Source organism: Aquila chrysaetos, chromosome 21 (assembly GCF_900496995.4).
Source record: "Aquila chrysaetos chrysaetos chromosome 21, bAquChr1.4, whole genome shotgun sequence".
Classification (NCBI taxonomy): Eukaryota; Metazoa; Chordata; class Aves; order Accipitriformes; family Accipitridae; genus Aquila; species Aquila chrysaetos.
Genome location: NC_044024.1, coordinates 24239614 through 24520202, shown reverse-complemented (window position 1 = coordinate 24520202; position 280589 = coordinate 24239614). Strand labels below are relative to the sequence as shown.

Here is a 280589-nt window from a genome sequence, read left to right as displayed (position 1 = left end):
AAATGTTCTGGTTTTGATATGTCTGGGAGCTGATCCCTCTTGGAAGTGGTTTGGGCTGGAAAGTACCTTCAGTTTCTTCCTCAGCCCACCCGGGCACCGGTACTTTGGTCGGTACATGTGGGTACATGTGTTCCCCACTTCCAAACAATCTTTAACCAAGACATCTGGATGGGATGAGTGGGGGTTCAGGGTGCCTGGATGCTTTTGAGGGCTGGCTCCTATCCCAGTGCTGAGGATGCATCTCTGGAAGCTGCCCTGGAGGAGATTGCCCAGTGCTGCCTTGCCAGCTCTTGGGCTCATGGAGGGTCGCAGAAGGTGTGAGAGCTGGTGAGCAGAGCAAGGCTTATCAGAAGCAACTTGCAAGCTTATGGGAGGAGGAGGCTGAAGGCAAGTCTGCAGAGCTGGCTGAGCCACAACAGAAGATAACCCATCAGTGATGGGACCCATCCCAGTGATGGGATGCAGTGGAAGAGGGTGGGAGAGGGGGAACCAGGCCAGCCTCGGGGTTTGGTTTCTCTCCCAGCCTTTCCCATGAGCTTTCCAGCCCCATCAGTCCTGCTTCCCTGGGAAGCTATTTTTGTCTGGTGCCCGCTTGCCACTGTGATGGGAGCAGCAAGCAGAGTAGATGTGCTGGACTTCTACAGAGTGCTGTGCCTGGCTCCTGGCGCCCAGCTGCCTCAGGTGCCACAGGGATGAGCACGCTGGACATTGGCTGGGGGGTGGATCAGACTGCCGGGGACCTCAAAGCACCCTCTGGGCCATGAAGCAATCCTGTCACCTTCCCACCCCCGGGCTCCTGGCCCCCCTTGGGTGCTGGGGTCTGAGCTGAAGTGACCCCAGGGTGGTGGAAGGGGAGCAGGGGACGGTTCTTCCAGCCCTGGACAGAAGCAGGTCACCCCAAGCTGTGAGGCAGGGATGCAGCCCAGGGACCGGCACGCTGGCTGCCAGACCCAGGTGCTGGTTCGACACCCACGCGCTGCAGGGGCATTTTCTCTTCTTGCCCGAATCCCTGCCAGCCCTGGAAGATCTAACCCGGCCCCAAGCCGGTGCCTGGATTAATTAGTATTACAGCTTTCCCATGGTGCAGCCGCGCTATTCTCAGCAGCCTCTGGCTGCCTAATCACATCCAGCATGTGTGCAGAGTCAGGCCCTGCTCGCAGCTTGCCCCTGCTCTGCTCTGCTGGCGGTGCCCGTGGCTCACCAGCGAGCAAAGCTTTTGTGCCAGGCAGATAGAGGGCAGGGAGCTGGCAGAGATGACTGGTGTGGACTGGGAGCTGCTGTGATTTGGGACCAGGGAGATCAGAATGGAGCTGGATAGAGACTTTCCAACAGAGCTTGTCTTTTGGTAGCAAGCACATTTTGTGCAGGACTGGGATGTATCAGGAGAGCGTTGGCACTGCTGGTGTTTTTGTATTGGGGAAACAGAGAAGCAACGTGTCATTTTAACAGCTCTGACATGGCTCTGCCATGCCAGAGCTGTTAAAATGACACGTTGCTTCTCTGTTTCCCCAATAGAAAAATGCCAAGAGGTCACAGCCTCAGTGGTTTGGGTACTGGTGGGATGCCCAACCCAAGACCCTGGTGCAGGTTCTCTGTGTGTGCTCACACATCCCTGCACGCATGCTTCTTCCCCCCCCTGCCGTGCTTCTTCCCCCCTCGGCATGACGCTGCAGCCCCGGGGCGGCGGGGAGGGCTCCCGGGCCGACCTGCTGCTGCAGCAATCCCCTTAGCCTAATCCAGGCTTGGCTCAGAGGAGGGATTTGCTCTCTGGGCTAAGAAGGACCTTCCTCCCCTCTGCGCAGTGATGTGGTGGCATTCAGCAGAAGACGTGTGAGCACCATCACGGCTGTACTGCAGGCAGTGGGGCAGAGCTGGGGCTGGCCAGAAGTGCTCCAGGGTGCTCCTGGGGCTCAGCCCCCACAAGGGACAGCAGTTGCCTGGCCCTGGGGTCTGGCTGCTTTGCTCCCCCGGCGCATCCCGAATGAAGCAGGCAGCCTGGGGCAAAGGCAGCGAGGGCAGAGCAGGAGGGATGGGTGGCCTTTGCTGGGTGCGGGCTGCCTGTGCTGGGTGTCTGTGTGCTTCTCGTAACTGTGAAATCAGAGAAGAGGGAGCAGTTAGAGGAAGCTGGGGATTGTTTCCCTTTGCGCAGGGCAGCTGGTCAGCTTTTGGTTCCCAGGCACTGCTGCACCACACCAGGAGGTTTGGCACCCCCATCTCGGTCTCTAGGAGAGGTGGGAGGCCCAGCCATGCAGCAGGACCACTCTGGGACCTGGAGGTTGAGGACAGGCAGGTGACATGGAGGGAGAGAGGCATGCAGCATCCCTGCTTTGGCTTCATGAAGGGAGCAGAGCCCAGGCGCTGCCAGCCGGGCTGGGTGCCAGCACTCATGGGGCTCAGCTCTCTGGCAGCACCAGCTCCGGCTGGAGAGGTGCTGGCACTAAGCCGCTGTCCCAGGGTAATCCCTGTCCCTCAGCTGCCCACAGACCAGACCTGCTTACCGCACAAACTTCTAATTCCCTAATAATCCGTCCATTAATGGCAACGTTTGCTGGGGCGGGAGGATGGCCGGAAAGCCAGGCAGTCCCTTCCCATGAGTGGGGCATCCTCCCTGGCAGTGGCAGAGCTCTGGACAGTGACACTGGCCCTGGCTGTCCTCCACATGACACCCTCCCAGTCCCCTGGGGACAGGGTGAGCTCCTGGCAGGGTGCTTGCGAGCAACCCAGGAAAGAGGCACAGCCCCTGGATCAGGAGGGTGATTTGGAGCTGTCACTCCATCTGCAGCCCCATCTGACTGTCCCGTTCAATCCAGACACTAAGGCACCTGCAGGCAATAAAGCAGAGTCCCAAGTTGTTGGTCCCCTGGAGAGAGGGGACAAACCGCAGGACAAGCACTTGCATAGGGTGGGTTCCCCTTCCAATTGTGCTTCCTGCCCTTGGGGCAGCAGTTTCCCAGTGAAATGATAATGGTGATGATGCCAGCAATGATGCAACTGTAGCAAGCAGTAGCTGTTATTGTTATTATAATAACAATAATAACAATAATTACCCTGTCTGCCAGAGCCTGCAGGCAGCCGGTTGCTCAGTGTTTTGCCAATCAGGCTCTGCAGCACTGCTGCCTGGATCCCGGCTCTGCTGCCTTCAGTCCCAGAGCCCCCAGGCTACCTGGGGGGCCAGGGCTCTGGACAGTATCAGCACCAGTGATTTCCACCCCATATCTGCCGCTGGACCTGAATTCCCAAAATGCTGTCACAGGCAGCCAGGCTGCTCACACCCTGCTCCCTTGCAGCAGGGTCTTACTTGCATCTCTAGCCATCCCAGCAGCTGCTGGGGGGGACAATGAGGCTTTGGTCCCTCTGAGCCATGCATGTGCCCGGAGGCATGTGCGTGTGTGTCCCAGTGTGAATGGGTGCAGGGCTCTGTGTGTGTCCCTGCGTGGGTGCAGTCTCCCACGGTGCCGGTGACACCAGGGTCAGCAGCAGCACCAGCACCAACAAACGGGGTCTGTCTGCCGGCCAGCCCCAGCCCACGTCCCTCTTGCCCCCAGCACTGCCCCTGCGCCACGAGCTGGCACAGGGACCCAGGCATGTGTCCGTGCACTGTCTCACCCAATGTGGGATGCCTTTAGGTCTGTCTCCCTGGAGTCACAGCCCCAGGAGTTTGCTGCACTGGGACCTCAGAGCATCCTCCTACTACACAGTGCAGGTCCCTGCCACTGTGCCATCCGTCTGTCTGTCCTGGGGCTTATGGGAGGGCAGCTCCTGTGCCCTGGGATGAACAGCTCAGCCCACCCGGCTGTTGTCCTTTGTGCCCCCAGCTATTGGCACAGTCTTTGCCTGCAAGCCTTCCTCTGTCACCTGCTGTGTTCCCACATGGATGCTCCCATCCCTGCCCCACCCCAACCACTCTGAGTATTTGTTATATGCTGGGAGTGAGCTCCAGCAAGTGAAAGGGGGTGCTTGGAGCAGGAAGATGCCCATTTCCCCGGCACAGCCAGGGTTGGAACGTCCCTGAGATCCAGCCCTGCGGGGGCCCTGGCCTTGCCTCCCCATCTTCCCTGCTACTCCCCAGCCAAATCCTTGTGCCTGGCCGGGGGCGGTGAGGAGCTGAGGCAAGAAGGGCTTTGATGTGCCACTTTGCTCGACACCACGGCTCCTGGGCACAGCGGGCTGGCACCGGTGGGACCCGGGCTGGGCGGCAGCTTCAGAGGCGCCTCCGGCTCACATCCCAGCACGGCGCTGCCTTGTTTTTGCCTGGCGAGACCGGGACAGTCCCCAGAGCTCGGCCCCCGCTGGGATATGTTCCCAATAAGACTCATGGAGAGCAGTGGGGCCAGCGGCGACACTGCCCCGGAGGATCAGGGCCACGTGTTATACAAGAGAGCAGGTGCTGCCCCAGGGATGGGGAGGGCACCGGGGGGACAGGGAGACCCCGGGGGTGGCCCAAGGGGCCGCACAACTACAAAGCCTCCGGCTGCTGCATCACTGGAGACGTCCAAGAAATTGGTTTAATTGGGAGACTCCATGGGAGGAAGCCGGTCCCGGCTGGGAGCAAGGGGGGGCAGACAAGCAGCCACGGTGCCCGGCAGTCCCTCCCTGCTGCCAAGCACAGGGCAGGGGCTGCTGCTGTGGCCACGTGAGCACAGCCCAGGGTGCAGGAGCCAGCCAGCAGCACTGGTGTGGGGTCAACACTGGGATGGAGACAGCCTGGAGAGACCCAGCTGCTCTCCTGCCCAGGACAAGCTCTCTGCAGCGGTCCCCAAGATGCTGGCTGTGCTCCAAGGAGCATCCCTTCACACCAAGATGGGATGGCACTGCAGCTCGGACCTTCCCAAGACAGAGACAGGGCTCTGCATGCCCCGTGCTCACACCCACTCATCCTGCACATGGGTTGCAGGGGTCTAACCCCAGTGCTTGGCTTAGCCCAAACTGAGGGGGACGTGAGTGAACGGGGGAGCTTAAAAGGGCCTCTTGCTGTATGGGCTTTGCTGCTGGAGGAGATGCACCAGCCTCTGCATAATGCATTCACCCCAGCCCTGCAAACGGGCGTCCCCAGCCTGGCAGTCACCCCAGCTGAGGGAGGCTGGACAGCCGGATCCGAACCTGGACTCTGCCTTCGCCCCCGCCCTCCCCAAGCCTCGAACTTTCCACAGTCCAAGGGTCTCCCTCCTGGAGAATGAATAACAGGGTGCTGGCAAGGCAGCAGCCACTGGCCCGGTGCCCAGCAGCTCCCACCCCCCCACGCCTCCCCTCCCGCCAGTGGGAGCATCTTCCCGTGGCACCAACCCAGTCACAATGCCCCCCGCTGCCACACAGCCTGCGTCACCCACCGTTAGCCTGCACAGGGGAGTGCTTTGGGGTGCTGCAGGGAGGGCCGAGGGCAGCTGAAGGGCTCCAGTGCACACAGACCTGCCTGCCTGCCTGCATCGCCCAGGTCTGAGCATCCTTGTGGGGCTTCTCCCGAAAGCGTGGGGCGGCAGCAGCTGTTCAGGCAGCAGAAGCAGCATGGCTCTGGCCCATGCCAGAGTTTGCTTCTTAAAAATGGGACCATGCTGATGTTTCGCACTCCAGAGCACCGGGATGCTCCTAGCAGGTCAGGAGCCCCATTTTGTACCTCTGGGATCTCTCAGACAGGATGTTTAGCTGTGTTTGGCTCAAAGGCGGCCAAGGACTATCTTTGACCTTGCCAGTGTGTCTTCTGCTGTAGGCATGTAAGAATGACCAAAATGATTGAGGGGAGAGTACAGACAGGTTCAGGGGGAAGTTTTTCCAGGGGCAGAGGGGAAAGACTGGAAATGTCATGCTGGTTTGCACTGGTGCAAGGACAAACAGAGCCCACACATCCTCCAGGAGGGTAGTGGTTTCTCGCAGACCGTCTCTTGCCACCTCCTCCAAGCCTTGGGTGCCCCTGCTCCTTGCTGCAGTGAGCGGGGCTGACAGGGCCTTTTGCCTCGGGACCCCCTCTCCGAAACGCCAGGGCAGTTCTGCAGCAGAAAGCAAAGACCAAAAACCATTGCAGGGACTCCAGCTTGTGATCCCACAGCCCAGGAGATCCCACAGCTGGGGAGATCTCCTGCTTCGGAGTCAACCCTTAACCCTGCTGGGGTTACAGAGGCTGGCTTCAGCAGGCAGAGCCCGGGCAGCGGCCAACAGCTTCGCCTGCCGCGTGCGGTTGCACAGGGTGGAGGAGGGCTCAGACAAAACACGCTTGAATGCCGCGCCGCATCACCAGCCAGCTCCAGAGCCCCTTATCTCTGCCTGCGCAACAGTGGCCCGTGACCCGGCCAGCTGCAGGGGAGGCTGCTTGCTGGAGGTGCCTCCGCAGCCCCAACCTCATCCCCTTTGCAAGGTCCCCTGTGCCCAGACTGGGGCAGGAGCCCGGAGACGGGGGGGGGGGCCCAGCAGGCGCCCCACAGGGGCTGCTGATCTGCGATGGGGTAGGGGTGTCAGGACATGGAGGCTCCCTCTACCCCCCCCATGCTTGGAGGGATGAGTGAGTCCCTTCCCAAGCGACACGGGGGACTGAGCTGCGCTGCGAGCATCGCGGTGGTGAGGCAGCTGGTTTTTGTGCTGTCCCCCACCTTAAGGTGCATAGAGGGGAGCCCCACACCCCCTTCCTTCTTCAGCCAGGGCTCCCACTGTGTGAGTGGGAGGATTTCCTGGAGGCTCCGTGGGGTGGCGTGGGAAAGGAGAGATCAGGAGCCCTGGCTGGCCCTAGCCCAGCCTCGGGGTGGCAGAGATGGGGTTAGAAGCAGGTTTCCAAGGCAGCTGCTCAAGTGCTCGCGGTTTCCAGGGGTCGTCTTCCCTTTGCAGGGGCCAGCCCTGCCAGACAGGGCCCTGGAAATCTGGCATACGTGAGCTGGGCGGCTCTTTCCCCGTGATGAGGCCTGATGATAGGAAAGGCAATTCACAGTGGATGATCCGCTGCCTGACCCTGCCGAGGTTTATCGGTGCCTTTGCCACCGCCTCCGGGTCCCCAAACAGGACAGGGTTCATGGACCAGACGTGGCGCAGAGCTGCCCACCACACCGAGAGCCAGCCCCAAGCACGAGCTGAGCCGCGGCCGCTCCCCAGAGCCAGGGGCTGCCGGGGAAGGGGCAGAAGTGGCCAGGAGTTTGCCAGGGTGATGCCAGGGCGGTGGGCGGGCAGCAGAAGCGGGGTGTGCCCTGTGCCCACATTCCTCTCCTTGTATGGTACCCGAGCGGCCAGCGGGTGCCCTCTTCCCCGCCACGCCTGCCTCGGCACACACGCATGGCACGCAGGAGGCGATAGCGGCGACGGCGGGGCAGCACCGCTGTGCCACCACCTCTGCAGGTGCGAGCATCTCCTCCAGGAGCAGAGGGGGCCGTCACGGCTGATCCACCGTCGCGATGGGATATTGGCTTTGCAGGGCCAGGGAGGAGGGTTGGGCTCCTCTGGGGTGTCTTGTCCGCCCCGCTGCAGCTGATGACCCTTGGGTGGCGAGGCAGTGGGGTGGCCTCGCGTGCCACTGGCTGTGTCAGCAAAGGGCTGTTGCAGGAGCTGGTGGGAGCTGGCACCCTGCCCCGGCCAGGGCTGTTTGTGTTTGTTCGGGGATGTCGTGCCTCATCTGCTCCTGTCCCAGTGGCTCTTGGGCAACCTTTCTCCTGGATAATCATTGATGGGGATTGGGAAGGCTGGCAGGACAGACCTTAAACATCAGCCAGGGAAACCTGAGTGCTGAGCTCAGGGGAAATTTCCATGGCAGTGTTTGGGGATGGTGTAAACCTGGCACAGAGCTGCCCCGAGTATCACCTGTACTGAGGTCACCAGCCAGCTGCCTGCCCCTTCCCTCGGCATGGCCCATAGGCAGTCCTGGGTTTGGGGTGGCAGTGGGACGTGGAGGGACGGGATGGAGAGGTCGGCCTTCCCCAGGGTGCAAATCAACCCGTGTCCCTCTGTTCTGCCCCTGGGCTGCTTTCCAAGTGTTGCCCCTGGGTAGGCAGCTTGCCTGTGCAGGCAGAGCGCCGGGCAGTCGGGCCAGTGTCAGAGCCAGGCTGTGGGCAGGCCCTGGGGGGGGGTCGCTGGAAAAGCCAAGCTGTTCATCCTCAGGATTCTCTGTGCCCCCTTCTGAGATGGAGACAACCCCTCTGTGACTTGTGCCCTGTTGTAAGCCCCAGCAAAGTCGTCCCACAGCCTGGATGCCTGGATTTCCCACACTGATTTTCCCAGGGATTATGCTGTTTCTAATGATCAATTAAAGCAAATTGGCCAGGTCCCCCAGGCCCCTAAATCCTGGCTAATCCCTGGCACCTTCTTTAACTCCCATTGCTCATTCATTATGTGGCAGTCCCCTGGGTGGAAGTGTTTACTCCAAGCGTGGCTCTTCCTACACGTAAGCCTTCCGGGTCCCTGGGTTGTTTGTCTGGGTTCGAGAACTTGCTGTTTCTAATTGATTTATTTGTTCTGGTACTGTTTGCTCTGAATGAATCTCCCTTTCTTGGCAGGAATGAGGAAGTTCACTTTCTCAAGAACATTTTACTGCTTAGCAGCCTCCTTATCGCCTCTAATAGATCCCATTAACCTTGTGGAGCAGTCACGTTGGCTCTGGCATGGACAGGCAGGAGGAATCTTGGGTTGTTTGTGTGTCTTGTGCACTCTTTTCACCCTCCTGCGTGACCCAGCTGGTTTCCACCTTCCTCAGCTCCTCTTGTAATCGATGCTGTTGTTCGACATCATCTCCCACTTGTCTTTAACACAACCCTCACACACCATCTCCTTCCCTCTCCTCTCTTGCTGTTCCTCTAAGCTCAGCTCCTTGGGGCTGTTTGACCTTGTTTCTATCTGGGAAGCTGAAATCCTTTTGCAGCTCTGCAACATAAGCTCCCACCACCATCTCAGCCCTGGGAGGTGTCTATCCAGAGGATCATCCCAACACACAAAGCCACCGTACCATGGGGACAATGCTGTGGCCCTCCATGTGCTGACCCATAGCAGACTGCAGGCAGATGGCTCCTCTCTGGGCTCCCCTTTCTCCAGCTGGCTGGGGATGAAAAGGCGGCCAGTGCTGCCAGCTCCCTGAAGCATGGACACCCCTGTGCCACATGCAGGGACCTTAAGGGACCGCTGGACCCAGTGTCTCGCCAGACCACAGCATTTGACCAAACTGAGGACATGGCTGCAGCCCACAGGCCACAAACCATGTACGTGTTCAGAGCTTTTTTCTTTTTTTTTTTTTTTTTCCCCCAATAGGAAAACTCATCCTGCGGTCCGTGAGGATGCAGGGAGGACACCTGAGGGTGGAGAGGAGGAGCTGGCTGGGGTAGAAACGCCCTGCCTGCTCCCTTCAGGCACCCCCAGCAGTCCCTAGGGAGGCAGGGAGAGGTGCCATGCCCGAGGGCAGGTGGTGGTGGTCTCTCAGCCAGGTGCACGGTGCACCCTGCAAGCGCGGTGCGCCGGGGCTGCCTGCGGTCTTGCTGCCAGGCAACTACCTGCTGTTTATTTCACTTCCAGATACCAGCAAATGCCTGTGGCTGGGTGTCAGGGCAGGGTGCCGGGGACCACAAACTGCTGGGGAACACGGCGTACCCACCCGAGCACCCCTGCCTGTGGCCTCCACCCCAACACCGAGCTCCGACGCTGTGGCACACAGCCCCTGCCCTCCACGGCAGGCTGGGCTTTTGCTCTGGCAGGTCTCCATCCCGTCAGGGTTGAGGGGGTGGCAGTGCACCTGGGAGGGGGAACAGCCCCATGATCTGCCAGGGGGGCCAAAAACCCTGGTGGGGCTGGAGTCCGGCACTGCTGGGTCCCACCCAGCACCATGTAGGAAGGCACAGGTCTGGGCTGGTTCCTCGTGGTTGTATAACGGTGGCACGGTACACGCCGGGACAGCAACAGCTTCTCCACAAGGACTGCCTGTGCCCTTTTTGGAGGTGCGGCCTGTGTCCCACAGGTACCAGTGCCCATGGGCAGGCAGAGCTGGCAAAGGGCATGGCTGCCGCGTGCCCGCGGTGCACAGGCTTGCCAGCAGCTCTGCTGGAGCCTGGTCCTGGCACGCATGCGTGCTGGGAACAGCTCCCTTCCCCTCCGTCCGGCCTGAGCCTGGGGCCTGATCCTGACTGCCATGTGGCCCCTGCAACCCCATCCCCAGCTGGGGACTATCTGTAGGAGCACTGGGGTCTCAGCCTGGCCCTGCCCTGGAGAAACCCCCTTCCCAAGGGACCTGAAACACTGCAGAGGGGAAACTGAGGCACAGCAGAAGGGCAGGTACTGCTGAGCTGCAGGGAAGGAGTCAGGCTGGACCAGGACCCCCCAGCTCTGAGCATCTTCCCAACCCTCAGCAGCCCCCCCTGGGCCCAGCCCCAAATGGGGTGTAGCCCCTCTGCTCACTCTCATCCACCCTGCTGCAGGGGTTTCTGGGGGACGGTTCCTGCGTGCCTGAGTCTTGTCACTGGCTCATCCTCAGGCCGCATCTCTCCCTCTTCTGGCTTCTCCTGCAGGGCAGAGCCCAGCTGGGGAGGGGGTGCCAGTGCCTACACAACACTTGTGCACGTATCCTCAGGGGGGCTGCTGCAGGCAGAGCCGAAAGCAGCCCTTGTTGCCCGTATGCAGGCTTGCTACTGCCATGCACGGATCTGCACCACACCGAGCCTCTGCTTGCTCAGGCCTGGCAGCCACGACTCATGCTGCTCTCCAGCGGGAACTGCTGTTTTGTAGCATGGCTTTCCCTTCGCAAAGGATCCCCGGTCCTGTGAGTGGTCCCAAGCAGCCCGAGGTGGGCTATCCCCAGCCCGGCCGGAGGTGCGAGCTGATCTGGATCCACCGGGGGGAACTGGGCTCCGAGGAACGTGTGGAAAATCCCAGCCACTCATTTATCTGCGAGGCTCCCGCGGGGCTGGGCCGGGCCGGGACACAGCGTTCGAGGAGCAGGGAGGGACGCTTGCATAAGGCCAACCGCTTTGGCTGCAGCCGAGTCTTCCCAGATGGGCTCCCGGTATGCAGAGCCCAACAGGGTGCAGTGGGGAGAGAGCAGGAACATGCAAGCTGGAGGATGTCTCCTCACATACACCTGACCCTTGGGTGGACCTCCAAACCCTTCTGCTCTTCCCATGCCGCTCCAAACAGCTTCTCATGCAGCTGCTTGCCCTATGCACGCTGCATTGAGCATCAGCCACACATGCACTACCCCGCTCTGCAACAAGAACTCCCCCAACCCCTTTTCTCCATCATGCCCCTGAGCTGAGCCAGCCTCCTGGCTGACGGGAGCCCTGGAAGCTCAGCCTGCCCCAGCAGGGTGGGAGAAGAGGGATGCAGCATCCTCATCCCATCCCCCTCTCCCCCTTCCATCCCTATCTTATCTCCATCCCCATCCCACCTCACCCTCACTCCCATCCTCATCCTACCCACATCCTCACCCCATTCCATCCCCAACCCCTTTCCTTCCCCTTCTCCATCCCCATCCTATCCCATCTCCATCTCCATCCCACCCCCATCTCACCCCCTTCCCCAGCCCAGACCCGCCCTGGCCCAAGGACAAGGGGGAAGGCTTGGGTGCACAGTCCCCCCCTCCTCCTAGTGCCACATTGGCACCCCCCCGTGCACGTCGGGGGTGCGGGAATGCCGGGCTGCGGGGGTGCGGGGGGCCGGGGCCGGGCAGCATCACGCCCGGCCGGGAAAGCACCGATCTGCGCAGCAGCAGCTTCTCGTTTTTTCAGAAATCGGCCGTTTCTTCGAAACTTCCTGCTGCGGCGCGTTAACCCTTGGGGCGCCGCTGAGCTGCAGGAAGCGGGGGCAGCCCGTGGTGGCCACGATGCAGCGTTAACCCTCCGCTGTCCGGACTGGTGCTGTCACCCACGTCCCCGCCTTAGGGACTTGCTGAGCTTGACTCGTCCCCGGGAAGGGGGGTACGATGAAGCGGGGAGGGGAAGCCCAAGTCAGGCCCCGCCGTGTCGCGGGGTAGAGCTCAGCCTTGCCTGCCTTGCCTTAGCGGCTGGCTCTGCTTCCCCTCCTTCTGCTGCCCGTGGTTGTCAACCTTGCTGGGGAGGGGGGGTGGGAAACGGGGGGTCTGACAGAGAGGGCTGGGGTGCCACGGTACCCTCGCTGCACCAGGGGATTAACGCTGTCGAGCCCAGGGGCTGGCGGGGGCAGGGAGCCAGAGAGCAGTGCCAGTGGGAAGGGAGGGGCCCTTATCGCATTTTTGGGTGCTGCACAATGTGTACCGCTTCCTTCAGGGCCTGTGGCACAGCGCAAGGGGACATTGTGTTCAGAAGGAACAGGCAGCCTGAGAAGGGTGTTGCCAAGTCTTTTCCATAACCAGAGGGCCTGGGAAGGGCATAGGGTGTCTTCGGGCCATGTAGGGGGGTGTTGGTAGACCTCCTCCAGTGCCTAGATGCAGCAGGAGCTGGGGAGCAGGCCCTGTGTGCCCTGGGGGCGGGGGGCTGGCAGCCCCTTTCCCCTCAGCCGCTGCACCCACAGGCTTGCTGGGTGCTCAGCCCGAGGGTTCATCTCCTCTCCTGCTGCTCCCAGGGGACCCCAGGGACACCCCCAGGGCTGGGCTCAGCCTTGGGCAGCTCTGCGGTGGCATGTGCGAGCGGCAGGGAGGGGTTTCTGGTGGGGCTGCTCTGTGCCATTGGCTGGCACTGTGTCACACCACCCTGCGGGGACAGAAAAAGGCTCTGCCCACCCGTGTGAGGAAGGCTGATCTGGAGCCAGTGGGTTTTGCGGAGTGCTTGCGATGAGCAAGGTCTTCCCCGGGTGCCTTTGCCTGTTCCCCCTGCACAAAGGCATGCGAGGGCTGGGGGGCATGCCAGGGCCGTGGGGAGGGGACCGAGGACAGGGAGAGGTGGCAAACAACACTCAGACTCCAAATGCCATCACCACATCCCTCGAATGCAGCCAGGGTGTGGGGTGCAGCAAGGCCAGATAGGGTACAGAGCTCATCACTGCAGCCCAAACCTTCCTCAGCCAGCAAGGTGCGGAAGGGTGGGCAAACCATATCCCAGCAGCTGGGAGGCCAGTAGCACCCCTAAGACCCACTATAGCGAAATGGCCAGTGCAAACACAGCCTGCATCCATTTGCCCCTGGGGAACAGCCCTTCCTGGAGTAGCTGTACCACCCAAGAGACTGGCAGCACTGGGGGTGTGCTGCCTGTGTGTCCCCCCACTTGCTGCAGTGCCTGTATGTGCAAGGGATGTGTATATACATGGTATGGGGGTGCCTGAACCTGTTTGCACATGCATGCACCCAGCAGGGAAAGCAATCACACACACAGCACTCATACACCCAAGGCACACGCACATGCACGCTGAGCCCTTGCACTAGAGTGTCTGCAGGGCTGCCTGCACAAGGCTGCGGTTGAGTCCCAGCCCTGGGACAGGATAGGGAGGGGACAGGCACCCTATAACAGTTTCGAGCTGCCCTGGCCTGTGTTTTGCTGTTTACCCGGCGTTTCCAGGGAGCCAACTGTCGTCAGCTCCCTGGCTCTGCCGTGACTCACGCTGAGCTGGGGCTGAGTTGCCGTCATTACAGCAGAGACCTAAAGTAGTGCAAAGCAGTGCTGCCGGCAGCACAGGGTATGGCCACCAACCAGCTATCCTGGGCCTGGGGCACTGCTGGCCCCCTTCACTGGGCTGGGGATGTCTCCAGCTAGCTGCGGAGTTGTGTCCAGGGTATAAAACCCCAGGGGAGGATACTGCACCTAACTTCAAACATCCTGCCAGCTTGAGGCTCTGCTGACACACCTCCTGGCTCTCCTGGTACCCACCAGCCTTCAACCCTCACCCAAATGTCATACCACCCAGCATCCCCAGAGATGGAGAGCTGGTTTGGGTTTGTTTTTGTTTTGTTTTTTTTTCCCCCCTCTCCCACCTACCCCATGGGGTTGAATCCCAAGGCTGGCTGTACTGTAGGATAGGGTTGGAGCACCCTTAGCCTCCATCCAGCACTGTTAAATCCAGCTGACCCATCCTCTGACCCTCACACCCTATTTCAAGACAGTTCAAGAAAAAAAAAACCAAAACGATGATGTCTCTGAGAAGCAACAGAACAAAACCACCAGAGGAAGAGCAGAGCTGGGCTGGGGTCCATACAGGTCTGCACAGCCTGAGAAGAGCCTTCTCCCCGCTTGCCCCGCTCCAGCCTGGCCTGCACACCCCCAGCCTGGCCTGCACACCCCCCTGGTCACAGGCATGACACAGAGGACAAAGACCTGTAGGTTCAGGGCACCTTTCCTACCGTGCACCCAGCCCCCAGGAAGGGGGTGCCTGCTCACATCTCCAAAATCTCAACTTGGCTTAACCAGGGTGGTTTAGGAGGGACTGACCCCCTCCCCCAAAGGAGGGGAGCTGCCAGGTTTTCCCAGCTAGGGAGCAGCACCAGCCCAGCCCCCAGCAAGTCTGCAGCACAGTATCCTCACCAGTCCCATCCCAGCAAGCCCCAGCACACCCTGGCACCCCAACACCTCACCCTTCCCAGCCACAGACACACAGCTTGGGGATGCACATTTATATAAAAAGTAGAGTTTATTGCCATTTCTACCTAGATTTACACAACTGTGTCACCGCTTCCGACGTCAAAAGGGACGTCCCGTCACTTCCCAGAGAGCTGGCCAGGGAAGGTGGGGAGCCCAGGAGCACAGGCTGGCTCCCCCCAACCCAGCGGGCTGGACCACAGCCCCTGTCATGGCTCTGCCCAGTGGTCAGTCCAGATCCTCCCAGCACTGCTGCGTGGCTCTGTCACGGTGTATGCCAGAGAGGGGTAAATCCATCCCCCTCCTTCGTGTCGCTCGCAGTGCTGGCCACCCAGTTACAGCCGTTAGCCATTCCAGTCTTGCCTCGAATCCCCCAGCTGTACAGAGATGGGCATGGCTGGCCCAGAGCAGGGCACCCCACAGCCTTGTGGGCACTGCTCATGTGTGTGTTTATACATAGATACGGCTACAGAAGATGCCCAAACTAATAAAACAAGCTTTTTTTTTTCCTTGTAATCCCCACACTGATGTGCGTACAGCCATGCACTACACCGCAACTGCCACCACCGGTGCTGCTCAGAGTCAGGTTTGGGTTCGAGCACGCTCCTGGGTGGCTAGCGGGACAAATCTGCATCGCTCACTAAACAACGGTCTTCCTCCAACGTCAGGCTTTGCCAGAAAGAGACACCCCCCCCCTGCACAGTGCAGCAAAGGCACAAGACTCGGCGTGCACTCCTCCAACCGTAGATTCCCATTAAAGTGCCAAAGGCCACCTGGCACTGCCAGGGTGTTGCAGATGCCCAGGTTTCAGCAGAGCCTGGGATGGGCAGGCTGCAGATTTACTCCTGGCACAGGGCAGGTGGTTGGATGGGGAGGGGTCAGCTGCCCGCATCTCCCTCGCAGAAGAGCATCCTCGTGCAGGAGACGGCCACTGGCTCTGCTGGCTGGCCAGGTTTGCCCGGGGGGGGGGGCACGGCTCAGCGCCGGGGTCTGGCAGTCCTTCGTGTGAGATGAAGGCGGAAACGATTTTGCAGGAGATTAAGTAGAAAGAGTTCTGTGGCTCTGCCCACCCCGAGGACAGAGCCACCTTACACCGCAGAGCCCCCTGAGTGCTGGGCTGGGGCAGCTGCCCCGGGGCTCTGCTCCTCCGTGCACAGGACCTCTGCAGGGAGCCGGGACTGGAACTTCTCCAGCTGCTCGGGGCTGGCGAGGGTCTTCAGGAGGCTGTTTTCACGCTCCAGCTGGGAGTTTTTCTCCAACAGTTCTTTGATTTGCTCTTTCAGGACCTCCACCTCCTCCCGCACCGCATACATCAGGTGATTTTTCACAAGATCCTGCAAAAGGCCCATTGAAGAGACTGATCACTCAACAGTTACACCCTAGGGGTTGCTCCCACCCTGCCCCGCAAAGCTCTGCCCCCAGCTACCCGCCAAGTGCCACAAAGGCTTTTCCCAAAGGCTGTCCCTCCCCACACCACCCTTGGCACCCTGGCCAGGGCTCGGTGCTCACCCAGTGTAGCCCCCCCCCAGGCCAGCACCCACAGCATCCCTCAGGTCCCCAATCTCCCAGGTCTCGCTGCCTCCGGAGGCACTCTCCAACGCCCGCCCCCCCCCCCCCCCCCCCCCCCCGGGGGTCTGGCAGGCTGCAGTTCCCTACCACCCATGCGACCTGGCTTGGTCACCCCCCAACCCCAGAGGGTCCTTCCCAGGTTCCCCCCTCGGCAGACTCCCTGCGCACTGCGGCGCTGCCGGAGCCAATGAGCTCAGCCAGCTGCGGCGGGCAGACAAAGGAGCTGCTCTGCTCCGCAATGGGCTGGAAAGCAGGGACCCCCCCGCTCCAGGCGGAGCACCCACCCGGGGAGTGGGGACCCCCCCCCAAGCAAAAGCACCCGGGGAGGGGTCACGGAGCAAGGTCCGCGGTGGGGGGAGCGGCACTGCGGCTCACCATTGCCTGCTCGATCTTGTTGTCGATGGCCACCACGCTGGCTCCGGAGGCGCTGGAAGAGAGCAGAGAGGCTAGGCGTTAGCAGTGAGCCCCCGGGCACCCCCTCCCCGGGGAATCAATGCACCGGGACGCCCCCTAACCCGGGCCGCAATGCAACGGGGCTTCCCCCTTCACCAGGGATCAATGCATCAGTTCCCCCCCCCGCCCCACAGGAACAATGCACCTGTCCCCCCCCCCGGCTCCGCAGGGGCAATGCAGCGGGCTCTCCCGGGGCACCGAGATGCCCCTTCACCCGGGACAACGCGCCGGCCCGGCCCGGGCCACGGCGGAAAACGGCGGGGCGGACCGCGGCCGGTACCGAGGCTGCCCCTACCTGTTGTCGAGCTTCACGGAGACCACGTCCCCCCCCCAGCAGGGAGGAGAAAAAGGAGATGGAGAAGTTGTGGAGCTGGTAGACAGCCACCTCCATGGGGGACTGGTACATGCCGGTGCTCATGGCTGCGGAGAGCGTCGCAAGCAAACGAGCGAGACCTGAACGCACTGCGGCTCCCCCCGCACCGCCCCCGCTTATATGGGCGGTGTCCGCCCCGTCGGGCGGAGCCAGCGCGGCCGGCCCGGCCCCGCGTCCCGCAACGCCGCGCCCGGGGCTGCTCCGGGTGCTACGGCACCCCTACCCCCGGCACGGCACCCTCGCGCCTCCCCAGCTGCACCCCAGCACAGCACGGCCCCTTCCCAGTCCAGAACCCTTGCCCCCCAGCGCCGTGTCCTCGCGACTCTGCACTCCTAATCTGTACACCCACTCCTGCACCCCTCGTCTTCTGCAGCAAGAGTCTTGGCACCCCATCCCTCCTCGGCACGCATCCCTCCACCCCACATTCCTCCGCAGCCCGCAGGCCTCAGCACCGCCTTTCTGTGCTCCCCACATACAACCGGGATGGGGGTTCAGCTGAGGGGGAAAGATACACACCTGCGTGGGGGACTGGGAAAAAGAGGAAACCCGCTTTGCATTTGGGGGGTGCACGCCTGCAGGTCCCCCCGCGCAGCAGGGCCCGCCGCGGCTGCAAAGCCGGGGCGGGGGAGGGGGGGTGGCAGAAGGAAAAGGGGCAGCCACGGGCGTGCAAAGCAAAACCGGGAGTGCAAACCAGAAACGGGAGTGGAAAAACAACACGGGCGCGCAAAACAAGACCCGGAGTACAAAACAAAGCCGGACCGCAAAACAAAAACGGGAGTGGAAAAACAAAACCGGTGTGCAAAACAAACCCCGGGCTGCAAAACAAGACCGGGGCCAGCCGCCGGCCCCGCCCCGCCCTTGCATAACCCTCCACCGGACCGCGCTCCGCCCGGGGGGGGCTGCCGCCCCGCGGCCAGGGCCGGCACTGCAGTGGGGCCGGGGTCGGGCCCCGGCTGCCCCCCCCCAGCTGCGCGCGGAGGGAGGCTGGGGCGCCCGGGGCTGCTGGGGGGGGGGCGGACAGCCGGGGGGCCGGGTGTGCGCTGTGGTTGCGTGTGCACACGCGTGTGCAAGCACCGGGGTCACGCCGGGTCTGCCACCGCACCCGCAGAGCGACTTGCACATAGAGCGAGCGTGTCTCCTCCGTGGGGCGCAGGCAAGACCCCCCCCCAAAACATCCCTAGCAACGTGGGGGAGGCTGGGGCTGGCATTGCCCACCGCGGGTGCTGCGCCCCCCCGCGCTCGGCCGCCCTCTCGCGGCTGCCCTGCCAGCTCCAGGGTTTATCTCTGCCCTCCGGACCTGCACCGGATGGGACTTCGCTCAGCACCCGGGCGGTCGCCCTGCTGCGCCCGGCCGCTGCCCGCTGCCGCTGACCCCGTGGCGCTCATCCTTCGCAAGCCAGGGCAGGGGCTGATGCTGAACAAGACCCTGGCAGGGAGCCCACACCACGGCGCAGCATCTGAGAAAGCATTAGTGCTGGCAGGGGCACCTGCACCCCAGAGATGCTGCAGAGGACCTCAAATCTCCTGATCCAGGGAGTGCTGAAGGTGCCCGGCACCTGGCTGGTGGGTGCCAGCGTGGGAAGTGGCCCAAGGAGCCTCAACCAGCAGGTGTGCTGCCGTGCCCCTTCCTCAGGGAGAGCGCTGAGGGTAGGTGGAGGCATATTTCCCCGTCAGAAAGGGAAACTGAGGCACAGTCCAGCATGGCTGCTGCCTAGAGCAAGGCCCTGCCAACTTGTTCCCCAGCAAATCGCACCCCCGCCTCCCAGGGCAGGATGAGGACCATGGTGTCCTGAGCAGCGAAGGGCATGGGCACCCTGTGTGGGCACGTGTGGCACCCATTCGTCCCTCCGTCTGCGGGGGGGATGATGCACATCCCCCCATGCCAGCACCAGCCTGGCCCATGCAAAGCCGCTGGGCAGGGCTGAGCAGGGGGCTGGCGCTGCAGAGAGCGGGCAGAGGCTTGTCCCCCCCAGCCCCGGGGCTGGCACATGTCCCCCCGCCCTGCCCGCAGCCAGGCCCTACTCACCAGTCCCTCCTCCTGAAGAGGCTCGGGGAGTATGGCGGCTGGAAGGCCATGCTAGCGCCTGAGACCCCTCTCTGGCCCCTCTGCTCCCCGGCGGCAGCCCAGCGCCCCAGCAGCGATGCCGGTTCTGCCCGCAGCCGCGTCCCCCCGGCCTGCCGGATGGCAGGGACAGCCTGGGTGCCGGCCGCATCCCAGGGCAGTGGGCACCGGGTAAACACGTCGGGTAGATGACCTCAGCCACGCTCAATTGGCCCTTTCAGGGGCCAGCGGGTCAGCGTGCCACCCCGAGCCGCCCGGGTGCCGAGCGGGGAGCGGGCGGCTGCCCCCCTCCACAGGCAGATGAAAGGCGCCCTGTGTGTGCTTGTCCCCAGGGTGGCTGGTGGTGGGCAGGGTGGCAGCCCCCGTGACACGGGGCACAGCTCTGTCCCCTAGGCCAGGAGAAGCCCAGGCCACCCACGCTGGGGGTCCCATGACTCGGTTTCCCTCTGCAGCTCAGGGAAGGTGCCCATCTCACTATGGAGACAGCAGGGGAGAAGGAGGGGCATTTTCTCTCTTATGGTTGGGCATGTCACCGGTTGCGCCACCTTCTTTCTCCTGCAGAGAGGTGGGCAGCAGCAGGGAGATAGGGTGGGCAGACCCCAGCCTGCCCCTAGCCCTGGCAGCCGTGCCTCGGTTTCCCCACCTCCTCATCTCCTGTGCTACTGCACCCCCAGACCTGGCCCTGCCCCCTTCCCAAAGGAAAGCCCTAAATTATTAGTGCCAGGGACCATGGGCTCCAGGATGGACAGACCAGAGCCTGGCTCGTGGCTTTTGCCCCACGGCTCTGGGGTCCCAGGCCCTGCCCGGCCCCTTCCCGACACAGCGCTCGAGCACCGAGAGCTGGCGAAAAGGCGGCGATTTCCGTGGCTGCTGGAGTGAAGTGGGGAAGCGCAGTGGCTTAGCGCTTTGGGAGGAAATCGCTTCAGCTCTGCCACCTCCAATATTTTTCCCATGGAGCTGGGACTATGGCAAAAATAAACAAAAGTAAGTCACTGACTTCCCTGCTGCCCCTCCTGGGGTCTTTACCAGCCCTGCACAGCCCTGACCAGAGCCATCACTGCTTGGGGCGTGGGCTCCCCAGCTGTGAGGCTTGGAAGGATGCTGCGCTCCTCCATGAGACCCCCAGGGAACGGACGCTTTTTAGGGATGGAAGTGCAGAAGGCTCTGCTTTCTCTTTCCTTCCCGGCACTTAATTAATGAGGAATCCCAAGGCAGCCTGCCCGGCCAGGGACACGTCACATTGGGCATGGGGGCTGCCTCCTCGCCCTGGCACAGCCTCAGCAGGGATGCAGCCCATCCCCCTGCAGCCCCTCACCCACACACCCACTCGGGGGACATGGCTTCTGCTGCAGACACCCCTGGACGTGTTTCTGGGTGCACACAAACATGGGCACACTTTGCAACCCATACATTCACGCACACACGTGCAAGTCCCGCGTGCACATGCACATGCACGCCCTGCAGACGCAGGCACACCCACACAGACATGCCCAGCCCCTTTGAATGCACACGTGCATTTTCTAGCCCACATGGGCCTGCATGCTGCACACAGGTGCACACCCTGCATGCACATGCATACGCGTGCATCCTGCACGCACACACGCTTCTGCATGCACACCCTACAAACACGTCCCTCCTGTGTGCATGCCGATGCATCCTGCACGTGCACTGCAAATACCTCACCCCCCCACGCACACATTGCCCTGACTCACAGCTGACGCAGACGTACACCCGTGGATGCACACATGGTGTCGGCAGTGCGGCGCGGGGGCAGCTCAGCTGTCCCCTTGTGCAGGGGGGAGGCACCCCCTGCCCATGGGCTGGCCCCACTGCAGCCCAGCTGGCATCTCAGAGGTGGGAGCAGCAGCTCACAGCTCTCTGCTGGACCCCTGGTTCGGGCTCGGCTCTCATCTGGATGGGAGCCCCCGTGGGCTGTCCAAACACCTCCCACAGCAGCAGAGTCCTGCGTGGGGTTCCAGCTGCGCCCTGCGCGGCGGGGGGCCCTTTCCCAGCCCCCCGTGGCCCCAGCAGACGGCCTTGCTGGGCTGCTGGCCCCACTCCAGCAGGGGTGCTGGGATCTGCTTCCTCTCCCACCGCCCCGTGCCCCGCTCCTGGTCCTCTGGGGCCTGGCGGCAGCAGAGCAGGGTTGTCAACGTCCCCCCTTGCTCTTCCTACACAGCAGGGGGCCATGGACTCGCTGCTGTCCTATGGCACCAGAGGCCATGGTGAGGGACGCCTTGGAGCAGTCTGGGCGAGAGGGGCCAGTGGTGCGAGCTGCATCCCTAGGGCAGCAGCACGGCAGCTCTTGCCTCATGTCTGCAGCCTTGGGAGGTTCATCAGGCAGGGCCCCGGCTCGTGCCTGTGGTTATTTTGGGAACAATAACGGCAGCCACGATACAGTGTAATTGTGACACTAATTGTTGTGCTCTCTGGGGGGAAAAAAAACCCCGTGGCTGTCATCAAGCAGCTAGGAGAGGTGGTGACACTAGCCATTCGCTGGTGTCACCGCCAGCAATGGCCCTGCAGGATACCCCAAAGCTGCTAGCAACCCCTCAGCCAGCCCACACATGGCCTGTGCCCTAGCCTGGGAGATGCCAGCCCCGATCACCAGGTGACATTTAGTGACGACCCCCTCCACTGCAACAGGACATGGAGGCATGAACACAGTTGGGCTGCAGCCCCCGCAGGGCTAAGCCTGGCTGGAGCAAGGGATGACACAGAGCAGGATGATGGGATCATGTCTCTCGCCTCCTGGCACCCCACACCTGCACTGTGTTGTGGGTCAGGGGACATGGCCCTGTCCCCACGGCCCCAGGGCCGAGATGTGCTATTGCGCTGAGCCTCCTGCATTGAACTCGTGCCAGGCACTGCGGTGCCACATGCCAAAGGATGCCCTTGCCCTGTCAGCTGCTGGTGGGAGCTGGAGGAATGGCCTGTGCTGCCGGAGCAGTGCTGGCTCCTCAGCCTCTGCTCTCCCCCAGCTCCAGGCCGTTCTCACTGCTCTGTGGCAGTGTTCCTGGCTTGTTCTCTCCCAAGGACTCAGCTCAATGGGAGGAAGGCCCTTCAGAGGGTCTGAGGCGTGGGAAATGTTTATTGCCTGGCCTTAGAGACACTGGAGAGCAACACGGGAAAGGCGCAGAGCCAAAGCTGCCCAGGCTGCTCCACAGAGCCAGATCTCCAGCTCAAAGGGTCAGAGCAGAGAGGGAGAGGAAAAGCCACTGCTTGCAAACACGCAGCTAAGAAAACTCTGCCTTTCACAGCCTGAAATCCTGCAGCTGTGGCTGTGCCAGCCACGGGGACTGGGGATGCCAGCGCCAGGGCCAGCCGTGCCCGGCAGGAGCTGAAGGAGGGGTGGCCAGGGACATTGGTGATGGCTGGGGCTTGTGAGAGCCCATGGTGGGCAGGACTGGGTGTGGGACAGGTCTGTGGAGCCCCCAGTCTTGCCCCACAGCCCTATCCTGGTGCTGGGGAGGTAATGTCAGGAGGCTGCCCACAGGCACGCAGGCAGCTGTGTCACCTGGTGTCCCACTCTGCAGTCTCACTCGCAGCATCCCAAACTGTGCCTGCCTGCCCTGCAGCACAGGAGCACACCAGTGAGGCTGCTGGAGCACACCAGTTGGCCAGCTCTTGGTTTCCTCATTCTGAAGATGTCCTGGCCGAGCTGTGTACTGCAGACTTGGCACTACCCCCGGCTCAGGTGGTGCCTTCCAGGGGCTGTGTGGGACCTGTGGCAGCCCCACGCATCCAGGAGCCCTGCGACATGGGGACCTGGTTCATGCCCACCAGAGCCTTGGAGTGCTCATAAATCCCTCAACCCAGGGCACATGCTGCTCCAGAGCAGAGGGCAACCCCTCCCAGGTACATCTGTAAGTGCCCGGGCAGGTATGCAAGCCCCTGCCTGCAGACCCAGTGCTGCTGGCCTTGCTAGACCTAGTCCCAGTCCCAGGGGACACCAGAGCAATGGGGAGAGCTGCGCAGGGCAGTCACGGCCTCTGCAGCGCCGGGGAAGCCCAGGGAGGGTTTGCAATCAGGGAAGGCCGATGGGGAACCTGTCCTCCCCTCCCTTCACCACCGACTGACGCAAGCAGAGCGAGCTCCTGTGGGTGGGGGACACGGCTAAGGCTAACCCCTCCGCCGGGCAGCGGGGCACAGGCAGGGATTGCAGCGCGGGGACTCCTCCAACCTGTTGGGCTGGAGGCACTGTGGGGCGGGAGGAGGGAGCCCTGGCAGGCTCCCATGTCCAGCTGTTGGGCTGCCTGCTTCCTCTGATAAAGGTACTTGGCTGTACTCCCAGTTCTGTTTTTTCTGGCATGCGAGTGCACACCCCAGAGCCGGCCTGCTGAGAGCTGCAATTTTTCTTTCTTTAACTTTGTCACCAGCCCCCATTCTTCCTCCCGTGCCCCCCAGCCAGTGCACCCCAGTAGCAGCTGCCCCCCCAGCAGCGGTGTCAGGAGGGGAGGTCAGAGACGACCCGGCTCCGGCAGACCCCTCCCCGCGGTGCTGTACATCGGAAGCCCCCAAAGCCACGGCTTCCCCATGCATGCTGGGGTAGGAGGGGAAGAGGAAAAAGGGCTGATCTGCTTATTAGCATCCCTGGACCATGCTGCCCAACCTCCTGCCCTGCCTGCGTTTGTCAACACCAGCCCCACGCTGCTGCCTGCACAGCTCGGGCCGCCCCAGCAGGCTCCCTGCCAGGGGCTGTGCCGCAAACCTCAACACCCCGCTGCTCCCCTGCTCACACCCGGCCCGTGCAGGGTCCCACAACCACAGCGTACTGGGGCGGGTAGGCTGTCAGGTATGGCACAGCCCAGCAAAAACCCTGTAGCGTTCCCACTAGCATCGTGCCTGGCTGCGGGGCCAGGGGGGAGTGAGCACAGCCAGCCCTGGCCACACTCCCTGACACCTGTGGGTCAGGGATGCCCAGCCCCAGGCAGAATGGGCGGACTGAACCCGCAGCAGAGTTCTCATCCACAAATCTGTCCGCAGAGCAAGCATTTCACACCCACGGGCCCCGTGGGGTGGAGTCCCGTAACTGAACTCCGTGTTACCTCCCTTGGTTAGCCGTGCCCTGCCCCGCAGGTCTCCTGCCAGCCCAGGCTGCGAACTTCAGGCCTGTCCTCATTTCGTAGCCCACTGTATCATCTTGGACGGTCCCAGCTGGATCACCCCCAGATCCTGGCTGCCCTTCTCTGGTCCGGTTTCAGGGAACCAGGGCCAGAACGGAGGTGGCCGTGATGCTGAAGGGACTCCCCGCAGCACCAGGGCCATGCGGTGCCCTCGAACCCCAGAGCGTGCAGCGGGCAGGGGGCTGCCAGCCTGGGCTCTGCCCTCCCCTCACCCCTCGCTGGCGCAGAGCTGGCTTTTCTGGAGATCCCCAGCCCAAGAGAGGAACCCCAAGGCAGGGCCTCCGGCATCTGCCGAAAGAAATCCCAGGCCACTTTTCAGGCAGGGGCGGGCGCTCCGGAGCCACGCTCTGCGCTGGCAGCTGCTGCCCTGCGGCGTGCGGGAGCGCCTGGCTCGCTAATTGGAAGGCAGCTCGTTATATAATGAGAGGACAGAGGCTGGGAAGCTGCGAGAGAGCAGCGCGTCGGCACCCCGTGCGACCAAAAGCTGCTCTTCCAGCCCAGACTAACCCACGTTCAAGGAAACCCTTGAATCCTGCACCTTCCCCTTTCAAAAGTGCCTGAGCTTTGCATTCTCCTGCCTGGCCCGATGGGGATGCTCGGGGGCAGCCCCAGCAGCCCCTCAACACCCCTTCCCCGGGGTCAAACCGGGTGGACCCAGCGGGTGGGTGCAAAGCCAGGCCAGACGCAAGTCGGTGGAGATCAGAAGTGGGAGAGGAGCTGAGCTCTGCCGGCGTGTGAGCCAGCCGCCCCGCAGGAGGTCAGGCAAGGACGCGCGCTGGGGCTGCACAGTTTCAGCAGAGACGGTTATTAATACCCCGCCTGGCCTTTGCAAAGAATCCCGGGCATTTCGAACTGGGGACGCTTCGTTAAAACCCTTCCCTCGCTGACATTTCAGAACAATAACAACATGAAAGACAATAAGCTGCTGGCGGGACGCATACCTGCGGTGCTGCCGTGGCTCTCCGTGTGCCCAGCCTTGGCTGCCAGCCGTCACCTGGCTCGTGCCAACCCTTGGGGATGACGTAAGACCATTCCCTGCCTCCAGACCACCTGGAGCAGTCCTGCTCAGTGTCATGGGGGGATCGCTGGGATGGTTTCACTTGGGGCCAAGGGGATATCTTGTCCTGCCCTGTGGCATCGTCCACCGTGCTGCCCACCGGGCAGGGCTGCCATCCCCAGGGCAGTTGCAGGCAGGGGGTGGTGAGGACTGGATCACACCCTAACCCCAGGGCCAGGGGTCAGCAGGGCAGGGAGGTGACCAGGGCTTCTGCTTTGCCACTGGAGTCATTCTGAAGCAAAAGTCCCTCAAATATATATATATAACTCTAAGCACACAGACAGAGGATGACAAACTCCTGTCCCAAAGCCAGCAATGCACGGCACCTGGATAAATATAACTCAGAGCTCATCGGCAAAGCGTGGCTTCAGGACAGGTTGCAGCCTTTAACACCTCTCGAGCCCTCACCCCCCTGCCACACACCCTGAGGTATCCTCTGCCCTCTGCAAATGGGGTCTCAGTCGCTTCCCAAGGGCAGGATCCGCCCGGACCCACTCTCCCCTTGGCAGATGCCTTATGGTGCATACAGACAGGCTGCGGTCACATCCCCTGTGTGCACACGCAGCTGCCAGGCTCTGCCGACATGTGCCCTGAACCCCTCAGTCCCACGCAGGTCATGGTGCTCCCCCAAAGTAAAGGGTCGGCTTTAACCCTCTCTGTGCTGGGAGGTGGCTGGGGAGGTGGTGTCGGGTCGCAGCACAGAGGAGCACGCCAGTGGCATGGCATGCCCGCAAAGGCATTGTCCACAGCACCGACGTCTGTGCTGTGTGCCCAGTGGGACCTGAGGTGCCAGCCGGGCTGTAAAAGGCTTCCCCTGTGTGTCAGCCCCAGCCCCAACTTACAGCCGAGCTCAGCAGTACCTGCCTCAGCACCATCCAGGATCAGGCCACGTACGTGTCACCAGAGAAGGGGGAAGTGTGATGCTGGAGCGGGGGGCATGATGCTGGGACCAGGGCAGACCCCTGTAGCCTGCTCCAGCTCCAACCTCTTCCAAACTAAAGTTCAAAGCTTGAAATAAATCCCGCCAGCATTTTCCCCATGGGGCTGTGCTGCCCGTCCCTGCCTGTCCTTGGAACACCTACACCCTACCTGTTCGGAGCTGGGTGCGTGCCCTGGCAGACAGGCAGCGCCTGAGCGTCCGCAGGAGGATCTGAGGTGACAGGTTTCTGTGCAGCTGGTGTTGGCGTCACTAGACTTCGGCTCAGCTGTGTCAGGCCCCCTTGGCCATAGCCTTGTGGCCAGGGGCAAATGGTTTCATCCTGAGGGGCTGGAGGGGCAGAGCAGGGCTCTCCTGTGCTCCAGGGCATGTTGGGGAATCTCCTTGCTGGAGGGAGCTGGGTCTCGCAGAAGCAGGCAAGGGACGGGCATAGTGCATGGTGCGGCACATGCCGCCGCCAGCCCTGCCGAGCCGTGCCGAGCACAGTGTGCTGCAGCTGAGCCCAGTGCTGCTGGGCTTCCCTGGCCAGGAGCTCCTGCAAGCCTGACCTGCAGGGACATCGCCCCAAAGCCTGCTGGGTCATGGGGCAGGGGTCCCAGGGTGGTGGGATGCCCGTGATGGAAACCAAGGCAGGCACAGCAGACTGGCTGCCTGGCATCTTCCAGGCAGTGGGAGGATTTGGGCACGCCAAGGTCAGCTACTCCCTGGAGTGCAAGCTACTCTTGCTGCTAAAACAAAAGCTCCCCAGCATCTCAGCGGTCTGCAGTGCTCGGCAAACCATGCTACGAGACACGGGTCAGGCCACGTGCAGCTCTGTCCCACGAGAGCAAAGCAAACAAATACCCGGTGCACCGGTCCCAAGCGGGAAGGGTGGCTCTCACAGCCCCCTCCCCGGGCAGACCTGCCCCGCGGGGCCAGGGAGGGCAGAGCGGCCAGCGGGACGGCTCTTCGGTCTCACACCCACACCTCTCTCACGGTCACACGTGCTCCTGCGCGTGGCCCCTCTCCCCGTCAATGCCTCCTTGTTGCTCCAGCCCACTCGGCCGGCAGGAATGCGCTCCCTGGCCCCGCCGCCCCGGGATGCCCTTTACGCCCCAGCTCCGTCTCCTCCTCCCGCATCGCTGCCGCAAAGTGACACCCGATGGATGGGAACAAATGGTGCCGTGCCACAAATGCCACCCTGGCACCGCTGCCTGGGCAGCTCCTGCTCGCCGGCCTGACCTTATGGTGGGAAAGGTGGTGTTGCCCAGCTTCTCCCACCCTGATTCATCTTTCCCCCAGCCTCTCAGTGCAGCACAGCGCTCGCCTGCCTCCCTGCAATTCCCTTGGCTTGCCCAGGACCCAGGGGAAGGTGGCCCCCAGCCCCTTTCATGGGTCAGACCAAAGGGTGGGTCATTGCCCACCCTGTTCGGCAGAGCAGCAGCTCCCACAGTGCCTGGGAAGGGTCCGGATGGGCAGAGATGTCCCCTTGCTGCCCAGAGCAGGACAGGGCATGGACTGGCCAGGCTGCCGGATCTTCTCCGGGAGAGGCTGGGCAAGGAGAGCTGGCACGGGCTGGTCGATGTGGGTGAGCAGGTTGGCACATATCTCCTCTCCCCACCCCAGAGCCAGGCGGGGCCCTGCTTGAATCACATGCCAGTACGCACCCGGGAGGGTGCTGCTCTCCCCCTGCAGTGCTGACCCCCTCCCAAGCTGCCGGCTCCCCTCAGCCCCCCCAGTCCCAGGAAAGGTGCCACACAGTCACGGGGCTGCTCTCCCCGGCCGACGTTTGGCCAGGCTCGCGCCTGGGTCTTGAAGGAGCAATCCTGGGGTAACGCTGGCATCATGGAGGGATGACGGAGACCTTTCTGCCCACCGCACTGGCATGTGTGGGGAGGAGATGTGTCACCCAGCCAGCATGGTGGTAGCTGGCCTCCCTATACCTGGTGTTTCCATGGGAGCTTGGCCCCTTGGCACTGCCCAGGTCTCCTTGGAGAGCAGTTCATGATGCCCCATGTGAGGACACAGAGGGGAGAAGCCCTTTTTGAATGGGATCCCATGCACTCCCTGAGCAGGAGGAGTCAGCCCTGTAGGCAATAGGTCCAGAGCATCCCTACCTTGTGCATCCCTCACAGCATCCCTGCAGCGAGCAAAGAGCATGGATAGCCTGGCAGGGACCACCCAGCCAGGGGGAAACCCCCAGAGACAGGCTGGAAATGCTCAATGTAGGTTGTCCCAGTGTCCCAGCACTGATCTGACTCTGGCTTGCAGAGCCCAGGGCTCGATTCAGCACGGGCTGAAGTGTCTCCAGCAGCCCCAGAGCCAGACTCAGACTCCAGATCCAGCTGCTTGGTCCTTCCATGCTGCGCTGGACTTCGGCCATGCACGAACGCGTGCATCCACGCGACCTCCCCCTCATCCCGTGCCAGTGTAGGAGCACATCAGCTAAAACAAGGGGCACAAACCTGCTCGGGTTCCCCAGTGCCAGTAGCAAGGGTGCCCTTATCAGGCCTGTTATCGGGGTGTTCCTCTGGCACCCACAATCCCCTGCTTTGTATGCTATCACCTCTTGGGTATCTTGGCTCATTCCCCAGGAGGAGAAAGTTCAGGCTGGAGCAAAACAACAGCAAACACAGGTGTGGGCACACCTGCCTCCAGTGCCCGGGGCTGTGCCCCCCAGCTCCCACAGGCTGTGCCACCCAGGGGCAAAGGGGGATCACCCAAGCAGCCTCCACACCAGGCTGGCAGCAGGGTGCTTGGAAGCAGGCTGTGATGGAGGGACACCACAGCTTCGCACCATGCTATGGCACAGCCTGTCATAAAAGGGAATGCCCAGAGCTTCTCGGGACACCACACATACCAGGGCATGAAGGACAGGCTTGGGCCTTGCAGCGAGGGGCACAGATGGGGAGAAACCCCGGTCCCCTGGCACCTCCACTTGCTCCCTACCTCAGCAGAGTGGACCGATGCTCGTCAGGAGCACTGTGGGTCCTGCCCCAGCAGGGACGAGTTCAAAAGCAACAAGCTATGCCCACATCGCCCACCTCTCGCCCACAGGCACCGTCACTGCCTCCCCAGGAGAGCAGTCCAGATGCTTGACTCTGACACCCAGCCCCGACAGCCCGCACTGGGGACAGTGTCTCGCTTCCCCTCTCCACCCGTGATGCCAACTGGCTGCAGCTGCCCGGGGCGAAGGGAAATCTCTTGCTCCTGTTTCCCTCCCGGCTGGGTGGGTTCTCTGCTCACCGTGCAGCTGGGAGCCCGGGCCGGGTGCCGGGTGCCTTGGCGGGCGTCCCAGCTCCTCCTTTCCCACCTGAGCGGCAGCTCGGCGTTATGTAAGTGCAGGAAGAGCGTCTCTGCCGAGGACGGCTCAGAAGGAGCAGCCTGCACAGCGTTAGACGCTGGCTGGGGCGAGGAGGCGTGCGCGCACCGCCTGGGTGGCTCGCACGCGTGGGGCAGCCACGTGTGAGCCCACTTGCCTCCCTGCACCGGGCGAGGAGAGCGAAGGGAGGCTCGCATGCCCCTGCACAGCCCAGGAGCACGCCTACAGGTGCATGTGCGTGCAGGAAGGGGAGGGGATGGCTGCAAACTTGTGGGTGCTGCCGCGCGCCCCACCTGCGCGCTACCCCACCCACGGCGAAGGAACGAGCCCCAGAGCCGCTGCCCGCCCTGCCAGTCACACAGATGTCTGCCACATATGCACCTGCCACATGCCCTCAGCCCTGGGAGGGGGGGGATGCGTCCCACCTGCTGAAGCCACAGGCAGCTCTGGGGTGCTACCACCCTGCGCCTCCCTGCGGCACCCCCTGGTCCAGCTCGGCTTTCCCAAGGCCGAGCTGGAGAGCCCCGGGCCTGCCAGCCCGCAGCACAGGCTGCTCCCTGCTCTCTCACCAGCTCTCCAGGCTGGCTGGGCACCAGGGCCAGCCCCATCGCAGAGCCAGAGGCACCGGTGCAGGACCTGAGACAGCTCTGTCCCCTCCCCGCCCCTGGGGTCCCCCTCATCAGAGCCCGGGACCCTGCGGGATGGCAGCCCTGGGGACCCCCCGTTCAGTCTCCTCTGCCCACAGTGCCGGAGCAGGGGAGCAGGGAGGGACCCCACACTCCTGCCTTCCCTGGCCTTGGCATAAAGCCCAGCCGTCTGGCAAGTGGACGGGGCCAGCCCTGACGCAGCATGTCCCGCTGCTTGGGTGCAGGCAGCCCCGTCCCGGAGCAGCTCTAGCCGAGAGGGAGCAGCTCGCTCAGGGGCAGAGTCACTTTCCAGGGACGGGAAATACCACCCAGGCCAAATCTGTCTCCACTCAATTTACTCCAGGGAGAGACAGGGAAGCTGCTGAAAGAGCAGGACCTGGCAGCAGGACTCTTGGGCTCCCTACCCAGTTTCTCACTAACTGTAAAGGTGGCTTTTGAGGCAGCACGGCTGTTTCTCAAGTGACAGCTGCCCCTCTCCATGCAGGACTAAGAGGACAACGCCTGTTTGATGCTGGACACCGTCCATGCCCCTGCAGGCAACGTCTGCATGGATAAGATGTAGCTAGGGAGATGAACACAGAGTCCAGGGGCCAAGACACACAGCTGGAGACTGTTGTCACTGCCCGGACAGACATAGGGCACTAACAGGGGGGCACCCCTGGCCGCCACCGGGCAGAGCCACCTGGACCTGCACCCAGGGACTGGGCTGGCACCACCCATGGTGGGCAGACTGGGCTCCCTGCCACTGGGGTCCCTCCCAAGCTCATGCTTCTCCCCACCTAGAAATCCCCGCCGCTGCCACCCTACCCGGCTCCAGGGTCATACGGGTCCCCCTGCCCCAGGGTCATACGGGTCCCCCTGCCCCTGGCAGCCCAGGGGACTGCAGGCCCCACGTCTTGCCCCCATACTGCCAGCTCGCGAGCACACTGCCGGCCCGGGTCCAGCTCCAGGGGCAGCCAGCACACGGGCAGCCCTCGGCATCCGTCGGTGACACCCACCTGTGGAAGAGCAGGAGGATGGAGAGCAGGGTCTGGTCGATGTTCCTGTTGCAGATGCCCTGGTTGAAGAGGTAGCAGGGGTCCCGCACGACGGGCTCCAGCGAGTCCTGGCGCATGATGGAGCTCAGCTTGTCGGTGTTGAGGTTCTTGCGGACCAGCTGCTCCTGCAGCTGCCGGAAGCTGCTGACGGTGGGGCTGCCCAGGTTGTTGTTCTCGCCCCCGGCCCCCTCCTCCAGCCCGCTCCGGTTGGCCAAGTCCAGGCAGCAGCTGCAGCAGTCCAGCCCCACGGGCGACCGGCACTCCTCCACGGGCGACGAGGACATCCCGGGATCCCCCCGCGCGTCGCCACGGCGGCGCAACCGGGGCCGCTCCCGGGGCCGCGGAGGGCGAGCGGCGGCAGGACGCGCCCGGCTGCCGAGCGCCGCGCCCGCCCGGCCGCCCGCCCCGGCTCCGCCGCTCGCCCCGCCCGGCCGCCCGCCCCGGCTCCGCCGCCCGCCCCGGCTCCGCCGCGCTGATTGGTAACGGCGGCCCCGAGCGCACGGGCCGCCTGCCGCCGCACCCCGCCCCGGGCACCCGCCCGCCCCCGGCCGGCCCTGCCCCCGGCACACCCCACGCGTGGGTGCCCGAGGGGCTTTCTGCTCCGCCCCCCCACCGGGCCCCGGCAGCCCTGCGCCAGTCCTCCGGGCCCTCCGGGGGGTGCGCGGCCCCCCCCCCAGCCTGGCGGCTCGAGGTGGCCCGGGAGAGGGTGGCAAGGGGCGGCAAGGGGCCACGGTTCTTCCCTCCCCCGGCGGGGACCCCCCGCCCCGCTGTGTGCCTCCTGGGGGGGGGAGCAGGGGGGGCTCAGGGAGGCTGGAGCGCGCCCGCCCGCGGCACCGGCCCCCGGGGCTGCGGCAGGAGCACGCCAAAAGCCCGTGTGGCTCCGGAGCAGAGGCAGAAGAGGGGGAAAAGGGGAAGAAAAGCCCCCAGGATGGCAGAAAAGCCTGGAGTGACCCGGCACCACGGCTGTGGCGGGGAGCTGCTTCACCCGGAGCGAGAAGGAAGCACAGGTGGAACATGAGCGTGTGGAGCCAGGGCGGCCAAGGGCGCAGGGAGAAGTTTTGGCTTGCGTGCAGGGTGCTGGGGGCTCTGGGGTTACGCGAGGGGAACAGGTAATTTCTGCAGAGGGGGGACAAGCGACTTCCCTGGCACTCCTGCACCCCGTTGGGAACATCCCTCCCACCAGTGAGCCGCACTGATCTCGGTGGGCTGGTGAAGAGCAGCTGGGGCACATCGTGCTGCCCTGATGGTGCCGGGATGCAGGACAAACACGGCAGAGATGCGGGGATGGCTGGGCTGTGACACCCGGGACGAGGAACGGGAGGGCGCCGAGGTCCCAGCTAAGGAGCACACGCAGAAACAGGGTGAGAGAGGGCAGACGGCATGCGGGGTGGAAGCTGCGCTGGGCTGCCATCACCGTCCATCAATGAACCCTCCCTCCAAGCCAGCTGGGAGATCCCTCACCCCTTTGGAGAGGAAAACATCTGGACAAAACAGCTGGGAGCTACTGAAGAAGGGTTGGCCAAGCATCTGAGAGGCAGTCGAGCTGCCCAAGGGAAGGAGTGGGCAGGCTTTTAAAAGCCCACTGCGGGCAGGAGGGGAAGTGAAGGCAGCGGGAGGAATTCCATATGGAGGAATTGCAAATGGATTGATAGAAGGAGTTGCAGAAAGCAGCAATCGGGAGGATAGCAGAGGGTCTGAAGTGCACAGAATTGATAAGAGATAAACCAGGTCAAAATCCAGCAGGGCAAAAACACCAAAAGCACCAGGACAGCCAGGATCCTGGCAGCAGAGTGGCGCTCGCATGAGATGTTAATAGGGCAGCTAATGCCACTGAAGAAAAGGCAAAAGTGTTCAATAAACATTTCTGTTCCCTATTTGGCAAGAAGGAGGAAGATGCATTCGCATCACATGAGGATGAAGTACTTTCCAGTCCATTAGCAACGAAGGCAGGCACAAGACAATGCCTGCCACAGATAAACAGCTGTAAAAGTGGCCAAGGAGACCTCCGGGCAGCGCTTTTCATTTCATGTCAATCCAGGGGACAGGCCGGGATTCGGCCCCGCCAGCAGAGGTGGCACTAGCAGGGGGTCCAGGCTCAGGGTGGGGGTGACCGGCAGCCCTGGGCTGATGCTGGAGCCAGGCGAATTCCCGGAGAGGCGACCCACAGGCTGCCACAGGGGTGTCCCGTCTCTCTGTGGCACTGGTGGATGCCGAGGACTGTTTTCAAGGTGCTTCCTCACCCCTTCCAGTGGTTGCTGAGGGGCTGAGCCCCACGGGATGGAAGGGAAGCCGAGCCTTGCCCCACACCGGGTACGATGGCAGCATCGGCACAGCCTGGCAGTGGGGCTGGCGAGGGGGTCCCTGGGTGACCCCACTGCTGCCAGGGCCCGCGGGAGCAGGAGGGCGCTGACCTTTCTCTTCTTCCATCCCTCTGGCTGGAAAACGGCCCCGTAAGCTGGGGGGGGTGGGGGGTGCTGGTGCCCCCGCCGTGCTGCTGGGCTGCGGCCCCGGGCAGAGCCGTGCCCCACACCGGGCTCTGTGGGGCGGGCTGTGGGGTGGGTGCCCAGTAGGAGCCGCGGGAGGCTGCTGCCATCCCGTGGGCACAGGGGGTAGGACACGTCGCCCTGCTTGCGCCCAGGGCTGGCACTCCTGGGTGCCCCGCCAGCCCGCCCCCCCGCCCCGGCTGTGCCCCTCCGCTGTGCCCAAGGCCCGGGGGTCCTGCCCGTCCCGGGGGCCGCTGTCCTGCCAGGCTGGGCACGGTTCTTCCCGGCGCTTGCCGGAGGCGGCGGCTCCTTCCCGTGGCTGCCGTCCAGGCGGCCTGTCCTGCAGCGGTGCGGGGCTGCGGCTCTTTTCAGCGGGTCGCATCCCCTCCCTCCTCCTGGAAGGAGCTCGGGGTGCAGGTCGCCAGCTCCCGCAGGCTCCTTCTGCCCTTCGGCGGTAGCTCCTGGCCCGCGGCCCCTCCAGCAACCCCGGGAGCTGCCGCTCGGGGTTCAGGGCAGCCCCAAGGCCATCACGCTTGCCATGGGAAGGGCTGCCTTGTGGCAGCCCTGCTACTCCCCAGCCATCGGCTCCTCGCTCCTCATCTGCAACCAGCACATCATGGGCCGCCACATTCTTGCTTGCAAGCCTTGCGAGCCACGACGGGCTCCCTAAAGCCCCAGATCCTGGAGCCACGTGATGGGACGAGGCTATCAGCCAGCAGCAGGCATCCAGGCCCGCTGTTGGCGGCGACAGCTGAAAAGTAGGTTTCCTATGTTTAGCTCTGGCCTTTTTGGGTCCTGCTGTTCTCAGGACTGGGACCGTGCTGATTTCTGCCTGCAGCTCTGCACACCCGCCTTCCTCAAGGGCAGCCAGCTGCTCCGCGCCCTGGGCAAGGCAGCCTTGCACCCCTGACACAGGCAGAGGCACTGCCAGCCCTAAGTAACGGCCGGCACAGGCCGATAAGCTGGAGGGAGTGAGGCCTCATTCAGAGCTGGTGCAGACTTGCAGAGCAGGGGATGGCTCAGGCCGGTGCATTGCATGCAGAGAGAGTCCACGTTGCTCTCATGGCTCTAAATGGGATTCCCTTCCCCTGGCTGAAGTGTGGGGTGCTCTGCTCCTGGCTCAGTGCAGGGATCCCAGCCCTGCCCCTGCTTCTCCTGCAGCCCCCCAGGCTGGAGGGGGTGATGGGCTGGGAAGGAGAGCACAGGGAGAAATGCATGGGGCTGTGGAGGGACCTGGGCTCAGCCAGCTCCGTGCCAGTCATGGCTGAGCGGCTCACTCCTCTCTTTGCAGGGAGACCCAAGCCATGTGCCGCCTGTCCGGGAGCTGTGAGCTGCAGGGTCTGTCCAGGTCCTGCAACCGCAGCCCATCTTCCCAACTTCCCACTTTGGGGCAACCCTCCCCGGGGGGGTCTGGGAGAGGAGACTGCACCCTGTCCTGATCTCGGGGTGTCTCCAGAGTCACCCCCTCTCCTTGCAGAAGCCTGCTGCAGCTGGGTCAGTGCCAGGCAGGGCTCTGGGCACAATCTGGCCATGCCTCTTTCCCCATCCCTTCCCCCCTGGCACCTTGGAGGGAGCCAGTTTATGTAGCTGGGCCATCTGCTCCAGGGCAGCCCGCCGGTTCCCAGCCATGCTGCCAGGCAGACCCCCCTGCGCCTCCGCAGGGTGCTAAGAATAACCAGCACCGTCAGCAGCCGTGATATTTGCAGGCGCCCGCCGGTGCCACCCCCACTCCAGCCTGCTGGGCACAGGATGCATCTGCTGCCTGACGTCAGCTGCCAGCCACGCGGGGGGACGGCGTGGGCAGTCTGGGGAGGCCATGTGTGGCTGGTGAGGGGGGCCCTGTCCCCCCCCTCCTGCCTGAGCAGGAGCATAAATGCTATGGTGGGACTGGGGTTACTGCTGCCTGCATCCTTGTACCCAGTGTGGGGACCCAGCGAGCTGCTGGCCCACCTTGTCCTGCTTTTTCTGGTGTCCTACAAACAGAAGCTGAGCTCTGCAGGACCCCCAGAAGACTTGGGGAGGCCTCCAGGGCTGGGTGACCATAGCTCTGCCTTCCTGCCTCGGCCTTGCTCCACACCTGCCAACAGAGCCAGAGCCATGTGCGGAGGGATGGGGACCCAGCTGGGCTCTGTTCCCTGGCAAGGGGTCTCCTCCATCCAGGGGGATGAGACATCCCAGAGCTGCCTGTTGTGGTGCAGGGTGGCATGTGGGCAGCTTCCCTGAATATCTGAGCAGCCCTTTCCCCTTTGCATGGGGCCATGGGGACTGACACAGGTCTCCTCTGGGCTTCATGTCTGCTTCATGTCAGCTCTGCAGCTGGCAGAGGAGTGGGGCTGTGGGTGCCTTCAGCTGCTGCCACCCTGTTTTTGGGGGGTCCCATCAAGCTCATGCCTTCCTGAAACCCAGCTGCCCTGGAGAGGATGGGGAAGGCAGGGATGGGGCAAGTTGAAAGAGAGTACCCTGCCCCACTGACTGCAAATGTGGGCGTGATGCCCCCCAGCCTCTTGCTCTGCCTTCCCTTGTGCAGGGGGGGACAGACTATTCCCCAGAGCTCTGCCTGGCTCTGTCCTGCCTGCTTGCTGGCTCCTTCTCTCCCAGCTGCACCCAGTGAGAGTGTGTCACCCTGGTGTGGCCGTCCTCGTGCCTGCTCTCCTGAAGGCAGCAGTCCAGATGGTGAGAAACCAGGACTTTGCAGGGGGAAAAAAAAAAATCCCCAATCCTCCCCCTTGCCAAGCTTTTCTGGAGCTTTTCCCACACCCAGCCTTTCCTAGCCCAGGTCACCTCCTCTGCCCCCACACTGCAAATCCCCTCTCCAGACACCTCCTCCTCTCCTGGGTCCCTCCAGGGGAGCACCTTCCCCCCACAGCCAGTTTGGGTGCCCATGGCACCGCAACCATGGCACAGCCCTGCCGTTCCCCGAGGCTGGGCCAGCAGAAAGCAGAGCTGCTGCTCCTCCTCTGAGGACCTGCAAGCTGTGTTTCCCCCAGTGCCCAGACCGTGCCCTAAAATGGGTGGGTTTTGCTGGGACACAGTGCTCCTACCAAGGGCTAACGCAGCCCCAGCAGCTGCCGGCACTTGCATAAGCAGCGACGGAGCGAGCCCTTCCTCCCTGGGCGATGGTGAATCATGCAGCCCGCCGCGAGTCTCGGATGTTTTCCTCTTTGTGTAACACTCCAGCAAATCATTTAAAATGCCCTGACAGGCCCCGGCCAAGGAGCTTCTTGGCACGTGGGTTTCCATGCGCTGCCCTTCCTCCAGTGTGGGGACTTGCACAGCCCCGGGGGGTGACCAAAGGGCTCTTCCAGCTGGGCCAGATGATGATGGTTATTTCAATGCAAGACTTTTCAGGTCCTTTGGAAGGGGTTAAAATCAAATTGGCTTTCCCATGGGGTCGGTGCAAGCCTGGGAATGAAGTCTTGAAGTGAGGGTGTAAAACTACAACAGAGCAACTTTGTGCTGCATCTGCTGGGGCAAGTACCCATTGGCATCGTTCAACTGCCCTCAGGCTCTGTGAGGTGCACAGCAAAAGAGTGGTAGGAGCTTCAGGGATGCCCTGAGGAGGGGGTCTTGAAATAATTATGGCTACCCAGGGGTGTGGGTTTGCTGCTGGCCAGTCTGGCAGAGCATGGAGCCAGCTGAGGGCAGGCAATGGGGCACAACCCTGTGCTGCTTCCTCCAGTTTGGAAATCAATCAGGTTTTGGAATTGGCTGACTGCTGCCCATGGCCTGAAACTGAGGGAAGCCTCTGAAAATGCTGGGTGAGGTTTTGCCTAGAGGCTGAGCAGGGACAAAGCCACGCTGGTGGTTTGGGCAGTTTTCAGTGGGTTTTTGGAAATGTAAAATAGGCTGTGTTTTCCTCTGGTGAGAAAGAATTGCTTGTGCTGGGCATATAAAGTCCATGGCTGCAGTTAGACACATCATACCGCAGTGAAAAATGCTTCCCGGGGTGCCTGCGGGTGACAAGACACCTTCTCTCCTGTGCCCAGAGCTTCTCACTTATTCACTTCTCTGCCTTAATTTCCAGCCTGCAACTCTTGCCTTGTTCCCATGCGCCTGGGGAGTTTATTCCCTCCCTCTCACCTGCTGGCATTTCCATGCTTTAGGAATGTCACCCCATTTCCCCTTGGCCTGCTCCAGGTGAAATAAACCCAGTGCAATGTGCAGGAGATGGTGGGTCTTGCCCAGCTGGCAGGTGGAACAAAGAGGACATGGGGCATCGCTGGGGTTTGGGGAGACAGTGGGCATGGCAGGACATGAGACACAGGTGATGCTAGACCATACTGGGACCGTCCTAGGTTAGGAGGGGACACGGGGCAGCTGAGGTGTTGCGGGGGATACAGGAGATGGTGGGAGCCATCCCATGTCCCCACATCAGCGTGGCAGCAGCAGGCAACAGTCTGGAGGGGAACGCAAACGCCGCAAGCTCCGAGCTTCTCCCAGGCACGTGTGTGCCTGCACACATGCACACGCTCATGTGCTCTTCCCCTCTTCATCCTCTCCTCTCTGCAGGGCTTCTCTATTTTCCAGTCATTTTTGGCAGTCACGGCAAGTACCAGCTATGTCTTATTTTTGGTGGTATTTGAAAGAATGTACAAATAGTCAACAAGACATTTATGTCTTTCCCTTGGGACTTGCTAGCTGTTTCCCCATGGCAATAAACTCCAGTTTTGAGCGTTTTGAATTATGAGCAATACTTTTGGCTGTGAATCCATCTTTCCAGCTCTTTCGGAGGGAAAACCCTTGTCTAGATAGAAAGGCCCAAGTAGAAAGAGGTTTGTACACACTGAGAGGCAGCTTTGTAATAACGTATGGGACAGCCCAATCAATGCTGTTGCTTCTCCTTGTATCTGCTGGCGGAGGATGAGCCAGGCCCACAGGGCCCATCTTGACTTTGTAGTTCAACACAACATGTTGATGCAAGGCGGGAGATGGCCGAAGACTCTTCATTACATACCCTTGACTTGAAAGCACCCACTCATTTACAGTGCAGCAAGTCCCAGCACCTGGACATGGATTGTGCCGGCCCTACATGGATGATGCAAGCATGGAGTGTGTCTGGACATCACCTTCAGTCTCTGTGGTTGATGTGAGCTTACCGTTTGGACATCCACCCCTTGGGAGCACCAGGAGAGCCAAGGTCTTGCAGGACATGTCTGAGGGAAGCAGACAAGTACTCTGACCAAGGTTCCTAAAGACATGCCAGGTCATGGCTTCTCTTCACAGGGAAATCATCTCAGAAAAGCCTCTGGAGCTGGAGGAAGGCCATCACACTTGATGATTCTTGGGAAGGGGGAGCAGGGCATGCGGGTGCTGCCCCAGGGGATGCCAGCACGCCCATCCTGCCAGCTCCTTTACCAGCTCAGAGCAGCAGCGGTGGCATTAGCCTGACATGCTATTGCCTAGCAACTGCTGGCATTGCAGATAAATCCCCTCACTGGTGTCACTGCAGACCTGATGCTGATGTCCCAGTCCTCTGGCAGGGCCCTCTGGGGTGCTGCTGGAGATACAGGAGATATATCCCCCTCCAGACTCATCTCTGAGGGCTGAATGGTCACATGGTGGGAGCATGGGGGGCTGCAGATGTGTTATGTCTGGAGTGGCCCAAGAGCACAATGAGGCTCTCCTGCCTCATCCTGGCCGGGTACCAAGCAGGTCTTCAAATCCTCATTCTCTGAGCCTATTCTGGAAAGTTTTTTTGGGGGTACGACCCCACTAAGGCACCTTCCCCAGCACATTTCCTCTGCCCAGCCTCTTACACCTGCCTTTAAATCCTTGCTTTGGGCATGCAGCGGGCAGGCAGCCTTGAAGACCTCCTTGCCCCTGGTATCTGCTGCAGTGTCCCATGGAGCAGTGATTTGGCCCTCACCCATGGGGTCAGGCAGCTGGCGGAGGGTGAGGGACCACTGGGAAAGGGCAGCTGTCCCTTCCCAGCCAGCCCAGATGCACACACCAGCTGTGCAGGGAGAGGAGCCGCACGCTTGCCTGGGGTCCCTATGCAGCAGCACGTGCAAAAGGGGAAGACTTGGCACAGGGTACCTGGGGGAAGAGAGAGGAGCTGTTTTGGGAGCCTTGGATACCCTGCCTCCAGTGTGTCCTCTCCAGAGTATCTGACGAGGATTTCTCCCAGCATGGAGCCCAGACTTCAGAAGTAAAAGGTGATCCACCTTCTCTGTTCCTTTCAGGCATTGCAGCCTTATTTCCTATCCTCTCCAACGCCCCAAACCCAGCTCAGTGCTTTTGCTGGTTCAGCTCAGGCATCAGAGAATGATGCCAGCTCCTGGATATCTGCTTCCACCACACTCCTAATGTCCCTCATCTTCCCTGTCCCTAATCAGGAGGGAGGTGCCAGTGCCCGTGCCAAGCTGAGTGACTCCTGTCTAAAGGTACCTTAAGGTGCTCCCTGCCTGCTCTACAGAGCCAATGCCGGGGTAGGGGTGGTGGTAGGCACTGGCAGAAAAGCTCCCCAGAGCAATAGCCCAAATGCCCCCCAATCTTGCCTTTGGGGGCCTGAGGAGTGGGTCAAGGTGCAAGAGGCAACAGTCTCCATTTCCAAAGCTCAGTAAGTTTCTGAAGGGTGAATTGTAGGCGACTGCACCCAATGCAAATCTGAGCAGACACTGTCTTCTGCAGCAAGGCTAATCCTCCCCAGGGAGGCACTTGTTTGCACAGCTGTGAAGTGATAGGAGCTACTCGACCTTGCTGGGATTCCACATTAGGAAAGTGCTCTGCATGCCAGTGCATGCGAGGGAGGTAATCCTCCTGCACAAGGACCTGCCCAGCCTGTGGCATGGCCACATTGGGCAGCGAGCTGATGAGCAGGCAGCTGGCAACGGCAGCATCCTCTGGTTCTGGTGAAGAGGGTGACCATGGCTTGGGGCCACCATCTCTTTGGGGAGAGCTGAAAGAGCCACAGCCACCACACTGAGCCCAGGAGCCTACTGGGATCCCATGGGCTCACCCCCTCTTCACTGGTGCCAGCCCCGCACAAAATCATCCAGTTGCCTTAGGATAGATACTGTGAGAGCCTTGGGCAGCACTGGGGGAATGGTCCCTCACACCTGACCAAGGGGGAGGACTTGTCCCATCCCTTGTTGCCTACCCCAGCCCCAGGGGATGTGTTAGCATTTGTTAGCACAGGCTTTCTGGCTCTGTTTCCCTGCAGCCACAAAAGGGGAGGAAGGAGAGTGAGTTAATGGCCTGTTAAAAGTGTATGATTTCCCATGTGCTGATGTGGAACCCCTGTGGAGGGGTGACAGAGATGGGGACAGGGATGCTCCAGGGAGGAATGGCTCCGAGGCTGGGGACAGTAAATTCCCTGTGCACAGATCTGTGACCTGGCAGCAGGTTTCAGCTGTGTGAGGGAAAATAAGCTGGTCCTTCCTTCCTGCAGCACTGACCTGAGGGGAGAGGATAGGGTGGGTGTGGGATGGATGGGCTCTTGCTTCTGCCTTAGGGGGTCACATCACTGAGGCTAACAGGGGCATTTCAGGGCAGACATGGCAGGACAAAGGCTTTCCTGGTGCTGGGCTGGGTGCTGTGTGCCTGGGCTGGGTGCAGACTACTTGTGTTGGGTTCACTTCAGGTCTTGCACACCCAGCTTGGGGCATCCCAGCACCAGAGCCTTGGGCCAAACCCTGAGGCAGCCACTAGTCCCACAGAAGACCCACCTCACCGTCCAGCCTCCTTTGCCCCTTGGGTGGCAGAGACCCCCCGCTCGAGGCTGCATGTCCCCAGACGTTGTTCCCAGGCAGATCCTGGTTCCCTGACACAGCTCTCCAGCTTGCCACCATGATATGGCAAGGGACGTTGGAAGCCAGGTCCCCTGGCCACCCCTGGCAGCGAAAGCAGCTTCTCCTCCAGCCATCTGCCTGGCCTGTCCTCCTGGCATGCTGGCACCAGCCAGGGACCAGTGTTTGCTCCCGATGGGCTCCCCCCTCCCCAAGGATTCCTCCACCTCCCTTGTCCTGGGGCTGGTGAGTGCCCCTGTCCCTTGCTGGTGTCTCCTGTGAAGGCGAAAGAGCCGCTGTTGTTTACGGTCACTGGTTGAGGAGGTGTGACACAGCAGCGGCACTTCTGAAAACACGTAATTTGAGATATTAAAAAATGGTCATCCCTGCAAAGTAATTCACTTCCCTGGAAAGCCCCCGCAGTTATGGGATTGTTTCTTCCCTACCCTTGTTAATTTATGGGAGATATTATAACTTATCAAAAAGACAGAAGTAGCACAGCCATGGTTATAATTTCTAAGTCCTCCTTTAATTAACACTGGTGTTGGATTGCCCAGCTGTGGCACTGCCAGGAGCTGCCACACAGTAAATCCCTACCTAAGACACTCACTTGAGTGACCATGGAGATTAGGGTTTTATTAATATGAATGAAGCTGCATTATGGTCAATTGAGTTGCGGAAGCTAATTTAATCGTGCTCAATGCTTGTCCAATCAGTGCCAAAATTGATGGACAAAGTCTTGTTCTTGCCAAGTTTTCCCGCAGTCAGAGGATGAAGACAGAGGCTGTCCAAAGTGTGGGTGTCTCTGAGATGAGCTAAGCCTGTTCTTGGTACAGAGGATCAAATAGGGACCTGTGGCTCCAGCTGCCCACTTGAATGTCCCTAGGTGATGAGGGCCCATGGGGAGAGTCCTGCTCACAGCCTGGCCAGGGGAAAGCAGACCTGTCACCTCTGGGTCCTTCCACGTTGGGCCAGGCGGTGTGGGGCAATGCAGTGGGCAGAATGGGGCCGTGGGACCTCTCCTGGCTGCACTGAGGGGTTGTCAGGGGAGGTCACAGCAGCAGCAAGGAGGAACAGCCATTAGAAGTTATACAGAGAATAAGCTGTACTAATTAATTACTCTGGTGGCAGGGACCTCCATGTGCTGCCTTTGGAGAGGAGGTGAATGGGGCTGCCGTGTCCCTGATCTGTGCGGGGGACACGACGACTCCCACCTCGGAGATGCCCACAGTCATGTCTGGGACCAGGAGCTTGCTGCCACCCTCTTGGCTGTGACACCATGGTGCATGTCCTGGGAAAGGGAAAGGAAGCAGGGGGCTGGAACATGACACTCACACTGAGCTCTCTTCTGGAAGGTGCCATGGGGGTGCTGCACCCCACAACCCTGCATCCAGTTGCAGAGCTGCTGTGGAACCAGCTGCACTCCAGTGACATGGCTGCCCTGTGCTCTGTACCCCACCTGGCATGTGTTTGCAGATCCTTCTGAGAGAAGATTTCCTGCTCCTTTGGCTGACACGTGCCTCCGCATCTCACTTGGGGCTCCCAGTTGCAGGCAGTGGGATGAGCTGGGACCTTTAACACTCACCTGGGGTTGGCAGGCACAGTTAAGGCTCCCTCTGCCTTGTACTTGCTGCTGATGGGGCAGGGTGTCCTGGATGATGGAGACCACCCAGTCCATCAGCCGCTTACAGGCAAGATCAGGGAGAGCTGTTTGGAGTGGGGCACCTTGGAGCACTTCTGTGCCCAAGGAGGAGTGCTGAGCGGGAGAGACCTCCCTCTTCCATATCTCATGTATCTGCAGCTGGGTGGCAGATGCATATTGCCAAATAGAAAAGGCTTTCCTTAAATACAGTTCAGCTCTGCCATCGATTACACGAAGGCTTGAGAGTGAGTGAGGATTTAGCAGCAGCAGCAGAGCCGTATGCTCGGGAGCAGCTGCACAGTTTGGCAGCAGCTGGAGCAGGGCTGGCTCTCCCATTTTTCTCGTTGTGACGTGCTGGGCCAGGCAATGCACATCCCCCAGCCCAGTGCACCGGGAGTGTGTCCTGACTGCCCTTTCCCGGCCACCAGCTCTGCTGCCTGGAGCAGAGGTGCCAGCTCTCTCCAGAGCCAGCCCCGCTGCCTGCTCTTGTTTGCTGGGCTCACGCTCACTCTGTGTGAGCCTGTTAGGCCGAGCTGTGCAGCTGGGGACAGGGCAGACACTGTGAGTGCGGCTGGGTGAAGCGACCTGCTCATACGGTCTGCTCTCAGAGCTGCAACACACCCGCCGCCCGCACACATGCACAGTGCTCCCAGCCACGCACACATATGCACACGCTCTCTCATGCATGCACGCTGGCTACATTGGCCATGCGCACTAGACCATGTCCTTGCTCACACGCACACCCAGACCACGTGTGCACACGGGCAGACACTTGTGAATGCAGACACACGCAAACCCACATGCTTGCAGACACCCGTCTGTGTGCACTGACACGCGTGTGTGAACACACACACGCCTACGTGCGTTTTTCATGCTGGGGCAGCCGGGAGCAGGGCTCGCAGCCAGCGCTGGGCGAGAGCAGGTCTCCATCGCTGTCTGCAGCAGCCACTGGATGGCAGCAAGTCCCCAGTGCTGAGCCACCAGTGCCACCAGGAGAGGGGAGCTGGGCTGGCTTGTGCCAAGCAGAGGGGCAGGGGGTTGGGGGAGCAGACAAGGGCCTTTTTGGAGCCCGGTGAGATCTTAACACGAATGATGACTACTTGGGGAGCAAATAAAATGGCAAAGCTGGAGGGCAGTCCTGAAGCCAGGTCAGTGGGGGACAGGTTAGATCCTGCTGCAAACAGCCCAGCAGTGTTGAAAGCCCCCCCAGGAGCAGTGGGCACAGCACCAGCCTGCACAAATGCAAGTGGTAAAGATACGGCAGAGTAAGTGATGCTCCTGTTTGGCCCATAAAGCACTCTCTTGAGCCTTTGATGCTAATTATTGTAGACTTAATGAAAGCACACTGGCTGCAGTCCCTGTGGTGGCCACTTGTATAAACATAGGGGAGAGAACAGCCCTTAAAACTCAAATATATTTCAGGAGATTCTGTAGCAAATGGCTTCTGATCATAAAGATACACCTTGCACAGAAGTGTGTATTTGCACAGATGTAAGCATGGCACCTTGACCTGATCCCAGGCATTTCACACCTCTCTGGCACTTTTGGACTTTGCAAGAGAAAAGCAGGTCTCAGTCCATCAGCTGCAGAAACCCAGATGAACACAGAGCTCCTCTGGAAACGTTTCTAGCGGATGCAGGATGCCGCTGTTTCAGTTGCAGAGGAGGAAAAACCCAGAGGGCTTTGGCCTGAGAGGATGAAATCTGCAAACATCTTTGCATCCAGTGAAATGTCCCAAAGACGGTTCTGGGGATTAGCCCCATGGTACAGCACACGAGGAGAGGGGCAAGGGGAGAACAGACTATTGAGCACACACAGGCAGAGAGAGATTTAAAACCTGCAACGCTGCTAACTGATCCAGACCCAGCCAGAAAAGAAGGGTTGGTTGGGTGACCACACAGGACAATCAGAGCTCAGGACTGCGAGGACTAGGAGGATCTAGGGCAGCATGGCGACGTTGGTCCTGCTGGGAGCCAGGGCCACTTGTTTCCGTGTTTTTGAGGTCACAAAGCCAGCCCCCAGGGACATGCTGGGGGAGGAAATCCAGGAGGAAGGAGCTGTTTGAGCCATGGGACCCTGACGCCAGCACAGCTTTGCAAAGAGCCTCGCTTGGGCTTGGGTAAATGCTCTGGCGGTATTCCTCTGGGGATGTCTCTAAGCCTCAGACACAGATAAAAGGGCTCTCATGAACTGAATGCAAGTCTGAGGGGATTAGACGAAGCTGGGGAGAATGTCACCTTTAACAGCTCACGTGTGAACTAGATGCACGAGTGGCTGAGGGAAGGTGGGCGAGTGGGAGAACCGGCATGGTCCAACCTCGCTACAGCTGTGCCGGATTCACAAATGCCCCCACAATGCTGATGAAGTAACTGGGGCACTGGCAGTATAGGCACATCGGTAGCAGTATGGGGATTAAAATTTCCAGTGCAAAATAAGCCAGGTAGCAACAGGCTGTGCTGTGAACAGGTCACTGTTTAAACAGCTGAGAATTGCTCATCAGAAAGCTGGGGCAGAGCAAAAAAAAAGCAGCACAAATAGCTTATGAATGAGATAAAATAAAAGTTTGTTCTAAGCTTAATATAATTAAGGTAAATTAGCCATTACATAATGGTGAGACACGCACATTTAACAACACCCTTTGGGCCTGTCTTATGTGTGTGGCCTTTATGAGTAAGAGCTGCTGGGATCACATCTGCAGCGCAGGCGGGTGTAGGAAGGTGGGGAGCAGCGGGGAGAGCACTCGCATTGTGACCTGTTGGACTCGTGTTCCTGAGCACCGTCTCTCTCACTCATCTTCCTCAGCCTCCGGCATCCAGGCTGGGTCTGCCTGCTTCTCCGGGGAAGGAATAGTCTTCAGCACAAAGCAAGAAAGCAAGGCAGGATGCTTTCCTGTCAAAGCCTCATTATTCAAATTCAAGTTCCTCTTCCCTTTCCAGAAAACAGTATGTCAAGAAACAGCAAGACTCCAGCATCAGCGCTCTCCTGGGAGAAATGTTAAAAGTCGTATCTTAAGCATCAAGTTTATGTAATACAGGAAAGCCTTGCGGTCGTTTATGCTTTGACGGAGTCCCCAGGCAGACTTCAAAGGCGCCTCTCCCCCCCAGCCCAAATCTCTTCATCCAACGTGGGGTTTCATCTAAGGAGCCAAACCCCAGGTGGCAGAGAGAGCCCCTTGGAAGTCAGGGGAGCTGGGAGGCCTTGGAGGGGCGGTTTCGGTGTTAGCAGCACATCGCTAAAACTAGTGATCAACCCTTCCTGTTTGGGATTCAGAGTAACAAGCTCCCTCTCTTCTGCGCTGCTGTTTGCTAGGCTGGCCAGAGTAACGCAAGGGTGCTTGGCCAAGGCGGTGCACCCTCAGGGTGCTGCCAGCACCCAGCTGGGCAGCCTTGGGAAGCTGGGAGAGGTCCTTTCTTACCCCAAAGAGTTGCTTTCCTTGAGCACTTGCTCTGGGAGACACATGAGCCAGTGGTGCTCGGAGGGAAGGACAGCCTGCCTGGTCCCTGTTTGCTCCCCACAGTAAAAATAGCCCTGGCTGCCTGCTGCAGCCTGGTTTTTACTTGACATCTTGCAGGGCTTCAATTTAAACAATGAGGGACCTCAGATCAGAATATGACACCAAAGCAAAGGAAAAACCACAGCTGAGCTGGGCTGTGCAGCCATCCGGCAATGTGCCTGCCTCCCAGGGGCTGCCCTTGGAAGGCTCCTCTGGAGCGTGGGCTTCAAGAACAGCATGGAACAGGACTGTCTTGTAGGTGAACAGTCCTCTCTACAGAATGATGAAGTCTCCAGTCCCAGATTGATACCAGGGCTGTGGTTATCCTGGGGTTTGCTCTGGACCTAGCACTTTCATCGCCAACAGGAGCAAGCTGAACAAGAAGGCCCCTGTCCCCAGAGGCTGCCAGGCTGCAGCGAAGGTGGCAGAGCTGGTAAGGTTCAGAGAGGGAGTCTTTGCTCTCATGCTTCAGAGCTGCTGAATTTTAAGACCTGCCCGTTCTCCAGTAGAAGGAAATTCTTTGGCACCCCAGTCCTTAGCACATCTGCGAGTGTTTGGTTGGGGGTGCCTGGGGAGAAGTGTGCCTGGCTGGGAAATGAAGATGTTTTTTTCTGCAGTGTGTTCCTGCTGCTGTCTGCTCCCAGTATCCTGTCCTGAATTCACTGAGGATCTAGAGGCAGGAGTGGTGAAGAAGGGCAGAAGTCAACTCTATAATCAGAAAGGGGTGTTGCTTGGATACACTGCTAAGCAACCTCAGGGCTCTTCAGGATAGAAATAACCTTCTTTTCCTTCTCCAGTTCTTCCTCTTCATTAGCATCAAGCTTGAGCAGTGTGCTGGGACCATGAACATTAGCCTGCTGCAGTCTGGGATGCTACTGTGGCCATGTGGAGCCCTGCCAAGGCTAAGCTGGAGGGGACCTGCTGGCAAAGCAGAAAGAGAGGGACATGGTGATGTTAGTGCATGCTTTGGGCATACCCTGCCCCTGTCTGGGACTCCTGCCCTGCTCCTTCAGGTGCCACATCCCCTGGTGCTGAGTCGCCGGGGCCATGCACAAGCATGGGGACAGACCCCGAATTCCCTCTGCCTCAGAGAAGTCCCTCCCTATTAGCAGAGTGCCACCCATCTCAGGTGTCCCTCCTGCAAACCTGTGTGCCCCAGCTGTGCCCCCGCTCTGGGTGCAGATGACCAGACAGGCTTAGGAAGAGGGGAGACAGTGACACGGGGAGGGAGGCACCAGCCCATCCACACTCATCACACCCAGCAGCCACCGCTGTGCACACTGCCTGTCTGACCACTCGGCACAGCCGGGGACGTGGTGCCAGGTTCCAGCCCCGTGCCTACACCCCATCCTCTCCGGCTCAGCTCCAGCCATTGCTTACAGTATAACTTTCAGGCTTTTAATTAAATCTTCATGAAACACCCATTTGAGATGCTTAATTTAAAGTGAGAGCTAATTAATTTTATGGGCCTTTGCCACGTCTGTTTTATTTCTGAATTGATGCCTGGGATGTGATGGTAGGGAGTGCAGTGAGCAAGGCAGCCGCCGACTCTTGGAAACTGTCTAGACAGACAGTCATGGCTCATAAATGCAGCTGGTAGCTGTGCGCGAGGCTGGTAGCTCGCTTAATTTCCTCACCAGGCTTGCTCTCACTCCTCCAGTGAGACACCCAGTTGACCAGGGCGGGAAAAGAGAAAGATGCTGTGTTGGGCCCCTGTCCTGACTGGGCTGTGCCCTGGTCCTGCAGCGGCTGAACCCAAGTCCAAGCACCACGTGCCAGGAACGGGCTCTGCTCCACAGTGGTATCCCTGTTTCTCAGGGACCAGCTCAGTGTGACATCGCCTTATCATGAGTTTGCCTCCCTTGCAAGGACCTTTTTCCCCCACTTTGGAGCAGAATGAAGGCCAAAGCTTTTCTTTCCAGTGCTGGCCTCCACGAGACACCCAGCTCCACTGCAAAGACCTCCACTGCCATGGAAGCTTGGTGGAGCTTTTTCAGCAGCACCTGCTCAGCCTGGGGATGCTCAGACCAGCCTACCCTGGCCTTCCCATCCCCAGGGTGTTGCTAATGCTGGTGCCAGTTGGGAGAGCACCAGTGTGGGAGCCAGCCTTCACCCGCTTCCACAGCCTGCTGAGCCCCATGGTGGGGGCTGCCACGGGATGGCAGTGGTCCATGGCACAGCCCCTTGCCTCTTGCTGTGGGGATGCTGGGAGCCAGAGCACGGGGATGTGGAGAGCAAAGCTCTTGCTTGGAGCAGCCCAGGACTGAAACGTGTCAGCTGGATTGGGGAAGGGGGAGATTTTCCTGCTGGAGCTGACGATGTCCCTGGGGCATGGGGGATCTGTCTCTCCCATGCACCAGATCCACCAGGAAAGGGTTATGGGTGGCTCCGGTGAAGGTCTGCAGGTGCTGGGGTCCAGCTGAGCCTCTCAGCACTGTGACCCTATCCCTGCAGCGCATACATTGTGCTGACAGTGCCTCTACCGGGGGAAACCAAGATGGGCTTGTTTTCAAGGACCTGGCAGACCTGCAGTCTCCTGCTTTACTGCTGACTGTAAAGGGCCTGGTATTAAACAGTGATTGAAAACATGAATCATCTCTCTAATTAAACAGAGTTGCTCTGTGCCAGGAAATCTGTCTCTTTGTCAGGATCTTTGTTTTTAAAGGGGCATAAATCTCAGGCAAGGCTAAAGATTGGCTCCTGGACCCTTTATCACAGAGCGGCAGTGATTCATCCTGTGCACCCTGGCACCAGAGAAGGAATAAAATTAATAATAAATATTTATTTATAAGCCACAGTAAGCCTGAAAGTGTCTAAACACCCACAAGAGCAGCATTATCATTCTGTAAACTGAGCTTGCTTTGGCTCTGATAAAATCTTGCTAAGGCCAGCCTTGTCTGGCAGGAGGTAGGGGACCAGGCCACTTTGGCGACTGTCTGGCAGCAAATAGACTCTTTCAGTGGGGATCATGCACTCCCCCACCATGCCAGCTGGGGCGGGGATGGACAAGGAGCAAACACAGAGGCCACAGAGGACCGGTTTGTGCTTTGATGTACAGCAAAACATCAATAGATGCAATGCACTGCTCTGTAGTGCACTGATTCTTGCTGGGACCAGTTTGGGCAAGGGGTGGGTTAATGCCTGTATCCCTTCTGGAGCACCAGGTGCTGGGCACAGCCTGAACCGAGGTGGGTTAGGGGTGCTCTGGATAGCACAGGCTTCAGGAGTGGGATACAGGCACGCCAAGTCCCCATCCTGACCAGATCTGGGTTTGCTGTGGCCATGAGCCATCTCTCCTCTTCCCCATGTCTCTGTGTAACGAGGGCTGGGACTCGTGCTGTCCTCATCAGGGGCTTGTGGTTGAAACGCACTGTTTGCAGAGAGACTGGGCACTTGTGCGTGACAGCAAATCCATGCAAATGCTGCTTGCAATTTTTTTCCAGAGTATTGGAAGAGATGGAGGACCACTTCAGGATGTTAACATCACCACGGCTGTGGCACTGCTGCTGTTCCTTGTCAGATCAGCAACAAGACACTCCTCCGGGTAAAGCTACCCAGGGTGTGCTCCTCCTGCCCCAGCGGGTGGGAATTAACCTCCTGTAGTCCTGCCCCCAGCACCAAGGCTTTGCCTTACCCAGGGCTCAGGCTGCCCTGCCTGGCTGCTGGGAGCAACCTCATCCCTGATATTTGTGCCATTTACTCATAATGCCTCACTGGTATTTGCAGAGGGTTCCCAGGGAGTTACCTCGCATCCACCGACCCTTGGGTCAACATTGACAGAGCCTGCAAGAAAGGAGTGAGAAGGCACTGGCAAATAGTGCAATATATTCACCTAGAAAGATATTCCGAGCTGCCATTAGCAGCATCTGAGCAATGCAAGGAAGAAATGTGGAGCAGAGCAGTACATACTGCAGTTGGAGCCAGATGTTAACATTCCTACAATCAGGAGGAAGAAAACCCAGCCCTGAACCTCCTGCCCCTCAGCCTCCTCTCAGAGCAGATTTATTTGCATTCATGTCTTCAAGATAGCTCAGCAGAGCAGTGCCTCAGCAATGCACTTGCCAGTCACACTTGCAAAATGGATGCAGTAACACCAGCGGAAAAAGCCATTAAGGATGGTTTGTACCCGCCCTGGGATGCCAGATGAAGCTGCTTACGGCCCGGGCTGCAAAGGTTTGTGCTGCTGCACAGCTATTGCGGGACAAGTCCCCTGAGCCACTTCAGTCCTGCTAGTGTTTGGAGGGAGAGCTAGGAACCACCACCCAGTCCTTCCTTGGGGTCTGGGGTACATCTCCATCCGTTTCCCAGGAGGGAGATGGGGAGCAACCCACTCTTGTCACTGCTCTGGAGATGACTGGGCACTTTTGAGGCTAATACTGGGGTATTAGTCACCGTCCAGAATGGGGAACAGGGAGGGATTTGCACCCACATCCACGCAGTGATTTGTATTGTGACCCACCGTGCCCAGTGTTAGGGGACAAGCACGTGGCGCTGGGCACAGGGACAAGGATGTCCAGCTGCGGAGCACAGCTGCCCTGGGGGCTCTGCAAACCAGCTTGGCCCTTCCCAGCCCGCAGGGTTTGTAACAAGTATCTATTACCCAGTGGCAGCTAACATTGATGGGATAATTAGAGCTAAAACATGAACTGCAGCAGCAGACCAGTACCCTCCACTGCTACATCTGGTAGCTGTGATGTGTTTGGAAGTCTGTCTTCTCACAATACCAGGAAGGTCTCCTGCGTAGACACTGATATAAAACCTACCAGCTCCCTGGGTGATTTTAACCAAGTGACAGGAAAGAAACAACTTTATTGCCTTAAAAAAACACCAACCCTTCACACTTCTGGTGCAGACCACATGGATGTCCACAGAGAGCGAGCCGCAGACCGAAAATCGGTGCAGGAGAAGGCAGCGGCAGACGGGAGCCATCGCCTGCTCGTGCGGGGAGCGGAGCGGCACTGGAGTTGTGCCTGAGCTCCCCACAAAGCATTTCAAAACACCTTGCTCCCTTTCAGCCAAACTTCCTTCAAACTTCAATCTGCAGCCAGTGCTGCCGAGCTGACAAATTGCAATCCTGCCGGATATTTTCTCCTACTTTAAACAAAGGGTTTTCAAAGATGGGTTTCAAAACCCACTTGAAAAGCGAAGAATAACAGACAAGGATATCACTGAGAGTACAAAAAGGCTGGAGGAGGGTGAGAATGTTGCTAGGAAGGTTTTTTAGGCAAGCAAACACTCTGGATTGCTCTAACTGCATTTTCAAGGCAGCTCCTGCTTATGTGGGGGGATGCTCTGGGTCAGCTGTAATAGCCCTGAATGTCTTGATTTCTGCCCAGACTCCCCATACAAACTGGGGGAGTTACTAGAGAGAGTTTTAGCAAACACTTTTGATGGTTTGAACAAATGTTTGCTGTCTGGGATACCCAGCATAGCCAGTATATCAGACTGTGTCCTGGCCAGAGCAAATAGATTCAAGCAACATGACCTACATTTTTTATTGGCCACTACTGATAAAACAGCCAGAGAGACAGCTCTAAGTGTTATATATTCACATGGGAGTCACTTGCGTCTCTCTGACCTGGGGCTGTGATGGAAAGAGAGGTCTGGAGCTGCGTGCGTGACACCCCATCGTGGCAGTGATGGCTGCAAGGGCTCCGTGGGGCTGTACGTGGCCAGGGATGAGTGTTGTGCCGGGCTCAGGGGGGATGTGGGCGGCAGGACCAGCTAGGTTGGGCTCTGTGGTCCCGGGGAGCTGGCAGTGCAGTCCTGCTGTGCGTTTTGGGGACCCCCGCAGCCCTGCGCCCACTTTCCCTCCCTTTCCCTGCCACCCCGTCCCATCTCTGCTCTGATTCTGTCAGTCTCAGTGCTGTTTGAAGCTGGCTTTTCCAGGGTGGGCTGTCAGACTAGATGTGGTTTGAAGCAGAAGCTCCTGACACACTATTAGTACGCGGAGATGAGAGGAAGTTTGCAGGAGCTGTGGGAGCTGCAGAGTGATGCTGTGAGGAGCAGCTTTCGAGCAGGCAACAGGGGTGGGAGCACTTGGGAGCAAGGAGAGGGCTTCGTGTGAGCACTCCAGCCCATCCATCCCCCTGGGCACCCCGGAGCAGGAGCCAAGTGCTGGGGGTGCAGAGAGGCTGGGCTGGGGCATGTGGAGGAGCCTCAGCATCCAGCAAACCCCCAACACCATTGTCTCTGCCTGGCCCAGGCAGAGCCATGCTGCTGGGGTGGGAGACCTTGCACTGTGCCCTGCCATACCCCCCCATGTGGGGCTGGTGGCAGATGGGGGGCAGCTTTGCTGTAAGATCAGCCTCCCTTGGAGGCAAAGCTTTTGCACCCTGCAGCACTGAGAATTTTTGCTGCCCTATTTATGTGCTCCCGTCATGCACCACAGCCTCCCCCGGACCAGGAAGGGTGGCTCACAATTCTCATCATGCTCCCTCTTGCAAAACAGCATGGATCTTGGAAAAGTGGGTCAGTGAAAGGGTACGTCTATGCTGGTACCTCTCTTCCTGGGCTGCAGCCCACAGCAGCCAGCAAGCCCAGCACCCTCTGGCAGCCAGAGCCAGCTCATGACTCCTCTCAGGGTGGGGGGATATAAGAAGTACTGCAAGTTTCAGATTAATTGCAAGTTCAATGACTGTGTGTATGAATATTTAATTAGCCACATCTTCCATGAATATGCATGATATGCAAATACAAGAGGGAGAAAGCAGTGAGATGGGGTGTAGGCACAAAAACAGGGGGAAGGCAGACAGTGGGAGGCAGAGCTGGAATCAGCAGCCCCTGCTCCTTGAGGACCCACTTGCCCCTGCAGTCTGGCGCACAGGGACCGTCAACAAAAGGAGCTATGGGACTGCAGGAGATACCTGGAGCTGGCAGCATGCACATTTGAGGTCATGTGTGTGCATGTTGGTGAGAACTGCAGGCACATGTCTCTGTGATGTGCAAGCATGCTTGCGCTGTGCAAGATGGCTGGTTCCTTCTGGCAAGGAGAGGCGAGGAAACATTTAGGACTTTCCTCTTGTCCCAGAGTATATTTCCCAGTACCCCCTCTAGGACATGATCTCTCAAAGAGCTCCAGAGATGCCCCAGGTCACCAACAGCCAGTGGAGGTCTTAAGTCCTAAGAGCCCAGCCCCCCAACACCTTCCAGTTCAAGACCTTGCTGCAAGATGCAGCTTCAGACCCAGCAACATCCCAGACCTGCAGCTTGAGGAACTTTGTCAAACAGACCAAAAAACCCCAAGGCACCAACCGAATTCAAAAAACTCACACTGACAAAAGGGTCATCACCCCCTTTGGTCAAACCACTCCCCTGCCAGCACCAGCCCTCAAGACTCCCCACACGCTTTGGGCTGTTCTTGCTTCTTCAGGGCTGCCCAGGAATTCCGACGGGAATTCAGAGGTCAGGAATCATAGGGGTTAAAGGAGAAGGGTGCGGGGAGAGCAGGGTGCAGGCAGAGAAGATCTTAGTCCAAACACATCCTCTGGACTGACCTTAAGTCATCAGATCTGGACTTCTGCATCTCGTCAGTGAGGACAACAAGAGTGTCCTTGTAGGACTACATCTGCCAGGCTTCCAGCCCAGGGCAGTCCATCCCACTCTCAGTAAAGCCACCCCACACGAATCTACCCTTCAATCAAAAAAACTGCTGTTGATGTGCTGAAAACAGAATTAAAACATGAGAGTGGTAATGGTGCAAATAACCATACTGCGGGGTCGATGCAAAACTCCTTGTTGTGACCACTGAGATGTCTGCACCAGCATGAGTTTGGGTCAAAAGCTTCAGAGCTATGAAAGGTGCTGGAGCTGGGGGGGGGCAGACCGCCTGCCCAGGACGATGGGGCTGCCTGCAGCTCCTTCCCCAGCACTGCACGCCTGCTCCAGCAAACGGGGGCTGCAACAGGGACAGATGTGGAGCGAGGGCTCGCAGGGAGAGTCTTATCTCTAATTATTGTTGGGATTGTTATCGTGATTAGTGTTAGTGGGGCCTGGTTGCCAGAGGCAGTTACTGGGGTGTTATATATCTGTCAGCACAGTTCTTTTTATGACTTGTAATTACAGCATGAAATAGCTTTTTTTTTTATTTTGGCATTAGGAAAAGCTATTATGATGTGCGGATAAGACTGCTACTCTACTTAATTTTCTCATAAAGAACACTGTCAGTGGCAATTGGTGGCTCCTGGGGCACGAGGGTCATGGGGGGGGGGGCCAGGAGAGCCATCTGTCAGCTGGCCCCCTCTCTCCCACCCAGACCCCATCACAGCCTACATGGGGCTTTGGCAGGTCTGCAGCAGCCCTGGTGAGGTGGCCCCATGCAGGCCAGGTCTCCACTTCTGTACAGGTGATGCTGCTTTGCCTAAGCTTTTGTGAGAGTAGCTCATGAACAGAATATCACACCTCAAATTTTCTGGAAGGATTATTTTGGTCCAAAACAGTATTTCACATCAAAATATATGAAATATGTACTCTGGATTCCTCCCAAGGAAGGAACAAATGTCCCACCTGGGGCTCTGCCCTGGTGGAAGATCATCAGCCTAGGCTTTGGTGTAAATGTGGTGGTGAAAGGTCAGTCTCACCCCCAGGTCCTCTGCAGAGGGGGGCTTGTGCAGGGACCACGTCTGCCCGCCAGCCCTCCTACTGCAGGAGGTGATGAGCAAATGTTCTCCAGCTGCCTTGTCCCTCAACCGAGTGTCTTGCAAGCCTTGATCTGGTTGTCCATCAGCCTTCTCTCCAACTGATGGAGCCCTGATCTCCTCTGGTTCTTCACCACCTCCCTCTGGAGATGGGTGTCCAGAACTCCAGGTACACAGGCTAAGTGACACCCTCCATCTTGCTCCCAGCACCCGCTCAGGTGGTATCAGAGCCTAAGCCAGTTTTTTTCTGGCTGCTGCTGAACACTGATTTTAGAGATGTCAGAGATGGCTCCAAGGTTCTTCCTGGTCTGTACCCACCAGCTCTCACCACCCAGTTCAGCATCATATAGACCTGACTTAGATTGTTTTTCTCTGGGTACATTTAGGGATACCAGCCAGGGTATCTGGTCTAATATGACCCACACAGTTACTTCAGCTTGATTTGCCTCCTCTGATTGATCTGCTACAGAAAGCCACGAGTATCCCCAGCACCTTTGACAGTAAAGACCAACACAAAGAAATCACTGACCTCTGCTGTGGCCTCAGCAGCCCCAAGCAACTGTTACCCCTTAGCCATCAAGCTGGTCCCACCAATTTCAACACCTCTTGCTTTTGGTGGATTTCCTCTCTTTGATGCTGTTTCTTTCCTTTTTTTGACAGCTTGTCTCATTTTTACAGTTTCCTTTCCTAAAATTGAGTATATGTACACTGGACTTCTTTGGCCTGCATTCTCCCTCTGCAGCATTAAATGTAACTGTACTGTGGTCCCTGTTACAGAGCTGTTCACCCACTGACACAGCTTGAACCAGGTCCTGTGCAGCACTCCACACTAAGTCCAGAACAGCATCTTTTCTTGGGGGTTTTAGACAATTTTGTTCAGGGATCATCATTTGTGTCCAAGAATGTTATCTCTGCATCTATCTCCACCTGTCTATCCTGACAAGACAGCAGTCAGATCTGTACAGAGTAGCTGAAGTCTCCTGCTGTCATCTTCCAGTTGAAATTTGCAGTTTCTCTAATCCTAGTTAACTTTTCTGCATCAGCCCTATCATTATTACAGTCTGGGATTTTCCCCTGCAGGCAGCCTGATTTGCCTTGCTTATTTATTGTGATGGCATGTCTCCCTCCAGGCTTTCCAGAGGCACACTGAGCTCTGACTGCATCCACCCCTAAATCAGATCAGTCCAGACCAAGTGCCCTTCTTGCTGCCTTCCCATGACCTCTAGTTTAAATCCCCCCTCCCCAGGACTTCTCTGGTGCTAGCTAAGCTTTCCTGTCTCTCCTACCAAAATACTCCCCAGCATCTAAGGTGCTAAATCCCTTCTCTCTGCTCTGGCTTCTCTCAGGCATGGGCTATATTTCAGGGAGTGCCACCAGCTTTGACACCTGCTTCTCCTTCTTGGAAAAATCCCGGGACCTCTCAAAGTCTGCAGCTCTGCCCTGACCCCAGCATAAGAGGAAAGACAGAGGAGAACAGTCGGCTCAGCCTGAATCATTCCTTGCCTGCTCTGCACCCTGTCTGTCTGCCCATGGTCCAGTCGGGGCACCCCCTGCCACAGTGTCCCAGGGCCTGGGGCAAGGAGCAGTGTAGAAGTGTCATTTTAAGGTGTCTCATCTGGGAGCAGCTCCCAGAGCCACATGCAGGTACTGTCCTGCACCTCCTTCTGATCTGCAGGCAGCTCAGCATCCCTGCCATAGCAGCATCCCTGCCATAGCAGCATCCCTGCCATGCTAGCATCCTTGCCACCTGGCCCTCACCCCAGCACAGGGGTCCAGGGTCTCCAGCATGCTATGGGACCAAACTGCATAGGGGATGTTTTGCAAAGCATTTCTGTGATCCATTAGACGCACAGATACACATCAAGCTCCCTCTAGTTGCTATTGCTGTGCCCAGGTCATGCTGCCCTTGGAGAGGGTGACCTGTGGAGCTGCTCAGAGGCAGTGCATCCTTCACAGGCATGGAGCTGGAGACCCTGGGCGCTGGACGGAGCTGAGGACTCTGCGTAGCTTTGGTGGAGCCCCACCCGAGCCCATGCACTGTCTACTACAGTGCAGCCTCTGTGTGCTCCAGTGGATCCATTGCTGTCTAGTGGGTTTGGTTTGCCTTGGGATAAAGAGGTGTCTCTTATTTATTCATGTTACCAGCTTAATTTGACGGCTTTCTAGACACAACTTGCCTGAATGTTGCTAATAAGGAGCTCTGGATTATAAAATGCTCAGGGACTTTCTTATCCAAGCTGTGATCTGTTCCACATCTTGCTTTCTCCACTGGCTCTCGCCACATTGCGGAGTTACCTGCCGGGAGCCTGGACACATGACCCATTTCCTTTCTGTGATTAACACGCAGTTTTGATTAATATTGGCTGAATCTATTTCCATAAAGCCTCATTCTCTCTGGGAGTTCTCAGTGGAATAGAACTTCCTCTGCTCCAGAGGAGATGTGGCAGAGACGTGAGTTTGTGTTGGGCTTTCTCTTCACTTCCTAAGACAAGCAGAAGTCCAGGCTGTCCCCCCATCAGGCACCACTGGCCTGCCACTGTCTGCTTTGCAGAGGAACATGCTTGGGCAGCACTTTGCTTCCTATAATCTGTCTGAGTTTCCCAGTGCTCCCTCCTCTACAGTATGGGCTGGCTGAAATGGGAGCAGAGGCTGCCGGGTGGATGGAGAGTTCAGGGAACTTGGGTGAGACTGCAGCCTTAAGGATGAGTTTTTCACCTCTGGAAATGCCAGACATGGTCCACTCCAGAAAGCAAATTCATGGCTCCTTTATGCCATCCCCTCAACTGTTGGAATAGCAAAAGTTACCCACAATCAAGACTGTTTCCAGCATGGAGAGGACAGAGCAATGGGGAGATGGCAGTGTTAAGAAAAAAGAATTTCTAGACGGGGAGAGCCAGAGACTGGGGCTGTGCACAGGGGAATGGAAAGCTAGGAAAAGAAAAGCCAAGGAGTGTGCTGGGAGGGGGCACGCTCCTGGACACAGGGGGTGTGTGGCAGAAGGGGACCAGCCCAGGAGGGGGCTGTGAGGCTCTGCACAACTGCATATGGTGGTGCCTGGAGGTGGGTGCTCTCCCCTGCCTGTACCTGCCAGGAGGTGGAAGCCCAAAGCCAGCAATTTTACTGCCTTCCTCCCCTTTTGCTGCCTGTACCATGTCGGCTGTGGTCCCTGCAGCAGCCAGGTGATGTTTTATTGAGGCCTCGTTACAGAGGTGGGCTGATGCGAGCAAACCCTCCAGCCTGCTGTTCCCTGGCAATCGTGGGCGCATCAAGCTGGAGCTGCTGCTGGAAAGCCGTGTTAAAAAATGCAAGCTCTGGAGTGAAGCGGGCCAGAAAGGCGAGCTGACTCGATGCAATTACTGCTGACAGCTCCTCCGAGCGAGAGCATGAGAGTCGACAAAGACTTTGAAGTCCTGGACAATTTGTGATGGAAAAATCCCAGGCTCTGAAGCTTCCAGGTATGTTTAGCTTTAGGTATTATAGTGCTGGGCTTATGGGCTCAGAAACTCACATCCACTCTGAACAGCCAGTCCAAAGGTCTCTTTTCTCCAAAGGGAAGGAAGAGTTACTACCCATTAATCTGTCCAGATGTAGTCAAACTAGATTCAGAAAAGGTCTTGGTTCCCTTGGCAGAACCTGAGGCAGAGAGCTGCTCTCTCATTCCTCCCCAAAAGTGGTTCAGAGAAACAGCATTTAGTAACCAGCAAGGATTAAAGTACCTTCAGGGCAGCACCTCCATCATAAGTTAAAAGCAGCTGATTCAGGACATTTAAAGCCCAGATTTTCCTCCTGCTGATGATCACTGGGTAAGGCGAGCACTGAGGACGCTGTTTGCAGTTTGAGCAGTGTTTGCAGTATGACCAATGTTTGCATTGACTGGATGGCCACATCTTAGAGAGCCAAAAGTGCCAATTAGGGGACAGCTGGGAACGTGACAGCTGATGTCTGGTTCCTGGCCCCATCTGTTGCCCCAAACTGGCCCACACCTCCAGGGCATGAGCCCAGCTAGACACTCCAGGTCCCAACTGGAGCCATCTCTGCACCTTTCAGTTTCCCTCTCCCTAAAAAGGCTTTGTCCTTGTTATTTCTCATCCAGCCAAAGTCTGGAAATCTGGTGGAAGAGCCCTGTTTTTGTGAAAATTCTGGTTTAAAGGGACTCATGTGGATTATCCCCTTCTCTTGGGCATCAGAGAGACCAAGTTTGGGCAGTGGGTCCAGTCTGGGGCTCCTCAGCCGCACAAAGTCGTATTATTCTCCCCAGTACTTGCCCATGTGAGAGGGTCGGTCACCCTGCCTCATAGAGGCAGACCAGTGTGCCCACGGCTGGTGGTCCCTCAGCAGCTCTCTGGAAAGGGCATGGCCCTGGTCCCTCTGGTATTTGCTCTCTGCAGAGTTCAGTCACAGAAGATTCATCAAGAGCTATAAAATTAACCCAGCTGCCATATGTTTTAAAGTTGGAAGTGGGCAGCCAGCTGTTCCTGGAGAAATGAGCAACCTCCTGCAGCGAGAGATAGCATTGACTGTCCATCACCTAATCCCTCCTTGGACAAGGATTTATCATCCACAAGCACTGAGCATGTCTCTGCCTGGTGATGTAGCCCACATGAAGAGCAGAGAGGAGCACACTGAAAAGTGGGAGCCAATAACTCAGAGCTACTACTGAGCTGGTGTGTTTGTGTTTGCAGCCAGCCCTGGATGTGCTGCTGGCTGGCAGGGGCAGCAGCAGGGGCTGCAGATTCGCTGTCCCAGCCCCATACTGGCTTTTTACTCCTGTTCCGGTCTTATGGCCAAGCATGCGGTGAGGACACGGAGAGTAGATGCGCTGATGTGTTCCCAGGATTAAAGGAAATCTTCTGTATCTTGGCACAAGTTTAGTTTCACATCTACTGCTGTGGTGAAACGGAGAGAGATGGTAAGAGCTGCTGCTTTTGCCACAGCACTTTCCAGAGCAAAGCTCTCCTGGGAGCCCAGAGCTAGAGCATGGCCTGTTTGGTGCATGGGTTTTCAAAGCAGCTGTGGGGCAGGGAGCCAGCCTGCTCCACTGCTGTGTGCATGGCACAGCCCTGCCCCAGTGTTCACTCACCAAAATAACCCATCACCTGACAGTGACTTACCCCCACCCAGACAGTTCCCAGCGCTCGTGCTCCTTCTCTCTGGCATTACAAGGGGTGGCTGGGGCTCCAGAAGGCACTCCATGCCTGCTGACCACACCTGGACTCATCAAATGTTGCTGTCATCTCTGGAGGAATCACAGGCTGCATCTCTGATATCCCACAACAGGCTGGCCTTAGCTCAGAATGCATGGCTCCAGCATGCACGGCCATCTGCACATCTGGTACCTGCAGCTCCCCAGCAGAAATGGCCACACACGTATACGCGAGCATTTGGTCAGAGGTTCCTCCTGCGTTCACATATCAAGACCTACCTGCAGTCCTGTGAGCTTACATATAGCTTATATGTGGTCCACATAGCTTATATATGGACCCAGAAAACACAGACCCTGGGAAGGCATAGCCTCTCTGAGGGCCAAAAGGGTGAAAGTCCAATTTGCCCTGCCGCTGCTTTGCCACTCTGGAGTGAGGTTGCTGAACGAGCATCCCTCAGGGCAGGACCAAGCCCCTTGCTCATTATTAGCTGATTGCACAAGAACCACAGCATGGCTCGAGTTTCTAAAGTTGCAAAGCACCAATTATGTACTACAGCTGAGCTCCAAGAAATGACCTTGTCAATATACAGTCAAAATGGATGAAAACTATTGGCAAGATCTGAACGGTATTAACAAGGACAGGCCCTTTTATAGGGACCGGAGAGTGTGAATTATTAATTTTAAGTCTGTCCTACTTTGTTTCCATGAGATGGGGAGTTTTACCCAGCCAGTGAGAGAATTCATTGCCTCCAGGTATCACTGGTTTTATGGCTCAAAATGATTCGCAGAGTCTCTCTTGGCTGCCTAGGAGCGGGCAGTGCAGGTTATCCTTGGCGTGGGGCAGTTGGGTCCCATCACTTGGGACTCGCAGCACGATTGCCTGAAGCATCCTGTCCCTCCTGTCTCACCTCTGCCTGGTCCCTGCAGACATCTGATAGCCTAGGGCTACATGGGGCCGTGCTCTGCAGTGACCATACAGGGATCCCAAAGAACAAGCTCTGCCACGGACACTTGTTAGAGGAGACCAGCTCTGCTTGGTGGGGACTGAAGAGCACACAGCAGTGCGCTCCACACTAGCAGGGATACCTGTCCTTGCACATCCCAGCCCACCCTGATAGGACAGCGAGCGATGGGAACCTGCCCAGGTCCTGAACATAAGAGGCTGGAGGGGGGACCACATGCCTCACTGGGTCCAACAGCATTATAGAAGGACAGTACAAGGAAGGCTACCTCATGCATTTATTTATAAGCCATCAGTTATCAGTTATTTGGCCTCTCGAATATGTTTATCACATTTGAAGTAATTCTCAGTGGGGCAGGGAGGGGGCTTGTCTGCAGGCACTCTGATGGCTGTGTTGCTTTCCTGTCTCCAGTCCCTGTTTGAAAGGGATTAGTTTAAAACATCAAAAGCACTTGCTTTAAGTTAGCGTTTGATGTTCCCTCAGGCTAGCTTTATTTGAGCTTACAAAGGAGGAAACATGCGTACAGCATTAGCCCGTTGCAGTCCGTGCCCTCCTGCCTTGCGGTCCCGCTGGAAAGCATGTTTGCTCAACAGGATCGGTTTCAGCTGCATCTATTCCAGGATCCACAGAGCGATGCGATGGCTGCAGTGAATCTCACAGCTTCTCGGCAGGCTGCTAGCCCTGCCATGGCAAACTGTCTGGCCATGCAGCCAGCCCACGGGTCTGGCATGCTTGCAGCTTCTGCGGGTTTCCTGCAGACCCCACTGTGGTCGTTCATGCCGTCTCTCAACACCTACCCCCCACTCAGGGCCTCTGGGGAAGGTTTCTAACAGATCATTGTCAAATGGGCTTTTGGATTAGGTTTCAATTTCTCTGTTGCTTTTGCCAATATGCAGTAGGCAGTGCCGGTGTCGAATGCATTTCTTGGATTCTTTTAAATATTTTGTTCCTCTGCGCTACACAGATCTTAACAGTAATCCTCCTTTCTGAAAAATGCCTTTAGTATTTCTGAACCCGCCGTTTCCTGAGTATTTCGCCTCTGGGATCCCTTTTCCTCCTGATGCCATGTCACGCACATCATTTCTAGAGAACAACAGGCTTTGAGAAGAAAATAAATGACATCCTTACAGTTCCTCAAATAACAGGAGTTGCTCCATAAATGATGGGATTATATCTACTCCTTCGAGGTTTAAAACCAAACTGAAGATGCAGTCATCAAGGGACAGGCATGAAAGGGAAAAGACATTTACCCATAGAACAAATGCCCAGCTTTGGTTTTGAAGTAATAGTTCACAGGGTGGCTGAGGTCAGAAGGGACCTCAGGATGTCACCTCTTCCAGCCCCCTGCCCGAGCAGGGTCACCCCAAGCCGGCTGCCCAGGACTGTGTCTGGATGATTTCTTTGCATTTCTTGCCAAATTGGGAAGTTTGGCTTAGACATAGCTCACCACTTTCCATATAACCACTTTCTGAGAGGGTTTCATTTCCAGTCTCTGGACCTTGCTACCCCTGTGATCCCCAGCCAACCCCCATCACCCCAGTCCTGCTGCCTCACCCCAGCTCTGACTCTCCATCACACCTGTGTGAGCATCCCAGTGTGCTAACCTGCCAGCACAGCAGCCACTGTGCTTTGCTGGGCTATGCTTTCGGCAGGATTTCTGTTCTGAAAGGGCTCAGAAAAGGCCCAGCAAGCCCAGGCTGAGGGCGAGGGCAGGGGCACGGCTGCCGGCAGCTCCATCTGCTCAGCCCCATGCAGCTACACGAGGTCTGAGCCTTGGAAAGCCCTGGATGCTGCAAAGCTTGACTGCCAAAAGACGTGGTGCAGCCTTCTCCCTGATCCCATGGAAACGCTCGCATGGCCTTGTAAGGAACCAATGCCAGGAGGTACTGGCATTAAAACTTGCCTTTCTGCTCTGCCTGGTTAGGTTTAACCCAAATCCTCCCCAAGTCTGGTTTGTGACACAACTGCACATCCAATTTACAACAGTGCGGGGGGGACAGGGGGAGCTGGGGAAGGGACAAGGCAGGAGATCATTATTGCATCAGTGATGATGCCTTGAAAGGAAACCTCTGGCCTGAACCAAGGTCTTGGAGTTTGCTTCAATATTTGAGCTTCAGATTGCCAGGGTTTTAACTATTGATAGAAACAAATCAGGCTTGCAGCGCGGTCGAGAGCTGGAGGTAAGCTGGGCTTGCTGGGTGGCATGGCTGCATGCTCTGCTCTCTGCAAGGGGCTTCCAGCTGCTCCTGCTTTCACTCAGGTGCGCGGGCGGGAGGCCGAGGCGTTGGAAGAGGCTTAAATGCTGATCGCAGGGATGGTGGGCCTTGTCAGAAGGACTCATTTCGGTCTGCAAGAGCACAGAAGCACGTGGCAAGATTAATGTGACAGGGCACGGCTGCAGCTTGCCGCTGTGCTGACTGGCTGCGTCACCACTTCCATTTTGCATCTGTCGGCATTTTTGCCATCGCTCGTACCCGTGCTATCAGACTTGCCTCCCTAATTATCTTTCCTCACTGAAGCACCGTGGGCAGAGGCCCTGAGGGGGTCATCTTGGCTGGAGGAGCATATACCCATTCTCAAGGACTGCAGGACTTCCTAGAAACCCATCCTCTGAAACACAGGAGCTGCACGTGGGGCAGAACTGCTCCCTGCTCCAAGAAGTCCCACCCAGGAGGAAGGAGCAAGCAGCCCACGCAACCTTAGCACAGGGAGAAGGGCCCTGCCATGTCTGGGAAGGGGCTGACACATGAAAAGAGCACCTCTAGCCCTCAGCAATGCCACATTCTCCTGCAAAGGTCTTTAAGACCTTTTATTTAGAGATGCAGAGCTGGGCAGCTCACCCCGCTGTCCAGGGAGGCAGCCCGGGGTGTCCTTGGCAGGACGGAGTGCCGCTGATGCCAGGGCAGCAATGCGGGCAGTCGAGCTGCTCAGGGCAAAGACAGCTGCCTGCAACCGCAGCCGATAGAGCAGGCAGGAGAATATTCTGCGGCATGGAGGCTGCAGATGTGGGGCTCCAGCTGTGTTTCTGGGTGCAGGCAGCAGTGGGAGTGCTGGCCGTACAAATGGTCTCACTCTCCTGCTGCTCTCTCAAAGCAAGTCCCTATCATCAGAGCCACTGAGAAAATGGAAAGGTTTGGGCAAACTGCTGGGGTGGGAAGGATGGGGATGCTATGGTACACAGCTTGTGCTGCCAGGCTCTGCTGTCTGTGTGCCTCTGGCATTGTCTGTCCAGCTTCAGTGAGCAATAATCAACTTCAATTGCCAGGTGAAGGCAAGAGCAGAGGGGACAGAACGAAGGCGAAGCCTCACATTGGCCTCTTGTGGGTTAAATCACACCACAAGTCTTCAGCAAACCTCTGCTCTTGCTGAGCATGACAGCTCTGGACCTTGATAGATAAAGTGTTGCCCTAACACCATGCACATCCCATCGCCTTTGTTCACGGAGAGAGGAGCAGGCATCTCTTGTGAGGAGCCATTAAGTATCTGTCAATACCAGAATTGTCTCTCCTTGCAGAAGTATACAAGCACAATTGTTTGCAGCTTGGGCACCAGAAAGATTGACTGCCTGGATGACAAGGGGATGTGATGAAGAGAGGGTTACAAACACCCAGGGCAAAGGCGGCTATGAACTGCTCAGAAAATTGAGCGTCTTCATGGCTGCCTGTTCCTAAGAACAGTGACAGACGTAGCCCTTTGCTCAGGACCTGTGCTTGAGGCTGGCCCCCGGCTTGGCTCCAACCCTCGGGCAGCTCCAACCTCTGGGCTCCCCTGGAGCTCAGGACTGCAAATGGTCCAGGACAGGGGAGAGGATGGGGTCAGCCCAGCAGCAAGTCCTGGTCACAGTCCTCATCTTCTTCTCCATCTCAGCTCGCCCTGACCTTGCACTGAGCCAGCACTGAATGAACCAGACAGAAGAAATGAGACAGCTGAAAAATAATGCCTTTCTTTTCTTTTTTTTTTTTTTGGGGGGGGGTTATTTCTCAGTTGGATTTGTTCCCTGCTCTGGTTCACAATGCTTGCCCCTGCAGCAGGGGACAAACAACCAAGGGCAGAAGAATGAACTCCTCAAACTGTCCCTGAGGCTACAGGAGGTCTGTGCCAAGGCATGTCAGGAGGGCCGGGGGCACTGGCTGGTGACCAGCACGATTGTCCCCCAGCATTTCCCAGCCAGACTGATGTCCAGCGCGTCCTTCGGACAGCGTGGGAACTCAGCAGATAGGCCAGGAAGGGATGGGAGCGCTCCGGGCTGCAGGCAAAGCCAGTGCTGTCCCCCTGGCCGATGGGCACAGCCCAGCAAGCATTGCAACCCTGGGGTATTGCTGTCTGATTTGTTTAACAGCCAGCCGGGAAATGGCAAAAATTTAAGTGTACGCAATTTGTTAATGGTAGCATCTTTCCCCTGATTGCCCTTGGCTTGTGCCTGGTGCTGGTACCTGGCTTGCCATCTCAGAGTAACTCTGATGGTGTATTTTGTTCATTTAAATTTTATGGGCTGAAATAATCCATGTGAGGTTTAGTATTCCATCAGCTTTTGCAGCTCCATGGTCAAGGCTGGTGAAGGTTCAGGGGAAAGTAGTCAGCATTATCCCTTCCCTCCCCAGAATCGACTCTGCCCTAAATCAGTCCAGTGGGCAAAGCCCAGGGCTGCACAACCTTTGACCTCAAAAAGTCAAATGACAAAAACTCATTTTGTTAGTTGAATAAAGTGTTCTGTTCAACTGGATATAAAGCAGTTGGGTTTGTTACCCAGACAAGGGGCTGTTCCCAACCTGAGGAGGTTTCCAACTGTTGGCAGGACAGAGCCGGGCTGCCTTGACCTCAAGCTGCTGACAGTCCTGCTCTAAGTGGGCGGCCAGACTGGGGACCCTGGAAACCCCTTTCCCACCTGTGAAGCTGTGTGATTTCTGGCATGTTTACAATGTTTTTATTTTTTTTAGAGAATTCGAGGAGGGGGTTAGGTGTGAAGAATCAGTCTGCCTCGGAAAAGGGAAGTGTTACTGGAATGGTGATTTAAAACGAGTCAGCAGAAACATAATCATAAACAAGACACTAGAATTAAACTCAAATCTTTTTTTTTTTTTTTTAACCCTGAGGATTGGCACTATGTTTCAAAGCAGCTACTGCACCCATGGAAGCAAGGAGTCAGCTCTCCCATATCTGAATGGAGAGGAAGCACCGCCAAGAAAACAGCAACACCAGTGAAGAAGAAGTTCAGTTTTTAGACTCTCCTCCCACTTCACTGATGTGAAGTGTTCCTGCTAATTCAGGGACATACAAAGAAATATAATTTTGAGACCAGGGCAGCATTCCCAGTGGGCTTGCTCTGTGTGGGAGAGCTGTTCCCTGAGGTTCTCCTCCCACTGAGAGGCTGCTCCAGCTCTGGCTGAATTGCTGGGTGTTTTCATAGTGGAGGAGTGCATGGGATTTTCAGTCTGACACAGCAGCTTTATATCTGATGGCTGCTCAGCATCTCACCATCTCAGTATGCCAGGTACCAGTTTACAGGAAAACAAAGCCAGCATGGGTAAACAACACAGAGACAAAGCCAGGATTCCTGATTTTAAGCTTTGATGTGTGTTTATTTTCAAAGAATCTGGATTTAAATAAAAAACCTGGGCAGAGGAGAAAAATCTTTTTAATTGCAGTGGCTCTACTCTTTTCTGGTGTCAGTGGTACTGGGAGAGATTTGATCTTTTCACACAGGCTGCCTTTTAGACTCATAACTCTTCGTATTTCTTGAGCCCAGTAAATTTGCAGGCTTTGGGGCAGCGTCATTAGAGGTGGGGAGGAGGCACAGCACACAAAATGCCTCTCAACTGTCCTGTGCTCCACATGCTTCTACAGAGAATGCAGCACCATTATTTTTTTTCTTTTCAGACTAACTCTGTGAGCCAGACAGGTATTTTCCATTGCAAATTGGACAAAACTGGGCCATTTTGACAAACTGTGTTGACTTCAGCAGACAGGTACCTTCAGATAGGAAATGTTTTTCAGTGGTGTTTTCCTGCCCATCCCGCCCACTGCCTGTTAGAAGCATGAGGGTCAGGCCTCTGTCTGTCTCTTTTTGCTTATTCCTTCTACTGCTTCTCACCATCACAGCAGCAGGCTGTCGGGTGCAACTGTGTCCCCCCGTGCTGGGCAATGCCCATCCACCGCCACTGTGGGACCCGCTCTCCATCCGAGGCTGACTTGCACTGTGTTTCACGTTGGTTCTGCAAACTTCCTATAGCCGAGGCTGAGCCTACGTGGAGTGGCTGAGCCCTTCTTTCAGAAACAAGCTGGGCACAAACTGATGTGCCAGCCATGGGGATATTGTCCTCACTGAAGCCCTCCACAGCTGGTCTGTGAAGGTCACTGCAGCAGACCGGGCTGCTTTGCTCAGGGAGCCGTGCCGGCTCCATCCCTGCTTTGCTGGTAACAGGGATCAGGATTTCCTCTGTCTCCCTCTGCTGCTTTGTTTCCCAGTATCTCACTAATCCTTGCCAGGTTCAGGATGCCTGTCAACTTCCAGAGATAATGGCTTGGTTGTTGCTTTCTGTGTTCTTCCATGGGATCGCGTGTTTTTGGTCAGGTGCTGTGTGTTCAGTGCTGCACATCTGCTCTGTGTTAGCAGCCAGCTGCTCCCACCAACCTTCCTTGTGGATCACATCCATACCTCAGTGCTGTGTTTTCAGCAGTCTGTCCTTGGGGCTGCAGAAGCTGTGAGCTATGGAAAACACAATCCAGGGCATTAGACCTTCTTTCTGTTCAGGAGGGGGCCGCCTCCGACAAACCAGAAGCTATTTTTGCTTTCAGAAGCTGTTGGAAGACATTGCTGAGAGAGCTACCACTCTTGCATGTGCCATCTGGAGCATGTGACACCACTGCCCATAGCAGATAAGAACGTTTTTTCCTTCTCCTCTTTGCTTTTCCCTTTCATCTAGGCTGTTGCAATTCTGCAGTGCCTGCTGTGATCAAAGGTGGCCCAGGTGGCGAACACATCTGCTTCCAGCTCCTCTGCATGGGAATAGACTCTGCAAAACTACCACAGACCATGTTTTCTCACTGCTTCAGCCTGGACATAGCCATAATCTCCTCTCCTCATTTCCTGCAACCCGCTGGCTTCCCCCATCACATGCACCGTAAAGGCTGAGCAGTCCCAAATCCCAACTGTAGTCAGACAGTAGCACCCTGTCTTGCAAATGGAGAAGTGTCGGACCAAGCACATCGCCAGCAGAGCTCCTCAGAGCTCCCCCACACTCGGCAAACGCTGACTGATCAGCTCCCTTCTCGGGCACCATTTCACATGTTACCGCCAGGATAAGTGGTTGCACCAAAGGCACATAAACCAATGGCACAGAAGAAAGTGAACCCAGGAGCGTGTTGCTGGGTGTGCTTTGAAACAGAGCTGCTGTCCCAGTCGCACAGCCACATCTCTGCCTAAGGGAGCATGGTTCTCCGTGGGACGCAGGCAGAGAGCACCTCTCACCTGGGACCGGGCAGTTCCTGGTCCTCCCTGTTCTCATGGTTAGAAACGCAGCTGTACTGATCCATGAATGGGTTAGCCTTGTTTGTTTTTGTGCTAACATTGCTTTTAAACAAATAACCGCTTTCTCCTCCACCTCCTCCCCTGCTATGTTTATGGACAGCAGCTTCAGCAAGCTCTGGCTTGGTCCCACCTCATCCTGCAAGTCTCCTTACAAGACCTGCAGTGCACTTTGCAATTAGCATTCTCGCATGCACCCCGTTTCTCCGAGACCAGCCCCCATGAGCCTCTGCTTCCTCCTTCATCTCCCTGCCACTGACAGCGCTTCCAAAATTTGGACCATCCTCTTTCTCATTAGCACACCACTGCCTTTTGTGGAAGGGCTGGGAAGAGAAACACAAAATGAGGTGGTCTCCATGACTGACTTGGTCCCAAGCCAGCGCTCTCCCATCCAGCCTAAGCCCTTCAGCCAGGTCCCTAGTGTCCTTGTCCGTGATCGTCCCAGCTCCAACAGGTCATTCCCTGAGCCATGCCAAACCAGATGCTGTACTAAGGTCCGTGTGGATTAAACCTGCAACATTTCCTGTTTACAAAATCAGCTTCTCTGTGACGGCTTTGGCCTCTCCTGTAGAGACACAAAGCTTTTCACACTCAGGGACTCAGGCTAAAACTTTCTTCTCTGCCCAAACTGACATTCCTCTTCTGTTAACTCCTGTGGGGAGGTAGAAGTCTTCAGGTACCTATTTGCATCAGACCGTTCAGATGGTCTTGGCATTCTCCCGAAATGAGCAGGTCAACACTTTCAAGACCATCGGACATCTCTGTGGTGTTGTGCCTCAACCTGATGGTGAGGGTGGCCAGACCAGGCGCAGACCCCCCCTGCACAAACCCCCACCCCTTACCCCTTGTCAGCCCCTGTAGGCAGACAAACCCGACTCCACTGGTCCATCTCACTCAATTACTTCTCACTAGGGTATGCCATTTCTAACAAGGGGCATTTTATGATTTTGTTACTTTCATGCCAGAAGACCTCACTTTTTTCCAAGTGTTTGAAGCCCCTGGTAAGAAGCTTTACCATGTTCATTTTCCGGATCAACATGCCACAAGCAGAGATCCCATCACTCCCTTCTGTTTCCCCATGGGATGACAGCAGAAAGCAAACCAAAGGGGAGTGGGAGGAAACCAAGCTCTCCCGCAGGGTGTTGACTATGCAGAGACGTGCCAGGAGCTGGTGCCAGGCTGCCCTGGTGCCTCCATTGGAGATAAACACCTCCCTGCAGAGCCTCCCGTCGCAGGCAGTGGGAAATGTTCCTCCTTCTCCTGCATCCTTCCTCCACAGCAAGCATCCCCACTCGGCTGGATCCTGCTCTGGTTCCCAGAACAATGTGCCAGCCCAGCTCCATGTTTAGTCATGGCAATGGGAACGCTCCTTGGGCACATATGGCTGAGATCTTTCAGCTCTGGTCGGCATTACCTCCCCCTTCCTCCGCCTTGCAAATATTCTTGTATTTTTTTCCTCCCCTGGGGCTGCCCCCTGCCTTTCCACGCTCTTATGAGGGCTTCCAAGGGCTTGACACATTTGCAACCCACTAATGAGGACTTTTCCCTCAATGCAATTAAAAATTAGATCTTTTTCCCATTAGCAGCAGAGAGAGGTGATACAGCCTTGGTCTGGCCTGAGTCTTCACTGAAGCTGAAGGCAGCTCAAGGCCTTACCCACTGCACCAAGAAAGCAAGGAGCAGGGAGTTGGGAAACCTCCCCCTTCTCTTCATGCACTCACTGCTGGCCTGAGCAGTCCCCTCTCCATCCCGCTTCTGCTGGGAAAGGAGGGCCACGTGCAGTCACGGGTGAGTGTTGTATTTATACCTCCCAGCCACACTTGTTACAATTCCCCTCCCCAGACTTATAAATCCAGTCCATTTAGCAATGGGCATGAATTCATATATTACATCAACTAAAAATCCACTTCATTTTATTTTTTAGCTTGTTGAGAAAAAACAACAGCGCCAGAAAGGTACTTAATTATACCTCATGATTGCAAATTTTATATCCCCCAAATTGGTGTGTACTGTATTTAATTCAATTAGACATTATAAAACTCCCGTTATCCCCTTCAGATGTTAATAAACTCAAGAACTTACAACTCACTTTACTTGTAGCTCTTGCAACACCGAACTGCTGTTATTTATATATTTCTAAGCTGTTTCTAAACATAACAGATTTTTATTACTTTCTGGCCATATGCCCAGAATGGGTGAAGTTTGGGGAAAAAAAAGAAAACAACCCAGGAACTTCTCTTTCTGTTTTTCTCTCCTCTGCCCCTTTCACTGAGTGACTACATAAGCTGTGAAAAAAAAGTGGGGGGTTAATTGCTGAAGAGGTCGTATCAAATACCATCAGAGGCTCCTCTCGGCTGTCAGAGCGCAGCATGGCGCAGAGCTGCGACGTCCTGCAGAAATTCAGCGTGAGACACTCCCCCTTGCCCCCAGACCTCCTTGCATGGTTCATGCTTTTGGAGGCTCTTTCCAAAAGTGGGTTTTCTCTGAGCTGTTGGGGAGCTGCACTGCAGGGTGGGTGCTCGGCTCATGATGGGGAGCAGAGTAAGTGATGCTCGTGGAGGCTCATGTGATAGAGACATTGGGAGAGGAAGCACCAAAACTGCTGGGGTGAGAGACCAGGGGCCAGAGGAGTTTTTTTTACTGCTGGTGGTGGATGGTGCAGATGGGTAAAGACTGGACCAAAACTTCCATAAACTTGGTGCTTTTCCCATTGTTTTAAAAGAGAGGAGCTTCGGGGTGAAATGGTCATTAGGACCACGCGAGTCTGCAAGCAGACGAGCTCCGGGTGGGTATTTACAGCCACGCCTGGGCGTCACGAACCAGGCAGCAGTGTACAGCTCCACGGTGTAGGACCCTGGCATTCCTGCACCGTGGGAAAGGGTTTTACCCAGCACAGGCTGATGCTTCCTGGGAAGCACATGCACAGCCAGCACCCTGAACTGGTAAACTGGTGAGGTTCCATCCATCCATCAGGCGGAAAGTACAACCTGAAGGTACAGGCCTTTTCCTCCCTCAGTCTCCAGCTTCTTGGCCTTGATTTAACATGCCACACCAGGAGAGCTGGAAAGCAGCCTGTTATCCACGGGCCATTTAGCACTGAACCTCCAGGAGGCTCAGTCGCTGCTGGAGTTAGTGTTGAAGGTGTCACTGCCTCCAGCACATGTCACAGGGACGTGGGGATGCCGCTGAACAGCTGCCTGCTGGAAACGACTCTTCTCGTTAGCAACTCTGTGGTGGAAAGCCATGAGCATCGTGCCCCAGCCCACCTCCACCACATGTCCCTTCTGCAGAGTCCCTTCTGCCCTGGGTTTCCCCCTCTTCTGACACAGGGCTGAAGGGGAAGATGGTCTCCACAGCTCTGCTCCCTGATCTGGGCATAGATGGGTTAGGGAAGGGGCGGAGGGGACGTGCATGGCTCTAAAACCTGCTTCTGTGCAATTACTCTTGGACAAACATAAGAGCAGGTCAAATATAAGAGCAGGTTTGGAGCTTGTGCTAGGTGTCCCAGCTGCCTGCGTGGTTTGTGGGAGCACTGAGATACAGTGCAGACAGCCGGGGCACCTGGCAGAGGCTTCTAGACCCTGTTCCAGGGGCCAAGTTCCCTCCTGGTGTAGCCTGGGGGGGCCAAGTGTCCCTGTGAGCCCCAACACCATGAATGCATCAGGGAGAGCGGTGTGTGTGTCACGAGGAGAGCTGATTTATGCTGAGGAGCGCTGGCATGATGTGCAGCAATTTCGATGTGGTGTCCGTAAAGGCATTTGATTGTTCCTAATCTCAGCTGTTTTCTGGTTATTAACACACGTGTCTGAGCTGCAGAGGGGCTTGTGCTCAGCTCCCTTAATTAACAAGAGGGGAATTTTCTCAGCTAGTTAAATCCTGGCTGTAATGAGCAGCTTCATGCTGGTGTTATTGGTATCTCGCTTGCCTGCAAGGCAGGGCTGGTGGGTCCTGAAGGACCCTACGGGTTCCCCTCAGCTTTTGTGATCCTTTCCTCTCTCCTTCCGCTCTTTGCCCACTACCACTGCTCTGGCTCCCTCCTCTCCCTGGGGGTTTGGGTGCTGTATGGGGCTCCCCTCCCTCCGTGAAGCTGCTGCAGGGTCTGCCCACACCATGCACACACTGCCCTACCCTCCCTGGGGACTGCGCACAAGGGAGAGGCAATGGGGCTGGGAGGTAAGGCACAGGCAAGGTGGCACGAACGGGGGACTCGGGGTCCCGGGGCTGAACTGAAAAACAGAAATTAACTGGGCTGTCATGACTGAAATTAAAAAAAAAAAGTTTCCAGTTTTGTGCATGAAAATCTCAGTTCCAGCTGAACAACAGGTCTCATTTATCCTGAGGACTATTTCACCTTCAGGTGCTGGAAGTCAAGGAGGCAGGGGCTGTGCTCACAGCCACATCAGCCAGGACAGGGTTTCCTTGCAAACCAGTTTGATGCCCCCACAGACTTTTGCTCCACAGTAAACCTTATATGACTCCACACCTCCTGGGCCAGGCCACCCTCCCTCCAAGCCTTGTCCCCTCTGACACAGCATCCCTCACATCCCCGGCCAGTGCCCAAACCCGGGGGCCACGCTCCGGTGCTCTCCACCGAGGTGAACAGAGAGGAGCCCTGCAAACCCACCTCCTTCAGTTCTCCAGGGCTCTCATAAGTACTTGGAAACAAAATGTTTGGGAAGTGTCAAAACAAGCCATTCGCCAATTAAAAAGCTTTTGCTGCTGGGCTGAAGTGTTTTGTCAGCCTCATCCCAGCTGAGGCTGCTCAGCAACTTGGGCGGCTCATTACAGACCCTCCAAAACAGCAATTTACTCTAAACACAGATTCCCCTCGGCTCTGCCTGCTGTGCCAAACTGTGGTGCGCTGCTGGGAGATCCAGTCGCTGCCTATAAATCATGCTGAGCCCCTTGCTGACATGTGACTCCCTCAGCCCCAGGGGACAAGGGGTGATGCTTGCACCGGTCACTGGTGAGCAGCGAGCATCTCCTGCAGGAGTTTGTGTGGGCGAAAGGGCAACTGGTGCCTTGCAACAGCTGGCAGTGGGCTCAGGAAGATGCAGGTGGACATCCCTAAGCATATGGGGACTGTGATGGCCAGGAGCTTCTCTCTGCAGGCAGAAAGGGGGGCAGAAGGGTGTTTGCTGTACGTGTCTGGGGCAGCTGGACCAAGTCCTGGGGGGTGTGAGGCTGTGCATTGCAGACAGCCTCAAGGTGCTTGTTGTGCACCCTGATGTTCAGTGTGGTAACTGCAAGGAAGAACCCCCGTGTGCTCATCCCCTTGGGCAGGGTGGCAGGACGTCCTGCGTCCAGGCAGATGTGCACGTGCTGGCGTCTGCAGCTGTGGTGGAGCACAAGGGCAGGGATGCTGAATGTTGCAAGGGTTCGGCAGGGGACGGTGTGAAGAAGACACAAACCCTATAATGGGTCTAGAGGTCTGTGAGACCCCAGGGGAGTCTCCCAGTCCTTCATGAGGAAGAGCATGGCCCTTCCCCTGGAGGAACGAAGCATCATTTCCATGGCAAGGGCTGGCCCTGGTCCCCTTTGGGGCTTGGCCAGGCATCTGTACGGACTGAGAAGGAAGGAGTGTCCTCTGAACCCCACAGCCCTTTTGGCACAAAGCTTAAATGCAAAGCAGATCACAAGGCCTTGAAAAAGGGGCAAATCTTGTTTATCAGACCCCAGCACAGGGCCTGCGCTCATCTATACTCCATTGCCCGGCCCAGCTCTGTGAAGCCCCTGGCCAGACAAGTAACAAGAGGGGATGTCACCAGCATTCACCCACACTCACATTTGTGGCTCTTTTGATATTAGGCTTCCCACCTGCAGCAATTTTTGCCTTCTCAGCAAACTCTGTTGCACGGCTGGAGCCAGCAAAGCCGGGCTGAAGACAGCATGGGGCTGGGCAGAGACACGGCACGTGGGGAGGACGTGCCCCTCACCGGCACGGCTCCCAGCCTGCTGCCAGCATGTGCAGCTCCATCACCAGAGCCCTTTCCCTCCGGAGGCAGCAGTTCAGGGACAATTCCTGCTCTAAATGTCATGGAGACACAGCAAGAGCTCCCGGTGATGTGCCTCCCTCTAATCTTCTCCTCAGGTGACTCTGGGTTGTGTGAAATCTTGTGCAAAAGAAGTCAGTTGAGTCACTTACTGTCCCCAGACCCCACTGCAGGTTTTTGCCACGTAGCCCCAGCTGACCATGCCTCCATGCTAGCTCTGCTCTGGCCTTACCTTCTCCAGCTCCCCCGGGCCTGTGGAGACACCAGCCATGACCTGCCATGCTGAATGCTCCTCCAGTGCTCCCATCATCCCAAAGAGGCTGCAACGCCACTAGCGTTGAGGCTGGCTGGCCTCTCCCCCTCCACTCTGTGTACCCCTTTCATTGCCCACGCAGCAACAGACTGATGGGGTCTGGGCATTGGCTGAAATTTATTCAGCTCTGCTGCAGTTTTTGCCGCATCTAACTTGCCTGCAGACATACTTGGTCTGGCTGGGTTGGAGCAAAGGGGGATGTGATGAGCCCACAATTCAGCCATTCTTTCCATAGCCCAGGTTCAAGTGTGAGCTGACCTATTTCTCCCTCTCCCCACTCTGAAATCCCACGTGGGATTTTGCTCCTCTCAGCTGCCTCAAGGGAAAGGTGATCACAGCCCTTGCCACACACAGAGATGGTGCATTTTAATGCTTGAGAGCTCCCAGCTTGGTCTGCATTGACCAAAGTCAATCTGCCCACCCCAGGGTTCCCGGCACTGGGAGGTAGCAGGGAGCCTCACACAAGTCAGTGCAGCCAGGCAAAGCTGCAAGATAAACAGAAATGACCTAGCCCTACCAATGCATTAGCTGAAGAGTGATTGCGAAGTTTAGCAAACAAGATTGCCAAAGCAAATGTTTTGTTCACACTGCCTGGAGATGTTGGCTCTGTGGCCAGATCCCACAAGGATTTTTTTCCCAGAGCTGGGATGAGATCCTAGATGACCTTAGGGTGATCTCTGGAGTGACTCAGAGCAGGCTTGGCCAAGTCCAGACAACCATGCCCAGTTAAGCTGTTGCTTTCACAGGGCACAGTCCCTGAGGTCTTGTCAGGCTTCTTATTTTTACTTACGGGAAGTCAGAGTAAGCAGAGGAATCTAAGCTGGGAACCAACTGGTAAAGCCTTTGGAAAGCTCCCTGCCATTTTCCCTCTGAGTCACAACACCTAGCTAAGTCCAGTCCTCTGGTAAACACACACAGGCAGAATCTCCGGGTGCAGGAGAGTGCCAGCAGACTTGCATGGTTGGTCCCTTCTGTCGCGGGAGGTACGGGGAAGGCCAGGCCTTTGGGAGATCACGTGCCTAGCAGAGACTTTTGGTACCTGGTTCTGTGTAATCCCCAAACCCACAACGCATGCCTGTCACCCGTGATTAAGCAGCAGCATCTGGTTTGGTCCGTGCTTTAGAGTAGAGTCAAACTGAGGCATACATCGTGGGATTGCCATGACTGTGAGCAGGTGTCGGGACTGAAAATGTGACAAAGATCTGCTGTGTATCAAAGCCATGCCCCCACGGGCAAAGACAGACTGCAAAGTCCAGCTCCTCACATGCACGTCTTAGAGTTAGCATCTGGCAGAGCAGAGCAGGCGACTGGAACAGAAAGTGTTTTGTAACCGAACGACAGACAGAGGAGGAGACGATGAACTGGACACACATTATTTCAGACACATTTTTGATGATGCTTTGACTCCAAACTGTTTCAACTTTAGGATGAAAAATGTCAAGCTATTAGTTCATAGTGCAGAACAGAGCTGCTTGGAGACTTTGGGGCTAGAGGGAGATGATGTGAAAGAGAATTATTTTGTATCTGTGTTCTTTTTTTTTTTTTTTTTTTCTCTTTTCCCAATTCCCCTGAGGCTTTTCAACTTATAAATCTGTGCACTTGTGTGGCAGCTACATTGACCGGCTCTGTCATGTCAATAACCCATGTCACACAGCATCCTGGAGAGCTTGTTGACATTGAAGAACACAACAGCTCATCCCAGTCCCAGGCCCGCTTTGCATCCACTTTCAGAGATGTCTTCTAAACAAAAGCTGACTGGAGTATACAGGATGGAAGCAGCGGGGACTGCTGAAGAGTGGAAAGAAGACTAGAGCAAGCTGAAGATCCTGGACAGGAATAGCCGCGTTTGCTGTAGACTGAAATACTCTGGCAGAGCTCAGTGAAGAGCATTGGACAAATTAAGCAGAAGTCAGTAAATAGGAATCAAGATGAACAGCAGGGCTAATCTGGAGCCAGGACTTGGACAGCCACATCTGGTACTGGCTCAGGTTGAGAGAAATAAAAATAGGACCATAGAAGTGATGGGCACCATGCGGCAGAGAAAGCTCAGCACAGCTGCTGAAAAGCAAAGGTTGTTTTTCCCTTACCAGCTGCAACCCTGTCTGCATTTCAGTGGGCCTTGTCAGAAAGACAATCCAGGTAGCAATACCTAACTGGGCTCTCCCAAGCTTTCAACAGGTTCCTTAGCTGAAAGTGCTCTTGAAGCCCAAATAATCCCAAAGGGACTGATGAAAGACCAGCTAAGCACCAAACCAAAGACACCTTTCCATTGCTACAAGGTTCAACAACTGGGAGACTTTCAAACGTCCATTCCTGAGCCTCTCAGCTGTGCCTTCAGCAGAGCCCAACGTCCCGGTGGTGAGTGCAAACAGGCTGCTGGCCATGCTGAGACCAAGGTGGAAAAATGACACCTCCATCTTCTCCATCGTGTCCCCTTTCTCAGTGCTGGATGCAGATCCTCTCCTGCCTGAAGGTCCACGTCTGTTACACATGCACATTCCTGATGCCTCTTTGACCTGTCCCCGGGCATGGTGGGCTCTGCCTGGCCTGGGATGGACTATCCCAGATGTACCACACGTGAGAGAGAGCACATGGGCTGGCAGGGTCAGGGACTCACCCCAGCATCCCCTTGGCATGGTGGGCAGCAAAACCCCATGCCCCAGAGTGAAGCGCGCTGCTGCAGGTACCTGGCTGTGGCCCCTCCACCACGCCATCATTAAGCAGGAGAGGTTTCAAAGTGCAGTTCCACTATCCAAAGATGAAAGTGCCTTCCCTAATCGACTGCACTCTCCCCAGCAATTAACTGCTGAACCCACTAATGCTTTAACGAATTCTCCTCATTAAAGAGCAAATGCCTTGGTGCTGGGGGCCAGCAGAGTAAGAAGGCAATTAAAGCAACCCCAGCTCCTGCCCACCCACGTGCCTGGCTGAGGACACAGCCTCTCAGGCTGCTGCTTGGAAGGGATTTGTCACCCGAGCCCTCTCCCCACTTGATCTGACACGGATTTGCCCCATGAATGTGGGTTGCAGATCCCCACCCAGAAACAGTTTTGAGAGAGAGGCTGGTTTAATGTGTACTGAAGCAGCCCATCGGTGGCCACCACGTCCCACCTGTCCCAGCACGCAAACGCTCATGGATCTCCTCCTCACCCAAGCATATTCCCAGCTGAGACACTCCAGGGACCTTTCCTATTCATGACACCCTCTGCTAGCAAACCAGTGATGTCAGCTGCCGAAATTAATGTCACCTTGGAAATGCACAGCCTGAGTTCTCCTCTCGCAGCTCCCCACCTGCCATCACCCATCCACATCAGAACGCAGTGTGACCGGTGAGGCACAGCTGCCTACTTCTATCTATCTTGGGAGAGGATTAAATTGGATATTAGGAAAAATTTCTTCACTGAAAGGGTTGTCAAGCGTTGGAACAGGCTGCCCAGGGAAGTGGTTGAGTCACCATCCCTGGAGGTATTTAAAAGACTTGTAAACGTGGTGCTTAGGGACATGGTTTAGTGGTGGGCTTGGTTGGCAGTGTTAGGTTTACGGTTGGACTTGATGATCTTAAAGGTCTTTTCCGACCTAAATGATTCTGTGATTCTATCACTCCTATTGTATTTCCCTTTGCATGCCCAGTTACTCGCGATTCTCCTGCACATTTCAGCTCGGTTGGCCAAAGCATCATTTTCAGGGCTTACGCAACTCAGAAGCCAGAGAAATCCCAAGGACGTGTTAGAATAGCCTGCCTGTTGTTTCCTAACAAGACACATGAGCCCTAAACTGTCTCCCCACGCTGTAATAGATCTGCTCATCACAGCACCGTTGTCACTTCAGCTGAGAAGTTCCTAGAGGGCAGAATATGTCAGACGGTTAAGAGAAACACCGACATCCAAAGGGTGTAAGAGGAAGGGTCCACGTGAGATCAAGCTGTATGGTAAAGCAGTCAGTGTTTGTGAGAACAGACTTCAGACAGAGGGCTGGGTATCCGCAGGAGTGGAAAGGATGCTTTCAGTCTCGATAAGAATGAACGACTGAGACATGCATATGAGCATGCCATGGAAAGTTAACCTCTTAAGCAGGAGGCATCTGTGGCACCTTCGTGCCGGTGTTTGAAAGAGGGAAGTTTCTCTAAACCAGTTTTGATTCTGGTTCAATAAGAGGATTAGAGCTGAGCAAGCTCGTCTGGGCCAGTGATTCATTTGATGAATTCAGGCAGCAATTCTGTTTGCAGATTGTCAGGGAAGAGGCTTTGATTTGGAGAAATTTCTTCGTTATTCTCAATTATTCAGAGAACATCTTGCTACATCAGCACTTCTGCTGATGGGCAGTTTGCAAATCGTTTGCTGTGATGGTGGCCTTTGTGCTATTCACATTGCAAGGTCTCAGGTCATTGCATGACATGGTCTTTGTGCCAGGATTTCTGCCTAAAACTTCAGCAGGGGCTAGAGGCAAATCAACAGGATTTCATACTGGCTGCAGAGCTTTTCTTCAGGGTTTTCTCACAGGAAGAAGGTGTGACCAAGTAAGTGGGCAACTTGTGTGACAAATGGCTGAGGAGCTGAGTGCCTGCGATTGCCCCAAATGACAAGCTACAATGGTTTTCTGAAGTGGGAAAACGTGCTTTTACAAATATTTTCACACCTTGTGAAAGAGATTAGCTAGCAAGCTGGGAAAGCAGGGTAGGTCTACCTGGGAGGTTTTTTTCCCCCAGCTCCATTGGTTAGTCCATAAAAGCTGCTAGCTACAGACTTAGCATGCATGGATTAAGGGATTTGTAAGAAAACAGAAGAAAATATGCAACGTGATCATCGCCACTCCCAAGGCCCATGTCAGTAGCATGACTTTGAATCACAACTGTCTCTGCCATTCTCCATTGCTAGATGGACCCAGGGGCAGCCTTGGAGGCTGGCACTGTAGCACCCACCTCTGCCTCCCTCTTAGGCATCCATCTCCATAGTGTATGAGGTCCCAGCATAATTTTTACTTTGCTTTGCAGAGATTTCACTAAGAAATACCCTGCAACCAAGGGTTAGTCTCAGTGCTGGGGAGAGTGGCTCATGGGCACTAATTTTAACATGGCCAGGCCAAGCTGTCTGCCCCACGCAGGGCTCAAGCCTGTCCCACCTGCCCCACACATCTTTCCTGATGGTCAAAACCTTCTTTTGAAGACCAATCATTATTTATAGTTTTTGACACAGACACAAGGACATTTGGAAATGCTTTTCAATGAAAGTAAAACCCAACATTTTCTTTTAATTTCTCTGTGCAAAATGAAAGCCAGCTCACTGCTCTATTTTTAGCTTCCCCATAACAAGCCGCATGAGCAGGCGAGAGGAACAGCATGTTGATGAGGAAGGTTATCGCACTCCGAACCTCCCATCGTTCCTGCAAATGAGCTGTGCTCAAAGAGGTTTGCCAGCAGCCCGTGCTGGGGTCTCTCCCACCTCTAGCAAAGGAGCAGTGCAATGCCCCAAACAGGCAGCAGCGAGCAGTGGGCCTAGGAAAGCTGTCGGTCTCCTTGCTATGAGCAAGAAGTCCAAGTCTGCCAAAGAGGTTGGGGGTGGACTGATACCTGTTGGTTCCTCAATAGCATCGTCCTGCTGGGACAGAGCAGCCCAGCTGCGGCAGAGACCCCACTGTGCCGGGATTCATGGATGCATTTGGTGTCTCTGCTGACTCGCTTTTGCCTTTGACTTGAGGTTTGAGCTTAGGTGTACTGAGCAAAATTACCATTGTGAGAATGAAGAGGAGCCCCTGTTTGGGAAAGAAATATTCCACAGACAGCTTTGGCCCAATGAATCATCCTGGAAGGAGATGACAAGACCTGAAGCATGGTTAGATGGCAGGGAAGGGCAGCACTTCAAGCTCCCTGAAACATGCTAGAAAAGAAGGAATAAGCTTGACCTAGATACATGAAATAACATGGTCCCTGGCAAAGTACTGCAGCAAGAGTGAGAATTTCACATTCATTAAAAACCCAACTCACTCGCTGTCCACAGATACAAACAGCCTGGAATTAGGCATGCACAGGGATGAAACGGCTTCAGCACAAGCTGAATTCAGATTACAAAGTGCCACAGCTATGAGGCAGCCTCCAGGAAAGCTGCGTGCTCCACCTGCCCTGCACTGCGCTCGGGCACTCAGCGGTACCAGGAGCCGTCTGCCTTTACCAATCCTCCAAGGTCTTTCCTTCGTGCAGTTGGGTCCGTAGCTTGCTCTCCAAAAGCTGGAGGCATTGCTTTCAGGAATTCCTCTTCTCCCCAATGCACCAGCCCTAGCAGACCATGGTGGTCAAATGGGGTTGTGTCACACCACAGGTTGCACCAGCAGTGGTGTTACAAGATTGGCAAGGGTGTGTTAAATCCCACTGTCAGCCAGGAGCAACAGTGACACGGGGACCCTCTTCTGGCAGTACCTGGTCACCATGGCTGGTCTTGCCCTGCAAGCAGGCTGTGCTTGCCTTGCCTGGTGGGATGGATGCATTTGTGTCCTGCCACCTTACTCCGCAGTTGGTGGCCCCCAGGTCTCTGCAGGGTGGTCCACGCTGTATGGGAGGGTGGAAGGCACTGGTGGTTGCTGGAGGACTCCTTGCCCGGGGTTACCAGTTAGCATCATTGCTTGCACACTGTTCCCAGCATGGTGTGAGGCTGTGCCTGCTGCATTCACCGCCCTGGGGCCCATCCTAGGTTTTCCCTCCAGTGTGTTACAACAGTGTGAGCTGAAACAAGTCTGCTCGGGTATTTTCCTCGTGCCCTCGAGCAGGTAATGTGGACCAAGGAGCATGGAGGTCTCTGATCCTCACGCCACGTGCAGAACATGCCCGGACTGGCGGAGCCTGTCTGGCAGGCGCTCATTAGCAGTAACAGTGCCTGCTTTGGTACTCCAGGTTCTTATTAAAGCTTGGGCACTGCTTCACATCCCCACCCAGGAGTGTGGGAAACGTAATTGCTCTCTGGGTGCTAAAGAGCTAGCATGCAGGGTGCTGAACATGGGCAATCTGAGCCAGGGAAGGGGAGTGGGAACCCAGGCCAACATTAATTTGGGAAGTGCAAGGAATTTGTGATAGACTCCCCATGCCCACCCATAGCCCAAGGGCATGTTGCAACAGTGCTGGCCCAGGTTTCCTTCCACCACTGGGAATGACGGCACAGTAGCCTGATCCCAGCCTTAACAGACTCACAGCTCACCTCAGGGCAATGGCTGAGGACTGGCCCCTCTCTCCTGATGGGCCCTGCAGCTCAAGGGGGGGTCTGTGCCCCATCCTCTGGCAGCTCTGCTCTGGAGCAGGGAGGTCTGCAGAGCCTTCTCCTGCAACACCCATCCTCTGTGCCATCACAAGATGCTCTGCAGGACACTTTCTAACAGCTCTGCAGCCCAGGTCTCTAACATTGAGGTTTTCTGCCTGCTGTTCACCAGATGATCTCAAAGCTGGCGTGCAAACAGCTGGCTCACCCAGCCCTGGCTCTGTGGGCTGGGGGCTGCTTCTCCCCTGCCCTGCTCAGCAACCAGGAGGGAAGATGCCAGCACCTGGTCTGGCAGCCTGTGTCTTAGAGCCAGGAACAGGCAGAGGGCAGAGGTAGGAAAAGCCTGTAAATATTTACAAAGAGGGAAAAACCGCAATCTGGGCTAGCAGGGGCTGTTGCTCCAGGCCAGAGCTAGGTGAACCATATGGCCTGAATCCTCCTTGACTCTGAGAACAGGATCCCTCCCAAAACCATCTCTCTGTGCAGGGGGGTAATTTAAACAAAGCGTGCTGCTTGCCAGGGCCACCACCAGCACTATTATGTCCCACACTTCACTCATAAACTCGCCTGTCGGTAAGCACGGCCCCACGTACCTCAGAGAGGCAGCTCTTCCAGGAGTGATGCACGCGGAGCCCAGCGGAGCTGGGGCAGCAGGGAGGGCAGGCAGACCCTGCGCCCCGAGCCCTGGCTGTGCCGTGCCCTGCTTGCTGGCTGATGAATCCCCCTCTCTAGCCACGAGCTCTGCCCGACAGCAGGGCCCCAGGCTGGAGACGTGCCCGTGAGCTCCCGAGGGGTGGCAGGGGTGCAGCACCTTTCCTATCCTGCTGCTCCAGCCGTCACGATGTTTCCTGCCAGAACGCTTCACCCAGGCAGCTGCAGCTCAGTCCCGGAGTGTGACAGCAACACTGGGCAGCCTGTAGTGGCACGACTGCATGCTGTTTTCTCCTGCAAAGGTCAGGGGCAAGGTCTGGCACACACTCACTGCCAGACTCTGGTTATTTCAGCTAGCAGTGCAGGGGAGCATGTCTGGCAGAGCTGTGCTCTGTGTCACAGGGAGCCCAGCCCAACGCGTCCCCTGGTCCCCATGGTCATCAGCATCTCCAGCAGTAACCTGGGTGACCCACCAGGCAAAGGGAGACCTGCTGTCCCCTAGCAGCCAGCGCATCTTGGGAAGGGGATCTGCTAACTGGGGCAGAACAGGACGTGGAGGCAATAAGCAGCCCCAAGCTCATGTGCCCCAGGAACCATCACCCAGCTGTCCCCTAAACTCTCTTCACCTCTGTGAGGGGCTGGTCTTTGTCCTAGTGCCTGTGTGGGAGGGAAAGGGCTCAAGAAAGTAAGTTTTCTTTGGGCTCAGTGTCCCTCAGAGCTGTGCACTGTTGGAAAGCACTGGAGTGCCACAGGCCCAGTAAATTACTCCCAAGCCCAGTCCCTCCAGGACTGCTGGGGGGGCCATCGCTTTGGTGGAGCCGTGCAAGTGTGCAGCCAAAGGCCTTGCTGACCGGTGCATTGCCAAACCCGCAACCAGCGTAACTGCAGCAGGCTGAGCTCGGATGCCCACCCCTCAAGGGCACCATCACATTAATCTGAAGTGAAAAGGTTGATGGCTTGGTGTGTTTGGCTTTTCCTGCTTTGATGGCTCTGTTTTTCACCCTGTCCTCTCCTGGCCTTATGGGAACCTTATTAAGAACATATTTCTGGACACTTGCTGTGGGAGCTGGCAGGGTTACCCTCCCACCGCAGAGAGTAGAGATCTAGCCCTGTGCATGCAATACGAAGCACATCCCCATCCCGCGTTGCCCAGGCAGTGCTGCTCAAGGGAAAAGCTTCGCCTGAAGTAGAAATGTTGTTTCCCCTCTCCTGTAGAGGGGAGAAGCCCCTGAACCCTGTACCTGGGAACTGTTTCCCAGAGGTGGAGGAGGAACCCGGTTTCCATCATTCACAGTGGGAACGTGCCATCTCTTCCACGCTCCCTCTACCCCTGCCCAGGTCATGTCGCAGGAGCTTGGCCATCTATGGTCACCCTGAGCAGGAACAGTTCCCATGTATGGGTCTAATTCAGAGCCCACAAAAGGCAGTGAGAGTCTTTCACTGGCATCAAGGGGGCTTTAGCTCAGGGCTGCACCATTATGAGTCCCCTCCCTTGACTTCACCCCATTGCTGCTCCTCCTGTGCCCTTTCCCTCCAGCTAGTAGCCCCACGAGCTCCTGTGCAACAAGGACAGTCTGCTTAGCCACTTCGTGTGCTGGGTCCTCTCTCGAGCTTTTCCTCCTCCATCACGTTTGCGACACGGCCTGTGGTCCCAGGCAGGGAAGCGGCAGCTGCCAGATGTCTGCCTGCAACATTAATCAGAGTGGGAATGGCAGGTAATCTGCAAGAGAGACAAAGGGGTTTTATAGCCTGGTTAGCCAGTTTCAAGCAGAATTGTTGAAAGCATCTTCTAAACCACAGCTTTCAACGATTATGAGCTCCATATATTTAGATTTCCAGCACTTGGTGGATGAGGGAGCTGACAAGCTCTGTCTCAGATCCGTCACTCACATCGTGCTAATGCGATTCAGGATGGCAGCGCTGCTCTCGGGGGGCTTTCCACGCTACCTGCCATTAGCAGAGCATGGTGGGGGAGCAGGGGCTCACTGGGCTTCAGCCCAGGACACCAGGAGCAGTGCTGAATGGGGATGGCTTTCCTTCTCTGCAAGAAACTTCTGGGAAACATTTTTCTCTCCCAAAGTAGGATGAAAAGTTTCGTAACCTCACCATCACTGATCATCCAGGAAGAATTCAGCCTGAACCACTTACATTTTATCTGTCTGGCAAATTCCATATTGATTTGGAGCCGTTTAAAACTTTTCACCATTTTTTACCCCCAAATGAGTTGAAATCAACTGTTGCCTGTAGACCGGTTTGGTCTTTTTTCAAACTGGCACTTCTTCAGCAATGAGGAGAACCGTTGAAACCCAAAGACCCGGGATCACAGGGGCTGTGCAGAAAGACAGTAGGAACCTGTCTCGGAGGAGCTGCACAGACATGGGTGATGGCTGGGGAGCACTGGCTGGTGGAGGGGAATGGGGAGGGCTGGGGCCAGGGGAGCCAGGACAAGAGCAGAGAAGGGGCAGAGGATAGTGTAGCCCCTTGCTCTCCAGGCCAGATGCTATGTGGGCAGCTCCTGTCCCAGGCTGTCTGGTTGTAGAGTGCAGGAAAATGATGGGGAACCCTAAGGAGAGGCAAAAAAAGGGATATAAAGTAAAAATAGTCAATGCTAAACACCCGTCTGGTGGGGCAGGCTTGCTGGTTTGTTATGCTTCTGTGTTCTTCTTCAGCCTCCTCTGCCTTCCTTTCTCCATCCAGGCCTGCCCCCCATTTCAGAGAGGATTTGCTCTGCAAGCCCAAGGCAAGTTGCAACTCAAAGGGCTGGTACAAGATTGATAGCAGCCTGCTGGTTGCTTCATGTGGCTGGGAGCATCAACTGAATGAAGGAGACCACCTTGGGCGCTTCAGTGTCTGATACTGAAAGGAAACAGCAAAGGGAGAGAGGAAATCCAGGCATGTGTGGTGGAGGTAGTGGAGCACGGGCAAGCAGGGGACTCTGCAGAAGCATCTCCCGGGCTCCAGCCAGCCCCCAAACAGAAGACCTCAAGAAGGTCTATCCTCTCCTGGGGAATCAGTTTGCAGGGAACAGAAGGAGATGAAGGTCAAGGCTGAGGAACAGGTTGGGGCTGATAAACCTGATGGAAGGTGGTGCAGCCTGGTGCCCAGATAAAGACCAGAGGCTTCAGGTTTCCAGTTATCTCTTTGGGTTGCCACGTGGAGTCCAGCACAAGGGGAGGACCATGGGAGCAGCCTTTACAGAGCTACAGGCTGACCAACAGTTTTCACACCAGCAGGCCCTCTCCAGGGAGGGAGAGGTGAAAGGAAGATAAAGGTGAACCCAGCTGCATACAGAGCATGTCCCAGAGCAATAAGCAAGAAGGCAGGGGCTCAGGATATGGTGCCCTGAAATGTAAGTTAATTTTGCAGAGCACTGGCTTCTGGGCATGGAAATGAGTGAGCAGCATCCCATGCGGACACATGCCAGCCCTGCTCCTTGCTCAGTGCAGAGCCCCCAGCTCTGCTGGGGGGTGAGACCACAGCAAAGCCTCTGCTTTCACCACCTACTCCCCAAATGAGGAGCAGATGCTGGTGTCTCCCTTTCGTTCTTGCCCAACTCCCTTCTTGCTTCTCCTCCTTCCCCCAGGCCTGGCTCTGCTGCCACAGGCTGAACTTGGCTTGGTGCTGCCTCTGGTCGGCTGAAGAGGCAAGCCCTGATCTCGGTGGGGAAGATCCCCCAGGCATCAGCCCTGTGGTCCATTGGAGAGGGATGGGGCCAGGCTCCAAGTGTGCGGCAGCAGTGGGGACAGACCTCCCAGATGCCTCCCCTCCTCACCAGGCACCCAAATAAGGCCTTTTCTAACAACAGCCCAACAAGGCAGAGCTGCTATGAAACCTCCCAGCAAGGCTCACGCAAGTACCAGCAGCACCAAGCCAAATCGTGTCTGGTTAGGGACATACATGGCACAGGGCGAAGGAACCACTCAGTGTTACCCATGCTTCAGTCCCAACCCCAGCTGAGACAGCGGGGTGATGTGGAAGAAGGTATCGAGATGCGATATTGAAAGGCATGTTGCGTCTGGGCACCAGTATGACTGGCTTCCTCCATCACTTTGGTGACAGCGGCAGTGGACCTGTTGCTGTCTTGCCTCCAAGCCTCCAAGGACAGCCCGGGACAGTGTGTCAGGGCACAGAAAGAAAGGGCTGGCTGCTCCCTGAGGGCTGCTGAGCCAGGAGCCACCCCAGCACAGGCAGTACCAGCCAGGACACAGTCCTTAACCACTTGGAAACTCTCTTTTCCAGAGCAAGGTCCCTCGGCAGTCCAGATGAGGCAAGGTGCTGAATCAGGTCCCAGGTCTATCTAAGAGCAGCAGGAGACGGAGCCAGTTGCAGAAGTCAAGACACAGCTAACAACATGGGTCCAAAGTCCATGCAGGAGACAGGATGCAGACAAAGCTACAGCACACATCCAAGAGGCCCTTTCAGAAGACAGCATAGGTCCAAGGTCCCTCTAGGAAATGGAGCCCAAGACAGACCTGACCGCTGGTAAACCTACAACATGGCTCAGGCAAGGACTGAAGGCCCATGGGCAAAGGGTAGGACTGGAGGCTTCAGCCTGACACTGTAGCAGGCAGCAGTGTTCCACAGAGGACAGCGATTGCTTGATCCACGTAGTATGGGCTGCTTCATTCACTAGTCTGTGTTTCTTCTGTCCTGCACCGGACCTATGGAGAGACTGGCCGCAGTGGAGAGGTGAGCTGGGACAAGAGAGCTCTGTCCTGCCTTGGGCACTGCCAGCATGAGCCAAGCTCCGTCCTCACCAAAACCGCTGCAGGTCCTGCAGGACACAAACTAAAGCAGTGTTTAGGAGAGGGGCAGGAAGAGGTCTTGCCTGTCTAAGAGCCAATGATGTTTAAGGTATGGTTTCACTACCCAGGAGAAGCTGGGGCTGCTGGGAAAGCTCCATCTTCACTGTGCAATGTAGGGCTAGACCAGGGCGAGCATAAACTCTGCACGACCGCGGTGGAGCTGTTTGTCTTGGGGTTTGATTCACGGCTGTTGGCTGTGGTGGCAGGTGCTTTAACGACGCTCCTTCCAGGAGGCTCTCCATCCAGCCGACAGCAAATACTTCTCCCTACGCAGGACAGCACGACAGCCGCTTACTCTTTCTCTCCTGCTCTGGGAGGAAGAGTCCTGCAAACAGCGCAGGCAGTTTGGTCCCGGGAATCCTGAACGGGGTTGCCCCTCATGAGAGGAGAAAGGCTCCAAAACAAAAGCACCACGGTGCTCTAAGAGTGTCGGAGCAGGACAAGGCTGCCCGAGGGCTGGGAGTGGGTTTGTGCTGGGCTGGTACCCCTCCTCTGCCAAGGAGACACCGGACAGGCATGCTGACAGCTCAGAAGTGGAAAAGCCTCTTTATGGCTTTTCCCCCCCCCCCAGATCCATGCTGGTCCTGGGGCTGCAGCACATTTGAAGGCCTCCTGTCTTGTTAGCATGCTGCCTGGGCTCCTCAGGACCACTGCACACATCCTGCACAGAGCAAGTGTCTGACTCTGCTGGTGAGCTCAGCAGCTTACTCTGCAAATCCAGGGGCTACTTGCCTCCATGTGCCCTTCACTGTCATGCCAGCAGGGCCAGAGCGATGGGAGCATCACCTCCTTTTGCCTCTCACAGCAGGGCCTCATCCAGCACTCTGAGCAGAGCATCCCGAGTAAGCACATATCCCTGAACTGACTGCAGGGAACAAACACATCACTTACCAAACACACCAAATGAGAACTAATGAAAATTTATGTCTGATTCAGCTAATCCTAATGCCAAGGTGCTTTTTGCAAATGGCAGTGCCAGTCGCTCCAAATCCTGAAAGCCCTGTTCACTCCCATACCTTGTATGATTGTAAGCATTAAGAAATATACTGTACAGTACAAATAGCTCTGTGCAGAGCCTCCTGAAGGTGCATGTGAGCATACACGTGAGCAGTGCGGTAGGCTTACCTAGCAAACGTGCCAAGCAACATTGTGATAGATCAGTTACACTGAGTGCTCAGCACCTCACAGGTGTGCTGTGTGCTTGCTTGCAGCAGGTGCTGCCAATTTCTTGCAAACTTCTGCAGGATCTGAGTTGGGAATGCAACAGCCTCATATAAGGGGGCTGCAGCTTGAGCCAGCTATGCTAGAGGTGCAAAGCACAAACCTTTCATATCTAATGCAAAGATGTTTTTGGGGAAAAAATTGTCCCCACTAGAGATGTTCTGGAACCCGCATGTCTAAAAGAGAAGTAAACAAGGGCTGGAGTTAATGCTTGTAAGGTATCATCTGGGAATCCAAGCAAAGAGAGTATGAGCTAACATGAGTCATAAAGGAGAAATATCTCCAGCCATTAACAAGGGGCTGGAGAAATGCTGCTGCCTCACACTTTCATCCCCATGGATGAGGAGTTTTACAAGGTATGTAAACATTATTATCGTTGTTTTACAGCAGGGGGATTGAAGTGTTTGGAAGAGGCATGATTTGCTAAAAGTCACCAAGTAGCATCCAAACCTCCTGCCACCAGATAAACAGGTTGTCTGCTGCGCATACTCTGCCATGATCAGCCCCTCCCTGTGGCATCGGTCTTGTTTGCACGGGTGCCCCATGCACTTCGAGCAGGATCAGCGTGTCCAGCTCCAATGTGCTTTAACCAATGGCGAGGGCCATCCTTGTGGCTATTCTTGTGGCTAAAGCACACGCCTGGGAGATTTAGCATGCCTGAATCCTGGTCCCACTTCTGCTCCAGGCTCCTCACTCTCCCCTTTTCTGCTGTGGCATGGGGCAGGGGGAATGCTGCCACTTCCCTGCATGGGAAAGACCAGTGGGACAGAAAAGCAGTGAGATGGTGCCAGGCTGAGTCACTCAGCTCACTTTGCATAGGATTTTGCATATGATGAAACATACAGGGAATATATTCTGCTTTCTTGCATCGGCAGCCAGAGGGACTGAAACACTCAGGGTGGGAACCTCATGTACTGGTATTCCTGAGCCCCTGTACTGTAAGTTAAGGGTAAACAGCACATCAGGTTTGTCTAATGCCAACACATCTGTCTACTCCAGGGACGTGCTCTTCTCTGGGAGGGAAAGCCTGTATCTTTATAGAGCCTGGAGGACAGTACAGAGTGAGCTGGGGGAAAGCAGTGCAGTTATTCCTGATAACCCTCCAAGGGGACACTTTTCCTTAAGAAGAAGACAGATTCATTATTTGAACACTTTCCACAGGGATGAAAGTTAAACAGAAGGCACCTTTCTTCAGCAGAAAGGTCATGGAGTGGGGGATATAACCCTGATAGCACCTTCCTTGTTGCTCTCCTTTTCCAAATGACAGAACTGAACTACAAGTATTCAAAGCAGGGGAGGACCCTGCCTCTCTCCCAGCACTGCACTGTTCGCTCCACATCTGTGCTCAGCAGCATGCTTGAGTTACGGCCATCTCCTGGCCTGCCATGCAGGAACTCACCCCTCCTGCTTGCCACCGTGCATGCTCCTCCTGAGGCCACGCAGCCCCCTAAGAAATAGGGCTCCAGCAGTACATCAGCATTTCTGAAAGCTTTAACTGAGCCCTGGGAGGGAGAGAAGACACAGCACAGCCTTACAAAGTGATGCCTGGTGCCAAGAAAACCAAGAAGTATTATTATTTAAGCTCTCATGTACTGCAAACCTAAAAGAGCTTGCATAAGGGCAAGAAATAAAACTAAATATTCATTTAATTACAGAAGGGCCAGTTAACCTGAGGTGCACACACAACATGAAGGGAAGGCAGGTTGTGGAGGAAAAGCATGGAAGCAGAGACTATGTTAGCAGGGGTCTAATCAGTTCCCAAGCTCCAGGGATTTTGCTGACTGGAGGTCAGGCAAAAATTTCTTCCAGAAAAAAAGGAACTGGAAAGCAGTTGGCAGTGGCAACTCCGCGTCTGCCACTTTGGGGTCACCTAGGAGCCTACGGCACACCAGCCTGGGACAGCATGGCTGCGGGAGAAAGTTCAATGGGAGTTAAGAGCCTCAAATGGGTTATTTTAGAAATCAAAATCAGGGTGCACAAAACCTGCTTGTCTGGGCTTCTGGGGGCCTTTATCTACCTCATCTCAGATCTGCCAGGATGTAGCCAGTGACTGTCCCATCGCACCAGGGGCTCGGTCCCTCTTGCAGCTCCTGCCTGCTGTGCCTGAGCAAAGCTTTGATGCATCCCTTCAGAGCCAGGGAATCGTGCTCTGTCCTACTTTTGCAAACTTCACAGTAGAAACAAAAACTTCCTGCCTTTGAGTTGTTGTTCCACAGCCAATCCCAAGCCATGGACCACCAATCCAACAGACCCCAGAACCAAAAGTGGCCTGAGAGCACTGGCCCAAGAGAATAACAGCACCCTGGGTGTTTTTCCCCACAGTTTGGCCAGTGACTGCCTCAAACAGAAGAAGAGCTGATTGTTCCCTGGAGAGATGAGGCCAAACGGACCCCATGGCCAGCTGGCCCTGAGGCTGGCACATGGATAGATCTGTGGGTTTTGCAGGGACATTGGTGGTGCGCAGCCTTCACGCACTCCCTTTCAAGCCTGGAGGAGCAGAGGTGGCTTTGAGGATTGTTAGCTCTCTGTCCATCGCAGGGATTTAGCAAGGTTTTACTCCCAGTATTGCACCTTTTTTCTTCTTAAAACCCAGTCTGGGCAGAAAGCATGAAAAGCACTTGGCATTTCTCTGCACGCAGGCACCTGATCGCCCAGGATTAGTGCTAGCTGAGCTGTTCTGGGGACATGGACTGTGCGCCAGAGCTGCAGAGAAAAATCTCCTCAAATTAACTTCTCAAACTGAAAGTCCTGCAATTTGCAGAACCAGAACAGTAATGGTAATTTCTTTAAGGATCCGTAGATAGTTCAGAGGGGGCGGACTCCCCCGAGTCCATGGTACAAAGGATTTCTGAGAGTTTCACTCCGGGCATTCGTGTCTAATGAATTCACCCACCATGCACCCCCCCAGGACACCAACTTTCCCTGATCTGGTTTTTTCTTCTTCTCTGCAATGACTCTTCCCCTAATTAGGAAACCATAAATACGATTCTAAAAAAATTAGGTTAGGCTCTATGTGTAATGCAGGGAGGAATTTGTGCAGACAGATAAGCTTTAAAGCTGAGGAGTGGGAAGGGGATCTTTGCAGGAATTTCAGCCCGGGAAGGTTTCAGTTCTTTCCAAAGGAGAAGAGAGAAAAATAGAGACAGGGAAAGAATAAACGACACGTGTCTTTTAAAGCCGCTAATGGAAGATTCCCCGAGGCGACCAATCAAGCTGGCAGTCCTCCTGTTTCATTTCTTGACAGGTTCCTATCTTCGACTGAGTTGTCAGCCCAGACATCTCTGTATTTCGGCACTCGAGGGCTGACAGCCACCGGCGGGCAGGGACAGCAGGACACAGCCAGGACTCCACTGAGACCCAGCGCAGCCCAAGCTCAGAGACCACGGTTACCTCCTCGCTCTTCCACCCTCTCTTCTCCCCAGCTGTTTGCTGAGACGGGTAAACATTTTCTCTCTTTAATGGTGTTAACTCTGACTTACATAATTGTTTGTGGTTAGCGATGGATTCAACCAGACTGAGATTTGCCTACCGTAGTGCTCCATGTAAAGCAGCCGATGCAGGCCAAAGGCAGCTGTGATCCTGTTTTCAGTGTGTGATGTTTAAGCTGGTGGGGTCTTTGCCATCCTGGCATGCATGAGTTAGTGTGAAGGCACCAGCTGTGTCCCTGCTCATGTCTTTCCCTTCCAATGGTTTTTCAGGCACAGCCAGCATGGGGGATGCACAATGAGCACTGACAGCTCTACAAATTGCAAGCGGGCTTTTTTTATGCCCCTTTCACATTCCCTTGGAGGACTACGCTGGCCTAAAAATGTGTTTTGATCAAAAGTCAACTGAAAACCTTTCTGCAAAACTCGCCGAAAATCAGTCTAGAGCCTTTTGCATCTTGGGACGTTGGTACGGGGACAGACCTGGCAGTCTCATATTGCATCCATGAGTTGCAGCAGAACAGTGTACGGTGCACTGAAAACAGGCGTGCAGGTCCGAAAGCACTGGGTGTGCAAACGAGCAAATTCATTAGCATTCAAGGTCTGTCGCTTAATAGCCTGCGTGATCGCGTTGCCCTCTAGTGTCTGCTCATACGGGAGGAGGTTCCATCGCTCCCAGGACTCTCTGCTCCTGGGCGGTTTGTTTAAGCACTGGAAGTAAAGAGTCAGAGCTTGGGGTTGCTCATTTTGGGCACTGCCAACCAGGCCCAGGCAGCTGTGGAAGATGTGTGTGTGCATGCGTGCGGGTGCTGTCATCTGCAGCGTGTTGGTTCACGTCTAAAGCCAGAAATCTGGATGAAAAGCTGAACGCAAAATGCCCCAAACCCATGAAACATGTCCAGAAGAGTGTTTCCCCCTCCAAGGCAGCAGTCACTTGGAAATGGGGATGCTTAATAAAAAATGGAAGATGTATTTAAAAAAAAAAAAAAAAAAAGGCTGGTTGAAGTTCCTTTGCTACACTGAGTCTGCCCTGTGCCCTTGTGAAGCCAAGGAGCCCATGCTGGATGGCTGATGGTCCTTCCCTGCAGGAAGGCGCAGACCCCCTTTGCCTCACTGGGCACAGAGGTGGCCCCCGGTTGGGAGCTGCCCCATGGCCAAGGCTAAGGGTTGCCTAAGGGAGAGGATCTCCCTGTGAGCCCTTCCATGCTCTGCCACAGAGGAGCGCCCAGGGACGCCCGCTGCTGCAGGGAGTGCTTCCAGCAGGCGCCGGCATGCCGGGCTGCAAGCACCCCACTGCCAGTGGCTGCCCGAGAGGGAGCTGGGCTGGGCTCCACCGCGGGAGATGCCTGCAGTCTGCCAGGAACCCAAGGGCTGCCCATAATTGGCATGGAAAGAGCAGATGATTATTAATGACTGTGGCTCATATTTCACCCTAGAGGAGCCCAAAGCCTCTTATGGGTGGGGTGTTTAAGCATCTTTGGTGTCGGTCTAGCTTTGCTCACTTTTAAGTTGGTAATAAAACTCCCACAGATGGTACTGGGACAGACTGGGCCAGCCATGCTGCTCTGGATGCACAGGCTCCTCTTCTGCACAGGGAGATGCACGGGGATTTTGTATCTGTTGGGAGGCAGGGAGCAGCATCCTTGTCTTTCAGCAAATGAGAACCAGGACAAGTGTCTCCCAGGTAGCTACCTACTCAGGCACCATGGGGGGAGGATACCACCTTCCCACGCATTTCTGGGCACAGGTAATTACAATGAGCTCTTAGCATCAGTTCTTCTTCACTATGTCTTTGAAAAGCACCCAACAAAATAGACACCTTCCACCCTGTGTGGAGTCAGTGCATTAGTAAAACACAGATGTGATGTGATTGCAAGGGTGAGGAGTGGCAACGTTCCTCGTTATCCAAGAGGCAGAGTAGCTGCCTTCAGGGACTTCATCCAGGAGCTGTGGGAAGTGGTCTTCTCTTCTGGTCTTCATTTTCGAGTGGCTAAGCTGATTGCCCTGAGCTGTCAGGCACAGGGGTTCCTGTTGCCTGCAGCTGGTCTTGTGGCATTGCTCCCAGTTCCTGCTCATGCTGCGTCTCCCCAGGGGATTTCACGGCTGCCCTCCAGGATTTTGAGGTATTGAGGATTTTGGCCAAAGGATTTTAACTGCTCAAGGCAAGTCATCCAAAATGGGCCACAGCTCCTTGCTGGGCACCTACACAAGCGAGAGCAAACTGTGACATACCAGAGCAATTGATGTGGTCATGTGTGCTGCCTGCTGGAAAAGTGGATGCAGAGCATCCTCTGCCCAGAGGGGATGAGGAGGGTACTGCTGTGGAGAGCAGGGTAACAAGCCCTGATGGTGACACAGACACTGAAGTCAACTCCTACACTGGGACATGTGATTCACTCTTCATTTCCTTGCATCATTCACAGAGGTTAATGTGCCCTTCAGGAGGCCACATCCTTTGCCCCGCTCAGCTGGAGGCAAAGCAGAACCACAGTTGTTTATGGTGTGGGGCTGCTCGGGGGCTCTCTGAACACCGCACCTCCCCCCGCCACTCCGCACAACCAGAGTAAAGTTTTGAGAGGGAAGATGATGCACAGTGGGACCAGACCGTGCTGGGGACCAGAGGTGCCTGGCGTGGCTGTGGCCAGCCATGGGGATCGTTTCCAGGGAGTGAAACTCCCTGTCGGTTGCAGGGTGAGGCCAGTTTCTGGGTCTGGGAGATGCTGGAGCTCAGCCTAACTCGCCCCACACAGAACCAGGCTATCCACTGCCCCATTAGCTCCTGCCTTGGTCCCCCTCAAACAACCTTTGGTCTGGGATATGTGGGATGTCCAACTCCCCCACTGGGTGCAGAAAAGAAAGAAAAGCCAGTGCTTCAAAGCCAGCCCCCAATCCCCTTTTATTCTGCAGCTACAAGGTATGAGAAAGTCCTTCTCCTGCTCTGGTACTGGGAAAGACCAGGCAGTGAAGCCCAGCTAGCACAGCCAAATCCATGCAGATGGACTTCCAGGAAGCCATCAGCTTGCGCTCTGGCATGCAGAGCGGATGGCATTGCCCACCTCCATGATAATGAGGGGTGTCCCATATAGCTCTGACACGCAATGTCCTGCCTAGGGCTGCCTGGGCTTTCTGCCTCCATCGGTACCATCAGCAAGCCAACGCGCGGGGGATGTGAAGTGGCAGCAAGGCTTCTGCTGTGAGTGCTGGCCAGGGAAGGGGTTGCTGAGGTTTAATTGCCACATGTGTGTGATCTCCTAAAAGTCCTGTTAGTTCTCAGGGCCTCAGTTTTCCCTGTGTGAGCTGGAGAGCCTGCTCCTGCTATGCCTCTGCTGCACGGTGCGTCACCGCAGCAAAATAGGCTCCTTGTGGCAATCACAGTGTCAAAACAAAGCTGTAAAGGGCAACCGTTCCTCTTGCAAACGTTACCAAAAGGATCTGTTCCCTCTGTCCCGGACAGTACCAGCATCATGGCATCCTTTTCTCCCTAAAAATGGGGAACATTGCCTGCATACTGCAACTGCTGCCAGCATCTCTCCAGCTTTGGGGCCGGGAGCTCCCAGCCACAGGGCTGGTCTCAGAGATGGGAAACAGAAACAGGGCTGAAGGCGGTGTTGCCACAGGGTCAGCTGCGACTTCACAGGAGAAAAGCTTTTGCTAAGTGCTTTCACACTGCCATTTACATGCTGGGTCTGGCCACTAAAAAGCAAAATGTCCCGGAAAAGGCACCAGCTGGAGACAGGAGAATTGTCACATTGATGCACAGGGACTCCATCACATCACACACCTGGACAAGACAGAACAAAGTCCTCGCACCTGCATTGCTATAGCTGGTGCTGGGTAAAACGTGAGCAAAATTATCTATGAGGGCTTATCCACATTTATGCCCAAATTCACCTTGTCTGCCTCTGCTTTCCTGATAATGCACTGTTGACAACGCAGCAGAGTTTAAGGATGCATTGCAGACTTTCCCGGGAAAACACACTTTAAAATGCTAATTGTGAGCCTTGTACTCATCTGACCTACTCAACACCACATGATCCATGCAGCAAATCATCTGGATACTGAATAATTATAGCCTAGTGCTAATAAATGAGCAACAAACTCGTAATTATCTGCAGAAGTTATTTGATGAATGATTTTAAAAAAACCCACCATGAATCTAGCTAAATTTGGAAGGACTCAAAAGCTGTCCGCAGCCAGGGGAATGAGTCAGTGGGAAAGCAGAGCTCTAGCCCTTTCATCACTACATGACACCAGTGTGAAGTTATTGCCGACTTCCACACTGTGGATTTTTTTTGCACCCCATTAGGCCTCCAGAAAGTTTCAGTTCCTGGTTCCTGCAGAGCAGTGCCCGCCACTGTGTCCCGGGTGCAAACGCTGACAGCAGACCTGGTACATCCAGAGGACACTTTGCTTTCCATTGTAGCGAGAAGGAAAAAAAAAAAAAAAAAAAAAAAAAATCTGGGCTATGTTTCTGCTCCTCTTTATATTCCCAGAATGACTGGGCATCGTTTAGGCTTTGGACAAGACAAGTCTTTGGGGCTGACTTGTCAAGGAGGAATGGAGCTTGGGGCCCCACTTTAGATGCCCTTACAGCGATGTGCAGTGGTGCCACTCGTGTCGGTGGTTGCCCAAGACCTGGAAACACCAGTGCTAACCCTTCTGGCGTGGCCGAGAGCGCCGTCTCCATGACTTTCGCCTTTGATGCGTGCAGGGGAGAGACCCTCTGCTCCGAATGCAGGGAAAGCAAGACCCTGTGAAGAGAAAGCCCGCGGATGGGCTGGCCTTGGATGGTCCTGCATGTGGGTGATTCAGGCGGCAGCGATGTAATCCAGTCGGAGCAGGCTCGGCGTGCGCAGCTGCCTAATTACGTGGTAAGGGGCTGGCAGCCATCCGCGCCGCTGCACTGCACCTCCACCCTCCAGCCAGGAGCAGCGAGGGCCCCAGCCAGTTCCCAGCCCCAGCTCCTGCCATGGGGCAGGGCCAGGAAAGCTGCCTCTCTCCCAAGAAAGGGCTTGGCATCGCCTGATCCCACCATGAGATAGCAGAACACAGGGTAGGAACCAAACAGGGGCTGATCTCAAGGCAGGGAGTAACCAGTGCTGCGGAGCGCTTCTCTGTGTGTGTGCCCACGCGCGTCCCTGCGGCAGCACCGCTGCCTTCAGACGGGGGGTTGCTGGTGATGCAAATCCCACCCGTGACCTGGAGGGAGGCGGTGGAGGCCAGCTTCAGCCAGTCCTTCTCTGCGTACTGCAACATGTATGCACCTTGCAAAAGCCCGTCGTGCAGGAAAGGGCTTAAGGGTCCCTCTACCCCATCCCTGCTGTCCTCAGCACAGGGCTGGGGTCCCTGCTCGGGCACAGCTTCTCCAGAGGTGACCCCCCTGCTCTGCCCCCACCACAGTCCCGTACTCTTGCACACATGGCTGAGGATGAACCACACGTGCTCCTCAGTTCAGCTTCAGCTCCTTTCATCTCGGTGGCATGCTGTCCTTCTGTCTCCTAGCCCGTGCTCTGTGCTTAGGCTCAGCACATGCCCAGTCCCTCGGGACCTCTCTGGACTGTGCTGTTGCTCCCATCAGGACAGGCAAAACCTGAGATGTGGCAAAGGCTACAGAGGGCCCCAGAGCTCCTTGCCTGCTGCAGCCCACCAAGCAGCAACCTGAGGACCCGGGCGGGTCCCAACCTCCTGCCTCCCTGCAAAATGCCCTGGGAAGGTGCTGAGCTCTGCCTGCTGCCAGGCCCACTGAGCACTGACTCCCTTCTGACAGCAGGGTCCTGCCTGGGGAAACAGCATCCTGTGCTGTGAGCAAGCTCTCCCTTCCTCCTGAGTTAGTGGTAATATTTTTTTCAAGCCTGTAAACCTTTGCAGGTGGATGTAAAGTTGAAAAAACCCACCCAAGCTACTGCATCATCTGCAAGGGCTGCATCCAGGTACTTCCATGGCAGTTGTCTTCTGTGGGAAGCCGTTATGCAGTGCAGTTAGGGAGCATTCTTCCCAGTAAGAAAATAAATCGAAAATAAAGATATTTTTTCCCCTCACTCTGTTAAGCCGTGTGCTCCCCAAATGGTAACTCTTGGCCGGCTGATAGGTATTTAGAAGTACTCTTTCACTGACAAAGTGAAAAAAATATCTGAACCAGAAGGGTTCTCTAAAGGTCCTTGTAGACTGTGATTTGTGATTGTTTATTCTCAGCAGCGAAGCAGAATCCATTAAAAAGGATGCGCCTGTTAAGGAGCACATTTCCCTTCTCCCTGTGAGGTGCAATTCCAATAATAAGCTGCACGAGAGTGAGACCGACTGTTCAAACAGCAGGTTTTGTCAGCAGCAAAGCACCTCCACAAACCCTGGGATATGACTGGCATGAGAGCATGCCTATGGAAACATCACTTCCATCAAAGCAGCACCACCAACTTCCTTCCTCCGACGTCCTGCGGTCAGCAGGGCTCACGTCCAGGCAGGCAGGACTCTGCAGGCAGCGTCACCGGTGCCGCCCGGGCAGTCTCCCCATGGCACACGGTCGGCAATGCCAGGCTGGACCATGCCTGGAAGAGCTGAAGGCTGCCAGTGCTGGTCTCGTTCCTCCAGCCCGAAGAGCTGCTGCCGCCGGAGAGCACCGCAGCAGTGCGGTCTCTGCCTGCTGACACTCACAGTGCTGCCAGTGGCTGCCTGAGTTTGGGCCATCTTTCTCTTTAAACACTATATCCACGTTCTCTTTGCGTTCATTTGTGAGCTGCTGGTAAGGCTAGAAACTTGCCTGACTTTGTAAGTAGAAGGTGAGGTATGAAAGTACTCCCACGGCTCCAGGAACTGGCACTTTGAAAAAAGAAATATATGTGAGACAGCCCCCTGCTCTGCAGGAATTTGGCGCTGGCTGGAGACTAAGATCCTTGGATAGCTGCACATTGGTTTAGTCTAGCAGGAGCCTCTCAGGAAAACAAGGAGATAAACCACCTCAACAGTAATACTTCAGAGCTCTTATATGTGAAGTTTTTACCTTTTATCTCCATCCAAGTTGAAAATATTTTTGTTTTGACATGTCAGCTGAATGGACCATCAACCCTTCCCAGGGTCTGAGGGCAGCCTGAATGACCTGGGTGCTTCATCGCACAGATCAGCTCTGCTTTGGGTCCCACTGGGAAAGGAGAGCGATCTGGCAGGCTTTCAAATCTCTGATGATGGAGATTCCACCACATCCCTCAGTAAATTGTTTGAATAGCTAATCGCCCTCATAATGAGCAGTGTGCGTCGTATTTCTCATCTGAATTTCTGGGTGAAACTTCCAGCTCTGGTCTCCTGTTAGACCTGTATTAGATGAAAGAATCTTTTCCCATCCAGTGTCAGCTCCCCACACAGGTTTTCATGGGCTGGACTGAGGTCACCCATATACTCTGCTTCAGTGAGCAGGTGAGATTTTGGAGTCTCATGACTGCTTTTAAGCCTCTCCGCCTAGTTTCAGCTCTTGTCCGGGGTGCTCCTTTGCTTTACCAGCCTCCCTTTGGAGACCAGGCAGCAGCAGCAAGGTCCACCACCAGAACACCAGCACCAGAGCAAGGTCCTGGCGCTGCCTCCCCATTCCTCTCCCCACGCCCAGGATGGCAGTAGTCCTTTCAGCTTGGCATGATGCAAGAGCTCAGGTTCAGCACGTCAATACCAAACTCAGCTGTGGTATTAATGTGTCCTCTGAGGTTTACGCAAAAGCATATGCTAAAGCATATCCCTAAAATGTCTGTGGAATGAGCGTTTCTTATGGCATATGATCCAGAGGAGGATGCACACAGTCTTACAGTGTCATAACAACCCAGAAGGAATTTCAGCAGCACAGGCATGCTCTCTTGCTCCTCCTGGTATACTCCTCCTCCTCCTCCATAACCCCCACCTCTGGTCGTAACAGCCCAACCAGAAAAGCCAATGGAGAAACTGTGAGTATGGGAGTTGCACTCCATCTGGCAATTGGGTGAAAAGCCAAAACTCAGTAACAAAGCATGAGTTATCAAAGCTATCTAGCTCCAAGATAAATGCTATGAGAACAAGTATGGAACAAAAGCAAGGGAAGGGAGACAGAAATGGAGGGGAAGCAGGATCCATCTTCAGCAAGAGGAGGAGAAACTCTGACACAGAGCCACATGGGGTTCACCGCGTGGGTCCCTCTCCGGTCTGGGGTCGAGCTTGGAGAGAAGGGGTTTCCTCACCACCAGGCTGATGCTCAGCCTTACTCGAGAGGATGCTTCTCCCTAGAAGACAGACCCCAGGGAACCTAGAAGGAAACCTGGACTTGGCCAGAGCTGGTTTTAATCCCCCGCCCCAGTGCCATGATGACTGTGCACCGGGGAATATTACTGACCAGGCTTCAAGTAGTGCTTAAAAAGAAAGGTGGACAAAATCCATTTTGTAAGCATGGTGGTTGTCATTAATTATTTCACTTCTCTTTGTCAACTTACTCATTATCTTATATTACCTGTTTTACCTTTAAATATGACCTCTCTAGAGTATCCTGGCAGAGCCTTGTCTCCGTCATCTGAAAAGTCTCTGGTATTGCAAGATGTCTGGAAAAGCAGACGCCAGTGACGAGTGAGTTCCTCAGCTCCTCCAAAACTCTTGCATTCAATTAACTCAAACTTGCTATTTAAAAATGAGCTTCTGAAAAGACGCATTCCACGCAGGGCAGAGCAGTGGATGACTGCACACTGTCACACTGGCGCTGGTACTTGCTACACTGTCATTTGAAGGAGAGGGACTGGACAGTCCAAATATGTGTACACCCATGCATAGCTTCATATCCCTCCTCCTCCTCCAGACTTTAATTTCCCATTAAGAATGAACATTACTTTAATTTAAAGATTCAGCACATAGCTGCTCCATTCACCGAGCACCACGTAGTGCAAAGGGAGGAGTGGCAGGCGATGCTCCCAGCTGCACTGTCTGGGTAAGGGTGCGTGTTAGGCAGGGCATCCTGCCCTAATGCAGCTCACTGGGGAGAGGGTCAGGAAGAGGCTGGAGCTCAGGAAGGCTTCACTCACACCTTGGATGGGGACACAGGGGCTGACACCCTGTAACAAGGTGGCAGCAATAGTCACTGGGAGGGTCTCCTCCTTCCAGGCTCCGTCAGCTCTGATCAGGTTTTCACTTCCCCGTCCATGACCTGGTCCGATGCATCCCCAAGTGCAAGGGGAGCACAGAGAGAAAGATGCAGAGCAAGGGGTGAGGAGTTCATCGCAGGATGGTTGCACTACTCCACCAGTACCAAATCATTTTGGTACTGCAAGAGTTTGCAGACAAATCCTCCAGCACCATTTAGTGAAACTGCATAGATTAACTCTCTGGTTAAAGCATTCCCGCTAGAGCAACTCCTGCTTCTTTTGTGCTCTCGCTTTGCTCTTCCTTCACTTCTTTCCAGCCTCATTGTCTTCCCTGTTATAGTTTTGTGCAGGCACAGCCACCCCACAGCCATCGGCGGAGGGACCACCACCTCCCCATAGTCTCACGCGCTGTCGGGTGAGCACAGTCCCAGCTGCATCCATCATTCTCCTTGTCACCAAATACTGCAGACTCCGCTATTGTGCTTCTACTTCTTTCAGCATCACTGCCTCTCCCATTCGCCTCTTGCTGAATAGCAGCATATCACATTATTTTTGAGATGAGCTTTTCTTGCTCCGATTTGCATTTTATTTTCTGCCATGCATCTGCCCGAATCTCATCTGACTAGCTTGCCGCGGTGGGATTGGAATGCCAGTTTCGCTCTCTCTGTGCTCTTTAAAAGCTGTTGGCCTGTCTCCCTGCTGGAGAAGGACCAACCTCCCATTTCAGGTCTGTGTCCAGCTTTCCACTGGGTTTCAGCCACATGAGATATACACTGTGTATTTTCCTAAGACTCACTGCCTCCCAGGGACGCCTGCCTGTTCACAGCACCTTCCCACTCCCCCAGATAAACATCGGAGCTTCACCCACCACAGACTCCGCTCATCCCCACGCCTGCACCTCGGCAGAGGCCCTGCCTGCCTTGAACAGCCTCTTGGGAAGAAACCATGGGAAGTCAGCCCGTGGCAATCACCCGCAGTGACTTCTGAGCCCGCACTGCCTTTTGCAACAGCCTCTGATTTCACATCCTAATTTAGTAAATGACCTCAACGTGCCTTTTGCTCCCTCCGCTACCTCATTAACAAAGACAGTGCTGTTTAGGCATACGGCTTATTTTCTGCTGGTGGACAGCAGGCTCAGGACAGCCCTGTGTGCACCACATACAGATATGGGCAGCTGCTCGGCTGAAACAGGGATTTTACCCTGCCCTGGCAAACCTCAGCCCCAACTCTCCAATTCCCTGCCTAGCACTTGCTTGCTCCTGCCCAAAGGTGTTACTTTGAACTCCAAGAGAAGATCTGTCATGATTTGTTTCTCCTTAAATTCCCTTAAGCTTAGTGTTCATTTCCCCTATGCACCTTCCAGCTGATGAGGTGTGAACAAGGAGGAGAAATCACTTGCTGAGTGCTCCAGGCAGACCCAGGTGGACCCTCCAGGAGGATTTAAACCAGTGTTGGGGGTATATAAGTGGGAGGAGCAGTACTTTGCTTTTTGGAAGGGTGGGAGGTCGTTGAGGTTCTTGGGAGTGCAGATGATAGATGTTGAGAAAATTTTGAGTGCTCTGGAATGGGTCTGTTGCTTTTGTTCTGGTTATAAACCTGACCAAGGTCTTACTAAACGCATATTTGCTTTGTTTAATTCCAAAGTTAGCCTAATGCTAGGGTGAAAAAGCTAGCAGTAGGATATGTGTTACCTATTGATAGGTGACGTTAAAAGAAAGTGAGAGCTGCAAGTTTATTTTGAAGGGCTACTCCTAGCGTGCGTGACCAGTGAACTAGGAAGTGTGGGAACGTCCCCTGCAGTACGGTAGGGTCAGGGTAGGTTTTGTGATGCCAGGGGCTGAGTGGCGGCAGGGAGGCTGTTTTGGCTGCTGAGAGCCAGTTTCTCTTTTGCAAGGCATAGAGGTTACTCTGAAGCATCCTAGAAGACAGCATAACGTGCTCCAGGAGACCCGTGATGGTAGCCTAAGCTGTGCTTGGCACGAAGCTGGAGAATGCAGATGAAGAGTGTAACCTTGCTGTCCCTTTGTGCCTGCGTTGGGACTTGTGTGTGTCTGAGGGGAGCTTTCTCATATGCAGCTTTGGATGTGTGTCAGAGGAAAGAGCAACCTCAGTAAAAATCCTTTGAGAACTCACTGCCTTGGGAGACAACGTTCCCCTTGCATGCTCTGTAAAGCAGCTTCAACAGCCTGAAACCAAGATCACGGGGAAACTTTTCCGTAGTACTGACCTGCCTCTTGCAGTATAGCCCTCCACCAAGTGAACTGTCATGTTCTGCAGTGTTTGACCTCAGGGAGTAACTCTCACACTTTCCCCTTGTTTTATTTCCTACTGAAATGATTGGTTTGGGAATTAAAATAGTCTCCTTGGGTGCAAGGCTGGATGGGCTGGGGCAGCTTTCCTATCCGGGTGGCTGGTACAGATTCAGCTCAGGCTACCAATGCTAGCATTGCATGTGGGATGGATCAGCGAGGTTCAAAGCAGGTGGAAGACTCACACCCACTTTGTGGACTGGAAGAGCTTTACTAAGGACTGGTGTGGAGGGGGCTAGGGGTAATAAGTTAAACCAGCTGTGACTTGGGTGGCTCTAGCCCTGTTCCAGCATGCTGGAGAACCTCACTTGAGGTTGAATGAGGAGATCCATCTGTTTGCTGAGCAGCTGCAGAGGGGCTCGTGGCCTGAGAACCGCTCATCTCCTGTTGTAGTTAGTTATTAGCCCTTGATTGCTGTTGCAGCTGGTAGTCACTGTCGCACCTTTTAGATGGCAGGTACTTTAAATGGCAGCTGATGGAGTGACTGAACAACTTCTGTCCCCAGCTATGAGTCCTTGCAGCTGGTTGGTACGACAGTGAGAGGGCTGTACTTGCCCCCAGCTCGCTCCTCTACCTGCTTCCTTGGTGCCAGTGTTAGATTGGGGGTTGTTTTACCACTGCCTTTAAAAGCATGTTCTCACGGCTGCGAGGATCAGCTTGTACATACCGGGAAGTGAAGCTTTCCACCTTACACAAAGTCCCCTCATGCATATGTATGGCGAGGTACTCTTTAACTACATGATTCTTGGCAGTTTTTTCCCTGGGACCCTGTACCCTTTGGTCAGGATTTTCAAGAAACAATTCTATGTTTGCCCTCCAAAATGCGGCTCTAGCCAGGTTTTTCTTGAGCTCTGGTGAAATGCTGTGCTAAAAGCGAAATTACAGATGTCTTCATGTGTACTTCTCCTAGAGCTTGTAACTTACCCATGTGCTCCGCAAGCACAACAAATGTTTTTCCAACACAACATCTGAAAGCTGGGACCCATGGCCCAAAGATACTAGGGAAAAGCACAGACAGCATGTGATCCCTCTGCATGGCTGACCTGAGGTACTCGGGGTCCTTTTTCTACCCCCAAAGTGCTTGGCAAGACAGGACTTTATGTGCGTAGATCTGCTGATGGGCCTGGTCACACTGTGCTCACCAGGCTCCGTACCAACACGGGAACTCGGAGGACAAGCAATACAGGAACGGCCACTTCCAAACAGGAGCTCTGCAGTGGTTGCAGCAACAAACCCCCAGTTCTCCAGGGTGGCACTGAACTGTCCATACCCTATCACATAGTTTTTCTCTGCTCGTAGCCACCAGGCATTCTTCCATTTCACCAAAAAGCAACAGAGGTCCCTGCAGAGAGCGGCCCCGTTCACTAAACCACCCAGCCTCCCTCCCTCGGCAGCATCCATCCTCTGCAACGAGTGATGAGGGAGCCCTGCGGAGTTAGAAAAGTGTAATGAAAGGCGGTTGCGATGCACAGGCAGAAGGGGCTGAGCAGAGACTGCCCTTTCAGGTGCCTAACTTCACAGTCTGAGGGCTCCCGTGTGTTTTTCCTGTGCCATTTTCTCGGCTTAAAACCCAGCCCAAACAGGGAAAATCAAATTGTCATATGAAGCCATTCTGTGCCCCATGTGGATAATCAGCACATTAATCCTGCGGATGCACAGTGCCAATGCCTCTGGCTGTGGCAGCAGAAGCTCTTCCAGACCTGGATGTGGCTGGGGTAGCTGTTATCCTCTCTTTGCCCACTTCCCCAGCAGAGCCAGGGGAGGCTGTTAGGTTTGATGGTCGGGCTGGAAGCTCCTGGGCACTGGTCCGTAAGCTGGAAGGGAAAATAGTGGGCACTGGTGCTGCTTTCTCTGTTCCCCACTCCCCTGAAAAGCTTGCTTTAGTGGAAAGTCTGTGAAGCTGAACCTATTTAGCTAACTGAGGAGTACTTTCATCATGGAGTCACGGTGGGGGAAGCATTATTGTACAGCAGGACTCTTTGGGTTAGTGAAGGCTTGATGAAACAAGAAAAACAGACCAGAGAACTTGTGCTTTATTTTGGTGGCGAGGGTCCCGGCTGCTGGAATGACTCACTTGGGGATATGTGGGAGTCCAACCCTGTGTCTTTAAAATCCGGCCAAAGTCTTTTCCCCAGGGATGTGTTGCTTCAGGTCCCTTTGCAAACACAGAGAGGGCAGCATTTTGGCTCTGTGTCGTGACCCTGGCAAGGCAGGGGAGACCCAGCTGGGGCACGTTGTGCAATGCAGCCGCCCAGCCCAGTCTGGGAACAGGGAGGACTGGGACTTGTCATGGCAAGGGGAGGGTTTGGAGACACCCGCCACCCCCCTCGCCCAGCAGCTTCAAAAACAAAGAGCAGCTCTTGCAGATGTTGTTGCGGGGAGTTTCCTGCTTCCCTCCAGCTCCCAGTTTCATGTCTTGCCTCTCCTGTGCTAGCTCCCAGGTAATGGGTGTCTTATCTCAGCACCTCGTCCCATCCCACTGCTGCTCCCCAGCAGTACAGAAGCAAAACTGGGGACTGCTCCTGCTCTTTTGCTGCGGGAATGCTCTGGGCTCTCCCCTGCAGTGCCTCACCTTCCTCCTGGACACCTCTTCTTCCTTGGGAGGAGAGAGAGAAGGGCCCTCCCTAGAGAGAGTTCCTCATCGGCAAGGGTTGGATTTGCTAATGCTTGTGTTCGCCTTGAGCAAAACCGCTTCACATGCAGCTAACTGGGATGGCTGAACTCTGGCATAAGGGGAATGCAAACAAGCAGCTGAAATATGGAGATGTGCAGAAGATGGCTTGAAACCTGGCTAGATAGTCCTTGCCTATCGTACCCTGACTCCTTACCCAGGTGCAAATTTCCCTTCTGGGGGTCCCAGGGGAGTCAGGAGGATGGCATCGCTCACAAACAAGGTGGTGCAAAATCCCATCATTTGACCCTCCTTTAAGAACTGGGCTGTATTGAGAAAGTGTTCAGGACTGGTTTGTGTGCAGAGAAGAGATGCACCATGCACTCGGGAGAACAGTTTTTCCTCTTTGGAAATCGGGCCTCAAACCCCGTGGGGCAGCTCAGGTCTTCTGCAGGAGGGTGTTGGACAATGAAGCCATAACGAAGTGCACAACACCGCGACTGGCTCCTTGCGAGACGAAGAGGCGTTGGGCAAGTGGATGCTAAGCCAGAAGAGCTTGTTTTGGGGCAGGTAAGGCCTCTGGTTTACTCATCATGGGAGAGAGCTGGAGTTCGGATCAGGCTCTGAAATTCCAGGCCTCAACATGAGGTGGTGCAAAGCCTCCACTTCCCATCCATGAACCGGGAACGGCTGCTGCCTGTGCAGCAGCGAGGAGGAACCGAATGCCTTTGGGGAAGAACTGGAGATAAAGGAGGTGCTAATGAAAGCTAGAATGAAGTCATCAAAATATAAAAAGAAAACGAGAAAAGATTCTTCTAGGGGAATTCATCCGTCCCTGCTCATCTCTACAGCTGCCTGCCTGCTCTTCAGAAGAAGCAGGAAGAGGGATTCAGAAGGTAAAAGGATTTTTTCCCCCTCTATGCTTTCCAGTGTAAGAACAAATTTTTGAGGGGGAGCCCTGCTCTATAACCTTCTGTTATTTATTCAATAGGCATCCCAGGCACGCGGTACAACTTGAGCATCTCCATTCCCCATTTGTAAAATGCGGATGCAAACGCATACCAGCCTTGGGCAGGATAATCATGATTCCCTGAGTCCCAGCAACATGCTCGCAGCTGCATGTTACAAAAATCAAGACGGTCCCTATTCAAAATGCACAGGTTCTCCTGGAAGAGCTGTTGAGCACTTGCCACTCCAAAATGACTTCGTGGGCAGATGGAGATGATCTCCCCATCCCTAATGAGTGTGACTCACTCTGGAGTGGTTAGCACATTAGCATAAAGAGCTCTACCCTCCTGCTGCCCTGCTTGCTCAATTAAAGTGCCATTTGAACCTGATCCCTTCTGTGTTTTGAACACATGCACATACACAACTCCACTGTAATTGTAAATATTTGCCCAAGGTCACCTCTGACACCTCCAGCTTTTAATGCAGAGGCCCAACTAATCTCAGCGCTCATCAAGCTGTGAGCGGAGCTGTGGTCTGCTGGGGATCTCTTAGGAAAACTGTTTGGGGGACTTAAAAAACCAAAAATACTTCTGTCACTGAGCTGCAGTCTGGTGGGTCCCAGCCCACTTGGGCCCCAGCATCAGATCTGTTCTACAGATGGAGCCACAGCGGAGCGCACCCATCACCGCTCCTCGGCTTGCGAGCACGAGCACTAGCAGCAGCTGATTCCTGGAGGGCAGAGGAAGGCACTGAGGCTGATCTCCGCTGCATTGCCCCAGCAGCTACTCCAGCTCCCTGTGCTCCCCAGCCCTGCCAGCTTGCTCACCCTCTGCAGTGAGGCTGTCACCAGAGCTGGGAGCTGGTGTGACAGCATGATGCTACGTAGCTGGCCACCGCTGCACGATGACTGCTGTCTGGGCTTTATTTTTCCTGTGGGAGGAAGCCTGAGATTCTCTGAGCTCGGGTCTGAGCGGAGCTGCCAGCCTCCTGCAGTAGCTGCTCCCTGGCAGCCCCGGTCACCACGCAGAGAGAGCCCCGTGCAGCCAGGCTGTTCCCCACCGAGTCCTTGGTAATGGTGCTTTGCTGTTATCTCCAGCCATCTGCTAGTTGTTAGTGGCCTCATTTCTCCTGCAGCCTGATGTGCCTTGTCTCGGGGCTGCACATCTGTGCTATTACCCTCGCTGCTTCACCCCAGCCACCAGCACAGGGTGTGCTTGGCAGCCTAAACCCAACCCTGGCTACCTCCTGCGGCCTGCTAGCAGCACTGAATTCAGAAAAGTGGATTTAATTTCCTGCCTGTCTAACCAAAGGAGGATCGGGCTGTATCAGGCTCTGATCTGGCTGTTTGTTCTCTTCTCACTCGGTCTGCACAGATGCAAATGACAAGGACCGGTCCCAGGACAGCTATGAATTACGTGACTTGGCCACAGCTGTGCGGGCTGTGTTTTTGCTGCCAGAAAAGCAGAGATAGGATTTAATGCAGAATAAGTGGCAGATATTAACTATCCTGCTGTCAGATCCTCCCAGGGAAAAGGATTTGCAGTTCCTCCGTGCGGTGAACTAGGTGAGAACAAGGCTGGCTGTGGTTGTGGTGTTGACCTCCACTGCTCAGTAGAGTACAGCTGTCTTGTTCCACTGGAAAGTCACAGCGTGACAGCTACCATGTGCTCAGTGTCTGACTGTAAAAATACAGCACGTTTGTGTGTGCACGCAGCGACGACGGTATCGCAGCACGTTAAGAGCAGAAAAAGCCACAGCTGCAGGTGCCTGCACACCCAAACCTTCCTCCAGCATCTGCAAAAATCTCTCCCTGTCTCACCTGAAGGAGCACCAGGAGCCTGGATATATTTTCCCTCATGTTTATTTTAAAGAGACGGCTCATTTAACACTCGGGGCCGTCTTCACATATGAATAACCTGTACAGCACGTACCCATGTTGCTGAGGAATAAATTACACTTCTGGGTTCCCCCTCCCTCGCCTCCCTTTGATGTTATTGCCGTGGATACATATATATGTATACGTGCACTTTATACATAACAACGTAACCTCACCCAGCAGCTTTTTTGCTGCGTGGAGAACGCCAGGACGTCCCTCTGCTTTGCTGAGCTGGAACGTAAAAGCCCTCATCTAACCTATTTTTCAGCCGCATCTGCCAGCGGAAAACCAAACACGCTGAGGGACTCGCTGCCGAGGAACCCAGCCGCAACGTAAACATAAGAGCATATACCGCCCTCCGGAAGGCAGGAACGCGTTTAGGCTGGTGCGCGGGTAACCGGGCGCCCGTGGGTCTCGGCGCTGGTGGGTGCGCGGCTGCCGGTTCTCCCCGCGGGCGGGCGGGCGGCAGGACCCTGAGGACGCCGGGGCTGCGGGCCTCACCTGCGGCGGGGCGTGGCGGGGCGTGGTGGGGGGAGGGAGCGAGCGCGGCACCGCCCCCCCGCGCCCCCGCCCCGCCGCCGCCGCCGCCGCCGCCGCCGTCGTCGTCGTCTCCCCCGCGCCGCCGCCGCGCCTCCAAGATGACCGGGCAGCGGCGGGGAGGCTGCCGCAGCCCGCTGGTAGGTAGCGGCTCCGGGGGAGCGGGGAGGGTCCCGGCCGGCGCCGGGGCGCCGGCGGAGGGAGGTGCTGAGCCCGGCGGCGGCGGAGCGCGGCCCTTCCCGGGCTTCCTGAGGGCTTGCAGCAAGTGGTGGCGGGGGGCGGGCGGTTCCCGGGAGCCGGTGCCCCGGTGGCGGCTCCCCGCCACCCCCGCTCGGGTCTGCCGGCTGCGAAGTGCGTTTGCGAACCCGCCCCGGCATCTTCCACCGCTCGACGGGGAGACGGGGGGAGGGGGGGCCCGGTCCCTTCTCCCCCCGCCTCCTTCCGCGGGGGTCAGCGAGGCCCCCCGCGTCCTTCCCGGCCCGCTCTGTTGGCTGGGAGCCGTCCCGCCGGGGAGCGGCGGAGCGTTACCCGGCCGGCGGGAGAGGGGCCGGCGTGCCCGCCCGCGCCGTACCGGTCCGCCCTGCTTCCGTGACCCAGCACCCCCCCCGCCCCGTTTCCCCAGGTAAAGCGCGTCGCATCCCCTCTGCCTGTGAGCCCGGTGACTACACTTCACATCCCGGCCGTTCTTGGCTCCAGGCTCCCGCTGCTGTCGGCAGGGAGCTCGGTGTGGGGCCGCTGCCCCCCCCCCCCCCCCCCCCGCCCCGAGCGCTCCCCTTCTCCTTCCCGGCAGTGCGGCACGGCCCCGGGCGCGATAAAGTTTAGTTAAATGGAAGTTAAAAGGTAACGGGTTCTCCCGAGCCTGGCGTCCTCGGGAATCACGCAGGCTTCTCGCAGAGCAGGAGGGAAGAAACGGGCATGTGTAATGTGTCTGCTACTGCAGACCCCTCTGTTGCACCGAGAGGCTGGGCAGTATTTCTTGGGATATTGCTCTGGCATTTTATTGCCTGTGTTCTCGGAGGCATTATTGCTAGTCTTGAAGCGGAGCATGTTTTGCTTGTGCTGAGAATCTGTTGAGCTGTTAGAAAATGCGCCTGAGTGACGCGCGAGAGCTGAATTTCCTCGTCCTCACGCTTTATTTATGTGTCTTGCCTCCAAAAACGTATCAACCGCATATTTTATTGCTCTAATGTGCACAGCTAAAAGATGGTTGTAACCTAGCTCAGGCGGCAAAGGGCCGTTCTGCTGAACGGGTTGTGGAGTTTCTGGAGAGGGCAAATGGCTCTTGTTGCTCCATAATTTCCTCAAGTCTTGACACGCCGGGGTGTTAATGGCTCCGGCTCTGCCTGCCCTGCCTGGCTTTCACCCAGGTCTCCTCGCGCTCTCGAGCGAGCCCTGAAACCTCGACTGAGCCTTTGTTGTCGGAAAGCGGCTTCAAGGAGACCGGCTCTGCTTGAGGAGCTGCTGCAGCCAGGCTGAAGCTGGCAGCTGGAGCGCTGTGCATCGTGCTGGGGCATTGCTGGCTCCCGGGTGGCATCGGCTCAGCGGCCACGTCACCACCGGGCAGCATCCGACGAAGCTGGGAAGTGCCACCAGCCCATCAACCTGCATGCATGGGGTCGAGCAGGGGCTTGAGCTGCTACTTGACCCTTATATTAAGATCAGCGGTGCCCTTCCTTCCCTATCTCACCCTGCTCCGGGCAAGGCGGGGGTATGCGGTGGCCCTTGGTCTGTGCAGGAGGGGGGCTGTGGTGGAGCTGCCCACAGAGGGCTGGGTGGGCAGGCTGCCGGCAGAGCCCCCTGGCTTCTGCGGGTGCCGTGGGCTCTGCACTGTGGTTGTTGCTGCTGCGTTTCGCCTGCTAGGAGCACGCTCGAAACTCCTCGCTTGGCTCTTGCCCCTAACAAAGGGGCAATAAAACTAGCCACAAAATGGGAGGAAGGGAGGCTGGTTGTGGCGGTTTTCCTGCCCTGGGCAGTGGTCTTGGACCCAAGGGGATATTCCTTGAGGATGGATGCTCCTGGGAAAAGACAGAGAGTGGGATAGGAGTATGAGGACGAAGAATGAATGTCAGCGACAGGAGCAGTTGCATCTATTCAGGCAGGTGGTGTTATTGCTACAGAGCCCTGGGTGTGCCGGCTGCTTCGCAAGCGATTAGAGGCAGGTCTGTGCCCTGCGGAACCTTTTGCGGCATTGGGTGAAAGTAGTGCGTGTGTACAGCCAGGGTCCTGAGAGTTGTGCTGCCTGTTTTGTAAATGTTGTTTTAGAAAAAGAAATTAAGCTGCAGTGGGTGATAAATTCCCTCCCTTGAAGAGTGTGCTTGCAGGCAGGCTGCGCTCCAGTGGCCTTGTTGGCACAGGCACAGCTCGAGGGGCTGATGTGCTACCAGTTTGTATGTCATTGCATTTATATACGTGTTTGTAAGCAGGGTGGGATCATCCCTGAGACCATGTGAGATTGATAAATGACTTATTTTTAAAATCAGGATTGTCTTGTCCCTTGATCATCTCCTCTAGGGGATGGGGAGGCATGTTTCCAAACCCGCACTTGGGTTTTTCATCCCGAATCCCCTGGACTATGGCTCTGAATGTGGGTTTCTGTGGAGTCAGTGGTTGGGGCTGCTGGACTGTCTGAAGTAGAGGGTGTGGGGGGGTTGAGCCTGTTACCTCTCAGGTCAGCTCCTGACTTCTGGGAGGCTGGTCACTGGAGAGACCGTGGCTCTTGGCCCCGTCCCATTGGAGATGCTGGAACCAGAACTTTCTCTGCAGGCTGCACAGCTGGTTCTTTAAATGAAGCTAATAAGCAGTGTGATTATTTTGTACCTCTGGAGGGAGTTACGGCTTCCAATAACATACCCACCTTCGCTCCCTTGAAATCTCTCTTAGGCTGGCACTCCCCTCTTTGGCGCGAGCTAGCAGGCTGTTTCAGGAGGGTTTGTGGCTGCTGAAGGATGCTCCCCTGAGCGTCCTCCTTGGGAGGGACAAACAGCCCTGGGGAGGTGTGGGGTCAGGGGCTGGTCTCCTTGCCAGGGCTTGAACCTGTGCTGCTTTTTTTTTTTTTTTTTGCTTGTTTTTAATGTTCTTGCCCTGGAAAACAAGTGTGTGTTGCAGCTTAATGAGTGCCTGGCTTTACTGTCATCTTTTGCAAATGAGCAACTCCGTCGGCCTCTGATGACCGGCCTCCCTCCGCTGCCTCTTCCAGTGTGATCGCTTGTCAGTGCGGAGCCCGGAGTCCCAAAAATGCCAGGGCAGGGAGGTCACCGGCACGGAGAATGGGGCATCTGTGCACCGCTGAAAGCTGCCTTGTGCCGTGCGAGGGTGGCTCGTCCCTGACCGTGGCTGCTGGTGGGGCTCTGGCAGCCCGAGCGGTGCTGGGGAGGGAGCGTCTCGCCCCTCGGATCCTGTGTCGCCTTCCTGTTTTCTTAAGCGCGGCCTCAAGAAAACATGGCGTTAGCTCTTTTTGCCAGTGGCCCAGGACCTGCCCGTTGTCCGCTGGGTGCGGAGAGGTGGATGGTGCTGAGTCCCGAGCCCGTGGTTTGCATGGTCCTTGGAGGTGACACGGGGGCAAGAGCTGGGTCCGCTGCAGCCCCGGCTTTGTGGGGTGGATGTGGCGGGGCCCTGCCAGCATCAGCCAGACGCGCAGCGCTTGGTGGCTTCGGCATCTGCCCTCCCCCCTGTTCCTCGTCCCAGCCCCGAGCAGGCTGGGGAGCACGGCCGGCGGTAGAATAGCCCCTTTTGTGCCTCTGGACACGCTGGCCTTTCTCAGGAAATAGCTTATTGTATTCGCTGGCAGCGCCAGGCTCCGTCATCGCCTCTGCTCGCTGCCGCTGCCTCCGCTCTGTCCCTGCGCGGGGGCTGCCCTCAGCCCTGCCCGCTGCGGGCAGCGCCAGGCCCTGGGTCCAAGAGGGTCCCGTGTCCGGGGGGCAGTGGCTAGGACGGGGACGTCCTTGCCCTTGCTCAGCTGGGGCTCCCGACTCACTGCTGGGGGGGGGGGGAAGGCAGACCCCCCCACCCCAGCAATGCCCACCCGCACAGCAGGGAGAGGAGCAGGATGCTGCCCTGCAGGACCACCCCAGTGTGGGGACGGGTCTTGGTGACGAGAAGCTTGGCGTGCCCAGCTGCCCCTCGCCCGGTGGGTTGAAGCTCTTTGCCCTGCACAGCCTGGCCGTGCTGCAGCCCTCTTGCTCTGTGCTGGGTAAGAGCCTGCCCCGCGCGGCTGGGGCGCACCCGGACCTGGCGTGGGGTTTTGGGGTGGGGGGTCAGGCATGCCGGCGTGTGAGTTTGGACCTCTTTCTGTCTTCTCTCCGTGCTCTCTTTCGGCTCGGTGGTGCTGGTCTGCCTTCACGCGGCTCACTTGTCCCCACGTCACCGGCTGGGCTTGGCTTCCTCCCCGGGCAAACAAACCTGAGTGCCTCCGGGTGCCGGAAGGGCCGGGGACATCCCTCCGCTGCCCCTTTCCCCTGCTCTTCGCTTGCCTTCGGAGTCCTTCTCGCAGCCAGGCTCGAGCTGTCGTCCCTCTCGCGTCCCCCCCACCCCTGGCAATGTCACCATTTCCCTCCCCCTGTGATGTCCCCTTCTAATGCACAGGGGTGTTCAGAGGGGACGTGGGCTGTCCGGTGTCCCCCGGTGTTGTGCCAGTGGCCGCTGTGAGAGCGGGGAGGGGACGCTGCACCATTGCAGGTGCCATCGCTTTCCCCCATCTCCCAGGTGCCTGGGAAAAGCCTGGTGTGCTCCGAGGCTGCTCCCTGCCTCGGCCAGGGCTGCCCTGGGACGGTCCCAGCATGTTTTGGGCTGTGCTGAACTGGAGGAGTCTTTCAAATTGCAGTGGAAACAGCTTGCGGGATTCGGAGGGTGTTTCCCGATGAAAACAGTGTTTATTATTTAAAACTGTGCTGGCTGGGATGTGTCCAAGCGGAGGAGTGTGCTCGGTAGCCTGCTGCAAGCAACCTGGCCTGATATGCGGACGCCTGCTCTTCCCTGGCTGGGTGTTGGCAGCTGGTTTTGTTTCCTTTGGGGCATTTCCCGTGGGATTTCCGCACTTCGAAAGGAAGAGGGTGCGGATGGGATCTGGTTCGAATGCGATCTTCAGCCAGAGTGCCCCGTGGATGAGCGGGGACGCTTGCTCTCACCCATGCAGATTAAAAGTGATGCTGGATTTTTTTTCTCTCAGAATTTAAGAGTAGAGACTAAAGAGAAAGGAGGATTGTTGTGTGGGGTTTTTTGTTGTTGTTTTGGGTTTGCGTTTTTTGTTTGGTTTTTTACAGCTGTTGCAGAGTTGGATGCTGCAAGCTCTCAGGTCTCAAAACTATTTTATGTATCTCTCTATCTGGACTCTCTACTTGAGAGGGAAAAGGAAAACCCAGTAGCTTGTGAAAAGCCAACATGAAAAATAATAGAAAACCTGCTATGTCAGTGAGAAACTGAGGGCAAATCCAAGAGATGCTCTTTTCAGGCCATGCAAGAAAACATTTAGCAGGTCTGTGTGCCAGCTCTGCACATGAGTGACTTGGCGTATGTCAGGAGTCCCAAGGCTTTGCTGGCTTTCCATGACGTGGCTTGGGATCCTGAAATGAAAGGGGCTCTGTGCCTCTGCAGAATGTTATTACTATTGTTTATAACTGGAATTCATGTCTAAGAGGGAAATGAATTGCTAGGTCTGTTTGTTTATTCCTAATTTTGCAGACACAGGAGCTAGACCACATTGGGGTAATGGCCTAGAAATTAAATTTCATTTTAATACGCAAACCCAATTTTGAGTTGGTTGACCAAAGGGGAAAAAATTAACTTCAGACAGCAGGCAGAGGTCTGAAGTACGATTCAAGCCTGAAGTAGGATTTGAGCACAGCGTAATAAATGTAAGCTGGCTGAAGGTCTGCATGGGAGTAAGGAGAAGATGCGTACACGCACACCCCTCTGAAATGCAGCCATGCAGCATCCTTCGGGAGCAAGTCAGAGGTGACGTGGAATAAATTAGTTTTTTGCTTTTTCAAAGAGGCATGGAGCGAGTTAAATGTGTTTCATGGGCAATCGTCAGAAGAACCCTACTAAATCTGGTTGTGTAACTGTGCTGATTAAAATTAGGCAGGGTAAGGCCATCTAATGATGCCCAAGTACGCGAAGCAGGGGGTGGGCTGGGGTGGCCACGCTGGCGTTCGAGCACCCTGACGTGAGGCTGTGAGCAGCTGCTCTGGTTTGCTGCCCTGGCTGGGTGTCCTGGGAGGGAGGGAGGAATTTGCAAGCCCGCCATGCCCGCTGTTGGGTGCTGATGCTGAGCCCCACTGTGACACTGTGTGACGGTGGCACTGCTGGCTGCTGTGCTTGTGGTCCTGCTGACAGAGATGCTGCGCACCCCCTGCCACCGCGGGGCTTTGCTTTGCCCAGCCAGGGTGTCCAGGGCTCTGGCGTGTGTGTGGGACCTGCTGTCAGTCTGTCTTGCTCAGCAGCTTCTCTCCACCCGTGGCTGTAAGCAGATGCTTTGGGAGAGAGGGAATGGGGCAAGGGAGGGTGGCAGGGGTCTGCAGTCCCCATGCAGGGGGGACAGGACAGGGACAGGAGATTTGCATCCCTCCCGTAAGTGCTCCAGAACCCTGGAGCTGGACCTGCTGCCCATGCAAGGAAGCAGATGTGGATCCAGGCTTCAGAAGTCCTGCACAAGGGGATTTATCCTGGTTGGACCTGCCCTTGAGTCAGTACCTGCTGCGTGATGTCTGCCCCGGTACCGTGGCTTCGGATGAGGTATCTGCACCTCTTCTTACTTCTTGCATTCAGCTGAAATCTCTTGCAAGAAAATGTTTTTTTGGTTTTTTTGTTTTTGGTTTTTTTTTTTTTTTTTACTGTGAGATTGGTCAAATCCTGGCACAGGCTGCCCAGGAGAGGCTGTGGAGTCTCCATCCATGGAGATATTCAAAACCCAACGGGCCACGGTCCTGGGCAGCCTGCTCCAGGTGACCCCGCGTGAGCTGGGGTTGGTCTCCATCCATCCTCAGAGGTCCCTGCAGACCTCAGCGTTTCTGTGACTTACCCGCTCTCTCACCTGAGAGTCCCTGGGAGCGTGGTGGGCCCGGTGGCATGGCGCCGTGCCCCGTGGTCCCCGGGGAGGAGGGATGCAGTGGATTCTGTGCTCACCTTGCAACACAGAAGTCTGGGAGAGCTGATGGCCGTGCGCTGTTGTCTCGTAGGATTTAGTGGCGAGAGACCTACCTCAGCCTGTTAGTCTGTGTGGTTATTACTAGAGGTGATGTCTCCCCTTGGAGCGATTTGCTCGGACCGAGTGGAGCCCAGACACGAAGGGAAGGGCCTATTGCCGAGCTGTTAAAAGGGTATTTAATATCGGGGACCACAGTCTGGAGGGGATGTGCATCAAAGGGGGAGCGAGGTGCCGGTGGGTGTGCTCCCGGTGAAGGAGGCACAGTCGATTACCCTCCATTTTAGGGACGGCGTTGCTGGGAGCCCCCTCCTCCGGGGTGAGGAAGGAGGGGGTGAGCCGTCCCTGCGAGTCCAGCACGTGCGAGCGTGGGGCTGTTGGTCAGCAATGCAGTTGGAAGAACGATTCTTGAAATACAGAGGGGAAAGGTGAGATGGTGCCCCAGGTCCAGAGGTCACCCAGACAGCTGGGTTTATGGCTGGGGAGGGAAGAGATCGAAGAAAATAATAAACCACTTCAGGGCTGGGATGTTGCTGAGGAAGGGGCCCTGGGGGGTGTGGGTGACCCTATGGGTGACATGCTGGGCACACATTGGATGTTCCTGCTTTGTAACCTGCCTTGTAGGCCAGAGGAGAAAAAAACTCTTCCAGGCAGTTACGGGTGAGCTAAGCAAGGAAAGCATCCTGCATTTAGGAATTATTTTAATCTTTTAGCCCAGTGCCCGTAAGGGCAGTAGTGGTGTCTAGAGGAGTCGTTCTGCATGGTCAGTCTAGCTCTGCTGCCAGCTCAGCTGCCCCAGAATAGCTGGGGAATTCAGATGAGAAGCAAGGCATGGATTTTCAATGGTGTGCATGATGAATTGCTGGAAAAAGAGAGGTGGTGATGCTCCAGAAATGTACTCTGTCAGGGACCAAAGGTGTCCAGGCAATGGGGGAAGTGCTGAGGCAAACCTGAGCTGGGGGCAAAATGCGGTGGCCTCTTGTTATGTGTCTGTGATCAGGCTGTTTGAGGGGCCTTTTGGCCTTGAAGCTGCTGGCCTCAAGGTCACCCAAGGGTTTCTGCCACCTGGGAACAAGCCTTCTGCTGGCTGCGACGACGTGGTGTCCCCCCTCGCGGTCCCAGGGAGGCCCCAGCTCGGCACCCATGTGCCCACAGGGATGGCGGTGTGGGTGTCCCTGGGGCACGGGACCTGCCAGCATTGGAGCTGCAGCTTGTGCAAAGCCCAGCACGGCTGCCCTGCCCTGCCGAGGGTCACCTGTGGGTTACACCCGAAGCGGGGCAGAAGAGCTGTGCTGCCTTTTCCCAGTTCCTCCTGTCTGTTTTGGATGCTGGCGTGCTCCAGGCGCAGGGCTGGTATGCACCAGGTGCAGAAGAAATCCAGAAACTCTGAATTGTTGCAGAAATATATTGGCTTAGGCCCTGTAAAGGCATTTTGTTTATCTTCAAGCATCTGATGTGTTCTTAAAGCTGGCGCTTGGGAGCTGCTGGAGTTCCTTCGGCAGCACGTCCTGGGAGCAGCCCGCACGCACATCGGCTGTCTCCTGAACCCTGTTCGTAAACACGGCAGGCTTGTTTAGGCAGTGCTCATGTTGCCAAGGTCTTCTCTGTTGGTTGCTTTGCTTTAGTGCTTGCGTTGTCTTCTCATTGCTGCAAGCAGCTCTGCCATAGCTGAACGTTTTGTACAGGGGTTGGAGCACAGAGCAAGGATCCTGGTCGGCTCTGGAGCTCTGCTTGCAAGATCCTGAGCTGCAGCAGAGTGCTGGAGAGTGAGCCAAGCTGAATTGCATTTGTTTAGCAAATTCACCCTGATTTCTTCTGGCTTGCACTTTGCATCATGGTATATTTGCGGCATGCTGGGACCTGGCCTCGGCTCTCTCCGCTGATGCCTCTGCCTGCGTGTGTTGCTTTTTTTCCCCCTCCCAGAAATGTGCTCTGATTATTCCCCCCTCCTTCCCTGAAGGTTTTCCTGGCTGCGGGTGGCTCCATCTCTTGCTCCCTGATGCTGGAAGCATTTGTGTGCCTGTAGGAAGGAGGAATGGGTTGAGCTTTGTCTTGCAGGAGGGTGATAGGTGCAGAGCTGCACGGCTCTGGGCCTTTTCTATGATGAGCAATCCTGGCCATAATCACCATCTTGCTTGGCACGTTCCTTCTCCTCCACAGCTGGTGGGTGGGAGATGTCCTCTGGGACCTCTGCTGACCCCACAACCATGCCTGAGGTTCTCCTGAGCCCCTGTTCTTCTGTGCTTCACCTCTCAGGCTTGCTTTCCTCCTGAGAAGTCTCCCATTTCTTCATTGATGAGGGCTGGCCTCTCCCAGGGACAGGCTCCTCTTCTTTATCCTGTCTGGGATTTTTCTTCTCAGCCCCCCGAAACCAGACTCGATGCTTCCTGGCTTCCCTGTTCTCCCTCAAAGTCGTGGTCCTTCCCTCTGCTTCCTGAAGCATCTGCCTCACTGGCACAGTTCCATACTGCCCCATCCTGTCTCCCTGCCCTCTGCTGCTCTCCCTCCCTCCCTGGCACCCACAGCTGCCCCGGATAAATGCTCTGCAGCCATTTCGTGGTTGGACCAGGAGGATTTCTTCCTCGTGCCCTGCTAGAGTTGCTCTCTCCTGTTCATTGCTTGCAGTGCAGGCTTGTTTCGGCTCTTGTCGTGTCTCTTGCCTTCTCTCCTGGCACCTCCGCCTCCATTTCCCCACCACCATGTCCCTGCTCTCCCTTATCTCTTCTCAAGCCCATTGCAGTTGCTCTCCCCGTCACTGGTGGCTCCCAGGCTGGGTTTCCCCATCCTTTCTCCTTCCAAGCCTCCGCTGCCCTCCTGACACGGAAGGCCTCCTGATTGCTCCTGCTGTGCCAGGGCCGCATCCTGCACCGTGCCCTATGTATGCTTCCCGCTCTGCTGTTCCCCCTCTCCCATGCCCAGCCTGGGCACGACTCCTGAGCTCTGCTGCTCGCCTCTCGCCCTGACCCGCTGCGTGCTGAAGCGAGCGCCCGGGAGGCCGCACACGTGGGCAGAGCTCGCTGGGTGCTGGGTCTGCAGGGAGGCAGCAAGTCCCTGCGTGCTCACACGGGGAGCACGAAATGCAAAGCTGGGGTGTCACGCTCTGCTGCTAAGGAGGAGGTTGCTAAACCTTGCGTGCCCTTGCTAGCTTACTCCTGGGCACTGATGCCACTGAGCGAAGCGCAGGGATGCTGTGGCTTCTGCTTTTGGTATCCCAGGCACCTGCCCGGACTCACAGTGTTTGGGCTGCTGGTGTGCCAGCTGCGAGAATCCGCATATAGTGCGAAACTTAATTTCCAAGAATAATATTGCACTGGTCTTTGACTTCGTTATGCTTTGAAATGAGGGAGCCCAGCTTCTGGGTGTCATCAGAGGATGCTTTTTTGGGTGCTGGCTGCTGTTGCATTCCTGGTCCCCTGTCTCCTTCTGTGACACGTTTGCATTTTTCTGGCATGAATATTTCAGCCTTTTTTCATCCCTTTTACCTGATTCCTGAAGTCCTTTAGCAGTGCTTCATCTCATGAATAATCATAAAGCAGCATTATTGCCCTGCTTGTTGGGAGGTGATTCCAGCTGGTCTGCGGGGGTCATTAGAGGCAGGGTGACGTACATCACCAATCAAGATGCCACAGGGCTGGTGTCTCCCCAAAGCACAGGGTGGTGATGCCCTCTGCAATGCCGGGGCTGCCATGGGAGAGGATCCAGCTCCCCCACTGGCCCCAGCGTCCTCTCTGCATGTGGGGATGACAGCGGGCAGGAGAGGGGGCTCGGCTTCCTCCCTGCTGCCTGAAAAGCTGCTCGACGCTCCAGCCCTTGGCTGAGAAAGACCATGGTCTGGGCATGTCAGGCTGAATTGATTTATATATATACAATTTTTTTTTTTAAAACTCTTTCACTCCTGCCACTACTTTCTTAAGTCTCTGGCCACTGGTGCGGTCCCTGTGTGACCTGCAAAGTGCTGTGCTCCCTTCAGCATCCTTGGGATTTGCGTGCATTTATTATTCTTCACCAGCCGTGAGCTTTGCCATCCGCCTGCAAGACGCAGCAGGCTTCCCGTGGAGAATCAAGGCAGTCAGATGCTCTCGGAGGCGAAGGCGCCTCTGCATGTAAAACCCTGTCTCCAGTGAGCCTCTTGCAGGGTCTGTGATTATTACAAATGCAAAATACAGAGCGTTTTCTTTTTCTTTCAGATCATTAAAAGAACCCTTCAGTGTTATATAGCAGGTATTGTCTGTGCTGTGCCTCTTGTTGCTAAAAGCCATCCTCTGCCTCCCTCCGGCAGCCCACAGGCAGGGAGGGAGTAGGGATGGCAGGAGGAAATTACCTTTGTAGTTACCTGCTTCATCTCATGAATTGCATCTAAGGGGAACTGGAAGGGATGGCAGGGAGATCCGTAGCCCCTGCACGCTGGCAAAATTATCTCGGTTGCCCTTTGGAGCAAGGAGGAGCGCTCCGGGTGATGCAGCGTGACAGAGCTGTGCTGGCTGGGGAGCGTGGGCTGCTGTCCAGGGGACCGGGGGTGATGGAGGCAGCTGGTGTGGTCGTAATCCTCTGGGAAATAGAGTGGGATTGTGTAATTGTTCAGTGTGCTGTGGGATGCAGCCTGTGCTGGGCTTCGGAGCGGCAGGTTCAGGGGTTATGCCCTCGTCTTTTGCCGCAATCTGATCTTTTAGATGACTTGGTGAGCTGCTTGTTTCTGACCCGGCTGTGTGCACTCAGGACCTGCCTTGCCTGCTTGGTGTTTAATCCCCATCCTGGCATGAGCCGTGGGATACGGCGGATGGTGTCCTGCAGCAGCGTAGCCTTACTGGTGTCCTGCTGATAGCCTGGCTTTGATCAGAAAACTTCTTCTTGGTGGCAGGGGACCGAGCCCAGGGCTGCTCCTGGAGGATGCTGAGTGTTGCCTTGCTGGTGGAGCATCCCGTGACATGCCACGCAAAGCGTGAGGGACCACTGCTGTGGGTGTTTGGTGGTACCCAGAGCAGAGGGTGGGACATGGGGGCAGGCGGTGGCTCTGCCATACCAGTCCCCTCTGTGTGCTGGAGTCTCCTTGCTCTCGCTGTAGAGCACAAGCTTCTTTGCGCAGGGATATTACCTAGTAGTGTGCCACACTGATAAATGCCCAGGGTGTTCAGGGCAGCACAGAGGGACTCGTGCGAGCGGCTGGAAGCACGTTTCTGCTGCCCGAGCCGGTCATGCTGTGCCCATGCACCCCCCTGTCCTGTAACGCTGAGCCATCCCTGCGGCCTGGGCTGGATCTTGCCTGGATGCGGGGTTCAAATCTTTCCAAGTCAGTGCTGTAGGGTGGATGATAAAACCCAGCTGAGCTGGAGTTGCAGAAAGCAGAGCCTAACGCTTGCAGGTGGGTGGGCATCGCACAGTGTTGATAGCAGCAACAAGCAGAAAACATCCAGCTCCTACAAAGCCAGCACCACTTGCTCTCCAGTGGTCAGTGGTTTGGGAGATGCAGGAGCTACGAACCTGCCAGCAGAACTGTGCTGGTGTGGCAGGGTGTGTGCAGTGCCTGCTGCTGTGCCTCCAGTAGATCCAGTAGCAGGGTGCTTAGGGCAGGGGCTGGCTGCTGGGCTCCCTGAGCACCTTGCTGTGAGCCCCGGGCCGAGTGCGCTGAGCCTGGCAGTGAAGCAGTGCAAATACAATTGCAAAATAATCTCAGTGTTAGGTGGAATATGGCTGGGGGAAAGCTGAGCCAGTTGAATTGGTGCTTTTTTGGTTTTTTTTGGTTTTGGTTTCTTTTTTGAGATGAAGGGTAAAAAAGCTTATGTGCAGAAGTGATTGAGGGCTGGAGAGCCCTCTCCAAAGGGATGCTAACAGTTGTGAGTCACCTCGGAGGCCAGGAGCATTTCGTCTTGAAAGGCTTCAAACGACCCGTTTACTGCACTGGCAAAATGTCCAGGGAGCGCTGATGTCCCTCTGTCATTCTGCAGCGCCGGGAGGACTGGGAAATGTAGCTCACGGAGCACTCCCAAGGGTCGAGTGTAGGGAAACGGTTTAAAAAATTGCCATGATTTGAAAACAAGCCTTGATTTGTCCCCTCTGTGAAATGAAGAGGTGGTAACTGTAGCTGCAGAGGGTCTCCGACATGCTCTGGCCTGGCTGCAGAGGGAGCAGTGGGGTCTGCAGCTGGCTTGCACCCTCCCTGCTGGAGCCCTGCAGCAGCATGGGAGCTTTCCTCTGAGCTTGCCTGCAGCTGGTCCGGTACAGCATCGCTGGCTGCGCCATGCTGGAAGCAAAGCTGGGCTGGGGCACGGTTGCAAACTCTGTCCCCAAACCTTCTGCGCTGGGACCCTCGGCATGTGGGTGAGCCCAGGTGGTGCCCAGAGCCACTTATGCTGGGAAAAACATGTCTCCAAAACACATGCCTCATGGACCAGCCTCCTTTTTGCAAGGGAAGCCTGAAACAGCGAAGCCCCGGGCTGATCCCTCGGCTCCAGTGGTGTGTTGCTTCCCTCCTTTTATATAGTTTGTGTCTTAGCTGTGGCCCGTAGGCCAAGTTATGCCAGTCTGGGCCCCTCTTCCTGATTGTGACGGGGGGGGGGGGGGGGGGGGAGGGTGTGAAAGTCTAAAATATCTGCTACCTGCATTGTTTCTGCATTGGGGATTAATGCTAATTATTCCCCCATTGTCTTCAGTTCCTGCAGGAAGCCTTGTTTATCTTACCCGCTTCACCAGGAATGCAACCCCAAGGAGCCTGTGCAGATATATTTAAACTTGCACAAAGCAGCACAATAGCCTTTGAATTTCCCGACCCCATGGCATCCGTCACGAGCGTGGCCATCGCGTTTAGTGGTTTTGGGGTTTGGAGGCTGGAGCGGATGCTTGGCTGGGGCAGCCGGGTGAAGCTCTGCGGCAGCGGCTGGCTCTGAGCTGACTTGCACAACCTCCAGTTAGCAGCGCGCGAGGTTGGGATCTCTGCGGGGAGGTTGGAATAGCCTTTTTCTTGCTAGCAGTGCTGAGCAACAAAATGGGACTGAAGCAACATTGTCTGCAGCTTGCTTTTTCATGGGCTCGCAGGGCTGACGCAGTGCCGTGGCACATGTGCTCTGCAGAGCGCTGTCTGAGCTGCTCTCTGGGGACATGCTGTAGCCCTTAGCAGGTTGAGAGGTTGATGGAAACCTTGGTCCAGGCAGCAGCTCCTGGCCCTTTTGGAGCCATGCCTTGCTTGTGTGGCCTGTTCCAGTTTTCTCCCTTCTCCTATGGGGCTGCCCAGTGCTGCTCTGCATCATGCGTCGGGGAGTGCAGCGGGGGGGATGCCAAGCACTGGGCTGGCATGCTCGGGCTCTGTGCCTTTGCTGGGATGGGGCTGTACTGTGCAGGAGGAACCCCTTCGTTGGTTGAGGATCTGTCTTCACTCTGTCCCCCAATAAACATCCCTCCAGTAGTAGCCTCGATGTTTGCACAGCATGAGGGTCCCTGGAGAGCACCAGTGGCAGGCCAGCTCCTTGCTGTGCCATGCTTGCGTTGGAGCAGCACCGGTATCTTCTTGGGTTTGGATCTGTCTCTTCTGGCTCTTTCCAGCATTGGACTTTGCTGTGAGCCCAACCTCATCTTCGCTGCCTCGCTTTGTTTCTCAGCACCTCTTTAAACCCTGCTCCCTCGCGGGTGAGCAGCACCGGTGTCCTGCGTTGAGACTTGGTGGCCCAGTCTGGAGGGGGGATAACCCCAGCATGGCTCATGGGGCACAGTCCTCGAAGGATGCTCATGCCCCACTATGCCACTGGGGCTGCGAACACTGGTGCGTGCTGCTACTTCTCCAGCCTCCGGAGAGACTGAGGGGTTGACCCTCGAAATACGCTTCTCCTCGGCCACGCTGCTGCTCCAAGGTCACTGGGGGATTTATGCGCAGCTGCCTGCGCTGCCTCGCCTTGCTTCTGGTTTAGCGAAGGAGCTGAGCTTCCACGGTTGGCGCAGGTAGAAAGTGGGGTGCTGGGTGGTGGTGTGGGGGGCTCTGCTTGCTCTGTAGCTAATGGCTGTGGGCCCTGGCAGTGCCTGACGTGGTGCTACGTTGGTCACGTCTTTGCCTGCAGGAGCTCTGTGCAGGGCTGGGTGCCTCCCCGTGCAGCATCCATCTGAGAGATAAAAGCTGTGACTCGCTCTTGAGCCCAAAAGGTTATTATAAAGCACCAGCTGCTGCTGCACTGCATTTGCAGCCATGCCCTCCCCTCGTCCTTGCAGGGCCACGGGCCTCTGGCTGCTTGCAGGGACGTTGCTGGGCTGGAGCTGCATTGCAGGCAGTGCCTGAGGAAGAGGGGAAGGACGCAGAGCTGCGGGGTGCACTTGGAGAAAGGCTTGGATCAAAAAGCTGCTGCGATGTGTGGTCTGGCAGGAACCAGCTGGGTGCAGGTCTTTTTTCAGGAGCTGCTGGTGCTGACACAAGCGCTGTGTTTTGCTCGCCTGCCTCACAGCAGCGGCTGACCGTGCTGGGCAGCGGAGGAGAAGCCGTTAGACCAGGGTGGCAGGAGAGCAAATAACTGCAGGAGAGGTGAAGGAGGGAGGGAGGTGGTGAGACCTGGGGCAGAGGAGGGGTTTGGTGGGCAGGGGAAGGAGGATTTGCAGGGGGATGGCAGGGCTGCCGGCACCAGGGCCGCGGGAGCGGCGGACGTGCCAGTTTGGTGGTGTGCCAGGTCCCCAGCTGCTTTTCTCAATGACCGGGCTGGAAGTGGCTCGCTCACATCTGCGCCGGTCTTGGGAAGGTGGGGCTGCTCCTGCCACCGCTGCAGCCCTCGGAGCCAGGCTCCTGCAGATGTCCCTGGCTCCGGCACTGTGGGCTGGGGCTGCCCAGCATCACTGCGACCCCCCAGCTGCAGGGCTTTGGCCCCTGAGTTGCGGTGGCAGCTGCTGGCAGAGGGGCAGGGGCTGCTGGGTTTTGGCGGTTCCAGGCAGAAACGCACGGCTGGGGAGGCTGGGACGGACAGACGGACACGCCACGGTGTGTGGAGAGGAGGTCTGTGATGGGCTGCTGCCTGCCTGAGGGTGAGCCTGGCTGCTGCAGTCCCTGGCTTTACTAATTGCCGGAGCGCAGAGGGCCCTGGGGAGCTGCGGCGTTCAATAGGAATCAAAAGCAACCGTGCTGCGCTCTAGGGACCTGCCGAATCGCAGGGGACCAGAGAGATGCCCTGCACCTTGTTGTGTCCTGTCAACTCCCAGGCCACTGAAGGAGGTGGCAGGGGAAGGTTTCCATGCCATGTCTGTGGGAATTGCCCCTTAAGGCTCCAGGAGGGTGATGTGTACCATTGCTGCGTGGGGTTTCTTTGAACCGCTCGAGCTGCTGAGAAATCCGTACGGCGCGATTCTTGCATGCACGGCTGCAAAAGCCGGTGAGCAAATTGCAGGAAATCTCTCCCTGATCTGCCTTGCACGTCGTAAACTCCAAACGCTGGATCCCCCGGGAGCCTTTGGTGGGAACATGCTGTGCTGAGGTCCCACAGGAGCGTTCGGGGAACTGTCGCCTTGCCGAGCAGGGCAGAGCGCAGCGCCTTGTGCGTGCTGCTGAGCCGGGCACCGTTTGTAGTAAAGCGGTAGAATCTTCCCTTCGACCAGGATGTTAAGTGGATTAAAAACAGACGAGCTTTGGTTGGTGCTTCCCTCCCTGACATCTTGGAGTTGAATGAGGTCTCTCCCTGGTGGACACCTTGTGGACCTTGGCTGGAGCATCCTTGCCCCATGTGGGTACCCTAAGAGAAGCTCCTTGGAGCTGTTTCTGCTCCCTGGTGAGCTCGTCTGAAATGTGAGTGGTGCTGGGCTCACACCGAAGGCTTTGCCTCTATGGGTGAAGCATTCAGCTCCATCTGTGGAGGGCTGTTGTGGATGCTGGTGGGTTTGGGGTGCCTTCAAGATCACGAAATCCAGATGATGTGCTGCGAGGCTGGCACCTGGTACTGGTGAATGGGGAGCACAGCTGAGTGATGGCTTGTATTCTTGTGCAGTCATGACTGACTTAAAACCTTTGTGCTTCATCCTGCATTGCAATCCTATCAGGCTAGACAAATATGACATTAGCAGCTGACAGTTTAACATTAGGCCAAAAAACCCCCTATTGTCATGAGCCCTTCACCTTGTACTTTCCAGCCCCCAGGAGTGTGGCTCTTCATTTCACACCGGGTGAATCGGAGGCGGCTGCAGATGGGAAGGTTTCATTGCATTGCCAGAACAAATAGCATAATCAATTGATTTCTGCACAGCTGTAAAAGTATTATTAGCCATTTAAAACAATGGGAAATGTTCAGCTCTGGTGCTGGCAGGAGCGAAGGGACGGTGGGGCATGCTGGGTGTGGAAGGTGCTGAGCTGGGGGCAGCATATTTGGGGGAATATTGGGAAGAGCCTGCTGGGGCAAAGGCTTCTTGCGTATATAGAAACTACAGAAATCCCTGGGGGGTGATGGGTTGTGGAGGCTTGTGGAGCCACTTGACAAACAAAGGGATGTTATCAGGAAGAAAAAAGAGAGAAGAGGGGGGTGGAAAATGCAGCCCCCCAAACCAGAGCAGCTTGAGGGGCAGCCCTGGAGCTGGTGCAGTGGGGATGGGAGCGGTGGCCAGTGGGATGGCCGTGCTGGACCAGCGATGCTGATGGGACGGCTGGAGCGCCCTGGCTTGGGGCAGTGCCTGTGTGTTGGTTACTAAGGCTTGTGCAGAGTTCACACATTGGGAATAATCCCCTTTTTAGGATGGCAGGGGGAACACAACCAAAACTAGTTGTGCAAGCTGTGAGGGCAGAGGGCGCCCAGAGCAGGTTGTGGGAGCCCTTCCCAGCCCTGGGAGCTCTGCTCTGTCACCGGAGCCCGATGGGGAGAAAGAGGATGTTGTGATGAAGCAAACCAGTTTAATCCCATCAGTCAAGACAACATAGGCAGCAATGAAGATGAAATTCTCTTGGGGAATAAGGTACTGTGCAAACGGAGAAATTAAAGAGCAACAAATCACCAGCGCCCGGTGGGCTCCAGCCAGCTCTTCTGAAGGAATTTAACAATGAAGCGGCTGAACTGCCAGCAAAAAGTAATCTCTCATTAAAAGCAACTGCTGCATGGGAGCACAGCCTCTTCTGCTCTGTCCTTAATTTAAAGAGGTACGAGAACTGTGGGAATTACAGAGCAGCTAGCTTTATTTTAGCACCAAGCAAATTGGCTGAGAAAATAATTAAAGCTCATGTGGAAATGCCTGCGCTTCAGTGTGATAGGTTAAGGACAACAACGCATGGCTTTTATACAGGAAATCCAGTTTAATCGGGGGTTTTTTTTCTTCTTTTTTCAGTGTTGTGATAAGGTGATTGCAGAGAGCGGTTGGGAGATGAATTATTTGGATTTTCAGAAAGCCTTGGACAAATTTGCTGTTATTAAGGGAGCTGTTAAGGCAGGAGCTGTGGGAGGAAAGGCCAAATTCTGTTCGATGTTTTCAGATTTACTGGGAGGAAAGAGCGAGCAAAGAGGAGCGTGCTGCAGCAATGACCTGGCCGAAGGATGCTCTTCAGCTGGGGCTTTAAGCTTGAAATATAGTGTTAAATATGCCTAGCAGCTCCACACGCACCAACCTATCAAGGTTGCAAGTCAAGCACAGAAAAATTAGGTAATGCCATGTCTAAATTGGCTGGATGAGCCTGATTGCCTCCCCTCTCTCTCTCCCTCAAGTATCTTCATTAAGTAGGAAGCTGTTGCTAATTACGCGGTTGGGGGCTATTTTTCCTTGTGGGACCCCTGTTTCTCTTGGGACAGACCTGTGCCAAGGGCAAATTCAGGGCAGTTGGTTGGAAAGGCTGATGTTTGCAGGAGTGTGTTGTTGTCAGCAGGGCCGAGGGGAGCAGAGGGGGACCCCCTCTCCCCCGTCAAATTGGGGAGTGGGTCCCTGCTGCTGTGGGAGGGTTCCGCTTAGCCCGAGTGGGAGCTGTGCTGGACAGCCTGGGCTTTTTGGGGATGGGACGGCACTGTTGGATGGGGTTTTTTATTTTTCCCCGAACAGTGATCCAATTTTGAGCTAATTTTCCCGAAGACAACAAAAAGCGCACAGACAACTGCTGCCCAGATTTTATATCCTGCTGTCGTGGAGCCAATTAAGGAAAGGGTTGCCATATTTTTTTTTTTTTTTTTTTTTTAATGTACGGGTGGAGCAACATAGCTTTTTTTAAAGCCTCATTCTTGGAAGTGGCTGAGCAATTTGGGCTGAAGGTTTTTTTGGGGGGTGGGGAAATGGGTGGGGGGGGAGAAGAAAAAAACAACAACAAAAAAATCACGCTTGGTGTGGAAAATATCAACCTGAATCATTAGCATTTGCCTAAGCAGCTCCAGAGAGGAGAGGTGGTTTGCAATGCGGGGCTCTGAAAGGCTGGCAAAGCCCTGCCCAGTTTTGGTGCTGGGGGAGACCAGGAGGACTTAGCAAACACTGGTAAAAGTGAGGGCTGGTAGAGATCAGGAGGGTGTGCTGGAGGCCAAAATGTGACCTGCAGACATACCTTGTTGGGTTTTAAATTCTGTGTAACTTTAGGAAAGCGGGTGCTTCTGTGTCTGGCTCAGCAAAGGCTGATGCTCGCTGAGCACAAGGCAGATTGACCTGTCACCACCAAATGGTAGCGAAGCCAAACGCTGGATTGGGTTTTTTAGCCTGGTAAACCATCTGCAGTTGTACAATAATTGTACGCCTGGAGAGCACTGAGAACTGCATCCTAAATAAATCAAACCCATAACTCGCGGGGCTTGGGAAGAGCTGCGGCACTCCTTGCGCCGTGTGCCTGGCCATGGGCAGGGGTAGGAGGGCAACTTCAAGATGTAGTTGTGGCCAAGCCCAAGAAATGAAAAGAAATTGCAGCTGTCAGTTTTGGGCACAGATACAATGCGTCGTATTGATTTTTGGTATCTGAACTCCACGGCACAGGGCTTGCGTGGCGTGGATGTGTGAGCAAGAGCTTTCTTGCACCAGGGGCCAAGGGGAAACCACAAGCAGAAGGAGCAGGGGGAATTTGGGGCTGGCTGACCATGGCCTTAGGGGATGTACACCGGGATGTCCCCTCCCAGGTATAGATGGGGTGATGTGAGCAGCATCTCCTGCTGTTTCTCTCTCTCCTCCCTTCTTTCCTTGGTGGCAAACCTCTGCGTCGCTGATGATGAACCTTTGAGCTTGAGTTGCAATGAAGCATGTTTGGCTTTGATCTTGTAAAAAATAATAATTTGCGAGAGGCAGTAGGGGAACCTTTGTATCAAACGGCCCTTGGTATAATTTGCTAAGGATATCCTGTGCACCCCTGGGGCTTGCCATGCTTGTGCTGCTCTGAGTCAGCAGATGGGCTTCAGAGCCCATCAAAAAGCCGGGCTCGAAGTGAAAGCACCAGTTGCTCTGTGTCCTGGTGGAGCTGGCGGCCGGCTTTGCTGCCGGCTCCGCAGCACCCACAGCATCGCTTTTCTTGCCCCGGTGCTTGCTGCCTTGCCCCTTCCCTTCTGGCTCTGCTCTTGTTTCTTTGGCAGTCATTGATTTATTTTTTATTATTTTTTCTCTTTCCCTTGGGTTTTGAACAGAGCTCAAATTAATGCAGCCAATTCTTTTCCTCAGCGTCAGCAGCAACCTGTCATCGGGGTCGGTTTTATCCCACGAGCAGGAGGTGCTCGCTCTCGGCTGACGTGCCGGTACGCGTGCGTGGCCGGCAGAGCAGTGTCTGCCGGTGGTGTCGGAGGATTGCAGAGGCTGGAGGTGTTTACACCAAGTGCTGCTGCTGAGGTTTGTCCCTTTGGGCGGAGGAGGGCTGGGGTGCAAGCGCCATTCCCTGCTGCTGGGCTGGCACGGGGGCTCCGGGTGGCACCCGGCGGGCTCCCACCAGCTTGAGCGGTGGTGAGGATGCAGGGGCTGCAGGCGTGCGCATCTCTCCTGCGGTTGTCCTCTCCGTGAGTTGTATCTCACGCCCTGCCTATCAGCCGGGAAGCGAAAGCAGGGAGGCATGGAACAGCACGTGGGGGTGCGTGACGCCCGTGGGGTCTGCACGCACCCACAGCACGGGGCAGGGCAGGTCACAGTGATGCAGGTGAGGGCTTTGCCCACATCTCACCTGCTGCACAGGCTGACCTTCAGCAGCGCGGGTGCCTGCTGGCCAACTGGCACCCACCTAAAGCCGCTCCTCGCTGCCATCGTGCCGAGCAAAGGCACGCCGCACGTGTGCTGGAAGGACGCTGTGTGCCACTGTGTGTTACGCAATGGGAGAAATCCCACCCAGGTGTTTCCATGGCAAATATTTTTGGGTTTATGTTACTGCTTTGTTAAACTGCCGCTTCTCGTAGTTGCAGCCCTGCCCAGCTGCCAGGAGTTTCCCCAGGGGCCGGTGTGAGCATGGCTGGGGCCGGTTGACCCTTGGGCACAAGTGACATGGGGTTGTTTGTAAACTGTGTTAATATTTTATAACTTTTATATTTAGGGAGTTAATGACTATAAACAAAGCAGATTTTAATCTAATCAGCTATTCCTCGTGCCACATCAATCCTGGACATCAAAGCGAACATCAAAGTGAGAGGCATGAAAGGCTTCGAAGGCAGCGCCAACTGCTTCGCCCAGGTGCATCTCTGAGTGAGCTTCCTCGTCCCTGCTTCTGCCCCAGCCTGGTTTTTGAGGCTCCTCTCAGTTATCTTGGATCTAAAGGATGTTGTCCCAGCAAGGAAAACATGATTAACATAAGAACGGCCCTCAGGAACAAAGCAAAAGGCTGTTTAAACTTTTTGCATCTTTTCACCTCAGATGGCAGCGAAGCTGGGTGCTTCAAAGGCAGGCTGGAGCTCGTGGTGCGTGCGGCGTCTGTGCTGTGGGAGGTTGGCCAGGTGATGAGTGGCTCTCCCTCTGCCCTGCAGAGACTGTTGGGGAGCTTCTCGTGCCAATCCTTATTTTTAAATTCTTTTCCTGATGTCGGTCAGACTCTGAAACAAACCCTGTTCTTGTCCTTTGCTTTTTTTTTTTCCCTTTGTGTTTTGGTGGCCAGAGAGAATCCGTGGATGAACTGGGGTGGTGAGGGGTGCTCTGCTCCCCGTGCAGCCGGGAGCGTTGGGCTCTTACGGCAAGGCAGCCGCTCCACCTGGAGTGTCCTGGCAAAGCAAGGGACCGGCCCTGATTCAAAGGCACTTTGTAAGTTTTTAAAGCGTGAGTGCTCAAAAGGAAGTGCTGGGGAGCTGCCCCTGGCTGCAGTGATGGTGATGGGGGGTGTTATGGCTGTGCCATGGGAGCCCCCTCGTCCTGCCAGGCTTGGAGCACAGTGGGGAGCCCGGCAGATCCGGCTTGCGGCAGGGGACGGCTGCTGCAGAGTGTGCAAGAGCTCCCGGGCAGGCGGCCAGGAGCGTTTCCTCCCAGCCGCTTTCCCATGCCTGAGATGGGCTCCGAGGCTTGAGAAAAGCACCAGGGGCCGCAGAGAGGAAGCTGTTGGGAGCCTTTGCGCTCCTCAGCTTTTTTGGATGCAGCTGCTTTTCCACTGTCGCTCTTGGGGAAAAAAAAAAAAGTGAAAATATGTGTATATATGATGTACAAGGCTGCATTTGGGCAGGCCTTGATAAGGTTGCTGCAGCATTAACATATCCAAATATCCAATTGCTTAATTTTATAAGCCCCTTGAAATGGTGCAGGGAAGAGCTCAAGATCTCCTCTAGGCACTTGCAAATCCTATTTCAGGCAATTAGGAAGAGATGGTGCGATAGGCAGGGACCGGTGCGGGCAGGTCCCAGCAGGGCACCCGTGTGATTTGCCATTTGCAGGTGCTGGAAGCAGCCGTCCGCCCGGGGCGGGCAGGCAGAGTCCCCCTGCCATGGCTGGGGACAGCTGCCAGCACCGCTTACTGGTGAGGCTGGAGCCGGCCCTGGAGCACGCTGTGAGCGCTGGGATCGCTGGAGGCTCTGCAGGCGCTTGGTGGGAGGAGGTGGGTTGGAAAATACCTGCAAAAGGTGGGACTGCTCCCCGGCTGCTGAGCCGCAGGCGCTGGCCGGCCCCGCTGCCACCTCCCCTGCCCGCCCGGGGGACGACTTGGGGCTTTCTGCAGCCAGACTCTCTCCTGCTTCTGCTGGTTCATCCCATCCACGCTTAGATTACAGCCCCTTTTGACAGTGTTTTTCCTCTTCACCCCAAACGGGAGCCTGTGCGCCCTGCCGAGGTGTTTCTGGAGTGGAAGCGTGGCCGGGCTGGGCACCGTGTTGCTTTTCATCGGGGCTGCTCCTGCAGCAGCGCCGAGGTGAGGGGGTTCCTGCTGGGCTGCGATACGGGAGTGGGTATCACAGTGGGCATCGCTCGGAGCCGGGGCCGAAGGAGACCTGGAGGCACCGTGTGTGCACTGGGTGTCGGGTGTGATCTGGAGCACGGGTGAGAAAGGAGAGGCTGAATCCAGCCCCGAGTCGCCGCGTGCTTTCAGCTGCCTCCCTTTGCTTTGGGGGTGGCGTAGGGTAGGACTGGGAAGACTGCGGTATGGCAGGGAAAGGCTCTGCCCCTGGGCTCTGGGGCATCTCTGCTGGGAGAAACCAGCGTGCAGGTGCCAAAGGGCCGCGCTGCTGGCCCAGCACGCAGCGGGACAGGCAGTCATCCTCAGACTGGACCTGCTCATGTCTCCCGATGCTCTTGATGGGGTGCGCTGAGAGGGCACAGTTACGGACTGAGGCTCTGCTGCCCAGGTCTTGACTTTGGGTGTCTGTCTGGTGTCTGTAGGCAGCAGAGCAACGCTGAGCTCTGGCCCAACGTCCATCATGCGAAGCCTGAACTCCTCGGTTAAGGGGAGTGGGATGCCATAACGCCCAGTGCGGCGCTTCCCGTGAGCAAACAAGGTGAAAAACGCTCTGTAGGTTGACGAGGGATTGCAGGGCCCGTAGCTGAGTTTGGGGAGCTGTCGCTGATGGTGGCAGCTGGTCTGTGGTGGGACAGAGGTGGTGACGTGCAACGGGAATGAAACAACCGAAGAAGCCAGGGCAGGTGGATCCGGGGATGACTGTGTGTGGTTTCCGCCAGGTGATTGCTGCTGTTTGTCTCTTCCTGACTCTGATTTAATTAGAAAGCAAAGCCTCGTTCCTGGTGAAGGCTGTTGGGGTGTGGGCTGGAGAGAGGAATGCGTTTTGGGCTGGGTCTTTGGGCTTGAAAAAAAAGGTGACTGCTTGGGGCTGGGCACCCTTGTCTGGGATGGCGGCTAGCGGGCAGTAACACCCAGCTTTCCCTCTCCCACCTCTGGAGTACCAGCACCAAAGTCCCAAGCCGTTTTCCTTGTAGGCATCCCCCTCACCGAAGGCCATCTTGTCATGAATTTGGAAAGAAATCCTCAGCCTGCCCCTTCTGTGCTTCCTCGGCTGGGAGCTCCTGCTGCCCAGCTCGTGCTGTCTGTGCCCTCCAGCGCGGAGCATCCTCCGGGAGGGCTCAGCTCCTTCCGGCACCTCCTGGCTCCGAGCACCGCATGGCCGGACCCTGCCCTGCTCCCTCTTCCCAGATAATTAAATGCTCCCTCTCCTCTGTGAGAGATGTTCCCAGCCGGTGTCAATCTGGAGCAGCGACACGCTAATTCGGAGCAGAGAGCAGCTCTACAAGTGCTTCCCTCCACCGGGTCCCCGCGGGGAAGCAGCGGGGCTGATTAATTGATTGCTGGTTTGCTTCTAACGCAGAGCAGAGCTGGAGGCAGTGGGGCTGCTGCAAAGCCCACCCTGTCCCCCTCCTTGCTAATTAGCCCCTGCGCATGGCTGTGGTGAAGCTGGGGAGGGAAGCGTGTGGTTTCTCTTCTCGGCACCTGCCAGGCTGTTATTGTCTTCCCCTTTTGTTTTGGAGACCTGCCAGAAGCCGGCGCGAGGTCCGGAGGTGGGTTTGCAGCCTGTGCCTGCTGCGAGTTCGGTGGGGTTTTTATTAAGGTGGGACTATCGGTGTGCTCCCCTAGTGCCTGCTGCTTGCTTGTCCTCCAGCCCAGATGGAGAATTGTCCTGCAGCCTGGGTGGAGAGGGAGCTCAGTGGCTGCTGGGCGCGTGGAGGGGACAGCATTTGGGAGCGTGCTGGGATGCCGGCACTCGTGGTGCAACGTGGTGCTCTGCAAAACCGGAGCTTGGAAACAGTGAAGACAGAAGGTTCGGTCGCTTGCAGACAGCCCATTTCCAGGCTGGTGCAGGGGAGGCAATCTAAAAATACAAGCTTGTTTGCCTCCAGCTGGAGTTGATTTGGGCATCCCTGGTTGTTGCTGGAATGCAGTGGAGGACAGCTGAGAGATGGAAGTTTGCAGACTGTAATTTTGCTGCTCTTCCTTCCCCACCCCGTTCCTAAAAGGCAACGGCTGGGAGAAACGCAGAGCAGGAGGATGGTACGTTAGAGCTCGTGACCCACTTTGCTCAGAGTTTCCAGGACATGATTCACCTTTTCCCCTTCACTGAAAGGAGGCAGGGATGTGTAGCTGCTAGAGGGGATATTTAGAGATTTATCTTTGCTGTGCAGCAGAGCCTTTATGCATGGGAAACCAGCACGGCCTCCCGCTCCCATCTTGGGCAGCACTCACTAAAAGAAACATGAAATCATGTGGTTTCTCCTGTTTTTGTCTTCAGCCTTGCTGTCCAAGTCCTCTTCCCTGGCTGGGCTGGAAGGTGATGGAGAGGAGCTTGCTGCTGCCCCTCCTCCCGTCCCCTCCAGTCGGCTCTCCTGTCCCTCAGCACCCCTGGGCGCTGGTCCGAGCTGGTGGCTCGGCTCAGGTGGACGGTGTGGTGAGATGCTTCAGCCAGGCTGTAGTAGCAGTGTTGGGGTGATGTGCCGGACTCCCCTGGGCGCCCGTTTCTGGTGGAGAGGAGCTGCCCTGGAGAGCTGCTCTCTGACGTCTCTGCTCTCCTCTCTCCTAGGTACCAGACCACCTTCCCTGGTTTTTGATGCTGAATCAGGATCGTTTTAACTAAAGATGGAAACACTGGAGTCAGAATTGACCTGCCCAATCTGCCTGGAGTTATTCGAAGACCCTCTCTTGCTGCCGTGCGCCCACAGCCTCTGTTTCAGCTGCGCCCACCGCATCCTGGTCTCCAGCTGCTCCTCCAGTGAGTCCATCGAGCCCATCACTGCCTTCCAGTGCCCCACGTGCCGCTATGTCATCTCCCTCAACCACCGGGGCCTGGAGGGCCTCAAGAGGAATGTGACCCTGCAAAACATCATCGACCGCTTCCAGAAGGCATCCCTGAGCGGCCCCAACTCCCCCAGCGAGAGCCGCCGCGAGAGGACGTACCGCAACAGCCCTACCATGTCCGTGGCCGGCGAGAGGATCGCCTGCCAGTTCTGCGAGCAGGATCCCCCGCGTGACGCGGTGAAGACGTGCATCACCTGTGAGGTGTCCTACTGCGACCGCTGCCTGCGGGCCACCCACCCCAACAAGAAGCCCTTCACCAGCCACCGTCTGGTGGAGCCCGTGCCCGACGCGCACTTCCGAGGACTCACGTGCTTGGAGCACGAGAACGAGAAGGTGAACATGTACTGTGTTGCTGACGACCAGCTCATCTGTGCCTTATGTAAACTGGTGGGCCGCCACCGGGACCACCAAGTGGCATCCCTCAGCGATCGCTTTGAGAAGCTGAAGGTAAGCACCCGGCGCGGCTGCAGCGAGCCGGCGGGCGAGGGCGTCTGCAAGGGCCGGTATTTGCGGAGGGATGGTTGTCAGAGCAGAAGCTGGTTCCGGATGCCTCAGGCGGCACCTCTGGTTTAAGCCAAACGACTCCTGAAAGATACATGGGCTGCAGGATGCAGCTTGTGGGCTCCGCCAGGACCCCGGTACCAGGAGGCTGAGCTGGGTCTCGCTTGCGCAATTAGAGCAAAGTCTTTGCCGGTTTATTTTTCTCCTGCTGGTGCGTGTGTGCCAAGCCCAGGCATTGGACCTTTGCCCCAAACGGCCAGACAGTGAAACACCGTTGGGCACCGAGGTGCCCTGCGGCTGTTGCCTCAGGAGGGTGGCTTTCCCCCAGCATTCGTCCTGTCCTGTGAGAGCTGGGGTGGCAAAGAGTGGCCTGGGGGAACCTGTGAGCACGATCCCCTGAAGCTGTTGCGCTCAGGCCGTGCCTGCTGAGCCCTCTCGGAGGATGGGAGCAGGACAGGTTGGGCTGTGGGCATTGCCTCTTGGAAAGCCACTCTGCAGGCTTCCAGCCTGCAGGCTGCGGTGTGTGGGAACCCTCCTGCTGTCCATAAAACCTCCCCTGCAGGCTTTACCCATGCCTGAGGACCGCTGTCCCCCAAGAAGTGCTTCGGGGAGTGCTTTCATGTCCTCCTCAAGCCGGCTTGCTCAAAGCTTCTCTGTTGTGAGAGAGGAGAGGGCCAGGCTCTGGGAAGTAATGGGTGATGAATGGGTTGGGAGCAGTCCTGCTGAGGAGGACTTGGGGATGCTGGTGGGTGAAAGATTGGACATGAGCCATCAACGTGTGCTCACAGCCCAGAAAGCCAACTGTGCCCTGGGTGCGTGGCCAGCAGGTCGAGGAAGGGGATTCTCCCCCTCTACTCCGCTCTGGTGAGACCCCCCTGGAGCTCTGCATCTGGCTGTGGGGTCCCCAGCACAAGGAGGATGTGGACCTGTTGGAGTGGGACCTGAGGAGGCCACAGAAATGGTCTGAGGGATGGAACCCCTCTGCTAGAAGAAAGGCTGAGAGAGTTGGGGTTGTTCAGCCTGGAGAAGAGAAGGCTCCGCAGGGAGACCTTATTGCGGCATTTCAGTAGATAAAGGGGGCTTCTGAGAGAGGCAGAGAGAGAGTTTTTACCAAGGCCTGTAGCAACAGGACAGGGGGCAATGGTTTTAAACTGAAAGAGGGTAGGTTTAGGTTGGACATAAAGAGGAAATCCTTTACGACAGGGGTGGTGAGACATTAGAACAGATTTCCTGGAGAAGCTGTGGATGCCCCATCCGTGGAAGTGTTCAAGGTCAGGTTGGATGGGGCTTTGAGCAGCCTCATCAAGTGGAAGGTGCCCCTGCCCATGGCAGGGGGGTGGACTAGATGGTCTTTGAAGGTCCCTCCCCACCCAAACCCTTCTGTGAGGCAGCGATGGAGCTCTCCTCTGCTTCCAAAGCACCCCAGACTCCTCTGTCCTTCGCCCTCCCATGGGATCTCAGCACTTCGGCTTTTTGCAGATGCCATCTGCGGAGGGGCCATCGGGAGCTGTCCTCTCCCAGATGGAGGCTTCTGAAGACCCCCCCCCCCGCCATGGTCCTGTTGCCTGGGGTCTCCCTTCCACCTGCGTCCTCCCGAGACCAGTGTTTCCAGCAGCAGGGAGCTCCTGTGGTGGGGAGCCTCTTCTCTGACAGCCCACGCTTTCCATCCTAATTTCCCCCGAGCTGAAGCGGCAGAAACAGGCAATCGTTCTCCAGCTCCCTTCACTTGTAGCACGTATTGATCTGAGCTGAATTACTGTTCTGCTGCTCTTCAGGTAGGAGAGAGCAAACTTCCCAGGGATCCCTCTGGAGTACTTTGAAGCTTAATTTTTATGCAGTGGCTGCGGTTGTACTGAATATTGTGTGAACCCGTATGGATGATGTTTGACCTATATAAAGTTAGAAATCCCTCTCTGTCCCCCGTGCATTCCACATGAGTCTGCAAAACACTTTTAATTCCTCTTTTTTTAATATTAAAAAAAAAAAAAAAAAAAAAAGCTGGTCCCATTAGAGGTCACGCTGGTGAGGCTGTAACTGTGGCAGCAGTCATATTCCCATTATAACCCTTCTTATGTGTTTCCAGCTGCTTCTTCCTTGGTCCATTCTCCCTTAACGTTCTGGGCTTGTTCTGACCCAAAAGTGCTTTTCTTGGTTCTTTGTCTTGTTAATGTTTTGAACAAAATTGATCTGTCTGCTGTTGTGTTTTTTAAGGGCAGAAGAAATATTTCTATCAGTCTAGCAAAAATACAGAAGACTTTTTTTTTATGTGCAGGCCAGATTATTTTTTTCCTCCTTTTCTTTCTGGGCATCAGTTTGTTTAAAAGAAAAAATCTTTCTAGATGTCCAGTTTCCTGGGCTGGTTTCCCACCTACCCTTCTCCAAAATCTCCCAAACCCGATGTGACATGCCCAGTGATGTGACTTAAAACATCTGCGGCGGCAGGAGGAACATGCTGTAGGATGTCCCGTACTTTATTTCTGTCTCCCACCGTGTTCCAGCTGCAAGGCCTGCCTTTCGGTAGGTGCTGCCAAAAGGTTACGGTGCCGGTGTGTGCCCATGAAGTGTCTGGGGTCCGTGGTGGCTGATATTTGCCTTCAGACCTTGGTGTGCCTGTCTCGTCTTCGCATCACGCCTCACCTAAGCTTCCCCTGGTGTGTGGAGCAGCGCCAGCAGCCCGGTCCTTAGTCCAGGACATTCTTTTTCCATGAGGAAATGTCTCAATTAGCAAATTGGAAACCTTAGAAAGAAATGACCATGTATGTTTGCGTGCAGTAAAACCCGGGGATAGAAATTAAAACCCTTTTAATATTTTCCCCCCTAATCTGGCCCATGTCAGCTAGCCAGGCAAATTCATCTGAAGACAAAAACGCTTGACAACCTAAACTGCTTCTTCAAACAGCCAAATTTTGCACATTGCCAGAACACCATTTACTGTTTTTTCTTTTAATAACAGTCTTAAGTGATTTTGGATGAGGAGGGAAGCTCTCCTCTGCTAGAAACATTCTTTCTGTGCTATTCATCCTTCCCAGCTCCCCGTTCCACTGCAGGAGCTGTAGCTGAGTTGGGGACAGGGGAGAGGGCAGCCACGCTGCCTCTGCCCGAGCCTGCCCGCCGGTGGCAGATGTGGCTTTATCCTACGTGTGGGGGGACCTCAGTTACGTGTCTGTAATCCCTGCCTCTGGCCGTGCATCGGTTGGGCTTTTTTTTGGATGGTGCTTTTCCTAATGCTCTACCTCCACCGCAGGAATTGTGCGGGATCAATGCCGAGCTTTAACGGCAGAGTTGGTATTTGGATTATTATTTTGTGTCGTCTTCCTCGTACAGCTTCAGTCTATAGTTCTGACCACAGCGTGCTCTCTGGCAATACTTGAAATCCTTGCAAGGATCTAAAATACTTGCAATCATTAAAAATGTGCTAGGATGGGAGCACCGGCAGGATGCAGCCGCCTGGGAACCTGCAGCTGATGGAGCTGGCTGCTCCCTCCCGCAGCTGCCTCGCCCCCCAGGTCTGCCCGAAGTCCCCCCGTGCCCCACGGCAGAGCTCTGCCCCCTCCTTTCTCTCTTTAAGTCATTAATCAGGGAGTTACGTTGCAGCCAGCCTGCTCTTGAAGTTCCGCGGTACACTTGGGCGTCGAGCAGCGAGCAGTTGCTCTTAAATCTCCGGCTTTGATCCCGTAGCTAGAGTGAGCTGGAAACGCCTTTCAAGTTGGTTGTTTTTTTTTTTTTTTTAATGGAAAATTGGGTTTTGAACCGAGTAACTTCATTTTGTCAAACGGGCTGTGCTTTCCACAAAAATCTTTGGTGGGGAATTTTTTTTTTTCCTTTTTAGAAGAGCTGAATGCCTGAAAACCATACTGTTGTGTCTAAACCCTAAACCATCTCCCAGTCCTCCCCTTCCCCTCTGAGCTTATTTTACATCAGAAATCTCTAGTGCATGCGTGCAGTGTGGCTTTCCCATGGAGAGGCTCTGCAATGATCTGTCCATACCATATTATACACCTCAAGGTGTTTTAGGAACCATCTTTAATCCCTTTAACGCATATTACGGATTTTTATTTTGTGCATCTTCAACTCCACTTGTTTATGTTATAAAGAAGCTAGTAAGTGCGAGCAGTTTTCCTGAACTGCGGTAAATCTGAGTCGTGAACATTGCTGGGCTGAGGTTTTGGACCTGCCCCGTGGTTGCTCACATAATACCCGTTGCTTTGGGATAAAGTAGTTCTTGCTCTGATTATGGTGCTGTTTGCCAGCGCATAATTCTGCACCCTGTTCTTTCAAGCCCACGAGTTGGCTCGTCCATAAAAGCAACTTCGCCGTGTGCTTCACCTCGGACATTGGCAGTTGCCTGCCAGCGCCAGCAGCCGCTGGCAGAAATGATGCAAACACCAGAGATGCTGACAATGCAGGATAAACCGCAGTTATTTTCAATCCTGGCTGTCCAACACTGCTAGAGTTGCTGTGCCAAAAGCATCCACCTGTTTTTAAGATGGACAGAGAGGGTTTTCCCAGCTCCCCTCCCCTTTACTGGGACTTGCAGCCTAGCCCTTGTCAGCTGGGAGCTGGGGTCTGGGAGCATCTGAATTTAAGAGGGGACCGTGCAGTATGCCAGGCAGGACGGGGCGGAGGTCGAAGTGCTGGGCTTGCCCGTGTGGCGCGGGAGCGTGTCCGGGAGCTTTCCAAAGCTGGGATGCCTGGGATGGATGCAGCAGCGTCCTTTTTCCCTGGGAAGGCTCCACATCAAGGGTTATCAGCTACAGAGATGACGAGGGAAGGGAAAACCAGCTCTTTGGATAGAAAAGTGCTTCATAATAAAGTGGCTATTTCCCAGCGCTGCACTTGAGTGCTCGGAGAACTGCGGATATGGGAGATGAAATATTTCGTGGTAGCATCCTGCCAGGCAAGTGGTGTGGGTGAGGACAGGCAAGCGGATGATGCGAGAGGGACCCGGAGGGAAGGCAAGCGAGAGGCACGATGCTTTTAAGAGGTTGGATTTCCGCCCGTGTTTTCTGCTTGCTTCGAGGTTTCGGTGTTTGCTCATAGCAACCTATTTGAGTGGGTCCTGTTGCAGTGTGACCCATGGTGCTGAGGCTCGTGCTGAAATATTCACGTGTAATCCTGTGCCGACAGACACTTCTCTTCAACCAGAAGGGCTTGCCTCGTGCTGCCGCCTTTTATTCATTTACAGTTGCAATGGCTAGAGAAAGAAGTGCTCCTTCCCTTCTCCCTCACCAGGCAAGGTGGAATTCACATTAACATTTACACTGGTAAGGGAGCGCAGGCATGTGTCTCTGCTTCAAGCTGGCCTGCCCAGCCAGAGCCTTGAGAGAGGGCACGTGCTGGGCTCTTCAGGCAGAGACTTGGCATGCTGCTGGTTGAGGATTCATCCGGCGACATAATTACGTCTGTGCAGAGCAGGCAGCTCCAGCACCCGCTCGGCTTTGAAGCGGCACCCATTCAGCTGGGAGAAGAACCTGATAGTGCCTTCAGAAAGTGGACCTAAGTTAACATTGTGTGTTTGAAGGTGTCTTCGCATCTCTTGTCCTCTTGCTGCTCACCTTACAGGTCGCTGGCTGCCCAAACCCCCCCGGCATGAGCTCTCGGAGGTCCTGGGGTGCCACCTGAGTGTGTCTTTTGGGAAGTGCGCTGCTTGGAGTGCCCTTGCTCAGCCTTGGGCCACCAGTTCTGCCACGTTGTGCAGCCCTGCTTGCGGTGGTGAAGCATCTGCCGGCGGTACGGACCGGGCTTGCTCGTTGATGGCGTTGGCCTCTGCTTCCCCAACCCGACGGGCAGCGCGGGCACTCCCGATGTGTGAGCTTGGCTGTGAGCAAAGTGCATCAGGATTTTGGTGCTTGTTTTCCCTCTCTGCATGTTCAGGAAGGGTCGAGACGTTGAACACAATCAGTGGCAAAGAAGTCCGTCAGCCTGGGTTGATGGCTGAAAATCAACATTAAAGATCAAATTAAAAATGTATGTAGATTAAGAGCAAAACTAATGGCTTGACCTAGATAAAGCGAGCGCCCAGGACAGCAGCACATTATCTGCCGAGTAAAATCTCGGCCAATTATAAATTCAGATTGCTTGAAACTCATAATTATGATCCTCTCTGCGGAGCGCTGCCCTGGCGCGGGTCCTGCCTGCACCGGTGGTGGCTGCCGCCGCGCCGGGGCCGGGCACGAGGTTACGCTGCGCAGTGACTCCCTGCGAGGGAGAGATTACAGCAAGAAAGGCTTTGACTGAAGAGCTCTGGCTCGCTCCTTCTGTCCGTGATTTGCGGTGGAAGGAGTTTTCAGAGAAAGGATTTTGCCTTAATTATTCTCTCCTGTCCTTTGGCTCTCTACCTGCTCTGTTCCCTTTGCAGGAACCGGATAAGGGCCAGCTCAGAGGAGGCTTTTCCTTTGCCATTGCTGAGGCTTCTGTTGATTGACAGGCTGGGAATACCAAAAAAAAAAAAAAAAAAAGTGTTTTGTCACACTTTTATATCCGCTCTTTGCTAGAGAAAGAGCAATAAGGCAGGTGGAAAGCCCGCCGTCTGTTATGCTTCAGAGAGGTATGCTGCCTCCAGTGGGTTTATGTGAGTGGGACTCAAGATTAAAAAAACCAAAAAACTCCCTGTGCTAGACAAATTGTATGCAGAGAACTGATAGTTATTCCAAGGCTCTTAAGAGAGTGGTGGGGTAGAAAAATGAGAAAAAAACCTTCCTTCATGCTGCAATATAGGACTTCTTTACCTTGGGACTTGTGAACATGTTCTCACTTGCGCTGTGTGAGTCACTGAGATTGCTGCTTAATTTATAATTTACTGTGCTGCCATGGGGCTAAACTGAATTTTTATACATATATATATATATATTTCCCCCACACAAAGAAGAGTTAGCTGAGAATGATGGTTACAATTGTAACTGCTGTGACTCCTACACAGAACATGGGGGGCTGTTACCAGCAAAAATAGAGAAAGCTGTGGTTGTGTTGTAGCTGTCAGCTCCTTTACCCTTAACCACAGCAGACATGGTTTTGCTGCTTCTCTTTGAGACCCATTTAGAGAAGGACATGCAAACCCAGCTGAGGCTTGCTCCAGACCAGGTTTGTAGTGGTGGGAGCTGGATTGGCCCTGCTGCTTTGGGGACCCTGGGAGGGTGACACATGGTCACCTGTGGATGCTGCAGCCCCAGCCATGCTGGCAGAGGGGCTTTGAGCCCCCCTTGGCCGCAGCCCTGCCTTAGCCGCAGTTCAAGCTTGCCTACAGCGGTTGTAGTACTGGTGCAGGCAAGTCCTTCCCTCGCAGCTGTGCTGGAGAGCCAGGTGCCTGCACCGTGACCTGCCACAGCTTTGGGATGATGAACTGGGGCTGCAGCTGCTGGGGTTATCGATGGGCATTTTGGGGGAAGCAGAGCCCCTGCCTTCCCCTGCCAGCTGGCTCCTCAGCCTTACTTGCAGTTTGTTTTGCTTGAGTCCAGGCATCTCTACTCCTCAGCAAACTCCTGAGGCTTTTTAGCATCGGCTTCTTTCTCCTAAGGCACGTAGACAGTGGGGGGAAGAAAACCACAGTGTGCTTTTATTGTTATTTCGGGTTGAGTTTGTAGTCTAGTGACTGGTTATAAGAGATGTTTCTGAGCAGGGGAGACCTGTGGTCCAAAACAGGGTCTCCAGTGCAGGGTTATCGGTCCCATCGTTTTGTTTGCAGTGGCAACCAAATGCCTTGCAAAGCAGCAAGCACTTAACTGATGTTGAACACATGCAAAAGAGCATCTTGCCTTGTCCCTGATGCAGACAAAGGCCTTTGATCCTCGGCCAGGTTCCCATATCAAGGGATTGCCCCTGCCTCTGTCTAGCAGTGCAGCGTGCCCTTTGGATGTCATGCAGCGGGAGTCAGTCATTGCTATGGCTTGGATGCCGAAATTGCAACCAGTTGAGGACCCCTTAATGGGAAATTGCGAAAGGTCCTGGGAGGTCTGGCACACCTGCATGAGCCAAGGGCACCTGCAGCCGTGCTCGGCCCCGTGGAGGGGACACTCCCCAGGATGTGGCATGCTCTCCCCAGGGAGCTGCAGGCTGCTCGGATGCAGGGAAGCTCCATGCACTGGAAGCTGTAGCTGTGGAAATAAGGCTGGCAATAAATAAGGTTGAAAGTAAAGCTTGGAGCTGTGGCCCTGTTTTCTGGTGGGCTTTGGTAGGTTTTTTGGGTTTTGGTTTTTTTTTTTTTTTTTTTTGCACGCTAGTGGGAAGCATCAGCAAGGCCGGGTGGTCTGCATGTGGGTCTGCCCACCTTCGAGCTGCTGCCCTGGGGTCGCAGAAGCCCCAAGAGGCAGGAGGAGGCTCACGAGCACATCTGGGGCTGGTGTCACCTCCCCGCAGCCGGGGCTGCCCTTACCCTTTTGCTCAGATTGCACTGAAAACGCTCACTTGATGCGCGTGGCAGGAGCATGTCACCCAGTCGGCTGCCGCAGCGTAATGCGCCCCGGGGCAGGTGGGAGCACGGCACTGCTTTGGCTGTAGAATTTAGTATGAGTCCTATGGAAACACAACATTTTCCTGGCTGCTTTGCCCTGTGATAGGAGGGGAATCAAAATGAGCCCTGGTGTCTGATGTAGCTCCCAATTTAAGTTTTCCGTTAGCATGGAGGGCACAAGTGTTGGTAACTGCTTAAATATCGATCATTTGTAGGTCACGGGGACCAGAAATTGTCACTGAGTGCTGGGATCCTTGTTTTGTTTTTCCCAGAAATGTGCTTTTGGGGGGGGGGAAGGTGTTGGATTTTTTTCTTTCTTTTTTTTTTTTTTTTTTTTTTTTTTTAACTAAGCTATTATGAGTCTTGAGATAGCAGACTTGAGAAACTGTGTTGGTTAGGTTAATCTCTTGCTTTTTCCAAAACTACTTTCACATCCAAGCTGATTTCAATGTTACTATCTCAAGAGCAGCTTGAGCTGGAAAATGAAAGTGCAAAGCCGTGCAAAAATCACTCATAACACTGTGTTTGGGATGAGGCTAAAGGAATTAATCTCCAGCCTTTGTGTCCTGTGAGATAGCAGGCCAGAACTGAAGTCTATGGAAGAAGCAAGATGGTAAGCAGATTAATTTATTTTTAAATAATAGGTGTCACCTTCTATTAAGTTCCCCTCCCCTCCAAATGCCTTAATTTCAGAAAGTGGCTGGTGGTCAATCTGTTCACCTGTTGCATCAGCCTCAAGCAGTAGGAAGTGATGAAGGTGATGGTTAAGGATATGAATGAATTTCACCCTTGTTGGGCTTGATAAACCAAAATTCATGGCTCTTATCAGCTGTGTGAGCGTGGCACTGCAGGCGCGGGACACTGCTGGGGAAGATGCTCGTGGGGACTGGAGAGATGACGGCAACAAGGAATGTGCCATTGACCCGCTGCCTGGCAGTGCTCGGTACAGATCCCTCAGTTAAGGGCTGTGGCAGAAGGTGAGCGGCCATGCCCAGGACAGCAAGGTCAGAGGAGCAAGGGAAGGGCAGATGTGGGATGTTGGGGTATCCAGGCAGCAGCCCTGGCCCTTCAGCTCCTTGCTTTTCAGCTCCTTGCTTTGGGAGATGTCTCACTTGGGAAATCGCCAGCTTTTGATGGGAGAGGGGCTGCCAAGAGTGTCAAACAGCATCTTCCGTGTGCTGGCTTTCGGGATGGTTTTCAAAGGATGCAGCTGACTTGAATGCCGCATCTCTGCAATCTTGCAACCAGCTGGTGCCTGCGCCTGCCGCAGCCTCGCCTGCAGCCTCCCGGCTTCTCCCAGCTTGAGGGCTCCTCCAGGCCTTCGTTGTGGCAACAGCAAAGCATCAGATATGCTTTCAGAAGCACAAAGAAGAGGAATAAAATAAAAGTCCCTGAACCTTTTGCCATCAACGTCGGCAACACACTCGGGATGAGTCCGTGTGGGCCACGTTTCTGCTCATGCATGAGGATGAGGCCAGAGGATGCTTGGACCACATTATCACTTGCAGGGACACCACTGATGTCCCTGTGCCATCCCTTGCACTCCTTACAAGTAGTATTTGCAGTGGTGGTTTGCTTTAATTTTAATTAGCTGTTCCTCTCTGGGCTGCTGGCAAGATGCTGGTGTGGGCAGTGGCCAAACAAGGTTTTGAAAAAACCAGTGTGCAATGCCAAGAGCCATTCAGCTGGTCCAGGGGCTGCTGTGCCTCTGGTGCTGCTTTCCCGGCGGACAACGGTGTGTTTTGCACTGGTGGGGTCTGCACTTCCTTACGACGCTGCCAGGTACCCAGCTCAAGGATGCTGTAAATAAATAGTACTTGAAACACGACGCTTCCACTCAGGGGGCTAGCCAGAAATGAAAATGCATCCAAGTTACCAAAGGGGGACGGGGAGTTTTTTTGGCAAACATTGTTGCACCGGTAAATCAGAAATGAAAAATTTATAAGCGCATCAAATTCAAATTGTATGAGTACAGCAGCTCCTGATCGTTAGGTATTAAACTCTTGCTTAACTTTATGCCTTATGATGGTTGACTCTTACACGGTGATTAGTTGGGTGGGAATAATTTGTGTGGAGGTGCTGCTCGTGCCTCCTGCTGGCGCTGGGCAGGATGTAGAGGGAAATGCTGGTGCTGGAGGTAAACAATTTCCTGTTGAGAAGGACTTGTGGAGGAGCTGGGGTACGTTGCAAGGGAAGGAGCTTTCTCCCTGCTGCAAGAACCTGGCAGAACCTGTGTTTTATGACCTGTTGTGAATGTTCTCTTGCTCGTGTCGTAGACCTTGGGGCTTGAAGACTGCCAAGAAAATTAACGATGAGCAGGAAAAAGTCTCTGGTTCTCACCTCCTTGGAGAGGGATATATCCCTGGGCTCCAGGAGGAGGGAGACGTGAAAACGAGCAGGAAAATGTTAGGCAGCAGCATGCATCCTGCTTGGGAGCTGGGCTTTTTGTGGTGGCCCAGGTCTGTGCTGGGACCTTGTCGCTGCCTCTGACCCGGCTGCGGCCGCCTCTCTGAGACCGCTGGCAGTGCTGGTGCCTTGATCGTCTGGACAGCGGTCTGGCAACCTCAACTCAACGTTGAGTTTGGGAGATGCTGCCCTGTTGGTTGTGCCGATAGGTTTTACTCCTGATGCTGTTTTGCACAACTCCCATCAGGTGGTGGTTGCTCTGGACCTGAAATAATGTGTTCAAATGCTGCAGGGTCCAACTGTGGCCTTTACTGGGCTCTTCTGCAGTTAGTGTGGTGTCCATCAAACAGGGTTGTGTGTGAGGTGACAGGTTTAGCAGTAGAGTTTAGCAGTGCTATTTCTGGAGAAGGGGAGTAATCTCTGAGATCTAATACTTAATACTACTTTCCAGCATAAACAAATCCATGCCAGTCCTTGAGCCATGGCGCTGTAGTTTTTCAAGCCAATTTATCTTCCCATCAAACCTAATCTATGTTCCAGTCATCCCTTGTCATGTGATTTAACAGATTTTTTTTTTTTTTTTTTTTTTCCCCTCTGTCAACAGACTTGTTAACAATACAGTTACTTTTATGTTAGAGTTTTCTTTATAGGATCTCTCTGGATGGCTCAAATCTCTGTTATCTTTTGCAGTTTTTAAATTTCCATTTAATCCTGATTCTTGTCTCCACGTACTCCTGCTGTTTCTCTGCCATATAAACTCTTTCAGGGAAAACTTACCCCCTTGCACGTGGTTTCCTTCCCAGAACAGGTACTTTTGTTTCCTGAAACAACTGCAAGCCATTATCTTTTCAAGGCTTCTGTTTTGTGATGTTTTTAAGGGTGTGAGTGGAACTTCAGCTCTTTCAGTTCTGCATGAATAGGTTTTTTTTAAAAAAAAAAATCAGTGCAACTCCAGATCCCATGGCAAGTCTGCAGCAGTGGAGGATTCCCTGTGTGGGAGGTGATGCTCCACCAGCTGCGCAGCATTACCTTGTGGCCTGTCCCCCAGGGACCTCTTCTTTGGGGTGCTTGGGTGCATTTTCTGCTTCTTGCTCCCTTTCCTTGGGTTCTTGTAAGATGGTTTTGCTCCTTGCAGATCTGAGCCTTGCCCAAGGGCAGGATGGTATTTAAGAGTGTTTATCCTCAGCTATGTTGCAGTGCTCCTGCTTCCAGCAAGCTCATGCTACCTGTGCCGCCTTTTTTTTTTTTTTTTTTTTTTTTCTTCTGAGCTTTTACTCTGAATTTTCCTCTTTGCTTTGTGGCTTTGGTAACCCAATTCCTTGGAGCTTGCACTTGGTATGTCTTGTGGTCTGCTGTGTTCCCGTGGCTTCTCCTGAGTTCTCAGCAGTGTTTTCTGGCAGCCTCGCACTCTCCGTCCCCGATTCCTGCACCACCAGCTCTCCGTGGTTCCCCAAGACGTTCCCTGCTGCACGCTTGACTCCACACCCTCAGGTCTATCACAGGGGTCTCAGGATGGGGCAAGTTGTTCTTTTTGGACTTGTAGGTATGTTTTCCTTGTGACACTCTTATCCCAAAATGTTTTCTGCAGCATGTCCTTAGGTTTCTTCAGCAGAGTCTGATTATCTGTCTTGCTTTTTCCTCCCTTAGCTGTAGGTTATTAAGCTGTTCAGTGCTCTACCCTGGCCCTGTTCGGGGACCCCTTCCCTTGCAGGTGACCCTCTTGCATTCATGGGCTAAGAAGGGTATGAGTCTCGATGCTCCTTCGTCTGATGGCTGTGTTTCTGGAGAGCTCGTGGCTGCTGCATTTTCTCCTTTATTAGGATTTTTCCCTTTCTGAAGTCACCCACGCTGTGTGGTGACTTTAGCCGTGTCGGTGACAAGCCCTGCCTGAAATCAGACCGCGGTGGGCAGACCTCGTTGGGAAGGGGAGATGGGCCTCGGGCTGCTTGCGCTGCTGGAAGGTGGCACCTTGTGAACATGCTCGTTGGAGGGAGAGAAAGTCCGCGTTCTCTTTAAGTGCTTAGCCAGCGGTTTTGGAGAGCGTAGCCCTGCTTTTATCTCTTGCACTGCTGCCCCACGAGCATCACCACCGAGGGTGGTGGGTCGCGTTGCCCCCTTGCCCGCCGTGCTCCTTGCCTGCTCGGCACGGGGCTGCGCGCTCCCCTGCCCGGCGCGAGCTTGCAGTTCCCGGGGCGCGGGGCTGCTGCGGAGAAGCCACGGGCTCAGCTCGCCAAGCGTGCGGCTCCTTAGGGAGAAGCGCCGGCCCTCTCCCTCCTGCCTGGCACCCGGACCCCTCCGCTCGCTGAAGCAGCCGGCAGCTTTGCCAAAGGATTAATATTCCTGCCCCGAGTAGCTGTTGTTTAATATTCAGGATATATTGCGTTATGGGCATAATGAATATTCAAGAGCGTGAATTAGCATAGCTCAGTTAATTATGCTCCGTGTGCAATCGGGAAGGCACTGGCTCTCGTTAGGCCTGTGCTCAGCTATTCGCGGCGCATACTCTCGCTTGGAAAATGCGTCCCAGCAACGTTCAGTATCTTTAAGTAATTTGGAGAATTGGTTGCGTGCACTGGGGCGAGCGTCACGTGAATTTCTTAGCAGGCTGGAAGTCATGCTCTGAGATGCTGAATATTGCTATTATTATCACATTAGACCCTTAAATAGGCTTACAGGTGTTATTAAGTGATTTTACCATGACGGCTGACATGCTTTTTTAAAAAACCTACTTTGAATATCCTATCAGTGTAGTTTGATGTGCCCTTTTATAGAAATTAATGTACAGTAGCAGTGCATCTGATGATAAAAATCCTCCTGTATTTGGAGCGGAAATGGATCTTGGTACCTTGAGCTGAGGGATGCGGGGGGTTACCTGCTCCATTCTTCCAGCCGGCTGCAGGCCGGTCCCTGGAGTGTCCCAGCTCCTGCTTTGGGCTTTCTCCTTTTCAGTGTGCTAGCTCCATGGAGACCGTCCCATTGCTGGAAGGTGCACGTTATCCGTTGTGGAGCTGAGCACCTCCCACATTGCTGGCAGGCTCCGGCTCGCCTTGGGTGCTGCAACCATTCGCTTGACCTTAAAGGTCTTTTCCAACCTAAGTGATTCTATGAACGGCTGGTAGATCAACCCACCTTATTTTGATCTTTATCTATAAACAGGTATGTCTGTGATGAGGAAAGCAGAGGTGTGTCCCCAGAATCTCCTGAGCTGGCTTCTAAATGAACACATTCTTGCACCTGTAATATTTTTTCAGAGCTCCTGTCTGGGTGGTCCATAGGAGGCCATAGGATGTTGTGACTGTATAATGGTATATGAGGTGCAATGTAAGCATATAGCTTCTATGCTACCAATCTGTAACATATAGCATCTGTGTCAGAAGATGGAAGCACTGCTGTGGGCCATGCAGCCGAGCTGGATGACAGCACTGAGCTAGCATTGAGAGTGAATTCTTGCTTGCTAATTAAACTGATGAGGCGGTCAGTCCTCCTGACCTGCCTTTCTCTGGTGACGGGGCTCTGGCCGTATGCAGCAGGGTCAGGGCTGCCTTCAGATGTTTGAAGCGTCTGTGTGAGCCGTGTAACTTTGGGAGCTGGGGAGCCGACGTGCTGGTTTTGGGGTGTAGATCGCCCTGCTTGTCTTTGCTGCTGGGAGCAAAAGAAGATGTGAAGAGCAGAGATGTTTGTGATTGTCTCTAAGGCACGGATTAGGTGTCTCTTCTGCTCCTGCCTGTTGCCTTCCTTTTATTTGGTTGGTTTGGGAGTGTATTTTGCTTTGATGGGAACCTGCCCAAAAAGTGTCCTCGGGAGGGATACCTAGCACCATCGCCTGCATGCTGCTCCACACGGCTCCGATCGGCACCCGATCCCGTCAGCCTTGTGCAAGCAGTGCTTCGCTAAATGCGCTCTAGAGAGAGACCCCGGGCTCCCGCAGGGGAGACCCGAGCAGCTGAGGGCAGGGCGTGCTCCTGCCCGGCGGCCGGCGGTGCGGGCGGCCAGGGAGCAGCAGGCTGGGATGCTCCTCGCGTGAAAAGCCTTCTCCACCTGGGAAAGCGATGGGATTAATCAGCTGCATCCTGCTGTCTCCTCCAAGCGCGGCCCTTTCGGAGCCCCGTCAGCCGAGCGGGAGGAAGGAGCCGTGCGTGGAGCAGCTTTGGCAGGCTGTGCTCGTTGGAGGGAGGCTCCGAAGCCTCACCCGTGCTGCGATCCGAACAGCAACCGGCCCGGCTTCTCGCTCATCCTCCGTGTGCCGATACTCCTCCCTTCGGGGACGGAAAATGCGTGGCTCAGAGGAAGCACGCTTCTTCTGACGCAGCTTGTTTGCGTCCTCGGCCAGCTGGCCGTAGGACAAGGAGGAAGGTTTCGCGGTGTCCCCCGGCTGAGCAGCCGGTGCTGTGACTTTCAGGGCACATCTGGTTGCCAGGGGCCGGGATTTGGGCATTTTAGTTTTCAAAATCGGCATGATATGCAGCCGAATCCTTGTGAGCCTGCTGAACCCCTTTCCACTCCTATGGGCATCTCTGATTTATGGGATAAGCCCAGAAAATAATGTGCAAAAAGGCGTGTGTCATGCGGGTTGTGCCAAAGCAATAAATCCAGATTCCTTCCTTGTTTCTCTAAAGGGCTTTTGGGAACCAAATATCCGGCATCCAAGAGAAAACGTGCATGGGTTGTCTTTCAGCGTGTGCTGTTTGGCTTTATTTATTTATTTTTACGGTGACGATGATTGGAAAATAAAGGTCACGAGGCGAAGGAGCCTGATGGATACGCCCACTGCAGCTCCACGTCCTGGCAATCGTCTGACGTTTGTGGTGGAGTGATCCATAAAAATCCAGCCTATAATGTAAAACATCAAAAAAAAATGCCCCCTCTTTGGCCTCCCAAGGAAGGAATTATGTCCTGCCTGAAGCTCTCCCAGTACTATGAAGAAGGAGACGGTTCCAAGAGCAGTGGTTCAAGGGTAATGGGGTCTGCAGCGTGGCGCCTAACAAAATTGAAAGCTCTTTCTAAAGTGTATTTGTAAAGGTTTATCTCAAAATAACTTACCCTGAGCACTTCCATACTGCTTAAAATGGTATTCTTCCCAGATAACTGGTGTGGGGAACCATTTTTTATTAACGCTGGGTGGAGGTTTGTGGGTTTATTGGGTGCAAAAGTTTAAAGCTGGATATTTTCTGATGGTATCTGCAGGCATAAAACTGGGCAAGGGTCTCGGGGAAGCCATAAGCCCCGTAGCGGTGTCTGGGGAACGCTGAACTTTTATGAGACTAATCGCTATGTTAAAGCCAAGAGAGTTTAAGTCCGAATTTCTTTCCAGCCACACCTAGCTTCTGACAGCAATGCCTTTCTTACCAGAAACTCCTGACACTTGGATCCTCGGCAGGAAGCCAAGCAGGCTGGAAAACTGAAAGATGCTTAGAGACCGTGTTGTGGAGAAAGGAGCTTGGGCCGAGGGGTACCTATTTTAAGAACACTGTTTGCAATGTGAACGTACTGACTCTGTTTTGAACGTGCAAGGCAAGGACAAATGCAGGTTACTTATGCATTTGAGGGGTAGAGATGGGAGGTAGGAAACGCATGATGGCTTTCATTGCATTCTCGCCCCAGATGCTCTCAGGCACTGGCATGGAGACCGTTGGTGGGTGTTGTCCTCCAGAGGTAGGGCCAGGGAAGGAGACACAGTTGCTGGTAATTGTTGGGCCATGGGCTGAGATCTGCACCCACTCTGTTTCCAAAGAAGTGATTTATCTTTCCTGACTCATTAAGCACCTCTGGCTCGGGTGCTAGAACTTGCACCTTGGGCAATGGCCTCCTCCCATGCTTTGCTGATGTTGCTGGCACATCTGTCAGTGAGATCCGTCAGTGCAGCTGCTGCAGAAGCTGCAAGAAATTACATCTTTCCTGGGACACCTGTTTCTGTCGGCTCTGGAAGCCGTTAGATCATCCCAGCGCCATCCATCCTATTCCATATGAAGCTTACAAGTCTTGGCTGAAGCCCCATCATGGAAAAAAATCATAAACTCCACTTGTCTGATTTGTCGAGCGTATGACTTGCGCTGGCAGAGGACTTGCAAAGAGGCAGTGCTGGGTTTGCAGGCATGTGTTGGTGCTGCCTGGGCAAGGGGGAATCTCTTCTGGCCTGTGCCTGTCCATCTCTGCAGCCCACCTGAAAAGCAGCCGTGCAAAGATGTCAGCAAAAGCCATTCAGGCAGCTTAAACTGGTTCTCACAAAGCAGCAGCTGGCTCAGCTTTTTACTCTTGCTGCACTTTGATCTGACAAGCGTTCACTAAGAAAATTAGCTGTAAGGTCTTTGCTTTTGTGAAACCCAGGCGGTTTGGGGCATGAAGCGTAAGCTGCGAGGGCCTGCTCTCCCCCAGCCTGCTCGGAAGAGGGGTGCTGCACCACCTCCCGGCGTGGCTTCTCGTCTGGGACTTGGATTCCCCCCCTTAGTGAGCAGAGCTGCTGCTGGGAGTAGGGACGGGTGCTGGGGGTCCTGCTCGAGCAAGGACTAGGGGACTGGGCTCCTGGAGGTGACCGTCTTCTGGGACTGCAGCCTGGAGAATTTCTCTATTGCCCTGAAGCCTCCTGTTGCCTTGAAGAGCCTTTTGAGTTGGAGGAAGAACTTAATCTTTGTCAAGATTGATTAGATTAATTTCTTAAGATTGTAGGCGCTGTCCTAGTCCCTTGTCCCTGACCGTGAGCCCGCTTTTGTGGTCCTTCTCACGCTAGCTGGGTGGGCTGTCCTCTGCCAGCTGTACTTTGGGCTGCAACCCCCCCAAAATGGCTTATGGTAATTCAGCATCCTACTCCTTGCTTGCCTGTGGCAAGTTCTTAATTGCTCTGCCTCAGTTTTCCATCTTTAAAACAGTGCTACGTGAGGTTGGCGTTTGAGAGGCAGAAGATGGCTGAGAGGAGCTCCTACTGAAGGGCAACGCCATCTCCAGAGCTCAGAGCTCAGCTGGTGAAGGGAAGAGCTATTGATTTTTCTTTACCTTGTTTTCGAATGGAGTTGTCAGTTATTTTACCAAATGTTATGTGCCATTAACGATTTGCTGTCTCAACTTTTGTTTTAAAGTCTTGCTGTTCACCTTTCTAGAGGTGAAGCGTGTAAGAGTCAGCACCCAGGAGGCATGCCGGAGAGCAAGATACTTTCCACCTCTTTGGGTCATTTGTTGTCAGCTCAAAAAAGAAAGAGCAATACTATGCAGGAAGGCAAAGAGGGGCTTCGTTTGCTCGCTGGGCGTGGAGACCTTCAGGGTTGCTTTCTGTCTCCTTGTCTCTGGAGAGCACCAGCTGTACTCGAGGTACTCCACGTGCACCAAAGCACGTGTATGGATGTGTCCCCACCCTTGGCAATGCTCCATCTGCTCTTCCTGGGTTGAGAAAAGTTGAGTTAATTCATCTTTCATTAAGTAGAGGGAGAGTCTTGCCTTCTCCTTCTTTTGATGCATCTTGTGTCTCAAGTCCAGCCTATAAACCGAGGCTGAATCAGACCTGTCTGGAAACAGTGAACGGGCAGTTTGGGTCGGCTGGGGTGGGTACACAGCCACACCTCGAGCAGTGTGGCTCAATCTGGCCGTATCCCAGCAGCCTGGTCTGCGAGAGTCTCTGCTGTGTTCACTCCTGGGCTGCTCCGACCAGCCCTTAGCATTGCTTCTGGGGAGCAAGCAGGGAAGAACCTGGAGAAACCCAGCACTTGCTTGGCAGGCATTCAAAGTGCCTTTTTGGTCCTTCTGTGGATTAGTGCATGCCTGAAGAAACGATGGGTGAGGATGCTGCCAGCATTGGCTTGAACTTTGCCTCTGCTGGGATTCACCGTCCTGCACAGCTGGGCTCTTTCCCCAGCCCCCGCGCTCACGCTGTGCCTCGGGAAGCATCGATCTGCCAACAGAAGCCAAGGGGTCACAACGTCTGCTGTCCTCAGCCGCGTTTGGAGGCTCGGGGAGCTGTGGAACGCAGGTGAGCCAGGAAGCCCGGGAACTCGGCCGCCTCTCTGGGGGCCACGGAGCAGCACGTCTGCTTCCTCCGACCCAAGATGCCCGCGTCCGCTCGCAAGGCGAGGCTGGCCTCTGCCTGCTCCTGCTGCCGGAGCGTGTGTTTATCCGCAGCGGCTTCTCCTGCACGGGCTTCGTGCTGGTGCGATGCTTGGCAAGTCACCACTTTGATGCGGTCCCAGTGGCAAATTACTCCTTGGGTGCTCGCAGGCTTTCTGCACCGTCTAAATGTCAGCTCTTTACAGTGCATGAGAAGCAAAGAAGATTTTCATCATTACGATTATCTTTGCAATGCCACTAGGTGTGAGACGGCTGATGCTATTCCTTCAGTGCTGGAGCTCTGGAAGGGGGGTGGGTTTTTTTGCTTTAATCTTAAAAGTCATAAGAAGAAGGGGTGAATTTTAGGATTTCAAGGGCAGAGCCCAGCTGCAGGTGATGAGTGCAAGGCTGAAGGGACTTCAGAAGTTTTCTCAACCCCAGCCCCGGACGTGAGCTGCAATGTGCTGGCTTGTCCACCAAAGGGGTCGGAGCTTTTCCCATAGGAAATCTCCTCATCCTTCCCATCGGGGCATGCACGTGGGCGTTGCTGGGGCCCCGAGCGGGAGCTGTGCTAATGCAAACGAGTGTCGGTTGCTTGGGACCAGAGCGGCGCGCGGAGAGGAATCCCGTTGTCTGTCCATTGGCCTGATGCTTCCGTTGGAGACGAAGGGCTGGTTATTTATTTCTTGGTCTTCACCTCTTGTTTTGGCTTTTCTTAGACACATCTCCCAGGCTGTGCACGGGGTGTCTGCTCCCCTTGGGGGGAGCCCAGCCCCATGGGGCAGCTTTTCCCCTGCAGCACACATCCACATGGCTCTTCTGGGCTGCGCTGGCTGGTTTGGGGGTGGCAAGAGCTCCCAGGACCTGCAGTTTGGGCATCCCGGTTCCTCTTTCACCACCTCGTCACCAGCTCTCTGAGCCCTGAGACCTAACTCAGTTGTAGCGTAGCTGTTACCTCCTAGGAGAATAGAAACAAATTATTTTCGTTAGCTCATTTGTTTGTGTGCTCTTCTCAATGAAACATGAGCCAAATGCATCAAGTTTTCCTTGCTGCTAGCCTGTACTGGTGTAGTTGCTCAGGTGCTCGAAGGGGAGTAAATCAGGATCTTGATTTTTCACTGCTTCCTAGATGCCGTCATCTTCAGCGGCGGGGATGGCATTGGCGCTGCGGGGAGCACCTGTGCCTCTGGTTGCATCTTCCTACAGCTGCAGGTTGGCACAGCAATGCCACCTTCGCGCCTTGTGCCCCGCGAGCTGGCACGGCAGGGACGTGGCACGGGCGCCAGGCGGTTGCTGTCCCCGCAGCGCTGCTCCGGTGGCGGCCGGGCAGGATGCGGTCCCTGCGGCACTGAGGTAACCGTGTCCAATTGACACCCCCAGCCAGAAACAGTTGCAGGGGATGCACAGGGGTTGCGTGGCCACTTGGAAAAACTTTAATATAAAGTTTAGGATTGGGAGGAAGGTGAAGGAGGGTGGCACAGCCCTGGGGCAGGTCCCCAGGGAGGGGGAGGGCTCCTTCCTCGGCAGGGACCCCCTCTGCACCTGCGCTGCCGCTGCCTGTGCATCTGGCTGCAGCATTTGCTCAAACCCTTCCGCATCATCCCTTCCTTAGAAAGTAGCCTTTCTGTTCAATCTAATGCCGCTTGATTCTTAAAGCTGTGATTTTTAATTTGACAGTGTTCCTTGTCAGTCCCAGCAGGAAATATGTTTGGGACCAGTTGGAAAACAGAGTTAAAAAAAAATTACCAGAAGGTTTTTTCAGTTCTTTGATCTATCTTTTTTATTTTTTATTTTTTTTAGCAGAAAGCACAGCGAGAGAATGAGTAGTCTCCTGCAATCTGTTTGTTGCTCTCTGGGTATTAGAGGATGACACCAGCTGGGCTGGTAAAAAAAAAATCTTAAAAAAGAATAATCCCAAACCCACATTAGCAATTAAACACGTCACTCACTGAACTCTGGAGTTTAATCAATTTTCCCCCTCTTTCTTTCTTTTTTTTTTGTTTCTCTTTCATTTTGTTTCTGAGTTCTGGTCTGAGGTCGTGCTAGCCGGGGGTTGTGCATCAGACAGATGCCGAGTTATTTTATATTCCACTCAGGCTTAATTAACGCAATACATAAGCGTGTTGGTGCTGCTGTGGCCGTGGGAGCGTGCTGTAACAGGAGGGCCAAAAGGAGGGGAGGAGGCCAAAAATAGCAGCTCAAACCCCCTGTTTGGGAAGTAGAGGGGTGAGGCTCTTGCAGCACTTGCCGCCTGGTTGCAGCCAACCTCTTAAAATGTACCTGCTCGTGGGTGACTTTTCCAACATCTCTTTCTGAACCGTCAGGAAACCTCCCAGCCCTGAAGCCTTTACCGCGAGAACGGCAGGGGCAGTAAATCCCCGAGAGCCACGCTGGGCTGTTCCAGGGGTGCCTGCTCCCTCACCAGCTGGACCAGGTGGCCACGGAGGGACGATGACAACCCGTGACAGCCCTGGGAATTCGAGGGCATGTGGCATCACCTCTCCCCATGCCTGGACAAGCGAAACCCTCCCCTTGCCGCGCTGACCTGATGTGCTGCGGTTCAGCTTCTTTCTCTTCAGAGCCGCTGCTTGCAAAGAGGGCGAAGCGGGGCCGGGAGCAGAAAAATGGTGCTGTGCCAGAAAGTAACTGGCCAAGTGTTTTGGGAGGCTGCGAGAGCTCGGCTTGGTGCACGGTCGCCGCTGCCGTCCCTGGACAGTCTTGCAGAGGGCAGGGAAGGACGAGCAGCCCTGTTTCACACTGAAGCCCATGTGCATTTCTGTACGTGCATCCCATGCCAAAGGTCCTCGTCCCCTTTCCCAGGGCCGTAGAAGCGAAAGCGCAGAGCAATTCTTTGCTGCTTTTAATACTAAGCATGTGCTTTGCTCTCTTGCGTGGCTCCCAGGCGTGACGGGGGGGAATGAGGCTGTTCTTGGTCTCTCCTCCTTGTTCCTGATGCTGGGTGGCTTTTCCTCAAGCTGCTGTCTACACTGTCCCAGATGTAAAGGAAAATCCACTGTGCTGCTGTTGCAAGCCAGGTGCTGCTGGAGAGAGCGTCTTCACCAGCGTGGAGTGCTTTGAACATCCCCCAAAATGGGCTCCGAGGAAATCGGCGGCTTTGTTTTCCACGTGGAGGGAAGAATGGATGAAAAGGTGAAGCAGCACGTCTGCGGGGCAGCTCTCGCTGCCGGCCAGGTCGCTGTTTGTGCTGCCTGGGAGGTGGTTTCAGGGTGGATTTTCATTTGGGTTATGGCCAGGCGCCTGGCTCTGCCTCTCCTTCACCGCGGCACATGCCAGACTGCCCCGGAGCCGCTTTGGGTTCGTTGCTGGTTGAGTCACAGCCGAAAGCCAAGAGGTGCACGTGCATTGCTGTGTGGGTTATTTTGGGCCCAGGCTCTCCCTCTGGGCTTTTTTGGGGCTTCAGAGAGGAGCATCCTTAAGCAGAAGGTATCCCTTGGCAGATGGAAAGAAAAATGGTTATTTCTTCTCATGGAGGTGCTGGATCATCTGTCCCTTGGGTCATGACTTCTGGGGTGATGGCAGACATTGGCTTGATGACACTGCTCTGATGGAGCACAGGGTGGATGATGCCTTTGGGTCAAAACTCTGAGTACGGGATTTCGATGTGCTGAATTTGTACTGCTTGCTAAGAGGGATTTCGGTTAGAGCATCTCTGTGCATCCCAAGGGGGATTTGCTGGAGGACACACGTGCTTGGGGATCAGTGGGCTTCTCACGTGGGAACCTAAACCTTCCCCCTGAAAGTCAGTGTGGGCCGGTCTTTCCAATAAGCCATTGAAATGTCCCATTTTGGCATGTTGAAGCTTGCCCGCGCTGCCTTGCTTTCATCTCCCTGCTGCTTCACAGCCCTTATTTCTGTGTTTTATCCTTTGCTGCAAGGTCTGAACGAGTCCTGGAGCTTCTTCAGTCTGCTGGTAATGGGCAGCCCCCAGTGAGGTGTTGCACTCAAGCACATCATTGAAATAAATTGTCTCATAAATTATCAATGAAACCAGCTCCTCTACTCTAGCATTGCTTGGTAGTGTCCTGGGAAAGGAAGCTGTGCGGTTTTAATACAGCAGCATGGACAAAGCCCCTTTCATATTGGACCAGAGCCTTGGGAAAGGAAGATGGAAAGCTGATCTGGGAACCACCCCATTTCCCACCCATCTTTCCCCCCATCCCCTTTGGAAGGGGCTTGGCAGCATGAAGGTAGGCATGAGCTTTCTCCAGCCTCACCTGACCCCAGCTCAGATGGCCTGGGGCGAGGCTGGGGTGTCCCCCAGTGCCTTTCATCAAAACTCAGGTTTGAGCAGAGTGGGAAGGTGCTCTGCTGCAGAGCTGCTTCACCGCAGGGCACCCGGGGCTTGGCCAGCCTCAGCAGCAGGACAACATGGGCTTATCACATGAATATGCAGTTATTTTTTGAAACACAGCAAAATATCCCACCCAAAGCAGTGCAGTTATGATTCAGGCCTAGAACCATGCGCATTTTTATCTTTTTTTTTTTTTTCTCTTTTTTATCAATGGGCTTTGCCAAGAAGCTTGTTGGAGCAGTGTGTGCTCTTGCTGGGAGGAGCTGAACATCTCTCTCAGGCAGAGGACATGTCCTGTGGAGAACTGCTGCCTGGACATACAAAAGTTTCTGGGCATTTATGAATGAATTGGTGTCCTTAGCCTGAGTTCATTTGCATTTGCAATGGACCCTTTAAAAACAACTTAGGGGTCCTTTTCCTATCTGAGTTTGCCTTGGTAGGGAGGTGAAGTAGTCTTCCCTTCGTGTATAATTAAGGGATGAAGGTGTTTGCTGGGAGTGGTGAGGATGGGGGACACACAGGGTGCAGTCTGGGGCTGGGGAAGCGTTATCCATGGTGGGATGGGGCTGGCCATGAAGGCTGTAACAGTTTTAATTGTATATTGCCAAGGAGGAGAAGGGAAGATGTATTGGGATATAGCTGTTCCTCCTCCCCCAGGGGTACTGTGGCTCTTCAGCTTTGTTTCTTTTCTGCATAGAAAAACCTGGCTTCTTTGGTGTCGAAGCAAGCAGATCAAACCCGCTGCTCAGCAGCAACGCGCGGGCATCATTTGGCAGTGGGTGAGAAATGGGGGGGCTGTAGCCGGTGCTTTCACTGCAGTGACAGACCGAGCTCTCCCTCCCTGGGGGAGGGAGCTTTCCCGTGGGATGCAAGGCTTGGGCCTGTTTTGAAGCTTTATTTATTGAAGTGCAAGAAACCTCTCCCTCATTTCCTTTCTGCTCGTGGCTGGAGCAGAGGGCAGGGTGAGCGCGCAGGGAGCGTGCGGCAGCGTGCCGCGACCCCTCTCAAAATAGCGTTTCTGTAACAGATGGACCGTGCATGGTATTTGGAGGGAGGGAGATGTTATTCCTGGTGCAAAGCTTGTCCTTTTTTTTTTCTGTCTAAAATGGTATGGGGAGGGATGAATCAAAATCTTCCGAGGCCAGCATGTGCCCGTACAAATCCATGGCGTGCAGGAGGTCCGCTTGCGCACAGCCCATCTCACCGAGCTCTGGCAAGGGACTTTGCCTGGCAGCGTCCAACCGCTGCAAGCAATTCTTGCGGGCTTCCTGGGAGTTCGCTGGTGAGGAAAGTGAAGCAAAGAGAATTAAAAATTCGTTTGTACCAGGATCTGGACATGATTTGGTGCTTGAATCTGTTTGTGCTGTGCCAGAGCCTGTGGGAATGTCCCCTGGGACTGCTGGCCGCTCTTGGAGAGCAGAGTGGGGAAGGCAGAAGCTAAAGCCAGGCACTGCCCTGACCTGCGTGTGCTTCCATTAAGTCCTTATTATGCCAAAAAACCCACTCTGGAACCTGTGCATTTTTAATTTTTTTTTTTAAACGCGGTGATCTTTTTAAAGCGTGCTGCCTCTGCGCGTGGAAAGCTTGTAACGGAGCTGCAAGGAGAAGCCAGTGCTGGCTGTGCCACCAGGGCTGCTCCGTGCAGTGCTGGAGGTTAACGCAGCAAAGCTGCGAGTGCATGTGGGCTTCTGCGTTTATGGAGCTGGTGGGTAGTTCACTGAAGACGGGTGCTGCCATACCCCCGGGTATGGGTTATTGCAGAGGAGAGGCGGTGGGGAGGCAGGCAGCAGCTCCTGGATGCCTGCAGGAGGGAAGACCTCTTCCACAGCTCTACCCTGGCTCTGTGCATGGAGCCAACCCCAGATAAACCGTCAGGGAGAGCCCCAAGGTTTCCCTCTTGCTGGGTCACAGCGGCTTCCCCGGCAGGTCTCCTGAAATTCCCCATCCTGCTGGGAAGAGCCTCCCATGGCAGGCACCGGCACCAGCTCGCCGGCCATGGGGCTCGGCCGGGGCAGGGGCAGCGCCCGCCGGGCAGGACGGGCTGCAGGAGCGGTAACTCAGCTTGGCAAAGCTCCTGGTCTGGGAAAGACTTTGCTGGTTTTAGTGTGGTTGAAGGGCGTTTCCTTCCGAGCATCGATGTGGCAGTGGCACATCCACTGCTGGGATTGTGTGGAGAGGCTGTTAGGTCTAAAATCGCTGTAATTGCTGTCTATAGAGCTTATGGATTATTTTGGGGGTGATGTGGCAAGGGCAGACGGGTTTGTACACTTCAGGGTCTTTCCCTAACGATGGGCCTTTGGTGGTGGTCCTGCTGGAGAGGTCAGCCTCGGCTCTGAGCTTAATTCACTGCTGGGCTGAGGCACAAGGAAAGCGGGGAAAAGTAAGGAGAATAGAGAGTAATAAAAGTGATGGCTTTTGAAAGAATTTAAATCTGAGTCATGCCCAACCAGGGAGTTTATCTTTCAAGTTATCCACAGCTGAGCTTTGTTTAACCTTGGGTAATTCTTCTCAGGTAAGCAAAAAGATCCTTTACACCTATAATAATATCCGTTGGTGAGAGTTATTTAGTGCTCAATATCTGCTTTTTAAGCTGTTGTAAAACACTGCAATCGAAAAATAAAAATAAAATGCTAATTGGGCTAGTTTTAAAGCCCGTGACAAGGCCTCTTACAGAAGATGTATGCTCGCAGACATTCTTGCCAACACATATATTAGCAGTGTCAGAGGGAACAAAAAGTTCCCGTTAGCAAAGATTAGCTTTTAAAGAAAGATGAGGGGACTGGGGAAGAAATAAAGGAAAGAAAAGAAAACTAGATAAAGGTTTTCTGAGTAACCCTCTTTGTGGAGGGCTCTGCCAGGAAGATCAATGTGGTGGTTTTATTTTTGTGCCTTGACACTGCTAAATTTTGAAAGAGTCTTTTGACCCATTGGTGAATGTGCAGGAAAGAAGCTGCTGGAAGAGGGAGGGGGCTGGGGGAGAAGGCAGGGAGCGTGTTTACCGTGCCAGCGTTCCCTTATAATAATGCACAGATCTGCTACGGAAAATGCCTCCGGTGCCTCGGCTGATGACAGACGAGCTCCTGTGCTCCTGTTACCGTAGCAAAGGGTGCGGAGAGGTGAGGCTGCGATTTTGCTGGATGTGGGAACTCCCCTTATTCCTTCCATGTGCAGAGTCTTCCCAAGTTGTTGCTCTGCTGCTAACCTTCCTCCGGGAGCTGCTGCAGGAGCTTCTGGGCTTGCCTAACCCCCCTCTCCGTGCCCGTCATGGTTTGGGAGCAAGCCTGAGACCCAAGGAGCCAGGATGCTCTGCGGCAGCTCTGTGCGTCGTTCCCTGTGCCGTTAATGCCTAGCTGCTTCCCACCGAAGCCAGGTAAAGCTCCAGCCTTCCCAGTCCCCAGTGGGACTGCTGCTGGGGCAAGCGGTGCCACCGGTGCCAGTGCTTATCCCAGTTATCTGGGGGGGTTTGGAACCCCTGGGGAGGAGAGGGTACGCGAGAGCCTCAGCTTTCATGTCAAATAAAGCATCACAGGGCTGGTTTGTATGTTATTCTGAGACTTCGGAGAGAAGCTCAAAAGCTGACTCAAATCCACTCCAAAGGCTTGCAAAAAGAACTAGGAGGCAAATAAAGAGTACCCACGAGGTATTTATTTATTTCTGAAACTCTCGGGATTTTCCAGCCGGTCTCGTGACTCACTTGGGCTCTGACTCACCAAGACTGAACGCCTGGGCTTGGCAGCCCGCGTCTTTCTGCTGGGTCCCGGAGCTGCCGGGGGGGATGCCGCGTGCCCCTCCAAAAGCTTTCGTCTGGCTGCCGTACCCGAGCGATGCTTGCTCCGGCTCGGTGCTGTAGCAGCTTCCCAGCCCCCGGGGTGTTGGAGCTTTACCTCTCACAAGGTGAAAAGCTGGCTGCCCGAGGCTCGAAGCACCGCTTGGTCCACACTGGAAAACCTTGTGCGTGGGGAGAGGGTTTGAGTGTGTGAGGAGGGGGCAATACCAGCGCTTACCCACCCAAGGGTATGTGAGTGGCCCTGGCCTGCCATGCTTTGGGCTCCCCTTTACCAGCTGTGCCAGAAAGTACATCTGTTTCCTTTCTGCTTCAGAGTATCTCTGAGAAATAATCAGCTTGACTTTGGGATTTAAATTGCGAAGGCAAACAATAAGCTTTCCGATCCCAGCATTGCGGGGAGTTCAGCGCTAGCAGCCAAAGGCAGCTGCCTGCGAGGGGGCTTTGATATAACGCCCGCCCCAGCCTTCTGTGGCTGGGTGTTGGGTTTGCAAGTAAGTGCTTTTCTGATGGCGGCTCTCTGCGGTTTGCTAGAGTGCTCAGAAGACCATTTTTAAAAGAATTACTTTGGCAAGGTAAGCCTGGGCTTGAAGGGAAACCTTCAGGAGTGAGTGCTGGAGGGCAGCGTGCCTGTCTCGGAGATAAAGCCAGGCAAAGTTTGCAGCGAGGGATAATACCATTATTGGATTGGGGATATAGGTGAGAGGAATAGCAGAGCTGTTGGCCACGCAAACCTTACCTGGAGGCCTTTCCCATCGACTAAAATGCCCAGAGGCTGCTCCCTGGGGGGGCTCTCCCTCCGAGCTGGGCAGAGCCCCATCACTGGGGGCAGCTGACTGCTGCTCAAAACCACGGTGGGAGATGCCGGCAGCCTGGATCTGCGGCACCCCAGGGCAGGGCCTGTGGCTGGGCCCTTGCCTTGGCACCAGAAACTAAAAGCAAATAATAATGAGCCCTTTTTTCAGCTGGCAGGGGCCAGCTGGACTTCCCCTCCCAGCGCGCTGCCCGCTGATGCCGTGAGCGCTCCTTATTCCCCATCGCTCACGAGCCCCCCGTTTGGAAGTGCCAGCTTTCCGTGGGGCTGCTCGCAGCAACCACCAAGCTGCTGATAAACACCCTAATATAAACACAGCAGGGAGGTAAGTGCACGCTCTCCCTCCACCCCCTCCACACTTGCTGAGCTGTGATTTGAATGCCGCCAAGTGCAGCAACGTGTCAGTTCAGCAAAACCGAAGGAAGGTGCTGCTGCTTTCTTTCCCTTTGTATTAGTTTCCACCGAGGCCTGTTTTTCATTTAAATGGTAGGAGCCAGCCCGCGTTGGAAAAACATTGTTCTCAAAGCCACCGACTCGGGCAATAAAAATAGTGTATTGTGGAGTCGCTGCGTCCTGCAGAACGAGCGTGATTTACTTACTTGTTCTGCTCCTTGCAGCAGAGGAGCGTCGCAGCTGGCTCAGCAGCCGGCGTGCGCCGGGCGGGAGGATGCTGCGGTGCTTGGGGCCGGGATGAGAGGGTCCTGCCGTGGCTTCGCTTGCGTCGGAAACCCTTGTGCGGGTTTCTGCTGCCCGCCAGCTGGAAGCTGGACCCAGGCAGATTTGGGGTGCAACCTGTTGCGTGCCCTCAGGGCTCCCTGGGTACTGCAGGGGGAAGCTGTGTCTGAAACACCGCTGCTCGTTGCAGTCAGTGAGGGGTTTTCAGCACGGAGCAGGGCAGGTCTGTGGCAGCTATCCAGGCTCAGCTGTGCTTTTTGGGGGGCACGTTGCCCGTAGTGCCCAGAAATGGGGTTGCAGGGCATCATGAAACCTAGCTGTGACACCTGAAACAGCACAGTTGGGAATAATCTGGTAGGCGATGGGGGGGTCTGCCCCCAGGCAGGATGTCTGCTGGATCATGCTCTGCTCCCCACATCTCTGGGCATCTATATTACTCTTAAGTCTGCAGCCATGGGAATCTGGGGACTGTAGGAGAGGCTCAGCTTGCTTTTTAAATACAGGGTTTTGTGACCCTTAAAGACTCAAAGACAGGAAGCAGATAAGAACAACACCGGTTTCTGTAAACCTTATGGTTCAGGGGACACTTGGCTGATGGTTATCAAGTGTATGGGCTGGCGGTGGGAGGGAGGTGAGTAAAAGACTGCGACGCTTAATCCCATTTCAGTGCAGAGTGCTGCTGTGTCGTACAGCAGAGGCTGCGAAGGGCTGGCACTTGCTTAGATGAAGCACAGTGGATGGCTTTGTACAGGGGGATGAATGCTGCTGGCGGGTTTACATCAGCTGCTCAGTCTTTCAGAGCCGTCTCAGCCGCACATGAAATTCAGCAGGTTTTTCCATTCTGAACTCGCTGAGATTTTGTGCTTCCCAAAGCTGGCGCTGCACGTAGCAGCGAGATGCTTTCCATAGGGCTTTTATTATGCAGTTTAAGATCTATTCGTTGCATTAATGTGTTATGTCAGCCCAGCTGCAGGTCCAAGCCCAGGGATTCAGTTTGTGTTTATTCCGGATGCTCACCTGCTCTACTCAGTTAATACTTCTCTGTGTTGCACAGCTTCAGCAGCTTTATCTGAAGCCTCTGCATTGTAGTACCGTAGCTCTGTTACAGCCGTACATCATACAGGAGGCATTCGCCTCCCATACAAAGGCGTTTGCCTTTTCAGCGTGCATCCAGTCCGCAGCAGTGTGTGCTGCTGGGCCAGTCACTAACGCTGCTTCTTTCTTTTATCAGATGGTGTTTTCAGTAACTTTGCCAAATCACCACTCTTCAAGGTGAAATTTGGATGTGGGTAAAACGCTGAAATTGGATGTGGGCTTTTTGATTTCTGGGGTTTGGGGTTTAGGTTTTTTTTGTTTCTGTGGTTTTGCAGAATGATTTGGCTGTATCAGAGAACAGGGCTGGAGGAAGACAGAGGTTATCACAGGCAGTTATGACAGCAAGTAAAATAAATCCGGATGCCTCTTCTATAGACGAGCCCCCTGCTTTGCAAAGACTGGTTTCACTTGGTCCTGTGTCTTGTGGGCCTTCTGCTGTTGTCCTGCCCCATCCCTGGGCTTTTGTGAGGTCTGAAGTGACATGTGCCTGGAGATTGCTATGGTCCCAGCAGCCAAAATCTCCCCAGGTCCCTTTCTTTGGGCGCTCTGCTCCCTCGCAGTGCCCGGTGCTGCGCATGTGGTCCATGCCCCAGCGTGCTGGGCAATGCAGGTGGGTGTCTGCACCCTCCTGTGCTGGCTCTTGGTGTCCTGCCTGCTGTCTGCTGCCTGGTTTGAGCAGAGGCAGGCAGGAGCTGAGCTGGAAAAGAGGAAGAGGGAGAGCTGAGAGTGATGGGGGTGAAGACAGTGGTGGCACTGGGATGGCAAAACCTGGGCTGCTGGATGTGAGAGATGAGGACTCTGGGGCAGCTTGCCCAAAATCCCTGGGGATGCACCTAAGCCTTGGAGCAGCTCATCGCTTTGGTACATTTGATTTTTTTCCAAAAGAACAGCTAACCCTGCCCTCCAAACTTCAACCTTGACTGAGAGCAGTGATCCTTTGAGTTTTCTAGGGAAATAACTGAAATTTTAGGGCTTTTCCTCCTAGTGTGGAGGAGGAAAGAGAATTTTTCCTTTTCTCATTATCAGAAATGGACAGGTTTTTTTCTTGAGGAGGGAACAAGGACTGATGGGAGCTTTATACTTCACTGGGTGAAGTTTTAGCCAAGCTTAAAGCAGCTGAAACAGGTTTTGGCATGAGCAGTTACCCTTGCGCTTGGCTTGAAGGCTCCAGCGGTCCCTCCCCTCCATGTTTTCCAGATGTTGTAACTTTTTGAAAGGTCTGTCTTCGGTTGGTTTTTGGCCTTTCTCCTCAAGGTGGCCTTCAGAGAGGCTTTAGCAGAGTCCGTTCAGCAGCGTGGAGCGGGATGGAGAGCTCCAGGGGTGCTCAGCGCTGCCCAGGCGTGCCAGCTGGCCTGGGGTCTTGATTTTGGAGAGATCAGCAGGGCTCCAGGAGCTGGCTGAAGGCAGGGCTGGGCACATGGTCGCTTTGTCTGGACTGCCCAAAGATGCTGTCTTCAGGCTCTTTGGGGCATCTGCTAGCGCCGTGCTGTGTCCCTGCCCCTCGAGCAGCGGGCAATGCGGGCTGGGGAGGGCAGCTTGCAGCGGGCAGGGCTGTTTTCTCCAGGAAGGAAAACCTGTTCAGACGTTTTCTCTTGTGCCCGTTGCTGTAAGATGTCGGAGCTTGTGTAATCTGTGGGGCTGGTGCCTGAGATCTGCCGGATAAGCTGAAAAAAAAGGCGCTCTGCGGCCCAGGCTGGCACTCACGTTTGGCTGGGGCAGCTCGGGAAAGCGTGCAGGGACGCGCAGGAGGAGGCTGCAGGCTTGGCCCCGCTGCGCCGGCGCGGGACTCGACCCGTCGGAATCATCCCTGCAGTGCCCTGGCTGTGCTGGAGGAAGCGCGCGGGCTGGTGAGCTTGCTTGCCCGGGATTTCTGCAGCAGCCGTGGTGCTGGCTGGTCTGACAGGACTCCTGGATGCACAAGGTTTGCAAGTGCAATGTCCCCTGCGCATCTCTGACAAAGTCCGCTGTAGCATCCCACGCGTTGCAGGGGAAAAGAGGGTCTCCAAGCAGCACTAAGGATCTGGCCGCAGAAGCGGCTCCAAAAGTGCCGTCTGTCCCATTGCTTAGTAATGTTTTTGGTGACTTTTTGGTGGGTGTAGGCATTTTGTTTGCTTTTCCAGCAGCAAAACTGCAGCGAAGGGAAAAAGCAGGCAGAAGGAATGGGACTCTCCGGTGCTCGCATCTGCACAAGGAGTTAAAGTCTTCTCCCAGCGTAACCCTGCTGAAGTCAGTGCGTTTGCCCTGGGGCTGAGTTTGTACTGGTGTGCGTCTATCTCAACATCTCCAACTCTGTTTTTAACAGTCTCACTGTGGCTTAACATAAGCAACATATCAGCCAAAATAAGCCCCATCCCGGGCAGTTGGTTGGCGCATTGTATCTGCTTCCAAGAGAAACCTGAGGGTTTGCATCCTTCTTCACACTTTGGCAACGCTCATGATGCGCCCTGCCAGCAAAAGCTTGGCTGGCTGGCTGATGTGGATGAGAGCGGGGGAGCGAGCCCAGCGCCGGCGCTCAGCTTTCCCATGGCCCTGGCTTCTGCCCCCGCAGCCAGGTGCTGGGGTGGGGGGAGCCCGGAGCATCCTCAAAGCTAGCACAGCTGAGCGGCTCCTTCTCCCCGCGGCGTGGCTTGGAGCAAGACAGGGAGAAAATTCAGGGCAAGTTCCCTATGAAATGCGATGGCCTGACTAAACGTGGAGGTCTTGAACGTGCCCCAGGAGGCTTTCATGTGCTGGTGCCAGAAAGGTGGAAAAGTTTGTTCAGCGCAGGCAAGTCCCACACGAAGTATGAATTTGGGAGGAAGTGATTTAGACAGCAGCCTCCATGGGCTTTATATTTGTGCCCCTTCTGCCCAGCTCATCCTAATTTTTCCTTCCAGATTTGTTCTTCCGCAAAGAGAGGTGAGGAGGAGAGACCTTACGCTGCAATGGTCGTCCTCCAGCCCGTCCTTTGCTGGTAGCGGTGCTGCGCTCCCTGCCAGCCCTTCCAGTTAACGAAGCAGCCTAACAGCAGGAGACAACTGCAGATGGGAGGTTAAGTCTCCCAAAGGGCACGTTGTGCTTAATCGTTCCCATTTGTCACCATCCTACCTTTGCACAGTGCTGGAATGCGGGTTTCTAAATCAGCCTCGGGGTCTCTTTTTGCTCCCGTAGTAAATGCCCTGATGCAAAAAGGTTTTCCTGCAGTGGCTTACAACGCCTCTCTTCATTTGTCTTCGGGTTAGTAGAAGGGAAAGTGGCTGGGTTTATTTCCTTCAGACAAGCCATTCAGTAGAGCGATGTAAATCTAAAGCAAACAAGATTGCAAGGGCTGAACGGGGCCAGGCTCCGAGAACATCCCGTCCGTCCTTGAGGTGTTCAAGCATGTTCTTGATCGGGGGGGACTTTGCATCGCTCGGCGCTGGGCTTTGCCCTCCTGCCGCCGTTGCCTGCTCCGTGCCGGCTCCCTCCATCGGAGCCCGGGGCTGGGTGCTGCCGGGTGCAAGGCTGGGGGTTCCCCAGCCCACTGAGTGCCACGGGGCACGGAGGGGACGGGACGGCTGCTCGGCCAGTGGCCTGTCCACGAGCAGCCCCGGCTCCCGGGGGGACGGACGTGCTCCCTGCCTTGCTCACCGAATGCCATCTCTGTGCTGTGCAGGGTGGGCAGCCCCGGCCCCCTCCCGTGGCGTGTGTGCCGGAGGGGTGCCAAGGGGGACCTGCTGCCATCCCGGGTGGGAGGGAGCCCCGGCGAGGGATAGGTCAAGCCCTCGGGAATGTTTTGCTGCTGTTTCTTATGGCCCTGGTGCCCCAGTGCTGACAAACAGTGGCAAGGTTTAGGGATGCCTTTCAAAGCCTGATACTGATGTTTTGTGACAATTAATCTTGCTATTTATATCAGTATAATTAGCTACGTTATTAATATTATCAAGGCGCCACAGTGCTAATTATATGTCTGCTTAACATGTGCTATCAGTGCTGTTTAAAATCCAATGTAATTCTGCTTGACATTATCCCTACCATTAGTGTTATTTGTTGTGTGCTGTGGAAGATAATTTGATGTTTCTAATCGCTGCGATACCCATTAGGCAAACTGTCCCCACTCGCCCAAGCTTTTGAGAATGATGCCACCAAGTGGTGCAACTTTCTTAGGGACGTTTCCCAGTGAAATCTTCCCCATTTTTGGGGTCCCCTGTCCATCGGGCTCTGCCTCGGAAGGAAGGGAACCCTTGGAAGATCCTGCCCCCCAAAATAAAGTAAGTAGATCTTTGCTCTGGGGTCTGTCTTTTGTCTCCCCTTCTCCCCCTGCCAAGAGCTTAAATATTTCAAATTTGAGGAGGAATGTAGCTGAAATGTAGGGAACCTGACTTTAAGGAAACTTTTCCATCTTTTATCCTACAGCACAGCGCTGTTTACCAGCAGTGCAGGGGTTTTCTTTCTCTCCCACCAAACAGCCGGCTCAGGAGCTGGCGGTTGCGTTTGATGGCCAGGCTGTGTAAAGCAGAGACCATCCTCCCAACGCTGGTTGTTTCCTTAGGGGCAGAGGCAAGGAAAACACGGGCACTTGAAGCCGATGAAGGTTCCTGCTTGCTCCCAGTGTGCCTTTCATCAGAGGCGTTTATCACCACCTGCCATTTTTGAAGATCCTCTCCCATTGATAAAAATAGAGTTTTGCAAATCTAAATGTGGAGCGACGTGCCCATACGCCTATTTTGGGATTAAAATAATGGTCTAAATGTGAGGGTAAGTTTCTAGTCTTTCCCCCTTGCAGCTCCTCTGGCGCTGATGTGCTGTGGGAATGATGCCCGGCTGCAGTGGGCACAGACGCTTGAGGTCCCTACAGTGCTCGTTGCAAGACCCTGTGAACTTTCTATTCCTTTTCCTTGCCCTGTGCACGTCTCCAGTGGCTTTACCTCTTGGGAAGCCACATGCCAGGAGGGTCCCTGGGGAAACTTGGGGTTTTCTCTCCCTTGCAAGCAGATATCCTCATCTGGATGATGAGGACCTGAAAGCCAGATCCCACAAGCATCTCTATCCACTGCCCAGGGCCAGCCCATCCACGCTGCCCACCTGTCCAACTCCTGGAGAAGGTTATAAACTGAGATAAATCCTTCAGTAGAGGGGCAGGTAAAGAGAGGCATTTGATTTCTGACTTTCTCTTGCCTGCTGGTCATGCCTCAGCCTGCTCTCCTCCCGTGGCTGCAAACTCCCATTACTTCTGCTGCAGAGATGGGGGGGAAGGAAAAAAAAAAAGGCTCTTGAGCGTGCGCAGGAGTTGGAGCAACGGGGAATTAAAAACCAGCTGCTGGAGTGTTTGATCATTTTGTTTGATCCTCAGAGCTGGGAGCTGAGTTTTTTAGGGCACACTGGGAGAGGGAAAGCGCCAAATAGTAGGCTCTGTATTTCATTATAATTCATTTGCAGCCGCCTTGGTGCCCCCTCTCCAGCATGGGACCCTGAAAGAGGGAGGGGGTGTGAGGGTGGAAGGGTATGAGAAAGGGGGGCAGGAGCAACTCGGGGCTGGAGGAGTAAATATTTAAACAGCTTTGGCGATGTCTTTCCCTCCCTGTACTGGAACAGGCTCTGACTGGTCATGAGCAGGTGCCGGGAGGGTGCTCCCTTGGGCAGGTTGTTCTGACGCTTCTGACTGCCGAGCTCGGAGATGCTGAGCCCCGGTCCCCACGGGTGGGATGTGCCCCAGAGGTGGGATGGGTGTTGCAGCCCCGGAGCGGGCAGCTCCTGCCCTGCCGTAGCTGTATGACAGCCCTTCTCTAGCTACAGTGCCTGGGATGGGGTTTGCTGTGGGCAGAGGTTTTTGGGGACTTGGTGCGGGTTAGATCCCACCCTCCAGACACCCACCTGGAGGGAGCTGTGTGCGTGGCACTGCAGCCTGGGCACTGAAGCGGGGCTCCAAGCCTGCTGGGCTTCCCTCGTCACTCAGCCCCTTTCCACCGCTGGGTTGGGGCTGGGGGTGAGATGCGACGGGGGACCCCAGCCGAGCCCTCAGTAACCCCTTTGATCTGCCTGGAAACGGGGGGCTGTGGCCGAAGAGGGGTGGGCGGCACGTGCAGTGCCAGAGCTGCCTCTGCTCTGCGGTCGTGTGAGAGGCTCAAATCTGGGAGCTTCAATGGGATCTTCTCCTTCCCCTTGTGCAGGCAGGAAGGTTTCCTTCCTTCTGGGTTTCTCACTGAGCTCTTCCCCTCGGCGTGAACCTGCCACTCTCCCCATCCTCGGTCACGGGCACCAAGTGCTGGCAACCCTTCCCGGCGCTGTCCTCCTAAACCCTCATCCCGCTGTCCGCCTCCGGCATTCACTCCCTTTGAGCACGGACCCATCTGATGTTTGGTACGGCTCTGCCTGTATTCAGCTCCTGCCTGTATTCAGCTCCTGGCCGGAGGAACTGGCAGAAATAACCTGTAGGGGAAAGAATTGGATGCCCGTGCCATGGTGGATGGAAGTGAAGTGGCGATGAAGGCAATAAAAACCACCAGAGCAAGGAGGATGAGAGGCCAAATAAACGCACAAGGTGGGACTAACAGGCAATCCAGAGGACGAGCCATTTGCAGATATAATTTATGCATTTTATTGTCAATTAATATTTTAGATTAAAATCATGTTCTGCAGTGTTTTGGCTTAGTAAAGCTAAACTCTGGGTGGTGGTCATAACACAAGTCAAGCTCCCCTTGAATTGATTTCTCCCCTGTCATTTGTCATCGACCTCTGATGCTGTATGTTTCTGATCTCTGCAAAATTCAATACATTTTTTGCGATAATTTGAAATGCAGGAGCTTTAGCTTCACTTTCAAGCTAATTTTGTATTTGTAATTCAAAACATATCTCCCCGGTGTTTAGGCGTGAATTCTACTTCTAATTCATTTTATGCATTTCATATTCAGTTTTGGAACAGCTGAATCTAAATATTGATATGCAGACCAGGCAGCGAGGAGAAGTGGGTATAACAGGTACCTTCCTTGCAATTTTTCATTACTTTTTCCTTGAATTTTGCTAATTTGGTTTGGGAGGTGTGATAGAAATTGAATGAAGTAATTAGTGAATCTTTGATAAAACCATTATCTGTCTGGCGAAAATCACAAAGCATCGTTTTTATTGTTGAGTGGAAGCCAGATGTTCCTCGGAAATGTGTGAATCTTCCATGAATTTCTCTCTAGCACTTTCCTAAACTTTCCATTTAAGTGAGTACTCATTGAATTTCATCCCTTCATTTCTGCAACAGAAGCTTGATTGTTTATTAAGTGCAAATACGAATTTGTGTAAATTATATGCCAAATTCCAAATTTCCTTTTTGCAGCCGCAGATTGGGTGTTTAACCTCTTCAGATGATATCATTAATTTGGAAAGGCCATCCCCAAGCGATGTGTTGCGAATGGCCCACTGGATCGTTTCGTAGCTCCTTAGGATGCTACACAGTCACTTCAGCTGTCAGACCGCGTTTAAAATGCTGACAAGAGCTGATGTAGTCTGCTGTGATTTTATATACTTACTTATTACAACTTTTACTGAGGAAGGAATTGCAGGCACTGTGCTGCTTATCTTTCAGTCATGACAATGAAATAGGTATACTGATAACGCTTCTTCCCATATAGGTGTATTCTCCAATTTTGAGAGAGTAAATGCAAGCGAGCTTTTGACTAATGAAGCTTTCTTGGTTGTGAATCACACTGAGAGCTTCAGAAGGTGAGGAGTGAAGGGTGCCTTCAATCAGAGCAGCTCAGGAAATGACCAGCAAGGCATTAGAGCCTTTTGGTAGAACCCAAATGGTTCATTGACACCAAAACACTCCTGGGGGAGTTTCCAGCGGGAGGGCTGAGCCGGGGGTAGGATGGCAAGGGAGGGCAGGGAGGAAGGAAGACCTCACGAGAGCGAGTAGCCCGAGAGGTGGAGCTGGGGCTCTGTCTGATTTGGAGTTCTCCAAGTGTTTTTGAAATGTTCTTAATTTATCACAAAGTTGCTGCTCTAACAACCCATACCACTTCTTTCCCTTTTTTTTTTCTCGTTTGTTCATTTGTCAAAGGCACATTTTTCCTATTGCTCATAATTCACATTAGGACTTCCTACATCATCTTCTGTTAAAACTTCCATCTCTTCCATGATGGTTATGCCTTTCGTTATGGTTATGTTTTCTGTCTGGTCTGTTACAAGTTTGAACGTTGTAGGAACAGACTCCTGAGGGATGCTCAGCCCAGGCCTTTTGTGTTGTCCTGCCCACACCTCCGGCCCACTGAAGCCATTGGGATCCCACTTCACTGACTGTTTGTCCCTTTGCAGACTTCCTACAGTTCCTCCTTAGATCTTCTCCACATGTTGTTCTTCCTCATAGTCCAAATTCATTTTAGTGTTTCGTGTTCAAGTATATTTATGGTATTTTTTTTTTTCCTCAGGAAACTTTAATGCAAAAATGTTTGTTGATGCTCTTTTAGTTTGTCCTCTTCTGCTTTTAATAATTGATCCCAAACATTATCAGTGACACTTAGTCTCCTGCTATTCTGACACTCCCCATGTGCCTCAGATCAGTATTTGTCAGGCCTTTTTTTCTGGAAACCCCATCTCTGCATGAGATTCTCACATACCCGTAGGAATATTCTTAAGGGCTCTTTATAGCCATACCATTATCTGCAGCAAGAGTAGTTAACATAATTGCACTATCATTAGTGAACCCATGAAGACTCATGTTCGCTGGAGTTGGTCTCCACCCACCTTCCCTTCCCTTCCTTTTCAGGGCAGCTTCTGAGGGCAACTTTTATGTTGTTCTTTGTCTTTGCCTACCATGTATTCATATAAATCCTTCAAAGGATGCAACTTCTGTTCCACCAGTCGATTCTTCCACGAGGATATACATATTTATGGGAATGAAGCTGTGTTGTCTCTCTTTTATACTTTGAAAGGAGTTTTGTTCACTTTTGGTTTCAAAGCCAATGGTAGCAGGGTACTGCTAGCTGCAATCCCACTCCTGCTTCATGTCTGACAGTCCTTCTTCAGCTGTAAAAGAGTGGCTTTGCAGGGTAAGTTTTCTCATGGTCTGATCTATTGTCGAGCTGCATTGTTGTTAGCTTTGTCCTCTAGCTATTCCTTTGCATTCAGAAGGGGTCCTCCAGATGCTCAGTGTATTCTGGTTTCTAATCTTTTCTCAATGTCTGAGGTTGTTAATCTGCATTACGGCTGTGATTTGTTGCAAACCCTTTGAAGTCTCTGCCTTCCAAGGGTCGCATGTGTAACTTCTGCTAGCCTTGACCTGGGTATCAGGTGGGTTTCTGCCCCATCTGGCTCATGAGATGGTGCCGGTGTAGCTCTCTGGGTGCGGGACTGTGTAAGCCTTTCACCGCACCGGGGTCTCGCAGACCCTGGGAGATCTAGCACGCCCTGCAAAGTGGGATTTGGTCACCTCGGGTTTCTCTAAAACACTGAGTATCTCAGGAAGGAATCTGCACTGCTGCCAGCACACAAATCCTCCGTCTCCGACGCGGGGACCTGCAGCAGTATCTCCAAGAGGTGAAAGGAGCTTGTTCCCTTGCAACCTCCAGAGAGCAATGAAGAAAAAATCATCAGGCTGTTGCTTTTCTGGTTAAATGAAGCAAGTTTTCTCGCAAGCTGTCAGATTTGTCATCTCACTGCCTGCATGAGCAGGCAGGGAAGGGGACGGGCGCTTGCTGGGGTGCCGTGGCCACATGCTTCAGTGCCTGGAGGTCAGGGAGAACTGGAACGGAGAAGGCACGTGGTGAATCACTTGGATTTTGAAGGTTCCCTCCTTTTTGCTAGAGATGCATTTTGCTGGAGTATTTTCCTAACTGTGACTTGTTAAGAAAGAGGAAGGACTTTGAAATGACCTTAAATTTTCCGAATTTGAAGAGTTGTGGGTGGGTTTGCTCTTCCCAGCCTGGAGTCGTGTGTGCTGGAGGGGCTTGCATTCAAGCCAATCCATCAGATGTCCTTTCTCAGAGGTGGAGAGAGAGGTGCTTCTGAAGCACAGTTCACTCAACTCCTTTTTGATGTCTCGGTGCATCGGGAGATTGGTCTTTTATTAATGATTTCTGCTTCTCACCATTAAAAATCTGGGAAGCCGAAACACTTTGTGCAGCTGTAGAGGTTATGTTATAACTGCCCAAGTCCAGCTAGTTCATTCCCACCCTTCCTCCCTGTTAGAGTGGGTCAAAATTGAAATAAAATTTTCATTTCAATCTATGGAAAACATTTGATTTGGCCAAACCTTCTCTTATACTCTCGTCTCAAGCATGCTGTCCCTGCATGCCGTTGCAGGGAAGGGCTTTCAGCACCATTGCCGAGGCTGGTTGCGCTTTCTGCCACGATGACCCAAAAGGATGATTAACTGAGCTAACCCCAATGAAACCAAAGAGCTGCAGGAAGCTTCAAAAAGGTTTCAAAGTCCCTAGTGCTCGTCCAGGTGTGGTAACACCTCCCTGAGCTATAAGCAGGTGCTTGACCGGAGCTCAGGGCTGCTCTTCTGAAGATGGGTGCAGGGGACGAGGTGGCCGGTGGGAACCAGCCCCGCAGCCGCATCCACGCCGTGTCCTGGCAGTCGCTCTGGTGGGACACTCACGTCCGGAGTCACCTTTGCAGCATGGGAGAGACAGAAGCCTGAAAGGGCTGACGGCTGAAGAATTAGGGCTGAAGGAGCAGGTGGACATTTGCAGTGTCTTCTTTTTCTTTTTTGTCCTCTTTCCTCAATTTTCGTGGTTTCGTAACTGTGGCCGAATAAAACAGAGTAGTTATTAATGGCTTATTTTTCCGACAGATGGGATTTCTCAGTGAAGCAGGGATGCAGGCGATGCTCGGTTCCCGTGGGGACAACAGAGCTGCTTCCAGAGTTTCTCCCGAGATGAGCCTTGGGGATTTCTGGGGCTGGCGTGGGTGGACCATGGCGGGGGGGGACTGCTGGTGCTGCTGCCGGCTCTGACTCCTGTAGCACACCATAATCCATCCCCGTGCGTGGGCTCAGAGATGGGGAAGATGGGGAGGTTTGTTCCCCAGCAGCCCTTCCACCCCTTGGGACATGCAGCTGCCAGTGGTCCCTGCAACAGAACATTAGAAAACGACCTCTCTAGCCCTCCTTGTACTGGTTCAGAAGAGACTAGAAATTACTCACTGGAGGAAAATTCCTGTTAAAAGGCATTGCTTGGAGCAGTGGAAATCTTGTCCTTCTGCTCTTTTTAAAGGAATAAATAAAAGTAGTGGAAGATACACATATAAGCTCAGGACTCACCATAGTTTGGGAATTTTTCCATCAAATGTAGCAAATTTAATAAGATGTCTGAAAATCACATTCTTTTAAGCTGAAAGCACACAGCCTGAACTGGGGAGTAAAGTCTCGGAGTATTTAAATAGGACAGCTCAAACAAGCAGATAATGATTAGATGGCTTCAGGAATAAAAACTGGCTTGTCACAGTCAGGATGAATTTAATAAAATATTTAAACAATTTTCAACACTGCTGCAATGATACAGAAAACCGTGATAATATCCAATAGAAGAAGAATTGCTTTGAAAAGATTAAAGGACGTAAACACTGAAGGACCTAAATAAGCCATACGTGTTGCTGCCGTATTTTTGCAGAATTGGTTGTTAAGCGAGCTCTGTAGTGCCTCTTTAGCTCCTTTTTGTAGCTGGATGGTTTTAGGATGGAAAGGGAGCAGCTGGCACTGGGCCAAGGGATACGGTCCAACCTTGAATGTAACCTGCCCTCTCAGATCTTGCTGGGCATAGAGATAAAGCCCTTGGGGACACCTTGTCCTCCAGGCTCATCGCTGCGGTCAGGGTCTGCCCAAAAGTGGATCAGAGAGGCTGCTGTGGGTGCTGGGGCCAAGCTGGCTGCACCAGGGCCAAGGGTCTCAACGTTTCTCTGGCTGCACGGGTGGGTTTTTCAGCCAGTGTCGGCTCCGCGTTAGCGCTGCGGGGATGCTCCTGGGAGCACACCTACATACGGCTGGGCTGTGCTGGCAGCGTGGCTCTTCTCTGAGCAACATGTGCTGCAGGGTGGCTTGGGGCTGCCCCAGGCGTCGTGTCCAGCCTGGTCCCCAGCTGCTGCTCTCTTTGTAGCTGCCTTGGAAATCAAAGCTTTCTGGTATCACCAATAACTCTTGTTCTTCTGATTTCTTGATCTGTTTGTAACTTGTTAATGTTTTGGAGGTCTGTCACGCTGTCGAGTTGGGGTGGCCAGAATGGAGCCCCATCTTGGCTGAGGTCAGCCCTCCGCTGTGGCAGCGTCCCATCAGGACCATCTTGACATCCAGAGAGAGGAGCAAATGCTCCAGGGTGGCTCCACTGCTCTGTGCCAGCTGTAAACCTGGGGGATGAACCACTTCTGAGCATCACTTCTGGTGACCATAGGGGGAACCGGGCGACCAGCACAGATGCAAACAGCTGCCTTTGGGTTAACGTGCTCCTCAGGCTATCTGATCTCCTGCCAGGCCTGCTGTCACTCTGGCTGGCAGGCAGGAGTTATCCCACCCATGGGGTTGGCCTTGGGCAGCCGGTTAACAGGGAGAGATGCTGTGGTGCTCCCACATCCGTAGGGCAGCCACGTGCCTCGGCACGGGCCCTCTGGCAACCGGGGGATTTGGGGTCTTGGAGGGGAGCTGCCAGATGTCCCTGCCCCTCCGTAGCCTGGAAGCGGATGTCATGACAAGGTCTGTCCCCAGATGTCTCAGTCAGCGATGAAGGATGCAGAAGAGAGACCACCCAAAAAGCTGCTGCGCTGTGCCCTGTGCTGACTTGTCACTGGGATGAAGGGAACCAGCCTCTGCTGGAAGTTTATTTGGTGGAAGCGTGAAAGCGGAGCTCTCCTTTGGGCAGCTCCTGAGTTTCTCCTCCAGCTCCCAGGACGAGGCATGCAGAAGCCCAGGAGCTGCAGGCTGCCCGCAGCTTTCCCCTCTGTGCACTGTGGTCGAGTGGACTTACTGCTGGAGCCCTCACACCTTGTGGTGACTTAGGAGAAGGTCTAGTCACCCTGTAACAGGAAGGGGTGTCAGCTGGCTTGTTCTCGTCCTTTTTCTCATTTTACCCAGGAAAACAGATCAACGTGACTTGCCAGGGAACAGCTTGTTCCTTGGGAGACGTGCTTGTGTGGATGAGCTCCAGCAGCAAGAGGTTATCCATCACCAGCGAGCCATTCCTCCTCTCTCTGCGGTGAGGAGGATGACTCGTGCCAAAGACTTGCAGGTGTTAGGGCTCTTACAGGATCTTTGCCTGAAGGAATATTTTCAGAAGCAAAGCCCCTGTTTCTGTTAAGTAGCGCAGGGACAGAAAGAGCAAACAGGGGAAATGTAAGTCCTCGAGATGCACGCTAAGCAGCCAGACAGCAAAACTTGCCAAAACGATGCTTCAGAGCGAGTCTGCAACTAATCAGCAGCTTTGGAGAAATGACAACATTAAACTATTTCATGTGATTTTTTTTCCCCCCCTTGGAAGTGTGCGGGACAGCTTTGATTTATAGGAGAATTAGCACGCTCCCCCCACCCCATTCCTCAGGTTGCCTGTCTGTAGGAGCAGAAACATTTTGTTGTGTTCCTGGGGAAATGAGGCCAAAGAGCGAGTTTCTGGGAGGAGGTAAGCATGACCCTGGGTTGCTCCCATTGACAGGCAGCAAGTTTTACCCACAGCTATTTTTTAACTCTCGTTTCTTTAGTTGAGAAACCAGATATACCTTAAGAAGACAAAAGCTCTGCATGCGTATGTGTGTGTTGGTAGAAGTTGAAATCTCCGCCATAGTTGAGGGTGTGCTTCAGTTGTGTCCCCGTGGTATGCGAGGGTGTGCTACAGGGACGGAGCGATGCTTGGGAGCGGTCCCAGACCTGGCGGCAGTAAGACCATGCAGAGGTCTGGCCATTTGCCACATTCAGAGCACTGAGCTCTAGGAGGAATGTGGTGGGCTTCAGAAAGATGTGTAGGTGCAATTATGCAGCTGGGCATTTGTGGGAGGTGTTGTCCTCCTTGGTAGACAAGGACTGTCACTGGCAGAGGGAGGAGAGGGGCCCTGGCAAAGCTGCTGCACCTCGGGGGAAAGGTCCACGAGGTGCTTTGGAGCCTGCAAACCTTTGTAGTGCAATATCTTGGGTCACATCAGTGTTAAGATCTCTTTTCCAGGAGCTTCCAGCCCCAAGAGCTGTGAAAGGTAGCTGTGATCCTGCCAACGGACATGTCGCACCCAATGGGGGGAGGTTGATGGGGAGGACATAGGGTCGGTGCCTCACCGGCGCGAGGGGTCCTTCGGGGAAGGGAGCGAGGTCAGCAGAGCCAGACGAGGGAAACTCGCTTGTGTGTTTGCATGCCTGGCCCCCGTCCCAAGCATGGCTCCTCTGCACCTCGTTATGGTGTCTCAGGGCAGGTCCTGAGGGGGAAGACCCAGGAGCCAGGGTTGTGCTCACTGTGTTACCCCACGCAGTGGTCCACAGCCCTGGGTCGCCTCGCTTGCGTGGAGAACATGGGTGCTATAGCCCTGCCAGGCTGCAGGGTTCGATTTAACAACAGGCAAGGAAAGTGCTCCTTTAATTCATTAAAGGTCTTTCACCATGAGCACGCACCCCTTGGCAGCACCACCCAGCATCTGGGGCAAGCGCTTGCTGTTGCTAGCATCCCCCCAAAAAACCAAAGGTGCCTTTTGTAGCACCGGCCCTGCGGCCAGACATGGGCCTCTCTCTAGCACAGCATGGGTTTGCCAGGAGGACAAGATGCACTTGCAGAAGCAGGTGGTGTTATACATCTTGGAAGAGGTGAGGTTTCCCGGTGGCTTTGTAGGGCAGTGGGTCCGGGATGTGACTTTCCCTGCAAGGCATAAAGCTGTCGTGGCACCAGGGCTGCTTCAGCGGCACCAGTGAGCATCCTCACACAAAGCTGACAGCACTACAAATCTGGGTGAGTGAAAATATGACATGTCCTTTCATTTTAAGTGCCTCTTCACTCCAACTGCAGGATTTTCCAGCTGCCTCAGTGGTCATGAACCACATCTGTGTAAATTGAACAGGCTTGCTATAACTCTCCTTGCGAGTGATGCCGGTACGGTTTCCATTCTCCCTCCCATCCTGCCAAAAACCAGAGCTCATCTGAAGCCATGGGACAAGAGGAATTTCCTGAGAAGGATGAACAAGCCGTTCTCATTACCACGTCTTTGCTGCTGCAAAGGAGGCTTACCCACTCCCCTACCTAGGAGCCCCTAACGACTGCCGTGTCGTTAGTGGCCATGGGCTAGTGACAGGGCAGCAGGAGTGCCTGGGCAGAGCGCAGGGAGAAGCCCTGGCTGCTCCTCTTGCTTTCCTCCGATCCCTTGGCATAGCCAAGAGGAGGAGCGGGTGCTGCTGTCACGTCTTCATTATTAACACCATCGCTCTTCGGCATCAAATCTCTCACCCTAATGAAGCAATTTGCTGTTTGTGCTTCGTAGTCACTCGCTAACTTAGGCGGCAGTACGCATGCTAATGGACCCTTCGTTTCACATCCAGTCAATGGCTCACGTCCGCAGGACACATGCAGGGGTGTAGACGACTTGCGGTGAAGATGCAGGGTGAGACCCTGGGGCACGTGCCCCATGCCAGGGTCTGCCCCTGACTCCTGCCCCGCTACAAGGCAGGGGATGGCCCGACAGCGGGCTGGGAAGCATCAGCAGCTATTGCGATGCTTTGGGGTCACCGGCCTGAGGTTTCTGCAGCCTTGCACCCACCGCAGGGAGACACTGGCTCTTGTGCAGGCCAGATGACTCTTGGAGATTGCTTGTTTCCTATAAGCCGAGGGCTCCTTGCAGCCGTGCACTGGATGCTGAGTGGAAGGGTTTTGTCAGCCACGACAGATAGTTTTCCTGTATCCTTTCTATTAGGGAAGGACGATGTGTCGGAAACATGTTGCTTTTTAGGTAAGCACATCTGTGGGCAGAAAACTCCCCTCCCTGCCCAGGAGCACCCACTTGCTCGGCTCAGCACCTTCCTCCAGGCTACAGACCCTTCCCCCCCTCCGGCTGCTGGCGTGTGGCTCAGGGCAGGTCGCAGGGGGGCTGCAGGTCTCCAAATCAGCCGACCTTTTGATGTTGCTGCTCTTAAGCTCTGTCAGGCATGGGATCGTGTGCCTGCATGCATGTGTTGGGCAAGGAGCGCTTCCCTTCTTACCGACGAGGTAAGGGAATTTGGGCTCTAATGAAGAATTTTACCTTGATGTGTAGCCAGGCCCTGGGGGAGCTGCTGAGAAAATCACCTGCAGCACCGACGTCCAGAGCAGTAAAAACCACAGCAATTATGTGAAGGGTAAAAAAACCTCACTGTCTCCTCAGGTGATGGGTTTGGAGAAGCCTGGCTGCCTCCCCTTGGAGGATATGCATTTCTCATTTAGAGGGAGCCTGGCAAGAGAAGCCCCTGGCAGCCTTTCTTAAGGAAACGAGGGCTTGAGATAGGGGCAGGAGCGTCCCGGGGGGGTCCCTGCCAGCACAGGCTCCTGCCCCATGTGCCCCAGGCGATCCCCCCCCGGCATGGCCTGGGCAGCACCTGGGTGAATAGGCAAGAGGGTCGCCGCTTTGGTTGGGCACTCCAACCCGTTGTATTTAGGTCACAGCTAACTGGGACGGCTCCCGTTTCGAAGACATCAGGACATTTGACTGCCCACCGGGCACTTCCTCCGGCAAGCATCTGAGTGGCAATTCCCTATCCCTCCTTCAGTGACGGACTTGCGTCCTCTGTGGCGAGAAGCTCTAGATGTTACAAGCCAGTGGCCAAAGCAGTGCTTGTTAGATACTGCTAGAAATAAAAAGAAACCAATGCATGATACAGCTGCCTGCAAGAGCTGCCTCCCTGCCCGCCACGCTGCTGGAGAACTGCGCCAAGTCCAGCTATGCTCGGCGGTACCTGGTCAGGAGCTTTGGAAACCTGGTGGGGAAACAAGTTAAGCTCAAACCCTCATGCCCTCCGGGGTCAGTGTGTCGTTTCCTCGTCCTTTGCAGCAATGGAGTGATCAGGAGCCCCGCGGATGCGCCAGAGGATGGAGGGAAGAAGCCACACGTGAGCCGAGCCCTTCAGCAGAGCTGCTGTGGGAAGGAGTAAATAACATGTTGCTGCTTTGGTGGTTAAGCATCTGCACAGGTTCGTCTGCTCTCATTAGGCTGGTTTTGGGACCATCCAGTAATTAAGTGCCAGAGCTGCTGGGAACCTGCCGCACCTGTAACGGTGTCCCGGGGGGGTGGATGTGGGGTACGTGCAAAGCCCGGCCAGCGCGTGGAGGGCTGCATTACACGTCCAGGCTGTTTTGTTATCTCTCACGAGGCAAGACGGAAGAGGGCCTTGCTCCCCATAATCGAGACGAGTCCAAGCAATGCTGGTTAGCTCAGTCCAAAAGAAGATGCTCAAGAAGAGCCAAAAAAATGGAAATCCAATATGTGCTAATTAGGCAGTGGCACAACAAACAGCTGCAAATTTTACATTCAGTTAGCCCTGTTTACTTGGGTTTTTTCTTCTTGTATTTTTTCTCCTAAATTTAAATTCCCAAGGAGACACGAGATACAGCGTGTGCTAATGCAGTCTGCGTTGAGAGGCTGTGTGGAAGAGCACTTATTTCTGATCCTGCCTGCCCTCCCTCTGCACCTGTGTCCCTGCTCAGCCCAGCAAAGCTTCTCCTCTGGGCTCCGGGCTGATTCCTTCCTCTCTCTTTTATCTCATTGCAAATTGGAGCACAGCCACTGAAACGGTGGCTTTGCCCCACTGAGAGCAGGATCCAACCCCAGCTCTTGCTGGGCTGAGATAACTCTGTGCTTGCCGTGCGTGGGGTGAGGAGACACCCCCCCAGACTTCAGTCTGGGGACTGGGACATTGCTTGAGCACCGCGTGCCGGGGCAGCACGGGTGACTGCCACCGCGGGACTTGTGATGCTGCCTGGGTGGATGCAGCGGGGAGCCCTGTGCTGTGGCATGCCCGCCGCCGTGTCCCCAGCACCCCCGGCCACCAGCCCTGCTCCCCACGGGGGAGCTTTCCTCCGCTTCCCAAGCCAGCGTGAAGGTGAGCGTAGAAAGAGCCGCTCAGGGTTTAAACCTGATAAACACATTCAGAGCCGTTCTTAATTGCTCTGACTGGGCAAGGGACATGGAGGGGGATGTTGCAAGTTGTCTTTGCACTGCACTGAATTGCACCCTCGTGCATCCTCATCTCTCGGTCAAGTGCTTCCCCTCGGTCCCTGTCCCCCTCCGTGCAGGTGGCCGACTGGTGGGGTGACTACCAGAGCCTCTTTGCCTGGCTCACGGCTCCTGCTCTAGACGCTCTTCAGCACAATTAGAAACACTGTCAGAACCTTGCCGTAACAAATTGCTTGATTTTCTAGGTCAGCTCTGCTGGTTAGGGCGATACCAGGCACTGAAAGCTGGCAGTTTATTTCAGCTTTTACTCAGTATGTTTTGCTCCAAAGCGACTTAAAATGCATTAGTGTCACAAGGCGGGAGCTGCGCGGGAGCTGCTCGGCAGCTCAGTCGTGTCTTTCTGTCACTTGTCCTATTGTCTGGGGAAATTCTTTTAGCAAAGGCAGGCAGCTGCCTTGCTTATCATATTTCCCCCCCGATTCTTTTTTTTTTTTGGCTGGGGGCTGGGAATTGGTTATAAACATCCTCTCAGAGGGATGTGTCACTACCAGGGCTGATGGTGGTAAATAGCGGGTGGTCTCTGTGCTCTCACTGCCCGGTGGGGAGGGGAGATGGGAGCGGGAGCATCCGCCGGCATGGGAGTAGCACCAGGGCTCTGGACCTGCCGTGGCCACGGAGAAGAGCCTGGTCTGTGCTGCGCTCGCCAGCGCCTGGGTTTTCGGTTTGGCAGCGCGGAGGCAGCTGTCGTTAGTGGAGCTGGGAGGTGCTGCACAACCACCCCATCACCCTCCCTCCCCAAAATGCACCTCGGAGGGAGGCAAATGGGGTTGGGACTGACCCTGGCTGCAGGTAACGCAGGCCAGCTGCCGCTTAGGAGGAGAAGCTGTGCTGGGGTTCCCGACATGAGCCACGTCAGTGCCCTCGTCCCCACAAAGCCAGCGGGTGCCTGGGGCAGAAGCTCAGTGCACAGCAGCGTTTTGGCTGGGAGCAGGGATATAGCTGTGGGCTTCCCATGGCTCCAGCAGCATTGCAGCTGCAGGATGCCATCAAGAACTTTTGACTGTGGTTTTAAAATCTGACCAGCTCCTGCAGGAGTGATCATGGCTGACTCCAGATACCCTGGGCAATGTACTGGTGGCATCTGGCTTTCCTGTGCTGCTCCACCAAAGAGGACACCCAGCAGCAATCCTTCCCATGCCAGGAGCCCTGACAGCACATCCTCGGCCACCAAGGGCTTGGCCGTGCATCCTTGACCCGGCAGAAATCCCAGCCAGCTGCTGCAGGTGCCCTTCCCCTGCGTCGTTCTGGTGAAGCTGGTGAATGGTGGTAGGCATCCAGGGACAGGTTTTCCTGCTGCTTTGCAGCCCCAGAGGTCGGGGCCAGCAGGCGTGTGGTGAAGCATTTTGCAGCTGGTTTGGCTTTTGTGCATGTGTGCATGTGCGTGTTTATGGATGCACGTGTGGTTTGTGTTTATGGTACGTGGAGGGAGCAGGGCAGGGACCCGTGTCCTTTATTGAAAGCAATTATAAATGAACAAGAGCAATGAAAAAAGCCCTAAATAAATCGCTGCAAGTAAACACTCTCCAGTTTTGGCTGCCTTTGCATGAAGATAAATGTGGAAAGCCGGTCCTGTAATAAGGCAGAGCTAAATGATGCCCTCCCCTGCCATCTCGCCAGGCTCGCTGGGGTGAGCCCTCTCGCCCACCAGAGCAGCACTGGGGCTGGTTGCAAGTGAATGTCAGCGCAGACCAGCAGCAGCAAAAGCCCCCCCATGCCACCGATAGCCTTTGCACTCCTGTGTCTAAGGCTTTCCCCAGCTACAGGGCACTCCATATTCTCCTGTCCCATGCCCAGGGGTTCCCACTGGTGCAGAAGACCTGAGGCTCAATGCGGCTCAAAGCCCGTGGGAATCAGACCCCCCCTCACCCAGTGGCTCCAGCAAGACCAGGTCTGTGCGATGCTCCCGAGCAGCTCAGCAGGGACCCCTTCCCCTGCCAGCCTGCTTGGGGCTCAGAGGCTGAGGCTGACTGTGTTTCCCAGTGCAGACCAGCTTCCAGACTGGTGTGGGGGGACCTGCCATGGAGTGCAGCTCCCAGCAGCACAGGGAGTGCAGGATGCTCCTGCCGGGTGCAGGCAGGGTGATGTTTGACAAAGGACAGCGGCTCAGGAGGAAGCCTAATATTTGTAATTCCTAAAGTTGTCTTGAACCCCCAACCTTGATGCTATCTTCAAACAGGAATAGAGAAATCCATATTTAGTTCAACTGCTTGTTTGATATTTGGAGAAGAAAGAAAATCGAGAAGTTGTTGCTCATCATGCACGTAACTAAATAAAATATGAATGTCGGTGCCATGTTATTCAGCCTCTTTGGTTGGGTGCCAAATATATTTATTTTGCATCTGGACACCTGCAGGTAAATGAAGTGCAGCCGCTGAGCTGCTTTGTCAAAGCTGCCGGAGAGGGTTTGATCCTGGCAGGGTGTTTTGCGAGCTGTGCGGCTGCAGCCAGCTCAGGCTGGGAAAGGCTCGGCTGCTTTCCCGCGGTGACTGTATCTGTGCACTCTTCGTCTCTGGTCCTGCCGTCCCCGGGCAAACGGGTTTCCATCACCTGGGTGACCCAGCCCCTTCGTCTCACTGAGCACCAGTGACTTTTGCTCAAGGACATGGTGGTGTTTCCTTTTTATCTCTTTTCTCACTTCCCAGTTGTAGCAAAATGAGCTATTCTGTATTTCAGGCCAGAAGGTGAATGTTTGGGGAAATTATGAGCATGTTATAATGCAATTAAAAAACAACCCCTATAATTGCCGTAATTTATATATACCTACAAAATAACCAGCTGGTGTAATCAAAGCTTCTAGTATATTTTATTTGTTTCAGCAAATCAAACAGAAGGAAATGGTTCCATCTGCATTTTCACGTGCTGCACAAGGGTTTGCAGCAGTCAGAGGTGCCTCGCTAAGGAAGCCCTGCAAAACCGGGGAGCAGCAAGAGAGGGTGCTTGCTCTTTGAGCCATCATTAATACGAGTAAAACACTGCCCACTGCTTCAGCATCACTGCAGTATCAGCGTACGCTTAACGAAGAGATAAGTGCTCAGGGGCAGGTTTTGTGCATGTTTATGGATAGGGGAGGAGTGATGTTGTCCCCTGGAAAACTTGGGATGCTGCAAATGTGTTTTGGACTCGTGTGCTTCAAAGAGCATGTGTCGAGCTCATCTCCCCTCCCTCCCCTTCCTGCCCTCCATCAACAGTCCTGGAACATTAAAGCAGATCGGCTGCAATTTCAAAGCTGCAACTTCAGTGCAGCCGAGTTAGTGATGAGGAAGATAATTAGCAAGTTAAATGTTCAATGCTTTAGTCAAATTATGTTTAATAATATTGAGCTATAAGGAAAGAGGGTGGCAGGAACTGTTAGCAGCTGGCTTTTTCATTATCGATACAGCGTTGTTGTGCAAAGCACTTTCCACTTAATTGAGGCACCCTGGGTTTTATTTCATTTTTCAAGCCTGTTTCTGTGTTCTGCTTCACCCGCCGTTGGCTAGCAATTTGCAGGATTGCAAACGAGCTCGGAGTATTTTAGGAGCCAGTGGTTTTTCAGGAATGAATGCTTTGCCTGTGCTTCATGACTACGATTCAAGTTCTCTTGGCTAACTAGCCCCCAAATTATCTGTGCGTGCAGAGAAGGGCCGTGTTTATGGGTCTGCTGGAGTCTTGATGAAAGCCTCGGACTGCAGTTTCTAGCCGAGGATGAATAAAACACCGCAGGGATCCTCTTCCAGCCCTGAAGTTTAAAATATTAATAGGATATCATTTTCCCGACAAGCGTTGCAACAGGTAGTGAGCACTTTGTTATAAAACATTTCCTCTTAGTGGAACTGCGTATTTTAATGGAAATGCGGTGTCACGTAAATTATTGATATCCAAAAGAAATACGAGTCCACTGTGTGTCCGCAGATATCGAAATCTTTTCAAATGGGCTCTTTCTCCGCGCTCCACTGGATCCCATTCTGCTCCATGAATATTGCAGCCTGCGGGTGCCAAAACAGACCGTGCTCCCCGGGGATCCCCGTGCCGCTTGGGTTGTGATCTGCCGGCGGTGATCCTCTCCCACGAGCGAAAGGCAGCGTGGCTGCGGAGATGGGAAGGGGAGTGCAGGCAGCTTGCGGTGGGGACCACAAGCTTCTCCCGGGGGCCCTTTATTGCCAGTACCAACAGAGGACAAAGAGGGGAGAGCAGGGATGGAAAATAGGAGCGATTCATTCCGAGCAGGCAGGCTTGCTGGCTGGCCATCGAAGCAGAATAGCTCTTTATACTCTTCTAAAAAGGTGGGATGTGGTGGGAGGGAACGGCCAAACTCGGCGGGGTTTCGGCAGCGGTGGGCAGCCTGGCAGGAGCTGGAGAGGGTTTTGTCCCCGCTGCTTGGCAGAGGCTGCGGATCACTGGCTGTCCGCGCGGGGCGAGCTGTCCCCGTGGCTCGATCTGGAGCTGCCACGTTGCTCTCCCTGCCTGTGCCTGTGTTGCTCCGGCAGAGATGGTTTGCAAAGGAGAGAAGTCCCTCTCTGATGGTTCAACAGGCTCTTGTTTGGCTTCCTTACCACGTGCAAAACAAAATTGATGACGAAAATAGCAGTGCTGGCTTCTTTCCTGGTAGAAACAGGGGGAGCGGCACTTTTAGTCTCTCCTACCTTGTCAGAGGGCTCAGCAGCAGCAAGTGGTTTGGGAACATTTTTGAGAAACTTAGATACTCCTGATGTTTTTCCAGCTGCCTGTACAGTTTTCCAGGGAACACAGGAGAAACTCAGCTTTGCTGCAGCAACACAACCCACCCCGGCTTCTCAGACTATCTCCAGAGGAGCAGCAAAGGGCAGACACCCACGCTGCCACCTCCTCAGGGCCACCACGGTGCTGAGCTCGGTGGTCCCCGTCTTGGGCTGAGCACTCGCACAACCCACCAGCATGGACAGGAGCTGCCAAGAAACCCAAGAGCCTTTGCCCAAGTCGTCGCTCCCTCAGGCAGCGTGTTGGGTGGCAAATGCTCTCGGTTGCTAATGGGGGACTGGGGACAGTCCTCCAGCTTTGCTGATCTTTTTGTTTTTTCTCTTTCTCCTCTCCCGTTTCTGGACTCGCAGCAAACCCTGGAGACGAATCTCACCAACCTGGTTAAACGCAACAGTGAACTGGAAAACCAGATGGCCAAGCTGATACAGATCTGCCAGCAAGTGGAGGTTGGTGAGAGCAATCAGGGTACTGGGAGGGTGATGGGGAAGGTGCACTGGGAAGCTCCCAGCTCGAATGACAGGATGCATGGGATTGCTCCTGTGTCCTTTCCCTGGGGGCTGCCCTGGGAACAGAGATGAGCTTGTGGTGGGAAGCATCGCTGATGCTGGGGGGCTGGTGGGAGGCTGAATTGTTTCAGAGAGTTTAGTCCCAAATGAAGGAGGATGCAGGGATGGTTCCCAGGGGTCTGTAGGGTCTGAAGGAGAAGGTGGCAAGACTGGGAGCTACTGGGAAGAGACACAGGCTGCTGGACTGGCTTAGGAAGGGAAGACCTGCTGGCTGCTCTGTGCGTGGGGGATGGCGGATTCTTTTGGTTGAAGCATGGGTGACACAGGGCATGCAAACACAGCTCAGCTCTCAGGGAGGGGGGAAGCGGAGTTGACCCTCTCGTAGCTGCCTCCAGCACTCAGGTGCGGTTTTGCCGGCAGCTTCTGTCTCCTTTGGTGCACAGGTGGGACCCGCTGGGGCTGAGTACTGAAAAACCTCATCGGCAGCTGGAAGGCATTAGTGAGAGTTTGCTTTGGATGCTCAGCGTGCTATAGCCTGCACCCTGCCTTCAAAGGCTGGGGCATCTCCAGCTGCGCTCCCAGAAACAACAAATCCTTTTGACCGTGATGCCTCCGTGCTTCAAATTCCCTATGAAACCGTGGGCTACTTACACCTCCTCTTTCTTGTCTGGGAGTGCTGTTAAAGTAAACTGGTTAATATTTGCAAAGCACTTGGATATCAAAGTGACGAGTGGTCCAGGAAAGCCCAGAAGGAAATTGCTAGCTGTGCCTGCAGAGCAGTGTTGGAGCAGCACGCAGCAGCCACGGCTGGGGCAGCCTCAGCAGGACCAGCCGTCCATGTGGCCGGCCCAAGAAGGGAGCTGTGGTCACATAACTGCAGCTTGTATTGAAACTGCCCAGGTGTGCCCAGGCAGATGTGGAAGTTTCTGTGGGGGTCCTTCTCAGCTCCAGGGTGCTTGTACTGTGTTAATTATATTTCAACCCTTTCCTCTTGGGAAGGAGAGGGTGGGACCCCACCATGCTGGGGTGGGTTGAGCAAAAGTCCTCTCCACAGCCTATTGGAGAGGAGGAGGGAAGCAATGAGTGTCTGCAGGTGCTGGCAAAGAAGCAATATAAAATCCCCACAGCTGTTTGCAAGCATTTAATGGGTGGGGTGTGCTCTCACCCAGGATGTGTTTTGGCTGTAGGAGATCCCTCTCTCAGGAGCAAAGCCAAGGAACTCGAGTCAGCCTGGAGGACAGAGGTACAGGCAGCAATACTGGGAACATCTGGGTGTGCAGTGGGTGAGATGGTCCTCCCCTCTGCAGGGCTGGGTTGGGGGCTTTCCAATGCAGCCCTCCCTTCTGCAGTGCAGGGTCTGACATTCCAGGCATTGGTGCTCCCCAGGGCTGCTGTGTCCACCGTCCGTGAGCTGGGGCTGCACTGCATTTGCGGGTAAGTCTTTCGTGCCGGAGAAGGATGTGTCTACATCTTCTCCAGGGCTTAGGTGAACCAGGGCTGGTAATGAGGACTACTGTTCCCAAGGGAATAAAGGAGGGGTCAGGTGTGATTTGGGGAATTGCAGTGGCTGCAATTTTCACAGCCATGTCTCCCGCATCATTTTTGAGGCATCCCACCTCAGACCCTCTCTGCAGGCTGCTGCCTGGCTGCCCTTCCTCAGGACGGTGCAGTGTCCTGCAGTGGTCCTCATTGAACCTCACCCTGCTTGTTAAAGCTGTTTTCCTCATCTCTCGAATTCATTCTTGGTTCAGGGCCAGCTTCACCCTGTGGCGGTGTAGGCACAGTGACTTGTCCCTGGCCTCTCAGTGCAGGCGGGGATGTTATCTCTATCCTTGCTGCGACAGCAGCTTCCCCTTGCAGGGCAAGGCTGGTCCCAGCCTTTTTCCCGGTTTGCAGCGGCTGGTCTTCTTCCCACTTTCCTTCCTCCTCCCAAACATGTGCATTTTGCCTCCCTGCATCCTTCCTGCTGTCAGACGGCGATTGCAATCTCTCCTGCCTGAGCCCTGAATTCTGTAGCAGAATAGCAACATTCAGGCTTAAGCCAGCAGCAAGTGGGAAAGGCTTTGTAGAGGGGATTACAGAAAGCATCGAAGGAAGAGAGGAGATCACCTTTAATCCTGCTGAAGAAAGGGACTCAGCTGACCTTGCTGCTTTGACCACTTGATCTATAAAACTCTTTGTGTTCCCAGTGTGCAATCAGGCATCTTCTGTTTGCATCCCCAAGGGAAATGTTTGTGCGAGCTGCGTGCAGGGAGAGCCTGTGCCAGCAAACTGACGCTGCCTCTTGGCTGCGTCTCCAGAGTCAGGAGTTCATAAGCGATGCACTCCTGTGGAAAACATTCGAGAGGAAGAAGGCGGTTAATACCTTACTGTTGTTTCAAAGTGCACATACCAATTAATAGCAAATTAATTTGCAGCTTTGTTTACTGAAGTGATACATGGAGAGAGGCTGTCACAATTAGTTTCTTCTTAATGGGCTATTGATTTTTTTGGTTGCTAAATTAAGCAGTGGTTCCTTGAACTAACACCTTTCTAGAGAATAAAAACACCGGGCTGCTGCAGGGATCGCTGACGTGGATTCGGGGGGAGGGTGTCAGTGCCTGAGCAAACATGACGGATATTTGCTTCGCCCTTGGTCACTCCAACCCTTGCTGGGGGGGATGCAAGCCCTGCGGCCTCCCATGCGACTTCCCTGAGCTGCCTCGTGGGCCGAGCAGCCATCGGGGATGTGGGGATGCTGCACACGCTGACTGGAGTCGTTTGCCCATAGCAAAGCACACGGGGAAGTATTTGTGCAGGGAGCTGCAGCTTGTTCTTCACCATCTGTATCTTGGAGAGCGTCTGGGGCTCTCAGGCCAGGAAGGTGCTTCCTAACCCCCGCGTTTCCTGCAGACAGTGTCAGCGTTTTGTTCTTCGCTTGCTAAATAAGGTCCTTTTTGCTGTCCTGATGATCTGGAGAGAGGAAAGGAGTGCAAAATGCCTTTCTGAGAGCGCCAGCAGTGCTGTGTGTGCTGCCAGCAGCTGCAAGCCACTGCTGAGTGCAGCTCAGTGCATGAGGAGGAAGGAGCTGAGACACGCTGTGAGTTTCTCTGGGTTTTGCAGCATGACTGGCCTTCCCGAGTGCGGCTGCGCCGATGCTCCTGCGTCGCTCGTGTTGTCCTGCTTCTCTCTCTGCTGGTGTGTTGTGGTGGCGAGGGGGATTTTTGGCTCTGCAGTAGCAGTGGCTTTTGTCGGGGATGTCTCTTCCTGGGCTGCCTCTTCACCCAGGGCTCAGCAGGTTTGGAGTCACTATGGTAAAAGAGATAGCAAATGGATGTCTTGCAGGCAGAGAAGGAGCCAGAACATCCTTGCAGAGCTGTGGTGACAGTCATCAGCACTCATTGCTCTTATAGGTCATGCTTTGACTCCAAGACCCTACCAGGGATGGAACAGGGATGCATCTGGATGCGCCAGGGCGGTGGGATGTCTTTCCAAACCTCCTCCTCCTCTGAATCCACCTCCAGCATCTTAACGAACTGACCTGTGAAGAATTGAAAGCTATTTGGTATTTCTTTCTGATTCTGGAAGCTTCAGATCTCTAGGCTGTTGTTTTCTACATAGTTTAGGAGTTTTCAGCTTTATCAGTCGTTCTCCTTAAAATAACAGCTGAAATACATTTTTCAGTCTTACTAAATATGCAGTCCTGCCCTTCAGAGGCACCTTTTCAGAGAGCACATTAAAGTGTGAAGTAGAAAATATCTCTGCCCCTCTACGCTTTCCCGTGAGTCTGAATACAGAGGATTTTGCTTTTGAGCTATTTGTGGACATTGCATATAGGCGGACACGTGATCCCAACCTACTCTGCCCATCAAGTCATGGTCAGTGTAAGTCCCACATTACGTCCAGGAAACTGTGCCACCAGTACCCTGAGGTGCACAGGGAGGCATCCCAGAGAAGGACGTTGCGAGTGTCCCCAAGCCACTGAGCCTGTGCTGCCCATTGGCGTCGCAAGGAGTGACTCCCTTCTGTACGGCACGTGGGAGGCTGCCGCTGAGGGACCAAATCCCGTGGCAGTGATCGAAATTCGGACCAAAGAGGGCAGGTAATGACCCTACAAAGAAGCTGAGTTTGTAAAATACCAGGGTGGGTAGCAGGGATGGTACCCACCCTGATGTCCCCATCAGGGAGGGCAGTAGGAGATGCTGCCCGTGTAGCTGCTCTTGCAGGTGGGCTGGTGGCCCTCTGTGCCGTGGCAGCCGCAGGGCTGGCCTTGGTGCAAACTGGTGCCTGTCCCCTGGGGCACGGCTGCCTTGCTACAAAGTCAAAAACCTGTTGAGGGTTTTGGGGGTGACAGTGCTGTGGGGGTGGGATAGGGTCCTCTGCTCCATCTCGGAGCTGGGTTCCTGCTGCCTGGGTGTGGAGGAGGAAGTTTGTGCGTGAATCACGCCTTGGGCTGAGATGATGTTCCTCATCCCTTCCCAAGCCGCAATGCGAGCTCTTCCCAGGTTTGAGTGTTACCATTTGCTTTTTATTGGAGGGCTATATTGTCCCTAGCACATTTCCCACACACACACTGAGAAGGGTGAAGTATTCCCCCCCCCCCCCCCCCCCCCCCCGTCTAAAAGCTCTCCCCACGCCCAGCTTTCCTACAATCGTAGCACCTGCCGAGTCTTCACCCCCAAATGCAGCATTTACCTGGGAACTAGTTCCTCCTAATAAAAGTGGTTTGGCCAGTATCTAGCTGTGCCTGAGCCAGGGCTTTTGCCAGCAGAGCTGTGTTGGTCTGAAATCCCGCCTCTGTGCTCTGCTGGCACTTTGGGGCTGGGACCCTGGCCTGGAAATGCTCCTTTTTGGGCAGAAGGCAGCTGGGGAAAGGGACTGTGGTGGCCTCTGCAGCTTCATCTGCCTTCAGTCTCCCAGATCATGAGCGCTGGCTGAGCTGCAGATTTCTTGCCCTGGGTAGGTTTTCAGATTTAGGATTAATTTAACAAGGAGCCCAGGATTTTTGCTTGGCATGCCAGGTTGGAGGGTGAGCCTGGCACTTGCTAAAGGACCCCCCCTGCTTCTCCTCCTGCTGTTGTTTTTGCAGTCCTGGCACCCAGGGCTCCCGCCTGCCAGCAATAGCAAGCATCGCGGCTGCAAACAGTTGCAAAACAGTCCTGATTTTGTGCTCCTGGGGAATTCGAGTGATGGCCATCTCTGTCTGCATTTGTGCCTCCAGGGGCGAGTGTGCTGCCAGCACCCTCTGCGACAGCCTGGGTTGCAAGGCAGCGCTGTCGCCTTTGCTGTCGCCAGCACAGATTGCTGCAGGCTCCAAACCCTGGGTCTGATTTCCCTTCTCTGCTACCTTGCAGCAGATTTGGAAGATCATCCGCTGTTTTTTCTTGGTGGAGTTATCTTTGCAGACCATCAGCTGTCTCCCACTTCAGTGTTGCATAATCTGCTGGCCAGGTTTAAAAAAAGATCTTGTATCAAATGTGTTTAACTCTGGGTTGCCTTCAGACTTCTCCACTGTTTCGCATAGCTTTGAGAGTACAAAATGAAGAAAACCTATTTATGTCCTCCAGTACACTGTTTAACTTAAGTGATAGCCCTCAATTCCCCTTCTGTAAAGTGTATCCCCCCTTTCCTATCCATCCCCCCAAGCGTGCTGGTCTTTCCTGGGGACAGAGGACTGAAACCTCTGCCTGTGCTTTCACTGCACTCTTTGTATGCCTTCCTTTCAGCTTTAAAATTAAAAAAAAAAAAAAATTGTGTATTTGAAGCCTGAAAAGGGGGTCCAGCAGGGATTAATTAGCTTAAATTAAGCAGGACACATGCAGCTTTTTTTGTAGGAGCAAGCTACTGTTTCCTTCTGCCTCTTGGGGCTGATGCCATGCTCACCTCTGCTCATTCAAGGGGCAGGGTGGGACCCCCCTGTGTCCCCAGCATGCTGACCCCCCACTACCTGCATCCTAATCATCCCATCTCTCTGAAGGGCACACTCTCCACCTTCCTGCCGGCAGCACCAGCTCAAGTTTACCTGGAGGAGCTGCAATTCAGACAAATCCTCCAGCATCTCAGCTCCTGACCACCTTGGGGAGGGCTCCTGCTCTCTAAGGTCCCCAGTGTCCTACCCGGTGCTCCTGGCACACGCCTGGCGCCTGCGTGGCAGAGCCTGGCTGGGCACCGATAGCTCCTGCACCCGTAGCAGTGACGTCTGTGCAGAAGGACCGATGGACTTGGGAGATCGATGAAGGAGGAAATCATCAATGGATCTCCTGCTTGGGCTTCTCTGCTCTTCTTTGAAGCCTTATGGGACAAGTCTGCCATTGTGTCCTGCTGCCATCTCTTGCTGTCCCCCACCCTTGTCTCCGCCAAGGAGTGTGGCTCTGTAGCCTGGGGTGATGAGGGTTTACTGGTCCTCGACAATCTCAAGTAGCATCTTCCAGAGCAAAGCTTCAGAATCGGTCGCTCAAGAGTCCAAACTAAATGGAGGAGCCACACATGCTGGTCTCCCCTGTTTGCAGCATCTGTCCCTTCATGACCAAGGAGCTTGAGTGTCATCTTGCTGCTTTCCCCAAAAGCACGTTGAGAGCCACACAGCCTGCTGGCAATGCCCTGCCTGCCTGGGGGGTATCTTGCTGGTCAGCAGGGGAGGGAGAGCATATGTGATCTCCCTGTGGGCATGTTTTGGTAGATGCTAAGCAGCAAAATTATCATCTTGGCCAACCATCCACATGGCAGAGGCCACAGGGAGACCAGACCTGGTCTGGAAGAGGCCACATCATGTCCAAGGTGGTTTGCAATAGCTGATCAGACCTGAAGGTGACTTTTGGAAAGCTCTGGCTGGTGTGATTGTGTCATCTTCAGTCCCCTGCTGGGACTGACCCAGGTGCCCAGGTCTACACGAGGTCTCCTCATCTCCTGGCTTAAGTCCCTCCTCTTGGTGCAGCGATTCCGGAGGGCAGGGTGGGAGGAAGAACTGGTTGTGCTGTGTAGCGGGTTGTATTTCTTTGCCACTGAACCATAAATACCAGGAACAAGGTTAGGGAGGGAGAAATACAAGCAGCAGTCTGGAAGATGGCTGTGATCATGAAAGTGCTGTTTGATCCTCGCTCCGTTACTCTGCTGGGGGCCGGTCCAGCCGAAGCTGTGTGTCTCGCATTGGGAACCGTGGTAGGAGGGGATGGTGTGGGGAGGAGAATTATGGGTTTGAGCATCACCAGGCTCCCCTTATTGTGAGCCCAGAACAAAATCCATTAGGGGATGGTGCCCCAGTTTAGGAAGTGAACTGCAAGCATGGTAAGAAATTTGCCTTGAGCTGGAGAAAGCTTAAAGATTTATTGCAGTCTGGGCACGCATCCTGCCAAACCTTTGCACTATGAAGAAATGGGGCTTTTTGGAGCAGCAGGTGCTTCCAGCAGCATCTGGTACTTTTTTATTGTTTTAGGGGAAGGATGGCTATTTGTAAAAGGCTTTGCTCAGAGAGAGACTCCCAAGGAGCACTCTGTGACCACGAGGCACTGTAAGCACTGTGCTGTGGCTGAAAAGAAGGGCAATGGAGGCATCTGTGGAGCCCGGGGCTGCCACCCTGCCTGCCTGGCCCTGCCTGCCGGGTTGGCAGCACTGGCGTGCCATGCCCAGCGGCTGCCCAGCTTCCTTGCTCTGTGGGCTGAAAGCTCCAGTGCTGGAGCCCTGCCGAGAGCATCCTGCAGCACCAGGAAGGGGAAGATTTTTCCTCCCCGGGGCCCTGCACCATGCTGCAGAGCTTGGGGCTGCAGCTTGGCACAGTGAGCGGCTGGAGCACAGGTGGGATGGCTACACCAGCCCGACTTGCCCATAGTTGTTGCTGCCCTGAGCCGGTTCAGCCCCTTCATTAAGACCCCACACGGTGTTTCCTGATGTGCCCTTTGCAGCCGTGCAGCCCCCCGTGGGCTCTGCCTGCGCTCCCTCCCTCTGCCCGTGCCGAGTGGTTGCTTTCAGTCTCGCTTCTGCAGATGCTTTGAAGTCACAGCCACCCTTGCTCTTCCAAGCAGGGCACTCATTCATTTTTAAGCCTCTTCTTGCTTTAACTAGCACACGGGCACTGCCTCGGTGTAGGTGCATGAGAGAGCTGTGAGTTTTGCTCAGGAGGGGAGGCCAGCGAAGCTCGCTGCTTCTGCAAGAAGCCTGTGCTGCTCACCTCGAAGCAGGACGGCTAGGGCAGGGTAACCTCCAGCTGCCCCATAGCCGAGGGCAGGATGGGGTTCCCTTGGGAGTGCCAAGAGCAGCCCAAGCGGTGCAGCTGTGGCTGTGCAGAGCACCCAAAAACATGCAGCCTGCCCAGGGAAGGGAGGTGGAGAGATCCCCGAGCATCCCTGCGCAGGGTGGGCACAGGCCAGCGCTGGGTGTCAGCGCTGTCCAGTGGTACCCAAGTTTTGCTGGAAAGCAATGCAGCCGTGGCTGCAGGGGCTTGCTGCTCCCGGGCTGCCACCTCCCCACAGCCCATGCTCCGGGTCTCGAGGAGGGGACGGTACCTATGGAGGAGCGTGTGCCCCACAAGCCACCCAGTGCTGACCTTGGACGTGCAGCAAGGAGAGCTTCACGCCCTCCTCTGGCCTTTTTCCTTCCTCCAGCTGGGGTGGCAATGGATGCAGGCGAGCCAGCCCGCTTCTGTCTGCATTGCGGGGCTGTTATCTCCTGCTCAGCTCAGCCCCTGGCAGCCGGCAGAGCTGGGGCCCAACATGGAGGATATACATCACATTTCTCCCGGTCTGCGCTGGGAGACCTGCGGGGCTGCCGGGCTCGGGGATGAGTGTGTCCCCTCCTGACAGCGTGTGCTTTTGCTGTTCCTGGCCAGGTGAACACAGCCATGCATGAGGCCAAGCTGATGGAGGAGTGTGATGAGCTCATGGAGATCATCCGCCAGCGCAAGCAGGTCATCGCCGTCAAGATCAAGGAGACGAAGGTAAGGAGGGCCGGCTCGTGCATCCAGGGTTCGAGGGTCCCCTCCCGCGCCCGTGGGCTGGCTGCTGCAGGGTCTGCCCTTCCTCTCCGGGCACAGCCCAGCAGTTCGGCAGCCTGTGGTGCTGGGATGTCCCAGCCGCAAGCAGAGGGGCTGCTAGCAGTGTGTGTTGCCTTGCCCGTGAAGGAATTGTTTTGGGCAGCCATCGGTGCACACACCTTCGCCTCCCTGCCGCCCCAAATGGCGCGCAAGTCTGGGTGTCCCTCGCTGCTGCTGTCCCCAGGGCTCTTCCACTGCGGACAGGGCACATGCTTGATGTGGCCGGAGGAGGGAAGGCACATTGATTAGCATGACAAATTGGTGCAGTTTCTTGGATTGGTCCAGACAGCTTCCTCAGGGCTTTTCTAACACGGTGGTGCTAATGTAGTAATGTAGAATTAATATTGAAGGGCCATCCGAGCCCCGCACTGCAGGTAAAGGAGAGGCTACACGCTCTGCATTGCAGCATAGCTGTAGGTGAGCTGGTTTCTCACCCTTTTCTTTGGGGGGGTGTTTGGACCCTTCTTCCAGTGGTTCCACATGTTCTGGCTTTTCCCAGTGGTTTCCGTGCGTTGGAGAGAGGCTGGAGGGCTTGGCTGTAGCTCTGAGCGGCATCCACGGGAGTTTACAGTGCACATGCACAAGCCCTTCGCCTTTCTTACTGAGCTTGAACATGTGTTAGGGACCAGCTCTGCATCCATCACAGTGCCCATAGCTAACCTGGGGAGCAGCATCGCCCCAGATCAAACTTTTTCCGGGAAGAGTTTTGGGTGCGGGTTGCGCTGCGTGCGTACGCAAGAGAGGCAAGCAGCCTGACTCTCAGACACCCTTGGCAGGAGTGGAAGCTTTAAAATGCCTGCTTTTATCCCAGCCACTTCAGGGAACATGTTTTGTGTAACGGTGCCTTCTGCTGGTCCATCTGTCTGTCTGCCTCTCACTTCCCACCTTCTTCCCCTAACATCTTTTGACCATGTTGTCCAGTTTCAGCCATATTTAGCAGGGAGCTGAATGGCTCAAAGATGTTATTTTCCTACAAATTGGCAGCTGGGTGGAGGAGAGAGGCCCTGATTAGTGCCCAAAACCATCAGCAGAAGCAATGCTCAGCTGCTTATACATTGCCAGGATAGGAGCAGCGAGCTTGTGCTCACATAGCTGCAAACCCAGCACCGCACCAGTGGGAGATGGATGTGGGGACGGTGGTACTGGTGGTACCAGGGGGGGGACTGGGTTTGGTTTCCAACGCTAGCCAGAAACTGGAATAAGCCTCTTTGCCGGTGAAATTGGGCTGGAGATGGAAACTTGCGGGTTTGCAGCACAGCAATGCCTCTCTGTAGCCTCCGTGCTGCCGGCACTGGCTGTGGGGAGGCTGGGCAGGTTTCCTCCATTGCTTTCGACACCTCTGAGCAACAATTTCCAAGTGTGAACGGGAAACAGCCTTTCCGAGGAGCCCCAGCCGCAAACATTGGAGAGTTTAAAAAGCTCCAGACACAGAAGAAAGGAGGAAGTGCTGGAGACTGCGCCTGGTTTGAAGTGCTTCAACTGCAGAGTGAGAAATACTGCTTTCCTGCTGAATTGCCATTTGGTTTTCCATTTGTTCTGGGCTGCCTTTCCTGACAAATGGCCTGATGGATGCATGGAGGAGCCTGATCACAGTGGCACATGGCGTTGGAAAGAGTGGCGGTCCTGGGCCTGGGATGGGGCAGCCAATTCCTCCCAGGACCGCTGTGGTAGCTCTGAGATGGAGCTCCTCCGCCTCCACAAGGCAGCGAGAGAGATGTAAGGACCGGAGCAGCAGCCTGCAGTTTGTGCGTGGTCGTGGGTGCAAGCGAGGATGCCAGACGAGAGTGCCTGGAGGGTGACACCTGCCATGCCCAGCCTTTAGGTATCTTTTATTCCAGTAATCCTAAAAAAGAGCTCTCCCTGGATGCGTCACATGCATGTCTTTGGAAACCCACCAGAGATCGGATACTGAGGAACCCACGTGCGGCTCCAAGCTGGGCTCGCACCTTGCAGGGCTTCAGGTTTGTGCTCTGCCAGGGCTCGGATACCACCACCCATGAGACTGGGCAGCACCCTGTAGCGAACATGGCACCGAGGCAGTGGGGATACTTGGGAAGGACCCAGGAGGCATCGAAAATTGTCAGGGAGATTGTGAGAGGAGGAGCAGGAGGGAAGCAGGCAGCTGGGCTGCCCTGAAGAGCACTCTGCCACGGCGTGGATCCGGCCGGCGGGTGCCAGCACTCATGTCGCCTGCTCAGGACGCTGCCGGTGCCGGTGTCACAGCCCAGCCCCGGCTGGCCTCGGGCCAGGGCATCTGCACCTCCTTCTCCCTTGGGCACAGCGGAGGCATCGCCTGGGATTAATGCTGCAGGCTGTGGTTGTTGCGGGGATGTGGCCGAGGAGAGCTGGGTCCGGGCACGCCAGCAGCTCCTGGGAGAGACTGTGGCAAGGGCAGGGGCTCTCCTGCCTCTCCCTGCCTGAGGCTGACAGCTACTGCACAGCTCCCTGAGTCCTCCCTTGAAACAAAAGTCATCTTATTTCTCTTCCTTTTTCTCCTTTTGATAATTTTTTTTCTGACAAGGCTGGTCGTAAAATGAACCATCCATCAGCCCATTAAGCCCCAGCAGGAGAATCGCTTCCTTGTGCAAATAGCCATTTTGAGCTGTGCCTGCCTGCTGCTAGCGAAGATGAGCTCGTGCTCCTCCCCGCTACGTGCTGCTGGGGCACAGCTTGCTGCAGCGTGCTGCTCCCTGCCCTCTCCCCCCGACGCCGTCCCCTGGGATGCTCCCTGGGGTGGCAGCCCTCCCTGTCCCCAAGTCTTGGTGCTGGGACCTTGGGGGTTGCAGAACTCCTGACCAGCCTGAGAAGATCCCCCCAGACCCCAGGGCTCTAGATGGACATGTCCCATGTGCTTTCTGTCGCGGGTCTGACACCCTTGTTTGGATGCCTTTCGTCCAAGCCAACATCTTTTTGCTCACTAACAATCTTGTTGGTGTGCCGGGAAGTGAGGAGGACACAAGAAGCAAATGGCAGTGGCTATGGAGCGATCCACACCATCGTTTAGATGCTGTGTTGCTGGCTTTGTTCACGCATGTCTTATCCCATAAGGTGGCCATCTCTCCGCATGGCGTCCCCCAGCCCTCCCCAGACCCCGGCACTGGGATGGACCAGGTCTCCACGGGATGCTTTCCTCAGAGGTGGGAAGTGCAGCGGGGTGGCTTGGTGAGGGGCAGGATCCCAAGGCAGCCACGCTTTCAGCCCTACCTGGCTGGGAAGAGGCCAGGAGAGTTCGGGTTTAGGGGTGATTGCCACTTATTGCGTATCAGGAGGGGAAAGCACCACCCAGCTTCCTTGGCCCTTTGAAGGGTGCAGCCCTTGGGTGCCAGCTCTGCTGCCCCGAGGGACAGATTGGATATTTGGTCCCACCACTAAGACTGTGGGCTTTGGGGTTTTTCTCACGAACCGATGTGCCCTGAGCACTTACCCTGTAGGCTGCTAGCCCTAACTACAGAAAAGTCTAGCAGCAGTGACCACAGACCCTCAGCAGGATGCACAGAGGAGAACGGGGGCTCTTAGCCCACCCGCTGTCTGGTAAAGGATGGCTGTATTGGGAGAGGCTTGAACAAAACTGAAGTCCCCTCTGTCGTCTGCTGGCCAGGAGGCCCTTGGAGCCAGCTCTGTGCTGGGGCAGTGGGAAGGGATGCCATCCAGAGAGATCTGGACAGGCTGGAGGAGTGGGCCCATGTGAACCTCTTGAGGTTCAACAAGGCCACGTGCAAGGTCCTGCATCTGGGTTGGGGCCATGCCCAGTATCAATACAGGCTGCGGGATGAATGGGTTGGGAGCAGCCCTGCTGAGAAGGACTTGGGGATGCTGGTGGGTGAAAGATTGGACATGAGCCATCAACGTGTGTTCACAGCCCAGAAAGCCAACTGTGCCCTGGGTGCGTGGCCAGCAGGTCGAGGAAGGGGATTCTCCCCCTCTACTCTGCTCTGGTGAGACCCCCCTGGAGCTCTGCATCTGGCTGTGGGATCCCCAGCACAAGGAGGACGTGGACCTGTTGGAGTGGGACCTGAGGAGGCCACAGAAATGGTCTGAGGGATGGAACCCCTCTGCTAGAAGAAAGGCTGAGAGAGTTGGGGTTGTTCAGCCTGGAGAAGAGAAGGCTCCGCAGGGAGACCTTATTGCGGCATTTCAGTAGATAAAGGGGGCTTCTGAGAGAGAAGGAGAGAGAGTTTTTACCACTGGATCAGAAGCAGAGAAGCTGTGGATGCCTCGTCCCTGGAAGTGTTCAAGGTCAGGCTGGACAGGGCTTTGAGCAACCTCATCTAGTGGAAGGTGTCCCTGCCCACAGCGGGGGGGTGGACTAGATGGTCTTTGAAGGTCCCTCCCCACCCAAACCCTTCTGTGATTCTGTGTTTGCACACAACCTCGACCCCCGTGGGAGTTGGGGGGGGGGGACACTGCCAGGGCCATGGGGAGTGAGGCCAGGTTTTGCAGGACAACCCCAGGAGCGTTTTGGGCGCGTGGCAGCTTGCAGGGCCCTGGCAGGAGTGTTTCTGAATTCACAGTGTTATTTGCTGTCACTGTAGTTCAAACTACATTTGAGCATTAAGTCAACAGCGAGTCAGAGCCTGTGACTTCTTGCTGCGGTGGAAGCAGGCTGCACATCTTGTCCTGATAACAGCAGTGGCAACAAATCCAAGTGTCATGTGGCTTAACAAGCACTACCTGCTTCGTCTGGTCCTGTTCCTGGCCACCGGCACGCCAGCCCTGCATGTGTATGTGGCTGTGCGCCTGGGAGCTGGCCAGCCTCTGCGGGGGGAGTGGAGCGATTAAACCACGGTCAAGTGATGTGCTCTGCTCCCTTCTTCCCTCTCCCCCTCTCCTCTGCCTGCTCCTATTGTCCAGCTCCTTCTGGGCTCGTGGCTCTGTCCTGAGACCCGTGGCCATGGCATGGTCAGCCCCATCTGGGATCTTCGTGGGTGCAAGGAGATGCTGCAGCCCAGCATCACTCTGTGGGGACACGGGGCTGGGAGCTGACATCCTCCAAAAGCCCAGGAGAAGGAAGAGGGATAACGTGTGGGTTTCCCTCGTACCTTGGTCACCTAACAGCTCTGCCATCTCTGCTGACAAGTGACAGCTGCCTGGCCACATGTCGTCACCTCCCAGGTTTAACCTGAGCTTCCTCGCTGCTTGAACGGAGCCAGCACAGGGCTGGCTGGGGTAATAAATCTCATGGGATGGGTGCCGGAGTCCAGCAGGTGTTTCTGCCGAATGGCTGGAGCAGGCAGGTACCAGGGGCATCCTCACCTCTGGTAGGTGATGTCCTCATCTGTGCTGGAAACGCAGCGGGCGCTTCCCAAGGGATGCCTCACCCTGGGTGCCTTTGCAGAGCTCGTGGTGCTGGCTGGAGGATGCCCAAGTGTCCTCACCTTGCTGGTAATTCACCCCGAGGTCCCCTCCTGCTGCAGCCCAGCATGCTGCTCTGTGGCTGGCACTGGAGTGGGTGCAGCTGGGTGGGTGCCATGCTGGTCGTGGCGGGGTCCATCGGCTGGCACCCAGCCGTGTGGCAGGGTGCAATGGAAACCCTTAGGTGTTCGGGGGGGGATGCAAAGTCACGGCTTTTTCTTGGCTTGAGGTGCTCGGAGCTCATCTGTTGGCTTTTCACCCTTGGTCTTGTCTATTTTGAGCTCCTGCAGAGGTGCCAGGGGCCACGGTTGCAGCCGTGCAAGGGGAGCAGGGCCCTGCTGTCAGCTGGGGGATTAGCATGCTACTTAATTGTAAATGCACTGACAGCACTGATACCTCAGAAGAACAGCTCGAGCAGCCTCCCGTCACCTCTGGGAGCTCCTGCTCTTGTTTCCTGATGGATTTTCAAACCGCAGACGGGGTGGGGGGTGTGTAGATTGACAGTGTGCTGCAGGGCAGCGCTGGCGAGTGAGGAGAGGAGCTGCCACACGAGCAGCTCTGGGAGCCGCTGTCACGGTGGCTTCACGAGGCTTGCAAAATACCTTGCTCCCTCATTAAAAAAAGGAAACAAGGAAATAATCGGAAGGCGTGCAGCCGAGCAGCACAATGTACTAGCTGGTCCCTTTGGAGGTGGGCTGGGAGAGCTGCGGGTGATCGTATGGAGCAGAGAGGACACGGTTAAATCTGTGCCGTTGCATTCTCACAGGATGAGTCCAGCACGATGCTTGGTTGCAAGTGTGTGCTAAATAAGTGAGAGGAAATGGTGCTTCTCTGGTTGGGTGCCGCAGGCGTGCTCCTGGAGGACCGCTCATTTCATTTTAAGATACATTTGTGCAATGTTCAGGAGAGCCTCGTGTGGGATGTGGCTGCAGAGCACAGGGCAGAGGTCTGAAGTGGGATTTATCATTTCAGAATCTGCTGTTTCAGGTACTCCTGGCCAGGGTCCATCTGCTGAAATTTGCTTTCCCCTCCCCTGAGTGTCTGTGGGGTCCTTTGCTGCAGATGCATGCAGGAACAGGGCAGTGGGAATTTATATTTCATTAGCGAGTGCCTTGTTGCCCCTCTCAAGTTGCTTTTCCAGATACAGTATTACTTCCAGCTTGGCTGCCAACGCAATTCCCAGTGTGCTGATTCCGCCTGCTTTCTTCTGTGTCTTCGTTGGTGCCGATGTAGGATCCAGGACTGCTCCTCCTAAATCAAAATATTGTCTCTGGCACCAGCAAAACATCAGACAGCCAGAGCAATGGTACAGCGGGTTTTAAACACATGGCATTGACCTCAGCCACCTCTGGCTCCTGGCTTTCCTGAGCTCCCCTGTGCTTGCAGCTTAAACAGGAGAACTACCCCCAAAATCTGTCAGCTCCTCTGCAACCTCCCTTTTCCCTCTGACTTGCTCAGCTCCTAGCTCACGTTTGAATTTTCCCATTTCCAGTGTGAAGCTGTCCGGTCTCTGACAAGGCCCCATTGCTTCTGGGTTTCCAGCCCCTTTACCCTCCTGCTTGGTGCCATTCATGCTCTTTGGGAGACGAAGGGATGCTGCAGGGTCTGAGCCCCGGGGCGACCGAGTTTTACCGGGGTGAAGTCGGTACCAGGGGTGGCTGCACACGTGTGTGTGTATTCATGTAGAGACAGGAGGGAATGAAGGGGGTTGCATTTCGTGGTTATTTTGTTGTTGGAGCTGTAGACCTTAATTCAGTAGACCCTACAGAAATATGACCATTGCAATCCATGAGCAGCTTCAGAGATGACCTAGGGCTTGTGCCTGCCTTTCATTTACCTTCGCCCTGACTGCATGGAGGAGGTGGGAGTTTCAAAGGGGCTTTCCCTAGTGCTCCAGTACAGCTTTCTCCTGAGATACAGAGATTTTGCCTAAGAAATAATGTTTCTTCTGGTTTCTTTGCTCCACTCACTACTGCTGAGCACCAGTACTTTGGGGAAGAGAGAAGAGGTGCCATCAAACCTATTCTCTTTATTCCTTAATGGCTTGTTCAGTGCTGTCTTAAGCCATCAGTAAATATCTTCCACAGAGCTTTGCAGGGAAAAGACTGAAGTGCCAGAGGTGCTTTTCCGTGGAGTCACTTCATGTCCCCTTTTGAACGGTGGCTGGGCCAGGTCTGAGTTTCCACTGGACACAGCAGAGCCCTGAGCATGGGCTGTGTGGGACTCACAGGACACTTGTGTGGACGGAACAGAGCCCGTTCAAGCCGTGCGCCCTATTTTGGGGTGCAAATGAGTGCCTGGGCTGGTTTTTCAGCTCCTGCTTCCCTGTGTTGTGGGTAACTCCTGTCCTGTCTTACTGCAGCACCTCACCTTTAATTGCAGAACGATTTGCGGCTGCAAATGTGATGTTTTCCAGCAGCTCTGCTGGGGCTGAGCCAGTGTGAGGTTTCCTTGCCCTGTGCTGAATTGCTTTGCAGGAGCGTTCCGCTCCCAGCCAAATCTACTGAGAGCTGGCACAGGGGGGATGACATTGTTTGCACAGGAGGAGTGGAGAGAGGATGCATTGCTGTCCTGCTCCAGTCACACATGGGACCCTGTCCTGGTTTTGGCTGGGATAGAGTTAACTTTCTTCCTAGTAGCTGGTATAGTGTTATGTTCTGGGTTCAGTATGAGAAGAATGTTGATAACACACTGATGTTTTCAGTTGTTGCTAAGTAGTGTTTAGACTAAGTCAAGGATTTTTCAGCTTCTCATGCCCAGCCAGCAAGAAGGCTGGAGGGGCACAAGAAGTTGGCAGGGAACACGGCCAGGACAGCTGACCCAAACTGGCCAAAGGGATATTCCATATCATGTGATGTCATGCCCAGTATATAAACTGGGGGGAGTGGGGCTGGGAGGAATCGCCACTTGGGAACTAACTGGGCATCGGTCAGCAAGTGGTGAGCAATTGCATTGTGCATCACTTGTTTTGTATATTCTAATTATTTTATTATTATTATTGTCATTTTATTATTGTTATTATTATCATTATTAGTTCCTTCCTTCCTGTTCTATTAAGCTGTACTTGTCTCAACCCATGAGTTTTACCTTTCTCCCAATTCTCTCCCCCATTTCCACTGGGCGGGGCGGGGGGGGGGTGCGGGCAGTGAGTGAGCGGCTGTGTGGTGCTTAGTTACCAGCTGGGGTTAAATCATGACAGACCCTTAGAGCAGTCTGGAGGCTTTTCCCTGGGGCTTTCCCACCTGTGAGCAAAATTTAACATGGTAAGTGCATTGCTGCTGTCCTCCCCAGAGCATCTGGGGACATTTCTGTGCCGTTTTGCTGCTCCTTGCTTCCCCTGAGCAGCCCCTGGCTTAGGATTTGGTTTCTTCTGTGCTTTTCAAGCTATGTGCTGGCTTCTGAGCACCTTTGCTTCCCTCTGCTCCTCTCGCAGGTGATGAAACTGCGGAAGCTGGCCCAGCAGGTTGCTAACTGCCGGCAGTGTCTTGAGCGTTCGACGGTCCTCATCAACCAGGCAGAGCACATCCTGAAGGAGAACGACCATGCGCGGTTCCTGCAGACGGCCAGGAATGTGGCCGAGAGGTGGGCTGGCCTGCTTGGCTCGGGACAGCGATGGCATGTCGCTGGCATTGTCCCCTGGTTGCAGCTCCCTGCCCAGGGACGCCCCGTCCTCCCCCCTGCAGCCTTGCAGCGTGCTGCCCTCAAATAAACACTGGGCTTGGGGGGGTCACCGCTTCCCATCCCTCGCAGGACACAAGTTGCATGGCAGGTCCTAACAAAGCTGAACATCTACTGTGGGAGCAAATATCATTCCATGGGGGGAAAGTGGTGGAAATGCCAATCCGAAGGGAGCTCGGGGGGCAGGTGGGGCTGGGACCCCCCAGGGATGGAGCCCCCCCCCACCTCTCTGGGGACCTGTCCCCAGGCCAGGCCACTCTCCTGGGGCAGGAGCAGCAGTTAGTAGGTGCAAGCCGGTTTCCCAACAGCGTGTAATGTCCCTGTGAGGCTGCTCGCACCCTTTTAATCCCCCACCTCGCTGCTGCTGGGTGTCGGGAGCGGCGTGCACCCTGATGCGTATTGATGGTCTCTTCTTTTCTTTCAGGGTCGCCATGGCAACTGCATCCTCTCAGGTTCTGATACCAGATATCAATTTTAATGACGCCTTTGAAAACTTTGCTTTAGATTTTTCCAGAGAGAAGAAGCTGCTGGAGGGGCTGGATTATCTAACCGGTGAGTGCACAGGCACGCTGCCCGTTGCCTGCGCCCTGCATCTTCCCCACAGCCCCCCTCCGCGCCCCGCTGAGGGCTGGCAGGCATATTTTAAAGCAAACTAGATTGCCGCTCATTCTCACCACTAAAAAATGCCTGGTCAGCTGTGGCAGAGCAGGGGTTTGTCACCAGGACAGTGATGTGTCCCCATTCTCCTGTTGCACTCTGCCTCTCCTGGAGGACAGGTGGAAAAGTTCAGAAAGCAGGTGAAAAACGATGGTCTCCACAAGGCGGGGAGGAGGCTGATGCCCATAAGGATCGGAGAGGGTCGATTACAGGGAGGGAACGGTGAATTAACCAATTATTGTACTTCTAATGCACTGCATGCTTTAGCATTTCCCTTTTGCTGCCCTTTTTGTGGGTCTCTGGGTGCTAAGTTATGAACTCCGGTGGGCAGAGACTTTGCTGGGCCTCTTGGTGCTGCCTTGATGACCGCAGCAGAGGCCGAATGCTGCTCTTGCCCTTGTCTGGGACGATGTGGGGTGTCCAGGAGCAGCCCTGCTGCAACCAACTGCCGCTGGACCGTGCTGTATGCTGGAAAACCAGTGGGAGGGATGAAAGCTCCGGAGAAGCGAGGACATCGTTACTCGCCCAAATCTGATTTTCTTCATTGTGAAGCAGATCAGCTTGCAATGAAAGGTTAATGACAAACATGTGTCCGGAACAGTTATGGGACAAAATACTTACTCCACAACCAGTGCTGAGAAATAGGTGGATTGTGAAGTGGCTTCTCAGCTTGGTTCAGGGTGGGGGTGTCAGACCTGGTGGAGGCAGCAGTCAAAACCCCTCATTCTGGCACGTCTGAAAACATGCTGGCCCCTGGATATTTTGTTATCGCACTAAAAAGTTTAGTTAAGTGGGAAACACAAGGATAGATAAAATGAGACAGTTGTTTGTGTCAAGAGACTCTGCTCCCCTCACAAGCCCATCTCTATCCTTAAGCGAGTAAAAAAGCCCTAGGTATATTAAGAAAAGAAAGCACAAACTTACCGAAATACATTATCTGTGATCTCCCGCAGCGCCGAACCCGCCGTCTGTCCGAGAGGAGCTTTGCACGGCCTCCCATGACACGATCACCGTCCACTGGATCTCAGAGGACGAGTTCAGCGTCAGCTCCTATGAGCTGCAGTACACCATCTTCACCGGCCAAGCCAACTTCATCAGTAAGTCACTGCGTGCTACCGTGGTTTGGAGGACCGTGGTCCGCTTCGGGAAGAAAAAGGTTCTTGGGGAGAATCAGCAGGTTTAAAGGCTGGGAATTAGGGGAGGATACTGCCACAAAGGATCCTCTGAGGACACCGCTCAGGGCTGTAATCAAAATGATGGAGGGCCACCCCATGCTGGGGGTCCATAACTGAATTGTTTTGCCCTGCGCTTGGCGTCTGCAACCTCGGCTCGGTGAAGCGTGTGGTGCATTAGAGGGTCTCATCCGTTTCACAGCTACCAGATCTGTACATCTCACACCGCACGCTGGGATCGTACAGGCAGGGCAGCGCCAGCTGCTCTGTGGGCTGATAATTAAGAGTGATTTATGTACCTTCCATATCAATATTGAGGCACGTCTCCAGGTAATTTTTCCTGAAAATAACCGCCGTACCTAATTATTTTTCCACACCACCACAAATTTGCTGGGCAGGAATGGGATTTGAGGACCAAGGAGGGCTCTCGCTGATGGGTCTGTCGTGGTACCTAATCACTTAAGAAGTGCTGTGGTTGGACAAGAAGGAACCTGTGGCTCAGGTCGCAGCATCCAGCTCCTCTGGGAGAGCCTGGGCTTTCTGGATTCATGAAATATGCTCAACGTATTTTCCATGCCGTGATACCTTGTAGTGCAACAGGACAGCTTTAAAACAGTTTTACAGGGCTGAACCTGCCCCCAGGCTTGCCACAAGGTCAGGACAGCAACCTCTTAGATACAAAGCTCCCTCCTGGATATTTGTTATTTGATGAAGACTGTGGTAGTTACGGGGTTTTTAATATTACAAATATTTTAACAGTGCATTTAACAGCTGTCTCCACTGTTTGGGGAGGGAGGTAATGGGATCCAGAGACATCCACGCAATGGATGGCTGGTTGTTCGCAGGGCACCCTCAGAGGCGTGGTGTGTGCTCAACCAGAGTGAGCAGGAGAAAGCGAGCTTGTGATTATGGTGACTTTGAAGGGATGCACTCTGCCCCTCGTCCTGCTGCCTGAGTGCGATGGAAAACAGAAGCAGTGAAGGAAACAAAGGAAGCAGAAGCAATGAAAGGAAAATAAGGTGGTTTTTTGGAGGAGGAAAACAGAGACTGTTGCAAACTGGGGGGAGGTAGAGCAACTCTGGCAAAGCTTCGTTCTGTTCCGGTGACCTCCTGCTACTCTTCCAAAGATCAGGACTGGAGGGGTTTTGCATTCTGGAGGAAAGTTAATTTGTGGGCTGTGTTATAGGAGAGAGTCCGGGGAAACTGCTTGTTTCATACAAGAAAAAAATATGGATGTTGTAATGGGAGAACAAAAATACAGCTTCCAGTTTGTCTGCCCTGAAGTAGTGCTTTGGAAGAGCACAGCATTCCCCAGCATGGCTTGTGCAAGGAAGTTTTATTCCTGGTTTTTCTTAGTAGCACTTAACCATTGTAGGAAGTGCTGACAAAATGCTTCAGAGTGGACTTTTTGGGCCGCTGTCAGTTTATCTCACTGATCAGGAAGACATCGGTGCTGGAAGCACAGTGTCGCAGCACAGGAAGGCTGTTAAGTGCACTTTAAAATATGCAGGAAGCTGCCAGAGAAAGTTACTGCTTGCGACTTTCAAAGCTGATTAAACTTGCATCTCCAGCCTTTGCCCTCATTTTGGAAAACAAGATGATTTATTTCCTCTCGGTCAGAGGTTAGTTATAGGTACCCAGTGCTACAGCAGCTAGATTTCCCCTGCTCAGTTCTCGTCTCCTCCCCCAGCCACAACATGTCTCCAGCGTTTTGTCCTTCTCTGAAAGCCCAGGAGAGCTCAGCAACCTCTTTGGCTGCGTTCTTAGATGGCCACCAGCCTCCATCTCCCCTGCACCTGCCAGCTGAGTAGGAAACGTGAACCGTGCTGGTATCACCGGGTTGTTTAGGTGGGGAGGGACCTGAAGGTCTTTGCACCAGCTCTGCGTAAGCCGGGCTGACTTAGGGCTCGGTCAGGTTGCTCAGGGCTTGCTTCTTGAGTATGGACCATCTCCAAGGACGGAGAGTCCCCAGCTCTCAGGGCCCTGCTCCAGTGCTTCCCCACCCCCAGCTAGAAGAATTTTTTCCTTACTTAACCAAGATTTCCGCCGCTGCAAATTGTGCCCTGGCACTGGGGCTGTGCCAGGGGAAGGGTCTGGCTCCCAGTTCTCCTCATATGCCGCTTTGGGCGCATGGCTTGGACTCCAATCCATCGAGGGGCTTGGGAATTAGTCACCTACCCACCTTTGGGGCTGTGTGGGTTTGGCACAGGCGTTAGGGTGGGGGCTGTGGAAACTGCAGGGGCTATGAACAGCAAGGGCAGCTCTGGAAGAAAGCCCAGAGGGGCACACGTCAGGAGTGTCTTCCTTGGCCGACTTTGGTATCTCTTCATAGAAGGAGTAAAGAAAACATCCGTTAACATCTCAAAGGAGAAAATGAATAATACATTGTCACTTGAAATAACACAGTCGGGTCTGGGTGATGAGAGTGTTTGAGTCCTGGCTGAACTCATGCATGAAGAGACACTGGAAATAGTGCGCTAGGGCTCACCTAGCAGGAGCACGAGGAGGCTTCCCATGAAAGGAAATACCTTTTTCAAAGATTACACAGTTGGCCAGTGGAAACCATCCCCTTCACGCTCTCTTTAAAGCCAAGAGCTCGGCAGGAGTCGGACATTTTTATGGATGATGAAAGCTGCAATAAAAAGGATTTTTTTTAAGCTTTGGCAAGGATAGAAGCCTTCAGTCTTCAAGGCCAACCCCTTCTTGGTTGTTTTGGGAAAGAAACCTGCTTGGGAGGCCAAATCATTCCCAGACTGTCATCTTCCAGCCACCTTCTCCTTTCTGATGAAGGATCCAAAGCTGGTCCTTGTCTGCAGGGAGATAACACCTACCAGTGCTTGGCTGAAAGCTGTGTGCTCCGATGAAAGCAGCTCTGCATGTAGGATGCAATTGGTATCACAGCTGTTTTATTTTCTACTTCAAATAACATTGCTCTGCTCCCCTAGGCCATTTCCACGTATATTTTAAACCAAATCCAGGCTGACAATGACTGCAACCTGCCCTTGTCCTCTGGCTGAGCAAGCCACTGGAAATAAACAAACACCCCAATGTAGGCCTTAAAAGAGGAGGTGTGGAGCGTTTTCCAGGCTCCTGCCTTCCAGCCATGTGCACGTATGCTGGCAATAGGAGGCTAAAAACCCTCCTTCAGTCACCCTTAATTCACAAACCGCTCCTCACATATCGTCTCGCCCCTCGCCTCCAGACCTGCTGGATCCGAGAAGCCTCCAGATACTGCTTCTGAGCTTCCTCCTTATTCTTCTTTTGGTTTAAAGCAACAGTCCCATGTTGTGATAGCTGCCCCAAAGCCGTTTTCAGAGAGCCCAGAGCTGCTGCGTGCTGCAGCGGGTGGTCCTGGGCACTTGCTGCCCCCGGCCCGTTCGTGCCAGCACTGGAGGTTGCTCCTGAAACCCGCAGCATCCTTTTCCCCCAGTGCTGGCTGCTCAACATACTTGTGCAGTCTGCAGGTTATTCTCACCCCAGCTATGCTGGTGGCAGTAGCAGCATCTGCGGCACCATGTAGGGCTTTTCTCCTTTCCTGGAGCATTGTGTCATCCCACCTTAGATACAACACTACATTTTCAGTATGTGCCAGGCCCTGCAGCTCTGGCAGTGCAAGCCACTGCAGTGTTAGGGCTTAATGCCTCCAGGGTCTTTGGGCTCTTAATTCCTTTCCATTTCCAGAAAGATTTTAGGCTCCTGAATGTTTTCCAAGCATCCCTTTGCTGGGAGCTGTAATTGTCTTGGAACCACTTGGCAGACCAGTCTACACAGGGAGACGAAGCATCAGCATCCCTTGGACCTGGATTATTGCTTCCCACCCCAAAGCACTGAGTGCCATGCAGGAGGAGGATTAGAGTGCAAACATGTCCCTTCCTGCTGCCAGCATTGCATATTGCAGCCCCCAGAGCAGTGGGGAGGTTGTTCTGCAGGAGCGAAGAAATGTGAGAGGATGATGCTGGGCATCACTTTCTCCCAGCTACTGGCAGCTGCCTGTGCCATCTGCCCTGGCTGGAAGGTTGAATTCCTTTCTCTCTGCACCCTTTCCCCATCACTTCCCACGGCGGCATCTTGAGATGCCAGCGCCCCACTCCTGGCTTTGCCTTACTAAGCATTGCCTTTATGTGATAATAAAAAAGGCTCTTTGAGTTGCTGGGGTTTATCATCTATGGAAATTTTCCTGCAGGTGCTCATAACTCTCACGCAGGCGGTAAATCAGCCTAAAGGGATGTGTGGTCAGTAAGCTCTGTGTTAGCAGCATGTGGTCTTTGTATTCTGACCTTTCCTGTGAATAAATCTTCCCCCCTCTCCTGTACCGCAGGTCTCTACAACTCCATGGACAGCTGGATGATCGTCCCCAACATCAAGCAGAACCACTACACCGTCCACGGGCTCCAGAGCGGCACCCGCTACATCTTCCTCGTCAAGGCCATAAACCAGGCGGGCAGCCGAAACAGCGAACCCGCCAGGCTCAAGACAAACAGTACGTGCCCGGGCGCTCGCCTTGCCTTGGTGGGTGGTGGGAGAGCAGCTCCATTGGCGCTCGAGTCCAAAGGGGTACGGCTGAGCCGCTCCCTGCGAGCCCACAGTTGCTGGCAGTGTGATGGAGGCCCCCGGGCTATTTAATTTAACATGTCCGTCTTACTCGGTGTCTCAGCTCCTTCCCTGCCTTGAGGGATGGTGTCCTGCTACCCCACGCAGTGCCTGGGGCTCCCATCAGCTCTCTGCTCCTGTCGGCACCCATCTCTATGGGTTCCTGGGGCAGCTGGGTTTTAGGAGATCATGAAGGTCCATTTCTGGTCACTTTACATCACTGGGCTTTTGGGGGCAGATGTATGGAGTCCCAGGGCAATTGTGTGCTTGTGCGTGGCTTTACTTACAGGGCGTTGCAATTCTGGGGAGCCATAAGGAGATTGAAAAGTGTCTGTGTGGTAGTGGATGGGGCTTTGCAGCCGCACGCAAAGCAGAAAAGAAGTTGTGCTTCCCATCACCTCAGGGATGGCCAAGGAGGGTTAAATATGTTTAGGGAATTCAGAGCGAGACTCGGTCAGAAATCAGAGGGCAGCAGAACCGGACCCGTCCCGACAAGGAGGGAGTTTCTGGGTCTGTAGTGGGAGGAGGGAAGCCTTTTCCCGTTGAAGGGCAGGAAACGCTGTGGGGCCGTCAGTGCCGGCTGCCTGGGGGGACGTCACAGAAGAGCCAGCGTGAAATGTCGAGGGAGAAAATAAGTCAGCTCTCCAGGCTTCTGCCCGGAGCTGCCTGCTCCATGGCCGTGTCTCTTTGATGTTCATTGAGCTGTCTCTGCCCGGCCCCAGCGAGCGCAGCCCTCCCTTGTGTTTCCTTTCCCGACGTTGCAATCGCTCCTGCCTTGACTAGGCTTTGGAGATGATTTATCGCCTCCGCCTCCTCATTTTCTTTGCACGACTTTAAACCAAATGAAATTAAGTAAAGGTGGTGTAGCGGTGGGGCTGGAGGAAAGCTGCTGAGAAGCAAACTCCAATCCAGTTCTGCCTTGTTTATTAAAAATGTATCCCTCCTGCGGTTGCTGTTTTTAAGTGCTTCCCTGTGCTTTGAAAGGCGCTCGCTCTGGAAATAAGAAATGGGTGGCTTGAGAAGCTGAGAGTGACGCTGTGACAGCAGCGCAGAGGGGAGCGAGGGCGGTTTGCTTCGGTAGCAGCTCCTGGGGGACGGGGCTTGCTCTTTTGGTTTTTTAACTGAGTGTCAGTCATTGGAGATGCTGGCACGCTGCTGAGGGCTCCTCTTCGGAGATGAACTCGATTTACTAGATTAAATAAGAGCCCAATCATGTTTTGAACTCCCCCTGTTGCAGGGATGTGTCTGCAGCAGCTTCCTGCATGTGTAAAATCTCAAGCAAGCCTCAACCTGAAGCACTGCACAAATTATTAGGTATGACCGTAGTTCTCCATGTGCCAGGAGCTCCTTTCACATGACCGAATGACCAAGGAACCGATCCCGGCGCCTCCTGCTCGGGCGATGGGAGGGAGAGGTGCACAGCTTTAATGGGCACGCATCCCTCTCTGCTACTGGTTCCGTGTTTATCTGCAGCCTGTGAAAAGCGTTTAGGGAAACTTCTGAATTTCTGAATGTATATAACATATATTTATATATTTTCTTTCTGTGGCCAGCCTCGGTGTACAAGGGCTCCTTTGGGGTGTTCGCTGCTCATCATCAGGGCTGGTGCCGCCTGAAGGTGCCGCCGCTTTGTGCTGGATCCCCAGCACATCCTCGCTGGCCACTTCTCCTGCCTGTACTTGTCATTAATGTGGCAACAGGGTTTTCTCCTTTTCAAGTGGGCGGCTAGAAGATAGCGCACACTTTTCAACTGCTGTAACCTTGGCAGAAATGTCAGCAGCTCGATGAGGAGATGGGCCAATTAGCATATTTCACAGCCCTCTTTCTGCTCCTGAAGTGATGTTTGAAGAGATTCCTTCATCACCAGAAGGTCAGTGTCAGGACACGTATTGATTTCCGCAGCATCAGTGCTGTCAGTGCGCACTAAATCTGCGTTCCCAAACTGCTGGAACGGAAGAGCTTGGGAGAATAGTTTTGGTTTAGTGACAGAGAGAAACCTTCCTCTGCTGAATCTGGGCCTGAGTAGGTCTTATTTATTAGCAGGTGTCCAAAACTGGATGAAATTGCCAGAAAACAGGGACGGTCCCAGCTCTGATAGTAAATAAAGCACAAGGAAGGTGGTTTTTACAGTCCTTGCCTTGACCATTGCAGACTGGTCTTATTCTCACTTGTATTTCTGTCTCTTCCCGATTTATGCATCTCTTGGTGAGACCTCCTGGGTTGTACAGGGTGGCTCACATCCACATCCCATCTGAAATGGCAGTTGGATCTCACCCGGAGGGGTGGGTTTGCTGCAGCACAAGTCTGCTGCCTGAGTGATGCTCTCTGAGGTCCCTGTTAATGTCAGGATCATGTTAGTGCAGGTGCTTCCTAAGGAGGAGGATGATACCTCAGCAAGTGGCCCAGCAGGGAGTCTGTTGGAAGATTCATAGGTTTGGATGGATTTTTTGCTTTTCTGCGACTTGACAACTCAACAAGTCCTGCAGCTTTGCTTCCTCGAGGTGATGCCTGATGGGAGGACAGTAATCACTGCTGTCAAGCTCACTCTGCAAGGTGTCCTGTGGCCCACAGCCACCTCCTGCTTGTTTGCTTCTGACTGCGGGGCAGCTGCCTGAGGGCTTATGGACCAGGCTGACAGTCCCCAGCTGCAGGGTGACAGGTCTATCAGGTTTTGTACCTTCAGGTGCTTCTGAATATGAGGTACGAGTGGCATCTTAGATCGCTGGTCAGAGCAGGGACATTGCTGCTGCGGGCAGGGGGGAAGAAAAGAAGAGCAAGAAGGGCTGGCAGTGTGTTACTGCGGCTCGGCTTGCTCTTCTGCTGGGCAGAGTGTGGTGAACACCTGCAACGAGGACAGAGGTTGTTTCTTGAGAGCGGGAGCGCGTATCCATCCCTGCCTTTCTCTCTGCAGCGTGCTTTCAGCCGAACGTGGTCACCTGCCGCCTGCTCTCTCTGCTCTGCCGCGTCCCCTTCCCCTCGCCGCGGGAGGAGCGGGGCGCACGGGAGCTGCCGTGCCGTGGGGCAGGGACCGGGCCGGTGCTGCACCGGCGGTACCGCTGCACCAACCCACCCGGCGGAGCGGGCTTGCTGCTCCTCATCCATTCGGCTGGATGTCGGGGATCGTCTCTTGCTTCTGGGGGATCTTGGTCCAGTTGTTTCCGTAGCCGTTATGTAAACCAGCACGCAGCCCCATCTTGGCTGTCCCTCTGGATGGCTTTTTCGACACGCTGGAGCTGGCATGGTTAGCAGGACCTGCTGAGCTTCACTGTAATTGATTCCTTTCATGAAGCATCAGGAAAAGGAAATCTGGCGGTGTAGCTGCCCCATTAACAGCCCTTGTCTTGCAGACAAATTGCTGCTGGGGTAGACAGAAAACTAAATATTCTTATCAGCACCCAGGACGGGTGAGCCTCACGGGCTCCTGCCTCTGTGCCGCCCTCCCTCGTGCACCTCTTCCAGGGAGCAAGGGGCAAATGGGAGCATCCAAAGCTGGTGCGTCTGCTCATCTCCGTGGCAGGAGTGGATGGGTGGCAGGAGCCCTCTGAGGTCCAGGGAAGCTGGGCAGGAGTCCCACAAGCTCCCACCAGCCAGCACCCCCTCCTCAGCCCGTCTCCATTCCCGGCACACCACTGACCTGCTTAATTGACCTTGAACATTTTCCTAGCGGCAGTGCTGGCCGCCTCCTCCTCCCTCTTTGCTCCCACACACCCAAGGCCAGCCAGGATTTCCTCCTCTGCTCAGATGCTGCAACGCTCAAGACTTTCCAGGGAAGGGAAGTATAATTAAGCTGATAAACAGCCTGGAGGGTGCAGCTTGCTGTGTCCAGCCCTGGAGCTGGCCCGTTTCCCACAGCTCTCAAGCCCCATGCAGGCACCATGGATGGATGAATCAGTGAAAGACTATAAGGAGTATTCCAGCAAGGCTAAATCTGTGAGATAAAAGTTACCTGAGTGACCTGCCCAGGATCTATACGTTAATGAAAACTTGACAGGAGGAACCACCATAACTCCCAGCTCTGCCAGGCAGGGCTGGGGGGGCTGGAGAGGTGCAGTAACCTGGGAGTAAAGGGGAAGGTGATGGAGGCTTTGGGCAAGGGGCGGGTACGTGAAGGCTGCTCTACCCATGCTCCGTCTCGTGTAGTCGAAGCTCCCCCCCCCGCCAGAAGACATTGCAGAGCAGTTTCTGTCTATGGGGGGACCCTGGACGGCAGGACCAAGCAATTCTTTTCTCTTGCATTGTCTTCCCTTGCCTATGAAAAATGTAATTCTCTCCTCTCCCTTCACCTCTGGTTTGTGCTGCCTGCAGGACAGAGGTGCAGTTGGGGTGCTGGCAGTGTCCCCCGGCTGTGGGGCAGCCCCCTCGCCTGGCTGGGCTCTGCTGCCACTACCTGCTCCATGGCAGGGGCCCTCTGCTGTCCTCGAGTCATGAATCCTCCAGCATCTTCCATAACCCAGCTTGTCCAGCACAGCATCATTTGGGGCACATGGTGCAGGCAGCCACAAATGCAGAGGACCCCGCTGGGCTCATGCGCTGGGGATTTGAGGCAGCTGAGGTTGGGACCATTGAGAGTCTGTGAATCCATGTTGTTTCCCAGTGCCAGGGCGGTATTTTGGGAAGGGGGTCAGATGGGAGCAGGCACCCGGCTGTGTCCTCTGAAACGCCCTCTGTCCCGAGTAAGATTTTGCAGCCCAGCCTGTGTGCTTTTTAACTCCCCTCTTACCCATCACAGCACGCTGTCTGTAGATATTACTTGAGCCCTTGGGCCAGGATGTGCCAGCACAAACCAGTGACAAGGGCTGGACTCCAGTTGTTCACACTGACCTTAAAAAGGGGTCGTCTTCATGAAAAGGGCTGTGACTGTCTCTCTCCTGACGGAGCTGAGTATTTTTATACTTCGCTTCCTCAGAGCTTGTCTCTTTGCATTACTGCTGGAGAAAGATAGCTACAGAAATATTAAAATAGCTAGAGGAAAGGAGGGGGGCGGGTCACTCCCAATTTGCAGCTTTACTTTCAGGCCTCTCAACTCAATTATCTAGAAAATTGGGCTCCGAGGAAAATCAACACAAGCTACCATCAGGTAACAGAGAGCAGCGCAGATGAGCTCCATTACAGGGTCGCACTTGAAAGCTCTCCAGCCTTGCCGTAGCTAATGCTGCTGGCTGTTTGCAATGGTTCCTAGCTCTGGCTTGGAACACCCCTCTCTGCATAGCGTTGGCGTGGGTGGTTCTCCTTGCCAAGCCTCGGTGTCCATAGCCGAAAACGGGAGCGTGCAGGAGGGCACAGCTCATTGTACACTGCAGGACCTTCCCCTGAGCCAGGCCAGGGACCACTCCAGTTACCAAAGCCTGGTTTTTAAGTTGCTTGCATTTATTTAAGGTGTTTTGCCACGGCTGCACTATTCAGTTTGCTTTGTGCTAAAGTAGATGAATGCCTATAGAAGTCCCATCTGGTATCTATAAGCTCTTTACTTTATCTTGCATGAAAACTCAGTGCCAAAATCCCCTAGAACTCAGTTTGCTTCTTTACAACATCTTGGGGTTTTGTTTGCAAAACCAGGGATAGTCTGGGGGCTTCTAGAGGGAAATCATTGAAAAATAAGGAGGTCAGATGAAGTCTGTGCTTTGGAAGCAGGTGACAGGGGAGTGCTGGGGAGCTCACCCAGGTTTGGTCTCGCTTCTGCATAACCAGGGTGTGCACAGGCAGCCGTGAGAAATGCTGTGAGCGTGGGAAGCATGCCCGGCCCCGAGAGCGAGCCCCCGCTGCAGGAGGACTTCATCGTGGCAGCAGATCTATAACCAGAGCTGTGCCGAGGGCCCTGACGTGACGGTCCCAGCTGCCCTGCCCCGCAGAAGGCACGCAGCCAACGTGTGCACCGTGCACAGGGGTTACCTGTAGAGCCAGAGCTGAACGCGGCCCCGTCATTTTACACGTCTCTTCTGGAGCGATGTGGGCTGAGGCAGAGCACGGAGGATTATTTTCTGTCTGGTGGAAAGGAGATCGCGGTCGCTGCTGCTCAGCAGCTGCTTTGGCTCAGCTGTGCTGTTGATGTGGGTTTGCATGCAGCTGATAATATATCGGGGCTCTACTTTTGCAGTTCCCTTTAAGAAAAAAATAGGGAATTACAGATGGAGAAACCTCTGGGGAAAAAAAGGAAAAACAAACCACCATTAAATTTGCAAAGCCAAGAGCACAGGATTTAATTCTGGTGCTTTTTAAGTTGCACGTGCAATTTAATTTTATGCCTGCTATTCCTGCATTATGCAGCAGTTGTTAATGTGCGGTCACATACCCCTCACCCCGTCAGGCTCCCCGGTGGTGCCAGCGATGAGGGGCTGCAGCAGAGCAGAGTGCCTGCTCGCCAGTGTCCCCGGCTGGGCTCGCTGCCTCGGAGGAGCTGGCTCCTGCCACAGCCATCCGGTGCCTTCATCAGTCACACATTGTCACCAGCGCTACTGGAACGGACTATTGCAGAAATGTTTGGTGCAGCATTTCCACCCCTGCTGAGACTCTCCATAGGAAAACCCACCGTTCTCGTGGGACCCAGCTGCCCCGCGCTCACCCCCTTCCCGACTGCGTGGTTCCCCACAGGCTTGGCCGGGGCTCCCTGCTGCCGCTCCCCTGGGGCTGGGTGCCGTACTCCCCATAGGAGGGTGTGGAGGTGGAGCAGCAGTTTCCCAGAGTAGCTTTTCTTTTGCAGCAACAGCCAGAAAGGGTCAGTCACCAGCCCTCAGCACCCCCAGGGATCCTCCCGTGTTGTACAGAGGGGTAAACTGAGGCACGGTCTGTGCCCGAAGCCTGTGACTGTGTGGGAATGGACCAGAAGATCCTCAGGGCTGGGCAAACTCATCTAGCCATACCAAAAAAGCAGTGCTGTATAGAGAAGCCAAAGTCTCTCCCAAACTGAGAGCAAAGAGAGTGATGGGAAAACGCTGGAGGAGAGAGCAGAGGGGCTTCCCAAACACGCTGGCTCTCTCCCCTTGCTGCACCGGAATGGAGGGCTTCATTTTGGGCTTCTCAAAACACAACCTTCTGGCTTCTCCTTTCCACATCTGGTCTTAAAATGACACTAAATTATTAAAGGAGAAAAAAAAAAAAAGAGCATTGAAGCAAAAGGGATTGTGAATTCCACACACATCCCTCCACCCCTCCAAAAAAAAGCTAATCTTGGCTCAGAAGAGCCGCTCTGGCAGGGCAGTGGGAGTTCAGGGGCTGGGCATCACTAGCAGGGCTGCCACGAGCAGCCCAAGCAGAAAATGCACCAAATCCCCCGACCCTCCATATGGAGTAAGTCTGTGTTTGCAAGTCTTTTCCTGACCCCCTCCCCACCTCCGCCCCTGCACGCACAAGACCTGGACTCAGGAGCTGGTGAGGGTTAGTTTTGTGGTGAGGCTGCGTGGCACCAAAAACTGGAGCCCTCCAGAGAAATCCTTAGCGCTTGCTGTTGAATGGGTTGCGGAGCTGGTGCCCAGAAGAGATGGTGTTTATTGACGTGAGGGAGGGCAGGCATTCCCTTGACCCTGTGGATCTTCAGGAGGGTTTTATCAAAGCAAGCAGGACAGCCAGTGTGTGTCAGTTAGAAAACAGTCTGGCTTTCTGTGTGCTCGTGACATTACAAAGGAATTGCAGTTGGGTTTCAGGCCAGCATTAAAGATCTGCAGAATCCATCAAGCTCAATTCTGTTAATCGCAGAGGAAGCCCCAGGGCGTGCGCTCGCTGGCTGGCTGGCCCTGGGCTCACACCTCCCTTCCAGCCTCCGCTAAACACGGGCTGGACCCAACGCCTTTGATTTGCTTCCACCACCACGTGCACAGCCCAGACTATCTTCTCCAAGCAGCGAGACCTTGTTTGGCAGCGGAGAAGCGCTGGAAAACCTCGGGTGTGCTTCCTGTAAAATGTAATAGCAGCCTGCGCGCTACGGGGAGCAGTCTGCGTTGGCTGCTGATGGGGATTCGGGGACGTGCTCGACGCTGCAGTACCGCTTCTGTGATTCAGTACTGTTATACCAGCACTAAAGGATCTGTTCTCCCTTCCCTGTGCTCATGTAACTCTAATTACTGCTAATAGAGTATGGATCCATTCAGGAATTCAGGCTACATGCCGTGCCTAGGTTTGGTTCACAGTGCATCTTGATGGCATCTTCAGTGCCATTTCCATTACCTGGAAACATCCCCCCATTTCTGCCACATTTTACATCATTAACAGAGGGCAAAAGGGAGTCGCTCTGATGGGGAATGAGGCATCTGAAGGGGGTAATACACAATAAGGAGACCCCAGATGTTTCCCAGTGCCTCACTTAAGGATCCCTGCCAGGATGACACAGCCCTGCCTGATGCGCCGTCCTGCCCAGCCTGGCTGCTCTCAAAGCTGGATTCTCCCTGGGGAACAGAGAGCTCACTCTCTGCAGCTCATTTATCTCTGCCTTTTTGAGTTTCACCTCCTTTCCCTCTGTTTGGTCGGGGAAGGTGGGTGATTCCCGGGCTGGGGAATAAGCCCAAGGCGCAGGTGCTGCTCTCATCCCTGCTCCCCTCTGTCTCACTGGCGGTGCCTGGGGTGGTGGTTTGCTTGCAGGTGTGGGCAGCAGTGACTTGCTTTCTCCTTCCAGCAGGGCTGGGGAAGCTGCTGCAGGCACTGGGGGCACAGGGACCGATGGTTTACAGGTCAGCCTGTGACAATAGGTGCACAAGGCATGTGGATGAGCCTCGGCGTCTTGCTGGGCATCTGTAATCCAGTGTTCTTGGCTGGTGGGGGAACCTTTGGCTCACAGAGGATGTCCAGAGAGCCTGGGGCAGACGTTTCCTGCCATATTCTGCCTGCACGATGATGGTAACAAGCATAAATCCTAATCCGTGTGTCTTCTTCTAACAGGTCAGCCTTTTAAACTGGACCCCAAGATGGCTCACAAGAAGTTGAAGATCTCCAATGATGGGCTGCAGATGGAGAAGGACGAGAGCTCCTTGAAGAAGAGCCACACACCTGAGAGGTTCAGTGGGACAGGATGCTATGGGGCAGCAGGCAACGTCTTCATTGACAGCGGCTGCCACTACTGGGAGGTGGTGGTGGGATCCTCGACCTGGTAGGCAGCACCGTTGTCTTCCCCCCTCCCTCTTCTAGAGGCCCTCAGATTTCCCCAGAGATGTTGTGGGACACGCTAGGGTTAAAGGCCAGGGTTTTGGCAGAGCTGCTCATGGGCAGGGAGGAGGTCGACACCTTAAATCTGGATGGCTGTGGCTTTCAAGAGGTTTATGAGTTTCTCCTCTCTGCCAGAAGCCTTTGGGTCTGGTCCAGTCAGGCTCCAAGATGAAGCTTGTATCTTCATTTCCCTCACTTGCTGAACCTGCTAATGCCTGCTAGGGCTCAAATCTCACCTCAATGGCAGAGCAGAGGTGCCAGGGAGCCTTAAATCTGCTGGTTTTCCCATGTGCGGTGCCCTCCCTGGGCTGTCTCGTGCAAGGTCCTGCTTAGCTGGGGCAGACATGGTTATGAAGTCTGAGCTGGAAGGCTAAGCAGAGGGGGACCACGGCTAAGCAGAGGAGACAGGGGTGTCTCCAGAGGAGGCTTGCAAAGACCTGCCGAGCCACTGAAATATCCCTGTGAGGGCAGGCAGCTCAGGGGGAGCCTGTCCCATGCCTGCTTCACTCTATTTCATCCTATATTCATACCCCAGCATTGCAGGCTGGCAGGAGAAACCATCCCAAGCAGCGGGTCCCCCTACTTGTGGGGACATTCATCTCTGCTCTGTGATGGCAAAGGGGCCAGCGGAGCAAAGCAGAGGGTGATGCTTCACTTGCTGTTTGCTCTCCATCACCCTGTGCTGCTGCCGCGTGGCTCTGCCTCAGGAGAGGCTGCCTTCATTGCCACGATCTGTTTCTCTTGAGTGAGAACACTCAAGATATGAGCAAGTCCATATCTCCCTCTGACCGGCAGGAACACAGAGCTTTGTCCCCATCTTGGGGCAGCCTGGCATCTGCTGAAGGCCACCAGGCTTGGTGGAGCACCAGGAGCAATGGCAGCCCTGGACGCAGCACCTCCTCTGCAGTGATTGCTCTCAGCTGGGGCTGTTCTCTGGTCCAGGCTCCACGGGTGGATGCTGCAAGAGTGGGAGGACAAGAGCCCAGCCTCCCTGTGCTCCATGGGAGATGAAGGCAGCATTCCCAGGGGTTATGAGGACGGGGATTGCTTTAGCCCCACTCCTCCCCAGCAGCCTGCTGCCTTCTTCCCAGTGCCCTTGTCAGAGATGCTTGCACGGAAGCACAGACCCAAGTACAGCTTCTTGCTCCCAGTAGTGGCAAGGAGCATCCCTGACCCCACAGCACCTCCCTACTGCATCTCAGCAGGTGCCCCCAGCCCAGACTTACCCTCAAGCCCAAGCCCCTGCCTGCAAAACACATCTGGGCAGAAGCAAAAGGAATGAGTCAGGGATGCAAGCTTCGTTAAAAAGCAGTTTCTGACTTCAGCAACTTGATTTGTGAGTTGTTTCTCAAGCAATAATTATATCTGGAGCTGTTTCTTAGAAATGGATCTGTTCCAGACGTTGTTTTGCTGATGACTGAATACTGCAAGACCTTCAGAGGAAGAAATAGCTTTCAAATATATAGCAGCTCCTTAGGCTCTGCAGAGGGGTGCATTCAGGTGCAGAAGGAGCACGGCCGCGTTAATTGAGTTGGCTGTGGCTGTGACTCAGAGCGAGCCCGGAGCCCTGACTCCTGGTGAGGCTTATAGCAAGGATGCTCTGATCAAAGGCGGAGTGGGACCTGCAGCTCTCAGCAGCCTTCAGTGCCACCTCCCATCTCCCCAAGCCTCAGCCCCCTGCACCAACACCCACAGCCCTTCCCTGCTTCGCCCCATCCCTTCGTTGGCACTGTGGGCAGGGCGATACTTTCACACTGTGCTGCCTCCTTCGTGGTGTGTAATGAGGACTCAGCCAGTCCTAGAAACCCATGTCCCTCTCTGGGAGCTCCAGCCGAGGAGGAGCTGGTATTTGAGTGCTGCTGCAAAACACATCTCCTCTCCCTCAGACAGATCCGCAAGGAACGCAGCACACACCAGCCTGGTTTGGGGAACGGATCGTCGCCTGGCTTTGCCCTTCTCCCTGTCCTGCTTTCCCCAGCTGGTCACTCTTGACCAAAGCTTGCTGGTTCTTCCAACTGACCAGAGGGATTTTGAGAACAGAGAGTGGCAGCAGTGAAAAGCCGAAGAGGCACAGCACATGCTCTCTTTGTGTCCCCTAACACATGACCACAAACTTCAGGGAAATGATGCTCTCCTCCCAGGAGGGAAGGTCTCGCAGCAGGCTGGCAGCTCCGCTCTGCAGTGGCAGGGGGAGCGGGTCAGGAGCTTTGTGTCCCCAGGGGTTTGGAGGAGAGGGGTGTCACTTCTTGCCTTTCTCTGAACCCTGTGCTTGCAGCTGCTGCCTGAGGCAGAACAGCAGAGCTGATGCTCGGGGGCCATTAACAGAGAAACCCCTCTCCCTGACCCAGAGAGCTGGCTGTGGTTTCTGGCTGTGCCTGTCTCCCCTCTCTGTTGGGGAAGCGGGGCTCAGCCTGCTGCACAGCAGCAGCCCTGGCTCAGAAACCGCTCCCAGTGCTCACTGCCATCAGGCTCAGCCTCCCATCCAGCCCCGGGCTGAAAAATGCCTTCACACAAAGCACGCTTAGAAGTGAAACAATTGGGGTTTATTATGGAAAGCCCCTACCAGGCAGATCCCCAGAAAGCCTCTGCTACCGATCTGAGCCGGGAGGCATTACAGCAGCATTATCAAGCTGCTGCGTTGTTAAAGCTGCTTGTGCCACACAATGGGGGTAAAATGGACGGTTCCTGCTGCAAGCGCCCAGCTGTGTCACCTCTGCCTCTCGCCCTGCCTGGCAGCAGGAGGTTGCATGGGGAGGGAGTGATGCTTTTCCCCAGTGAAGCCTCTGCAAGCGGCTTTTCAGCCATGTAAAGCTGTTGCTGTGCTGCTTCCACAGTCAGGTGGACTTTTAAAGCACGGGGTGCCAGGAGCCGTCGGGGCTGGACTTTGTCCTGCGCTGAGGCTGGAGGTTGCTAAGCAAAGTTTTGCCTCTCTTGCAGGTACGCCATCGGCGTGGCTTACAAGTCAGCCCCCAAGAATGAGTGGATCGGGAAGAATTCCTCGTCTTGGGTCTTCTCCCGCTGCAACAACAACTTCGTGGTGAGGCACAACAACAAGGAGATGCTGGTGGAGGTCCACCCGCAGATGAAGCGTCTTGGCGTCCTCCTGGATTACGACAACAACGCACTCTCCTTCTACGACCCGGCCAACTCCCTCCACCTCCACACGTTTGAAGTCTCCTTCATCCTACCGGTGTGTCCGACCTTCACCATTTGGAACAAATCCTTGATGATCCTCTCGGGTCTGCCCGCCCCAGACTTCATCGATTACCCAGAGCAGCAGGAGTGTAACTGCAGGCCCCAGGAGTCCCCGTACGTATCAGGGATGAAAGCCTGTCACTAGGCTGCCCTAGCCCTGCCCGTGCCCCGCGGTGGCACCAGCGATGCCAGCAGGTGCTGGCGGTCGGAGCCGGCTGCCGGGAGCCTGCTGGCAGCCGTGCTGGAGAGCCGCTGTGCAGCCGTAACGCTCCAGCAAGCGAGCACCTTCCCACACGCAGCTCAATTATTTTTTTTTAAGGGGAAAGAGGAAGAACCTCTAACCGCGCTGAAAATAAACTCCTGTTGGCAAGCTCCGCTCGTGCGCGTGTGCGGCTTGTGCAACTCCTTGGTGGTGTGCTCTGATCTCTCCCCAAGTGGATTGTCAGCTGGATGGTTTTGTCTTCCCTTGGGGGCTGGAAAGGCTGGGGCGGGTTTTCGGGTGACCTTCTGAGCCCTTGCTGTGGTCAGGGGGATGTCTTGTGTGTCCCTGCAAGGTGCAGGTTGGAACAGGAGGGACTGGCTTTCTGGAGCCTGTTGGTAGCTTGTCTCGAGAGCCAGGGGGGACCTGAGCATCGTTTTCTGGGAGGACTTTCTGTTTGGCTGAAGTTCGGTAGCTTCTCTGGTGTGGTAGATAACTGCATGGACCCCTCGCGCTTGGTGAGCGCAGGCGTTGGTTATGAGGTGGATGGTGGTTATGTGGTGGATGGTTTGCGAGAGCAAAGGCAGCGCTGAGAAGGACGGTCCCGCTGCCTCTCCGGCTGCGTGCATGCTGCTGCTGGCCGTGTTCCCTGTGCTTGGCTGGAATTGCAGTCCCACAGTGGAGGGCAGCTGGCCGCGGACCCCCACCCCACCATGTCTTCTCCTTCGGGAGCTCACCAGGAGTCAGGGAGGCCCCCACCCTTAAGGAGCAAGCTGAGGAGCATCTTGCCCCCAGCACAGAGGTTTGGCAGATGCTCCTTCCCGATGCAGGGTCCAGCCAGCTGTGCCCCACCACCTGCGACTCTGTGTAGACCTCCATTAGTTTCATGTCTAGGGTCCCTGCAGAAAAAACACACCTCCCCGTGCTGAGCAGATGGTCAAGTCCTGCCCAAAGACCATCTCTGTGCTTAATGACCCCAAATCTCAATTTATGACCCCAAATCTTGGGTCTTGGTTTGTTCTCCACCATGGTGGTGTGAGCGTGGAGCCGTCCTGTTTGCTCTGTGGCAAAGGACTGAATCCATCCCAGGGCCTGCAGCCCCTGGTTACTGGGAGCTCTTTGGCTGCCACCAGTGCTCCCAGTAACTACAAGCACCAAGTCCCCTGGCCAAGCTCCAGTTTCCACATTTGCTTAAAAGCCGGGAGGAGCTGGGCCGGGCACACCGGTCCCTGTGTCGCAGGGAGCAAAGACTCAGCATGGGCACCTGCAGCCAGGGTCCATGGCATGATTCGATGCGGGTGGGCATGCGAATGGCCACATCATACCCATGGCAGGCAGCACGGCACGGCATGGCGGGGAGGCCAGGGGAAGTGAGGAGGTCAGGCAGCACGGTGGCCCAAGATGGGCTGGTGTTTGAGCTTTGGTTCATGGAGTTTGAAAACCCTTTTTGCTCCTCTGGATGTGGTGCTGTCAGATGCCTCGGTGGCATTGCACGGGGACCGTCAGGCTGAGACCTCCTAGTTCTGCCAGCCTTTTCCTTTTTTTTTTGGACGTTGCTGATAGGGAACTACCTCAAAACCCAGCCTCAGGGGTAGGTGGCCAGTTCAGACAGGGTGACAGCACTTCGAGGTTTGTCCCACAAGGGCTGCGGGAGAGGCTGGTTGAACTCGGCTGGAGCCAGTTGGCCCTGTCCAAAAGTGGGTGCTCCCCGCCAGCCACCTGGCCTGGGGGACACTTGTCATTAAGTCTGGCGGTGGCAGCTGCCAGGCGATAGCTTTGTCCAGGGAGAGCGTGTATAAAAAGAGTCTGTTTCTCAGCACAGCATCCCTCCACTTTACCTGGCTGATGTTTTTGGGGACTGGCCGCCTGCTGCTGCGGGAAGGGAGGCAGGTGTCCCCTGTGGGGAAGGGATCTGCCACCCACACTGCCGAGCTGAGGGTGATTCTGCCTCTGATCCGGGCTGCTTTCCTGTGGTGCTTGGCAGGGGCTTGCGGCGGGTGGCGCATCCCTCCCGAGCGGACAGAGCGGTTTTATTTGCTTCTTCTGGCCCCCAGCGTGCGAGCACCACCGGGTGGGGATGCAGCAGGGTCGCGTCTGCCATTCCCCACAGCTAAGCACACAAACACAATTGATGTTAAGAGGATAAGTTGCCATTTTCAGTTGGATGTTTTTTCAAAGTCGCATGGGGCTATCATGAAAGTCTTTTCCCCGTGTGCCGGTCCCGTCCGGGGCCGCTCATAATGTGTCAACCTCAAACGAATGCCCAAGCACTGGAGATGGATTTTAGCGTTTGCAATCCAGGTGCCAAGCTTTCCGCCGGCACCGGCACCGCTTTGACTGGCTTATTGCTAGAGGACTCGGCGCATCCATTAACTCAGAGCACACGAGCCATTAATGTGACATTTGCACCTGATGAAATTGCACTAATCGCGGTGGGATCCCCCTACCCCGTCGCACAGGTCCCGGGCCAGGCGGGAGGACGAAGCGGGGAGCTGGCGTGGCCCCCCCCGCCCGGGGGAGCCCCGCACCCCGAGCAGGCAGTTCTGGGGACGGGAGCCCTTTCCGAGTCACCCACCTCTTCCCCTCCTGGTTTTGGAAAAGCCAACCCCACCCGGGCGTTACCGGGAGGGTGGGAGAAGCAGCCCCATCCCTGCTCCGTAAGCGGTGCTCCCCCCGCAGCCTTTTCCCGCAGCCCTTGAGCGAGCGATCCTATTGGTTAAAACCGGCTGGTGTCTGATGACACAGCAGTCGTTTCAGCCAATCCGAGCCCCTGCGGGCTCTGCAGCCCTGGGTTATGAATGAACGCGTTTCCCACGGCCCCTGCTGGGGGGGGGGGAACGGGACTGGGTGCTGCCTCTGGCTCCTCTGCTCCCGGTGACTCCGTTGTACAGACTTGGGATGTGGTGAACCCCTGGTTACCGTGCGACCCGTCAGCCTCTCCTCTTCCATGTGTAACATACTTGTTTCGGGTTTGGTTTGGGGGAGGGTTGTTCTTCCTGTTACGTTTTTTCCCTTTTTTGTTGGGGTTTTTTTTGCAACTTCTTTGTTAATGTGTATATATATATATATATATATAAAATATAATATAATATATATACGTTACTGGATATGTCTGTGTGTGGCGGAGATTGTGCAATGTGTGACATCCCTGGTCCTGGGGTGCTCTCTATGGCAATCACAGTTGGCGTCCTCCAAACTTCTGACAAAATGCAGACAGTGAACCTCGGGGTTACCCAGGCGCGGGCGTAGCAGTAAATCAGCAACACAGAAGGAAAGACCTTTACCTAATATAACCCAGGATGGGGCTGAGAAGCCAGCCCAGCTGAGCCCTGGCTGGCAAAGCCCCTGATAGCACAGCAGGCTCCACGGGGTAGCTCAGCAGGAGATGGGAGGGTTAGCTCTCCCTGGCAATGATGCTACGTGTCACATTCGCTCAGGGGGACCTGTCCAATGTATGGCTGTGCATCCGCAGGAGCGAGGGGATACATGGTACCACCCAACTGTAGCATTTCTTGTCCTGAGCTGCAGCCCAGACTTAAGAGCCTGCGGGAGTGGCAGGTCACATGGGATGCTAAAGCCCCATCCAAAAAGTCCATACACGTAAATATTTTGCACCCTGCTGTCAGCCCCCAGAGGATGTCATGCAAAGGCACGTTGTCCAGGTTGTCAGGACACCAAGTGCTGCAGCCTTCCCTTCTCCAAGCCTTTGATGGCCACAGGGACTGCTGGCAATCGCTGAGTGCCAGCCAGATACTGCTGGAGCCTTGTTTCTGCTGCCCTTGGCCCCGGCTCCCGCTCACACTCCCCCAGTGCCTCAAGAGCTGTGGGAGGGCAGGGATGGAGGCTGACCCCATCCTTCACATGGTGCTCCACTGAGCTCATGGTGGGGCCGAGGACTGGCCGTGACATCTCTCCCCTCTGCTGAGGACCCCCTGCCCCAGCACAGTGTGCCTGACAGCCAGCTCATCTCCCTCACTGCCTATCAGTTTCCCTTTCTGCTGTCCATGCCTCTGTCATGGGAGGGTCATGCCAGCATTCCCGGTGTCCCCCTGCCCCAGCACAGCCCCTCAAGCTGCCTGCACAAGCCCCAGAGCTCGGCCCGGGCTGTAAACCCATCCTCCCCATCCCCACTGCCCTTCGCTGGAGGTGAGGCTTTGCCAGCACGTGGGGCTGTATTTGGGTAAAACAAGCTGTGGCTGTGGGCCACGGGGTCTGATCCTGCTGCACCTGCCCCAGAAAGCAGCTTCAAGAGGCAGGAGTCCAGCTGGTCCCAGCAAGGAGAAACGTGAGGGGGCTCTTCGCTCAGCCCCCAGCACTGGGCTCTCCCCCAGCCCCCACCAGCACCCAGCCCCTGCCCCGACCCCCTTTGGCTGGTGTCCTGGGAGAAGGCAGGGCTGGCGTGGCCAACCAGGAGCACGTCCCTCGGGGTGTCCCCTGGCCCCCACCAAACAGCACTGGCCCCCGGGTGGGCTGGGACCCCTGTGTTGCTCCATCCTCTCCTGGCTGAGACAAAGCTGGACCTTGTGCAGGGGCTCTGCAGGCTGAGATTGGGCCACTGAGCAGAAATCTGCCCCCGATTACCTGGAGAAGAGGTGTCGGCCGAGGGTGGGGAGCCCAGGACCTGCCTCGCCGCGGGGAAGCAAAGACACACAGGCCCATGGAAGACAGAGCCCATCTTTGCTGAGCATAAGTGCCTAAAATATTTATTAAGTGGAAAACATATGGCTCAAACCAACACTGTAGAATTAAATATTTCTTACTTTATTCCTTTGCTCTAGGCTTTTTCCCGTTAAACATTAACCACCAACACATGGAGCCTGGCCTCAAGATTGAGTAGCTGCTTTCATTACGGGACAAATCTGTGGCATTTGCGTTATCTCAGACCTCTGCTCTCTCTGCGTGGTGTTGCTGACAAACACAACTGTAATGAGCCACTTGCTGGGGCCTGACGTTAATACTCCTGCTTCTGCACAGCACCATCAGCATGAAGACCCCACTAATCCAGAGGCCCACAATGAGCTCTTGCTGCAGCCCCAAGGGGTCACAGCCCACGTTTCCAGACCTGGCATTCCCTGCCCCAGAGCCTGGCAGGGCAAGACAGCCCCAGACAACCTGCAGCTTGCCAGGTGGTTGTCCCAGACCCATCCCCTTCATCCATTCTACTGTCGCTCTGCTCCAGCCAGCCTGTCCTGTGGCAGAAGGTGGGGGATCTCAGTGGGGATATGCAGGTGCTCCTGAGCTCCAGCCACTTGTCAAAGCGAGGACACACTCTTCAGAGTCAAATCCTGCAGGGAGCTGCTGTGTCCTACCTTAGTCACTAGAGCAAAGCGGTTCTGCAGCGATGGCTCAGCCCCTGCAGTCAGCTTGGGCCCTGCACTGGGAGACGGGTGCCATCACTGGCCATGGGCTGGAGGGGATGGTTAGGCTTGCCTAAAGCTGCCCTGGCTTTCCTGGCTCCCTTTCAGAGGGGTCCCAAGGGTGCTGGGTCTCATTCTGGGTGGTGTTAGCAGTTCCAGCCCCGTTGCTGTAAGTGTGCCCAGCCAGCCTGGGGAGGACCCCAGCAGTGGGGGGGACAAGGGCTGGGCTCCTGCAGCATCTGGGGAAGGGAAGCGTGTGGGAGCTGCTCCTTTGTCTAGGGCAGGTCCCGGCTGGACCCACAGCTTTGCTCACCTGGCTAAAGCTCTGCCCTTGCAACAGCAAAGAGAGAGGAGATGCCATCAGGCTTGAAGGTGAGAACATGAAGAAGCAAGAGAGTGACTCAATACGGGTGACGGCTGCCGCAGCCAGCCCTTTGCAGACTCTGATGGTCTGGTCAGGCCCTGGGCTCACAGCCCTCCAGCCTCCCAGCAAAGGATGAAGATGCTGCTCTATTGCCAGGGATGCCCTGAAGTGGGGACAGTTGGAGAGCCGGTACCAATGGCACGAGACGGGAAGGTCTCTGATTGCCTTCTGTGCTCCTCTAACCGTGTGCTGCCACCAGCACTGCAGCTGCTCTAGGTAGCCTTGCCAAACACAGCCTAAGTAGGAAATAAGCCTAATGCTGCTTTCACTAGCATCACGGGGAGTGGTGCTGCTGATATCAGCAAGACTGGAAATAAGCCTCGGCTTTTGAAAAAATACCCCTTTCTTCATATTCCATGTTTCCTCAGTCTTTCAAGTCCAAGCAAATGCTTCTCAGCAATCTGGGAGGTATCAGCGAGTGAAATCACATGTTTCGTTGCATCTTCAATCTTCCTTCTCACATGGGTAATTCAAATGAACTGTGGATGTGGGTTAGCAAAGCCTCGGCTAGGGGCTGGGGCAGAGGTAGGAGGAGGCAGAGACCAGACCCCCAGCAGACACTGCTCCGGGCTCGGGGAGACTCAGCTCAGCTTTTTTGGTGGCTGGAGGACCTGCATCACAGCAAGAGGAGGAGGAAGACTGGGCATCAGCCACTGGAGCCTGACAAAACTCCAACCTCAAAACTTGATCCCACTGAAAAGTTGGATTTTTTTGAGCCGTCAGGTACACACCAAGAATTTAGCACAAGCCACATCCATCAAACTCTTTCAGCAATCCTCCTCCCCCCCAAAAATTTAAAAGGCAAGCCCAACACATCAGTAAAAAACATGAGTGGATTCTCCTTTAATCTCAAAATTTCCCAAATTTTCTTCCAATGCTACCAAATCAGAGAGGACACCATTTTCCCACTTGGCTCTAACACACGTGCAAACAGCTGGAGGTGACACGAGCACAGGTGAGCAGACGCCACAGTAGGAGAGATGTCGAGGCGTGGAGCCCAGCCCTGCACCAAGCCCAGGTGAACACCCAAAGAGCAGCAAGGACACAAGAAGAGCAAGATCTGATTATTCCCAAAGTCTGCACAAGAGGACACAGGTCCTGCCCACAAATCAAGGACAAATCACACACACTCTCTGGAAATACAGGGCTGTGCTGAGCTGCCTCCTATATCAGCACCAGAGATTCTGCTCCCTGAGCGTGAGTCACGCTCACTTTCATTTATTCCCTTCCAATTTTCCAGAGCTCTGTCTCTACTGACTGGTGTGGAGAGGGGAGACAGAAGAGACAATGCTTTGAAAATGGTGGTAGCATTGCAAAATCAAAATGAAGGCCTGCCCAAGAGGTCTGGATGTCCCCTACTGTGCACAAGCTGATGCTACCCAGACTACAGGATCACTGGCTCTTTTAACAGAGGATGTTCTTCCTTGGGAGAGAAGCTGCTCGCTGAAATGAAGCAGCTGTTAAACCTTGCTACCCTCAGCACTCCCACGCTGTGCAGAAAGCAGAATTGGTCCTTTCCACATGAGCTTTTCTACAGTGTTGGGCACCACGATAGCAGAGCGGTTCACAAATATTCATTTATTTCCAAAGCCTCCATGAGATGCAGCAGTATTATCTCCGCTCTGCAGAGGGCTGGCACCTAAGCACAGGAAGGCTAATACGACTGTTGTCAGGAGTCAGCGGTGCAGGGTGCTGCATTTCTCAGAGCCGTTAACGCTTTCAGAGGATAGTGTTTAATGCTTACCCCAGTGACTGCTTGCATTGACTGAGCATGGGGGCTTTTTTTTTTTTAAATTGGAAAATAAAACCTTCCAAAGCACAAACGTTACCTGAATGACTACAAATCAGCAATCAAACAGCAGAAAGCAGAGCCTTAGCATGGGAAATGCCAGGCACCACTCTTGGCTCTGCCTGTTATCCCACCCAGTGAAAACTCCAAAACTGCAGTGAAAATATGCTTTATACAGCCCCCTCTGCACGTCAGCTGAGCTCCTAGACCCATCAGAAGGTTATTCTGCTGGGGCTTCCACCCAGCTCTCACGACAACTCAACAGCAGGGACCGTCCACCCATTGCAAACAGCACATGACTTTATGCTCCCCTACCAGCAGTGGGGACAGGGAGAGGACCAGCCACCACTGGCTCCAGGCTACCTGTCAGCGTTTGCTCCTTTTGAGAGCTCGAGAGGCCTCATCGCGCTGACTTTGGCAGTGATCCCAGCAGAAAGCAATTCCATCAATGCATGCGCATACCATGTTCCACACACATCTGGAAAACACGAGGATGCCCACAGCCCCCCTAGGGGAGGGTAACTACGTCCCCCTCAGCAGTCATGGTGCCTCCTTGTGTCAGCTGTTTCTAGCACACACGTGCCAGTTCTGCGTGCTCCAGAAGGTCTGGAGGGAGATGGGCTGTTCGGCTCCCTCACTGCCACCACGTACACCATACTGCTAGCACAAGAGCCTTCCGAGGGGTTAGGGTTGCTTGTAGCCAGCCTGTTCCCATTTCTTCCGACCATCTGGCAGGTTTTCTTCATAGGACAGAGAGCATCACTAGTCACCACAGGGAACTCAGAGGTTCATCCGACCTGGCAGCCTCAAGCCAGACACCCCTGTGAGGCATGGAACAAGTCAGAGGCACCAGCCAGCCCTTGTCTATGGGTCCTCATTACTGATGAGCACAACAAGTCACAGACAGTGGCTGATGAACCACCCACTAATGAGCCACTGAAGCTCACTGACATTAAAAGAGCACCAAAGCACACAGAGATGTAGCAGCCTCACAGAGTTTCAGAAGAGCCTGTGGAATCCACTTTCACCTCTGACAGCCACTTTTGGCTCCCACCCCAGCTACTGTTGATCCCTTCCCATCCTGGGGAGAGGATTAACGTGTCCTCTCTGGAGTGAGGGTCTCAGGCATTGTGGATAGCTGTACTCACGGGCCCATTCTCCTCTACCCGGAGGAGGAAGAAGCAAGCTGTGAAGCACAGCCTGTGCTCAGCAAGTGGCTGAACTACACTGGGTCTGCCTGCAGCTACTGTCTGCCATCCCCACCTGAAGCCTGCCAGGAAAGAGGAGCAGCCATCTGCCCTCAGCTCCAGCAAGCCCAACAGCCTTCTGCAGGACGGATTCTGCAGCAGCACCTTGGGATTCGTTTACGTCTACCGAACGTGTCCTCCCAGGCTCTGGCAGCCGGCAGCTCAGAGACATTTTTGAGCTGGAAGTCATGTTTGCTTTGCTTTAGGCTAACTCTGCATGGTGATTTCCACCCACAAATAACTCCGCTTCCTGCATTCATCCTGCAGCAGTGGGGGCAATGAATTGTGAAGCAGCATCAGAGAAAAATAGTTTTTTGTACTTGTTTCAAAACCTGCCTCCTGGTAATTTCAGGGTTTGGGCAAAGACCTGGTTTGCCTCCTTTGTCAGGCACAATAACAATTTTTAAAATGTCAGAAAGGACGAATTCTTCAACCCACAGCCAATTTGTGGACTTCAGTGCATGAGGCAACACAGAGGCCAAGAGCTTCCAGAGGGAAGCTGCAGTGGAGGAAAGCCAGGGATCCTCTTGCACATGGATGTGGTCTAAGACATGCTGCTCCTCCCATGCTGCGGAGTAGATTAACCGCTGATAGGGATCACAGCTTTGGTGTTGCTGTGACTAAACAGGGCACTCGCCCTTTCGCTGAATGAGCCTCAGCACTGCAAAGGCTGAATGGTAATCCAGATGTCTAAAGAGCTGGCAGGGCTGGGAGCTGCTGGGAAATGCAAGCCTTTGGAAAGCGAGGGTCTCAGGGGTGCTGTGAATCACACCCTCCCCATCCTGCCACTACAAGCGAATGAAGGGAAACTCCACGCCATCACTCCGGAGATTGCTTTATTGTCCATGTAATGACTGCGTTAATCAGGGAAATGAGACGTGTCTGAGAGGTGGGAGGGAGGTACACGTTATCCTCTGAGGCTTTTCATAGCCGAGCTTCATTAGCCCAGCCCTGAACCCGCATCTCCAGAATAAACCACAAGACCAATGCGTGGTCCCAGTGGGATGAGGAGCACCGGGGCACTGGGACAGCAGAGCAGGAGGGTCTTTCTTGCTGAGGTTGCATTGTGTGGCTTGGCACACAGTCCACTTCGTGCGAGACAAGGGTAACAACGGGAAAGGCTGGGAGTGGGGGGTTATGGGGCAAAGGGAGAGTAGGTGCTAAGGGTTCAGCTTATATTGAGAGGGCTGCCCTGGACAGAAACATGGCAGTGTCTCCTCTCGTGTCCTCTGACTGTGCCCAGAGCCTCTGGAGAGCAATCATCATCCTGGACCCTCCTTTCTCCTGCTTTACCCTTCAGCCAGCATCCCAGGGCAACCACTGGATGAGTGCAGCCAGCCCCAGCATGGGGCTGCTCCTTTCAGCCCCCTCAGCAAGCTGGGTATGGTCCAGTGCTCTCTAGCCACATTTCCTGGAAGCCAAAGGAAGCTTTACCTCGTAAAAAGGATGTAATTGCTGGTCATCTTTATTTCTATGAAGGAGCTGGTGCTAGCCAGAGAGCAGGAAGGAGCTTTTTCCTCTTTCTTCTTGCTTTATTTGGTGCCTTTCTCCATTAACCTCTGGTTTCTAGGAAACAATATCTCTTGTTGATGGGCATCTGTGAAAGTCAATTTAAAACCATTACTGACATGGCAGTTTGCTTCATAGAAGGAAAAAGACTTCACTGAGTAGATGAAATGAGCTTTGCCACTGCTTTCCAGGAATGCACTTTTAAACACATGAGGCTTCAATGTCACAAGCACCACAAATCAAACTAGAAATTGCTTCCTCAAGCCAGCCAGGAGGGGATAAATCAGCCTGCAAACTGTTAGCGTAATGAAGGTAGCTACGATCGCGTTTTTGAGGGATGTTGCCTGGCCGAGGTGTGTGCACGCAGCGCAGAGGGATCTGAGATGCCAAGAGCCTGGGTCTGCAAGGACGGCTCCCAGAGAGGAGCTTCTCCTGCAGGGAGAGGGCAGGAGGGGAGAGCCCCAGACCAGGTCGCTCTCACGGCATGGATGCTCAGGGCTTTGGGGCCGGGGGCTCTCATCTTGAGACCCCAAGCTCTGAGACTTGGGGGATGGAGGAGAAGGATGGTTTCTGAGCTGTTGCATGGGTTTGTGAGGGCTAGTGGCACTTTTTTGCATGGGCTGAGGGGAAGGTTGATGTTGGCTTTTTATTTTTTTTATTTCCTCTGGAGTTTGTGAAACAGGAAATTCAAAAAAACTCCCTTGCTAAAGCTGAAAAATCCTACTGACTTCATGGGAGGCCTGGGGCTTCACCCCTTCTCTGGGAAGCTGCAAAGCAAAGAGACAGGACAAATTACTATTTTTATATAGCAAGTGACATCAAGAGGCTGCCTCATCTGTTCCTGTCTACTAACAACAATGGCTTGTACTGAGATGTGATAATCCTAGCCAGGAATACAAAGCTGAAGTCCCACCATCCATGAATGAAAATTCCTTTAACTGATGAATTCACTCCAGGTTGAAGAAAAAAACCCAACAGCTTAATGAATGGACAGAACAGAAAATTACACCCCTGAGCCGTTCGTAGACTACATGGGGTAAATGATTTATAGTGTCTGTGCTACATTGTCTGAACTGGGCCCAAATTAGTCCTCCTTAATAGAACTCTAATTGAGATTTTAAATACCCATCTGAAGTATCAGCCCCTAAAATTGACTGCTCTTGATCATTAGACACTTCAAAGCATCACTTAACATGTTGCAGAAATAGTCTCTTGGTCTGGCTACGGAATGACGGACAATAACTACAATGAGTCCAGAAAACCTTTATTGAAGTATTTCTGAATTTTAAAGGGTGTGTTGAAACGGGGACTTACAGAGGTTGTCACCCAAAGTCTATTGGCATTTGGGCCCAAGTGGGGACAGGGAAGCAGGGGCTGGCCAGGGTGTGAGAGTGCCCAGTGTGGAGCGGGGCACGAAGCCCTCTGCCCCATGCGCCTGTGCCCCTGGGGTGGCCGATCCTCTCTGGCCAGCACTGCACGGGTGCGAGAGCAGCAGAGATGCTCCATCCCGTCCAACTGCAGCGTGCTGCGGGGTGCAGGGGGCAAGGACATTGTCAGCACTTTGTGTCTCAGAATAAAAATGATGGGGAGCTGCCAAGGGAAGTGTTTGTGCGATGGCATTCCTGTTTCTACAGACCAGCATATCTCAGGCACCACCAGTGGGTACCAGTGTCTGGGGGTGAGGCTGGCACAGGACTGGTGGTGATGCCTTTGCGCAGACAGTGCTACGGGACCTGGCCTCTGCTTGGGAAGAAGATCACAAGCCACAGCTGAGCCACCAAGCAGTGCATCGGCTGATCCAACATAAGGCGCCACGAGATGTTTATTTTCCTCCTGGGGTCCCACGGGAGTGCAAAGAAAATGTTAAATATCACCCAGAAGCACCAGCCCAAAAGCCAGCAGACATCAGCTGTGCAGGTTCAGCAGTAACCGCACGGCAGGACGGGTGGGCGGCAGAAGCTGTATTACGAGAGAGCGCTGGAAGCAATTACTGACGTGACAGACAGCTGCAGAAACACATGCTGACCCACCTGGAGAAAGCCAGCCAGAAACTGTTTGCCAGCCGTTCAGTGGTATTTGCAAAGCTAACCTGGCCCCCTCTCCTGGGAATACCATGTCCAGGCTCATCGCAGCATCCTCCCTGGTCCGGAGCTGGTTCGTGCCATCAAGGCAGAAGCAGCACAAAGACTGTTAAATGGAAACGAGTCCAGTTCTCCATGGCAACGAGCAAGAACTGGGTCAGCTGCAGGATGCGAGGAGGCAAGCGCTCCCAGGAGTTTTAAAAGTAAACACCCAGCCAGAAAGGCACACAAAGCCATAGGGACAGGGGGGAACAAGGCGACCCTGAGCCCTGGGTACCTAGGACCCCATGAGCCGAATCACGGCTCCTGCCCCGTACCATACAGCGCAGCGGGGTCCCCCAGCCTTGCCCAAGCTCGGTGGGATGGTAGTGCCACAGGGCTGAGGGAGAGGAGTCCCAGGAAAGCCAGGAGGCATTTCAGTGCCAGCTTCCGTGGGTGCTTCTGTGTGCAACAGCTCACCCACAGCTGCACCGAGCGGAGGCTCTGCCTACTCCCCGAGGCACAGCCTGTGAGCACAGACATCCCTCCGTGGCCACGGTCTCCCGCCTGACTTCTCAGCAACTGTGCCCCAGAAACGCATCCTTCCCCCTATTTCTCAGCCACGCTGAGCCAAGTGCCTTCTTGTCACACGGCCCCTGCTTTCCTGTCTCTCCTAGCTTGAATTTGGCCCTTTTTTATTCACAAAGATCGGCAGGCTGACATACATCGCCAGGGATTCTCTTTGCAGAGACCATCCATGTGAAAATCCTCATTACGGCTTGCTCATTGACAGGGACTGTGCCGCTTCAGCTCGCTGCCTTTGATCAGCTGGATGCAGCGGTGTCGAGCCTGGATCCAAGCAACGCAGCCCCTGTCTTTGCCTGTGTACTCGGGAGCCTCCTGGCAGAGGCTTCATCATTATCCTGCTTCTAACATACAGGTGCCTTTGCCATGACAATCCTTCATTAATTACCTGCAACTACAGGGCTGGTAGGGAGCTATCAGGGCAGAGGTGATCGGTGAGGCAATTTGAAGGGAAAATCCCTTGGATGGTGGGACTGGCAGAGCAGAGCATCAGGTCACCCCGTGTTGCCCCAGCCACCCTGTGGGCTGGGAGCACCGGCTGGGCTCGCCCAGCTCACGCCAGCATGCTGTGCAGCTTTGGTACATTTTTGATATGTACGCAGCCAAATTAAACATCAGCTGCAAGTTTTGAGAACAGTGAAAAAATTACTTGCAGACTTTCTACAAGGCCTGTCAGAGCTGTGAATTCAGCCACTGTGTTTACCAGCGGCTACGAGGAAGCATCACTACTTTCAGCTAATTCAATGTTTTAGATGACACTTGGGCTCTGATATTTTATGTACCAAAAATGTGGCAGTCATTTGTCAGATCTTTGCCCTTCACTTGTCATTAAAAGCCCTCTGTTCTGTTCCCAGCTGTCTCAGTATGTGACCTTGATGTGAATAACCTCTCAAGTAGTGTCTTCATTTGTAAAATGGGCTTCTTAATCCTGCTCTACCTGATAATGAATTAAGCACACTCTTAACATTTACACAGCACCTTGAGAATGGAGGGGAAGTGCTGTTGACAACAAAAATTACAGTGTTATTTCAGCTTGGCACCACACAGCAACTGCACAAATAGACAGCAGCATTCTTGGAGACAATTGAGACGCACTTGCGCCTTCATCCTCACACCATGATGGAGCCTGAGCCCCTTCACCGCCGCACCCATGCACACACTGAAAACACAACTGCCGTCACAGCAACAAATCCCCGGAGGAAAGTCTGTCTCTACAAGGCTGTTCCTTTCCAGGCTTTGCTATATTTTATAACCCTAACCAGCTCTTCACCCCCAGCCAGGCTGGCCTGCTGGCCCCACGGCACAGCTGAGCCCCAACGTTGCTGCTCACAGCCACATGCGGTTCCCAGTTAAGTCACCACTACAAAGGTCCAAGAAAGCAGGTGTGGAAATGGCCACAAGCACCGCTTGGCCTGGGGAGGTGGGCAAGGTTGGGATGCTGCCTGCTGTTTTACTGCATCCCTGTGCCTGCCCAGGAGAGGCAGCACTGGAGCAATTTGGGTCGGTTAATGGGATGGAAGCATTTTTGCCAAGTATCCTCGATGATAGGGGCACATCAGATGCCTCTTATATCATTGTGGGGAATACCTATGTCCTCAAGGGCTCCTTAGGCAGGAGGTACTCTGCCCCTGGGCTGTGGTTCAGTGAAGACAAGGTAAGCAAATCCTCCCATGCATGCAGTTCCATGGGAGCTGGGATCTACTTCCCCCATGCCCTCTGCACAGCCCTCCCAGCATGTCTGCAGCTGCCCAATAGAGACCTCAACTCATTCCGTACAGGCTGTGTTTAACCTGGGTTTCACCTTAATCTCCTTAAAATGGGAGCCCCTTCTGTCCACACCGTCCTCGCTTTCTCTTTCATGACCACTTGTTGCCAGTTAAATGGGAGCTGCTTCTTCAAGAAAGGCTTTAAGGAGCAAAAGATGCTTGTTTTTTCTGAAAACAATGCCAAGTTACCACTGGGGCAGTGTCAGCTTTTCAGGATTAATAGCTGTGGCCCCAGGGTTGAGCACAACTCGGAGCAGACCCAGTTGAAGGTCTTTGCAGCTGAGGCTTTGCCTTCCCCTGCAGCCCCTCACCCAGGGCTGTCACATCACGCTGCATGACACACAACGGGATTGAGAGCCATGGGCAGACAGTGTGGGAGTACCATGTGCTGGCTCAGGAGCTTTATGACTTCCAAATACCATCTCGGCTCAGCCAGGGGTTTGCCTGGGAAGAAAAAGATTGTACTGTGGCTATGCCAGCTCACAGCAAGCAGGGTTTGCACTTCAGAGTAAAGCCCAGAAGAGTAAAGGGCATTCCGGAGCTAAAAGTGGGGTCATAGGAAAAAAGCCACGTTTGATCAGCAGGCGTGAGTCCCTGGAGGGTGGCAGGAGGGAGAGCTTGACCAGCCCTCATCTGTGACCTGAGCACAGTGTGAGGGACTCACGAGTTCGAGGGTCAGGCTTCAGTAACACAAAAAAAAGACCAGATAACTCTTTGAAACTAAGAAGAAATGAAGGGAGCCTTCACCGAAATAGAAAGCTTTTAGAGCCAGATCTCACGCCTGCTTGTGATGTGCCTCCGAGCAAATCTTTCACTGCTTCTCTGAAAGGCCTCCAGCGTGATGTTTCTCAGCGTGACGTTTTCACCTGGGGTAAATCAGCATCGTTTCAGGTGGCAGGGGGGTTGCCCTATGCTCCAGCCCTGTGCTCGCTTTGCTCACTGCCATGCCAGCTGGGACCTCCTCCAAAAGTTGTTCCCATGGTTTTTTGAGCTCAGCCCTTTGAGAAACATTATTGTGACAGGTGTCTTGCCCCTCTGGACAGGCTCTTGCCTGGCTCAGTAGCAGCCAGGCAGGAGGGAACAGCTTCTTGGACCTCCTTTCCTGAAACCCCTCTTCTTAACCTGGGCTTCTCCATCCACGGCTCCAGACCAATGATGTCGAGTAGCATTGCACTTGAGCCCAAGAGCTGCCCAGTTAAGCCATGGACTTGAGCGATTGGAAACAAAGGTAGTGAAGGAATTTGTAATTAAATTGCCATTAGATGGGTAACAGATTGTCTGGCAGCTGACAGTGAGTGAAAACGCTCTATTCTGTCATGTTTTATCAGCATGAAAACCATTTGCAAGTGCTCTAATTACATTCCTAATTGCCAATGTGATTAGGGACCTGCAGCTGTTCATTAAACGTGTGTCACCCTCAGCCAGCAATCTGTAGGAGAGAATATTTAATTAATTGAATAGCACACTGGACGAGGAGATGGACAAACCTGGAAGCTGAGTGAGGAGTGGAGGAGCCTTGCACAGAAAGGAGCTAGTGGGTGGCAGTCATCTTCTTCCAGCTCTGGGCACTGTCATACAACCTCTTTCAGAAACTTAATAAGCACCGTCATAAAAAAAACAGGTTTCTGTCCCTATTACTCCCACAGGAGCTCTCCTGCCCTGATGGGCAAGCACTAACTTCTAATTTCCAGCCAAATTTTTATCTTCTGGCAGGTTATGCTCTTTGTCAATAGGACAGTGAGCTCCATTTCGCTTCTGGTTCCAAGGCAGCCTTTGCTCCCTCCTGGCTCTTCCCCCAGTGCAGTGACAGACCAGAGCTCACCCAGCTCACGCTTGGAGAAGGATGGAGGCTTCATGGTGCCCTACTCAGCATCTTTCCTGTGACACTGTGTCCCTCTTGGCAACTCTTCCACTCTCTCTTCTTTCTCAAACATGCTGACAGCTCATATGGGGTCTGACCTCTGCTGAGATGGGCGGAGGGGCTGGTGGCCCTTCAAAGCCCTCCTGTGCTGTGCTTCCACATGGTCAGCATCGGGCACGGCTCAGCACTGCAGTCCCAAACTGACTGACTTCAAGGGAAACCACAGGGCAGACAAATCCAGACAGTGGGTTTGGTGCTGAGCTTCAGACATTGTTGGGGGGTCTGATGTGGGAGACAGTCAGGCCGATTACAGCTCGTGTAGTCAGGGAAAGGAGCGCAGATCCTCCTGGACGTGGGGGCAAGAAAAGGCTGTGATTACTGGCTAACCAGGTTTACACAAGCTACAAAGCTGTTGACTCCTTGCAAGGGCTGCTGGAGCTCAGACTCTCCAGGGTGGAGGCAGGAGCACTTGCCTGTGCAAGCGGTGAGAGCAGGCAGCCCTCACACATCTGCCTGGGAGGAACCGCGCTGCGGCTGGCTGATTAGCAGTGCTTTGCTGATGGGGAGCGGGGTGTTAGCACGTGGGATGTGTCGGCTCATCCGGGCAAGCTACGTTGGTACTACATAGAAACAACTAGCCAGAGAATTATGATAATAAAGATAACTTCCAGAAGAGTTTGCCAGGAAGTTGCTTTCCAAGGAGGCAGAGGCAATGGCAGAGGTAAAAGGAGGAACTACGTCTTTCATTCCAGAAGCTGGAACAAGAAGGGCTTGGAAAAGACCACCTGATGGTCTTGGTTCACAATGCACTACAGAGATGAGGCTGACTACAAACCCCTAAAAGTCCACCTGGAGCACTCAGTTCTGCGGGATCGGCTGGGCACCACGTGTTCTTGCAAACCTGGGAGGTTTTCTCCATGTCCTCAGGAGTTAAGAGCCCTTTTGAACATGATGGCAGAGGTGTGAAACTCCCCAAAGTGGCCTGGCCCGTGTGGACAAAGTCCTTTCCACAGACCACCTCCAAGCAAGGAGCAGAAGGCTTGTGGAGAAGATTCAGCTGCCTATCCTTTTGCTGGTGGCTGAACTGCATGTGATTGATAAAAATATCCAGACAGGAGCTCGTTGTGCCTTGTCGCTGCTGCCAGCAGGAATGGCTCTGGGGAAGAGGCAGTGGAGGCTGAGCAGGTCTGCGTGCCATCATGAGGGTTTGGCTGTGGATGCTGCATGCATGACTGGAGCCCCCAGCCTGTCACAGAGATGCTTTTTGCTGCACTGCTCGGCTGCTGTTACTACACAAAGAATACCAGCACTGGGGAACCCTTCAGACCCTTACACGTATCCAAGGCATGGTGATGGGGCTCCACTTATCAACAGCTCCCCACCCTGTGCTGTAGCCACATGGCTCCTTGAGCTGATGGCTATTAAACTACCTGCTTTTTGCCCATGTACGGGTGAGGTACACTAGCATCTTTAGCCAGCTGCTGATACAACTACACCAACAGAGCTTCTGCTGTGTAGACATGTCCCAAGGAAGCGGAAGGCAGTACTACAGGTCTGAAATGAAGTTTTCACTGCCAATTTACCTTCTGGTTTGGGACACCTGTGTCTCACTCCATGGGTGCCTTTATGACTTTCTGCCTTGCCATGGCAGGTGTGAGGGGTTTAACAGCTCTTTCTCCACGCCCCTCGCTCTGGATCTGTGATGAACAATTCTTGCTGGTTTCCCAGAGGGCTGGCGGGGAGTGTGGGCTCCTGAGCATGGGCAAGAGCGCTGGGCGACCACAGGGGAAAATGGCCTTTCTCATTTTATCTAGGCTTTCCTTTATAAGCATTTCTGTTTCCCTCCCATTTCAGGCAGTACTTGCAAACATGGGTGGGACACCAGGGCTTGGAGGAGGCACACAATTTAAGAGCATCTCTGTTTAGCACCCCAGTACTTCCAGCTCCCTCTGCTTCCCTGAGCAGCAAGACAGAGGGAAAAACATAAGAGTGCATCCAGATCAGCTCATTTCTTCAAATTTAACATAGTCTGGTGCCTTAAAATATTCTTGGTCATAACAGGGAGAGTCTTAGAAGGCTTCACCTTAATCCCTGTTTAATTTCCACTTAAGAAAATGTCACTGTGGATGTTTAATAAGAATTAATTCTGGGTTTTGTACAGTTACTTTCAATTAAATAGTCCCAGTGTTTCCTGACTCTTCAAACAGACACTAAAGCACATTGAATCCTGCTTCCCATTCATTAACTCCAGCCTCCGCTTAGCGTCAGAGCTTGCATTTCTGCAGCCAAGATTTATCAGCGTTGCACAGTCACTCCACTGCATGACGGATGAGGAAGAGTTGTGGCTTCTGTCTGGGCTCTGCTGTGCCGGTTGTTTATTTGGGCTGACACCAGGCTCTGTCTCAGCCTGGAGATAATTTTAGCCAACATCCAGGCTGGGTATGAAGGGCGTGGGGCTGCCTGTAGTCATCTATGTAGATGATACAGTCTGTCTGTGAAATCCTTCCTGCGCTGTTAGCTATCAGCTTACAGGGATGCGATCCAGGATGTGGCTAGTTCTCCTTATTGGGGTAAGAGGAAAAACGTCCACTCTCTCTGCATTCGAAGGACAGAATCAACGCCTTTTGTTTTCCAGTTTCACTTCCAACACTGCTGAGTCAGTTCTCAAGAAAGTGATCCAAGCAGGGGCAGGCTGAATGAAAACGTGGGTTGCTGGAATGACAGCTCAAACTGCCTCGATACCATCCTCCAAGGACAGAGAGCCCAGACCAGATGGGCTAGGGACATCTGCAAAGCCTTTGCTGTGTCAAGCCTCCCTTTCCTGGTCATACTGGTCACACTGTCCTCCAGCTTTAAAGACAGGTCCCCAAAAGGGTCCCTCCAGCGCCTGCTCCCAAAGACGGGTCCACAGGCCCTGCTGAGCAGCCTTACCTGGTGCAGAGGGAGAACAGATCCTGATGCCTGACGTGCACTGCAGGAGGCTTCACAGGGTGGGAGGTGCTGACAGCAAGGAAGAGGGGGAACACAGGGGATGCCCCAGCCCCTCTGCATCCCCCCTGGCCTGCAGTGGGTTCCCCATGTGTGTTCAAACCTACCTCTGGCACTGCTGCCCCAGTCCTGGACAGCTGGTTTAACAAAAAAATGGGCTGTAAATAAATAAATAGGGAATCGGAAGGGTGCAGCTTCTACAGAAGTGTTGATAAAGCGATAGGGCTTGGTTTCATACACCCTACAACACACAGTAACGAGACCATCGGTCCCTGGCTATTCCCAGGCGGGATGTGCCACAGTCCTCCCTGGAGACAGCTCTGACCATTGCTGGTATCCAGACCCCTCTGCCTGCCAGTAGCCAGACCCAGCCCATGGCAGAAGAGAGATTTCCCCCAGCCACCACTAGTCAAAGTATCCCCTGATGAGAAAGATGCCCGTTATTCTTGTCTTGCTCCCATTGACCAAAAGGAACTAATTCACCACTATCATAGCAATCACTGACAGGGTACAATTTTGTTACTGTGGGTCTCCCCATCTGCTTTCCCAGATGGAACCAGCTTTGCTCTCTCAGCCTTCCTGCAAACCTTCTGGCTCCCACTGTTTCTCCAGGGCTCTCCCCACATGGTCCTGCGCACCAGCAGTGCTACGGAGCGTAGCCTTGCCCAGACTGCCTTTCCTCAGCTGGACACCTCAGCCACCAGTGTCTCATGAATGAGGAGCTGTTCCCACACAGGACCACACAGTCCTTGATGAGAAAGCCTAGGGTGAAGCTTGCTGCTCCCAGACATCCTCTAAGGCAGGTCAGGCCCTCTCTGGCTAGCCCTGCGGTTCTACTGCAGAGCCAATTATTCCTCCTTTCATCTTGTTGCATGGTTTTTTTTTCCCCCTGCCTAAGCACAGTGCTTTGCACTTGTTATTATTGGATTTTCTGTCATCGCTTCTGGACTTTTTTTTCAGCACATGGAGATTATTCTGAATGCCAAGCCTGCTTCTCCCACTGCAAGTCTGCAGCACATCCCCAGAGCGGTGTCCTCTCCCCTCCACTGGCAAAGGACCATTTGGCCAAACCCTGTTTCACTCTAAGTCACTTTCTGGAGTGAAAGTGCTGAAGGTGATTGCTGGTCCCTGCCCAAACCATTCCCAAATCCCAGAAAATTGCCTGTTGTGCATCAGCCCACATCCATCCCTACCAAAGCTACCCATGGAAATTTGAGTCCCCCCAAGAAACCACTTCTCCAGGCTACTGCTGACCCAGAGCTATCTTCCTGAGGGCAGTCCTACATCTGTCTGCTTTCCAAGACTTTTGCTAACAACTGGTCTGACCCCGGAGCTGACCCTGCCCTGAGCAGGAGGCAGAAGTAGAGACTTCCAGAAGTCCCTCTCCACCTGGATTACCCTGTGAGCCCATGATCCTACCAACATTTGCAGCTGTTGCACACCCTGAACGCAGCTCCTGGCCGTACCTCTGCACAGAGGTAGTCCTTCACGGGCCTGCGTAGCACTGGCATTTCAGAGGGCTGGTGGGGCTGTGCGACCACAGGAGATGAAAAGGCTGCAAGAGCCGTTCCTAGGCCGATAAGCAGCAGGGTGATTAGCAGGGCGAGTGGCAGCAGTAGTATGTGTTAGTGGCAGAAGGGAAGACAAGACAGCAGCCTGATTGTGATGAAATACATCTTTATAACCACTGGTGAAAATTGATTCAATAAGTATCTCCCCCACCTCAACTGACAAAGTCATTTCCCATAACAAAGACCTCCTTCATCTCCCCACTGCCTGCATGCTGAATATGCTCTCTATTAATGAATCATCAGCCTGCCAGATAAGTTTGACTGTTCTGATTTCCCAAAGTGATGGATGTGGCAGAGCTTTGCACTCTCAGCACACTTCCTGTCCATTCCCCTGTGCTGGGAGGATGTGGGTGCTGAAATCCACAGCCTTGCTACTGGAGGAATTTGAAACCTTGGCTGCTGAAGAAAAACACATAAAGTTACTTCTTCTGATTGTCTTTTAGAGCTCCTTCCCCCTTTCCCCCAAGAGCAAGTAAATCCTGGCAGCTTGCTCTATTGAACTCAACAGAGTAATAGACTGTTCCCTAAATCAGATTTTAGTGGGAGTCCTTTACAGGAGCTCTCCACACCTAGTATATGAGCTATTCTCATGTCCTCCCAGGGGGAGAGAAAGCACCCCAGTTCAGGTCATGGGGAGACACATGGGTCAGGAAAGTATTTAGCCATAGCACAGCCCAGAACTGGCTACAGCCAGAGGTGGAGGGAGCACATGCTAAAATCTGCCTGGCTGTGCCTTTTCCAGTCCTGGTCTCTGGCTGTTTGGAATAAAAGAGGCAAGGAGAGGACCCCCACTCCCGGAGGTGCCCAGCTGCAAAGTGCAGGGCAATGCCACGCTGCCGTCTGACTGCAGGGCATGAGGGCTGTTAGGAAGCACTCTGCAGTCAGGGAGCAGTGCCTTTGGGAGGGTGGTGTGTGTAATCCACAGTAACCGAGCAGGCTCTTGGACTCCTATCAAGTCCTTCCAGAGCCTGTCTGGTAGCCAGGAGCCTTCACAGAGGTTTTCAGCTGATCCTTTCTCCCTTGGCATGCCACAGCCTCCCAGCATAGGACAAGAGGCACCAGAATCACAGAAAAAAGGATGAGGAAGATGGGAACATGTGGGTTTGTCTGCTTCATCTTGGATGTCTTCTCTGGGAGACGCTTAACTGGACTTGGCCACTGGGCTTTGGACACTGTTCTTTTGCTCCTCTCTTTTGTTGCTGAACTCGACAGAGAGCACAGGGAGCCCTTGCTCTGATAAGTCACCGCCGGGATAAAGGGCAAGAAAAGGCAAATGGTGTTTTAGGTGTTCAGACCCTCCTTGATCTTGTTGCTATATGGGATCAGCTCCTCTCCATCACTTCTCATATCCTCATTCTGCTCCCTGCTCCTTGTACCTCTCCCTTCTCCACATGGCTCAGGTGTCCTTTTCCCAGGAGCTGCTGTGTGCTTCCCTCCACAGAATCTCTCTTTAAATATTCCTTCCCCTTGCAGTTTCTGCACTAAGCTGTGCAGCCCTTTGTCATGCTCCAAATGAAGGGTGAAGCATAAAAGTAAGCTGTGTGTTATTTACGCTCCTCTGAATTGTGTGTGAACAGGAGCGCTGCAATTTTAAAGGCTTTTAAAATCAGTTAAAGATTTAGATTTCTCTGTTGGTGACATTTGCAACTTGATGTTGCTAAACACTCGAGTACAGCTCATTTGCAGACATTAACAAACACATCAGAGGAGTCTGAAGCATTAACAGAGTGTTGCTAATCTCCTATTATTTATAATACTTGGTCTCTGGATATCACCAAGCCAAGAGCTGTTAGCCTGCAGCTGGAGCATACATCTTCCTTAAATAGAGCATCAGATCCGCAGCCAGCCTCGTTTGCTGTGCACATGTTGTGGGAAGCAGCATTCATCCCATGTCTCTCCAGGCACCAATAGTAAAGGGTGCAAATCCTCTTGGTAAGCAGGATGTTTTCACTCTTCAGCAGCAAGGTGTTGTAATAGCATCCAGGTGGCTTGCAGGGATGCAGGAATTAAAAGCAGACTGTGCAAGACGTTGTAGAAAGTGAGAGCTGTGGCTGTGGCTACTCAGAGAGCAGCTGTCTCCTCTGTGCTTTGGTGAAAGCAGGACGGGAGCCCTCCAAACTGGGGGCTTAGCACTGCCACTAAACCTGTGCAAGGGCAGGTGGAGGTGGAGGCTCTTCTCCCTGGGGCAAGCGGGTTCCCGCTGGTGGCAGCCTCAGCCATGCTGCTTCTCCGGGGAGGAAATCTGCAGCTCGTGGTGCAGGTGGGGAGATCGTAACAGGAGCCTCGGGGGGGGGGGCTGCAGGCAGGGAGCCCAAACCCTGAGAGGTCAGTGACACAGTCTCCTGTTAAGATGAGGAAGAATTTTGCTTGTGTGCTATGGTCATTTGCGGGCAGAGACCACGTGCCGTTTTTCCCCAGCACATACCCTGGTGGCACCCAGGAGTTCATTAAACCATTGGAGACCTTTGTGGATGCATGTCAGACGTCTCCTGGGCACGTGCATGCAGATTTCTCAGTTCACCATAGAGACAAGGGGCTCTTCAGGGCTGATTCCTGGGGTGGCAGAGGCAGGGCATCACCACCCAGCCCACTCCTTTTGCTTGGCAGCAGTGCTAATTTACGCCAGCCAAAACCCCAGCTTTCATTAACATGGATTGCATCACCCCCCCCAGCCTGTGGGGTGTGCCGAGGCTCGCCGGAGTTCATCACAACTGGATGGCTGTGCAAAGCAGCCTGAAAGCATCTGTTGCTGTTCAGTCCCGTCTCCAGGATTGGGACCCAATTAGAGCTGAATGCCGTAGGCATCTGTCCACCAGCAACCAACCCAAAAATGACTGTTTCCGTTCACATTAGAGTGACTGAAGAGACATGAAGTGGCAATTACTTCCTCTAATTAATGGCCAGATTTAAACAGGGCTAGGTTTTACCCAGTAATTCAAAAATGAGAGACTCTATAACCATCCCTAACATGAGAGAGTCATTCCCCCATAAAGGCTTTAAATGAAGATCTTTGAGCTACTAGTTACACAGGAGGCAATGAATTACTTGCTGTGTTTAAGACAGACACATTATTTATTGAACTCAGAGAATTAAATCTTTCTAGTCTATTGGAGATGAACCCAAGCAGACATGATTTAGAAGCCAGGCATTACTGGCAGCTCTTAGCGTGGCACGCTGCAAGCTCTTTGTTGCTAGAGCGTAATACATTATTAATCAGTCACATTTTAGGAGATCCAAATTTATATTGGCTTTAATTAGACTGGTCTCTTTTTAATCTCCAAGTGTTCACAGGACTAGTGGCAAATGGGAACGTAACACTGAGGGGTGTATTCTGGAATACCATTACCTCCTCCTTTCTCAGATCCATCTGAAGGTTTGCAGGTTGCCATTAAAATTCATATCCATGATGACACTGCCGTGCACCATCCCTCGTACCTCCCAAGTCATCAGCGAGATCTCTTTGGAACTATTTTGAAAAGGTAAAACTGAGGCTATTAGAGAAAAGACCTTGAACTGAATATGTTGGAGGCAGAAACAGCGTGTTTGGTATGCAGCATAGATGCAGAAGAGTGAATGTTCCTGTGCGAGAAAATGAGTACTGAAGGGGAATGAGGCATTTGGAATATGTGATCAGCCATCATCACCACTGCACGGGGGAGGAGGAGTGCCAGGCTGGTCCTTGTCCCATTAAGTCACCTGGGGCTGGCATGGACGGGTCCTGCAGAACCCCATGTTTGGAGGAGAGCAGGAGACCCTCATGCAGCTGAGCCAAGAGCACTCTCCAGGGTCTGTGCGCCTGGAGACACAGCTGCTTCCAAAGCAGTGACCTTGTCAGGCAGTTTCTTACCGCTGGTCTGCTCTCGCAGGCCTCTGGTGACCTTGTCTCTTCTTACCTTAACTCTGCCCTCAGCACCATTGAGCCATGCCCCATGTCCCTGAGCAGGGGGAGCGAGAGGGCCTTGCTGGAATGAGGGAGAAAAGAGCTCTCAAAGGCAGAGAGAGTTCGAGGCACGTTTAATACACCTACAGCACCCAGTGGCTGAGAATTTTAATGAAATTATGCAGAAGAAAACAGACGATGCAGAAGAAAACAGACGATGGTAAAATAGTTTAGCACAGCATTAGGACGGTAAATAGAGCAGGACTGTACAAATGGAGGCAGCCAGAGAAACGTCTGTATTACATTATCATCTCTTTCCCCATTTAAAAACCCAATATGAGGTTTTAACAGCATGCCATGCTGGCTTCCTAGGAAGAAATGTGCTTTAAATAGATACAAACCATCACAGTGTTGCTCATTAAAAAACAAAAAAACACAACACATTCCCACTTTCAGCTCGCCATAAAACATGGGACTTAAATCCCTCCCATCCACCAGACTTGCTTAACCCATGTAAGTGACGGTGTGACTCGGGACCGATGGGTCACAGGGCAGGGGAGGCATCACTGAGGCATCACCCGGTGTGGGGTGGCACAAGCCACGTGTTGCACAGCATGAGGAGAGAAATTGTTGTGTTGGTGCCACAGAGGAGTCACGGAGAGGATGGGCGTGAGTAGCTGCCGATTTCCTTACACAAAATCCCAAGCTTAGCACCTCTAGCTCTAGGTTTGTGATCATCACTACAAGGAAGCTGCCTGGTACTTCAGAATATGCTTGTGGAGAGCCAAAGTCTTGAAAATTAAGCAGAAACTGCTATCTGGCCAAAAATTAATTCCCCACTCCAGTCCCCAAAATGCGGTCTTTGTTAATGATTTTCTGCCCTGCAAGGCTCAGTCAAACAGCACAAAGCGGGACCGGCAGATGCTCGCAGTGAACAGCACGAAAAACCTGAACTAAGCCCTGGGAACTGAAGCTGTTCAGTAAATAACAACATAACTAGCCCAGAGTTTGCCCATGAATGATTTATTATCCTGCCTTACACAGGAGGTCAGATCAGGTGATGATAAAAGTCTGTTAAGATTAATGACTTGAAGAATTAGCCAGGAAGGAAATAACATCGTAGCTAACATTCTTCAGCTATAAAACACCTCCCTGACAGTGGTAATTGCACAGGAGCCATATATTCACGCCACTGTTGTGTAACCCTTTATTTTGGATACACTCATGTTGCACAAAGGTTTCCTTCTGTAACACTTAAATATTAGCACAGGTACTTTCTATCATTGTCAACTTTAGAGCACTTCAAGATTTTGTGCTGGTCTCCTTTGCCACTCCCCAGGCTGCTGAAAAGTGGAGAAAGCTGTATCCTGATCCCAGAAACACCTTCAAAAAATAAAAAGAAGTAAAAGCCTTATTACAAAAACAGATGAAAAGCTGAAATGAAATTAATGTACCTAAGGCAAAGAGAAAAAAATTCAAATCAGAATTCTGTCTTTCTCCCTTTTCCCCTCTCTCTCTATGTGTGTGTGTATATATATATATATATATATACACATATTTAGAGAACTTCAAACAAATTTGCTTCAGTTTCAGCTGATCTTTTAACTTATTTTCAAGCACTTTTTAAAATGAAAAGACATTGGAACTCCTCCTCCTGAAAATGCCAAGACCCAGTTTTTGTATCAACCATTTCAAACCATTTATCCACTCAGCAGCTTTTCGGACGAAGGATTCACTGAAGCTGCACATGCAACTTCAGGCATCTGTATTTTTAAATTAAAAAAAGGGGGAAAGCTTAATCCAGGCCTTCCGGGGTGCTGCCTGCAGCAGGCTGGCCAAGATGCAGCCTTGTGCGTGGGGAAGGGCCAGGCTGGGGTGATGGGCTCTGATGGGGCAGCTCCCTCTTCTTCTGCGTCCTTCCCAGGTCCCTACCGTCCTGGTGAATCAGCCCTGGAGCCTGCAGCACGTCTGATCTGAGGCTCTGACACACCTGTCCCATCATCCTGATTTAATGCCTTTGGATAGAGAGAAATTGCCTCTTCAGTCCCAGCTTTACAGACCCTCTGCACCGTGCTCCTTTTTACAGCACTGCACCACGAACCCCCAGTACCGTGCTTGCTCAGGGTGGCTCTAAAACCTTTCTGGATTCACTGTTTTCCAGTGAGCCCTGGCTGTGTCATGGGTCTGTGCTGCCTTTTGAAAAAGCCAATTTATTAGGGAATCCAAACTGTCCCATTGTGCCTGTCCTGAACTATTCTTTATACATTGCCAAGATGATCTGTCAGCTGCTTGCTTTAGAAAGAGTGATTCTACAGTACCTCGCAGATCACTGATGTAAATAGTGATGAGCCTTGTACAGATCCCTTTGGGATCCCCGTGGAGCACCCTAATTCTTCTTGATGCTCTGCTGATTGCCCACTGGACTTGCTGAAAACCTCCTCCTGAGACCAGCAACCTCTCCAGCACATCCCGCCTGCAACAACGTGAGCAACGTGTTCGAGCCAGCCCAGCGTAAGCGGCTGTTCCCCTGCTGCAGTTCACCACCCCGCCAAGCCTTCCAGCTCAACAAGCATTTGTTTTAATAGAAGGCTATTACTCGGATGTTTAGTTCACCGTCACCAAAAAAGGAATAATAAAGAAAAGTAGTGGGGTTTTATGCTGTGTGCAGGCCCGTCTTGGGAGCAGCTCTCCCCTCTGCTGTAAACTCCCCATCCACACAATGAATACAAACGGCATGGATCGAGAAAGGAAATCAGGGAGCTATTATTGGGTGATTTCATTGCACTGGCAAGCATGACTTGGATGTATTTTAACCACTCTGGCTTCTTCGGATGACATTGCACTGGGGCATCATATTTAAACCAAAAAAGCAGAGATCAGGAAGTACTCTTTCTGCCCAGAAATAATTAGGAGACATTTTTTCCATATAAGCCATAGCTGTATCTTTCCTCATTAAAATATGCAGATATTCACAGAGTTCTGGGAGCATTCAGTTAATATTTTCATCTTTTATGGCAAGGGTTTGTGCTTAAGAAAATGTTTCTTTCTTGTATTCCCAGACTTGTGACAGCCTCAGCTGCCTTGCACAGCAGTAGCCCTGGCATAGACATATCCATGGATTTGCAGACCAGACCAGTGCTCAGGCTCCCTCCTTCCCCCGAGGCTGACTGCCCACACCCTTAAATCTGGTCTGAAATGGGGACAGTGCTCCGACACTCCCAGCTCAGAGCGAAGGTTTGACTCTGGTCAGGGTGCTTGGTCTTGGGCACATCTGTCTTGAGCTCCATTTGTCTGCTGAATCCCAGCTGGGAACTCTGGTCGAAGCGGGGACAGGGATGGAGTGGAAGGGAATACACTGCGGGGGGGGGCAGGGGTCCCTCAGCAGGGAGCCAGGGGTGCCCCAAGAAAAGTCAGCGTCCCCACCACCATTCACACACAGCTGCATTTCCATCAGCCACAGCTGATCGGTTGGCATTAAGTAAGGTCCTGCATCCATCCTCATTTTGGCCAGGAAGCAGAGTCCTTCCTCTCTTTAAAGAAAGGCACTTTAAATCCCCTCTGCACCCAATACAGCAGGTTGCACATGTGAAAGCTCAGGTGGATCGTCCTCTGCTCATGTTTCTGCTTGTCGTGGCTGATCCTACAGTCACTTGGGTTCACAAACCCCCATGAAGAAAGCCATCCACCACAAAGGGTGCTTTGCTGGGGCAGCGGAGGAGCATTGCAATAACCTGCAGCGGAGAGGGATTGTTCAGCCAGAGGGAGACCAGCCTGGAGGCAGAGCAATTAGATGGCAGCTGTGTTGAGTAATGGCTCCATTACTGATCTGTTATTGAAAATAATGGAATAATAATACACCATGGGAAAAGCAGCTACGGTGACACTGAAGGGTGCAAAGTAGCTAAAAATTATCTGATATAAATACTCCAGAGGCCCTAACAGGTGAAGTCTGAGAGGATATAAGCAGGTGAGAGCCTTTCTGTGATGTTTCACAGCAGACAGCAGAATCCTCGAGAGAGCAAAAGCCGCTACCCCAGCCAAGGAGGCAGCTTTGGGAAAATGCTGTGTGTGGTGCAGGTGGCCCCTTCCCAGAGGGGATGTCTCTGGGTGAAGAGTGGCTCTGAGCAAAAAAACAATGAAGATAAATGTCCAGAAGCATTCTGCCGTGAAGAGAGTCTGAAAGGACTGATTGTTTCCTTCAGTGGGGAGACAGATGAGAAAGGTCTCGAGAAGAACCTATGAACCCATGCATCGTCTGGCAAAGAAAGATTAGGACTTTATATTCTCTGACACAAGGAAAAAAGATGCTTGCTGCAAGAAATCCCAAGGTACTAAGAAACAGTCCCCTCCTGTCCACCTCAAAAATGTGTGGTGGCAGTGCTGAGCAGGACAGGATGCTCGTGCCCAGAGCCCAACTGCTCACCTTGCAGTCCCTAGCAGAAACATACCTGCTAGACACGATTTTAGACACCATGCTTGAGGCTGGGTTGAGTCGCTTGAGGCCAAAATGAGGGGGGGTGCTTCCTGCTTTTTCACCATGCTGATGGCCACCCAGTGCTGCGGTGACTCTGCCCAGGAAGCCTGCGAGAATCTGGCTGGGCACAATGGAGCATGCCATAGGACTTCTCCTAGGGAAGCAGCAGATCTGCTGAAGTTGGGGCTGCGGTTTTCTTGCTGGTTTAGGCAAGAAGGTTAAGGAGAAGTGGAGATCAGAGAGGGAGCAGTCTCACTGGGGGGGTTTCTAGCTGCTGCCTGAGCCCAGTTCTGCTCAGCCTTCCCTGCCCAGCCGTTCCACAGGCAATGCTCCCAGCTAAACCAGTTCAGTCTCAGCTGTCATAAGCTTGGGCTATGTGATCTTTCCCAGTCCACAGACTCAGGCTAGTCTCTGATGTGGATGGGTCTTGATGCATTAAAGGATCTTGGGACCAGGCCTGAAACAGGCATCAGGACCTCACTTCAAATCTGAATATGACTTCAAATTTGGCTTTGCTCTGAGCAAGGGGATGGAGCAGAGACTTCCCCGTATCCCTTCCGTCCAATACTATTGTGTGCCTGGGAAACATGGATCGACCCTGAGGACTCCTCCCTGGAGTGTGTCCTGCTCTTGGGGCAGGTCGCCTGGCTGTAGTGTTTATTCATCCAAAAGGATATGTCTTCAATGTTGGTTGGTTGGTTTAACAGCAACACAACTGCATTGTTCCTTAATGAAACATGTAGTTCATGTTCAGCCCCTCAGGCTAAATGAGCTGCATTTATCCCTATTTAGGTTGGTTTGGGTTTGTTTTTTTTCCCAGCACTAGTTTGTAATTAAATAAATCAGGAGATAATGAAAGGGATTTTTGATCATTGGGGAAAAAAAAAATAACCCTGCCCATGTCCCAGGACAGCCAGGCCACCACCCTTCTGTCAACAGCAGAGTCCTCTGGGTGCTTCTCAGACCTACATTTGGAGACACATTTAACAAATTAATGTTAAACCCTGTGTTAAGATTGTGCGTGGCAGAAGGTCAGGCTCCTAGAGAAACGTGTCATGATGGGGCAGTGCTGAGACATCTCTGACCTCAGCTCACACCCTCACACCTTTATTGAGATCTGTTCTTTTGCAGGAGTCAATGGGTTCATCAGTGACTTGGACAACAGGCTAAGGGGCATGCGGATTAACATGACAGACCCTGTGGGCTGCCAGGAGGTGCAGGAAGAAAACTACCACCACCACACAGGAAAGCTCAGAAATGAGCAGGGTGTGACTGTATGGAGAAGGAGGCAAAGTTTTACAGGTGGGAAGGGAAAACCTGGCTGCACAGAGGCAGGATGGATAAAAGTGAGTTAGGAGCCTCCCTGCAGAAAAAGATCAGCAGGTCACAGTAACTCTGCAACTGAATGCAGACCAAGAAAATTCTAAAAAGCCTTCAAAGAGACAGGCAGGAGCATTGCCCATGCCATATACCTGGTGCTCCATCATCATCCCCTCACTGCCTTTACAGCTGGCCAGCCCTGGTCCCTCCTGCATGTGCTTTACCCCCAGCTATCCTGGCCCACAGACCCCCATCTCTGGGCATGGTCACCCCTAGCCCCTTGGCACTCACTTTGAAGCTTGCTGCCCATTGCTGCTCTCCCTAGAGACATGCTCATGTTCACTCAGAGATAAACAGGCAAGAGACCAGTGGAAACTCTGTCAGATAACTGATCTGGAGCTGGCTATTGAAAAAAAAGGCTGCGTCATCTCCTCTGAGTTGTATCCAGGAGAGAAAACAGAGAAAATACACAGAACTGGGAAAAACTAGAGCTAGTATCAATACTGCCTATGTATTTAGGGTAGTATGCTTAGGAAGTAACTTGGCAAAGGGTCTTGTGCTGGCAGGATGGCACTAACTCTCTTCAGTTGCAGGCTAGTACGACACCCTCCCTGCCCCTGGGTTGGGAGTTGTACGGGAGTAAGCCCAGGTCCATACACACGTTTTCCCGAATGGCTTGTGCCTGAGCCCCACCGACATCGGAGGACAGAGGCAACCACCCAGACTAGACCCAACAGGGGCTTCATAGCTGAGCACTGGGCTTTTCCAATCTGTCTGGACCATGGTGGGTTGTTCTTTAGGCACAGACAAACACCTTTTTGGCCTGTGTACACTCAGGTGTGACAAATATATTCCAAGGATGGTTTCCAAAGAGAAACAGCTGCTACCAGCAAGTGAGCTGGGAGCCGCAGCGAGGCTGGGGCTGTGAAGTAGCTCATGAAGTAGCCTGGATGCATTCATCTGCATGCAGTCCCAGGGGCCTGCAGCGAGGGGAGAAGCTGGGTTTCGCTTACAAGAACAAAAAGTCTGTCAGAGAGCAGGAGCACATCGCAGCTGTTGCTGTGTTTCAGATGTCCATGGCATGGTCTTATGGGCTGCTAACCCCAAAACAGTGGCAGTTCAGGAGAAAACCAGCAATAGAGTTCCCTTGTCTCCGTGAATCACCAGTGTACGTCATCTTCGGGCCACTTGCCAGATGCAGCCAGGCTTGAGGAAAGTGAATGGACCCTGATTTTTCAACAGTGTTATCTGCTTCAGGTCACAGCGGTACAGCCCAGGGACTGATGGTCAGTATTGCTGGAACAGTAGTGGATGTCCATGGGGAAGGTGGGAGAAAGCCAAAGAGGTAGTGGCTTGTCCAGGGAGCACAGGTGATGTGAGAGAAAGTGGAAGCTCTCACACAGTCACAGCAGACCTTAAATCTGATGGGACAAGGGGTGGGGAAAGTTCTGTGATGGTCTATCTGCCCAGTGAAGCACCCTGTGAACCTGCCTCCCTCTGGCTCTCCCTGCCCTCTGGAGTTAAGCAGCAGGATGGGACCCCATGTCCCCCCCAAGATCCTTCATGTAGTTCATGGAGAGAGGAGCACTTGTGGGGCCATGGTGCCATTGAAACATAGAACAAATATAAATAAGACATATTAGATACACAAAGGAAGGAAAAGTTGCTAATTACTCACAAATAACAAGCTGTAACCACATAAGTCCCTTAATTAGAAAAGAAATTAATCACAACATGGAAGGCATGCTTTAATTATTGCAAGACACTGCACTGTGCAATAATGAGCGTCACCAGAGCTGGTAAGCACTGGCTGGTATTTGCAATCTCATTAAGGCCAGTCTCTCACCACACTCCTTCAAGCATGTTCATGCATACCCCGCACAACTGACAGGTCTGCTTAAAACAATTGCTGCTCTGCAGAGATTTGCTTGCCCAGGCTTAACGTGGGGCTCCTCATTTCTGGAAGCGAGGCTTTGATGCACACAGACCTTCAAAGGTGCTCCAGGGAGCTCTCTGCTCCTGGCAGGGAATATCACCTTCTGAGAACCATTTTTACACACAGTCTTTAATGCTTAGACAAGCTAGGCCAACAAAAACGGCTTTTTCACTGGGAACTGCTCTGGTACAAGCCCTTCTGCTGCTACAGTGGTGTGAAGGTGCTTCATGCTGATGTGCTGTGTCCCTTCTGCGCTGGGGTCTGAGTGCTCCTGAAGCCTTGTATCACTCCATATCAGCGTTGCTACTGCATGACTATGATCAAACAAGACCTCAGGCTCTAGCCACATGTTTCAGAGGTCTAAATGCTGTGTTGAGAACCGATTTCCCCCAACCCCACTTTGCTTGCACATCTGCAAAATGAATGCAAAGTTTATGGGTGATACTCCCAAACTGGCTTTCTCTCCCCAACCCAAACTGAAGGCAAGTCTGGTCACAGATCACTTGCGTCTGTGGTGAAACAGTGCTGGGCAGAGGTCCTCAGGTCCATCATGTCACTGGCTGCTCAAGCACAGAGCTGGGCTCTGCACATCAACTGCTTCACCTTGGCATGGGCTGAAAAATGTTCCTACCATATGTTGCAGGTTTATGTTATCCCCAGCAGATCCTAACTTGTCACTGAGGAACTGAAAAGCAATGGAGAACCTCAGGTCTAGGAGAAAAGAGGATTAGCTGTAGCCACTGGCCAGAAACCTTGATGTATAGGCTAAACACAAGGTTATTAAGTCATCACCATACGATCTCCAGCACCACATTCATCTACCAACACATTTTCAAAGCTTATCTGGACACAGCCCTGAACAACCTGCCCTGGCTCTAAGATTTGCCTTGCTTTGAGCAGGGGATTGGACTTGAGACCCTCAGAGACCTGTTCCCACCCAGAACTTCCTATGGTTCTACAAACACGGTCTGCTTCAATCTGATTTTTTCCATGATTCTGCTAAAACAACGCTGTGGTTTCATCTTTATGCCTAAAAAGCTTCTGGGTCTCCTTTTTCCTTCTGCTTTCCATGTCTAAAATTTATCTCCAAGGATAAAAAAAGGAGGACCCCCCCCCGCCCTGCTTTCACTTCAGAGAGAAAAGAAAAGGAAGGGAAAGGGATATCCAAAAGCCTTCTATATAAGCAAGGGGGTTTTTTGCGTATGTGTGTAAACTAAGAACTTAAGACATCAGAATGAAAAATTTCATTCAGTGTATTGCTCCTAAACCAGCTCTTAGCTCTCTCACCCTGGCCTGAATGCAAAGCACAGCCGCCTCCTGCATCCTGCTTCGCCCTTGGCCACCCGGACTCCAGCTCCCAGCTCCTTCCCCGCTTGCTGCCGCCTTTGCCTCTCCCCACTCGTACTAGTATCACCTCTAGCTTCACCACTTTTCAAAGCCCCCATGGGCTCAGCTCTCTTTCACAGCTGCTTTTGTTTCACTGAGCCTCCTGAGCACATATCCATCTTGCTGCCCGCAGTCCCCTCTTCCAGCCCATCTCCTGCCTTTGGCTCCACTGAAACCCTTGGCCATGCTGAGCTTCCTTCATCTCATCCTCTGCTAGCTGCTGTGACCACCCCATCTGGTGTCCCCACTAACTTCTATCCTCTCCTCGGTGTGTCCCTGCCCAGACGCTGACCTTGCAGCAGGACCCATGGAGTCTGTTCTTGTTCTCCTCTCTCTCTGTGCCTGGCAGCGCCAGCAGAAAATACATCTCTGCTGATGGCTCTGCAACCTCCCCCAGGCCCCAGCTGCCTCCTTCTCATCCCAGCTGGAGCCTTGGCCTTTTCTCTGATGTTTCCCCCATATCTCACCTCCAGTGACACTTCACTGCAGCAGTGGTCTCAATCTCCCCTGATCCTACCATCAACACCCCGCTCGGTCTCTGTGAACCCCCCCGCTTCCTCCCAGTTACCCCTGTCTCTCACGTAGGTGTCATCTTCTACCTGCACTACCCTTAGTCCTCACACCCAGCATACCTCTGAACCTGGTGTGCCCGAGATACAGCTTGTCCTATTCTTCTGCAGGCCCTGCAAGCTTGTGCAAAACTGGACCCATGGAACTGCTTCAAACGCTGTTTTTCTGTGCAATCTCTGGTAAAAGCTCTCAGTGCCCAGCCAGCCAGCACTGCTATGCCGCTCACACTGTCCTTACGGTGCCATTGTCATCCCCTCGGATTACAAAGTCTCGTGAGTCTTTGCACCAGCCTCTTTCCATAGGACCTGGGTACAGTATTGCAATTGAAATTGCTGGCTCTTGGCATGGATTCAGGCTTGGTCCTGGAAGAGGGCTGGGAGCTGTATCGGTGAGCATCCCCGGCATCAGGGAGCACCAGCTGTCACTACCACATTTAGTGGGAGGCTGCTTCTCCTCTTCTCATTTGCCAAAATTCACCAGGAAACACAATGAATCTTAATAAAGTGGGAGGGATGTGTCACTTCCCCTGTGTTGCCTCTGCCGGGTTGAGGTTAATTAGATAATTCCTCACATGTTGCCAGTTTGTCAGGCACAAATACCACAGGAATTGCCAGCTGGGAAAGCTTCAGTTCCCTGATGACTCCATTTCAATCATGTTGTTGGGAGCATTTCACTGACACTCACCCAGGTGCCTCCGGTCTGCAGGTCTGCAAACAGATGATGCCCTTCCACAGGCCAGAATTATTGCAATTTTAATTTTTTGTTTGGTTCCTTTTTACAACACATCAGCTGAGTTGTATGATTCAGTTAGGGCCGTATCCATGCCCTTGCAATGATGCTTCATTATGGTGTGCAGCCAGGATCATCACTTTGGTGAAATCTAGGAAATCTTTCTGTGGGTGCATAGCTGGCTCTTTGATCAGTGCAGTAACACCTTATGTTTCAGAGTGCGTTGTGTACTGTACTTACCAGCAGGGTAAGGCATTGCCATCATCTTCCAGGTCAATAGCAATGTCTTATCACACATTTTCTAGCACAAATACAATATCTTTTTCAAACTACCAGATCTTGAAGAATTACACTGCGACCGACAATGCCCCACATCCATGATATGTAGCAAGGCAGCACCTTATAAAATCACCCAGAATAATATGTTCAGTAGATCATGCTGTGATGGTTAGCCTAATAGGGCAAAACATGAAAATTACATTGTTAGGCCAGTGCTTGTGTTGAGATTGCCAAGTGGAAAAACTGCATAGGAAGTCTGATAGTGTCGGTGCCCAGCATGCTCTCTTCACAGCTCAACAGCATCAGGGAACTTAAATACTGGAGAATGCCGTGCTGTTCTTGCTCCTCCTGGTCCTCCATCCCTCCTCCAGCGAGATCCAGGGATTACTGGTCATTTGGCATAGTTGATTCTCTTCTGCTACATCTTTTGCAACCAGTGGTGATGAACAGAATTAGAAATGCTAAAAATACCCACATTATGTAACACTTTGCTACACAAAAGTGGCCTCATTCCCAGCAGCAAGCTCAGATCCAGTAAAGACATCCAAAGCCATCCCAGCCCTGGGAAATTTGTCTGCCTGTTACTGTCCATTATTAAAAAGTTTGGGTGTTTACCTCTCTGGTGCATAACCACTGGCAGCGAAAGCCAGGGCTCGCACTGTACCATAACGGATGGGTCTGTGAAGGATGGACACTGCACAATAAGAAGAGTATCCCCACCAAGTGAGACTGTGTCTTCTTTTCATCACTGCCAGCCACGTGGATGCCCACCCATAAGGCAGGAAATGGAGCCTTTTCTGGCCTGCATGCCTTCAGCATGATGGAAGGTCCAGCTCAGGGCTCCTGCTGGCATTGGGTAAACCATATAGAGATTAAAGGTCTTTGGCAAGGGCATCAGCCCAACCTCATCGCTTTCCCCAGCTAGATGTGCACACAGCCAAATTCACGCAAGCGTCTCAATACAGACCCGGAGGAGAAGCTGGTGTGTTTCCCAGGTCCCAGGAAAAAGGTCCTGTAGCAGCAGCTACAGGGATCATCCTCTCACCTGCAAACTCAACAGATCTGGCACCAAAACCAGTGAGAAAGAGGAATGGTGCAGTCTGAAAGGAACGGCAGGGCTGGTGCTCAGCAAGACTGTCAGTGTTATGCCATGCAACAGCCTCATGGAGGGGGGGACACTTGGCAAGGACTGAAAGTCAAAATATTTTATGCAGAGTTTATGTGAGAATCGTGATGTTTCGCATTCAAATATGCAGGCTCTCCAAGTGTCCAAGTACAGGAGGAGAGTCAAGTGTCTTCCCCAAACCTCTGCCCTCCTGAGCCGTGACCCTGTCACAAAGGGCAGCAGGAGGAACTCAGGACTATGTCTGCACAGCCCGTCCCGAAGGCAGAGCATGCCACTGCAGCAAGAGCATTGCCGTGCTGACCCAGCCTTACATGGCACCGTCCCCGTAACTCTTCTCCCAAGTCCTCCCTATGGACTGTAATGCTCCTGCAACCCCTTTGCCACATCAGTATTTTCAACTCAGCTAATTACATTTTGCCTCCATAAATTAACCCTGGCAGTGTTGATCTGCACTAGCTCTTCACTCTCTACCAGTGTAGGATTAACACACAACATGCTGATGCTACGCTAACTGAGCCACTTCGCATGAGCTGGTCACATCTAGCTGGTCTCTGCTTTGCACATGCTGACCTGCTGGCTACCAGACTAGACAGACAGCTAGCTCGCCGGGTGGGCTTCCTTGCAGCTGGGCAGAGATGGACTTTCTACTCAGCTCCCAGCACTCACAAAAAATGTCAGGAAATCTGATGAACCCAGTTTTCATTGGTTAAAAAATTAGCAGGGAAGGAACAGATGGTATGACTGGCTGGGCACAGCTGGATAACAGCATATATTGCTGTCTTTTACATTTATACGGTAATACAAAAAGTCAGCATAAGGAATCCACCGGCCATGTACTGCACACCAAGGAAGTTCTGTCCTTGGGGCCTGCAGGCAGCCAGGGTCCAAAACCACTTGAGAGTGTTGCTGAAGAACTTCATGACCTATTTCACAAGTGATATTTATCCTGTCATCAGGCTGTCAGAGTAACTCCGCGGAGACCTGCACGTATCCTCGGATATCTTGTTCTTTTTTGTTACTACTGCTCAAATTTCTTCCCTTGCCTCCATCAAAGCTTCCTAGCACAGGCACGGTCTTGTGCCGGGATTGCTGATCTCCAGACACTGTGGCGCACAGCAGAAAAGCGGCACTGTGCTGAGGCCATGAGCGTACATGCGTGTGGGTGTGCGTGAGACACAGGCAAGAGCTTCGTGCAGAGTCCAGGAGCTGGGATTCAACCACAAGCCCCAGGTTTGAGTAGCAAAAGCAGAAGACTTTGCAGTTTGTGGCCAATTACCGCCTTGTCCACGTGCATTTGGCTAATGAAAAAGTAGCACAGGCAGAGTGGCTCCAGTCATGGGAGGCAACGGTAAGTCCTGGGAAAGGTGGGTGAGAAAGGAGGTTGCTCCCGTCACGTGGAGCAGGATTTGTTCTCAGCTCAGAGGAGGCTGCTGAAGCCCTCGGATCGGGCAAAGCAGCAAATGGGCTCACCCTACCCCACCAGCGCCATGAACTGCTGGTCCTCTGCAGCCCCTGTGCCACCAACAGCAGTGTCCAGGAGTGTGCTGGAGCCAAGGTGGGTTTCTCACGGCTCCGATGGTCACTGTGGTGGTGTATATTCCCTGGGAGTGTTGCTGAGAAGAAGCTGTTCGGGGATGAATTACATTTATTTTTCTTCTGAACAAGAATAATGACCTTGATTATGGACTAACTCCAGCTCACTTATACCGGTGCGTATTGGGTGCCTTGCCTGAGAGCCTGGACAGACAGGGCAATCCACTGCCTCATTTCAGGACCTTATTCCTCTGTACTAGGAAAGCAGACGCTACCTGACCTGAAAGCACAACCAGCCTGCAGGGCAGAATATTCATGCTTGAACTGCATCCTCATATAAAACAAGGAGCAAATATAGGTATTAAACCTGACTTCACAGAGCAAAGTCTAAGTTGAACCTGAACATGTCTGGCATCTCCAGGACAAAAAACAAAGCGACTGCAAAATACTGTTCAGCAGCATATGTTAGATCCACTCTCAAAACATTTCCACTTGACACCAATACCTAGTTGTGTGGCAAGTCTTAACTGACTTCAGCATCCTGAAACAAATTCTGTGGGTCCCCAGAGGCCACCTTACTTCCAAGAAAACACCAGGTACCAAAATGCAGGTGTCCTGTGGCATTGTTGAAGTCTTAGGATATCTTACACATTTCCATGGGCCCTATGGGAGACCCAAAGGCTCCTGGAAAGGCAGTGGATACCAATTGGGATGCTCCAGATCATGTCTAACTACATCAGATCTGTGTGCTCTAGTACCCAGCTTGCACCCTGGATGTCTGCAGAGAGCAATGCACTCTGGAAGGGTCATGTCTCCAAGACGCCCATTTGCAGGCATCGTTGCAGGTCAAGGCAAACTCCAATCCACTGAAAATGACTGAGAACCAGCCAGCCAGCCACATGCCATTTTCTGTGAAGCTTTGCACGTTCTCTGACTCCCCTGTCATGATTTAAGCTGCATGTTTTGCTAATCTTTAAAAAATATATCATTCATGTAGGCATGCAAAAACCAATGCACTGCTGCACAGAATGGCTGTCCCTCACTGCACAGCAGCAACAGCTTCTAAAACATCACGTCTGAGATGTCTGTGAAACTGTGAGTGGGTGCACAAAGATCAAAATGAAATTGAAAGACCCTCCCCTGGAGACCAGCTTACCACCTGTAAGGTTTTTTTTTATTTTAAGAAAGGGGGATAAGCGTGGAGATGCACAATCATTTGAAATTAAATGCAAGGAAAATTGTACCCGTTGCCATGCAGATACAGACAATAGCAAACCCAACAACAATAAAAGTCAGCAGCTGTCAAGAAGTACTGCTCATTTCAATGTCAATGCAGGTTCAAGGCAAAATATGGAAAAGAACAGAAACAAAGGTCTGAAAAGCAAAGTGAAATCAGCAGCAGCCTGAGCAAGACTGACTCCAGAGTTGTGCCACCGCAAACACCTTCTAACCCAGGGAGTTATCACATGCCTTCTCTGAAATAGTAGAGGTTTTGCCTTCCCACTGTCCCTGTCTCTCCTGTCGAGGCCGTCTTCTGTTGTGCTCTGATGGTCCGAAACTTCCACATCTCCTGTGTTCCCAGCTTGCTCCATCCATGCAAACATCTCACCTGGATACCGCTTCCTCCCTGGTGATTTTCCAGCTTATCGAGCAGTCAGAGCCTGTCTGGGCAAGCCAGGTTTTCCTAGGACACGGCTGCCTGGCCAAGGACAGACACTTGCACGCTCTTTCCATCCACCCCATGTCAGCACAAGCTGCCGGCAGACAGACAGACAGACGACCTCACTGCACACACCTTGTTTCACAAGCTGATCAGGCTAAAAAGAGTCAGGAGAGACTAATTCACATGTCCTCAGCAGACATACAGCCTGAGCACAGGGAGTGCAGTGCAGTTCTCTGGGAAAAACTTTGCAGAAATAATCACATTTTAAAATGATTTGTGTTGTTTTTAAATGAGTTTTTCTCTTTCCCAAAACCTTCCAAGTGTTTAAATCAAGATGACTGAAGAAGACCAGCTCATCTCTACCGGTCTGCAAGAGACCGACTGGCTGCAGCTAATGCGTAGGGGACACAATTATTATTGATTTTCCAATGAAAAACCGGACAGTATGGCTAGTGCCTACAACAGCCAGTGACAAATAACCTCTCATAAATTTCTTGACACATCTGTTCTCAACATTTTCTCCCCTTCAGTACAAAAAGTTCTCATGTACTCCACAGTCAGCCCCAACTGACCCACTCGCCCCTGCGTGCTTTGACAGCATACATGCACCAGAGCATAGCAAGGTATTTATTTTTCAGTCTGGCATTAAACCAAGGAAATAAATAAAACATATTCTGGATGTCTCCAAAATGAAAATGCTACCATTTTCTTCTTGAACTAAACCTTTTTTCTTTCATTTGGGGGGGGGGTTGTTTCATTTTAATCTGAAAAAAAAACATACGGCAATTCAGAACATTAATTTGAAAAGAAAAATGGGGTTATTTTCTTTAAAGTCTCAAAATTAAACATTTTGGCTTTCCCCTAAACAGTTACACTTTCAATTTACCTTGGATATTTGAATAACTTTACTAAAACTCCATTTTTCAAGGAATAAGTAATTTTCTAGCAGCATGCCATCCAGCTCTTCTTACAAGCAAAAGAATTTGGTCTTTGCTAGGCCCTGCTCCAACAGTTCCTGCCCTTATGAAATTACAGTCAAAATCAATTACAATTGCAACCAGTCCAGCCTTTCCCTTAGCTTTATTTTCTGTCTGACAGGGTAAAATCCTATTCATGCAGTATTTTGCAATAATTTTCTCTCTGAAAACGATTTCCCCCTGACACCGAGATACCTGATTTCCAGATCATTTTCCTCCCACCAGCTTTTCTCCTTTCATTTCTTTCTTTCTTCTTCTTCTTTTTTTTTTTTTTTTGTTTTGTTACTATGTAATTTTTAGCACTGGAACAAAAAAAATTCTCTTTAACCACCTTGCCTTTTTCCAAATATTATCCGATTTATAAACCTTGTTGACACCAGCCTTTTCCTCTCTGCTCGCTGCTCCCATTGCTGAGCCAGGGCTGCAGCCCAAACCGCATGCCATGGAGAGGAGGCAGATGAACAAATGCAAAGTGGGTTTATTTAAGATGACGGGACAGATCACCATCCCATGAAGGGGGCTCCGACAGCACCCTGGCTGGATCTGACTCACTGCAGCCCTTTTGTTGGGACTCAGGATAAGAGCATTGCAGCTGCCCCATCCCCTCCTGCAGACTGACGCCTCGGCCACGGCTCTTTTGAGCCATTGAAGCTGCACTCAGCCGGGCACAGCTTTTCACTCTCAGTCCTGACAATATTTATGCACACCATGAAGAGCAAGTCTGGTTCCTTTATTTGATCCATAAAGCATTGCCATGTGCACTTGAGACTTTTACCCTTTCCATGAAAGCCTGCCCACTTTTTTTCCAGCCCACTTGGCCCCTCACGGCAGGGCACTGCAAGAAAAAAGCAATTCCTGGCAGCGAGTCCCCATCCTTTGCACGCTGCCCTCGATGGAGCGAGCATGCTCAGGTCTCCCCAAGAAACTGCCTTGCTCAGGCAGGCTGGAGACATACTTTTGCTCTCCCAGCAAGAGACAGAAAAGCCAGGGAGGTTTTTCCCCAGGAATGGCTTTCCCTCGGGCTCTGCTCCTTGTCCCCAGCAAGGCAATCGCTGCTAGGAAGGGGGGCTGTGGACAAGCCCACTCCCGTGGTCTCCTGCCTTCATGGTGGCCCCTGCCCCATGCTCACCACCCATGCAGCTTCAGGGAGGAAATAACAGGGCAACCCTAGTGCAAGGACATCCACCAAGGCAATCCTCCCAGAAGAGAGACTGACCCATCTCTCTGCCATGCACGTCTTCCTTCCCCTGCTCCAGCTCCGCAAGTCCTATGCACTGTTCTTTCCATGCGGAAACAAGCTTTTAAACCTGAATAGCAGTTCTGCATCAAACCCAGCCTTAGAATGTAGCAGAGCCTTAACAAAAATGCCCCAAACGTGCCCAGCGACTTGGCATGTGCTCAGCATTTCCACTGGTCATCAAGCAGCAAGCACCTTGCCCTACCATGGTTCAAGGTCTTGAGCCTAAAGCCCTTCTACAAAGCTCTCAGATACCTTTGCACTTTCTGCCTGGGTGCCCCTGCCTCCCAAGAAACTTGTGGCAAACAACTGCATTGGCCTTGTGGCAACACACTGGGAAGGGCAGGGCTTTGAAGGACATCTGTCCTTTCCTTCAAAAGGAGCCCCAGAAAGATCAAACAGAACTGCAAATTCAGAAGCAGGGTTTTCTGAGCAGCTCCTCAGACCAGAAACTCTTTCAAAAGAAGACACAAAACAATTCTGGAAGCAGACTAGAAAAAGGGGACTTTATAGGCATTCCTACCACTGCCCACTTACCCTTGCAGACAAGTCTTGTAAGCTTGGCTTCCGCCAGCAACTCCGGGACTTTCAGGGTTGCTCTAAAACTAGTCTCCCCAGGTTTGTAGGAAGCCTGTGCCTGCCTCTCTCCAACCTCCTTCACGTGGTCAGCCCCATCCCCTCCTGCTGGGACTGACCCACCAACGCTGGACACCTATGAGCAGCCGCTTTAGGAGGTTTCATGCACTTCGCTGCCCAGGCTTCCTCTTTCTGTGCCTACATTGCAATGCAGAGCCAGTTTTCTCTCTCCTATTTCCCCCCACCTTCATTTTCTCTTCTTATCCCCACAGGCACCCCATGGGGTGGGAGCTGCAGGTCAGCCCAGCTGCTCCCCACCAGCTCCCTGGTCTCATTCAGCACCGAGTGGCAAGTAGCAATAGTGATACAGCAAGGAGCATCCCCATGGTCCTGCACAGGGCAGAGCCCTCACTCCTCCTGCAAGCAGAGCATTTGAGAGCCCAGCAGTCCTTCCAGCTGTGCCTCAGGGCTACAGCATCCCTTCACACTTTTCACAGCAGGGGCAGCTTGAAATACTCCCAGCCACACTTGGGCAGTGGGGGATGGCTCTTCTTCCATGTTCAAGATGCTCCAGGCACCAACATTAGATTGACCTGAAAATCCACACTTGTGGGGCATCCTGGCTCAGCCCCACATCTCAGGGGCAGAAAGCAAAGGGGCTGGCATGGTATGTCCCAGATGTATACGCCACCAGAGAGGCTCAGGGTGTCCTCCTCCAGCCCAGGGCAGGATGGGGAAAATTCAGGACCAGCTGCAATTTTTCCAAGCAGCATAAACCAGACACATGTCCGGCACCAGATCCACCCCAGAGGTGCTACCTCACCCCCAGGACTGACAGGGAGGTGCTTGTGCTGTTATAGGTTCATCTGTCCCTTGCTGGGCAAGGTTCCACCAGCACAACTTCGCCTGTGCCAGGTAACCAGTGGGACATTCCTCTCCTTTACCAGGATTGAAATTCCCAACGTTGCAGGCCTTCAGCACTGCTTTACCCTGGACCTTCCTGTAAGTACCATTGCTAGTGATTTCTTATTCTTCTCCCACCCTCCTCCTGGTTTAAGATGCTCTTTAGACAGCATGATCGTGCTTCTAGTGGACAAATAATAAATCACAGCAAGATCACTTCATTTACATCTCTGCTCCCACATCTTCAGTTTTACTACTCCAGCCTTGAATTCCCATGCAGCTCCGCAGAGCATCATTACCCACCAGTCCAGGGGTCTGCCCCTCTCATGGACATGCTCACTGCTATGCCACAGCTCCTACGAGCACCTCAGTAATGCTCTGCTCCCCATGGCCAGGACAGTCGCCCCTTGCCGGAGTAGCAGCCCTGGAGCGCCCGGTCTCTCAGATTTCAGTTCACCCTGCAGTTTAACACAGTTTTTCATCCCTCACCAGGCCCCCAGCTCCTTTGCTTCATTCTGCTTCAGCACTTCTTGCTCTGAATGAATTCTGGATCCTCTTTGTTGTTTGGTTTGGTTTTTTTTTTCTTTCCATCGACAAAGGATTCTGTCATGTTTCCACGCAGCTGCAACCTCTGAAATAATAGTTATTTACCTTCCTGGTTTTATATTGTTTTCACAGTTACTAACTGCAGTTTCAGAGACCCTTACCAAACCTCTGTTCAAAAGAAGCAAAGGAGCAGCCAGCCCATCCGCTGTCAGGCTCAGGGGGGCTGGGGGTTGCTGTCTGCTAGGAAAGTCTCAGGTGGGGCTGTAAGCAGCAGCCCCCCTTCATCCATCTGACACCACCCATCAGCCAAACTCTCCCCCCCCCTCAGGACTGGGGACACCCAGAGCAGGGAGTCATGGCTGATACAGGCCATGGAAAAATAAAATGGAAATAAAAAGTGGTAGTCTTGCACAGGTTTGTGAAAGCTTGCCCAGCCATACTGGGACAAGCTACGCCCACCAGAAGTGGAGGATGCCATACAGTGGTGGATGCCACCCGGGCACCTGCCCAGCCAGGCTCTGCAGGAGACCGTGGGGACTCCCCTGTTGTTGGCTACGGGCATGTCGACCCTGCGACACCGTCCGATGTGCTGCCCGAGGCAGAGCCAGCACAGCCGTGGAAGATCACGTGGAATTGCTGTACTGTGGCACAGGCTTTATGGCTTAACCCACCAACACATGCTGCTGGCCCGGCAGCAGTGAGGAAAACCATCAGAGGACCCGCTGGACCTGGCGACTGGGGCTGGAGTGTCACCCACAGGCACAGACTCTCGCTGCTCTCTGTGCCACCAGCAAAGGACAATTGTCCCGGGATCCCGCTGTCCCCAGGAGGCAGGGAGGAGAGCTGCCCCCATCTCATTCAGCTTGCTGACACCCTCTGCCTTTTCCAGAGCAGAAGCTCTCTGCAAAGTCCGATCTGTTTTCCACGTCCGTGCTGCATCCTGCATCCACCACAGAAAAAGCTGAATGTAGAGACAGACTGAGCAAGCCCTGCCCCAGCAGAGCAAGCCAGCACAGACTAGTACAGCACAGGCTTCCCTGCAGCCAGCTTGCTGCTTGTTTGAAGAAGGGACCCCAGCAGATAAAGATCCCAAGTGCATTACGATCCCTTCAGCTATCTGTGGCTGCTTGCCTAAGCACTACTTTTTGTCAGTGGGAGCTCACATGTGGTCCCATGCCAAATCCTTTTTTAGGTCAGTGATGTTAGTGACAGTGCTCTTATTTTCAAGTCTTTTTGCTAAGCAGAGGCACTTTCCCTCTTCTCTCTAGCCATTTTTAAGGTAGCTAATGAGTAGCAGAAGCCCTTGCTGGTTTTTTTTTTTTCCCACTATCATGTATAATAAATGCGGTTTTGATTAAATTTTTACACATTGCTTAATGCATCAAACAGGAATGTGATATTCCACTGGCAACACAACACAAACCCCTCCTCAGCGAAACATTCATTTCCCAAACTGTTTCTGAAGCAAGTGTCACTTCCACATTAAGAAAAGACGATTGTGACAGTTTCCTGGGGGATGCTAAGACAACATCTGCTGTAAGGTTTTCAATCAACATGCCTTAATTTTCACAACTCCAGTGCAAACATATTTATGGTAAATAACTCATCTCAGATGGAGTGAAACCAGGTAACCTTTTCAATCTGTGCAAACATACATTTGTTTCTGGCAGAAACTTGGAATCTTATTCATTCTTAGCACTGTGTAAGTAAAACCAATGATCTGTTTAAACCAGCTTTATTCAAAATCAAGTCTCACAGAAGGACATCTCAGCCTTGGCCAGGAGACTGTGTTTTAGGGAATGTGGATATTTTTCCAAAAGGCCATACATGTTCAGCAGTATCCCCCGGGGTACTTACGACTACCTCCTCTGAGGATGAGGAGAGAGGGACCTCTCTGCCCATGCCACGTCCTGCTGCTCAGCCACTGGACTTGCTAGGCTGGGTATCCTGGGAAAATCCAACAGACATCCTGGACTTGGAGGCACTCCAGGGGCAAGGAGAGGTCCCGTGCTGCTACCCCGATGCCAGGCTTGCCTGCTTTTGGGCAGCCTCGTTGGCCTCCTGTTCAACCCTTGCCTTCCTCTTTGCCATGGCCTCCCCAAGGGAGGACACTGGGGAAGGGGATAAGCCCCAGCAGGTTCCTGCTATCTGCAGATGTCAAGTGGCAGAGGATGAATTGCCTTAAGCCCACAGAGTTGCAGGATGCTTTTACCCATGAGCCCACGGCAGCTCAGCCTGACCTGGAGGGTCAAAGCCCTGTGCTAACTCTGACCTGTCTCTAACTTCCCCAGAAGCCAACAAAAGAAGACACCAGCCTAAGCAACCAACCTTGCCGCTGGGCCGGTGCTTGCAACTACTTCCAAATTCCCATCAAATGAGTTGCAAGAGCACATGGGTGCTGTTGCTCTGATGAGCTCATCAGTGCCTGAGCATGGCAATTACAAGGGAGTGAGGAAAGGATCAGGTGAAGAGCATCAGGAAGAAATGCAATCTTTTTTTAGAGCGTATCAGCTGTTTCTCAAGGTACCTAGACCACTTTCTCGGGGTTTTCTCCTTCTCTGTGCAGCACAGAAGTCCTCTGGTTTTGACTGGCAGAAGGGCTTGCTTAGTTGCTGGCAAAAAACTTGTAAGTGCAGGAGCTGAATATAAGGGTTTTCTAGGAACCGCTCAGAGGTCTCTGGCAGGCTGACCCAGTGGGTCAGGCTCCTGCGGTCCCCTGAGCACATGGGGTTTCCCAATACACAGCTTGCATTAGCTCCTCATCTCAGGCAGCAAGTAAAACTTGCATCAGGCGGACGCTTCCCAAGGGGAAGCCTAGCTAGCTGCAGGCTGTTTTCCAGCTGCCGACAGCTTGCGTGGATCCAGCCTTCTGCTCAGCCACCCCTTTGTAGGACCCAAGCTGCAGCTCTTATCCCACACGTTCAAGATGCTGAGTCCAGGTCATGCTGCCGGCTCCCCTTTTCTGGTGCTGGCACAGGGCGAAGGTGCGGGATGGGGTCCTGCTCTCAGCACCATTGATCTGGGGGGCTGAGGGAGGAGATACACGCAGCGGGCAATACAGCACACCGCGACCATCAGTCGTGTGACATCAGGCAAAGCTCCTTTGGAGTCAAACACAGTGTTTTGGACCACAGCAGTAAACATGGCAGGCATGCTGGCTGGAAGAAGGCACCATTTACTTGCCCCTTACAGACACGTGTGAGTTTTCCAACCTGCTGCAACCACTGAGGAAGGATTTAACAGCCTCTAGTTGTCACCAAGGAAGCACCTGGAAGCTGAGAAAAAAATGTTTGAAGTGCCCCATCAAAAACCACATCTTTTTGATGAAGAACACCTACCTTTTCATGCTACAAGAGAGGCTGAAAAGAACTAGGAGAAAAAAGATGATACGCAGCTTTAGTCTTATTGCAAGCTTAGCTTCTGCGACTAGCGCGGTGTGGGACAGGCACGGCCCGGCAGAAGCCAGGAGCAGGGTGAGGTAGTGCCGGGCTCGGTGCTGGTGTCCTCTGGATGCGGCTGGAGGCGAGCTGGCTGAATTACCGCTCCTTTGGCTGTTGCTGCAGAGCAGCTGCAGGAGGATCGCCTGCCGAGAGGAACACCTGGACCCCGGTCTCCTCTCCGGAGGTTGGGCAGCCCTGAGAGCGGCTGAGCAATGCCTGCGGGGAGAGCAGCTGGGGCACAGCCACCTCCAGCGAGCCTCGGGGCCAGCGCTCCTGCAAGAGCCATGGCTGGGGAAGTTCACGCGCCCAACAACATGGGAAAGCCCCAGGTCACGTCTCTTGTCTCTCGCATGCCCCATGCTGCACAGACAGAGCAGCTGCCGTCCAGCTTTGCCCAAGCTTTGCTGACCCTGAAGGGTTCATCACCATTTCCCTGGCAGGAACTAGCCCTTTCCCAGCTCTTCCAACCTGCAAGATATCTCCAAGCCGTAACGATGTTTTATGGATTAAAGTCAGAGAACTGAAAGAAACAACGCCACAGAGATTACAGCAAGCGCCTTCATTGGGAACAGGGGAGGGATTTCCATCAATGAATCACTTGACCGTCTTTTATTTCATTTAGGCTTTTATTACAGAACTTTGTAGTAGCAGTTGTGATTAATCTGGATAATTCCCCCTGGCAATAAACACTAGGGCAGTAAATTACACATCATTAACTAGCCATTGCCTACCAGTGCTGTGCAGGGGAAGGCTCTGCTGCCTGCGGGGAGGGTGGGAGCTGGGGCATCGGTGCGATTTGGTGGCTTGCAGCCCGTCCCGCACAGCAGGAGCAGTCCCGAGCTACAGGGAAGGTGGTTGTTGGAGCAGGGGGATGTTCAGCAGTATAACATGTCCTGACAACCACCCTTTGCCCGGTTATCAGTGCAGGCAGATGCCTGGGTTGGGAGCTGTTATGCAGGATTTCTAGGAGCCCTGTAAAGCAGAGCCCTGGGAACCCCCTGCCCCCAGTGAAGCCCAGTATGTAACTGGAGATGAATCAGAGCATGATGGGCCAAGTTAGCTTGGTCCATCGTGCAGCGAGAAAGGGGGACACAGTAGGAAAGGGGACACAGTAGCATCTGAAAGTGAGAAGTGGTGTTCCTGAGGCACAGAGTCTCCGGCTACCTGGACAAGGAGCAGAGCCCCCTCAGAGAAGTCGCCCAGCTCTGTAAATGCCTTGAGTTTTGCCCTTTTTGCCCCCCAAAAGTTAGCTCAATTTACCTCAAAGGAAGGTGCCTCAGTGGTGTGGGTTTGGGGATGGGTGCTTTGCTTAGAGGATGAACAGCCTGTATCAAGCTAAGCTGACCCTGGTGAATTTATCACCGTCTTACACACAAGAGAGTGTTATTTCATTGATGCCGAAGCAGCCATAAGCAGCTCTCAGGTTTCATTAACTAACCTGGAACATAGCCATCGAACCTGCATGTGAAGACAGGCCCTTTGGAGAGGGCAGCTTGGGAAAAGAGTGGGAAGGAAAAAACAAAAAAGCCCACAGAGTGACTCTGGCATGTGTATCCAAAGGCTCCATCCGACCCAACCTGACCTCACTGTCTGGAGCCAGTCCTTGGCACTCAGCCTTTGCCAAGTTTTAGCCCATTATTCCTGCTGGTACTGTTTCGTACAGTATCAAACTTCTCGTCTTGTCTCACAGTAGCCCCTGAGGTCCTAGGAAGACGTTCCCTGCCACCTTTTGCCCATCACTGCTTGAGCTGTGCCTAGGAAATACTGATCGCAAAGTTTCTGGGCTTGGCCAGATAGGCTGGGTTTCTCCAGGAGAGACAGGAGACTGCACCAGCCCCAGCCCAGGTGCCTTCAAAGCGAGGAGGACATGTTCCTCACTGCTCCATCTGCACGTCCCATGACGCACCATCCAGCTGCCTTTGAAGCTCAGTGCATTTGCACTCAGTCTTGGACTGAATCATCAACACATGGAAAGCTTTGCATGTGTCTGATTTAGCAGATGCTTCTTCTCCTGTCTGCCAGTGTCGGTTTTCTGCCAAAAGACAGACTCTTCTTAATCTGGAAGAAATAACTGATCTGAAGGCAGCATGATGGAGAGCAGTTCTTGGTCACAGCTCTTGCTCCTATTTGTGAAGCACTTGGGACTGCCATGGGGCAGGAGTGCCCAGGAGGCATCTCTGGGGCAGTCCCATGTGATACGGAGGGATGGGTACCCCAGGCATGAGGTTAGTGCGGGACTCAGAGCCCCGCGGTGCTCCTGCTGCCAGGCGGTGCAGGCAGGACACGTGTATGAGAAGGAGCTGAGCTGTCGGCAGTGTGGTGAGCACGGACGGAGGCTCGAGGACAGGTCAAATCCATGCAAAGTTTCACAGGGGCAGGAGAGCCTCTGAAGGACTTGCCTTGCTCCAGCATCTCCGAAGATTTTTCCAGGCCCCCGCGGCAGCTGTGGGAGAGCCGGGCTGTAAGAGATCACGAAGGGGATTGATCCTACCACTGTGAGCTGCCTACTTGTGCATCCTTTAGGTTGCAGTCAGCACAGCTGAAGCCCCAGGAGAGGACTTCTTCTCCAGAGACGGTAGGACAGCCCAGGGAGTCAGCTCAGACAGGGACGCTGCCTGAGTAGCAAATGATGGGAAGGTGAAACCCTGCCCCATGTCCCAGCCCTGCCTGTGCTGCTCACACCCCAGGCCCCCACCCATCATCGTACATGGGCAGCAGGGGAGGAGGCAGGGAGAAGGATGACTCAGGACCAGATCAGTGGTGCTGGAGACTCCGTGCCTCCTCCCTGGAACAGGCAGGTCACAGCAGAAGGAGACTCTGAGTCGCGCTCGGCCCTTTGTCTCCCAGTCTTACTTACTTCCGAAGGCCTGAAATAGCAATTTGTGGTTTGGTTCTGCATGAAGAGGCGTCACTGGGTGTGCAAGGAGCTCGCAGCAGGTGCAGCAGCAGAGCTGCGTGGTGGGGAGCAACGAGTAGGCTGCGAGTGCAGGTTGAGGACTCCAACACTCTTGCCTGCCCTTGTTTGTCCTTACACCTCCCCAAAGCCCTGCTCTTTGCCAGGAGTTTTCTCCCAGCCACTCATCTCTGGAAAGCCCAGAGGTTTCCAGCACTGGAGGGGAAGCAATCTGATCCAAGTCACATTTTGAAACCATTTTTATTTCCCTGGAGAGGCTGCAGCAGTAGTTCTGAAGGGAGAACAGTTAATGCTCAATTTAGCTCCACATGACCTAATTTGCCACCGCTTATTCAACAAGGGAGAAGCAAGCAAAGAGAAATCCTTGCACATGGACCTTGAGAGCTGCTAAATTCCTGGGGGCATGAAGGGAAGGAATATTTCTGCAGGAAGATAGGTTGCTCACTGGTGATGAGCTGGAGACATGAACTGGTGGTCCCTCAGGTTTCCTGGCCCAAGCCTCTCTGAAGCTGGGCTCTGGTGCTTTGCATCTTCCAGCAAGACCATGGCTAATGTGCATCTTCCCTTGGGTCTTCTTCTCTGATTGCTTTCTGTGGGGAGCTTGGAGGGCTTGCCTGCTCTATCCACCTTGTGTATTACTGTGCATGTTCCTGTGCTGACCTGATCTGACAGGCAATTCCCTGCTTTTTCTAACCCAAAAGCACAGTACCTTTGAATCTAATATTTCTGAGCTATTATGTGGCCTGTGCTTCTGCCTGCCCCTGGTCACTCCTCTCCCAACTTGTGTGCTCCCACCTCCAGCACGCCACTCCTCTCAGATTTGCATGCAGCTCCTTCCCATTTCGCTCAGACCTCTGTCCCTGCATGCCCTGTCTCCTGCCTCCCTGCCTGTGTGACCTACATGTGTTCATCCTTTTGAAGGGACAAAAGATTTGAAGGGTAAAAGTAATTGTACTATTAGAAATACATGCAGTCTTTCGGGGAATTTGACTCAATGCTACACTGATCTTTTGGTACAAATCTTCGTACCATGCGAAATTAGTCAGTCATTAGATACATTTAAAACTAGCTTGCTGGTAGGTCTCCTCCAGACAGGATCCCCCAGAAGCTGTTCTTGGGCGAGCACACTTTCAGAACTGCAGCAATGACATAAAAGTCATCACTGGCAGTTTGCAAATGGCAAAGCTCAGTGGGACAGGGTTCAGGATAGACAGATGCTCTTCTGGGGTGATCCAAGTGATTTGTCACAATCCAGTGAAATGGATTTAATCAGCCAAATGTTTCTGGGACAGTATAGTCAGGTTTGGAAAGCAGGTGACTGAGGGGAGGTGCTGGGAGCTCCAGGACTTACCCATCAAGGCATGGGTAAGAGGTATTATGTTTGATGCATGTGGGTGCTGATGCATTGAGAACAGTCCTGGCAGCTCAGAGCTTTGCAGAACTGCTTTTGGAGGTCTGACCATTTTCCACCTCAGGAAACTAAATTTAGACATGCTTTACCTTGAGAGAAGATGCCATTTTAGGCATTGGTGCTGTCTGACCCTAGATCAGACCATTGACTGAGAAGATGGACCAGCCATCGCATGGAGCTCATGAAGACAAGGTATCTCCCTGAGCATATGACTTAAGTTTCTGGGAGAGATTTGAAAGTCCTTGCCTGTTGACCAGAGTGCCAGTGGTTTTCCCAGGCTCTAGGATCTGTTGTCCTGTAAGTCTTGCTGTTTGTTGTTGGTCTCTTCACTCCACAAGCCATATAGTGTCTGAGCTTGCCTGTGCCATCCTGAGCAACCTTGTAAGAGTACATCGGTGCTTTAAAGCAACTCTTGTAATTTGGGAAGGGATCAAAAAAAGGTTTTCTTTCAGGCACTCCAAACCAGTGAGAAGGCTGCGAGGAGACAGGGCTTGGGTTAGCTGAACTTGCATTCAGTTTGCACAGAAAGTCTTCTTCCTCCAGCAGCCGGTGCAAGGACCTGCGGAGTGGGGTCACAAAAGGAGCCAGCAGCTGGAAAAGCATGGGAACTGCAGGAGGATCTCAGGGCGGGGGAATCTATAGTCTCCATCCAGGGTGAGTTTGTGCTCTGTTGTTCCCACAGCCTCTGCAGCCCAGGACAGTGGCTTCTTACATTTTCAGGAGTCAAACTTTTATTGTGGGGGAATTTTCTGTCTTGGGACCATGCTTGCTAAATCTCAGGTGCTCAGGTGACATTGCTGTCCGTTGTGTTTTGTTCTTTGGCTTTGGGCATCTTGATGCACCATCTGCCCTCCTGTTGAGACCATAGGAAGAGAAATGCACATCAGTGCCATCCTCCTGTTCCTGGAGTGAAGGCTCTCTGCTAACGAATGGTATGTGACGTGGTCTTGATACAAGCCACGCACTTTGCAGTGCCTCTTGGTTCAGCTGTCAGTCTTGTCATTAGCTATCAATACGGCTCACTCCCCTAATCCCCTTTCTAGCACTGCTTCTGGTGCTTTCATACACCTGCATTTCCATTTCCACTTCATAATGATCTTAATGGCTCTGCTACAAATCTCTTCCATACTTCCTTTCCTCTTCCAAGTTTAACTTTCCTCCTAACAATTTGTATATTTACATTTAGAGAAGTGCATTTCTGCAGCAGGAGATCACAGTATCCCATTTCCTTTCCAAAGGGCCTATTTCCAACATGCTATTACTCTAACATGTAATATGCAATTTTTTTATTTAAGAAAACAAGGATAAATGTTTGCTGGTAAACATTTCAGGGAAGCATGCCAATGAGCATATCCTCCTGTTCCTTACAGAAATGTAAAACATCAGCATGCTGCCAACCACAAGGATTGTAATGTTTTTCCTTTCATACATAAAAATGTCTTACTAATTAATCATCCTTTCGCAGTAGCCAAAACTGAGGCAACTCTGCCATATGCTAATGCACGCCGGGACTTCGTGAGTTGTGAAATATTTAATACTAATCAGACGTAGAGAATATTGTTCCCTCTATGCATAAGCAACTGTACACCATTGCCTCAAAACAAAAGGTCATAAGCGATCCTCCATGGCTTGTCTCCTGCTTCTCTGTCCATCTGTTCAGATTGCACATCCTTCATGGCAGGGGTACTCACCAGTCTCACTGCCCTGATCTTGCCTGGGATGCCTAGGCACTACTTAATATAAATTAGGAACAATTGCACTTGCCAATAGCAGAAAAAATCAGGTGAACTGACATGCGCGACAGAAATATGTGCCATGAAGGCAGTGCCTGACAATTACTGCTGCTTCCAAATTTTCACAGCACAGAGGGGTGGTGAGGGGACAGGTTACATCTTCTAGAAGAATTAGAGATAGGTGAGACTTTCCAACAGGTTTTAACATCACAAACGCAAGCTTGTCTCCAGAATAAATCACAGATTCCTGCTGATCTCGCCAAATGGCTTATGTCAGAGCCCCTCCCAAAGTAATTCCCCACAGTGTGTTCAAAAAATGCCTTAAAATATATTTAGAACATTAACAAGTGGTTAAACCAGAGCCAAAAACTTTATTTCTATGAGAAACCATTCCTTTTTTCAGTCTCAGTCTGCTGAGAAGCAGTTTTTCTGAAGCTTGTTCTGATCTTTTGTTTTCTTCAAGATAGAGAAAATTGTGCTCTTACTCCTGCAGATGACACATCTTCTGCTTCCTAAGAGGTGTGACACGGAGGAGCTCCGGAGATGCCTCCATAAGAGCAGGAGGTACAGAGCAACTCCACACCTCCTCCTGCTCAGTGGCCTCAGATGGCACTGGGCAGAGCAGAGA

The 280589-nt window shown here is 54.1% G+C and overlaps 3 protein-coding genes and 1 long non-coding RNA gene across 14 annotated transcripts; 1 reads left to right on the top strand and 3 right to left on the bottom strand.

The window, feature by feature from the left end:
• Positions 1 to 14456: 14456 nt before the first annotated feature.
• On the bottom strand, positions 14457 to 31382 carry TSC22D3 (TSC22 domain family member 3). The gene is made up of 3 exons (XM_029996728.2): positions 30947 to 31382; positions 16368 to 16419; positions 14457 to 15757 (listed from the first exon to the last, which is right to left on the bottom strand). The coding sequence occupies exons 1-3, from the start codon at positions 31267 to 31269 to the stop codon at positions 15512 to 15514; spliced, it is 621 nt and encodes a 206-aa protein (XP_029852588.1). The 5' UTR covers positions 31270 to 31382; the 3' UTR covers positions 14457 to 15511.
• Positions 31383 to 92157: 60775 nt separating this feature from the next.
• Positions 92158 to 231074, top strand: MID2 (midline 2). Of its 3 annotated transcripts, XM_041119209.1 has the most exons (11): positions 92158 to 92255; positions 135536 to 136257; positions 189040 to 189135; positions 197996 to 198103; positions 206985 to 207133; positions 207654 to 207781; positions 208840 to 208983; positions 213377 to 213538; positions 222514 to 222721; positions 225715 to 226086; positions 230950 to 231074. In XM_041119209.1, the coding sequence occupies exons 2-11, from the start codon at positions 135592 to 135594 to the stop codon at positions 230969 to 230971; spliced, it is 2055 nt and encodes a 684-aa protein (XP_040975143.1). In that variant the 5' UTR covers positions 92158 to 92255; positions 135536 to 135591; the 3' UTR covers positions 230972 to 231074. The 3 variants fall into 3 exon arrangements, with proteins under 3 accessions (XP_040975143.1, XP_029852575.1, XP_029852574.1); XM_029996715.2 differs by lacking the exon at positions 230950 to 231074 and having other exon boundaries at positions 225715 to 229244; XM_029996714.2 differs by lacking the exons at positions 92158 to 92255; positions 230950 to 231074 and adding an exon at positions 109642 to 109740 and having other exon boundaries at positions 225715 to 229244.
• LOC121232513 lies at positions 187261 to 208665 on the bottom strand. Of its 9 annotated transcripts, none has more exons than XM_041119218.1 (5): positions 208508 to 208665; positions 192016 to 192715; positions 190896 to 191522; positions 190455 to 190708; positions 187261 to 188554 (listed from the first exon to the last, which is right to left on the bottom strand). In XM_041119218.1, exons 3-5 carry the CDS (start codon positions 191281 to 191283, stop codon positions 188228 to 188230), a joined length of 969 nt encoding a protein of 322 aa, XP_040975152.1. In that variant the 5' UTR covers positions 191284 to 191522; positions 192016 to 192715; positions 208508 to 208665; the 3' UTR covers positions 187261 to 188227. The 9 variants fall into 9 exon arrangements, 7 of the variants coding, with proteins under 7 accessions (XP_040975152.1, XP_040975153.1, XP_040975148.1 ...); XM_041119219.1 differs by having other exon boundaries at positions 192016 to 192483; XM_041119214.1 differs by lacking the exon at positions 208508 to 208665 and adding an exon at positions 193870 to 197986.
• Positions 219184 to 221164, bottom strand: LOC121232515. The gene is made up of 3 exons (XR_005931092.1): positions 220998 to 221164; positions 220208 to 220714; positions 219184 to 219746 (listed from the first exon to the last, which is right to left on the bottom strand). It is a non-coding gene; the product is annotated as an uncharacterized LOC121232515 (long non-coding RNA).
• Positions 231075 to 280589: the final 49515 nt, after the last annotated feature.

Coding starts and splice junctions, on each gene's coding strand:
- TSC22D3 (XM_029996728.2), bottom strand. CDS start 31,269: ATGTCCTCGTCGCCCGTGGAGGAGTGCCGGTCGCCCGTGGGGCTGGAC. Junction 16,420..30,946: donor ATCCTCCTGCTCTTCCACAG/GTGGGTGTCACC, acceptor GCTCTCTTCCAG/CGCCTCCGGAGCCAGCGTGG. Junction 15,758..16,367: donor ACAAGATCGAGCAGGCAATG/GTGAGCCGCAGT, acceptor GGCCTTTTGCAG/GATCTTGTGAAAAATCACCT.
- MID2 (XM_029996715.2), top strand. CDS start 135,592: ATGGAAACACTGGAGTCAGAATTGACCTGCCCAATCTGCCTGGAGTTA. Junction 136,258..189,039: donor ATCGCTTTGAGAAGCTGAAG/GTAAGCACCCGG, acceptor CTGGACTCGCAG/CAAACCCTGGAGACGAATCT. Junction 213,539..222,513: donor CGCCAGGCTCAAGACAAACA/GTACGTGCCCGG, acceptor TTCTTCTAACAG/GTCAGCCTTTTAAACTGGAC.
- LOC121232513 (XM_041119218.1), bottom strand. CDS start 191,283: ATGCTTTCTGTAATCCCCTCTACAAAGCCTTTCCCACTTGCTGCTGGC. Junction 190,709..190,895: donor AAACAGCTTTAACAAGCAGG/GTGAGGTTCAAT, acceptor CCTTGGGAACAG/TAGTCCTCATTACCAGCCCT. Junction 188,555..190,454: donor TGCACACCCAGATGTTCCCA/GTATTGCTGCCT, acceptor TGTTTCTACCAG/GAAAGAAGCCAGCACTGCTA.